Source organism: Ceratotherium simum, chromosome 17, assembly GCF_057802395.1.
Source record: "Ceratotherium simum simum isolate JZ-2026a chromosome 17, ASM5780239v1, whole genome shotgun sequence".
In the NCBI taxonomy this organism is placed as follows: domain Eukaryota; kingdom Metazoa; phylum Chordata; class Mammalia; order Perissodactyla; family Rhinocerotidae; genus Ceratotherium; species Ceratotherium simum.
Genome location: NC_141916.1, coordinates 47925821 through 48142748, shown reverse-complemented (window position 1 = coordinate 48142748; position 216928 = coordinate 47925821). Strand labels below are relative to the sequence as shown.

At 38.1% G+C, this 216928-nt stretch overlaps 2 protein-coding genes and 1 pseudogene across 3 annotated transcripts; 2 read left to right on the top strand and 1 right to left on the bottom strand.

The window, feature by feature from the left end:
* Positions 1-649: 649 nt before the first annotated feature.
* On the top strand, positions 650-22773 carry BCL2L14 (BCL2 like 14). 2 transcript variants are annotated; one of them, XM_087442735.1, is made up of 6 exons: positions 650-761; positions 7686-8128; positions 12269-12448; positions 14497-14567; positions 17540-17803; positions 21575-22773. In XM_087442735.1, exons 2-6 carry the CDS (start codon positions 7693-7695, stop codon positions 21611-21613), a joined length of 990 nt encoding a protein of 329 aa, XP_087298861.1. In that variant the 5' UTR covers positions 650-761; positions 7686-7692; the 3' UTR covers positions 21614-22773. The 2 variants fall into 2 exon arrangements, with proteins under 2 accessions (XP_087298861.1, XP_087298860.1); XM_087442734.1 differs by having other exon boundaries at positions 650-836.
* Positions 22774-30607: 7834 nt separating this feature from the next.
* LRP6 (LDL receptor related protein 6) lies at positions 30608-208498 on the bottom strand. Its single transcript, XM_004435377.3, has 23 exons — positions 208248-208498; positions 187829-188222; positions 132117-132314; positions 108776-108972; positions 105921-106052; positions 102572-102968; positions 101331-101502; positions 76525-76741; positions 75489-75778; positions 73988-74214; positions 71701-71885; positions 70265-70591; positions 62941-63143; positions 60949-61160; positions 59785-59975; positions 54028-54237; positions 51335-51460; positions 46195-46431; positions 45407-45517; positions 41112-41342; positions 39704-39840; positions 38943-39040; positions 30608-36201 (listed from the first exon to the last, which is right to left on the bottom strand). Exons 1-23 carry the CDS (start codon positions 208300-208302, stop codon positions 35907-35909), a joined length of 4842 nt encoding a protein of 1613 aa, XP_004435434.1. The 5' UTR covers positions 208303-208498; the 3' UTR covers positions 30608-35906.
* LOC147914797 (signal recognition particle RNA) lies at positions 75964-76247 on the top strand (annotated as a pseudogene).
* Positions 208499-216928: the final 8430 nt, after the last annotated feature.

Genomic DNA, 216928 nt, shown 5'->3' with positions numbered 1-216928 from the left:
TATGGCCATTAATGTCTGTTTCAGTTAAGAATCTGGCTAGAGTGGAAAATCATATTTCACTGTTTCTTCTTTCAGATACATTGGCAAGTCTATTCCTAAAATTGTGACATATGGTCTTTAAATGAGTTTTTGTGGCTTCTTCTATGGCTAGGGTCAGATTCTCTTTTTAAAGCTTTTCTAGTGGTTCTATTTGAATACAATCTTTGAATCTCACAGGAGAGGTAACATGGTACAGTGTAAAGGAAGAAAGACCAGGGTTTGGATCTCGGGTCAATTGATAGGGACCACTAGCAAGATACTTTACCTCTCTGAGCATCAGTTTTCTCACCTGTAAAATGGGAATCCTAACACCTGCCTCTCCATGTTGTTAAGATTAAATATGTGTACAATACCTGTCACATATTAGGTGGTCAGTAAACATTTGATAAACTGATGAAATGGAGAGAAAGTAAAGAACTATCAGGAAAACACACACATAATTGTCCCCAAGAGCAGTGAGACTCTCATGTCCCCAAGGCCATGAGATAAATGACACAGAACTCCTTTTAGAGTTAAATTACTTGGGCAAAGGTCAGCCCCTCCTTCAGTTAAAAAGCCGGGGGCAGGGCTTAACAAGGAAGTGGCAATCCTTCCCTAAACCTTAGTCCTGAATCTGAAAAGGCTACATCTGGATGGAGTCTTAGATCACAGGAGCCTTCCTAAATGAGAAGCCAAGAAGACTTGGTGAAAGTTTCCTCTTGAGTTTTCGTGGAGAGACCCAGGTATAGAAATATCCTTACTGACCTGATCCTCACCTGAGCTGCAGCAGGAGAAACCACTGACAGCTTTGAGACCAGGTAACACCAGGAGGCACCAGTCTTCATTCTCAGCCTGCCCAGGAGGACAGAGTGGGTCTTTAGTCCTGGTTTTGCTAATGAGGAAATCTAACTGGGGGAGACGTTTCCTGAGTTTATTAAAAAGTTCTTATTGTCTAAGTCTCAGGAAGTAAAGCGACAGCTGAGAAGCTAGTTTATTGGGTTTCAAGGAAAGGGAAAGAAAGCTATTTAGGTTTCTCTTTTGCTACAGAAGGTTTGGGGTAGTTCAGTTAAGAATATATAAGTGGATGAATCATTTTTAACATTATGTAGTCCTCTTCAGTGAGTATCTGACAAGGCCTGTGATGACATGATAGCCAGTCAGTGGCAGGAGTTCACGGAGATGCTGGCTCCCTCCCCTAGAGCAGTATGGGCCTGAGGACGGGAATCCCTGGGTTTGAGCCCAGAGTCTTAAGCACCTTGTGGGAACTCAGGCACAAAGTCAAGGTCCTTGAGTACAAGGCCCAGGTAAAATGGGAAAACCCTCTCCCTCCTTTCTAGAACGATCCCTCCTCTCTTGAGTTCCCTGCCCCTCTGTTCTTAGTCCTCAGTCCTTTGTTTGTTACTTAACATGACCAAAGGCTCTGTCTCGCAGTTTAGCTTCTACCGTAGGAAGTTAAGACGTTTTACCTCATTCCTCATTTCACCCTGAGGATTAAAGAATCTGTCATACTCAGAGATGACAAAGAGGGGAGAAGGAATGAAGACAGTAAAAATTCTGAAGTTCGGGAAAGGAAAGGATGAGGCAGCCTCTGAAGGACATAAGGGGGCACAGGGTGCTGAGAGAGGCTCAAGGCAACCAGATAAAATTGAGCTCATAATGTGGTCTGGGGAGGTCTGGGGACCCCACTTGGGGATGCGTGTCTACACCTATGAGTTATACTTGGGTCTCGTCTGTATGCGCGGGGCAATGGAAGTCAGCTCTTTTGCTGAGCCTGTTGCCAAGGGGTCCTCCAGGCCCCGACATCCCGGACAGACCGATGCAAGGTGAACCAACTGTGACCTCTGTCCCGCTTACCTCTGGAACCCGTTGTGGCATCCTCTGTGCGTGGACCCGTGAAGCACACACCACTGTTGTTTCCTTCGTGTGCTTATCCATTACCTGCCTCAGGAAGGGAAGTGAAATCTAATCTCAGCAAATGAATCCAGAGCTAGAAAAATCCCAAAAGGGTGGCTGGCGATAACAGGAGTCTAGGTGCTTCCCAGCTCAACACGCAGCTCCCTGGCAAGCGGCGCCTTCTCCGCCCGTGCTCCTAAAGGACAAGCCCCGGGAGACCAGAAGGACTTTGGCCATTTAGAGGGTTGGAGGGAAAGGACTCTGGGGGAAGGAAAAGAGGCCAATGAAAGAAGCCCTGTAATCTTGCTTTTGAGAGTAGGTTTGCTGTCGTTTGTTCTAGATAAGGAGGGAGTATGTAAATACACGGGAGTAAGAGTAGGGTTGTATCCACTGAGTCACTGAATTAGAACAAGGCTCACAGGTCCTATTCTGGAGCCAGGTCCCCCCATCCAGGCCCTGAACTGGCACCAGCGGGCCCCACCCAGGCCTTCGTCTCCGTAAACATAAGCGTAAAATTTACCTGTAAGTGCCCATAAACCCAGAAGTTGGGCTTTTACTTTCAATGGGAATAGCTGAGAGCAGAAAGGATCCAACGTGTGATTAACTCACGGCTGCTCTAAAATGAGGCTTAGCTATAAATGTAACAATAGCTCTTCCTCAATTCACAATGAGGATTAGTAGGGAAAAACGCTACACTAGTTAAATGCGTTTAAGCGTGTTAACTAATACTTTTGTGTCTCCATGGATTCTCTTTCAGCCAAGGCTTTCCAGGGCCTGGTCGCACCCCCACCCACCCCCTCAGTGGCGTGGCCTCAGGCAGGCCTGTCGCCTGAGCACTGCAGTGCTTTCTGCTGCTCTCCCCTCCTTGGCCTCGCCTGTTGGTTGGGCCAAGTACCCAGTCCTTTCTAGCCCGTAACCCGACAAAAATCTCCTCTTTCACAAAATGGAAGGCCTGTGTGCCCCATCCTGACCTCAGTGGTTTTCCCCCTTTGCTGATGTTGCTCCTGAATCGGCATTTAGCAAACTTGTTTCTTACAGAAGTCAGACCCTTCCTCTCTCCAGCAATGCCACACATGCAGGCATGCACAAACACACGTGCACACACTCATGCACAATGCTAAAGTCCTCCCACTACATTAGAAAGGTTTTGTGGGGTTTTTTTAACTTACACAGAGGTTTCTCCAGAAGCATAGTATTATGGCTTGAGGAGAGGGCTCACTCTCCTACCCAAGGACATACTTCCTGTAGGGCCCCGGTGCACTTCCTGCCTACAGCGTCCTGAGCTGCCCAATTCAAATGGAAGCTTCGAAATTAAATCCTCTCCTGACACATTCCAGCTCTGGTGTCCTGTCTGGGCTCAGCCCCTTCCACACTAAGTCCGCTGCCTGGAGTTTGGAACACATATCCTGGCCCTCTCCTCACTCTTTCAGGCTCATTCTCTTGCTTGTCTCTTGCTCAGTCTCGACCTTGGGCCACTTGACTCGCTTACACGTACCTCAGGTCTCAATATTTCTCAGCAATATCTTTCATTCATAGGGTTGCCTGATTTGCATAAAAACACAAGACACCCAGTTAAGTTTGAATTTCAGATAAAAAACAAATCTTTTTTTTTTCGGTATAAGCATGTCCCATACAATATTTGGGACATACTTATGCTAAAAAATTACTTGTTTATCTGAAATTCAAATTTGACTGGACACGCTGCATTTGATCTGGCAGCTCTATAGTCATTATTCATTCATTCATCAGGTATTTATGGAGGACTTACCATGTATCGGGCATTATGCTAGGTGCTGGGAAAGCCAGCCAAGCCCCAGTCTTCATATCTTACAGTGTAAATACTTCATGCACACACATACACACACACTATATATATATATATAGGACTATAAGAAACTATAGGAAGAGTGTGGATTTTGTGCTAAACCTAATATTTGCATGTCACTAGTTAGTTTTCTTGATTGCTGCATTTGATGAGCTTGCTTTTATAAACATATTAAAATTTACTTACAAAAAAGGCACCCTACAAAAATAATATAATTTTAATGAATAATGACGCCAATATTTCTTGAGCATTTATCACCTACCATGTACTATTTTAAGTGCTTTACATGTACTAATTCTTTTTATCCACATACCAACTTGGTGAAGCAGGGGGCGGTTTTCATCCCCATTTTATAGATAGGAAAGTGGAGGCACAAATAAATTAAGAAATGTACCCAGGCCCACAGCTAGTAAGCAGATGACCCAGGATTTGAACTAGGTTGTCTGAATCAAGAGACCAGCATTTTAACCATTACTCTGTACAGACCAACTCTGGTATTATTGCTTTATAGTTTATAAAGGATTTTCACAGTTTATAACTTAATCCTCCTATATGGTCAGCGAGTTAGATAATATGAATCGCATTTTATAAATGGAAAAACTACACCTCAGAGAGGTTAAGTGATTTGCCTGAGTCCCTTTGCCAGAAAGTATGAAAAGCAACTCTTCAACCTGTCTTTTCATTCCAAATGCTGCACTCTCCCTGCTAGACCATCCGAAAACCCCTTGGAGCTCTTCTAGAACAGTATTGCCCTCAGTGGGTTTCATAAATATTTTTTTAAATCAAGTACTTGTTCCAACACCTAAATCAAGCTCTATTCTAAATGCTTTACAAATATTAACTCATTTCTTCTTCATAACGGTATGAAACAGGTACCGTCTTCATCCCCATTTTTTTTTTTTTGTGAGGAAGATTAGCCCTGAGCTAATATCCATGCCAATCCTCCTCTTTTTGCTGAGGAAGACCAGCTCTGAGCTAACATTTATTGCTAATCCTCCTCCTTTTTTTTTTTCCCTTTTTTGCCCCAAAGCCCCAGTAGACACTTACACGTCATAGTTGCACATCCTTCTAGTTGCTGTGTGTGGGACGTAGCCTCAGCATGGCCAGACAAGCGGTCCGTCGGTGCACGCCCCGGATCCGAACCCGGGCCGCCAGTAGCAGAGCACGCGCACTTAACCGCTAAGCCACAGAGCCGGCCCCTCATCCCCGTTTTAAACGTGAGGAAAGTGAACCATAGAGAGTAAGTCACATAACCGCTAGTGGCAGAGCCAGGATTTGAACCCAGACAATCTCAGAACAAGAAAAAGTTCCACAAGTCGTCGTCCAGTGCCTTTTTGTGTCGGGCGTTGTTGTAGGCATTGGGCACGCGGCACAGATATCACAGCACACCAACATGCCTGTCCTCGTGGTCCTTATATCTAGATAAACTGGAAGACCTGGGAAAGGATCCTGATGGGTGTGACTTAACCCGGCACCAAGAGAGGGGAGAATTGTTGACCGAGAGAATGCTGTGGGGGGCGGGGAGGGGAGGGGCGGGGTGGGGAGGGGAGGGGCGAGGGCAGAAATCTGGGAGGAGCGCGTGCTCTGTGCAGATGTTGTGAGTCCTGACAGCAAAAGGCTCTCTGTGGTGCATAGTGAGTGTGAAACTGGGAGAAGCTGAGGGAAGAAAGACTGTCAAAGCCAAAGCCCTGGAATAGGACAGGAACGTGGAGAGTCAGAAGGGAGGAGGCAGCCTAGTGGTCATGCCCCGCCTCACGCCACACCCCTTGAGCATTTGCTTGTGTTCGGTTACCTGAGCCAGGTGTTGGGGCTCAGGCATCGCGTGAATGTGTCTATGTGTGTAGTCGGCATCTCAGGTTTTGCAGCTCTGCCCTTGGCCACGCTGGGAAATCCATTTCTGTCCCCTCCCTCTGCACCTGATGTCATGGCATAGCCCCCTGCAGCCACCTCCCGGCCTGGCTTCCATCAGAACTCACCCAGCCAGGGGCCGTTGCTTTCTTGGGGCCTGGCGGAGGAGCTGGTCCTCTGAGGAACAGCTTCTGTTTCAGCCAGTGTGAGTCTCTTTCGAATAAAGGAGCGGAAACAAGGATGGAAACGGGAAGCGCCTGGCAGGTCAGCAGGAGAGCTATTTCAGCCCCTACACCTCTTGCAAATAGTAGAATCAGAGGGAAAAGTTAGAGAATATCCAATGTGAAAGCTGAGGACCAAGGAGATTGAGAGACTGCCCAAGGACATTGCAAGGTAGAAGCTGAGCCAGCCCTGACCTTTGGCCTCCAGACACCCCGTCCAATTTATCTGTACCCTGTCACACTGCCTCAAACCCTATCTGCAGTCACTGTCTCATTTTTGGCATGAGAGGATACAGTGGAAAGAAAAGGAGGAATATGCCAGTCGGTCCCATTAATATCACTGTAGCTTATTTATTACCACACCAGCTCACGTGCCAGGAGACGGTCTTAAAGTAGGACCCTTAAGGGAAGGGAACATGATTAAGAGCCACGTGAAGGAGAGACTCAGAGGGCCTGGGATGACAGTAGTACTAGAAAAAGAAATAATAGCCACCATTTTTTGAGCTAGGTTCTGGGTTGGGACATCTCATGCATGATCTGGTGCCTTCAAATATCCACGCAAGACGACTATTATTATTTTCAGTTTTCCTCTAGGAAGCTTAAATTCAGAGAGGTGAAGTAACCTGCCCCAGGTCACACACTCTAGTCAGTGATATGGCCAGAATTTGGACTCAGGACTGTCAGACTGAGAAGCCCAAGCTGTTTTCCAGTACACCCACTGCCTGTGAAATTTTAATCCATTCAGAGTTGGTAATCCGGGCTTTCTGGCATCTGGGACAAAAAGGAAAATGTAGTCCTTAACATACAACAGAAGAAAGCAAAGTAGATTATTAATAAAAAGAAGTGATTTCCTAGCAGGAAACCAGAAAAGGAGTTATATCATGAAAACTTAAATTGAACAAAATCAGTTTATTATATCTATCCGGTTATTCATTGGGAAATAAAGATAAAACCCCTCCATCCTTGTCATTTTAGTGCCTGTATCTATCTTTCTAAAACATGCCTGTCATCACATCACTCTCCTGCTCAAAACTTTGAAAAGCTCTCCATCGCCTCCATCAGTGCTCTTCAAATTTGTAAAAAATAGCAGGATTTTTTTCAGATGAAATCTTACATGGAATGCCAAATATGGCAAGAAATAGATGCGAACCTGGACAAGCTAAAGCAGAGGGTAAAGAAGGGAGAGAGGATGGGAAGAACCAGGGACCTCAGACGCCCCGATGTAGCCTCCCCTTTTGCCCACCTACCCTCTCCCAAGAAGGCTTTTAACTGCCCTCCACAGTCTAGGGTGCCTTTTGAAATGTACTGATGGATCTGACATGAGAAAATGCAAAGCTTTCGGCCCGACATTCAAAGGCCCCCCTAACATGGCCCCAACTGCCATTTCACTCATCGTCCCTCCACATCCCTGAGCCCCAGCTCCCCACAAAGCACGTGCTTATTCTGTATAGTTCTCTCACCCCTCTTCAAACACATCCTAAATTCACCCATAGTCTACCCTCTGCCAATCCTGTTCTTAGCCCCAATATCCATCCACCCATCTAAACCCTTCCTATCTTTCAAGGACTCTTCCTTTGCCCTCTATGGCAGCTGTCTATTCCTCCCCCATCTCCCACACTGGCTGTCTGCAACTCTGTTCCAGCACCTAGCTCACTCTCTGTTTGGAGTTTTCTATGTACATGCCTCTCTTCCTCATCCCTTTAAGATCGAACTTTCAGAAAGAACCCTGGCTTTCCATTTCTGATTACCCCGTGCCTCTCAGCACAAATGAAAATAGGTGTTCAGTAAATGCTTATTGAATTTCACCTCTGTCTCTCCTGACCTGCAAAGAGTAGACTGCCCACAGGTGGAAGGATGGCATGTGGACTTTGTCGTTGCAGGCCCACCATGTGCACCACCAGTGCGTGTGACCTGGAGGAGGTCCCTCTGGATGATGATGACCCAAACAGCTTAGAATTCAAAATCCTGGAATTCTACGTCAAACACCACGTCTTCAAGAACACTTCTGCTGTCTTCTCACCAAAGCTGCTGAGGACAAGAAGTTTGTCCCAGAAAGGGGTGGTGGCTTGTTCAGCAAACGAGTCATGGACACAGGTGTCGTGGCCTTGCAGAAATTCCCAATCCAGTGAGAAGACCATAAACCTTGCCAAGAAGAAGTCTTCTTGGAGAACGCTCTTTGGAGTAGTAGAGAAGGAGGAAGATGCACAGAGTTTGCCTACAGTGTACCGTGCTCAGGATCTTAGACTACTGAAACCTCAGGGTTCTCGCAGTCACCAGTCATCTAGGGACCTTTCTAACGTGGAACAGCACTCAGAGGATGAAGGTAGGCTTTTGGAAATTCTTCTTTCCTGGAACCAAATCTTTCTCTTCTTTGTGTGCATGTTCATCTCCTCCCAGCTAACAACGTGGCCTCATATGCCTCAGTCTCCCAACTTATTAATATGCAGTAATAATTGCCCTACTTTTCTCAAGCCTGAGCAGAAAGGAAGAGGATGGCAGTGAAGGGTGACGGGACTGCGTTTCTGGGTCCACTGTCTATAAATAAGCTTGCTGTCCAAATTCCTAATCCTCTAAACAGGGGCTCAGGCTGCCGCTCTTACCGAGGTAAGTCAACCCACCTCTCTGGGCCTCTGTTTCTGTCTGTACATCCCACCCTCTCTACTGCTTAGGGTGGATGGAAAGATCAGGTAGCTATATATAAATACACTTTTCAAAGTATAAACCACTCTAAAAAAAGAACTGAGAAGCATTTGACAAAACCTTCCCTCAGTGAGACATTTTCACAAAAGGCCTTATCATAGAGAGTTGCCCTTCATCCACAAACCTGGGCATAAGCATCTTCTTCCCCTTCAGCAATGCCTAGTGCCCATTGCCCAGTGCCCAATGCCCAGATTTTAACAGAAAACCCCCCTCCTGCTGAGCTGATTGGACTGTGTAGTTTGTCAATAATTAGTCAACAGGTGGCAGTAATGTCTCAGTTTTAAAATGTTGTGACTGACGTGGACAGCTTTAGATCATTCACTATGATCAAGGAAACTTCCATTTCCCATTGGACACAGAACTGGAGACAGGAGAAGTTATGGTCAGATTATCTGGGGCACTCCGCCTCCCCCCAGTGGTATAGCAATCCCCTTCTGCTGGGGCTGGTAGCTGAGCTCTAGAGCAAACAGAACAGTTTAGAGGCACCGAAATAGGCTTTTCTGCTTGGCCTGGTCTCTGGACTTTGCCAGGAGACAGAGGAAGATTTTACAAACTTTCATCTTCTGGCTTTCGTGAGATAAATGGCATTCTACATTTCAATATTACTGAAGTATCATTTGACCTTTTTTATTTTCCAAAACTTCAAGAGCTCTATATAGGTATACAGAGATCTCTAAAAAAGTAGAAACGATTACGTCCTAAGGAGGCTTAGCTTTAAACATTTATGTACAGAGTATCCTCTCTTCTCACCTTTCTCTTTCCTTGCTTTCTTGTTTAGCTAATTGTCTGGGTGGTTAGTAGGTTTTATGTTGGATGTGACCCAAGAGAGCCTCGCATTCTATTTCTGTTTTGCCGCATACAAATCAGAGCTCAGCAGTTGGCTTCACCTGGGTTCTTTTAACTAAAGGTCACAATTTAGCCTGAGCTGCCATTTCCAGGATTCAGACACCAGGCTAAGTGAGAACTATGAGGTTATGTGCCAAGACCAAAGTTTAGTAGCGAGAGGCCGTGTGAAGTAGAAAAATGAACGTCAACACCAATTTTAGAAACGACCAACCCAGGTTCTTTTACTTGTGAATTTTTCCTTCTCCACAGCTATGATTCGCTACAAGTGGAATGTTACAGTTAAGATTAGGTTCAGCAACATATAGCAGAAAACTCAAATAACTGTGGCTTAAATAATATAGAGGTTATTTTTCTCTCCCATAAAAGGAGACAAAGTTTGGCAGCCCAGGCCTGATATGGCAGCTTCACAGTCATTAGAGATTTTTATTCTGCCATCCCTCAGCTAGTGGCTTCCAACCTTATATTCCTTATGTTCCAAAGTGGCTGCTGGGACACCAGCCATCATGTCTACATTTCAAGCAGGAAGAAACAGGAAACAAGGGAAGGACAAAAGGGTGGCTTCTTTCTAGATAATTCAGCTCTCTTTCAGAAAGCATTCTTAAAACTGCACCCAACTTTTTACATCTCATTGGTCATGCCCTACTGCAAGGGAGGCTGGGAAATGTAGTTTTTTCAGCTGGGTCCATTGCTACCTCTTACATTTCAGTGGTCTTTTACTAAGAAAGAAGAAAATGGAAACTGGGTGGGAAATAGCAGTCTCAACCATATAGAAATCTCTCCCCAACTCCCTGCCCCTTCTCTTTAAAATGAATGCCTCAGGCCAAAGGCTGACTGGCACCTTCCCAACCCTGCTCTCTGGCTCTTCTTGGCCCCACAGTGACCCCCCAAAATAGACCCCAAAGAATGGGCAGCCTTTCTGTTCTCTCCCTACCCCCATCCAATCTTCCCTTGCCTGTCAGATGGGACCAACTCTGACAAGAGGGGAATCTTTTCTTTTTTCAGTTTTTAAAATTCAGGTATTCAAGATGGAAATCTTAACTAAGAAGCTAGCTCATCTGAGTCAAAATGTGTTTGCTTATAGCTTTTCCTGCACATATTTCATCTGCATCCCTCCCTCCATGCCTACCAATTCATGGAAATTGACACACTGTACACAGGTTCGCCAGATTGGGTACTTCTGCGCCCGCTGGTGGTCTCATGATGGCCCTGCCACGTGGCGGGGCCTGGGGGCTGAGGAGGGAGCCTTTGGGGCCTTCATCTGCCTCCTTTGAGCGCAAGATGGGCACAGTGTGACTTCTGGTGGAAGAGCCATGCGCTGATCACCCTAGACAGGCTGCACAAGGTTATAGAGGGAGAAAATGTAAGTGTTTCTTTCCCATCTCCTCCTGACACGAGGGACGGCTTCCTCTGGCTCCGGGATCCAGTCTGTTGCCGTTTCTTTGCCAGAGGCCATGGACAGCCAGCGTTTGAGAGGAAGCTGGTTGGGCTGCAATAAGGTGATTTAAGAGTGGAAAGTATATTTGGTTTGGTTGTTAAAATGGGAAGAAAAAGCATTGATCTCTCTCTCCTTGACCTCTCCAATTCTTCTCTCTGTAATTCACTCATGTGTTTTTGAACCCTATGGATGGAGCATAAAAAATACAGCTTCTTAAGGAAGCCATAGTGCCTTTTGTTAAAGGAAGGGATACGGACAGAGCAGTAGTTCCCGCGGCCTTTCAGTGAATGCCCAGAGGGACAAAGGGCGAGCACCAAAGCTTTCACGCTATGGAGGAATCCGGGGAAGAGGACCAGAAACCACCTTGGCAGCTCAGCAGGATGTCAAAACCTGCTTGTCAAGTGACGCAATCCCTCCCGGGACCCAGGCCTTGCCTCTCATCCATCCTAATTTACTAAGCCCAGGACTTCCCCCGGCACACCCACCTTCCAGCCAAAACCCCACTTTGTTAACTTTCTTCAAGTCTTGTGAATTAAATACTGTTGTTTTTCAAACATTACATTACAGAGCTGCTCCATATGGCAGCAAAGATAGAGTTTGTGTAAGCTTCTAAAATTTAAGCACTTAATGACAAAACGACAATGAAAATTTTGCTGCCAAACAACTCAGCAACACTGGCTGCCCTCCCTGCTCATCCCTGACGAGGGGCAAAGCTGACATCTTTCACAGGCTATGACAATCCTTGGGTCAATCCATTTAAACCTTCATGTCCCAAAATGCTTTATTCTATAGTTATGTGAGCAAATACATGATGTAACTCTTCCTGAATTATAAATTCTTGAAGGCCGTGGGTTGCACTTTATGCATCCTTGTTGACCTATCAGCATTAACTGAGTGTTTCCCAGTAGACATGGAGGAGAGAAAAGACACGTGACTATACAAGCCAGGGGAAGTTCTGAGTTTACTTGACAATGGGAGTGAGTAATGAACATGGCCTGAGAGCAGGGATATTTCTCTCTCCTCAGTGACCAACCCCCAAAGGCTTGTCAAACGACTGAATGTCCTCCTATGCACACAGGCGCCAGCTCTCCAAGATATAAAGGATGTCCAAGGATAAAAAAGAATAAAAATAAAAGCATAATGAGCATTCCCTCAAGCAAAGAATTAAGCACTCCCTTTTGTGTTTCCTCCCTTGCAAAGGGGAAAGGGGACCCTAATTTTGCAAGACTTCAAAAAGAGGGTGCAGAAGGGCAATTGTTTCAAGGTGGCAATCATTATTCTGTGTACTCCGCCCGCCATCCCAGCCTCTGCCAGGCAACTGCCAGTGCCTTCAGAAGAATGGGCCTCGCCCGCGCACACGCTCCCAGGCCGCTTCCTCTCACTCTGGGCTGGTCTTTTCATTTCGGGCAACTGTGCATACCAATGAGCTAGACAAAGTTCTTCTGGAAAGGGCCTCTCAGCACCATTTTGTCTTGTTTTCAGCTGTGGACCCCAAAGTTGTTTCCATTGCCAACCGAGTTGCTGAAATCGTCTATTCCTGGCCGCCGCCAGAAGAGCCCCAGAACCTGGGAGGGCGCTACAGGTTTGAGGGGCTTGTTGAACAACGGGTTCTCCACCCCCAGCCCCAGAGCTCCCAGTCTAGACCTGCAAGTGCCAAGAAAGGTAAACTTCCCTTCCGAGCGTCTGCGTTGGGTTGAATGTTTTCCAGGCAGAGGTATATGAGCATTTATGTATTTATGCAGCTCGGGGCTCTGCAACTTGGGAATCTCTGCTGACCTGGACCAAGGGTGTAACAGCAACATGCTGGAGGCAGTGGCCTCTAGCTTGAGAGACCAGCCCAAGCCCAGGGGAGTGCGCCAGCAGATTGAAGTAACATGCCAGGCTCACTGCTAAGTCCAAAGAAAAGTCTCCTACTGAGGGAGAGGAGGAAGTACAGAGCGTGCACTCAACCTTGTCCACAGGGGGAAATGCAGTGTTGGATTTAACCATGGTAGCAACGGCCAAGGACCAGTTTGCTCATGGGAGTGCATAGGGTGTGGATGGAGCATCCACCCGGGGATTTATAATATTGCCTTGGGCTCCCATGAAAAAGCAGAGGGTTGTCAGACCTTCTGGTGCAGAACATGAAGCAGAACTGAGAAGTAGTGACCAGACTGGGTCGGTTGTCACCAAAACTGTAGCAATAGCTAGGTAGGACTGTAGATCCCATCAGAGTTGCAGGAATTCTGGAGTCGAGGGGAGCAGGACCAAGTACCACAGGAAGAGAAGTTCAGGCCTGCATCTCTCACTAACGATGGTCCTCGCTCGGGGCTCTTTCCCCAAACTCCAGTGGAGGATGAGGAGCTGAGGTGGCTCTGGGTTTGCGGCACACCCAAGCACAAGGCAAAAGTTCTCCCTCCAAAGGTATTGGTGTCTCCCAACCCCGGAAGCAGAGTGGTGCGTTTGTCCACCCAGTGCTGTGCTGCTGGGACCACAAACTACCACAGGGGCTTAGAGTGAGGAGCTGGAGGAGAGGAGGGGCCCTCTGAGTCTGTGAAAAACAAAGTGTCTCCGCTTTATTACTGTCTCATGTGTGTCTGGGCGATGTAAAGCAATACCCCAAACCAAGCTAAAGCTAAGGCTCTTGTCCTCTGTGCACGTGAGAAATTCGGGCCACTCTTACAGCAACGTTCCCTGAGAGAGGCGGCACCAGATAAAAACTACACGTGGGCGATGGAGACCCGCTTTCTTTCTTCCCCCAGGTGACTTGAGTCTCAGACTTCCCACTTACCTCTTACCTTGCCCTTCACCAGACCTTTTTGGGACGTGACATGCTGGATTAATTTTCTGGCACCTCTTTCCTCTTATCTGGGACAAACATGAGGACTCTGTGACTTCAGAGATTGTGCCATAAGCAAAATATGCTGTTCTCTCAGTAACTGGATTTTCTGTTTGGATTCTGTTCCATAGCAATGACCATTTTCATCACATTTAGTTGTTAGCATATCTTGAGATAAGGACAGTCATACGCCACCTCCCCCGTTCCACCACACACCAACTTTCTGTCTGCCACTTTAGCCTTTGAAGCAGGAGAACTTATTAATTTTGTTTACTTTTACCCCACCTTGTTGTAAAGACATGGCATACAATGTATAAATTTTAAGATAAAGTTAAGATAAAATAAGTTTGAAAGATAATGTAAAAAGAAAAGAGCAGGAAAATGGAATGAGGTGAATTCCCAAACTACAGGCCAGGAAGACTATGCCGCCTCTTAGATGGGACTACAAATTTGTCTCTACACTTTCTAGCCGCTAACACAAGGGGAAAATGATCAAACAGGAGATTTATGGTGTCCATATGGAAGAAGCACCGTCTGCTCAGGAGAAGCCTAAAGACCCGAGGGAAATTTCTCCCAAATATCTTTAGAGATGGGATCATGTATAGTGGAACCATCTTCAACAACATTCTTACAGTAAATATAATGATGAATTTCATGGTGAGAATTGAGGGGCTGTGGGAAAAAAAGAAGAAAAAAAGGAAGGAGGGGACTGAGGAGAGGGTGTCTGGAAGGGTTTGTGCCTGATCAAAGAGGTGAGGTAAAATTTAATTTGCTAAGAATTGCAAAGCAAGGACACTTCTTCCTCAATCCCTAACCAGGCCACCAGCATTGTCACTGGAAAAATTTAAGATTTTTTTACTTAAATGGAATAACTGGAATTTTCCCCTGACAGATGAAGAAGACCAAATAATAGCCAAAATCGTTGAGCTGCTGAAATATTCAGGGGATCAGATGGAAAGAGAGGTACGGAGCTTCTTGAACTAATGTGATTTCTTTCTGTGCCCACGCACTGGTACACGAGAACAGAATTGTACTCCAGGTTGTATTTCTTTTCAAAGTTCTGGTTTCCACTTAGTCCTAAATTTTATTTCCCTTGGAGTCAAAATTCTTCATGCTGGCAGCATCTCAAAAATGAATCACTTTGGAAAACATAAGTAAACCTTCTGGAGCCTCCTTGGAATTTTTGGAAAAGAAAAAAGTAACTTTGTTATTGCAAAAAAAGACACCAATATAAATTAAAATTAGCTGAATAGAATTATTAATCTAGTTCCCCATGTAACTGATCCTAGGGAAGTTTAGACTCTTGCATTTGCCCTGCAGCCTGGATATCTGTGTCCCACAGCTGCTCTAAGGCTCGAGGCCTTTCTGAATCTCCCCCCTAGAGTGGCTGGACTGTTCTCTGCTCAAGGTCTGTCTTAGCAATTCAGCCAGGGAGGCGGGTTAGCGTTACTTGGAGAGCTCTGGATTCCCTGCCATTTAGAAGTTGAGACCCACCATTCCACTAAGGAACTTGTGCAAGCTGCCTTCAGATAAAGAGTTGGTGAGCAGGCTCCCACTGGAGTCAGAAGAGCAATCTCTTCTGTGTCCATCACCTACTGACTGCTGAGTAGTTTCTAGGGCCTGTCAATCAGGGGCTGGCCTATGGACCTATTTCCTTGTTTTGCCAGGATCCGTGGGGAAGAAGTCAGGCCCTGTGGGGCTTCAGCAGGAAGGGGAAACAGCACTAACTGGCCAGCCACCATCCCCTAGTCACAGCACGCTCAGCGGCTCTGCTCTCAATGCCTTTGTCAGAGGTGTGCCCAGAGGATGGTGACCAGGAGGGTGAAGGTCATGGGAGATGGTGCAGAATGAGAAACAATGAGAAAACTGGGGATATCAGACTAAAGAAAAAAGAAGGGAGTGTGTGAGCTTTGGGGCCATAAGTAAAGGATGGATAGGCGTGCAGAGGAAGCAGAAAATAGAACACGGTGCATGATTTAAGGACACCCCTGTGTTTCTCCAGAACTAACATCAATGGATAGGAGTTATGGGGCAATTACTTTCTCCCCATTTTAAGAACGAACTTTCTAGCACTGGGGGGGCTGCCTATCAAAGCCAAGGGCTGCCTCGTGAAAGAATGATCTTCCTGTCACCAGAAGAATTTCAAGTAGAGGCCAATAACCAGCCAGCAGTTCAGTACGTGCACTGGGAAGGATCCATTAGATGTCCTCGAGGAGTTTTTACAGCTTGAAAGTTCTGTGGCTCTTGGGACAACCTCCTCCCCGGCCTCCCTAAGCAGTGACTTGCAGCAGGTCAGGGAGACCGGGGACAGGAGGTGGCATGAAGGCGACCCCTCTGGTTATGAAGAGAGATGCTTTCCTTTTCACCCCACAAATTACCACTTTAAAAACCCTCACTTTGCCTGAGGCACTCTCTTGATGATTTGGGGCAATACTTTACATTATTTATGTAGGAAGCGTGGTTTTTGTTCCCTTTATGTGGTTCCCCAGTAAAGGAGTGTGGTAGCAACACGGAAGGTCTGACTTGTGCTGTGTGGTTGTGCGTTCCCACCAGAATGGGACAGTGACATGAGGAGAGGCCCCGCCACGGCTGCAGAGTGTCTGCAAAGCCGCCCATCCGCCAGAGCACATACAGGCTCGTCCTACACCTCCCTGAGAGGTCAAAGAGCAGGTGCAACCGAAAGAGGCAGGGCTACTCTGTGGGAGGTTCTGGCATTTGATTATTTTACTGTTCTGGCAGAGTGCAGGCTTCCAGCCACCACTGAAGTTTCGAGTCTAGCTTCTTCAAGTGGTCACTGATTAAGAGGAGTCCATTCTTGGTGTGGAGGCCGCTGGTCGTTCCTGCTTCAGATTTATAATTCCCATAGGCCCCTGTGTCTCCCGGAAGTTGAGGGGTGGGCTGGGCTCAGATAAAGAACACCGCTCCACCGAAATCGTTACATAGCATCTGACTCATCTCCAGAGCATCCCTTTTAGAAACAATATTTGTGGAAAACCTGCTGAGCTTATCATTCCTGAAGGACAGAACTAGAGGATTTTCAAATAAACATTTAGTCCCTGCTCACGAAAAAATTTCTTTTTTTGCATGACAACCATCATATTAACGGACATGGCGAGGATGGTTTTAAATGAAGAGGATTTATGACAGAAGGTCTGATTTTTCAGAAGAAGTAGAAGCAGTATTGATTTTTTTTAATGGTATGGTAGTCCAAAGGAGGTAAAGCAGAGAGAAGCAAGGTTCAAGAGAGGGGTGTGAGGTAAAATAGATAGAACAATGGAAAGAAATCAGTGGATTTGTTTGTTTGTTTTTTAAGTGAATATATGCACCTCAGGAGTCTTCCTTTGCTCTCGTAGCATCCTGAAAAATTACTAACATTTCAAGAGCACTTCTCTGTGTCAGGCACTGTGCCAGGTGTTTTCCTCAATTACCTTCTGGTACAAGTACTGTCATCATCCCAGTTTAGAGAAGACAGAACTGAGGCTGAGAGGTTAAGTGATCTCCCTGAGATTTCACAGCTAGTAAGAGGTGGAGCAGAGGTTTGAGCCAAGACAGTGATTTCCAGACTTCGGATTCTGTCCATGATGAGACCTCTAGCAAAGCCCTTGGCAGCATCTTGCAACTGTCACTAGACTATGAACCCTTTGAGTGAGGCCTGGGTCTTAATCACCCACAGTACCTGCCCACTGTTAAGTGCTCAGGAAACATTCGCTGAATGTTGAATGAATGGGCTGTTCAGTTTTATCACTTGTTTGTCCCGATGAAATGAATTCACAGAGCAGGTACACGCTCGATCCAGGGTTCTGCAGGACCCTGTGGCATGGTGAGACTAGAGTCCAGGGTTTCTCCATTGGGTGTTTTAGTGGCCCACTGTTGAGCTGGGGAGTCTGCTCCCTGGGCCAACCTGCTCTACTGAATGCTTATTCTCTTGTACACAGCTGAAGAGGGACAAGGCTTTGAAGAGCTTCCAGAACAGGCTGTCCTACTCTGTTATCGAGACCATCACAGACCAGTTCCTAATGGGTGTGGACACGAGGGGAGAATCAGAGGTCAAAGCTCAGGGCTTTAAGGCTGCTCTTGCAATAGACGTCATGGCCAAGCTCACTGCCGTCTACAACCACCCCATGAACAGGATGCTGGGCTTCGGAACCAGGTACCTGAAAGAGCGCTTCTCGCCCTGGGTCCAGCAGCACGGTGGATGGGTAAGTGCATCCTATTTAAAAATGAACCTTCCCTGGGGGCCGGCGCGGTGGTGCAAGTGGTTAAGTGCGCTCCGCTGCAGCACCGACGCACCGCTTGTCAGGCCGTGCTGTGGCGGCGTCCCACATAAAGTGGAGGAAGATGGGCACGGATGTTAGCCCAGGGCCAGTCTTCCTCAGCAAAAAGAGGAGGATTGGCAGATGTTAGCTCAGGGCTGATCTCACAAAAAAAAAAAAAAATGAATCTTCCCAGAACTCAGATGAGATGAGATGGAAAGTTTTTTTGAGGGGGGCAGGGGGGTTGTTTTTTTTGAGCGAAGGGAACACATCTGTGAAGCAGTTCTCATGGGTTTAGGACACTTGAGTGGCAAGAGATATATCCCATTGATGGGAACATATTTTTAGTGATTATCTTCATCATCAATAAATATTTACTGAACTCCCAAAGGGTATGTAGGGGATGTGTGTGGGGAGAGAGAGATTGGTCAGATGTAACAGGAAATGAGAGATGTTGAGATATAAAATGTTTAGATAGATATAATTTCTGTTTTCACAAATTTTCAGGCACTGGAAGTCTGGCAGTGAGACAAGAAGAGGCAGTTCCTCGTACTCTCAGATGCTGACAGGGTGTGGGGCTAATGCTCATGCAGAGATTCAGGGTTCATGACGTTTTGTCATTGCTGCATGAACCCAGCCATTTTGACAGGGACATTTTGATACAAACTAAAAAGCCAACAGTTAAATTTTCATCTGTTTTTAATTACCTGATATCAGGCAAAACAGACATCTTCACCCCTGTGCCTCAGCCTCAACCCCTCCCCCATCCTTTTTCCCCATTCTTTGAGATTTTCTTGAAATTGCTGTGTTCAAATGGCTTCATGGCGTCAACCTTGTCCAAATGCTTTACTCCAGAGCTTTAATCTCAATAGGCATGGGGCATTTTTGTCTGTTCAAGCCCTTCCTCAGAGGACAGGCCTTTGCCCCTCATTATCCTTGGTTCTCTTTCCACTAGAATGGTCCAGGGGCCAGCAGCAGGTTTGAGTCTGCTCTAGGCACGGCCAGCATGACCCTGGGGCCTCCAAACAGGCTTAGTTTCTTGGCTCCCAGAAGGAAAGTACAGCTGATCTTGCCAAAGGGGTGAAGTGCCCACCGTGGTCTTTAGTGGTGCCCATTGAGCTTACCCAGTCTTCTGTTCTTTCCTATTTTCCACTTTTGCACCAGATATGATGGCCCATAACTGGCTGATCTGAACAACTAAGGCTCTTAAGTATTCTAAGTTCAAGTGGCCATACCTCATGCTGAGGATAGATTCCTCGACATTATTTCAGCTTTAATTGTTCTTCCTTCCAGGACCCCCTCAAGTCCCTCCTCTACCCCAGAGCCTTTCCTGACCACTCCAGCTCAAGGTCCTCACCAGCCTCTGACCTCTTACAAAACTTCACGTTTGCACTATAATTATATACAGGAAAACACCATCATTGTTGGGCTTGTTAATATATTTTTCCAGAGAGATTATAAGTATCAATTGGGTTCACAATGAGATATAATTTCACATCTACTAGCATGACTAAAATAAAAAAGACAAGTGTTGGTAAGGATGTGGAGAAATTTGAACCATCACACATTGCTGGTTGGATTCTAAAATGGTCCAGCCCCTTTGGAAAACAACTTGGCAGTTCCCCAAAATGTCAAACATAGAGTTACCAATTCCACTCTTAGATATATACCCAAGAAAACTGAAAACAAATGTTCACATAAAAACTTGTATATGATGTTGACAGCAGCATTCATTATTCATAATATCCAAAGAGTAGAAACAACCCAAATGTTCATCAATGATGAATGATAAATGGAAAAACCAAATGTGGTATATCCATACAATGGAATATTATTCAGTCATAAAAGGGAATGAAGTACTGACAGAAGGATGAACCTTGAAAACATTAGGCCAAGCAAAAGAAGTCAGACAAAAGGACCATATATTGTATGATTCCATTTACGGGAAATGTCCAGAATAGGCAAATTCATAGTCAGATTAGTGGTTTCCTGGTCTTTGGGGAGAGGGAATGAGGAATGACAGCCAATGGATAAGGAGTTTCCTTTTGTGGTGATGAAAATGTTCTAAAATCAGATAAAGGTGATGGTTGCACAATTCTGTGAATATACTAAAAGCCACTGAATTATATGATTTAAAAGGATAAATTTTATGGTATATTTCAATAAATCTGTTATGAAAAATAGTGGTTCTAATTCTAGTAAGCAAATAAAAAGAGGAAAGAAAAAAGAATACAAATGTTTTTATCCCTTATTTTTTAATTTGGCTGCTGGTGCTAGAGAGAAAAAGAGTTCCAACGAGAGAAAATAGATGAATTGTTTGGTAGAAATAAGAAAGGGAATTTTCAAAGGCTTTAGAAGTTGTTGGCACCAGTTCTTTATCATTTGTAGTTTCTTTTTTTTTTTTTTTTGGTGAGGAAGATCAGCCCTGAGCTAACATCTGTTGCCGATCTTCCTGTTTTTTTGCTGAGGAAGATTGGCCCTGAGCTAACATCCGTGCCCATCTTCCTCCACTTTATATGGGACACCGCCATAGCATGGCTTGACAAGCGGTGTGTCGGAGCGTGCCTGGGGTTCCGAACCCGGGCCACCAGCAGCGGAGCGCACGCACTTAACCACTGCGCCACCGGGCCGGCCCCTATCATTTGTAGTTTCAATTCAAAATTTATTAGTTTACTTTTCCAGGTTATCACAAATCCTAATCTTAAGTCTTGGCCGTAGTTAGGTTTAATTTGGAGTATGTAGCTGAAAATTAGGAGAGGGAGGAAAAAGAATGAGAGAGAAAGGACTAATTTTTCCAAAGTGACAGAGAAAGAGTTGCAAAAAATAAAGGAGGATGTTGATAAAAGAATATTTATGAGTTGATATGACTAGGAAAGTGTGAAGGAGATGTGATTTGAGACCTGTGCTCAGTCTCCCTGAACAGGAAAGATGACACTGAAAGACAAGCCTCCAGGAACTTCCATTGGCCCCAGGTATTTTGGTGGTTCTCTGGGGTGTCCTTGCAGCAGTATGGAAGGAAGAAAACTATTCCTTTGGCACAAGCTTTCCAGGAGCTAGGGTTCCTAACTATCTCAGTATTCCACGTTTCATATGAGTGCATCTAATCTTCCCAACTAAACTGCAAATCTGTGAGGGCAGGATATTGCATTTATTTTATGCCTCTTTGTATCTCTCATAGCTGCCATTACTTTTATATACATCATAGATGTTCAGCCAAAACTTGTAGAATAGTGAATGAATCAGTCAAATGAATGAATAGCAACTTTATCTACCAAGCATGCTGAACAACCTACTATGAGATTTTTAATTGACTCCTTGGCCCTTTTTCCTCACAGTGGAGCACCATTCACATAGTTACCTTCTGATTTTGCAACCTCACCCATTCTACAGCACTTTGAAAGGAGAGATTTGCAACCTCCATAGTCATTAACCTTTCAGTATCTACTTTTTTGAATTTTAAATACAGCATTAAAGCCTTTTTCCATCTAGGCTGTTAACCCTGGATGTATAACCTAAGTCCTTAGCTGATGTTTTCCTTTCAGGCATACCAAGGATGCCAGTCACCTTTCCAAACCCTCCCCCAACCCCAACACAGTCTCCGAGCCTCAGGCCATGCCTGGGATAAGAGAGCAGAGTTAACAGGCTTATGTTTTCATGTGATTCAACAGTGAATCAAACTTGGAATTTTAAGAATCTATTTCTCTTTTTCCCCTCTAGGCAAAAGTGCTTGGGATATCACATGAAGAGGTAGACTGAAACATCAGAAGATTTGGAATCTGGAATACTCACTGTCCAACTGTGGTCCTGTGTACATCGGTCTCAGCATAGATTACAGGAGAAAATAAAAATGTACAAGGCAGATGGAGCATTGAAGTGTTCAAACCCATTATTCCTGTGAATCAAGAGGCATCAGGAGAGGCCTTGTTCGTCTCCAGCTCATAGAGTGTAGTAGCATGGTCCTTGACATCTGCATTTTTCAGGCCCTCCATTGAGTGTATGAGGAGGTCTAGAAAACAAGTGGCAATTCTCCTTTCAGATGTTCAGAACAGAAACCATCATCCTGCCTCTGTTGGCCACTTTAGGGAAAGTGTGTTACAGATATAAGCTGAGCTCATGAGGGCGAAATGATAAATTGTGCATGTGCTGACTCTTTGGTTTCCGGGACTGTTTATTTTTTAAACTACACTTGGGATGGCCTAATAATGACATTGTTTCAAGCTTACCTTTAGAAAGATGTTGCTGTTCATGTTGGTAGACATAGCTGAAGAGACTCTTGAGTTTACTGCTATATCTGCTAGTTTGGGGGGATACTACATATTTGCCTTTTTGACTCACTTCTCTGGAAAAATTCTTTGGCAGTTTGAAAAACTTCCATTTGGCAAAAAACAATTACTCCTACCACCCACAACTCTCTCAGTGACCCCACCTCTATTTCTCAAGGTCTCTGGGACTTTCTTTGTTATATCTCGTGGTAGTGTAATAATTACTAGCTGGAAAAATAAATATGTGGAAAGACCACTTATGATGTGGAAAGACTAGTCAAAAGAGTATTGTTAAAATAAGTAATAATATTAAGATTCTTATGAGACTCAAATGAGTTAATTTATAGAAAGTGCTTAGAACAGCTCTTGGTGTTTAGCGCTAAGTGTTCACTTATGTTTATTATTATGTGCTGCCCTCAGCTCAGCTGAAAATTTCCTCTCCTCTCAAAGCAGTCACTGATTGTTTTTTTTCTGAAATTGATACTGTTCAGAATGAGGTTTTCTAGTAAGTGAAATATGTTCCATAGTAAGCATTTAAGACACAACAATTTTTTAAAATACTATCAAATTATAGCGTCTTACAAATTTCTGGATCCCTAGCACCCAGCATGTAGCCTGATGTAAAACAGATGTTTAATAAACCTTTGATAAACGAATAAATGAATGAGTTAATCAGACATACTTTCAGCTTCAAGGGGAAATTGGACCCATCTATTATCACATGCTTTACTACCCCACCCATCTTAATTAAAATGAGTTTTTCTCTTTTACTTTCTTCCCCCACACTGAAAGTCATAAATGTTGGGGATAAAGGAGTCTCCTTTTACAGATGGAGACACTAGTGACCACCTCTTCTCCCACTTTCACCCAACCATTCCAAACTATTTGCATCCCCCGAATGTATTATGCAACCTTGGACCTCTGAGCCTTTGTACCAATATTTTCTCCCCTTGGAGTGTTCTTGCTTGCTGGTCTTCTTTCCCCCTATTTCCACTAATGCAACTAACTCCAACCCATCTTTACAAGTTTACTCCTTCATTTTCTCCAGGAAGCATTTGCTAACCCTCCCTTGGCCACCGTGGGGCTACATTTGGATGCCTTTCCTCATAGGGATGCTCCATAACACCCTGTAATAGATATTATGCTTAATACGTAAGAATACCGTAAGAACCAGTGTTTCCCACTGGACTGTAAACTCTTTTGTAAACAAGTATTATGTCTAATTTAACTTGTATACCTACTGCCTGGCATATTTTCAGTGCACAGTTGCAGAATCATACCCTAGCCTCACTGCTACAACCTGTAAATCAGTAAGATTGGAGTATGGCTCAAGGTATGTGTAGTTTTAACAAGCTCTCCAGGTGTTCCAATATCATCTGCAGCTTCCAGCCAAGATGAAGTAATAGTAACTAAATTTAATCTCCTGCTTAAAATAACTGAAAAAAATAGACAAAATATGCAAAGAACAGTTTTCAAGCCATTGTGCATCAGGTAATGAAGGACTGGTCTCTGAGAGATGAGAAACCAAGTGAGCCCTATGACTGCCCTAGAGTAGTGCAGGTAGAGTTTCCAGGCCATGTAGGAAGGACGAAAACCCACACAGGTCTCAGCAGTCTCCCTGAAGAGAGGAGATAGAGCCCAGGAGTCCAGGAAGGCCAAGGCAGCTAAAGTTTGCAAGAAAATAATGGAGAGAACAGAATGGCACTCAAAGCTCAGAAGACAGGCCCCCTCAAGTTTTCAGATGAATACTGATCAACACATGCATGTGAAGACACTACCCAAAGATTGGGAAAGAACAACCTGAAAGTATTAAGGGAAACACTCTCCAAAGTTCACACAGGGCTCACAGTAGTGCCTATTTCCACTAGTCAGAATGGAAAAATCTCAAAATTTGCATGGCAATAGGTAGAATACTCTACAGAATTTTGCCTCAGCAGTGGGAAAAAATTAGCTCTAGACTAAACCTATTTCTGGTTCTGCCCAACAAAAAAAAAAAAGAGCAAGAACCAACAGGATTAAACTGTTATCAAGTAACTTAGGTATGTTCCAAAACAAAGCTCAAGAATCTTTATAGGATCACAAAAATATCCAACACCCAACAAGGTAACATTCACAATGTCTGGCATCCAATCAAAAATTACAAGGCATGTAAAGAAGCAGGAAAATGAGACCCACAATGAGGGGAAAAATCAAGAAAAACCACCCCAGAAATGATACAGCTGATAGAATTATTAGACAAGGACATTAAAACTATTATAATTGTATTCCATATGCTCAATAAGCCAGAGGAAAGACTGCACATGTCAAGTACACATAGAAATTATAAATATAACTCAAATCAAACTTCTAGAGAAGAAATCTATAACTCTGAGATGAAAAATACACTGGATTGAATTAACAGCAGACTAGACATTGTAGAAGAATAGATAAGTAAACTTGAAGACAGAGCAACAGATCCAAAACAAAACACAGAGAAATAAGACTGGGGAGAAAACAACAACAGAGCAACAGTGAATTGTAGGATGACTTCTATTCACTTAATATATGTATAATTGGAGTGAAGATTTTCCAAATTTGATGAAAACTATAAACCCACAGAACGAAGAAACTCAATGAATGCCAAGCACAAAAAACATGTAGAAAACTACACTAAGGCACATTATAAATTGCTCAAAGCCAGTGATAAAGAAAAAAAATCTTAAAAGTATCCAGAGAAAAAGGCACATTACATACAGAGAAACAAAAAAATGAAAAAAAACTTTTCTTGGGAAACAATACAAGACAGAGGAAAATGGAGTAACATCTTTAAAGTATCAAAAGAAAAAGAAGCTGTCAACATAGAATTCTATAACCAACAAAAAGATGTTTAAAAAGGAAGGTGAAAAAAGGCTTTTTGAGATGTACAAAAGCCAAAAGAATTCCTCACCAGCAGAACTGAGCTACAAAAAGTGTTAAAGGAAGTCCTTTAGGTAGAAGGAAAATAATAACAAATAGAAGTCTGTATCTGCAGGAAAAAAAAGCACTGGAAAAGATAAATATGTGAGTAAATATAAAAGGCTCTTTTTCCTATTTAAATCTCTTTGAAAGATAATGGACCATTTAAAAGAGAAATAATAACAAGGTATTGTAGAGTTCATAACATGTAGAATAAAATGTATGACAATAATAGTACAGAGGCTAGGGAGAGAGATGTAATTACAAAGATGGTAGACAAACCCAATCATAGCAATAATTGCATTAAATGGAAATGGCTAAACACTCCAATTAAAAGGCAGAAATAGAATAGGTTAGGGGCCGGCCCAGTGGCGCAAACAGTTAAGTGCACACGCTCCGCTGCAGCGGCCCGGGGTTCGCCGGTTCGGATCGCGGGTGCACACCGACGCACCGCTTGTCAGGCCATGCTGTGGCGGCGTCCCATATAAAGTGGAGGAAGATGGGCATGGATGTTAGCCCAGAGCCAGTCTTCCTCAGCAAAAAGAAGAGGATTGGCAGATGTTAGCTCAGGGCCAATCTTCCTCACAAAAAAAAATAATAATAATAGGTTAAAAGTAAAAGAATAGAAAAATACACACAGGGCCAGCCCGTAGCATAGTGGTTAAGTGCGCGCTCTCCGCTGCTGGCGGCCTGGGTTCGGATCCTGGGCACGCACCAATACACCGCTTGTCAAGCCATGCTGTGGCTGCGTCCCATATAAAGTGGAGGAAGATGGGCACGGATGTTAGCCCAGGGCCAGTCTTCCTCAGCACAAAAAAGAAAAAAAAAGAGGAGGATTGGCATGGGTGTTAGCTCAGGGCTGATCTTCCTCACAAAAAAAAAAAAAAGAAAGAAAAATACATGCAAAACTTATAAGAAAGCTGAAACAGGTGTATTAATACCAGTCAAAGTAGACTCAGGTCAAGGAATATGAGGACAAAGATGGACATTACATAATGATAAAAGGGTGAATTATTAAGACATAATAAACCTAAATTATGCAGAGTTCAAAATAAAGCAATAACTGACAAAACTAAAAGGTGAATGGGCAAATCCACAATGATAGTTGGAGATTTCAACACTCTTCTCTCAGTAATTGATGGAAGCACATACAAAATCAATAAGGATGTAGAAGACTTGAACAACAATATTAACCAAACTGACCTAATTGACCTTTATAGGAAACTGCATTTAATAACTGCAGAATACTCAGGTAGCCATAAAATAGTCACTATTATGGACCATAGTCTGGCCCATCAAACAAGTCTCAATAAATTTAAAAGGATTAAAATCATGATCATTAAAATCTATGATCATCATGGAATTAAATCTAAAAATAACAAAATGATATCTGGAAAATCCCTGAATATTTAGAAATTAAACACATTTTTATATAATCCATGGTTCAAAGAAGAAATCACAAGTGACTGGAAAATGTTTTGAACTGAAAAATAAATAAAACATCAAAATTTGTGGGATGCAGCTGAAGCATGCTTAGAGGAAAAATGTATGGCTTTAAATGCTTGTATCAGGAAACAACGGTCTAAAATCAGTGATTTAAGCTTCCATCTTAAGCAGCTGGCAAATTTAACCCAAATAAGTAAAAGGAAGGAAATAATGAGTAGAAAACAATGAAATAGAAAATGGACATATGATAGAGAAAAATAAATTAGAACAAGAGCTGATTTTTTGAAAAAATCAATAATATTGATACACCTTCACTTTGACCAAGATAAGACATAAATTATCAATGTCAAAAATGAAAACAGGCATTAAAAAGATAAGGGACAAACTTTATGCCAATAAATTGACAACTTAGATGAAACGAACAAATTTCTTGAGACAAAAATGAGGAAAATTGACATAAAAATAGAAAATATAAATAGCCCTAGATCTAAATTGAGTTCTTACTTAAAAACTTTCCTGTGATATATATACATCTGCTCCTAAGAATCACAGCACCGCGTAGATCTGGAGGTCCTAACCCTTTCCTTCCCATGGAACCCCCAAGCAAAAAGAACTCTAATTACTGGACAAAATACAAGAGTCTTCAAGGCCACACAGTTGGGTAATGGTAGTGGGGGAGCTTTTGATAGGATGATCAGAAGTCAAAAAGCTCTCAAGATAATCACTTTTGCTTGCCATACAGCATGTGCCATACGATGGGCCTTGGGCTGTCTCTTTTTTGAGAGGTATGAATTTCTTTGTAATGCACAGCAAGGCCAGAGAAGAGGCCAGAGGAAAGCAGGCATCAAAAAGGCATCTGCGCAGAATAGGATACCATATAGGTGTTTGACCTCCAAGAGGCTCTATCTTGTAACACCATTCAGCGCCTAGAATGCTTTATGTACAAGTAGCTCTCTGGAACAGGTAGTGGAACCGGCGGATTGAAGAGTCAAGGTTCAGAAAACTCTATTTGAGACTAACACAACAGATACGGAGGGAATAAACGGGTTCGGACATGCCTTGACTGATTAATTAAATCAGAACAGACTAGTTAGTGCCAATAAAATGGAACAGAGATAAGAATCTAAATCTCAACTCAGTGTCCTTTTTCTTCTACTCACTGCCAACTGTCTCTGATCAAATTTTGCAGTGGAGATTTTCATACTCAAATTGGGCGTTTTCTGTCAAGCTTGGTCACTAATCAATTGATTACTTTGAGGAAAAAAATAGGATACTTAGCACAGTACCTGGTGCACAGTAAATGCAGGTCAAATGTTAGCAAAGTCATCCTTTATTTTTAGCCTCTTTATTGGGGAAGATTGGCTTTATATGGGGATTAAATCTGAATTTACAAATGCAAATCTCAGGTGGAAAATTTCCCAGGGGAGGGCGGGAGATTGTGCATACTGCATGATGATATAAATGGATGGAACCAGAGATCTGAGCATAGGGTAGGGGAGGAAAAATATCTGAGTTCTTGACTGGGACCCCTGTAACAAGAGATTAACAAGAGAAAAGCATACAAATGTATTCAAGTTTTATGGGACACAGGAGCCCTCATAAGGAAATGAAGACCCAAAGAAATGGTTAAACCTGAGTGTTTTATGCTAGGTTTGATGAAGACTGGGAAGTCATGGAAAGCTATGACAGGACAAAGAGTAGGAGCTAAGTGTAGTAAACTGGGGGAAGCTTACCAAGGCCTGTTCGTTCAGATTCCTCTCTGTGTCCCTTCCTCTCGTGAGTTAAGGATGCTCCTTTCCTCTGGGTACAACAAGGGCACCTCTCACATGAGGGTTTATGATCTGCTTCAGGGGAAGGTCAGAGTGTCTTTCTTGCACATGCCATTTCTCAAATTTCTTCAGGTTAAAATATTCAATATGCCAAGTTGCCATATTTCAGGGTAGCATGTCCTGAACCCCACCAAAAGTAATTCATCCTTTGATTTAAATTTACAGAAATAATGCAACTATATGCAAGGCAAAGAATTAAAATGGAAAAGACTGTATAAACTTAGCCGAAAATCTATCTGGAAAGAACCCAAAACAACTTGCAATGTTGTCCCCATCCTTGAGCCTGCCTTTAAATCAAGCAAACCAACCACAGTTCTGCCGTTCCTTTCTTTGACTCACTGGGAACGGCAAAACATATGTGATTTTTGTTTTCCCCCCAGGGGAAAGAATGGGAGGTGTCAGCAAAGAAGCCACAAGAAGCTCACTTATTCAAGAGCATCTGCTAAAGACAAACTTTTATATTAAAACTTGGTTTCCATTTAACAACCTAATGTTTGGGCTCAACTACTGCCGAATAAAAAAGCAGCTTTCCTCTCTTCCTACCAAATGAGTAAACTTAGACTCTAGCAGGATCTCGTAGTTTTGAGTTCTCATGGGTTTTTCCATCCACCCTTATGGAAAAAGTATCGTAGGGGAACAAAATAATTTTACCTCTACCCTTCTGAGTTCTTAGCTGAGACCCCTGTAATAAAAGACAGATTAACAAAAGAAAAACAAACAGGTTTATTAACATGTATACCTTATGTATACATGGGAGATACCCGGGGAAAAATGAGTAACTCCCCAAGGTGGCTTAGAATTCAGGCTTAAATACCATTTTGTTACCGCACAAAATTGGGGTGCTCTTGCCCCACGTACATAAAAAAACTAATTAATTACGGCATCGGCTTTTGGGAAATCAGCTTTATTCTGCGAAATTGATCTGCAGGGAGACAGGGGCCACATGCCCTCAGATCTGTCTCCCTGACAGATTCAGGATTTGGGGCAAAATTAAAGAAGTTAGGGAAAACAGGCTGGCACTGACAAATGCTGGTGGAACAGGTTTTGATTGGTGGGCTTCAAGCATTTACAGTAAGGTTCTAAACATTTATGATGAGGCGGGGAAGGAATTTTAACACTGGATCTTCCTCAATGATGGATCCCTCACTTCTGATAAAAGTCTGACTTTTAAATTCTGGCACGTCCTGGTCCTTTGGTTCCATGGGGAGGAGAAAGCAGTCATTTCAGGTCAAGACTTCTCTGCATGCTCTGGCTACGTGACTTTGCAAATCTTCCGAAAGACAATTTCTTAATTACTCTGTTGACAAGATGGGGTCAGTTGAACTGGTCCTAGAGGGCCCACAGTTACAATCTTAACAGGAAAAGGGGAGGGAGGATGTAGGCCTCGTAGGGGAAAATAAATGATTTTTAGGAAAGATGAATGGGCCCTTAGAAGAAAAGATAGGAGGCAGGATAGTTTGTGACAAAGTTTGTCTGGATGTGGTGTCCACTTCTAGTCTCCTCTCTTGTGACGAGTCAATTTTCCCTGGTTGATGAAACTCCTGGAGAGGGGATTTATGATTTATGACAATTGTGTTCCTTTCGGAGGATCTGTCTTTAGGAAGATAAAGAGAGTTCAGAGAAAGCCAATGTCTGCATTTGCTCTAAGTGCCTACAGCTCAAAATTATCAACATGCTAAGGGAGCATATTTGAAATGGTATATTCTGCCACCCTTCAGTATCATCATATCGTATTGGGCTCTCCACCAGGAAAAGCAATGTTGTTTTTTTCTTTTTTTGCTGAGGAAGATTTGCCCTGAGCCAACATCTGTGCCAGTCTTCCTTTATTTTGTGTGTGGGTTGCTGCCACAGCATGGCCACCGACAAGTGGTGTAGGCCTACGCCCAGGAACCAAACCCAGGCAGCCCAAGTGGAGTGTGCTGAACTTAACCACTAGGCCACAGGGCTGTGGTTCATTTTGCCCTCAATGTTCATTTTTGAAGCTAATTTGGAGGAAGGAGCAGTACTCAGGGTCTTCATCAGGACTCCTTCCAGGAGTTTACTAAAAACAAGAGCACAAACTCTTTTCCTTATTCTCTGTTCCCAACCACAGGCACTGTCAGCATCGACAACTGACAACTAAGCAACAGCCCTTCTCAAACCTCTCTCCCAAGGCTGTACTTTATTTGAAATGCAAACAATAAAGGTGAGTTTTGTTGTGTCTGAAACACAACAGCCGTATATCACAGCAAAGCACAATCAGTTGTTTTAATTTCTTGCTAAAAAAATGACACTTGTATTTTTCCACTGTTTTATTATAAAAATCAACATTTCATTTGTTACAACTCAGCTTATTGTAATAATCAAAAAGGGGATTTATACAAAGTATTTTTATACAGTTTACAATTAAAGCACTTATTTTACAAAAAGGGGGAAGTGAATAGTGGACAAGGGCTGACCAAATGTTGGCCATTAAAATATAAATACATCCTTGCAAAGCACCATCGTACCAAAGTCCATGAACAAGAAACACCAGCTGACTTTAAGACAATGACGAAGATTAAAGCTTAAGAAAAAATTTAAAAACACAAAGGATAAACATCTGAAAGCAGCACCAGATCCTTCACTTGCAAATAAGGCTAGTCCAGCTTAAACTTCTTAGTATCCTCTTTATTCTTTTTAAATTTTCCTCACTAACCCCAGTACTTAATTTCATGTAACATTAAATTTAACCAGACTCTTTGCTTTATTTTCCTTTTAGTATTCATATTTAGGCATTGCTATATATATACATATATATATCCCTGCCCTGCTTATATTGATTTTTTAAAAAATGGACAGTTAAGCAAAAGCACGTTGTCTATATAATTCTTTGGTGTTAACTTTTGGGCAAACCCCAAGTAATGGTGGGAAATCTAAAAGTTCATTTTTGTTAGGTCTATATACTCCACTTCTGAGTACGAGAAATCACTTAGTTTATAATTCTATTTGTAAAGCCATGAAGAATTTTTTTTTTTTTTTGGTGAGGAAGATCAGCCCTGAGCTAACATCCATGCCAATCCTCTTTTTTTGCTGAGGAAGATTGGCCCTGGGCTAACATCTGTGCCCATCTTCCTCCACTTTATATGGGACGCTGCCACAGCATGGCTTGACAAGCGGTGCCTCGGTGTGCGCCCAGGATCCGAACCTGGGCCGCCAGCAGCAGAGCGCGCGCACTTAACCGCTGTGCCACGGGGCTGGCCCGAGGATTTTTTTCAGCAATAAACTTAAGAATGGTTTAAAGATGCCTTATGAAAAAGAAAGAGTAAAGTTTACCCGGACTGACGGAGGGTGAGGATAGTCAGTAATTTCATTCTAAGTCATCTAGATTAACCTAAGAATCTACCTCCCCCCTCACTCAGGTACAGGCTTAGCTTAATGAGATGCAGAATCAAGTCAAACAGAAATATCCTGAGTATATGGATTCACAATGCTCATAATTTAAAATTTTTTAAGAATTATAAATGTAAAATGTTATGCTTTGAGAATATCAAAAGCTAAATTTTCAGACTATTATGAAATCCTGCCATCCCAGAAGTCAGAAACCACACATATGCTACCAGTACTTTCTAAAATCATCTGTTACTTCTCTTGGTTCACTTTAGGCTTGGGATAATGAAAGGAATATCAAATAAAATTAAATTTCTTGAGTTTAAGAATTTCGAGAACATGTTTTAAACAACACTTGATTATAAACTTTTTATGACTCAGTTCATGTCTGCACTTACAGTCTTATTTGTGGATGCCCAAACATTTGTCGGCCAACTGATATTCACATACTCATACCCACACTCTAGATATACCATGTATGTCATTATACAGACTTTAGCACTGTACTTATTAAAAGTGTGACATATTTGGAGTGTGAAAAGCCCAAGATTTTTGTTTCTGAATCTTGTTAGATGTGTAATGGTAACCAATATGATACGCATGCAAATCAATGAAGTGGCAAGTTTTCCCCTGCAAGAGAGAAAGCAATTTAAAAAGCTGCATTTCTAAGAACCTAATCTTGGCACCACAGACTAGATAGGGAAACAGCAGCAGCACATCTATCACAGAGAAGCAGGCCTGCTTAAGGCGAGCCTTTCCGGTATCAGAAGGAAATAGATTTTACTATAACTGTTGGTATCAGGTCACATACACGGCTCATTAAGAGGCTGGGTAAGCTGCACCTACTAACTCTGCTTGAAGTATTCTTCATTAACGGGCCTTATGGCAAAACAAAAAGATTTCCCCCCAAAACAAATTGATACCTAATGCAGATGGTGGCTATTTTTATATCTTAATATCGAATGAGTTGGCCTTACACAAATTATTGACTTTAGAGTATCTTTAAATGATGAACAAATACAATCCTAGATCACCTTAAAATTTTACTGCTCCAAGCCCCCCCCATTGTCCTATATTAGATGAAAATGTACTGTAAAGTCTTCATTTCTAAATAGATATCATCCCTTTAGAAAAGCTGTTCTCAAACTTATTAAAGGGTCAGCTATCTCTTGGTGGTATACCACAAAGTGTTTTTGTATTCAAATTAAAATAACTATAATTTCTGCTAAACAGATAGACATCTCATGATATGCTAGTATAGAAGAGTGGCAAGCAAGTGTCAAAGGCATAATAAAAATTCATGAAAGAAAAATTAATACTGAGAAAATTCTATCCCTTAGTTCATTTTTCTTGTGAATATGCTATTATCTGATTTACAAAGCAAAACCCCTTGGGCCACTGTTCGGAAGACCAGGGCTCTGCAAGAGCCAATTTCAAAGTTATAAAAGTTCAGAGTTATGAAAGACCACTTCAACGCAGAATAGCTTATTACAGTGCACTGGAAGTATGCTATGCTAAAGTTCATTTCTCAGATAATTTTAATCACATCAGTAAGTGGGACTACTTTAAGACATATGTTCAAAATAAATACTTTTGTATTTAAAGTATCTAATGAAATTTTATTCATTTTTCCCCCCACGCATAATGAATCTTTTCACTTTTCCCCTTGAACCTTTTTCACTTTTCCCTTGATTTGTCCTCTTATGTATTTATTTTTTATCCTCAGTGGTTCCAATTAAAGCTCTTGTGTTTAATAATGAAGGTAGTTTACTTAAGCTTAACTGTCCATGTAACCAATAAATCTTTTCCCAATTTTGACAATTCTCTCATTTAAAGGTACTTCCAAAAATGTTAAGAATCCATCTCAATGACCCCAGAAAGAGGATTCTGAGATTAAGCTGAACTGCCTTCAAATAATTTCAAACAAATTGGCACACAAATTAGTATTTTGCAAGAAGAGGCCATTGCCATCGCAGTACAAGCACTTGGACTGAGATATAACAAGGCAATATTCTTCTTAGTTCATTATAGTGCAAGTTTCCACATGGGAAGCCCACCAGATAAAGATGCACATTAAAAAATGTAAACATATAGAATTCTCAAATTCTAAGTGATACCCAGTTATTGCTAACCTTTCCATCTTCATTTAAGCATCAAGTGCCCCTGTGTGTCACAGAATGCAACTTCAATGTCCATTCTGTTAGACTGTGAGCACTTTGTTTCATCAACAGGAAGAATTAAAACTTATCTGACTGAAATGCAAGACACTGATGGAATATCATTTATTTATATGCAAAATCAAGTGCACCTGATTCATATAAGGTGTCCCCAACAATCTAGGCATTATTCTTAAACTACATTTTTTCTCTTTAAAAAGTTTACTTAGGTATTTTTTAATTGCTTAAAAAGTTACTTCAACCCTGCCAAAATTCTGAATCCTTTCTTTTGTTGTTTTCTCTTGGGCCCTGAAATCTAGAGAGGCCTCAAAAAGACAGAATAATAAAAAAAATCGTTTAATAACTGACCAACATCTGTTAAGGTAAAAATAGTTTAAAAACACATTCAATTTCAGCAGAGAAGTGCTGGAAACATGTAAAAAGTAGGAAAGTAACTTCCAGCGAGGCGGCAGAGCAGTGCTAGAATCATTCCACAGGTCAGCCCTAATCGCTGAAGATGTAGCAGCCCCAGTACTGTGCAGTCAGGCAGACACGTAAGAGCCTTCCATTACTCCCCTCCACCCAAGTCCTGACAACTGAGAAGCTAATAGTTAGCCTTCTCATTTAATCCATATTGTCAAATTTGTTAAATAATCTTAATCCATAATAGGATAAGAGAGAACACACATAAAAGTATATAAGAGGCGATTATAAGAATAATTTGTGGATAATTTGAAAACAATCTAACATTCACATTAGGTAACAGGAAGATATTAAACTCACGTCACACATTAGAAGAGGTATGTATGTAGATATCATTCAGAGAAAAATTGGCCTAAAGAACATGAAAATGTCACAAACAGTTAATAAAGGGAAAACCTAATGATAACAAAAAAATTCTCTTTTTAAATAGATTGTCTCTAACCGGAACATATTTAAATGTTTTATTAGGAAAAATATATATAAAAATGATTTCATACTGTGATATTATATGCTGAAAGTACTGCAAGGATATATGATCAATTTACAACAAAAACATAATGGTTAAATTTGTAATTTTTAAACATTGTCTATATGTGTTGTAAAATGTTGTAACGTTTTAATGAGCATTAAAACAATCATGGAAGTAAAGAGGAGCAATAATATGTCTAACCTCTGATCATTATGCAAAAACAGCAGTCAAATTGAAGAGCTAAGCCTACTGGGGATTGGAGCTAGTAGAAATACTAAAATGAAACTTTAATTTAGAAAATTCCATTTAATCAATCCTCAGCTAAAAAGCTTTGAATAAATCATGATATCTTGGCAAAATGGCCTACAAAGCTGCTGGGGGAGGAAACAAGGTGAAAACACCCAGAAGAAAAATTAATTTTTGACAGAGATGCGTGTCCTACGGTAGGGACAGAAGACTTGCACACACAAACAGCCCCACAGCATCTTACCAGACAGCTGATCTCTCCTACAACAGCAACACCCAGAATGGATTTTTATAAATATCAATTTTCCTTGCTAAAATTGTTGGATTACTAGAGAAAACAAAGCCCTTTGTCCAAAGTTAGCATTAATTCCTTTTTTTTTTCTTTAATGGTTTCTTTAACTCATTGGCCCTCAAATGTTAGTTAACATCAAGGCTATTTGGCTACTTCCAAGTATCTATGGTTTGCTGCTCTAAGATGAACTTAATTTCTTCTTCTTTTTATTTTGGTATCAATAAAGCCCAGACATTCCTGGTCAGTGATGCCTTTATTATTCCTGTTTCCTTTGTACTCAGTCACTTCACTGGGTTTAAGGCATGCTTTGTGTATTTAGTTTGCAAAAATAAAACTTTTAGTACAAATTTATTTTTTATACAAATTTTTATGGCACAAGCAGCAAATCTGCTGTTTTAAGAAAATATATAAATATCCTTTTCTTCTGTACAAATATCTCCAGTATTCCCTACCCCATTTATAATTTTTAACTGTACATGGTCTGCCTCATCCTTCTCTAGCAGCTCCCTCCCCCCCTCCAGATCTCAACCAAATTTGTATTTACATGTTTGCGTTGGAGGCAGTCAGAGGAGGAGGGCCCCTCCTCAGGAGGAGTCTGTACAAGGAGAGGGGGGTGGTGGGTAGAGGTGATGAGAGTAGCTCCTCTCTGTGTATGGAGAAGGTGGGCAGCTTTCATAGTTCTCTTCCGCCGACAAGTACTGGCTTCGGGGCGTGGGAGGTGGGGGCACAGGCTCTGAGTCATAGTTCAAGTCACTAGTGTAGCCCTTGGCTGTTGCCACTGAGGTCATTCTCCGGCTGGGAGCATAGTCACTGTCACAAACATCTGTGCTGCAGGGTGTGGTGGGGGGTGCAAAGTGCCGGTAACTGTAGGGTCTGTAGCTGGTATAGGAAGAAAATCAAGAGAAGCAAAGTTAGTTTTATAGAAAAGTGGTTTTCCCTATCAGAATACAAAGGTATTACATGTAAACTTCACCTTCAAGATAAGCTACCACAATCTAAATCTGCACAGACCAAGAGGCAATTTTCAATGGCAGATTGGAGGAGGAAGATATTTTATATTTGCAAATAAAATGTGATGAGAGGTAATTAAAAATGGCTAGGATGGGAATGCAGAGGCAAACTCAATCTAGCCTCTGGATGTGCTCTTATATCTTTAAGTTAAATTGTATCACGGAATAAAAAAATACTCAAAGTTGTACTTCATGGTCATCTTTGGAAAATCTCTCAGTTATACACTTTGCATTTAGTCTATAGAGTGGACCTCACCAATTTCTGCCGTTCCATGGTCTGTAAGAAGAATAGGTCTTCACATATTTTACACTACTCAAACATGTTAGCATTCCCTCAACATTCTTTAACTGCTCCATAATTTACCTGATGAATAATTTAATGATGTCCAAAGACTTCATTCTCTTTAAAACTCAAATATTGTACAAGCCAGGCTGAACTGTGGTAGACAGCCTAAAGGGCATATCTATCCCATTCCTGTTACTATCAGCAAGGGGAAACTGCTGTGGTTTGGGGGAAGGAGTTTTGATTCCCTGTGTACAGACAAGCATATTGTCATAAGAGCAGCTTTAACTGAAAATCAAAATGATAAATTCTAAATATTTATATAGGACCGGGGCATTTTCTAATAAGTATTTCAGAGACCTAATTTATTTCTTACACATGTTTATCTACCTTTTCAAATAATCTGTAGCTGTTAAGTTTGTAGCATGGCTAACTAACGAAAAAGGCATTCATTAGAAAGAGAGGAAAGTACTAGTAAAAATAAGAGCTAACAAAGTGCTGCCTTTTCTATCATTTCTACTTCTATCTGTAACTTCATATATCATTTATATTTTAAATATGGTAAAGTTGAGCTTATTTCATATTATCCCAATCAAGATTTATTCATATGATTTCTCATCAAACAAAGTGACTGCAAGACAGAGGTAACAGCAAGCGTAAAACTGAAGTAACAATTCATGAAATACCCAGTGATATGGAGCGCCACAAGATAATATCCCAGGATACAAAAACCATTTGATGTCACTTAGGGCTGGCCTCAAAAGAAATGGCTGCCAAAAGATCAAACGTTACATGACCTGCTGAGCAGGTTCTCAAGTGTTCTTACTACCAATATTGACATGATGTCATAGTATTTTTTTAGGTTTTATCTTTCTGTCTAATCAGGTGCTAAGCCTTAGTGAAACTTCTTGGCTCAACATTTAAAAGGCCCAACACTTCCATTTTCATGGAGGAAAAAAACAGGAAAGGGGAACAAAAGGAAATAGAATTAACAAAATTCTTTTAAGTTTCAGTTTAGACAAAAATCTCAAGAAATGATAAAACGTTTACTCAGAATAAACAAACTGGGCTTACTTTGAGATGTGGGAAATGGTAAAATGAAATTGTTTTTGATGCAATTATGTTTAATCAGCGTTTTATTTAATTTAAAGAAAATCTTTTTAAATAAAATTTTAGGTCTTTCCTTTTATTTTCTCAATTTTCAGGTTTCTGACTTTCTATTTTGGCTTTTTAGAACAACTTGTGACAGGGAAAGCAACATTTACAGTAAAACATAAAAACAATCAGTTCAGAGTGAAGCCTATCTCACACAGTCTTATCTATAAACTGAAATGAGAGATCTGAACGAGATACTATAAACATTTTCCCCTTGATTTCTATAGATCTGTAAGGTTATATCAGGGCAATTTGACTGGAATGTTAGGAAGCACCTTATAGAAGACAAAAGGCACTTGAGGGATGCCAATAACACCGGACACTAAGTGTTTAGATAGAGAATATCAAGCTGTTGACTTTCTGCTGGCCTTTCAAATAAGCTAGAAAATTAAGGATGACACACTTAACCTGCTCAATATGCTCTACAGAATCACAAATCAGCACAAAGGCATAATTTCCCTCTTTTTGGCTTACAAACACATTTCATTTATTTTAGTTAGTCACGATTTATTCCATGCAACTATATGAGAAATCTTACATTCCAGGTTGTAATAACATATGTAAGCAAGGGCTGAACTTCAGCTTCTCTCAACTTCTCTCAAATTCTGTGCTCTTAATGCCCCTGCTGTTTTAGAGCTCTCACAACTCTCTGAACCATAGTCTTATTCCAATATTCCATTCTTAGACTATCAATCAAACCTAACCCGAGAGTAACCTATTTTGAAATCAGTCACTTTGGTGGGTAACTTTTCCTTAGAATACTGTCAAAGCTTTGGGGGTTCTACTTTATTACTCTAAAAGCCAGCATTTGCGACTCTCTTTAAACAAATGTATAATGCCCTGAAAGAAAAGGATTTGTTGTAGGGGTCATGTCAGCATTACCAAGACAAGATGCCTATTCCATCTTGGTGACCATCATCTACTCATTCGGGGCTACATCAAGCCCACAACTAGAATACTTCTTCCGTCTAATAAATACTTCGACTTACAACCATGTGTTGCTTAACGACGGGGATGCGTTCTGAGAAATGAATCTTTAGGCGATTTCATCATTGTGCAAACATCATGGAATGTACTTACATAAACCTAGATGGTCTAGCCTACTACACACCTAGGCTATATGGTACGACTCTTATGGGACCACCGACATATTAGAGGAGGATTTGTGTTACCTGTAGGACCTATGAGTGGAAGGACTGTTTGAAGAATAACCAAATTCCATAGTGTAATGTGATCGCTCTGTGGCTGGGGATGGCGGAGGGTTCAAAATCTAAAAGGAAAAATAATTAAATTATTAAAATAACAATAGTCTATCCCAGACAGAGACTATTAGACTTTCTTTGAACTTCTCCTCCTTCATCTCTGTTCATACTCCTCTCCATTACACTATTAGCACAATCTTTCTTTTCCAAAGAATTGACTTCAAATAGTACTTTAGGATTGTGGCTCTCTACAACCCAAGACACAATTTCATCACGGCTAAACAGCACAAGGTGATGAGAAGGAAATCTATAATCTACAAGTCACTGGTTTAAGTTCAGCACAGCTGGGTTCTGATTTTTCAAAATTATGAAAATTTAGAGAAAAATTACTGTCTTAGGAGAAGTACCAGGTATGCTTACTGTTTGGGGAGGTCATGGAATGAAGGTCCTAAGCCTCTCAGGAAGTACTATTTAGTAGTTCTACTTTTACCTGAAATATGAAATTAATGTCCAGTTCTTCTAGATATGCTGGTCACTACAAAGTAAACTTAAAGAAAGATTTATAAGTTCTCACATGATGGTGGTAAATCCTTCTTTGAGCCTTACATGCCTAAATTCTATACTAAAAAACTTTTTACACTACCATCACTGCATATTGACATTTAAATGAAAATGAGTTACAAATATAAGATCCTATTTATCTTAGCATTCAAAGGAAAACAGACTCTTACTGCAGGAAAGTAAGTGCCTTTGGTACTTGAAGAACTACTTGATGATGCTCCTGTGACATGAGCTCGGTCATAAGGGGGTCCACTGCTTCCTCCCATGATACTGAGGGAGCTAATCATTGATTTACCTCGAGACATTCCTAAAATGAAAGAGGATAAACACTGAAGATGAATAAGATCCATAAAAATGCATGAAATAATTTTATTCAAAACTAGGATTATAAATACCAATAGTCAAATAGTTTGATTTTAAAACAATTTATGCCGTCTTTTCCTAATAATAATTGAAAACACTTAATGGAGAAAGGAAATGCATGTTCTCTAGAAGCGAATACTTCTATTGAGAACTGGCCTAAAACAAGGCCAAGAATAGCTCCTATCCCTTCTCTCCCCAGGACGGAAGCAGAGTTCTGCAAAATGAGAGGTTTTCAAACTCACAGAGGATTTGAGGAAGAAAGGACTGTGGAGAGTGGAGGCTGTGAAGCAGGGTAGACTAAACAATAGATTTGCTCCTAAGGAAACTAAACCCATTTTTAAGGGCATAAACACAATGTATGGAAAATTATTTCTTCAACTACTGGATGCAAATGTTGTTGGAATCATAACCACCAACGCTAAAGAAGAAATTCTGTTTTTTCCAGTGACTCCCCAAATTCCACTAATTGAAAATAGGAATGGCAACAAGGAATCATTATCATTAACAGTTTAAAAACCATGTCTGTTTACTTAGAGTTAAACCCAAAATAAGTTCTTATTTTCAGAGGGCTTTTGCCTGGTACTCCTTTTCCATATTCATTAAAAGAAAGGCTTCTTTTCTCTAAAGGCACCAAAAAGCATTGAAAAGAAAGCTGTACTTCCTTAGAGCAATACGGTCTACCCAAGTACAGAACTTCTGGCTACTTGGCTATGCCTAAACAAACCCTAGGCCCACTGTCATCACCTACAGTTAGGAGAAAACATAAGAATATATCCCTCCCTGCTATTACTCAGATATTTCCAAATCTTTCTTGCTGAAAAGGAATCTTTATTTTTTGGCCTCCTTTAATTCCTGGGCTCGGCCGTACTGAGGTCCCTGGTAGTGAACCTAAAGAACATGTGCTTTATGACTCTTTTCACCAAATAACTAGCTGATTTACTTTCAGTGGAGCACACCCAGAAATGCAGTATATATAAATGCTTACATATGTATTTGCTTTACATCTTTTGGAAATTTCTACCAAAACACATTTAAGGTCTCTTGTGTATAGAGAAAGTGCTAAAAGTAAAAGAAAACATTTGTTCTTATAATTTTTTAAACCCTAAGTAGTCTAATTTGAAATAGACTCTAGGCAGTATCCTGTTCCCATAATGGAAACTTGGCAGTCTTGCCAGGACCCAAGACTTGATTCTCAAGGGATCAGTCTTAACTCACCTGGAAGAGATCCTGACAAAGAACTTGGGTGTGGCACATAACCAAGGGGCACAGAAGCTGGTCCATGAACTACATAGTCATTAGTCATGGTTTCTCCATCTCCCTTCATACGTGGACACAACATCCTCTGGCAGATAAAGTATATGGTTCCAGACACAAAAATGGTGACAATTACTCCAATAACTGAACCAACTGTATTGGTAGCCTGTGGTGCTGGCTCCTCAGTTGGATCTAAAATGCGGATGCAGTACAGTTATATAATGGAAAACCAACTGTAGATTCAAAATAGTAATTGAAAAGACGGCTAGTGAGCAGAACGTGAACCTAATGAAGACAACTTATAAACATTTTTCTCATGAATACATATACACCATGCCCCATGGATATATGGATAAATGTCGTCATTAGGAATCAAAACGAACTATCCTAAGTGAAGGCAGAAATAAAACAATACACTGAGAAGTATAACTGCAAATTGATAAAAACAAAGATATTAAGTGAACTACAGATTTAAACACCATTAAGAAGCTTTAAATATATATATATAAATAAAATCTATCCTACTTCATTCTGCATATCATAAAAATCAAGATTATTTTGGAATTTCAGAGGAAATTTTAGCACCAGAAGGGATGGACCTGGAAAAGTCATCAAATGTTTTACCTGGACTAGTGAAGAAGCCAAAAGCAGTTCTGAGCTTGATTTTAGGTTTGAAAAGTGACACTTAGGCCTGGTGAAGGGAAATTAGAAGCTAAAGATGAGCATTAGCTCTCAGGCCCAATTTCCTGCTGCCTCCAGGATGAGTCTAGCTGCCTGAGGGCAAGGAACATAAGGTCTCTGATAACTGAGTACACAGAAAGAAAGGCCAGAGCATGAGAGCATCAGAGGAAGACCCTGCCCATGGCATCCACCTTCACGGGATCCCTGAGCTATCTGAGGCTTTAGAAGATGACGGTATCAATATCAGAAGTGGAGGGAAATAGGAAAAGGGGCTCATCAAATTTAGAGCATCACTCCTCTATTTAGAAGGAAAATTCTTCCATTCTGAATAGTCAGACTACGTTACAATTGCAGATCCTCTAAAAACCTTCCTTCTGCCTTATATTACCTCAAATCTCCCATCCACATAGCTAAACTCATCCTCTGATAGATTAAACGAAAGAAATGAGAGAAAATGACATCGTATAACATGTAGGGGCTGCCAGTTACATATTTCGTCTGTGGCCTCTGAGACATAGACTCTCCTTGCTCCTTAGCCTTTGTAAGCAACCATCCCATCTTGCTCACTCCTTTTCAGTGCCCTGGCATTCCTTTCTAACGCCAAGCTTCAAGAAAGACTAGTTTACACTCACTATCTCCAATTCTTAGTCTCGGGGTCACATCTTAACTCACTGAAATCAGGCTTCTATCCTCATCAACACACTGAAACTAGCCTGGCAAAGGTCAAAGTTCTCCTATTTCCCATATTCAATAAACTCTTCATCTCATTGACTTCTCTATACATTCAATACTGCTGGCTCTTGTTTTCTTCTCAAAAATGTCTGATCAATATCTTTCCAAAATACCGCTCTCTTAGTTTTATTGTCTCTGATTATTCTTTCTCCGTTTCCTTTTGTCAGCTTCACTCTCTTTTGTCTGCCTCTTAAGCGCAGGTGCTTCGTAGAGTTCTATCTACCATCTGCTATCTTCCTCTTCTACTTACTCTCCCTGGGAGGTTTCATCCATTGTCTCAGCTTTAATTATCACTAATAAACTGAAGAGCCCAAACCTCTCTCTTAAGCTACAGACTCATACAGTCAACTACTTCCTGAACAGCTTCAATGGGATATCACGGGCAATTTTAATGCAACATATCTAAACTGAACTCATCGTCACCATCTCTGCCATGTTTCCTAGATTCCAGGGGTAAAGTAGATCACAAATAAATGATGGTGCCTGTGGTAAATTAAAGGCATTTAAATTAAATTAAAAACAAAAATAAACTAATAAAAAGCCTACGTCAGCCAAACATTACATCTCCAGCCAAGATGTGGAATGGTACTTCAGTTTTCCATCCCTGGTACATATTCTAGTTACTGACTCCAGTCACTCAATGAGGTACCTGTGAGTCAATCTAAACCTATTAACTGTATCTAAGGGTTTGGTAACCCCTTTTTATTTTATTTATGAAATTTATCCCTTCCTTTCCACTACCACTGCTCTTCTTGATTTAGAGCTTCATCATCTTCTGTCTGAATTACAAGAGCCTCCTAAGCATTTTTAAACTACACACTGCAAGTCATTAGGTGAAGAAAACAATTTAGTGGGTTGCAACCAGCATTTTAAAACAGAAAACTTCAGAATGCATTCTACATAATATGGGTAAATACTGTTGTATGGCACTTTTGTTTCTTTTATGTCTGCACCCACATCTTTGTATTTCTCTTGATGTGGTCACAAAAGTTTGAAAGGAACCAACATAACTGATTTCCTTGCCTATAATCTTATCACCTCCAATCTATCTGTTTTACAGCTTTCACAATTATGTATCCATGACAGTCCTTTCCTTAAGTTTTTCAATGACTTTCCATTATTCTGTAATACTGGCTAGGCTCTTAAGAAGAAAAGCAAAGTCCTCCAGTATCTTACCTTTACGTATGTTATCTCTTGCTGACATCCCTCAAGACGTAGCCTATATTTTGGCAGTCCCACTTACATGTAGTTTCCCAAAGGTGCCTGTTTCACTCTGCTTTTGAACAAGATCTTCCCTCTGCATGGAATGCAATCTCTCTATTTATCTGCATAACTAATACTATTCGCTGATCAACACCAAATCTTAAGCACCATTTTTCTAAGAAGTCTTCCTTGATTGAACCCCATCTTCATTTCTAAAGATGTGACCCCTCTCTCCTTTGCGCTACTACTTGTACAGATCTCTATTATAGCACATTGGATAACACTTATTGCACTCCTTTATCAAAAGTACCTACTATGAGTCACGCTATATGTTTTATATACTATACATTAAACCATTTAATTTTCTCACAACCACCAGGCTAAATATTATTATCTATTATTATCTTCATTTTAAAGACGAAGAAACTAAGGTTTAACAATAACAAATCATTTGTTGGTAAGAAGTGGAGCTAGAATTCAAATCCATCTCTGCCTGGCTTTAAAATCCCAATTCTGGGCCGGCCCCGTGGCTTAGCGGTTAAGTGCGCCGCGCTCCGCTACTGGCGGCCCGGGGTTCGGATCCTGGGCACGCACCAACGCACCAACGCACCACTTCTCCTGCCATGCTGAGGCCGCATCCCACATACAGCAACTAGAAGGATGTGCAACTATGACATACAACTATCTACTGGGGCTACGGGGAAAAAAAAAGGAGGAGTATTGGCAATAGATGTTAGCTCAGAGCCGGTCTTCCTCAGCAAAAAGAGGAGGATTAGCACAGATGTTAGCTCAGGGCTGATCTTCCTCACAAAAAAAATCCCAATTCTTACTATTACCTCAACCACAGAGGACTCCGAGAAACTTGGTACAGGAACCATGTATCCTTAGCACACAGCAGGTATTCAGTAAACATTTGTTGAATAAAAAATAGATTCTACAAGTCGTAGTGTGTATCCCATTTGAATTTTGTAAAAATACCAAGTTAAAGTCTTCATTAAGATTCAAGAGTTTTTAAATGAGTTCTATCTAAATTCATTAAACCAGTTTTGACAGGGTAGACCTGGCTTATGCTGAATTCCATTCAGAAATAAGTTTATCAATTTGGGATATATTTTATGTTAGGGCATTGGTCAACAGTTATGAACTTTGAAGAAACTATAGGCTATTCAGCTTAGGGTCTCTAGGCCTAGGGCTACATGGTGGCCAAAGTATCCTCAGGTACATTTTAAGGAAGCTCTTCAACTCACTGAGAGACTGGTGGAAACACGTCAAGAAAAAAATGGGAGACTTGAAACAGAGTAATGTTCAGAAGTTCTTAAGTTTAGAACACTGATTAATTTCCATGTATCTCAACTGTTTGAGAATGTCCTAACTTTAGTTGTGGCAAAACAATATTTATTCTTTTCTGATGCTTTACTAAACGTTTCTGTGAAGATTTTTGTGCAAGAGAAAACTGCTATCTTTAAGGAATTATTAAGAGCAAAATATAAAAAAAATCTTTGGAATAAATAGTTTAACATTAATACTTATTGCTTAATAAGGAAATATTGATTATAAGTGAAACTCACACAGAAAGAAAAGGAAAAAGTATTTTTAAAATTCTCCCTTAAGAGTAATACACAAGTTTTAGTCCTACTTACAACAATCCAGTTCATCTGATTTGTCACTGCAATCCACATTATGATCACATTTCTTGTGTTTTCCAATGCACTGACCATTGGCACAGCGGAACTGATCAATTAAACAAAGCACTGGGGAGAAAATGCAAACAGTTCTCTTATTTTTACTATCATGTAAAGCCAAACTCGGGCAAGAGTCAAAAAGTGCTTTCTGAGTGCAAATGAAAAACAAATTAGACTTTTAGATATAATTTAAAAAATTATTCTCGGGGGATTTCCACTGGTAGAGAGAAAAGAGTAGAGAAAGGAATCCAGCAGGAAATTTCCTATTTTGTTCTTTACGTTAAATTTCATCTTTCACTAATAATTCTGTTAAGAATTCGAGAATTCTACCTGCATTTCTAGACACTAAAAACTTCTAGAGAATTTGTTGGTTTGTTTGGTTTTGTTGCTGTTGTTTTTTTTACTGTGTTAAAGGTTAGTAGAAGGAAGAGGAAAATATGGAATTATTTTACATTGTAATAAATAAATCCACTATTCAGAGTTCACTGGAAGCAAGGACTATCTACATACTGAAGGTCTAATCTTTTGGCCTCATTTCTCAATGTGCAAAGATTATTAACGTATATAAACCACATGCATGTTAAGTGAATTAAAACAACAATTTGGAACATGCTACTGTTTAGATATAATAAAGTCAAAAGGATTTGAAAAACTCCAAATCTACCACTAAGCCAAAGCAATACTCTGAATTTCAAACAACTTAATGGAAAAAGGACTACATATCCAGGCCCTAGGAATTTGGATACCTTCACAGTTCTTCTCATCTGATTTATCTTGACAGTTTGCATCTCCATTGCATCGGAGGGCACCATCAATACACTGCCCGCTGGCACACTGAAACTGGGACTCTGAGCATACAGGACAATTGAGTTCATCACTGTGGTCTTCACATTCAGTAAACCCATCGCACCGCCAAGCCACAGGGATACAGTCAATTTCTCCCGTGAAACAAGTAAACTGCTGAGGAGAACACGTTGGGGGTTCTTCAAATGAACAAGAGGAGGGGAGTAACAAAAACACAATAATAGTCACACACAGGTACAAACATTTACACCTGAGTGAAGCTCATTTAATAATTATCATATACAAAACACTTTAGAATAGACAAAATTTGTAAACTATCTCATCTAATCAGAGAAAAAGTAAAATTTTTATACTACTTCATTTAGATTCACTAACTTGCAAAACATTATAATAGCAGAAGTTTTCAAGTAGGATTACTATATTTGCAATCCATTAGACTCTCACACATAACCTAGGAATAATCACTATAATCATCAACCTCCAAATATTTTAAAGTTAGCCTAGAATTCATAAATTTTCTATCTCTGAGGTTCTCAAAGAGTGGTCCTCAAACCCCTGGGGGTCCCTGAGACGTCTTTCAGAGGGATCTACAAGGTCAAAACTATTTTATAATAATACTAAGATGTCACTTGCCTTTCTCACTACATTCGCACTAATGCTACAAAAGGAATGGTAGGTAAAACTCTTGGCACCTTAGCAGACTCAAGGCAATGGCACCAAATTGTACTAGTAGCCATTGCATTCTACAGAGCCACGCACTCACAGTAAAAAAAAAAAGTGCCAGTTTCATTAAAGAATGTTCTTGATGAATCAGTAAAAATATTAATTATATTAAAACCAACTCTGAGTACATGTCTCTTCAACATTCTGTTTGACAAAATGAGAAGTATGCAGAAAGCTCATATTGCATACCTAAGTATGATGGTTTCTCAAGGAAAAGCATTTTGAGTTTTAAACTCATCCCAAAATGGAATACTATTTGTATTTGAAAGAACAACTGACAAATAAACTTTAGTTATTTACACTTGGATATTTGGCAGAAAGTTTAATTAAAAAAAAACCCAAAACAGTGAGCCTGTTACTTCAAAGAAAACAATGGCAAACCATAACACTGTACTTTTGTGGCAAATTATAGCACTGGAGTTTTCAATGAGAAATTATAATTTTGGAAAACTTGTATCTAATACTGTAAGCTTGACAGATTCCCAGTACTAAAAGATTTTTCTGATGAGATTGGTGGTGATATTAACACGTGATTTTTTGATATTGTATAATGAAATGCGTCAAAATCTGAAGATCTGGGAATTTCTGAATGGAATTCTAATATTTCCAAATGACCAAAGTCTAAGGATACAAAATCATGCATGAATAAAATATCCATTCAGAGCACAAAATAGATCAACGGATTTTAATATAAGAGACTATGATGGTTTCAAATTCCACACTGCAACTAAACCTATAGAAAACTACCACTTGTCAAGATTTGGTGTAGAATTCAAGATGAATACCCATAGTTATCTGAAAAGATTATTATTATAGTCCTCTGTTTTCCAACTACATATCTGTATGAGGCCAAATTTCTTCATATATTTCAACCAAAACTACATACTACAACAGATTGAATGCAAAAGTAGACATGAGAATCCAACTCAACATTAAAGAGGTTTGCAAAAATGTAAAAATAATGTCATTTCTCACTAAAATTATTTTGCTTTAGAAAATACAGTTCATTTTCTTAACAGATTTGAGAACATGTAAGGGTTTACTATTGTTAATAAATATTTTTTAATGTTCTTGGCTTTAAATTTTACTACAGTATGTATAAATATAACCTATGCAAACAAAAGCTCTTTAGGGTTCTCAATAATTTTTTAAGATTTTTTTATTTATTTATTTATTTTCCCCCCAAAGCCCCAGTAGATAGTTGTGTGTCATAGCTGCACATCCCTCCAGTTGCTGTATGTGGGACGCGGCCTCAGCATGGCCGGAGAAGCGGTGCGTCAGTGCGCTCCCGGGATCCGAACCCCGGGCCGCCAGCAGCGGAGCGCGCGCACTTAACCGCCAAGCCACGGGGCTGGCCCTCAATAATTTTTTAAAATATAAAAATATGCTGAGACCAAACAGTTTGGGAATTTCCATTCGATCCCAATTTCTTTGTTTTGTAAATGAGGAAATTGCGGCTCAGAAGGCTAAGTGACTGCCTAAGGTTACAGAGCTTCCTATAAACAAAGGATGATAAAAAAAGGATAGGACTGGAAGGGCAGTCTCCTTACTTTTAGCCCTTTGCATTTTTACCACTACACCACAGGCTCACCGACTTCTTTTAAAAACTTATCTGTTAGTAAATTCTATGAAGAACTCAGTAACTTTATTATTTGATTATGGATCAGAAAACCTTTATCTTTAAAATAGAGAATATTGCAGATTACAGGTGAACAGTTTACACGGGAATCTGAGGATTATTTATAGAGGAAATTTGAGCCTATTATGTATTCAGCACTATACTAGAACATGTGGAGAATAAAAATAGATAAAGTATGGTCCACGTCTTTAAGGAGCTTTTAATTTGGTTGGAGACAGGAAGACAGTAATGAATACAAATGATTACATTAGTCTGAACTGCATGTCATGCAACTGTGGTAACAAGTGCTACAGCTCAGAGGAAGAGGAGAAAATAACAGCTAGTGAAGGTTTCAGACATCATGAGGAGACGAGCTGCACCTTGAAAAATGAGTAAGGTTTAGGATGGGCATGCAAGAAGAGAAATACATCCCTAAAATTCCACAAGTATATCCACAGAGACAAAAACAAAACAGAATATGCCACAGTGATCATCAAATTCTAAACAACCAAACAAAAATAAAGTGAGCAAGCTGGGAAGAAATACAAAATGAGTTGAAGTAAGACAGGCTCAAACTGAAAACACATCTTGAAGGTCAGGCAGAGGAATTTAGATTTTGTATTTCATTTGTCTCCACTGTAAAATCAATGTTAAATCACAAAACAATCTTCTACACAAACATTCACTGCCGTTTTATTCTTAATAACAAAAAAATTGAAAACAATTAAAATGTCCCTAATAAAATAATAAATTGTGACATATTTATACAATGAAACACTACTCAGCAATAAAAAGAAAAAAACTACTGATACATTCCACTATACAGTTGAATCTCAAAAATATTATATTAAGCAAGAGAATCTAAAAAGAGTATATATGTTACAATTCCTTATATAAAGTTCAAGAACAGGCAAAGCTAAACTATGGGGATAAAAATCAATTAACAGTGGTTACTTCTGGAAGAGGAGAATTGGCTGCTAATGGACACGAAGGTACTTTTCTTAATGATGACACTGTGTATCTTGATTTGTGTGTTGGTAACGTAGTTGTATTCACTTGTTAAAACATTCTATTCATTTAATGCACACATTATAAAATAATCAAAGGTCTTTTAAAGGACATTTTATTTTATTTATTTTTTTTTTTTTTAATTTTTTGTTTATTGCAGTATGGAAGGCCATATCCTTGCTTCAGTTTTATCTATGTTAGCATTACATAAAGGTAAATTTTTCTAGGATTTGCCTTTTTTAGAGTAATAATACAGTACCCTGATATGGAACTACTTGCTATTTTTTTAGTGGTAAAATATACTTAACAAAGTTTACCACTTTAAAGTATAAGTTCAGTGGCATTAAGTACATCCACATTGTGTACTTGCCGTTTTTGGGGGGATACTTCAAGTACCAGAGCTTAACTTCTACTTTGCACACATGTGATCTCCCTAACTAAACTGTATGCTCTATCTCAAAGATCTTCAAATCTCCTGCAGTCTAAGCACAGTGCCTCACAGCTGCTGCTCAATACATGTCATTTATTTTTAAAAACTTAAAGGTAAGTTAGAAGAATAAAACATTCTTATAAAACCATCTTATCAACAATTTTTATATTTTGAGTGCATATGTTCTTTTTTTTTTTTTTTTTTTTTTTTTTAAAGATTTTATTTATTTTATTTTTTCCCCCCAAAGCCCCAGTGGATAGTTGTGTGTCGTAGCTGCACATCCTTCTAGTTGCTGTATGTGGGACTCGGCCTCAGGATGAACGGAGAAGTGGTGCCTCGATGCGCACCCGGGATCCGAACCCGGGCCGCCAGCATCGCAGCGCGCGCACTTAACCACCAAGCCACAGGGCCGGCCCGAGTGCATATGTTCTTTTAATCTTTGTTCACAGAAATATGCATTTTATGCAGGTGTCATCATAGTAGAAAACACCATTTTAATAATTGTTTTTCCACTTGAGCCAAATTTTGGCTACCTTTTTACATCAGCTTATGATCATAATGTTTCATAGCTATATAAAATCAGTTATTTTACTTAATAATTTCCCTATCATTAGAAATTACATTGTTTTTTAAATTTCTGCCACTATAGAGAACAGTCTTTCTCCTTCAGTTGAATTAACTTAGAATTATCCCCAAGAGGAGGATTTCTGAACTGAGGGAATGAATATTATGGTGTTTGATGCTACCATACTATGCTTTAACAAAGGAATGTACCAATCTGTTATGCTCCCATGAGTGACTGAACTAATTTCACTACAACATTGTTACCACCCAGTGACATCTTAAAAACAATTTTTTTCCCCCAAGATAAGTAAGAAAAACAATAGGGAACTGCTGATGGATATGAACAGAAGAATATTTTTTTCACTGGATACATTCCCAACAGAATCTAGAATTCAGTGGATGGAGATTATAGGAGGTAGAATTAATTCATCTTGTTACCGTCTGGGGTGGAAAAAGCAACTTTAATTATTATTAGGAAATACTCATCACAGGATGAGTTTCCCCCAGTAAGAGCACTTTCTCCTTAGTCCCAGGATTAAGTTATACCTATCACTTGTCTTGATGGATGCACTCTTAGAATAACCCAAAAGCCTAGTATAGTGCAGATGAATAGAATACAAGTGACCAATCAAGTTAGGAAAAAGAGCAATTTCATTGCCAAATCATAGAATGCTAGACTAAGTTATGGAACACGTTAATTAGCATTTAGACCTACACAAGAAAATGGTAAAATATTTACCTCCACATGATAGCTCATCTTGAAGCAGAACTAGGTGCATGGGGCAAGAGCACCTTGTAGTACCATCTCCTTTTACAAGACAAATATGTGAACAGCCACCATTATCCTGAGCACAAGGGTGCTGTCCTGCCAAAAAAAAAAAAAAAAAGATAAAGAAAAGGGGGGAGGGGCAGGGAGGAACAGCCCAGTCGAAATCAATTATTTATGAGTTATCAAGAAAATCAAATGTAAAATCACCTCGGACTGTATTTCTACAGAAAATAACTCCTCAATCCATCCCTATACAATCTATAAGAAAATGAGGACAACAATTTAAAAACACAAAATACTTATATCTAACCACTGTCTTTACATATTTATATCTAAAATATATTTTAAGTATTTTAAGAAGGTAATGGTACAGCTCACATTAATTTTTGTAAATAAGAAAAGCTGATTATTGAAACCAAAAAAACTGCTTCGTAGAATGCTGAGACCTGGATATTATTCTATTTAAAATACAAAAACTCTTCTAAAGTAAAGAGTTTAACTCAGAAATTCTATCTTTCTTAAAGATAACACAATTTTACTCAAAAAGTACATTTTAATGAGGAATCCACTGAAAATTAAAGAGTTATTAGAAGAAAAAAGTTTAAGTTCACATGGAACTCAACCACTCAGAGACAATGAAAATTATTTGCTTGGTCATTTGCAAAATATAACTTGGAATGTTACAAATGTTTAATTTCCCTATATCAGCGATAAATTAAACAAATACACTGTCAGGCAACTTTTCAAAGTCTGTCTCACAAGTTGTATTTAATGAAATCATTGCTTTGAATTTTCTACTTAGCTTGTGTTAAAAAAGAAACTTGACATTTGTCATCACTGAATACCAATATCTAATGTAGCCATCCATTTCTCATCCAACTCTCTTCTCAAAAACACATCAGAACTGCTTCAGCATGTGTTAATGAGATTGAGGGAGTCAGCTATCTACAAATGAGCAGATATGTTATACTACATAGATATCCCAAAACAGACATCAGTCATATTAAAATACACAACCTATATAGCAGTGTTTCTCAATCTTTTAATTCCATGACACTTTTGATAAACAAAAATCTCATTTTCTTTAATGTTATTAGAAATTTGAAAAAATACATTTACAAATATAAAGACATTTAAATGTTGAATTATAAAAAAAGATATCCCCCCTGAAATTCTCAAAATCTCCATTGAGGTTTTCTGCAATAAAATATTCATATAGCAACCAAATAAGTAACTTATATTGTGTTATTATTACCTTATTTCTATTAAATGTTCAGCATGAGTTACATGTCATAACATAGAATGACAACAACTCTAACTTTCTGATTCTCAAATACCTCTAACAACTTCTAAGTTCATGAACAGTTACTACACGAGGAAGACTTGAACAAGCAATGGTGCTCTCATTCCTCAATTCTCCTTTTATACTCCAATTTGACTTGAAAGCATTGTGTTGAGAAGTTAAGGAGTTCCAATAGTTCTCTCTTCAGGGCTCCATTTAACACTAGCATTCCTGGTATAATCATGTAAGACACAGTAGTGATTGCTATGAAGGTACTTTTTTTTTTTTTTTTTTTTTAATAATTTTATTTATTTATTTATTTTTTCCCCCAAAGTCCCAGTAGATAGTTGTATGTCATAGTTGCACATCCTTCTAGTTGCTGTATGTGGGATGCGGCCTCAGCATGGCAGGAGAAGTGGTGTGTCGGTGCACGCCCGGGATCCGAACCCGGGCCGCCAGCAGCGGAGCGCATGCACTTAACCACTAAGCCACAGGGCCGGCCGCTATGAGGGTACTTTTCATTACAGACACATATTAACAAGAAACTAGGCTAACATAATTAGCCATTTCAAAAGTTTTCAATAATATTAAAAAAATATTTATGGCTAGTTTTCTAAGCTGAGAATTGAAAAAGTTATCTAAGAGGGGAAAAAACAGCACTTACTAAGCACAGTCTTATCTAAGTTTTTTTTTTTTTATAATTTTATTTATTTATTTTTTTCCCCCAAAGCCCCAGTTGATAGTTGTATTTGACAGCTGCACATCTTTCTAGTTGCTGTATGTGGGACGCGGCCTCAGTATGGCCAGAGAAGCGGTGCGTCGGTGCGCGCCCAGGATCCAAAGCCGGGCCGCCAGCAGCGGAGCGCATGCACTTAACCGCTAAGCCACGGGGCCGGCCCAGTCTTATCTAAGTTTACACACTAATTTTTAGTTTGTTTTGCTTTTGCCTAAGAATAAGATTATTCCATAATAACATATTTACCATTATATAATTTTGCTTTTGTTCAAACTATGGGGGTATACAAGGAACAGAAGAAATATATGCTTTATATCAGTATTCTTAAAGAGTCTGAAGGAGAGCAAGAGAAAGCATGACAAGCAGAGTCTTTGCTGTACCTGGGGAAATTTTTGAAAATGAAAAAGACCATTCCTTTCTACCACTCCTGTTTTATGGGGAAAAGACGCTTAATTTGATAAAGCTCCTAGGTGAGTTTGATACAAGGCTTTAAAAACATGAAGAGTTAAAAAAAAAAAAAGGAAATACTAAAAGTGCGTGAAAATCTTAAGGAGCTAAGACGACATTAAAGAACACTTTAATTTTATCGTAATTTCTGAGAACAAACATGAATCCTGCAGTGAGCAGTACACTGTCAAAACTTACTATATTCTTGAAGGTTCAGCTCCTTTACTGCATGAATGTCACTAAGCTGGGCAATTCGAGCCTGGACTTTGGTTCTACCCTCTCGACCTGTCATGTCAATTTTTTCAATCATTTGTTGCTGCTTATCAATCCAATATAACCAGTTTTCAAACACAGTCAGTCCCACAGGCTGCAAGATATTGGAGTCTTCTAATACTATCCGGTTGGCACCTTGGAAAGGAGAACATTAAACAGAAATGATTCATGTGGGTCAAGACATACATTCAACAACTATCTATTGAATACCAGTTAGATTTTAAAAGTACTGCAAAGGAAAATATGATAAGCTCTCTACCACAAAACTTAAAAATCATTCTGAGAAGAAAAGATATACACATACTAGAAAATAGGTAATAGACTAGATATTCAAGAGTGATCAAGAGCAAATAAATGCCCAACACATAGTAAATATTCTAGTTCATAGAAACATAGAAAAGAACTCAGAGCAGTTTTCACAAGTTTTTTTTTTAAAACAGAGTCCATTTTTCAAATTAAATTTTATGAAAAGCTCTAACATATAAAACAGATAAAAATGGTACTTCTCTAGGTGAAGCAGTGATGGTGAGCCCAGAGCTCTGTGTTCTTGGCCTCTCAACTCACTTAGTACACCTAAGGCACCCGTGAAGGACAACTCCCCCCTAACCCTACCTGGCCACCTAGAACACAGAAACAATAACTGACTCAGAGGTTTCCTGGTTCGAGCCTCAGCTCAAAGAATTCTTTCCACAACATCCCAGACATAGAGCCATCCAGACTCTGAAGAGGCAACCTATTCTATTGTTGAACTGTGAGAAAGTTCTTTCACATAGTGGGCTGAAATCTGTGCTCCACTCCCCACCCCCAAAGCTTCTCCCTCACTCAAAAAGAAAAAACATATTCATTTCTTCCCTCTTCCTCATAATAGTCCTTCAAATATCTATAGAACATTTTCATGATTCCTAAGTGATGAGTTCAAGCAAAGAAAAATATTAGCTTATACTCTGGAACTATCAGGGAAAGTTCCAAGAAAGAGGCTAGCATAAAGCTAAGGTTTAAATATCTGGAGAAAAGTAGGGAGATATTCCAGATGAGAAGGCAGTGCCTAAGTCAACATTCAGATCCATGGTGGCTTAAACACAAGTTTACCTATGCTCTCTCCTAAAAATCTACTAAAATGGTAGTAAAAAAAATAAGGTATAGGGGTCAGCCCAGTGATGTAAAGGTTAAGTTCGCGTGCTCCGCTTTGGTGGCCCGGGGCTCGCAGGCTCGGATCCCGGGCGTGGACCTACGCAACCTACACACCATTCATCAAGCCATGCTGTGGCAGGCATCCCACACATAAAGTAGAGGAAGATGGGCACGGATGTTAGCCCAGGCCCAATCTTCCTCAGGAAAGAGAAGGATTGGCAACGATGTTAGCTCAGGGCTAATCTTCCTCACCAAAAAAAAATAAAAAATAAAAAAATTAAGGTATAAACCCATAAGGATAAATAGGACATAAGAGTAAAAAAGTGATATAAAATTTGGAAGTTGGAGAACAGACAGACCAGGGATAATGAAACAGTAGCCCAGAGAAAGCTAAATGCCTACAGTCTGTGAAGCCAACAACAAAATCAATTAGCTCAGGAAGTGGAAGCACCAGGTATTTTGGGATGGAGCAAAGAGAGGAGTCATGTGGCTGGGGCTGAAAGAAGAGTACTGACTGAAAATCAGTACAAGAAGTTATGCAGCTCCTGGATCTCCTCCCTTCCTCTAGCAGAAGACTGAAGATTCACTTTCTAAAGAGGTTGAATCAGACTTTAAAACACCAGGCAAAGACCCAAGAGGCAGCACCATAACATGGGATTTTACAAGGGAATTACTTAAAATTCTACTTTCTGATTGGTGAGACTCTCCCCAACACCCTTCTCCCACTAGACTCCAAGAGCACTGGCAGCCAGCTTTTATCCTCCTACAGAAGGCTGGAAGATTTCCCTATAGGAAAAACAAACCACCACCACCAACTATAATCAAACAAAAAACCTGAGGTATACAGAGAAAAGAACTTCAGATAGCATCACCTGGGAGTCCCATTAGAAAACAACCAGGTGTACACAAGAATCCTACCACTTCACAAGCAGCAGCAATGTGGAAATCAGCACTTTTAGTGCCTCACTGTTAAATATAAACAGACAACTAAGGATCACCAGATATTTAAAGAAAATTTCTACTTTCAAATACAAAGGCCAAGACAAACAGAACAAAGGAACTTCGAGAAAAAGACACTGTTAAAAGCAGAAGAAAACAAACCAAAAGCAACAAAAAAACCTAAAGAACAGGATGTGAAAAATCCTCTCAGAAAGCAGAACAAAAAGAGAAAGAGATAAAAGGAGAGAAAAATACAGTTATAATCAAGAAGGTCCAACATCTGAATAAAAGTTACAGAATGAGAAATAGAAAATAAATCGTCAAAGAAATAACACAGAAAAACTTTCCAGAACTCAAGGTGTACGTGTCCAGATAGAAAAGACTCACCTAGTAAATTTCAGGTCAATGAAATAAAGAATCAAAGAGATAAGGGGGAGGGGATCACACAAAGGCATATTATCATCAAATTCTAGAACAGTGGGGAAAAAGAGACGATGTTAAAAACTTCTAGAGGAGAAAATAAAGGATCACATATAAAAAGTCAGGAATCACAATGACATCAAACACCCCAGTGACATGAGATGCTTGAAGACAATGGAGTTCTGTCTTCAAAATTTTGAGAGAAAATAGTTATGAAACATGAATTCTAAACACATCCAAATTATCAAACAAGTGTGAGGAAAAGAAACATTCAGACAAGTAAGATCAAGAATTTTAACTTCCTATGAAACGTTTTTCAAGAAGCTAATAGAGGATGTGTTCTATCAAGAAAAAGGAATTAACCAGAGTAATGGAATCCAGGAAACAGCAGCAGGAGACTGGCAGGTGCATCCCTAGGGTAATGGTGAAAGGAAGTTGGCCTAGAAAGCAAGGAAATCCAGATTGGAGCAAGATGATAAAAAAATTCAGGAGGCATGCTTTCAATTAAAAAGAAAAAAAGATGGATTGCTTGATACATCTCTATGTATTGAAACAATATTTATAATATTTACATTAGACAAGATTAACTTCAGGGAGAAAAAAATCTATAGAAGGAAATGTAGCTGATGGTAATATCTGCATCGCCATAAATAACATTAAATAATTAAGTATGCACTTGAAAATTATGATATAACTATGCTGGGAGGATGGAAGAGTTCACGGTGGTATTTTGGGGATATACAGTTTCAGATAGCAAAATCTTTCTCTTCCAACAAAGGAAGTCAACTCGCAATGTCTAAAATTGAAAAATCAAGAAACAACAGTTTTAAGCAAGTTATTTTAAAATAACTGAAAGTGGATGCCTCTGAGAGTGGGAACTGAGAGTAGGAAGGAGAAGAGCAAATTTATTTTTTATAAGCCAAGTAGAACCATTTGATTTCCGTAAATATTTACATGTATTACTTTGATGAAAATTAAAGTTAAATTTAAAACAGTAATAATAGGAGTGATTAAAAAAGATTAGTTGGTGGCAATGGAAGGATGGCCTCAAGTGGACAACCAGGGAAAAAGAGATGTCAACAGTGTCACTGCAAGACCCCAGCCCAGACATGATGAGGATCTCATCAACTCTGACGGCAGTGATAAAAGGAGTATAAGTAGAACACTGGAACCAATAACGAAGCGAGACGTTTATGGGTTCAACAAACTAAGCATGCCCTAAATGCAATCCAGGATAAAAGGCTCTACGGGAGGCTAAAAATATGAAGTAGAAAAAGATCCCATGATAAAAGTGCATGCTTATCCGTGAATATATAAGGAAGGAAAGAAAAAAAAACCCTACCAACATTATACTAACCTTTTTCAGAAAACAGAAAAAGGGAAAACATTTCTTTTTATGAGGTGAATGTAACCTTGATGGCAAAACTCCAACAAGTACATTATAAGAAAGGAAAATTATAAGGTAATCTTTTTCATGAACACAGATGCAAACATCTTAAACAAAACTTTAGCAAATCAAGTCCAGTAATATATAAAAAGGATAATGTATCATGCCAAGTTTATTCTAGCAAACCAGGAACAGAAAGGAACTTCCTTAATCTGATAAAAAAGTTATCTACAGAAAAACTTCAGCAAACATAATACCTAATCATTAAGTATTGAATGCTTTCCCCCAAATCAAGAAAAACAAAACAAAAAAATCCAAGAATTCTATTATTCTATTCAACGCTGGATTAGGGGTCCCAGCCAGTATTATAAGGCAACACGGAAAAAGGACAGGAAAACAAGAAATAAAACTCTCATTACTTGTAGACAAATGATTCCATAATGTAGAAAATCCTAAATAAACTACAGATAAGTGAATTTAGCAAGGTCCCTGGGAACAAGCTCAATATACCAGAGGGGAGGAAAAAAATAAACTGTATTTCTATATTCCAGTCACAATCAGAAAATATAATATTAAAAATTTAGAATACTCTTTACTACTAGCATTCAAAAGCATCAAATACCAAGGAATAACTAATGAAAGATGGGCATGACCTCTACACAGAAAACTATAAAACACTGAGGGAAATTAAAGTTGTAAATAGATAGAGGGATATACCATGTTCATGGTTTGGAAGACTAATATAAAGATAATAATTCGTCCTAAATTGATCTATAAATTCAAAGCAAACCCAGTCAGAATTCTAGTAGGTATTTTCTTTTTGGTGGAAACTCAGAGGCTGATTCTAAAATATATATGGAAATGCAAAGGGTCAAGAATAGTCAAAGTAAACTTGAAAAAATATTAACGACGCACATTGCCAGATAAATCTGTTATAAAGTTATAATAATTAAGACAATATAATGTCACGTAAGACAAAGTGACCAAGGGAACATTACAGTTCAGAAACAAACTCATACAAATATAGTCACTTGATTTATAACCAAGGTGATATTAGACAATAAATGGTGAAAGGATGGTCCTCTCAAAAAATGGTGCCATTCTGATAGATATAAACAGTGTATTATTTTAATTTCATTTCCCTGATCACTAGTGAGGCCATACAGAGTATTTGGACATCAGAAACTGAGGGGAGGGGAAGTAACTATGATTGTAGACAATGAGAAAGTAAAAGCACATCTGAAGACCAAGAAATGATGTAATTTGGTTAAAACACCAGGAATGTTAAGATCATTTGAGTTTGATGATGAGTTTGTGAAAGGCAAATGCCAACTTAAGTGTACAACTAGACTTTTTTCTTCAGGTTATGAGACTACTCTGAAGATTTTTTTTACTACAATAATGACATAATTAGAAATCATGCCTCAGAAAATTAATTTAGAAACAGTGCATAAACTTTCAGGGGGGAAAATCAGTAGGGAGGAGACTAATCACAGGCTAGAATTCAGCCCAGAGATGATGAGAACATAAACTAGAGCAGAAGAATTTGGAAAGGAGAAGAGATGCATTAGAAATATATTATTTACAGAGCCCAAATCAAGAAAATTGGCAAGTCATTACATAACAAAGGGAGTAACCATGTTGAAGAAAGAGTGCTGCCCAACCAACTTGATGTTGACTACTTTTAGTGAATAAAACTGTAAAGAAATGTGTACAAAAAAAATACAATGGAAGAAAAATACAAATGCTAATGATGAATATCTCAATAACTCAAATAAAAATAAGGAAACACATTTCTCGGGTACCTGAGAGATCACTGCTTTCAATTCGCCGGAGATCTGAATCAGCCCAAAAGAGCTTCCCCAATCTGCTATCGAGGGCTAAAGCAATTGGTTTACTTAAGCCACTGAAAAAGAGGACCTCCCGTTCTGTTCCATCCAAAGCAGCCCGTTCAATTTTCGGAGACCTTTCCTGAAGATTGGTAAAATACAGATAGCTGAAGAGAAAGGAAGAAACAAGTTTACCAAAGGAAGAAACCATACAAAATGAGAATATTCTTGTTGATTAAGATAAAAGGAGGCAGAATAATATTTTAAAATCTTATTTTTAATTTCAGAATATATTTTTTAGAAGACCATGGGATACTTTCATCACTTTCAATAATAGTAATAAAAGGTACACAGAAATTCTTAGAAAGCTAACTTGCACGGATTAACAAAAACAAAGCGTTAGACACAGGCACATCTGTGCTTGTGGAATAATACAATTAAATAAAATAAATAAAAGATAAAAAAGCAGTACCCAGAGAGATCTGGACACAAAATTTTAAACTTCTTCTCTAAGTAGTCCATTTCACAACTAAAAATGTCACATACGAATCATTTCTTATATTGAATTTTGAGTTCATCTCTTTCCTATAACTTTTCTGAAGTAAGCTATTTTCCCTGCTGAATTCCTTATCATTCATTCAGATGCAAATAAGTACTATTTATTACATGAAAAGCACTGTATTAAATCAAAAAAGACATTTGAGTTCTTGTCATACAGGAACCTAAAGTCTGGTAGGAAATATAAGATTAAAAACAACTCAGTATAAGGTAAATTGGAAACGACTAAGTATAACTAGAGAGGCACAGATATGGAGTGCTGGGTATTTGAGAGAGGTGAAAATCACACCTGGCTGGGGGTGGGGTAGATTAAGGAAAACTGCAGAGAGGATGTTGCAGTTCAAATGGTCCTGGAGGTATGGGTCGAAATTAGAACTAAAGCAATAGTACTAAAGAAGGAAATTTTAGGCAGTAAAATCACAGAATGCAAGGATATAAGAAAATGCAGGGGCAGCTGGATGGAGAATATCGAGTTTTTCACAGGAGCACACAAAACTTAAAGATAAGTAACTAGGGGCTAAAAAGGAAGGGTGATGAGGGTCTCAGATGCCAAGACATCTGAATGGCATTTTAGTAACATACCCCTTCTCTGGGTTTACCACAATGGCTCGAGGTCTGTCTTGATCGCCTTTTAGCACCACTCCAATTGATCTCCCATCTAATCTTGTTACATTAATGACATTGGTGGCCTCACAAGTCCAATAGATGTAGCGGCTATAAATATCAATGCTGAGGTCATATGGTTGTATTTCTAGGTTCTGATTCGGAACTGAGCTCACAACCACAGTAAAGCCCTGGGGAAAGAAAAAGATACACACACACACACACACACACACAGAAAATTAGACTCCAAGCCAGAGAGCCCTGAAGTGATCACTCACAATGCTTACACTTATGTGGTCACACACCAGAGTAGGAACTCTCAAGTCTCAAGGGACATTTCTTACTGATACATTTTTTAATGGGTAATGTGCTTCTCTGTTAACATGCATTTCAAATGTTCCCTTTGGTTATTATGACATGGGGCAGAAGAGAGAGCTGAGATCACATTAGTTGCTCTAAGAACCTGATAGTGCATTGATTAGAGATGAAAGTGAGAAGGTGGCAGCTGTCTTCTGCAAACTGGAGACAACTGTGGCTAGAACCACACCCTAGAAATACCTCTAAAGCAGTGGTTCTCAACCAGGGGCGATTTTGCATTTGCAAATGCCTCAACCAGGGGCATCTGGCAATGTTTGGAGACATTTTCGATTGACACGCCTATGGGGGTATAACTGGCATCTAGTGGGTAGAAGCAGGGATGCTGCTAAGCACCCTACAATGTACAGGTCAGCCCGCTACAACAAAGAATTATCCAGCCCAAAAATGTCAACAGTGCTGAAGTTGAGAAACTTTGCTCTAGAGACAATAGCAATTAGTCAGGGCTACAAACCACATGGATCAATCATGTCTTTCTCTAATCCCCAAATCCACCAAAAAAATTTATTTTTACAAAGCCAAGCAAAAAGAGAGGCTTTGTTCATCTGTTCTACCTGAATAAAGTACATATTATTTACTCAGCATCTGTGAGGTAACATATTCCTTAATGAGGCTATTGTCATTTATGTGTTGTGTCCTTGGCTGTATAATAACAGCTATAACTTCTATCTACTAGTTATCAGCCAATTAGTCCTGGGCTACATAGTATAAGGTGCATCCGCAACATACCTCTACAGCTATACCCTTAGATGATTCCTCAGCAGCCTAAATACATTATCTCTTTGCTCTTTTTTGTGAGATAAGACATATCAAAAATCAGTAATATAATGTCCCTAAATTTTAATACATTCAAAATCCAACTTAATATCACTGCTATAAGGAAGATGACAAGTAATTATTTATAGTAATCCTAGTCTAACATTGCTTGGCCATAGAAAGAAGGCAAAGAAGTATGGATAGTGGTATGTAAACCATGACTGGTATGTAAGCATAGATAAGTTTTGTTGATAATATTTTCATTCCCATCCCATAGTCACCAAATAATGTTTGCCAAAAAAAAAAAAAAATCATTGGATTAATGATAAAATATCCTAGATGTTTTTAATTTTACTGAGATTGTGTTGTATGTTTCCTATCCTCTGAACCTTTTAAATAATAGTTAACTAGTAATAACTAGTTATTGAGTCCCTACTATGTAACAGGTAATGTGCTATGGTGCTTTACATTCCTTTCACCTAAAACGTTCTTAAGAATCCTAGCGAGTGATAGAACTGAGATCAGAACCAAGATCTATTTGATTTCAAAGCTTCCAACCCTCCATGTAAATGGAACCATAATGATATGCGTGGCAATAAAAAAGTCATTACCAACATATGAGCATATGTTATCCTGATACAATTTTCATTCCAATAGCATTTATCAAACAGTTGTTTACTCAAAGATCGTTAGGAGGAAACAAAGCTGTTAGATCCAGAATTTCAGTTAAACACACACACACCCAGACTTAAGCAGAGTCAAGACTTAAGTAAAACAGAATGGTTGGTTAGTCCAATTACTAGGCAGAAGAAATGGATTTTGAACTGAGCCCTAAATTACCTGACTGCCATCTTCTTGTGCTTTTCGGATCATGTTTTGCCGTGAGTCAATCCAATAGAGTTGCTTGTCCAGTGGGTCATAGTCAATGGCCCGGACATTCCGAAGGCTGTGGATAGGAAGGATGATGTCAGGGCTTTGCTGTTCATCAATCACCATGCGGTTGATGGCGCTCTTTTGACTGAAGAGCAGGAAAGTAGTTGGAGCTTCAAGAAAGAAAAGAGTAAATCTGAAACACAGTTAATTTAAATCCTGTATCCCTCAAAGATTTGTGATCAGCCTGTTACCTATATCTCATACAAAAGAGACACAGATGTTGAAGAGGTAAGGTTGAGGACAAAACCCTGTGGTATGCCCTAGAAACTCTCTTCAAGGTGACACTTATCAGCGCTCTGGTTACCAAACCAGTTAAGAATCTCCCCAATGACACAGCCACCAAGCTTATTTTCCTCCATCTTGTCCATAGTGGTATCATAGGAGACTTGATTTCAATGAAGCATTTGATCAAGATATACAAAAATCCTCCTTGTCTACCAAGTGAATAACCCTACTCCTCCATAACCTATTCTTGTGGGTGGCAGGAAGCCTGGGCCTCCATAGGTCAAAGCAGAAATTTCAAGACTGGTTTTAGTCTCAGCTCTTTCACTATCTAGTCCCTTGATTTTGAATTTCTTTGGGTCAAAGTCAACTCTAAAATAAGGTATAGTTATCTTGTCCTGCTCACTAACTGCTATAAGAATTTTACCACACATGTGAAAACACTTTAAAAACTATAAGGCATTATGTCAATTATAGTTCAATTAAAAAATTGCAAGGTATTATACAAATGTAAAGTAAATAACTATTGTTTATTATTATAAAGTAGTAGCAGTAATAAACCTGGTATTAATGGGAATTAAAGAAATTTGCATGGATTGCAGAGATAGGTTTTATTTTGCATTGTGCGTAAATGATGGCTGCAGGGAGAGGGAGCTGGTAAGAATCACACACACACAACTAATAAAAACAAATGCTTTCTACTCATTATCTCTAATCTTCATAATAAACCTTGTATTTGTAGTTTCACTAAAAAATATTCTGCTCTGATGCTAAGTTGAAGCCCTAAATTTACGAAAAGAGGAAATGTAACAGAGACATTTCCCTTTCCTAGGGACTAGGCCTCTGATCATTATGTAATCATCTTTAATGCAGGAAAACATCTGGAAAAGAACAGCATTTGACAGAGTTACCAACAAATTCAAAGTCTAATAGCATTTTTAAAATATTCATTAAAATATATATAAAAACTCTATTCTCTTGGTGCTCAGTCATCACCTATATGCAGTAAAATTTTTTCATTCTCAGGGATATAAACATAAATGGCCAAGCCAGAACTCCTTGTTTTATTTCTCTCAAACCCCATTCTTCACAGCTCCATTATTTGTGGTTCCCTGGTTTATTTTACATTTACACCCAAACATATATTGGCTTAAATCCCAAAGAAACTCATTGGCACTCACAAAAAAACTTGGTATTCACAACACTGAAATTCTGCTTTATGTATGCATAACACTGAAATTCTGCTTTATTTAAGTTCTTCACTGGCAAAAAGCCCACACCTAGCTTGGAAGATTTAGCAAGTATTCCAATGATCCCACTGGAACTATTATATGGAGTCTATCACATACTGATTTAACAACTTTTAGCAATTTTAGTGGAACCCACGCCTTAAGCAGTCAGAACACATGTCAAAACAGAGTAGCTAACAAGTCTCCCATCTTTTTTCCAAAACAATTATTTTTTGGCAGTATAGTACTTCCTCATAAATCAAGAAAAAAGGGGAAAAAAAAGCCTCTAAATTGTAAGTTTCCAACAGAATAAGCACCATACAATGAGACTTAGAAGAAAGATCCCAGAGCTTTAGTTGCCAACTTTTCCTGCCCGAGAAACAGTTATTCAAATACATATTTGGCTCTTAGTATGTTTTACTGGGTACTTTTTTTGAGTCAAGTTTTAACCTTCAGTAAGATTCCACAATTAAGTGTTCTAGAAACGTGGATTAAGAAAAAGCCAAATAAATACGGCTCAAAATAAATGCTCATTTCAAAAAGTCTACAGGTGACATTAACAATTACAATTAGGGGCCAGCCCTGTGGCTTAGCGGTTAAGTGCATGCGCTCTGGTACTGGCGGCCCGGGTTCAGATCCTGGGCCCGCACCGACGCATCGCTTGTCTGGCCATGCTGAGGCGGCGTCCCACACACAGCAACTAGAAGAATGTGCAACTATGACATACAACTATCTACTGGGGCTTTGGGGAGAAAAAGGGGAAAAAAAGGAGGAGGATTGGCAATAGATGTTAGCTCAGGACTGATCTTCCTCAAAAAAAAAAATTAAAAAAAAAAGAACAAAGGGTTCTGTGGAACAACCACCAAAAAAGAAAAAAAAAAAATCTCAGGAAAGAAGATGAAGATTTGTTAATGACTCAGCCTCCCTGAATAAACTTCAAAAAAAAAAAGGGGGGGGGCTGGCCCAGTGGCGCAAGCCGTTAAGTGCACGCGCTCTGCTGCAAGCCGCCCAGGGTTCACCAGTTCAGATCCTGGGCACGCAATGACGCACCGCTTGTTAAGCCATGATGTGGCAGCATCCCACATAAAGTAGAGGAAGATGGGCACAGATGTTAGCCCAGGGCCAGTCTTCCTCAGCAAGAAAGAGGAGGATTGGCATTGGATGTTAGCTCAGGGCTGGTCCTCCTCACAAAACAAAAACAAAAACAATTACAATTAACTGGTTCAATATTTCTAAGAGGAAGCTTATGTTTTGACTTATTTACAAGTCATTTGGTACTTAAATTGACAAAGACTGTGCAATTTTGTAAGCCTAAATCCATCCTAATTTATGTAACCTCTAACCACCACTCCCTCATCTCCTACAGAATGGTGCTTTAAAAACTGTCCTATCAAGTTGTCTGAGTTTTGCATTCCCACAGTGAAGACAGCCACATGCAGAAGTTGAAGGATGAGGTATAAGTAGGAGGAAGCTTTTCAGCTCTCTTTTGAAGGCACAAGTGTTCACCTGTAGCTTAAAGGAAAGCGTTGCTCATGGGTAGAACAGCATAAACTACAAGGCCAAGCCTGCCACATCTGACTGTGCCATTCGTGCACTGTGCCAAAGGCCTTGAGCAGGGACTCAAGTCCAGCCCACACTTCATTAGCCAAGCCATGCACTTGTGTGACTGCATCTGCCCAGAGTTACATCTTTTCCCAATCTGCACAAAGGTGCCACAGAGTCCAGCCACTTCAGTACTAAACAAGGGATTATACAGTTTGGCTTCCTGTTTCCTCTCTGACAATCTCTTTATTCACTCTGTTCCAGCAACACTGGCCTCCCAGGTGTTCCTTTAACATGCCGGAACATTCCTCCCTAGGGACTTTGCATTTGCTGCCCCCTTTTGCTTGATAGATCTTCTCCCAGGTATCTACATAGCTCATGTCCTCGTCTCCTTCAGTTCTTGATATAACGTCACTTTTTCAGTAAGGACTTCACCCTATTTAACATTGCAATCCTCCTCCCCACCCTTTCTTGCTCTTAATATTTCTCCATAACACTTATCTTCATCAAACTCATGATATCATTTACTTAGTTGGTTCGTTATCTCTTCCACTGGAATGTAAGCTCCATGAGCACAAGGACTGATGTCTATTTCATTCACCCGCTACACTCCCCACTGGTTCAAATAATGCCCAGTATGTAGTAAGTGTTCAGTAAGTATACACTGACAGAATAAATAAACAAATGAAGAAACAAGCATCAGATGATGATAACTAAGGAGAACCCTATAGCCCTGATTTTGAAAGTAAGAAAATAAAATTATTTCAGAGAATTAGGAAGGAAAAGAAACAAACACTTATTTAGGACCTCCAACATGTCATACATCATACTAGATATTATTTAATCCCCAAAATTATCATCTTCATTTCATAGGTGAGCAAACTCAGAAAGGAAAAGTAATTGTTAAAGAAAGGTTAAGTAATTTTTCCAAGGTCACAAACCTGTTGAATGGAAGAGCACATGTTTTTCCAAATCCTGTCCTGCTTCTTCATTCTTTTACTTAACAATAATTTCTTGAATGACTACTATTTACCAAGTGCTATCATAGGCCCCTAAGATATATCAGTGAAAAAACAAACTAGACCCCATGAAGCAGCACTTTTTATTCCAATAGACAATAAGCAATAATAAAAAGTTGTAGTATATAAATAGTAGAGTATATAAATTATATAGCATATCAAAGAGTGATAAGTGTTATGGGAAAAAGAAAAAGTACAGGTAAGGGGCACTGGCAATGCCAGACAGGGTGGAAGGATGATTTGCAAGTTTAAATAGGGTAGCCCAGATCTCACTGTGAAGGTCACAATTAAGCAAAGACTTGGAGGTGAAGTATATCCATGCAAATATTTGTAGGAAAAACATTCCAAGCAGAGGAACTAAGCAGTACAACGGTCCTGAGGTGGGAGTAATCGGCACATTTGAAAACAGCAATGAGGCAAGTATGGCCGTCATGGAGAAAGCAAGGGAGAGAATAGTGAAAGCTGAGGTTAGAGAAGCAAATCGTGTAGAAACTTGTAGGCCATTATAAGAACTAGGTTTTTACTATGTGTGAAATGGTGAGCCATTGTAAGGTATTAAGCAGAGAAACAACATGATCATCATTGATTTAGCTTTTGAAATACATGTTAAGGAGTAAATTACACAATGGTAGAAAAGTTTTTGAGGGCAATTACTTTGCATTACACTTCTCTTGCATTTTGCCTTGAAATCTAATACATGTCTACACAAATATTAAATGGTACTCTTATAAAAAGAGCACACACCAGGAAGCCTCTTGAAGCACTACTGATCTATTCAGAAAGGTAGCCAAAGACAGATATAAGGGACACTCAGCACTGATTTCTCATGGCCTTCACTCACAAACCAACACGCACGAGTATAAGCAGCTAAAACAATACTAATCTCAAAAGGTCTTTCCACATTCTTCTTGTCTCCATCTTCCCTCAGTTATTACCCCTATTTCTTCCTTCCCTTCAAAGTCAAAATTCTTGAAAAAGACATCTATACATACTACCTCCCCTTCCTTTTCTCCATTCACTTTTTGATCTACTCCAATCTTTCACCATTATTTCTCTGAAATTAATCTCTTCAGGGTTACTAACAACCTCTTTATCCAAAAATCCAGTGGATACTATCTTAGGCTTCACCTTACTCAACCTTTCAGCAGCATTCAAAACAGTTCTTTTTTGAAACAATCTTATCTTTTGTCTTCTGTGCCACTATTCTCTCCTGGCTTTCCTCGTACCTCTCTGGCTGCTACTTTTCAGTATCCACTGCAAGCTTTCCCTCCTCAACCAGAGTGCCTTCGGTTACCAGATCCCTTCCTTTCTCTACACCAGGAGTTGGCAAGCTATGGCCTACAAGCTAAATCTGGCCTGTTTTTTTTTTTTTGTAATAAAGTTTATCAGAATTCAGCCACATTAAAATCCTCACACATTTTAAAATATGGCTGCTTTCATGCTACAGCGGACGGAGCTGAATAGGTGTGAGAGATTATAGGGCTCAAAAAGCCTAAATATTTATTCTCTGGCCCTTTACAGAAAAAGCTTGCTGACCCCAGCTCTACACCTTCTTCCTAAGTAATCTCACTCATTTTAAATACATGCTGGCAATTCCAAAATTTATATCTCCAACCTTATGTCTCTCCTCTGAGCTCTGGAATCTTCTATCCAACTACTAATTTAATATACCTATTTCAATGTCCCATAGGAAAATCAATATAAACCTACCTAAAATTAAATTTTTTATTTCTTCCTGAAAACTAATCTTCTCTCATCTTCCTCATCATCATCTTAACTGCTCAAACCAAAAATCTAGATGTCACTTCTAGAAGACATCTCGAATTCACTTGCTTCTTCCCTCTTCTCCTTCCCCACACACAACCTGTTAACAAGTTCTGTTCATTCTGGCTTCAAAATATACCTTGAATCCATCAGCTTCTCTCCATCACCACTGCCACCACCCCAGTCCAAGTCTACCTACCTTACCACACTAGTCTAACTGACTTCCCTGCTACCACTTCTTTTCCTCCTCAAATCCATTCTCCACAGCAATCAAATCATGTTATATCTTATTTAATTTTCATAATAACCCTATAAGGTAGTTACTATTATAATTCTCATCTTATAACTGGGAAAATTTAAGGCTTAAAAAGTTAATGTGAGTTGCTTTAGTAAAACACAAAACTAATGTGTGGCAGAGATTCCAAATCATTAAACTATAAACTTACGTTCTTTCTCTTGCACAACTGAAGCCCTGTGTCAGGACCGACTAAATCCTTTCCTAGGTGATTTCTTATACTTTCAGGCACAGAATAAAGTAATTTTAATAGTTAATTATATCCAGTATCTTACAGCAGTCTTGTTACCTTCTATCCTAGTGAACCATACCCTACTTTTCTCTCATGAATAATTCTCTATTTATCATATCTACCAATTTAATCTTATCTATCCACCAAGACATGGGCCTTCATATATACTTGAGTCATAAACCAGGTTTCCCCAAGCCAACAATGTTTCTTACAAACTGTGTTTTGTTGTTGTTAGCACAGTGTGTGTGTGTATGCGTGTGTGTATTTAGTATGTAATACGTGCAAACATTTAAAAATCAGGAGATACTACAGCCAAAAAAAAATCTGGATTCATGACTGGATGAGAAAATCTGCTAACATCAGCTGGAATTAAGTAGCAACCACCCACCACGTTCAGAGGATGTGCTCTCTGATTCCTCACCTATTTGCTCTTGTTTCATACTGGGCTAAATTTACTCATACACCTTTTCTGCCTGGCCTCTTACACATTTAAATTTTTTATCTTTAGACTATTCTACGAACTTCAAAGGAAAAAGAGGTTGTATTTTGGAGATTCCCTTTGTTATACTGATTGCATTTCTCTTCCCTTTCTTTACAATGAATAAATATGAATTATGTATAGCACACATGCATGACTCTGTCTCTCAAGAAGCTATGCAAATTTTGCACTAAATATTTAATGCCCAAGGGTAAAAGACTTAATTTTCCTAACATCACTTTTTCCATAACATCAACTAGCTATCATCAAACAAATAATAAGTAACAAAAACTAGCATTTCTCCATCTTTAGTCCTTTCCTTTTATTAAACAAATGATCAATCCTGGACTTCCACAACTTTTTACTCTAGAAAGAACATAAACTACAGTGTTTTCAAAACTCTGCTTTCTCCTCTAATTCTAGTTTGCTTTGGAGGGAAATGCAGCTTACCACTACAAGTCCTGTTGTCAGCATTAAGAGAATAGTGGGCAGGGCATCCACAAACAAAACCTCCAACTGGCACAGCCAAGCAGAGGTGGGAGCAGTGCCCGTTGCTGGAAGCACACTCATTCCACCCTGCCTGCCGGGAGGAGTGAAAGACGAGGATGTCCATCACATAATCCAAGTGGCCCTGAATGATGGTGCGGTTTTGGCCACTGGTTTTGTTGGCACGCTCAATGCTGCGTCGGCTCCAGTCCGTCCAGTAGATGTAATCTTGGTACTGAGTTAAGCCAAAAGGATGAGGCAAGTCATCTGCTATAACTTCACGGTTGAGTCCTATTTTTGGAAAGGCAGTAGACAGGGGAGAAGCAGAAGGATGAAACAGGTAAGAAGATACGAGTCTTGTTGGCAAACAAACAAAAAAAGTAACACACAAAACATTACACTTGTAAGCAATTTAAAATAGAACGATTCATTTAAATGCAATTCTAAAACCAGACCAATCCTCTGAAATCAATCCATCTGCAGTCTGACCCCATGCCTTAAAACTTATATTCTTGCGATAAATCACTGAGTTTGTCTAAACTGCTGCAAATGGTATACTTTGTGTCTTATTTTCTCTCCATAAGGGTCTATCGTTCAACTTTTCTTCTTCCTTCCATAAAAAGATGAAAATGCATGTATTGTATTTTACTGGTACAAAAAAGTCACTTCAGGAATATCTAGGGAGTTATAAATTCCATTACAAGCCCAAGAATAATGAAATTTCCACATAAAAAAGAGATGTGAGGGGCCAGTCCTGTGGAGTAGCGGTTAAGTGCGTGTGCTTCGCTGCTGGCAGTCCGGGTTCGGATCCTAGGTGCACACCAACGCACCACTTGTCAGGCTGTGCTGTGGTGGCGTCCCACATAAAGTGGAGGAAGCTGGGCGCGGATGTTAGCCCAGGGCCAGTCTTTTTCAGCAAAAAAAAAAAAAAAAAAAAAAAGAGGAGGATTGGCATGGATGTTAGCTCAGGGCTGATCTTCCTCACAAAAAAAAAAAAGAGAGAGAGAGACATGTGAATCCAAGTACCTGGCCCACTTTTTTTTTTTTTTTTTTTTAAGATTTTATTTATTTTATTTTTTCCCCCCAAAGCCCCAGTGGATAGTTGTATGTCGTAGCTGCACATCCTTCTAGTTGCTGTATGTGGGACTCGGCCTCAGGATGAACGGAGAAGTGGTGCCTCGATGCGCACCCGGGATCCGAACCCGGGCCACCAGCATCGCAGCGCGCGCAACTGGCCCACTTTTAATAATAATAAACAGGATACAACGCCAGAGGAAGCATCCAGACATTCATATCAAGTTTGATTAATAGTATCTAACCAATGGTGAATAGCAGCCAATTGATTTTTGCATTAAAAGAATAACATACTGTCTATCTGAATAAAAAGAAGCCCAGCTTACCAAGCATATTTGAAGATTCTATTAAGTTGGTGTCCAGGTCTGTCCAATAAAGTCTCCTTTTAGCATAATCAATAGTCAGGCCATTTGCCCGGCCCACATTTGGAACTAATGTAGTACGTTCACTTCCATCCATGGCAGCTCTGTCTATCTTAGGTTTTCCACCCCACTCAGTCCAATACATAAATCTAAATTCAGAACAACGAATATTAACATTTCACTTTTGATCATTTGGGGGAAAGCGTCATATTCATGGATAGTAACTAAATAAATTTAAAGAAAATATCCATTAAGTCAAGAAAATTGGTAAAACAAAATCATGGCTATAATTTTTTCAATTATTTTGGCACCCTCAACTAAATATTTTTTCTCATATCCTAAAAAGGAAGTGAGTCAGCTTTCCTTAGTCTTTCCAATGAATTTGTTCCATCCAAAACCTAGGAATTGGAAACAAACCAATGATTTCCTTATTGAAGCACTTGCATTTATAAAACCAACATTCAAGAAGATAGCAAAGGATTAAAGCTCTGGTCTCAGAATCCGGTTTACGTCTGAATAAAATATCTTTACGTATTCCTGAATACAAGTAATTCAGGTTTTTAAATTTTTAAACTTACTTTTCAACTTGTGTAATCAACCCTCCCCCAAAACAAGTTACAGGAATATATGAAAGGTAAAAGTTATTAGCCTTTAACTGAAGTTAAAAAGCAAAGTTTGAAAATGTATTTGATCACACGGTGCAAGGGAACATACTGCATGTCTAAGAGCAATGAATCATCCCTTAATGTGTCAACTGGGCAGTGAACACTACTACCACAATCCCCGTGAAACTGTAGAATACTCTTTTGCTTTTACTTTACTTTTTCGAGTTTTTCACATTAACCTTAGAGCAGACCTACAGTATAGGCTTTTTACAGATGAGGCCAAAGCACTAAAAGAAATGTGAATGATTTGTCTAATGTTTTCAAGCCAGTCACATGGCAGAGCTGGAACTAGAACTTAACTCTTAGCCAAATGCCCTTTCAACTCAACTAGTAAGGTGCTAGTTTTGAGACACTTTGAATACTTGCAGTAGGAAAGCACTCCACATGCCAGCTCTCATCAAATACCTGAGCACAGACATTCACGCATCAGCCCGTCAGCTGACGGCTGACTTGGCAGCAACGTATGAACATGCTTTTCTGAAAATTAAAGTTGGTCTCAGGCTTTGTTTGCCGTTGCACTTGTCAGTTGACAGGCACATGCACACCACAAGAGCCAAAGAGGAACAACTGTGAGAGAAATTTCAGAGTTGCCAGCAGCCACATAAACTAGAGTCCTTAGTCCCAACTACTAAATTTATCTGTCTGATAACTAACACTTAAAGATCACCATAATCCAACCACAACATGTCAGCACAGAGAAGCTGTCTTTGATAGGGCCTTCCAATTAGATGGCTAACTAGCTCATCATGGAATTAATGTGATTTCAGGGAAACTATTTTTAATTACAGATATGGTAAATACGCTTATATGTTTACATTGTTAACTTCTGCTTTTAAAAGTGGAATTATCCTTCAAATTTCAGATTTCTTAGCTGCTGGCTTTTTAAAACTTCTAAATCATGTAAGAAGGATCACCTACCCTTGAAAAACATGTCATGTTGTAAATAAACAGTAACCTGTTTTTTTAAACAGTAAAACAGTTTTTTAAACAGTAAAACCAGTTTACTATTTAACATCACAGTTTCTCCAAGCTTATAATAATGATCAAACTAATTGTCCATTTTGAATTAATGAATATTCTAAAATGGAGTCTTTTAAATGCAGTTATTTCAGTGGGTTTACTTTAATAGGTTTGGAATCTGGCACAACTTGGGAGAGGGTACAAGCAAAAAGACTTGATGATACTGTTTATCATCAAGTTTATGATGTTTAAAAGGGCTGTTTACTTAGTATATAAATATGATCAGTAATATTTAATTATTTACTTAGTATATAAATGTTAATTATATTACATAGTTATTACTTACACCATAATTATATACTTAGTATATAAATATGATCAGTAATATTTAATTATTAATCCACTTCACTAATCTTTTTTCACCCAATGTTAATCATGACAAAAGTAAAATTTAGCTAATAGTTATTAATTCTAAATCAGTGAAATCTCAACTAATGGTTTTAAAATAAAGTCTATCTATGGTTTAGTTTTCAGATTCCTAATAAGCATTAAGACATCAAGAATATTATCCATAACTAGGCCATGTGCAATGTAGTTGCAAAGAATGCATACATAAAGTTGTTTACCCTTCAGCAGGGTCCAACGCAAGAGCTCTGGGACTATCTAGGTCTTTCCACACCAAAACTTGTCGGTGCTGCCCATCCAACTTTGACACCTCAATTCGATTCGTTCCTGTGTCTGCCCAGTACAAGTTCTTCCCAAGCCAGTCTACTGCCATGCCTTCTGGATAATCTAAGCCGAATTCTACCACATGTTCCAGTGCACTGCCATTCATAAAGGCTCTGCTGATGGTCTGCAAAAATAAGATTAACGATCAAGTCACATGGCTTTAAGTACAAAACACTATATGGAAAAAATGTTTGGTTTGGTTTTTATGGGGTGGGAGGATGCAGAAGAGTCAGAGGCATATAGTTTCTTAATACAATTCACATATTTTATGAGCACAGAAAAAAACTGTGTGATGTCAATCTCTAATAAATGCAACAGTGACCTCAAGTTTTACTGCCGATTCAAGGAGAAATTTTTGAAATTCTTTAAGACCAAAAATTTATTCTGGTAAGACAGTGGAATGATTTTTCTTTTAAAGTCTATTAGAAATCAAGTGAAAAAGTTGTCACCAGACTCTTAACTGGCAGTCAGCTTTCTGAAGGTGCTTGACAGTAGGCCTTGTCATTGTGTCAATTTGAGAAAATCTCAACAACCTTATACCTTATATACCTTGCATACAACTATTATATTATCACCACTGTAGCTTTGAATCCCCTATAATTTAAACAATCATAATTCAAGCTATTAATAATGGCTGTTACTTCTTGTCAAGCACTATCCTAAGTACTTTGTGTACATATATTTTCTCATTTAATCCTCATATCGGCCCTGCAAGATAGGCATTATCTCTATTTTCAAGATTAAGAAACTTAGAAGGCCACACAATAAAAGCCAAGATTTATTTATTTACTTCATTTATTCTCTCATTTAATAGATTTTACTGAACACCATCAGAATCCAACTCTGGCTCCAACACCCCACGATTTTTGCATATTAGACAAAATTTTACACAAGTTATCTGAAACAAGCCCAAAACAATCTGGAAGAAGGAAAGATTATTCTCCAGATTTTCTGGTCAGGAGCTCCTCCTTCTTATTGACTCAGTATGCTTTTCAATATTTATTCTAGAAAAAAGAAAATAAAGGTATGCTATAACTCATAATTGGCATTTTCTAGTTCAGGCTCCAAAATTTTGTTTAAAATAAGTCAAGTCTCTATAAGCCATTTATGTGAATCATACAGTTACTTACTCTCTACTTGCAGAAAATGTTACTTATTATCCTCAAATGGAACAAAGTACAGGAAGATTACGTCTTGCAGATTTATAACACTCAAGCAAACTATCTTGTATTAAAAGGTACTTAATAAAACACTGAATGGGCCTTTCCCTTGACTTCCTTTAGAAAGTTAAGGGTTTTTGTTGAACTTTGCCTATTAAACAAGGAAGGAGGTTGATCATAGCAAGAAGACTCAGACCCTTTTAGTTCCCAGTTTTAAAATCTCAATTCTTTCACTAACCTTGAGTGATATATCAGTCCAGTAAATTCGGTTGTCTGTCACATCAAAATCCAAAGCAGAAGCTTCTTTGACACCAGTGAGCGGAATGGCCACATTATTATTGTTAGTTTCCAAAGAAATTCGCCGAATATCTGCTCTCCGTGAAAACAAAAGGAAGGCCTCTGGGACAATGCAGGTCTTCATGTCACTGATGAGTTCAAAGCCTATAGGGCAGGCACAGCGAAGGCCCTGAGGTCTATAGAGGCAAAGATGGCTACATCCCCCATTTTCCTCAGCGCAGGGGTTAGAACCTAAAAGACAAATTAATTATAAAAGGCTTCAAAGGGATACACACATTGACATGATCAATACATTTTCACTTTAAAATGACTAAGCATTTGGTTCACAAAGACCTATAATTATATTTGCTCCCCAATCTAGAGTTTCAAGTCCAATCTCATAAACAAGCACTATGAGGATTAATAGGGAATAAAAGGCCAGGTACAGTGGTGCAGGCCTGTAGTCCCAGCTACTCCGGAGGCTGAGGTAGGAGGATCGCTTGAGCCCAAGAGTTCTGAGTTGTAGTGTGCTATGCCAATAGGGTGACGCACTAAGCTGGCATCAACATGGTGATCTCCCACAAGCAGGGGGAGCACCAGGTTGCCTAAGGAGGGGTGAACTGGCCCAGGTTGGAAATGGAGCAAGTAAAAACTCCCTTGCTGATCAACTGGGAATAAAAGTACAGTGAAATACTTTGCTTTGTACCCATACTTAGCTTTAGAATAAGTCACATTATTCATACAACAGGACTGAATTCTTTTGATGAAGGGGTGTGTGGGTGTGTGTGTGTGTGTGTTCAGCCTTTCGATTCAAATTATGTAGCTAGAGTACTAAGCCAACATAAAAGGCCCATTCCAGGTTATAAAAGAGTTCACAGATGATTTCTATAGCCCCTCAAAACATCAACAATTCATCTCGCTGTTTTACAAACTGCTGACTATCTCCACCTTTCCTCATTCTTGGCTTCCATCTCTAAGAGAATTTTGGAATTACTTACCAATAATTCGATGAACATTTGTGGCCTTTAGGCCCATGAGGTCAGGGAGCTGATCTATGATGATTTCCCTCTCTGCACTTCGTTTGTGTACTCTTTCGATGCTACGCCTCTGCCAGTCAGTCCAGTAAACATAGTCACCCAACAAAGTAAATCCAAAAATGTGAGGAATTTTGTCTTCCACTAGTACCCGTCTCCCAGTGCCATCGGTATTCATAACCTTCATGTTTAAGTATAAAGAGAAGGAAGAGGAAAAGATGGGTACTTATTCTTCAAATCTATGTAAAAATGACAAATCCAACTACGTGTTGCATCAAAATCCTAAAGAGTCATCTTAGTTATTCCTATTACAAAGCTTTCACAAAATGACAACATGCTGATTAATATAAGCTCATATTTTACCTCTATTTCTCCAATGTCTTATTAACCTTCCTTCTAAAAATCCTGGCAATACTAGATTTAGTATGCATCTCTTCCATTAAATGACTATGTAAAAATTAAAAATACAATATCATTACCTTAAATTTGCTCATACATTTGTTTTTAAATTACAATGTACCTTCACACACATTATTTTATTACATATTTTATTATATAACATTTTATTTTATCCTGAGAATTCTTCCATTTTTACATCTTGGGAAATTGAGATTCATATAAGGTCACACAGCTTATAAACAGAGTTGATGCCTTTTTAAAGACTCTTTCCACTTAGTATATTTTATATTTCATTGTTTTTTAAAAAAATAAAACACACAGATAAGAGGGCTCTCAATAAATCACTCACCCCCCTAAGGTTATAATCACAAAACTATACGGAATTTATGACACTCTCTCCACAACTGAGTTTCAAGCAACTAGAATGTACCTACTTTTTTCAACTCCCCTATAGTGACATTATTAAATTCATTCTGACACTCTCATTATAAACATCAGCAATTTCCCCAGAAGTGGCAAAGACATCTTTTCTGTCTCTGACATTGTAGCAACATGTACTAATATTCTGTTCTAAAAGATGGCGTAAGTCTTTGAAAGCACCAACTTACATGTCCGTACTAAGACCATTTCTACCATTTAAAGTGGCCTGTGTGCCAGGCAAATCAGCCTTCGGAAATGTTATTCTGGTACTAAAAACATGTACATGCAAACAATATCTGCCCCCACCTAAAAACAAGTATCAGAAGTAATCTTATATGCAAGTGTTAACTTTTTATCCATAAAACTAGTAAGAAATATTCCATGTAAGTCAATACTACGATTGCTTAGATGGAATGACAACCAGATGTTACCTTTATCTCTCTCCTCTAAAACCTTTAAAACACTTGCTGATCTTTCAAGAACAGCCAAACCCTGGAAATAACCAAGTACTTAAAAGTTGAGCAAGCGAGACTGAGCTATATCCTTGTATTTTAACTTGTAAATATCAATAAATATTTGACTTATATGGGATGGAAGAGAAATCATACTAGTTGAATGTTTATTTGTTTACATCAGATACAATAGGACTTCTGTTAAATATGCATTTAACGTATTAAACTAGAATGTCTTTAAAAGTAAAAAACATTTAGTTAGAATTTAAAACTACTCCAACTCCTACGTTAAATACTTTTTAAAGATAATAATTTCTCCTTAATTTGAGACATGAGTTTAGATTTTTTACACTCATATTTTCTTGCAATAGACCACTCCTGGATATATGTTATGATGTTTACGTGGTACCTTAAAATTACTTTGGTATTTAAGACTATGAGGACTAAGCACAGAAAAAGGGTTGATTATTTGTTTACATATCTAACCAGAATGTGAGCTCTAGAATAGCAAGAACCTTAATTCATCCATTTATGTGTCTTCCACAGCTACTATTAAAGAACCTGGCAAAGAACTCAATAAATATTTGTTAAAGAATTTTTAAAGGAGATAGGTTTCCTAAGACACTCAAGAAACCTTCCCAAAAATGCAAACAAAAATTTATATGACAGTTCTTATCCTCAGATCCTACAGCTTAGCCATTTGAATGAATGAAAGGTATTCTTGCCCAAATTTTAAATTGATGTAAAAAGGCATACTACTGCCTACATCTGGAGAACGAATACATTCCTATCTCTCCTAAAAGCAGAGTCTGAGAAAAAAATTTCTGGTTCCATTCTATTACTGCTTGGAAACTTAGATCAGGGTGAAATATCTTTCCTTTATTAGACATATAACTTAGAAAGTCTTTATTTTAGGTGGGGGAAGCTTATTTTTAAAACTCTCTACTTTTGCCTCTATCCTAATAAGGAGACTATCTCTTGACTCCAGTATCTTCCTATAACCCCCTTTTACAAGAACTTCCTCCCAACACTATTTTCCTTCCTTTCTGGGACCTTCAATTTCTCCCTCTCCATAGGGTCCTTTCTTTCTGCCTTTAGCACAACACAATTTCCCTGATCTTAGAAAGACACTGTTTAAAAGCTGAAAGATTCTGAATCTATTCCATCCTTCTTATTTTACTGCCATATTCTTTGAATGTAATCTCTAACAGCTGCCTCCACCTCTTAGCATTCATTCCCTTCAACTCCCTAAAACTGGCTTACAATCTATGACTCAGATGAAATAACTATACTGAAATGATCAATGACTACTTTTCTTGCTTTTCTCAGTTCTTGTGTTCTTTTCCCTCTTTTTAACATCTGATACTCTTAACCACCCACTGAAACTCGACATGGGGTTTTCATGACACAATATGATCTTATTTCTTTTTCTATAGCCAGGACTGCTTTTCATCTCTTCATTTCACTGGTTCCTCCTTCCTTTTTGAAAGCTGATAGGATATTTTCCAAAGTTTCCTGGGTTCTTCTCTCTCTATAAAACACCCTTCAAAAGCCCATCAATTTCTATGGCTTCTACTATTAATCTATGTAGAAAAATTACAAACATGTAAAGTTCTAGCCTAAGGTCTCATCAGTTGCTACTGCACTATTTCCACCTGCGTTTCCCAGAAAATGTACTGCTACCTCATCTAAAATGTCATATACTTAAAATGAACCCATGTTCTCCATTGCGGGGAGTTCATCATCCTATCAGAGAGCACCTAACACACAGCGCTAAATATTCTGTGTTATAAGACTCTAAAATACTACTTTCTTACACGCTTATGGTATATTAAAATATGTCTGACTTGATCATATTCCTAGTTTCAGAACTACCTTAAATCAATTATACTGCATTAACTTACATTTAATAAATTAACACTAATTTTCCTGATTAGTACACCTAAATTCTGCCTTCCAATTACAAATTTACTTGCTGATCTAAACGCATATCCTAGGAGCGATGTCAGCATCACAGTGGAGTGAGTTGTTCCCTTTGTCTCTCCGCTCTAAATTACAACCAGACACCCACTGACCAACAGAGGTTTCCCTACACAGCACAAGAGGATGCCTAAGAGATCCTGGCAGCTATTCATCTGAAGGTGGGTGGACTGGACTTCCAGGAAGCAATGAAACTAGGGGAGAAACCCCCCCTGCTCCCCTGGTGACAGAGATCCAGGGCACAGATCCTCATATAGTGGACTGTGCACCTGTGAGTGGAGGTGAGGGTGGCCCGGCACCACGTGCATGAACGCCCAGAGTGGCAGCGACGCGGCAGCCCCGTCCCACAATGGTCAGGGGAGTGGCAGCAGGCCCGACCAGCACAGCTGTGAGTAGACGGGGTAGGAGCGCCCAGCCCCCAGTGTTGGCACCCCCGACACCAACTCCACCAGTAGCGAGGGCTGCAGAGAAGTCCCTGGGTCCCCAGGCCCCAGCCAGCAACAGTGACACTTGTGAACCCAGCACCCCTAGCAGCAGTGCAACCAGCACCCCCAGACAACTCAGAAACAGCAATGTAGGTGGTGCACTGGACAATAGCACCTAAGCCTGCAGAGAGGAGGAGGAACATGAGACCCAGGTGACCAGAACCAAAGTAACCAAAGCTGTACCCAAATAAGTAAAGGTGATTACTACCACAAATGCACCTATAGAGAATCACTTCATCAAACAGAATGAAGAACTACAGTAACACTGCAGTACAGAAGAAAATGACAACTCTCCAGAAACCAAACTTGAAGTCATAGAAGATTACAACCTAACTGACAAAGAAGACAAAACAGCTGTCATAAAGAAACTCGAGTTATGAGAAAATTCAGAAAGACAGTTCAATGAGCTCAGGACTAAAATTAATGAACAGAAGGGTTACTTCACCAAAGAGATTGAAGCTCTAAAAAAAAAAAAAAAACAAATTTTGGATATGAAGAACACAATAAATAAGATAAAAAATAAAGTAGAAAGCATTAAAAATAGAGTAGACCTTATGCAGGAGGAAATTAGTGAGCTGGAAAATACAAACACAGAAATGATTCAGATACAGGAAGAGAGAGAACTAAGATTTTTAAAAAATGAAGAAATTATTCAAGAAATATCCTACTCAATTAGGAAAAATAACATAAAACTTATAGGTATCCCATAGGTAGAAGTGAGGGAAAAAGAAGACTGAGCATATTCAAAGAAATAATAGTTGAGAACACCCCAAACCCAGAGAAGGAACTGGACATGCAAGTATATGAAGCTAAAAGAATTCCTAATTACATCAATCAAAGCAAAAAGATCTCCTCCAAGGCATATATTAAAACTGACAAAAATCAATGACAAAGATGGGGTCGGCCCAGTGGCATAGTGGTTAAGTTCACATGCTCCACTCTGGCGGCCCAGGGTTCATGGGTTCAGATCCTGGGTGCAGACGTGTGCATCGCTTATTGAGCCATGCTGTGACAGCTGTCGCACACATAAAGTAGAGGAAGAAGGGCATGGCTGTTAGCCCAGGGCCACTCTTCCTCACCAAAAAAAAAAAAAAAAAAGAAAAATCAATGACAAAGAAAAAATATTAAGGGAAACAAGAAAGAAGAAAATAACCTACACAGGAAACCCCATCAGGCTTTCAGTAGATTTCTCAGCAGAAATTTCACAAGCTAGAAGAAAGCAGAATAATATATTCAAAATACTGAAAGACAAAAACTATCAGCCAAGAATACTCTATCCAGTGAAATTATCCTTCAGATATGACAGAGAAATAAAAGCTTTCCTAGAAGAACAGAAGCTGAGGGAGTTCACTGCCACCAGACCTGGCCTACAAGAAATGTTGAAGGGAACCCTCCTACCCGAAACAAAAAAGGCAAAGTTTACAAAGCTTTGAGCTAGGAAATAAATAGACAAGATCAGAAAATTGCAGCTCTCTATCAGAATAGGTTAGCAAACACTTAATTATAACATAAAGGACAAAGGCAAAGAAAGCATCAAAAATAACCATAAAAAATTCAACTTGGTCACAAACTCACAACACAAAAAAGAATAATTTGTGACAACAAAGACACTGAAAGGGAAAAGGAAGGGATGGAACCTGCTTTGGCTAATGGAGATAAGAGGCAATCAGAAAATGGACTATCTCATCCATGAGCTCTTTTATACAAACCTCATGGTAACCACAAAACAAAAAATCAGAGCAGAGTCATAAATAAAGAGAAAACTGAGAAAACCATAAAAGAAAACCACCAAACTGAAATAGGAGACGGAAACACAAGGAAAAAGAAACAATGGAAATACAGAACAATTGGAAAACAAAAAATAAAATGGCAGTATTAAGCCCTAACATAGCAATAATCAGTCTAAATGTAAATGGATTGAATTCACCAATCAAAAGACAGAGAGTGCCTGGATGGATTAAAAAACAAGACCCAACAATATGCTGCCTCCAGGAAACACATCTCAGCTCTAAAGACAAACAGGCTGAGAGTAAAGGGATATGGAAGATGATACTCCAGGCAAATAGCAAGCAAAAGAAAGCAAGTGTAGCCATACTTTTATCAGACAAAGCAGAATTCAAGATAAAAAAGAAAATAAGAGACAAAGATGGGCATTACAGGGGCCGGCCCCAGGGCTTAGTGGTTAAGTGTGCACGCTCCGCTACTGGTGGCCCGGCTTCAGATCCAGGGCACACATTGATGCACCACTTCTCCGGCCATGCTGAGGCCGCGTCCCACATACAGCAACCAGAAGGATGTGCAACTATGACATACAACTATCTACTGGGGCTTTAGGGGAAAAAAAGGAGGTATCTACTGGGGCTTTGGGGGAAAAAAAGGAGGGAGATTGGCAATAGATGTTAGCTCAGAGCCGGTCTTCCTCAGCAAAAAGAGGAGGATTAGCACGGATGTTAGCTCAGGGCTGATCTCCCTCACAGAAAAAAAAAGATGGGCATTATATAACAATAAACAGGACATTCCAACAAGAAGACATAACACTTATGAATATACATGTACCTAACACAGGATCACCAAAGTACATAAAGCAACTACTAACAAACCTAAAGGGAGAACTTAACAGCAACACAATAATAGTAGGGGACCTCAACACCCCACTTACGTCAATGGATAGATCACCCAGACAGAAAGTCAACAAGGAAACAGGGGCCTTAAATGAAACACTAGACCAGATGGACTTAACAGATATATACAGAACATTCCATCCAAAAACAGCAGAATAAACATTCTTCTCAAGTGCACAGGGAACATTCTCAAAGATAGAACGTATGTTGAGAAACGAGGCAAGCTTCAATAAATTTAAGAAGACTGAAATCATATCAAGCATCTTTTCTGACCACATACTATGAAACTACAAATCAACTACAAGAAAAAAGCTGGGAAAGTGACAAATATATGGATACTAAACAACATGCTAGTGAACAACTATTATATCAGTGAAGAAAACAAAGAAGAAATCAAAAAATACCTGAAGAAAAATGCAAACACCATATACCAAAACCTATGAGATGCAGCAAAAGCAGTACTAAGAGGGAAATTCATAGCAATACAGGCCTACCTCAAGAAACAAGAAAAATCTCAAATAAACAAACTTACACTATACCTAAAAGAACTAGAAAAAGAAGAACAAAACCCAAATTCAATAGACAGAAGGAAATGATAAAAATGAGAGCAGTAATAAACGAAATAGAGACTAGGAAAACAACAGAATCAATGAAACAAAGAGCTGGTTCTTTGAGAAGATATACAAAATTGGCAAACCGTTAGCCAGACTCACAAAGAAAAAAAGAAAAAAGACTCAAATAAATAAAATCAGAAATGAAAGGCGAGAAATTACAATAGACACCACAGAAATACAAAGGATTATAAGAGACTACTATGAAAAGCTATACGCCAACAAACTTGATAACCTACAAGAAATGGATAAATTCTTAGAATCACACAACATCCCAAAACTGAAGCAAGAATAAATAGAGAATCGGAATAGACCACAAGCAAAGAGATTGAAATGGTAATCAAGAACCTCACAAAAAACAGAAGTCTAGGACCAGATGGCTTCTCTGGTGAATTCTACCAAACACTCAAAGAAGATTTAATTCCTATCCTTCTCAAATTATTCCAAAAAATTGAAGAGGATGGGGCAAAACCTAACTCATTTTATGAGGCCAACGTTACCCTGATATCAAAACCAGATAAGGACAACACAAAACAGGAAAATTACAGGCCAATATGGCTGATGAACATAGATGCAAAAATCCTCAACAAAATATTGGCAAATAGAATACAGCAATACATTAAAAGGCTCATACACCGTGATCAAGTGGGATTTATTCCAAGGATGCAAGGATGGTTAGATATTTGCAAATCAATCAATGTGATACACCACATTAACAAAACGAAGAATCAAAATCACATGATCATCTCAATAGATGCAGAGAAAGCATTTGACAAGACTCAACATCCATTTATGATAAAAACTCTGAATAAAATGAGTACAGAAGGAAAGTACCTCAACATAATAAAGGCCATATATGACAAACCCACAGCCATGATCATACTCAACGAGTAAAAACTGAAAGCCATCCCTCTGAGAACAGGACCAAGATAAGGGTGCCCACTCTTGCCACTCCTATTCAACAAAGTACTGGAGGTGTTGGCCAGAACAATTAGGCAAGAAAAAGAAATAAAAGGGATCCAAAGTGGAAAGGAAGAAGTGAAACTCTTGCTGTTTGTGGACGACATGATCTTATAAATAGAAAACCCTAAAGAATCCACCAGAAAACTACTAGAAATAATCAGTAACTACAGCAAAGTTGCAGGTTACAAAATCAACATCCAAAAATCAGTTGCATTTCTATACACTAATAACGAACTAGCAGAAAGAGAAGTCAAGAATACAATGCCATTTACAATCACAACAAAAAGAATAAAATACTTAGAAATTTAACCAAGAAGGTGAAAGACCTATACACTGAAAACTATAAGACATTATTGAATGAAATCAAAGACAACACAAAGAAATGGAAAGATATTCCATGCTCATGCACTGGAAAATAAACATAGTTAAAATGTGCATATTAGCTAAAGCAATCTACAGATTCAATGCAATCCCAATCAGAATCCCAATGACATTCTTCACAGAAACAGAACAAAGAATCCTAAAATTTACATGGAACAACAAAAGACCCCAAACAGCTAAAGCAATCCTGAGAAAAAAGAACAAAGCTGGAGGTATTACATTCCTTGACTTCAAAATATACTACAAAGCTATAGTAATCAAAACAGCATGGTACTGGCACAAAAAGAGAGACACAGATCAATGGAACAGAATTGAAAGCCCAGAAATAAAACCACCCATCTATGGACAACTAATCTTCAAAAAAGAAACCAGGAACAAACAATGGAGAACGGAAAGTCTCTTCAATAAATGGCGTTGGGAAAATTGGACAGTCAGGTGCAAAAGAAGGAAAGCAGACCATTATCTTACACTATACACAAAAATGAACTCAAAATGGACAAAAGATTTGAAAGTAAGACCTGAAACTATAAGACACCTAGAAGAAAATATAGGTAGTACACTCTGACATGGCTCTTACCAGTATCTTTTTGAATACCATGTCTACTCAGGGAAGGGAAACAAAAGAAAAAATAAATAAATGGGACTACATCAGACTAAGAAGCTTCTGCAAAGCAAAAGAAACCATTAACAAAACGAAGAGAACCCTCCAACTGGGATAAAATATTTGCAAATCATATAATTTCCAAAATATATAAAGAACCCATACAACTCAACAACAACAAAAATCAAGAACCCAATCAAAAAATGGGCAGAGGATATGAACAGACATTTTTCCAAACAAGACATACAGATGGCTAACAGGCACAGGAAAAGATATTCAACATCATAATTATTAAGGAAATGCAAATCAAAACTACAATGAGATATTACCTCACACCCATCAGAATGTCTATAATTAACAAGATAATAACTAACAAGTCTTGAAGAGGATGTGGAGAAAAGGGAACCCTCATACACTGCTGGTAGGAATGCAAACTGGTGCAGCCACTATGGAAAATAGCACGCAGATTGCTCAAAAAATTAGAAATACCTTACGATCCAGCTTTGCCACTGCTAGGCATTTATCCAAAGAACATGAAATCAATGATTCAAAGAGATTTTATGTATCCATATGTTCACTGCAGCATTATTCACAATAGAAAAGATGTGGAAGCAACCCAAGTGCCCATCAACGATCAATGGATAAAGAAGATGTGGTGTATATACACAACGGAATACTACTCAGCCATAAAAAAGACAAAATCGTGCCATTTGCGACAACATGGATGGACCTTGAGGGTATTATGCTAAGTGAAATAAGTCAGACAGAGAAAGACAAACACCATATGATTTCACTCATATGTGGAAAATAAACAAAACACATGGATAAGGAGAACAGATAAGTGGTTATCAGAGGGGAAGGTGACGCAAGGAGGGCGAAAAGGGTAAAGGGGCACATGTGTATGGTGACAGATAAAAATCAGACTACTGGTGGTGAACATGATGCAGTCTATACAGAAACTGAAATATAATAATGTACACCTTAAATTTATACAATGTTATAAGCCAATATGATGTCAATAAAATATATAAAAATAAATAAAATAAAATCACATACTAGATGCCTACTATTGAACTTGTTTTTAAAAATAAAATTTAAATTTCTACTTCAAAAATATTACAGGATCGGGCCAGCTCTGGTGGCCTAGTGGTTAAGTTCAGCGTGCTCTGCTTCGGCGGCCTGGGTTCAGTTCCCAGGCACAGACCTACACCACTCCTAAGTGGCCATGTGGTCATGGCCCACATAGAAAATAGAGGAAGACTGGCCACAGATATTAGCTCATGGCAAATCTTCCTCAGCAAAAAAATAAAAAAAAGAAAAGAAAAAATACAGCATCAACCAACCATTCCCTCTTTCAGCTATGTCATCCTGCAATACTTTTGTTTGTTCATTTTGATACATGAACAACTTAAACAAAACACAGCTGATTAAGAATGAATTTGCATAATGGGCAAAGAATGAAATTGACAATCACGATGAGAAAAATAACAAAAGCACAATTCCAAAAGATCCTTTTAATTTACACAACTCAGCATATTCTATCTGGCACTTACCCTTCATTCTTCTGCTCTCTAAAAATCTCTCATGACTAGCAAACAATATTGTGACAGAATTAGGTAGATTTGGATTTCAAATATAAGCTCTATCACTGACTGGTTACCCTTGGCAATTTCTCACACGTAAAATACAGAAAGAGCACTTACATCTATGAATTATTTAAGGATTACATAAAATAATGTTAAATATATAGCACAGTATTAGATGTGTAGTAGCAGCTCAGTAAATGCTGGTTCTTGCTCTTCAAAATTATTTGAGTAAAATGCTTTAGGTTCCTAAAAGTAAACAGCTATATTTAAATGGCTATACTTATTTAATTAATTAAAATGCAGTGCTTCAAAATAAAAATACACGTATATAAAACGAATATGTGGAAATGAAAGACCAAAACAACCACATACTGTTAAGCTGAAGAATAAAACCAATATAAACCTTTCTGTATCCTGGGAACTAGTGGAAGACTACAGTGCTGCAGCCTTATTCCTATTTCAAACCCCCATTTTTACTGTTTGCTTTTGCTACTTAGATGTACAGTAGTAAAACAGTAAGCAAAAAGGAGCAGTTTGACAATCTGTTCAGCTCTACCAGACCCTCATTCCACACACCCTCAAAAAAATCAAACACTAATAAACATATCTAATGAATGCAAATCACCATGAAAGAAATTATGATGAATGCTAAGAAGTTTATAACAAGGCCTCTTCTAGCTAAGGGATTACAATCTAGTTGGGGAGGTAAACTGTATTTATATTAACAGTACACATACAAATCTATCTAGAAGAATTAGGAGAATTCTGACAAAGAGAAAGAAGAAAGGATTTTCCAGAATGAAAGAAATAATATCCGTTAGACACAGAGTCAAGGATGCCTTGTTTGACTGACTTTGAAAGAAATGCTTTGAGGCAGAAAGAATCCAAAAGGGACTCAAAGGAGACAGCATCAGGCAGACACCACCCTGTGGCAGGTATGAAATTCCAGGATAAGGAGAACTGTAGAAAACAAGAAACTTCTGAAAGCACTTTAAGGAGAGTGACACAACAAAGCTGTATTTCAGGAAGACTTCATTTATTGCTGTCACTGTGTTCGGACTGTTCGTGCTAAAGATAAATATCTTAAATATAGAATTATGGTTAATAAAATATTTTCAATTCTTGTGGGATGGTAATAGAAGTCCAAAATCCCTAATCTGAAAGTCTTGGGGCCACCTGTATTTTCAGAATTCAGACTTTTTCTTGATATTTAGAAAAGGTAACACAATGCACATAGCATATCACCCCTACCCGGGTCTAGGGCAGCACTTCATTGCCAAACATATTAATATTTTTGCAGCAAAACATACAAATAGTCCCACAAAGTGGGATACATAAAGACTACAAATAGTCTTATATTGCTTCAGGTCAAGTTTTCCACCAACTGAATCAACAAAAACAACTTTCGGTTTGGAGAGCTTTCTGGATTTCAGAATTCACATAAAGGATTGTGGATGGGAAATGCTTTGCTGATCTCCACTCTAGTCCCTTGACCAAACTGGGGTTTGGATCAGTGTTAATGCCCCTCTAAGTGCAAGCAAGGGTCTCAGGAAGAAAAAAAAAAGAGTAAAGGACACTTTAAAAAGAAAGGGTTTTTAGCAACATCTGGTAGAACAACAACAACAACAAATGGTAATGAAGGTCTTAAGATGATCTTAGAATAGCACAGTGGCCAGGAACTCAAATACAGTTCCTGAAAAACCACGACTAAAGATTTTAATGCACACTAAAGCTGGATATACCACATCTATTTCAAATTAAACAATGTACTTAAGATGTGCTAAAGATGTTTTAGATGTAATTTTGTAAGATACTGTTTCCCTTAATTCCCTATCTTCCTGTTCTTGTGTGTGGTAGTTTTTACAATGGGGTTGGGTCTAGAACAGTGCTCTCCAAGAGAGAGCAAATACAAGCCACAATGTGAGTCTAGTATATAATTTTAAATTTTCTAGTAGCTAGATTTTAAAAAGTAAAAAGAAACAGGTAAATTTAATTTTAATATTATATTTAATCCAATATATCCAAAATATTTTTATTTCAATGTGTAATCTATACTAAAAATTTTATTAATGAAATTTTATGGGTTTTTTTCTTACTTGTCTTCTTAGGATGTATTTTACACCTCAAGCATCTCAATTCAGAGTAGCCACATTTTAAGTGCTCCACAGCCATACGTGGCTACTGGCTACCATAACGGACTGTGCAGGATTAGAGTTTCAGTGGTGATTATACAGCCTACAACAAAATTAATTTACTCCTAAAGATTAGATCTCGGTCGCCTCTCCTATCTGCCACCTTCAGGGTTGCCCTAGACCCATCAGGCTCAGTAAAGCCACAAACAAATATCTTCCATTTGGTCTTTCCTTCCTCCTCAGCTATATTATACTTAATTCTAATATGGGTTAAAATTACCTCAAAAACAATTTCTGATGAAAAAAATTAATGAAACTCTACTTTTTTTCATGTTACATCACATTTGTAAGTTTACACTTCAAAGCATTAGCTGAGATTTCTAAGAGCAAGGACAAAAGCCTGATTCATTTCTTCTAGGTTATCTCAAAATAGAAGTATTAAAACCAGTTATGTTAATAGGAGAATCCAGAGCTGCCATCTCCTTGGCTCTCCTCTTTAAGAGCACTCTAGATTGACCATGTACTGGTAACGGATGAAGCTGGGTGGCTCGTAAGAATCTTAACTCTGCTTTACTATATGTTTGAAATTTTCCTAATTAAAAAAAAAAAAATGAAGAGAGGAAAGATAAGGAGAAAGTCCAAAGGCACTTGAATAATAATAATAATAGTAATTATTAGCTGTTATTAATAAATGCTGTTACTGAGGCCAGCCCCATGGCGTAATGGTTAAGTTTGTGCACTCTGCTTCGGTGGCCCAGGGTTGGCAGGTTCCGACCCTGGGCGCGGACCCACACACTGCTCATCAAGCCATGGCAACATCCCACATATAAAACAGAGGAAGATTGGCACAGATGTTAGCTCAAGGCGATTCTTCCTCACCAAAAATAAATAAATAATAATTTTTAAAAAAATAAATACTGTTATTTTCCTTGTTGAGATGATGTGGAAAGCAATTATAAGAATCCTCTGGGGCCGGCCACGTGGCGTAGTGGTTAAGTGCACTTGCTCCGCTGCTGGCAACGCTGGTTCGGATCCCAGGTGCGCACTGATGCACCGCTTGTCAGGCCATGCTGTGGCGGCATCCCACACAAAGTGGAGGAAGATGGGCACGGATGTTAGCCCAGAACCAGTCTTCCTCAGCAAAAAAAAGAGAGGATTGGCATGGATGTTAGCTCAGGGCTGATTTTCCTCACCAAAAAAAAAAAAAAAAAAAAAATCCTCTGAAGATATTAAGAGATCAACAGCTTAAATAAAATCTGATAGTGAGACTTTACATCTAAGAACTATGTATTTCCCTTTATACACAGAGCCCAATGATTATTTTCTGAAACCTGTTTCCTTCAGTTACTTTTGCAGAGTTGACACTTCTATTAGCAAATTGGCTTCTCCCCTAAATATTTCTCTTCTACCAGCCACACAATCTCTTTCTGCTCTTTCTGTTCTGAAAAGCAACACAGTGAAACAAGAACACATTGCTTTGTCTCAAAGAAAATCACTATTACATTTCTCATACCAAACAAGTAACAGTTTGGACAGGTTACCAGGTTTATAAACATGGTTCTAAGCCCCCTATATTTAAAATAACACAAATCCTGGTAAAAGCCTGCTTGTACATTCTGAACCCAGAACAAATGAACCATTTTAGGCAATTTCAAAAGATTACCCTTACGCTTTAAAAGTTGAGCCAACACTAATTAAATCTTCTCGCAACTCTTGAGGGTGTGCTTCACTGTATTACCTCAGAGTGGTTTAATTAGTTAAACTGAAATTAGGCTTCTGTCACTTCTAGAATCTACCTCCAAATCTGAACCAGAGTCTCCAGTGGTTTCAGCTGCTTCAATCACATTGTGGTATGTATTTAACATTCTGAGGCATTCTCAAATACTGAAAACCACACTGAGAATATAGGCCACAACAGGAAATAGATGTGGCTTAACCAGAACATTCAGAACATTATCTCCACAGAGAGGAGGTAATGGCAAACCTTCTATAGACATCACATCCGGTTTTCCGAGCAGTTTCTTTAGCTCATTAAATGTCAAGACAGGACTACCCATGAAATCTTGGAATGCAGCCAGTCTACTACCAAAGTTGCTGCTGTGTAACTTCACTTGACTAGACACGTTCAAGAAATAGATGACAACAGGACAATCAGGCACCTACCATAAAATAAGCTGAAGTGGGAATGCTATAAAGTCCCAAAAGAGAAACTCAAATTATGTTCCCAATGAACCATTCCTCTTTTAATGTTCCAGCCAATATGCAAAATAATTAGTGAATTAAAAGTTTATGTATAAGAAAAACAGATATCATTGGGGGCTGACTGACACACTTCATAGGGTACAAAACATAATTTCACAAAAATGGCATTTTTAAAAATGGAATATATATCCATGGAAGTAACATTTCAAGTCAGGCAGAATCTCACTGGGTTGACAAGTAAAGAGAAATGCTTTAGACTCAGTAGTGGAAGTAAAGGGATGCCATGCACCTGTTTAAGAGAGCAGTAAAGGCAGTTACAGTGCTGCATTCAAAGCCTTTTAACCTAGTTCAAGATATATTATGTTTGAGTAAATACAAGTGATTTTTAATATGAAAAGAGAATTACAGTATCATAGTTGCACTAGGCAGTTTTACAACATTTTTGTAAGGAGTCTTGCTTAGAATATTAAACATTTGCGGTTACCTATGCTCTTTTACAGATGAAGCTAAGAATTGCTATTGTGACCAAAGCTTTCTAAAACCTGAATTACTCAGGAAAACTATAAAATTGAGAACAGATTTCCAGAAGGCATCATTATGATGAACACCAATAACACCTTGATCAATGATACTCAACTGCTCCCAGAGACACTTCTGAGAGACCATTGTCCTGGAGCCTCCAATAAACCCTAAAAGGGAAAACTAGCACGTTAACGAAGGAAAACTGCTCCCTTTCTTCTCATTCTTTACAAGTACAGCTAAAATAAATTCTATTTGGAGTCTGAGTAGAAAAAAAAATCAACTATAAGAATTTGGTATTCAAAGGCAAATTACTCCAGTACCAATGAGCAAGGCTTATGCCCAGATATTAGTTTTTAAACACTATTCTTCATTAAAAAGAAGCATGGGGGCCGGCCTGGTGGCATAGTGCTTAAGTTTGCACCCTCCACTTTGGCAGCCCAGGGTTCGCAGGTTTGGATCCTGGGTGTGGAGATATGCACCAACTATCAAGCCATGCTGTGGCAGCGTCCCATATAAAGTAGAGGAAGATGGGCACAGATGTTAGCCCAGGCCAATCTTCCTCAACAAAAAGAGGAGGATTGGCAACAGATGTTAGCTCAGTGGCTAATCTTCCTCGGTGGGGGGGGGGGGGGGGGGGGGGGTTGAACCACGGCTTCTTGGAGCAAGAGCTGATTCCAGGGCTGAGGCAAGGGAAATATAAAATAAGTCTAGAATAATATATTGTTGTTCCAGAAAGTGCTTTAAAAATGATGGGGGCTCCCCAAAAAATTAAAAATAGAATTACCATATGATCTAGCAATCCCACTTCTAGGTATATATCCAAAAGAACTGAATACAAGATCTTGAAGAGATATCTGCACAACCATGTTCATTGTAGCATTCTTCACAACAGCCAAGAGGTCGAAGCAACCTAAATGTCTATCAACAGATGAATGGATAAAGAAAATGTGGTATATACATAAAATGGAATATTATTCAGTCTTAAAAAAGAAGAGAATCTTGCTATATGCTACAACATGGATGAACCGTGAGGACATTCTGCTAACTGGTATAAGCCAGACACAAAAAGACAAAATTGCACGATTCTACTTATATGGGGTATTTAAAGTAGTCAAACTCTTAGAAACAGAAAGTAAAATAGTGGTTGCCAAGGGCTGGGGAAGGGGAAAAAGGGAGTTGTTCAGTAGGTATAGATTTCAGTTTTGCAAAATGAAAAAGTTCTAGAGATCTTACTGCACAATCTGCATATAGTTAACATTACCGTACACTTAAAAATAGTTAAGATGATAAATTCTATGTTATGTGTTTTTTACCAAAATTAAAAAAAAAGATGGAAGCATGTGAAAAGGACACAGGAATTAACTGGATGGTGCTCCAAATGCCAATTCTGGGACAATTTTTTTTTTTTTTTTTTTTAATTTTATTTATTTTCTTCCCCCAAAGCCCCAGTATATAGTTGTATGTCATAGCTACACATCCTTATAGTTGCTGCATGTGGGACGCGGCCCCAGCATGGGTGGAGAAGCAGTGCGTCGATGCACGCCCGGGACCCGAACCCAGGTTGCCAGCAGCGGAGCGCACGCACCCAACCGCTAAGCCACGGGGCCAGCCCTGGGACAATTTTTGCAAAAATATAATGATAATAATGGAATATAATCTACAGAATAAAGTAATATCCATGAATCCATACTGATATATATGAATAACCAAACAGACAGAGGAGACAGAACAGCTCTTTCTTAGGGGAGAATTTTAATTAATAAATATAATAGGGATAATGGAAATGGTATCAATGTTAATTTCCTGGTGTTGATAATTGTTCTATGAATATGTAAAACGAAGCTGGGTGAAAGATATATTATTCTTGCAAAAATTTTTTGTAAATCTGAAATTATTTCAAAATGAATAGCCTAAAAAAGAGGCAGCAGAGCAGAACACAAAAAGTACTGTATTAGGAACCGGGAAACTTGAATTCCATTCTTTTCTTTCTAAATAGAAAGCTATGTGACCTTGGGCAAACAAAAGAAACTAACTAAGCAAAAAGCACCAAGCACCGCTGAGTTTTAGGAAGAGAAACCCAGGATAGAAAGAACAAATGTTTGTGTGAGTATATGGCACTATCTAGAAACCATAGCTAATTTTAAGAAATCTGAAAACAGCTTTCTTTTATTCAAAGATAGCAACACTCTGAAAACTCATTAAACATGTTTATTTGCTATCTGTGGACTAATGAAATTATTGTGGCACAGAAGGAACTATTACAGATCTCAACCAAATATAAAAGCCAAGCCGTTAATCAATCCAAAATTAAAAATAAATAAACAACGAAAACAGAAAACTCTGAATGGGGCTATATTAATTGCATAAAGCCTCTAATTTCATTCCTACTTAAACTCCAGAAGTCTGGCAGATTTCAGAAGCTCAAAACTATAAATGAAATACTAAACAAAGACGAGTCTATTGAAAATCTCAGTACAATAAAAGGAATTCTAATCCTTCTCCGAGATTTAGTTATTTCACATCACATCTAACAAAAAACCAAATTATAGTACAATGAATGAAGAGTTTGGGAAATATATTAGAGTTCAACAAAAAAATTACAGTGCCTGCATTATAACATTCTTAGCAGGTCTAAATGTTATAAATTGTAGACTACACTTAATGTGGAAAAAAACTGAAGGAGAATCCTTTGTTCATTATGGATAACGTCAGGAATAACCATTACACAGAATCTTTTAATAGCTGGTGATAACTTCAAATTGGAACAAAAAATTAAAATACCCGTCACTGTTAAAAGCCCAATGTTTTGCAAATTCTCTCCTAAGAAGTCCCCAAACTGTGGTCCTTGCCATTATCTGACTGCCTATCCTTTCCAAACCTCCTAAAAACAATAAAATCTCTATGACTCCTTTAAAAGTATAATAGTTTCCCATCTACAGAGAAATAACCTCCCGAAAAATAATGTCTTACATGGACTCCATTATTAAAAAAATATTTACATGTTTGGCAGGCTTCAAATGACAGCTTTAAATATTTATTTAAACCTACCAAGCAAGTTAATAATGGAGTAGCTTGTATACAGGTCAACATAAAATCTAAATGAATACCTTAGCAGAAGTTGCTTTCAGTAAAACTGAGTTATTAAAGATTTTGAACCCCCAACAGGCAAGTTTTCTTTAGGTAATAGGGATTTAATGTACAGTAAATAAGGAAGAGTTCAAAGAAAAAAAGAAAATATTCCATGTCATCTGCAATATAAATTTCCTTTTAGCAACTCGCCCAAAGCATAATGTATTATCTGTTCTCAACCTAAGATGCACAGTTAGTACAAAATACAACAGAAAATGTTATAACCAGAAGGGACCTAAAGATCACTTGGTTCAAGCGAACTTATTGGCCAAAATACAAAGACCGGAAATTATGTTAATTATCTAAGGTTGCCCACGTAAATGGCAAATGCAACAAGAATTAAGGTCAAGGTCCAACATTATAAAATGTTTCAATAAAGATACAGAGATTACCACTCATAACAATTAAACATTGTTATAAATTGTCAAGAAGTGACCTCTCTACTCAAGAAAGTAGGCCATTAAAATCAATACTCTTTTACTTAGGAGTACCAAAACCAAAGGAATAAAAAAAGTACTTTTAAAATAATCAGATTGAAAGTAAAAATACCTCCACACATATTAAACGATTTTATACTAAAACATGAGAAGAAAAAGTGTAACAGCAGAACATTTAAAAAAATGATCCAAGAGCAAGTTCAAATTTGGTCACTAAAATGCCTTCTAAGTACCAATACGCATCAGATTTTTATAATTTACATTGACAAAACTATACTAACTCCTAAGTGAGGCAAAGCATCTTGTTTGCTGAGGCTCTAGGGTTTGTTGTGGTAGTTCAGCAAAGCATGATTACGCCTATCACCAAGCAAATTTCTCTCATTATATGTGTGCAATAATTTTTTTAGAGCCAGCCAAAGTAGAGTGGATAATGAGACGACACAGCATATAACTGGATGATGTATGACTTCAGCTGCTGTAGATCAAAATAAGTTAAATAATGTGGCTAGAATGTACATCAACAGGTAACTTTCAAATAGGCGTTCATAAATTTATTATCATAAGATACACCCCAAACAGATGTAAGAGGATATAACAGGACAGCACCATGTTTACAACTCAATGAATATAGGCCCCAAATCCAGTTGATATCAATATCATTCTTCTGTTACATGTCAAAAAGATGTTGGGAAAAAAATATATATTCTCATACATACCTACAGTGTGGTAAAGTAGTAGAAATGGGCCAAGATTCAGGTATTTAAGTTTATTATCTTGAATATTTTTCTAAAACTGAAAGTATAAACAATTTCAAGGAACACTGAATGTTATAAACTGGCAAAGATTCAAGAAGTACTTGTTGGTACTTATATAATCAGAAGAGCTTTATCTCAACAACGAATGATTATATTATTATAATTTGTAAAGGAAGAACCTTAGAAACAAACAATAATAAAAATCATCATAAATGGGTCTTTGTATGTTTTAACAGACTTTCACAATACACAGGCTAAAGATGCCAAACAAAGAAGTTACTTTAAAAAGAAATCTGAATACTTGGGAAACAAATTTCCTTATTAGGGTATTGATAAAATAGAGAAAGTTGTCATCAGAGGAAAACGTAGCCCTGCAATTTCAGGCTTAGAACATGAAACAGAACATTCACCAAATGCCAAGTTTTCGGCACACATCCCACACAATAATGCCCTCTTTATTCAAAATTTCTTGGTACTCAAGGTTCTAATAATTTCCGTTTCTGTTTCCCAACAAAGTTGTGCCAGGTATAATTAAATGTGGACAAGACTACCTATGGACATTGTATTCTTCAAAGTAGGGAAATTTACAATAAGATTCAAAACAAATCTACATGCCCTTAAAGTAGACAAGAAAATCTCTCTTTTTACCTATAACTACCAAGTGTTGCTGGCATTTGTCAGCAGAAGCTCAGAAATGAATGAGGGAAAAATGAAATAAGTATAGAATGAGAAAATAAATTGTGAGAAAAATTCAGGTATGACAATATTATTATTTTCAATAAAACAAGTGATTCAAAACACATTGGGCCGGCTCCGTGGCTTAGCGGTTAAGTGCGCGCGCTCTGATGCTGGCGGCCCGGGTTCGGATCCCGGGCGCGCCCCAAGGCACCACTTCTCCGTCCAGCGCGAGGCCGAGTCCCATGTACAGCAACTAGAAGGATGTGAACCTATGACATACAACTATCTGCTGGGGCTTTGGGGGGAAAAAATGAATAAATAAAATCTTAAAAAAAAAAAAAAAAAACCACAATTTTGTCAATCAGTTAAATTGGTATGTAATGAGAAAAGCATCCTCAAGAAAATACAAGCTAACAGTACATTCTTAACTTTATATAATGGCAAGAAAATGCTTTAAACTTATAAATTATCAATGATATGTATTTGCTATTGGTAAGCAATATTGTGGGCCCTCAGTGCAAGAGACGTTTTGGCAGTGAAACCTGACCAAGAAAAATGAGAATGTTGTTACAACACAATGTGCTTCTGCTTAATGCAGGGTCTTATATAAAATAGAAATAAAGGCTTGTTTGATGCTTCCCCTATTAGAAAAACAGAAATCATCCTTTCTGCTAATACTTTAGTATTTATTATCTGGAAGCCTCAGGAACACTTGGGAAGGAGGGTCGGGGGAGCCCAGTGCAGACAAGTAAACTAGAAGCTTGCTCGTAAAAGGCAATGAAATAATTTCAGCATAATGAAGAAGAAACGTAAACAAGCGCCAGCATGTATCTTTTATTTTTTTTTATTTATTTTTTTTTTTTAGGTTTTATTTATTTTATTTTTTCCCCCCAAAGCCCCAGTGGACAGTTGTATGTCGTAGCTGCACATCCTTCTAGTTGCTGTATGCGGGACTCGGCCTCAGGATGAACGGAGAAGTGGTGCCTCGATGCGCACCCGGGATCCGAACCCGGGCCACCAGCATCGCAGCGCGCGCACTTAACCACCAAGCCACAGGGCCGGCCCCAGCATGTATCTTTTAAATAACACCTTCAGATAAGCTGTACTATTAGCTGACAAGTGAAACCCAATGCAACCTCACCGATGCATCCTTATATTAAAGCACTAGCCAACACTATGTCTTAAAAATGTGATGTCATTAGCCAATTCCCTATGTCCCTCTTTGCAGAAGCTGGTTATAAACCTCAGGTAAACTTATTCCTTCTTTCTGCAACTCCGTACAATAAAAATCGAGTCTGAGGGCTGGTCGGGTGGCGTAGTGGTTAAGTTCACACGCTCTGCATGGGCGGCCCAAGATTCACAGGTTCAGATCCCGGGGGTGGACCTATACACCGCTCATCAAGCCATGCTGTGGCAGCGTCCCACATACAAAATAGAGGAAGAGTGGCACAGATGTTAGTTCAGTGACAATCTTCCTCAAGCAAAAAAAGGAAGAGCGGCAACAGATGTTAGCTCACGGCCAAGTGTCCTCACCGAAAAAACAAAAATCGAGTCTGAAACCCAGAGCTCCCCATTACTTTTCTCTGGTTTCCCTAATCCTTAGACAAAGTATCTGGTTATATCACCACTTACAAAAAAAGGGAATGAGAACCTGATCTAAGGAATCTCCCTGGAGGGAGCAGAGAACATGAGCGAATGAACATTCTGAGCTCTTTCCATGAGTTCCACTCAAAATACAAGAGCTTACTATGCCTTACATTGCTACATAATAATTTACCAAATAGCTATCTTTTCTTCCCAAATGTGCTATAAACACATATAGGGCACTTTGATCCCAAGTAAACTGTAAGTCTTTCAGAAGAGAACAGGTCTATTACAATCATAATTTGATATTTTCTTATAGTCCCAGGAAAAAGCAGCTTTCGTTTTTGAGCATGACAAAAACTGGAAAACTTTCTTAAAAGGAAAGGACTAGAAGGGAGCATGTGACCTAGGGTTATCAGTACGTAGAATCAGCTGCTACCTAAAAAGAGGCTAGCAAATAATCTTAGAAAAAGAAGCATTTTTAAAAGTATGTATCTTCCTAAAGGTTTTCAAGTTCACTATAATCCACCTACTATCAAGTAAAGCAAGATGAAAAGCTGGTGGTGGCAGTTGCTCCTATAATCACTACTAGTTTCAGAAAGGGAAACTAATAGTTTTTCTCACCCAATTATGCAAGATTAATTTAGATGAAGAGCTGTGCTCTTTCCCTAGTTTGCCATGTATCAGTAATTTTACACATCATCATAAGAACAGAAAAAAAAACACTACCTGCTCTTTTTATTTCCAAGATGTGTCTGTGAAAAGAAAATGACAGAAGTATTGATGTTCAGTTTGGGAAACTTCATCAGAATCTCCAGAGGAAAGAATAAGGGGAGGTCTTTTGTGAGTATAACTTGGTGAAAGCAGATTTCACTACTAACCCCAAACAATTTGTCAGAAAGAGGACAAAAAGAACAAATAGCAGCTGTGTTCAAGCAAACCCAGAAGAAGAGAAATAGACAGGCAGGTTTAAGGATGCTGGTACCACTCAGGGAAGAAAGAAAAGTGAAGGAGCAAATAATACCACTGTATACACATGTATAGCTCAAGACGGCAGAACAAAGAGCAAGAATGAATACTAATTTTAACATCTGCACGCACTGCAAGATAAGAAAATAAACCCTTTTAATCAATATTACATATTATTATATAATGTGTATTCATTTTTATTCTTAAACACTGTCACTCAGAACCTCCATAAATTCTCATTTCTATACCTGAATCCCTCCTCAACAATTTGTGATTCTCAACAAATTTCCATATCTAAAGTGCTAAAAGTGACCTGAACTGGGCAAAATAAGACTTGAAAAGTTCCCAGTAAGAAACAAATGTTTTATTTACAATCTAATCAATCAGTCATAATAAACTAAAAAGGCAAGACCAAACATGAAATTTTAAAAGTCCCTACAAAATAACAGTCCACAGCTGATCAACAATACACATTTGTGAACTGGTTGGGAATGAGCATACAATTTGTACTCAAGCCAACCCAAGTGAGCTAACAGTCTGTCTGAAAAGTGAACCCACACCCTTTGTCTCAGCACTACACTCCAGCTGTTAAAGATTCAAACACTAACTTGGATTTAAGGGGGGGAAGCAGTGAAATACTAACAACAGGGAGAAAATTTATATAGTTAAGTCTATGCAAAATTTTCTATTAATGGAAACCAGCTGCAAGAATAAGAGATGCAGTTTTCAATATTTGAGCCTGGTGGAACACTAATGGGCTTCTTCTATTCCAAGTTTTTGTTCTGAAAGACAGACCCTTTAATTCATTATTTCCTCAGATCCCGGGCACTCCTAAGAATTACCTTTTAAAATAACTGCTCTAGAGCCCAAATTATCTACTAAGAGATATGTGCTGTGCCTATGAAGAGCCATTTAAAGCCATTCCTTATATAAGACATGCATCCCCCAAAAGAAAATTATAATCAAAACTCTGTTTTAAGTACGTGATCCCTAAGACCTCTAGCACAGCCCAACTCAAAGTTGTGAAATTTTAGACTTCATAGTCAATATCAAGGATATATGCCTTTTACAAAACACTGTGATAAAATATTCACCACTGGTTGTTTCCACCATAATTGTATTCTGATTGCCACACCTTACTTCTATCATTTGGTAAATATTTTTTCCCAAGCTTTGGTTACTTAATCTTTCTCACACGCAGCTCAAAAACCAATTTAAAAGTTGTCTGCATATTAATACTTAATATATGCAACCACCTACCCCCAACACCACTAACAACAAAAAAAGCTATAGAGGGCTGGACCCAGTGGCCTAGTGGTTAAGTTCAGTGTGCTCTGCTTCAGCAGCCCAGGTTCAGTTCCTGGGCACAGACCTACACCACTCATCTGTCAGTGGCCATGCTGTGGTGGCAGCCCACATATAAAACAGAAGAAGACTGGTAACAGATGTTAGCTCAGGGCAAATCTTCCTCAGGAGGAAAAAAAAAAAAGCTATATATAGAGGTATGGGCTGTTTTGCTCACATGACTACCAGCTCTTCTAGTACAGATCTTATATAGTATTTGGTTTGTGCAGAAATTGCCCCTAGGAAATTCAAGTAGTGGCTTTACATACGATGAGGCAAATAATTCACATAAGCTTTTTAGAAATAGGTGAACACCCATTTTTCACGCCTGTATAACTGAGAAATCCTTCGATTAGGCGGAAGAAAATACACAAGCCCTAGAATCCTGAAGGTTGAGTAGAATTTCCATAAAAGATATCTCTGGCATCCCAGACAAGAGGCAAGAATATCTGCATCAAATTACCTTTAACTCAAAAACCATCATAAAACGGTTTTAAAACAAAAAAGCAATAAACAAACCTCAATTTTGTCTGTTTTGGCATCTCCCCAGTATATTTTGCCTTCATCATAATCCAAGGCTAAACCATTCGGCCAACCAAGAGAAGTGTTAACTAGCACTACTCGGTCAGAACCATCCAGAGCTGCTCGCTCAATTTTCGGGATTTCCCCCCAGTCGGTCCAATACATGTACCTATAGAAGTAAACAGAAAATGAGCTAAAAATAGATAATAAACTGTAACTTTCAGATATCCTAAAGGTGAGATCCATCCCTCCTATTACACTGGTATCATCAGTTAACACCATAGAAGGAAAAAAAAACATAGAACCTAAATATATCAAGAGTATGTTTAAGACATAATAGCAGTATATGAGCTTGTAGGAAATTTTCAGATCAGTGTTTTCTAGAACTGATAATGAAAATGTCTTCCTATATTGAGATTCCATTTTTAGTTATGTTTTTTCAAAACATTTTGTGCTCCTTCCTGTAAACAGTCCTCTCTTTTTCTGGCTGCCTTGTCATCTCTGATACAAAAAAGGTTATCCCAGTAGTAATATTCAGATGACAAACTGAATTCCTAAAATGACTAAGTCTTCCTGTAGTGCTAAGGGATTCTTGTGGCTCCTGGGAGTTTAACTGGCTCTAAGGCATTGGCATACACTGAAGTGTAATAATTTGTCACTATGTTTGCCCTCAGAATAAATCTTACAGTAACAAATAACATTGGTGGGTACATAGAAGGCTGTGTTTCCCTGGACTGTGGTAAGGCTGGCATGGCCAAACAAAACAAAACAAAGACTAGGAGTGAAGCCGCAGGGTCTGACAAAAGTTTTAGAAATCGAGTCAGTCATATATTTGGGGATATATAAAGTAAGATATATTGTTTAACAAATCATTCTAGAAGTAGTGAAAGTGGGATGAAATTAAATCTTCTATGGGAAGAGAAAGAGTTCTGAAAACAATTTCTTTCCACTTTTTTCACAGTCATGATGCAACTTCGGCAAAACCTGCAGCCAACACCCAAAGTTAGCAAGCATGGACTTAATTTGCAAAGAAAAAGTACTCAAAATATTCAAGGAAAAGAACTAGCAATTCTTTAACTTGAGATTTTACTCCAATCACTATATTCTAAAAATGCACAGCCATTAAAGAGCTGTTTATTGGAAACCAACACATACTTCATACTGTTTTGTCAATGTTTTTAGGGACCTGCAGAAAACAAAAACACCACGCAAAATTCTCTATCAGCAGAGCTTCTTACCCAACCATGGGATCTAACACAATAGCCCGGGGTTCCTCTAAGTCCTCTGAAATCAAGATCTTCCTCATGGTCCCATTGAGCCTTGTCACTTCTATCCGATCAGTGCCAGTGTCTGTCCAATAAAGATTTCGGGCAACCCAGTCCACAGCAATACCATCAGGATGCGCAATTTGAGCAGTGACCACAAACTGACTACCAGATCCATCTATGAATGAGCGGCGTATGGCCCTCACTTCATCATCAGTCCAGTAGATATAGCCTTCCAAAGGATCATAATCTATGGCAATGGCATGACGGATGTCTTCTAACTGTAGAACAATATCTGTGAAATCTGGTGTATCCAAAGAAATACGTCTCAAATCTGTCCTTCGGGCTAAAAGCAATAATTCAGTGGCACCTAGAACAACAAAGTGAAATAAATGAAAGAAAAAAGTGAAACCCACATGCAAAATTTAGCTACTCTAAATGAAAAATGCAGAATTTATTCAGGAATTGAAAAGTAAATGAGTATAAAAGGATACTACAGTCTATTTAGGGTGAAAACGGAAAGTAACGCAGTGAAATAGGAAGAGTCTGCTATGGGGTCAAGCTCCATAACGGCTGAGCTTTCCAAATCAAGTTTTGATTCCCTCTCTGGTTTCATTCATTCTATTGCCCCTGGAATTAATGACAGCTACTTAAAGGTATAATGAATAACAACTAAGTAATGAAGAAGCAGCTAAGTAGCTGAATATTAAAGAAGGAAGAAGACACAGAATATAGGTCCTTTGTTCAAGAAGAATGTTTAAAAGATAAAGAAATCTGGGACAAGGATCTTTTGTGATTGATGAGAATGTTCCAAAAATGGATTGTGATGGTTGCACAACTCTGTAAATTTACTAAGAATCATTGAATTATACACTTGAAATGGCTGAATTTTATGATGTGTAAATTGTATCTCAGTAAAGCTGTTCTAACAAAGAGAACTATAGAGGAATGCCTGACAGTATTAAGGACAAAGGAGGCCGTGGAGAAGGAAACAGCAGCAGCAGAGAGGGAGAATTAGATAAACGCTAACACAGTGTTTAAGAGTAAAAGTTGAGGGCCGGCCCCGTGGCTTAGCAGTTAAGTGCACACGCTCCACTACTGGCAGCCCGGGTTCGGATCCCGGGCGCGCACCAACGCACCGCTTCTCCGGCCATGCTGAGGCCGCGTCCCACATACAGCAACTAGAAGGATGTGCAACTATGACATACAGCTATCTACTGGGGCTTTGGGGGGGCGGGGAGGAGGATTGGCCATAGATGTTAGCTCAGAGCCAGTCTTCCTCAGGGGAAAAAAAACAAAAGGAGGAGGATTAGCATGGATGTTCGCTCAGGGCTGATCTTCCTCACACACAAAAAAAAAGGATAAAGTATGGGCAAAAAAAAGTAAAAGTTGAGGCTCTGATAGAACTGGATTCAAGCAGCTGCACAAACAGGCAAAACAGCTCATCTCTCTAAACCTACTTTCTTCATCTGTATCTCACAGGGTTGCTGTGAGGATTAAAGGAGATAAATGTAAAACTCAGGGACGTACTGAATATATAAGTACACAATAAATATTAACTAATATATTATTATTATCATAAAAAAATAAAGACTTTCAAATTTTTATTTCATTGAGTTTTAAATCAGATTTATTTATGAAATGTTTTTAACCTGTTAGTATTTATTAAAAACATAGCGGAGAATGAGGATATTAAGTTCAATCTTTGTTTTGATTTTGATTTTTTTAATTTTTTTGTTTTGATTTTGAATGTTCAAGTAAACCACTAGTAAAAAGTCATCTAATTATAAAAGCTAATAAAAGACAGTACAGAAATTGACAACTCAGAAAGTGAAAAAAGATTCCCAACCAAAGAAATGAGTTCAAAAGAAAACACTGGCAGTAAACTTCAAGCATCGATCTGGAATTATAATTGAAAAAACTGAGAAGAGGAGTGAAACTCGCAACATCAGCTTTCTGACTCTCGGACTAATTATAAGTGAACTCTGTCTTGGACAAAATACAACCCTAAATGCCATAGCAGGCACCAAGTGGGAATAACTTTGTACAATTCACTGCCCCTGCTAACTACCAAAAGGAGCCAGCCCAAAACTCTGAAAACAAAGAAGCCATAGAAAGAGAAGCTGTTAATTTCAACAAGGTGATCAAAACCGAATAGTTAACTTAAGGCCATTATATGCCAAATGTATATCCGAAATTCAAAATACTAGTTAAACATGTACATTTGCATTGCTGTGAGGGAGTAGAGAGACTACTATTGCTAAAATAAATCCTCTGTTTTAAAGTCAGGCTACATTTTTAAACAAAAAAGCAACATTACAAAAACCTTTTGTTTTAAATTGAAACCAAATTATTGTTTGCCATGGAAACTGTCTGACAAGAGTCAGCAGCTTCACCTTTGACTACGAGGATAATTTATCAATGCCAAGTCATGACAAATATCCTGTATACGCACTCAATTCCATCTCTCTGACTCTCTGACCCCCTTGCCAGGAACTCTCTAACCCACTCCAAAACAAAGGCTTCGGCTTTTCAGAGTTAGATAAAGAAGCCACTGCTAAATATAACAATTTTCTTACCAGGTCTTGCTGGTGGCTAGAGAACCAGATGGTGATCCATAGGGATAAGAATAAAGAATAACATTCTCATTAAGAAGAAAAAGAGAACTGGTGTTCTCCCAAACCAGAAGTCCCTTGAAATGTCCTAAATCAGCATACTTCTCCAACATGCCCTCTCTCTACAAGGAATTAAGAGAGTAAGGAGAAGAGGCAGCGTGGTTGTTAAGTATAGAAAGAAGTTGCTTTAAACAGTACAGTATGGAATTTTTTTCTTCTTCTGAAAGCACTTCTCTGTTGTTAAAAGGCAATCAAAAATATCATTCAATCACTTTTTAAAAAATATATCTAGCTCATGATAGTCTTTATAGTTAAAAATTTAATAAACATCTTTTTCTAGCACAGAAGTTCTTTATTTACAAGTGCTACCTACTGTTAAAAATGTATTCTTTATCAGAAATAATACTCATTTCCACAGGAATCAATTGTGATATCAATGACTATGAGATGTGGTAGAGAATTGTTTTCAAAAACAGCATGTTAAAAATTTAGTCTAAATACCAAAATAATTTTTAAAAAAGTATTCAAGAAATGCTATAAACACAAAACACTCCTGTTATATAACCATCTGTGAAGACTGGGCGATTACAGTGACTAGTCTCCCAAAGCACTGTAACCTATAGAGCTTATTATAGAGAAATAAAATAAATCATAAAGAATCCCAATTGCTATCTAAAAATTTTCCATCTTAGAGACCATCTTCTTACCATCTTTGCAGGTTTTTCCATTTTCCAGGAGTTTGACCCCAGTTGGGCAAGCACACTGATAAAAAGGCTTGACTGGAGACATCAAACACAAGTGGGAACAACCACCATTATCAATTCCACATGGATTTGTAGCTGTCAAACATAAATCACACTGATTAATACCAATGATTATGCATGACCTCCTTCACTCTAGGTACACAAAGGTTAACAATCATAACACGAGCAACTGTGATAAACCAAATTATTACCAAATGTCTCCCAGGTGCTTAACTACCAGACCATCTGCAAGAAAGGGAATTAATCAGAGAGAATTTGCTTACTATTTTGTATCCAAATAAAGAAATAAAGTAGGTGGTCTCTGCCCTAAAAGAGCTTACAATCTAGTAAGTATGCCAAAATTACAAACCAATAAAACTGGGATACAAAACAATGAAACTAAAGGCTATTGTGCACATCACGGACTGCAAATAAGCATAGACTCACAAAGGAAATAAATCACTAAGGATTCAAGAATTGAAGAAAACCTTCATAGAAGACATGACAGGAGCCTGGAAGGATAGATAGGAGGACATGTCAAGTGTGGTAAAACCATATGGGCCAGCCCTGGTGGTCTAGTGCTTAAGATTCAGTGCTCTCAGCACCCTGACCCAGGTTCATTTGCCAGTTAGGGAACCATACCATCCACCTGTGGATTGTCATACTGTGGCGCCTATGCTGTGATGCTGAAAGCTATGCCACCAGTATTTCAAATATCAGCAGGGTCACCCCTGGTGGACAGGTTTCAACAGAGCTTCCAGACTAAGACAGACTAGGAAAAAGGACCTGGCCTCGCACTTCTGAAAAAACTGGCCATGAAAACCCTACAAACAACAGCTGAGCATTGTCTGATATAGCTCCAGAAGGTGAGAGGATGGTGCAAAAAGATGAGGCAGTGTTCTGCTCTGCTGTACACAGAGTCCCTAGGAGTCAAAATCAACTTGATGGCACTAACAACAAAAAAACACATAAATAAAAGCTTGGAGGCTGTACACTGGGTAAGATAGTAAGGCAAACAGTCTAACTGGAAGTTAAGGTTTCTGTTGACTAATAAGAACCGAAGCTGAATAAGCCCAGGGAATAGGAACAGACAGTGGTAGGGGGCACCTAAAAACCAAGAAAAGTAATCAGAATGTTGAAAAATCACACTTCAGAAAGATTACCATGGAAAAGATAAGTATAATGGATTACAAGAGGGAAAACTGAGAAGATGCAGAGATTAATTAGCAAATTTGTAGAAACTATGGAAAAGGGATATATTTAAAATAATATTCACAGAAAATAACGTAAGATGGAGACCAAGAAAATATGAAAGATAAAGGAGAACAATATCACAGATAACTGCAAATTCTTAAACGAGTAAAACATAAAAGATCAACAATGCCATTAAAAAAAAAACAACACGGGGGCCGGCCCGGTGGCATAAGCAGTTAAGTGCGAGCGCTCCACTTCGGCGGCGGCCTGGAGTTCGCAGGTTCTGATCTCGGGCGCGCACCGAGGCACCGCTTATCAAGCCATGCTGTGGCGGCGTCCCATATAAAGTAGAGGAAGACAGGCATGGATGTTAGCCCAGGGCCAGTCTTCCTCAGCAAAAAAAGAGGAGGACTGGCAGATGTTAGCTCAGGGCCGACCTTCCTCACAAAAAAAAAAAACAAAAAACACAGAAATTCTCTCCTGAGGGCTAACCATGAGAATAAAAAATTCATACAAGTGACTACACATTTTCTTTTTTACAAAAGAGTAACACATACATTTAAAAACATTTTTATGGGGGCCGGCCCAGTGGCGCAAGCGGTTAAGCGCATGCACTCCGCTGCAGTGGCCTGGGGTTCCCCAGTTTGGATCCCAGGCGCACACTGACGCACCGCTTAGGAAGCCATGCTGTGGCAGCATCCCATATAAAGTGGAGGAAGATGGGCATGGATGTTAGCCCAGGGCCAGTCTTCCTCAGCAAAAAAAGAGGAGGATTGGCAGATGTTAGCACAGGGCTGCTCTTCCTCACAAAAAATTAAAAATTAAAAAAAAAAAAAAAAAACGTTTTTATGGACTCATGATCACCAGATTCCAATTTAACATTCAATATTTGACTATCTCCCCCTAAATGGAAGAAGCTAATACAAAGCAATGCATAATCCAAAAATTCTTCATTTTTGGCTATGGAATACAATCTGAAATACACTCAGACACATGCCAGACATTTATTTACACACAGGTGCCAAACACTTAACATTCTCATATTCCTTTTTAAACTTAATTCTAGTCCTCTCTTACAAGAAATTATTGTCAACAGTCACAGCCCAAATCATTGTAAAAGTTGACCAAAAATAGCAGCAAAACTAAGAAAAAAAGAGGGGTGGGGTTGTGCACAGGCAGTTTATTTTATTCAGCAAACTGAAGTACTTAAACTCACCAGCTAGATTAACAGAGGTTTCCATTCAAGACAAGTGTATGTTTGTTTTTTTAAACACACTCCCATGAACACAATCAAACACACATTGGAGAGAAATAATATGAAAAAGAAATACATTTGTGTATAAGCTTAGCATATGAGCTAACTCAATTTCTTATTTCTCTCTTCTCCACCTCCATAATCACAGTTCCAAACAAAGGGCTGAGGTGGTCTGTAGTGATAGAGAATCAAGCTAAAAAATTGTTTAACCTGTTGTTTAACCTAAATTATATTTTGACGTTTTCCCTGTTTTTAACTCCTTCCCACTACCTTTGGGTATGTCCTCCCTCCTCCTGCTCCTCACTAAAGCCAGACATCAGAGTGCTACAAAGCTATTCCAACTTGCAATTTAAAAATCAAGTTCACTTACCATTTGGCTGCCTCTGTTGGCTGAAGGCATGTATATCCATGGGAGAGAAGATGTTAGAATGGATTTCACGCAGACTCTCGCCAGTATACTTGTTGCAAGCCAAAATGGAGTGTGTATTCCAGTCAGTCCAGTACAACGTATCCTCAAATAACGTCAAGGCAAAAGGATGTGGAAGGGAACCTTTAACCACTGCCTGCCTATTAACACAAAGAGAAAAACTCAAACATTTCTAAATTTTCTTCTTTTATCAAAGTTTCATCTCTCCCATTAAAATGGTCTTGTGTAGTCCACATTAACACAAATCCTGAATAACACCGATCTTAAGGTCAAAAACACCTATGAAAAATAAGTCAGTAAATTCAAATCTATTTTCACAGTGTCCAAAAACACCAACCAAGTACTTTAGAACGGTCCCTAACTTGGAAGCAGGCCCCAGGTTCACCACAAGTTAGCCGAGAGAGAAGACCCAAGTATTAGCACTGCTGTCAATTCCCATCTCTGGACTCACATCTTCCATCCTTCCACATAATTCACGTCGTTAGAAAAAGAAAGGTGGGTAAAAAGAAAGATCCTAGGGTTTTACCATAGGCACTGGGAAGCAGATTTAAATCAGCAATAGGTTTTTCCCTTCTTGATGCAGAAGAACAAAGAATCTGAGCCCGCTTCTTCCATCACTTCTTACGGTTTTGATAACTGAGAGTAAAAACCCAGACATGAGGCTAAAAAGGCATTCTAGTAGAGCACTCTCTGCAAAGCCCAGTCCAGCTCCAGTAATGAATACAATGAATCCATGGTTAGCACTGAAGGGGCTAGCGCACTTTAACCCACTGTGCACTCTCAAGACTGACCCTCCAAGGCTCCCTTCCCAGATCATCTCAGCTGGCTTTTTGTTATACGGTTACTTAACCTCCACAAGTCAGGCAAAGGAAGCCCTGCCACTGGCAGAATGTGTTCAAGAGACAAAGCAGACACACATATTTCACAAGCAATCCGTACTATATGAGAGGAAAGGCAGAGAGCCTGATCAGTACTGAAGGCACACAACTTTGCAGTGTCATGGCAAGTTATATAATCAGTAAATACTCTTGAATAAGAAACAAATCATGTTTTCAGTGAAAATAATATTCAAAAATGTAAGCAACTGAAGAGAAATAAAGAATATCATATATTATAGGGAAGATAATCCAATTTTTAGGTCCTGAAGGTTATTTGATTATCTCTAATATCTAAGAGACTACCAGCCAACTACATCAAATTCAAGAGAAACAGGATAATTTTTATCTAAGCAGAATTAGCATCTGTTATTGCACATGGAACAGTCCTAGCTTAAAGTGCTTTAAATTTGGGCCAGATTTTCTTTAATTGAATACAAGACTAGCATGACCAGTTTACCAAACAAACTTTCTTTCTATTTTAGAACCTCATACCTATGCTGCCAACCCACATCACCACAATTTTATCCTCTCATTTTTCTTATTGTCTCTTGCCTAGCAGATTACTTTTCCTTCTCCAAAAGAACTCACAATGTCTACTTCTGAAATGTTTCTTCCACTTTTTAAATGAAGAACTTTATTAAGTTTACTAAAGTGATTATCTTATTTATAGAAGTGATATCATAGTTTAAGTCTGAATTTAAATGGGTCTGCATATTTTACACTAAAGTCTTCCAAAATTCATTATGTTAAGACATAAAGAGAAAGTTCTGAGAAGCTGCCAAGAAAGACAAGTAATGCAACTGAAAAATAAATAACAGTAAAAACTAAGCTACCTAGCACTCCATTAACCATCTTAAAGAACTGCAAATTACATAACCAAATCATTGAAAAATTCTGGTGGGAAAAAAGCTTTCTAAGTCCACTGTATATTATTAAATAAAAAGTTAAAATTCACTCTAATGAACTAAACACAGGAGAATAAACAGATAAGAAAAACAAAGTCCCTCCCTAAAAGATATACTCATTTTATATATTGACTGAAAGCATTTATATATTGATAAGAAATCAGACAGAGCTGAGTTCAAATGCCCCCCTACACACTTACTACTTATATCATTTCTGCAAGCTTTGTTTTCCTCATCTGTAAATGGAAAATAATAATCTAACCTCACTGAGTTAAAGATTAAATGATAATGTAAGCAAAAGCATTTAGCACTATGCTTCGTACTTAATAAACATTTTATAAACAATTCCTCAACTGTAGGATATATGTTTTCAATTATTTTAATATTTATGATATGGAAGTAACACTTTACAACTGAAGTGAACATTTCCTGTGGTAGTTTACAAATTAATAAAAAGTTCTTAAAATCAATAACTTATTAGAATCAAGTAAATACTAGACTCTGGCTTATTTATATTCCCAGGATCTCACATAACACTACGTGCATAAATTAGGTGGACTTACTAGACACTCAGTGAATGCTTGATAAAATTAAATGTCTTCAATGAAATATATAATTAACAGAGCTGAACAAAAAGCAGAGCTAAGAAGCCTATCACTAGTTCTCGTCATATTCTTTGGTCATTTACTGATTTGTACAGCCAATGGTGACTTGTTTCTGAAAGTGGAGATAACTGTACATAGTCTTCACCTTTCTTCTCTCTGCTTGGGATTACCAAGTAGGCCTATCTCATGGTTTCCCCCTAGAAACACGAGTTACTTCAAGGAGGAGTTGATCATAGATACTGAAAACAAACATGGCAGTCAAGATCAAAGCCCAGTTCTTCAATAGTATGCTGCAACAATAATAGGAGTTAAAAAAAAAAAAAAGATCTCTATTAGGGAGACCAAAGGAAAGAAAGTGTGACCCCCCCTACTGATGTTTTGATTTAGTGCTGGCAACCTCTGAGGTCATCTCCTCCATGTGTTTGCCATTTTCTGCACCTTACTGATAGAGGTCACCACCACCAACATCCCCAAGTACATAAGCGTGCTTGCTACCTCTTTCAGATTCCATGCCTGGCAGGTGCCTCTTTCAAATTCTGCACCAACTGGACTTATTCTTTATGAAACACCTGTGCACTTGCATTCTCTTCCTGTTTCTGGACCTCTTCCCAGAAAGCTGTCTTCTGCCTCTGTCTCAGAACTCCCCACCTGTGTGGGTAATAAATCTTTGTTTAATTATACCAAAGCATTACTGTCACAAATTTTGACATCTGAACCTAACCTTGGAAGGGAACTTCCCACATCACAGTGAGGTTGTTATAACACCTAAGAAGATGACAGCAGTGGTAATGGCACAGTTTCCGAAAAATCTCCACAAGTCCTACACATGAAAGCAGAGAGAACAACTAGGTAGCAAAACCAAAACCCCATGGACAACATTCACAACAAAGCCAGGTGAAAAAGTATCACCACAAAACCCAAGATACAAAAAGGTGTGCAAAACTGCCATAAGACCTGACTGGCATCAGCACTTCTGAAGGAGGAATCAGAAAAAATAGGACATTTGGCAGATCTAAGAACAGGAGAACACACAAGATAGATAACAATGGAAAGCATGGCAAACCAATCAGAGAACAGCAGCTGACTAGGAGGGGTTCTGGCCACTCCGACCCCCAAGAGTAAGTGAATACAATGAATCCATGGTTAGCACTGAAGGGGCTAGCGCACTTTAACCCACTGCGCACTCTCAAGACTGACCCTCCAAGGCTCCCTTCCAGACAAAACCCCCACATGAAGATAAATTACTTGAAGCAGAATGAAAAGCGAGTATGATAGGTATAAAGAGAGATAATGGAAAAATAAGGTACAGGAAAAAGTGGGAGAAGGAAACAGAGCCAAGAAATCTCAGAAAGCAAGGTGTCACACACACACACACGCGCGAGTTCTGTGAAATTAGAAAAGTTATGATGAACCCTGTCTTCTTCTACAAGTTCAAGAAAAACAATTTCACATGAAAATAAGAAAATCAAAGTATTAAGGTCAAATCCCATTTAAAAGGTTAATATTAAAAACAAAAAAAGGATAAAGAGAAGAATAACATCCCTATAGACAATAAAAGTATGCCAGAAAGATATGGTCCTAGAACAATCAAATTTACAACCTATTTCAAAATAACCCAAAATACTTTAAAATAATATACTAGCCATAAAAGAATAACACATTAAAATTTAAAACCTCAAAATTGAGGTGACAGAACTGACGAAAGAATTAGAAGTATAAGAATAAATCATTCCAGAAATGAAGTATAAACCAGAAATAATACCAGAGTGAATAAACACAACAGATAAGAAAATAAACAGAAGGTGACAAGGAGGACTTTTTAAAGACTAAAAAGAAATGAGGGGGGCGGCCCCATGGCGTAGCAGCTAAGCTCGCGCGCTCCGCTTCGGCGGCCCGGGATTTGCGGGTTCGGATCCTGGGCGCAGACGTTCGCACTGCTCAGCAAGCCATGCTGCGGCGGTGTCCCACATAGAGCAACTACAAAGATGTACAATACAACTATCTACTGGGGCTTTGGGGAGAAGAAAAGCAAAAAAGGAGGAAGATTGGCAAGAGATGTTAGCTCAGGGCCAATCTTCCTCAGCAAAAAAAAAATCAAACATTTATTAAAAAAAAGAAAGAAATAGGAAAAAAGATTTTTAAAAAATAAAAGATTTGAAGCACAAAAGGACAAGGGAGAGAATAGAACAATACTGGAGCAAGGAAATGACACCAAATGGTAACTCAAACCCTCAGGAAGAATTAAAGAGTACTAGAAACAGTAAATATGCAGTTTAATACAAAAGAACCTATAAATAATGTTTTCTCTCTTTTTTTCTTAAACTTTTTAAAATACATAAGATCATACAAAGCAATAAATATAACATTTTATCAGTTATAATAGAATTGTAATATAAATGACAACAATAGCACAAAGGAGGGGAGAGGGAATGGAGACATACTAGAGTAAAATTTCTATACTTTACAGGAATTAACTGAGTAGTACCATAAAGTAGATTTGACAAAATGCATATTGCAATTCCTACAATAATCACCAAAATTTTTTAATTCCCAAAATATAGTTTAAAAAAAGAAAGGAGGGGCCGGCCCGGTGGCACAAGCAGTTAAATGCACGCACTCTGCTGCAGCAGCCCAGGGCTCACCGGTTTGGATCCCGGGCGCGCACCGATGCACCACTTGTCAAGCCATACTGTGGCGGCATCCCATATAAAGTGGAGGAAGATGGGAATGGATGTTAGCCCAGGGCCAGTCTTCATCAGCAAAAAAAGAGGAGTATTGGCAGATGTTAGCTCAAGGCCAATCTTCCTCACAAAAAAAAAAAAAAATCAACAAAGGAATTAAAATGGAACACGAGAAAATATCTACTTAATACAAAAGAAGACAGAAAAGAAGAACCAAAAGGAACAAAAAAGGCACAAGATATATAAAAAAACAAACATCAAAATGTCAGATGTACACCCAACCACATTAATAACACTAAATGTGAATAGACTAAACACTCCAATCAAAAGGCAAAAGGTTGTACACCTTAATATATACACTTTTTCTTTGTCAAAAATGAATTTAAATTATATATATACACATATAGAAGGCAAAGATTATTAGACTGGGTAAAACAAAACAAGATTCAACTATATGCTGACTACAAGAGACACACTTTATAAAGATACAAATTGGTTGAAAGTAAAAAGTTACAGCAAACAGTAAGCATAAGAGAGCTGGAGTGGCTCTATCAGACAAAATATACTTTAAGACAAAAAATATTGCTGACAATAAAGAAGGACATTTTATAATGACAAAGAGTCACATCATCAAGAAGATACAATTATAAACATATACACATGTAAAAACAGAGCCCAAACAAATGAAACAAAACCTGACAGAATTAAAGAGAGAAACTGACAACTCAACAATAACAGTCCAAGATCTCAACATTCTATTCTCATTAAAGGACAGAACAACTAGCCGGAAACTCATCAAGGATGTGGAAATTTGAACATTATCAACCAACTTAACCTAGCATCTATGGAACACTCCCTCCAACAACAGAATACACATTTTTCCAAGTACACATGGAACTTTCTCCAGGATAGATCACATGCTAGGTCACAGAACAAGTATCATTTAGTTTTAAAAGACTGAAATCATACAGAGTGTATTCTCTGAGCACAATGGAATTCATTAAGAAATCAACAACAGAAAAAGCTCAAGAAATCCACAAATGAGAATTTTCTAAATTCTTCCTCAATGTCATCTAAATAGGCAATGGGTCAAAGAAGAAATCACAAATTAAATTTATCACTAAATACCCGTATTAGTAAAGAAGACAGGTCTTAAATCAATAATCTAAGTTTCAACCTTAAGAAACTAGAAAAAGAAGAGCAAACTAAATGCAAAGCAAGCATAAGAAAGAAAAGTATGAGGGTGGAAATCAATGAAATACAAAACAGAAAAATAGAGAATAAAAATCAATAAAACCAAATGTGGGTTCTATGAAAAGATCCACAAAATTGACAAACCTTTAGCTAGACTGACCAACAAAAAAAGAGAAAAGACACAAACTGGGAAATTTGTGAATAAAATTATAAATAAAAGAGAGGCATCACTATTGACCTTACATAAGTTAAAAAGATTACAAGGAACTACCATGAACAACTTTATGCCAACAAAATAGACAATCTAGCTGAAATGGAAACATTCCTAGAAAGAAACAAATTACCAAAACTGACTCAAGAAGAAATAAAAAAATCTAAAGACCTAGAACAATTCAAGAAATTGACTTAACTTAAAATCTTCCCTTAAAGAAATCCAGCCCCAGACCCCGATGGCTTCACTGATGACTTCTACCAAATGTTTACAGGAGAAATAATATCGACCCATCACACACTCTTCCAGAAAACAGAGGAAGAGGGAACTCTTCCCAACTCATTTTATGAGGCTAGTATTACACTGATAACCAAAGTCAGATAAAGACAGCATGAGAAAAATAAACTACAGACCAACATCTCTCATAAATAAAGACAAAAAAAAAATCCTCAACAGAATGTTAACAAACTCAATCTAGTATCATTTAAAAAGGATTCTAAACCATGACCAAGTGGGATTTATCCCAAGAATGCAAGATTGGTTTAGCAACTGAAAACCAATTAATGTAATTCATCATGCTCATAAAATAAACAAAGCCACATGATCATCTCAATAGATGCAGAAAAAGTATTGAACAAAATCCAATACCCAATCAGGGTAAAAACTGCAAAGAAACTAGGAATAGAAGAGAACTTCCTCAACCTAATAAAAGGTCTCTATAAAAAACCTACAGCTACAAATGTGGTCAACGGCAAAAAAAAATGTAATGCTTTCCCCCAAAGATCAGGAATGAGGCAAGGATGTCTTCTATTCAACATTGTACCAGAGAGTCTAGTCAGTACTATTAGGCAAGAATAGAAGGCATCTAGATCAGAAAGGAAGAAGTAAAACTATCATTATTCACATATGACAAGATTCTGTATATAGAAAATACTAAAGAATTTAAAAGAAAAAAAAAAAAGACTCCCAGACCTAATTTATTCAGCAAGCTTACAGGATATAAGATCACTATACACAAATAAATTGAATTTCTATATACTAGCAAAGAAAAATACAAAAATGGATATGGTTAACTAATACTTGACAAGGGAGTCAAGAATACTCAATGGAGAAGACAGTCTCTTCAATAAATAGTTCCGGTAAAATTAGATATTCACATGTAAAAGAATCATACTAGATCCCTATCTTACACCATTCACAAAAATTAACTCAAAATGGATTAAAGACTTAAATGTAAGACCTGAAACCATACAACTCCTAGAAGAAAATAAAAAGAAAAGGCTCCTTGACATGGGTCTTGGCAATGATTTTCTGGATATGAGACCTACAGCACAAGCAACAAAATGAAAAATAAACAAGTGGGGCTACATCAAACAAAAAAGCTTCTGCACAGCAAAAGAAATGATCCACAAAATGGAATGAGAGAAAATATTTGCGAATCATATATCTGATAAGGGGTCAATATCCAAAAAATATAAGAAACTCTTACAACTCAACAGCAAAACAACAAATAATCCAATTAAAAAATGGGCAGAGGACCTGAACAGACATTGTTCAAAAAAAACATAAAAATGGCCAACAGGTACATGAAAAGGTGCTCAACATCACTAATCATCAGGGAAATGCAAATCAAAACCACAATGAGATATCACCTCACGGCTGTTAGAACGGCTATCATCAAAAAGACACCAGATAACAAACGCTGGTGAGAATATGGAGAAAAGGGAATACTTCTTCACTGTTGGCAAGAATGTAAATTGATACACCCAATACTGAAAACAGTATGGAGGGTCCTCAAAAAATTAAAAATAGAACCACATGATCAAGCAATTCCACTTATAGACGTATCTGAAAGAAATGAAAGCACTATGTCAACAAGGTATCTGCATCCCCATCCTTGTTCAATGCAGCATTATTTACAACAACCAATATACGGAAACAACCTAAGTGTCCACAGACAGATGAACGGATAAAGAAAATGTGATAGACACACACACACAATGGAATACTATTCAGCCATAAAAAAAAAAAAGAAGGAAATCCTGTCATTTGGAACAACTTGGATAGACCTTGAGGGCATTATGCTAAGTGAAATAAGTAAGACAGAGAAAGACAAATATCATATCTCACTTATATGTAGAATCTTAAAAAAAATACAAAAATTTAAATTAATTCAACAATTCATTCACAACATCATAGAAAATAACCAAATACTTGAGAATAAATTTAACAAAAAAGTGTTAAGACACCATAAACAAAATGGATCATAGACCTAAATGTAGGAGTTAAAACAATAAAACTCTTAGAAGAGAACATAAGCGTAAATCTTCGAGACTTTGGGTTAGGCTAAGATTTCTTAGGACACCAAAAGCACTTTTATCAAAAGAAAAAACTGACAGATTGAACTTTATCAAAATCAAAAACTTGTGATTTAAATGACACCAACAAGAAAATGAAAACACAAGCTATAGATTGACAGTAAATATTTCTAAATTATATATCCAATGAAGAACTTGTATGCAGAACACACAGAACTCTTACAACTCAATAATAAGACAATAACCCAACTTAAAAATGGGCAAATGACTTGAACGGTGTCTTAAACATCTAACTGAGCCCGATGTGAGGGAAGGCTGTGTTCAAGATTACAGGCAGACTAGACAGAAGTGAAGTTTATAACGTATATGAAGTAGAAGCAAGAAGGAAGCATAAAGGGACCTAAACCATTTCAGCAAAAGCTGGTATTTACTTTTTCCCAGAGTAATTATTTTCTCCTGATTACAAAAGAAACGTATGTAGGTTCACTATAAAACTTTGGAAACAGAAATATAAAGTATATCTTTCTAGTCCTTTCTTATGGGCATGTGTACAACACGTACATGTATATATACAAATACAAGCAATTCCAAACCATTAATGAATGGAAAACTAGTTTCTGTTTTTAAAACACCTAAGGCACAAACAGGAAACCAACTAACCACTGGGTTTAGAATTGGTAACTTGGTAAAAATTCATTAGCACTAAATCATAGCCGTCAACAGGACAGAAGGAAAAGAACTGAGCCAAAACAAAAAATGATGGAGACACCTGCACTAAACCAAGAATAAAGAGCATTTACCAACCTTAATTACTGAGCTTCTTCACTGGGAATATATGCAGCAGGCCCCAAGGTCCTTGTACCTTAATAATGGTTAACTTGCCCCAAGAAAAATGGTTAATTTATTTTGAAAGACTCCAGTTCATCCTCTAATCTTGATTAATCAGTACGTGCGATTCTATTTTTTTTTACAAAAGTGAATTTTTGTAAATTCAAGGCATTTACTGCATCATAATGCCATGTTTTTATTTAATAATGTATTGTAAAGATTTTCACCATGTTACTAAACATTGCTTTAACATTATTTTTAATGACTATATAATACTGCATTGAATGGTTGTGCTATAATTTAAATATGCATGTTGTTCAACACATTATTTCTTCCATTTACATTTAATAGCATAACTGTTTGATCTTATTCTTTTCTTTAGCTCACCAATTTTTATTCTTCCTTACACTCCACCTCTCCCCTTTTTCTTGGATTTTTCCTACTAGACTGAATTTATATGCTCTCTTCATGTATCTAGAGATTTGGAGGATATAGAAACTGCTTTATTCAATTTTAATTATATTTAAGTTTTTAAGCCATATCTGGTCCTATTTTAGATAATTATCAGCTTCAGGAATAAGACAGTATCTACTGACACCCCCATGTGTAAGGTACAGAGTTAACATGGTTCTACTCTTGCCTGCCCTTCTTCCTCATCTAACCATCCCACTACCATTTCTCATTTTTTATCGATAAAACCTGGAATTTTCGATATTCTGCGTTTTCATTTTTATCTACTTCAAAATATCTCACAATTGCATTAAGTTTTAAAAGCACATTAGGGGCCAGCCCCGTGGCTTAGCGGTTAAGTGCACACGTTCTGCTGCTGGCAGCCTGGGTTCGGATCAGAGGCGCGCACCGATGTACTGCTTCTCCGGCCATGCTGAGGCCGCGTCCCACATACAGCAACTAGAAGGATGTGCAACTATGACATACAACTATCTACTGGGGCTTTGGGGGGAAAATAAATAAATAAATAAAATCATAAAAAATAAAAAAAAATAAAAGCACATTAACAGTCATTAACAGATTTAACTCCATGTTGAACTGGTCTCATTCTTCACAAATATTTAATTATCTGACTTTCTCACTCTTGAGCTCTACATTTTGATTCACCTCTATCAGTTGTCTGAAGTACACCAAGTAACTTTTTCAGAAAGACCAGTGTAAATCGTATATTTTATTCAATAATAATGTCTTCCTGTTGCAGTAACACACAACTCCTGAATCAATCTCCATGTCTGGAATTTTTTCTGCTATTGTTTTCATCTGTGCTTCTCCAAGTTGTGGGAGAATATCTCAAGGTTATCTTCCATTTCACTGTTTTGATTTTTTTAGTCATCTATCCAGTTTTAAATAAAAAAAAATCAGGCTCTTTATTACCATTCTGTTTTTACTGATCTTGGATGTATTCTTTCATACTACGTTCTCTGTTTTCATACCCATTGTGTCCTCTTGATCTTTGGTGATTTTTACTCTTCTGCATCTTACAGGAAATTATAGGGAGACATCTGTTCTGATTCCTTAATGTGGGTCATTCATTTGAACTGTCATATCTTCTCATGTGCCCTGTTATTTTTTTCTATTTGCTAGTGTTTCAGAGGGAGATCCATACTTTATTGGAAGTTGAGATCAATTCTGTTACAGCCTGTAAACTCCTGGTCCAAGCTATCAGATCCAGAAGAAGGGAGAAGGCAAATAAATTTTTGATTTATTACAGTTTCACTTTAATTTCGAAATTAAATCACTCTAGGTGGGAAGGTGGAGCTGAAGCTAGCAATAATAGCAGCATATTCATGCGTCTCTTTTGCATGTTTCTGGTAACACCAAAAAGTCTGCTGATATAGTCACTCTGGTTACTCTCTGGCACTACAGTGCTCACTCATAGCCAATTTAACTACACCTCTGACCTTTGCCTAACATGCTCAATCACGTCAAGCATGGTTGCCATAACCTGTGTGTCATTCAGTGCCTGGTATATTTCCCAGAGGTTTTAACAGAATCCAGATGAGACTTACCTTCCACCCCATCCCACCTCCTCACGACCCTCACCTCCAGCCATCATCCCGGGGGTTGTGGTTATTATTGCTTATTTGGGTAAATCTCCAACTTGCTTCTTTGGGAAGCAGAGTCACAAGCTCAGGAGGTGACCAACCATGGCGGTTTGCCTGGGGCTGAGGGGCTTCCTGGAACCCAGGCAAACATAGATGGTTGATCACACAACAGCTCAGTCAGAGTGGGACATTCTTCAATGTTGAAACCTGCAGAAATTCTTCAAGGTTTCTGGTATGTGGTTGTTATCTTTGCCCAAGTCCCTAGCACTGATGTAAAATTCCCCTATGTTTATAGTCCACGGCTTTAATAACTAATAACTTGATAATGATCATAAATCTATATCCCCCTCCGAGACTGCTCTGCTGAGCTGCAGGCTCATAATATCCAAAGCTCTCCAGCATTTACCACCATATTTTCCATAAGTGACTCAAACACAAACATGTCCAAGGGTGAACTCAACCCCATTCTGTTCCTACGTTAAGAAAAGAAAGAAAAAAAAAAAAGCAAAGAAAGGAAAAAGAATCTATCCTCCTTTCCTGAATTTCCTGTCTCAACAAATGGCACTTCCATCTAACCAGCCATTCAGAGCAGAAGCCTAGGAGTTATCATAGCCACCTTCAGGGAGCCACAAGACGTTTATTAGGATTGGAGCATAGTGTGTAAGGGAGTAAGTGATGAAAACATTAGTCTAAAACAAGGTAAGGGAATTAGATCATATAAGTCACAAAGAAGAGTATGTACTTTATCTTGAGAACAATGATGATTCACTGGAAGATTTAAGGAAGTGAAATAATTAGTCTTCAAACCATTTTCTACACAACTATCAAAATGATATTTCTAAAAGAAATTCAGCCATGTCAATTTACTACTTGAAAATCTCCAATGACTCCTAATACTTTTCAGGATAAAATTCAAACGCTTTATCTTAGAATACTAGACCCTGCTTGATCTGGCTTCTATCTCTCTCTCTAGACTTGTCTCCAACCATTCCCCCCCATTTCTTTCTGCTGCTGAATTACACCGACAAAACAAAGTATTCTTTAATAACCTTAATTTGAAAACCTGACTCTAGTAATTAGGAATTAAAATTTTCCACAGAGAGGGCTTTTATATTCCTCCCAGTTTTTAAAGCTTATTATTTTTCTTCAGTGTCTATCAAGGCAGGTTAAAAGAACATATTTACATCCTTGATACCTACATTAAAGTCAATTAATCATAGATATGTGCACCTATTTCTGAACTCTATTCATTGATCTCTATCCTTAGATTTAGCACCTCACTGTTTTAATTACTCCAGTTTTACGGTAAGTCTTGAAATTAAGTGGAAAGTCATCATACTTTTTTTTAGTCTTACAAAATCAACTGAGCTATTTTAACAGGTCCTAGGCATTCCCATATAAATTTTAGATTCAATTTGTCATTTTCTGAAAAAAAAAACTATCCTCCTTTGAGTAAACTGTTTTTGCTTTGTTTGTTTATTAGTTTAAATAAACTGAATTTTTAAAAAAGCACACACACAATATAAGCCTTTTGAAATTTTCACTGAGATTGTGTTGAATCTATAGACCAGTTTAGGGAGAACTGTCATCTTACCAATATATTGATCATTTTTATTTTCTTAAAAGATAAATATTGCTGTCTTGCCCCTGTTGCAACTAGAGAGGAAAGAACTCTGCATTTTATATCTCACAAAGCACATAAGAGTCTTAAAAGTAATGTGCTTTCTTCAGGGATAGTGTTTAGGAGGCATTATTAATGTGTGTTAGGAAACGCATATGACAGCCTTGAGTAATCTGTGTCCAAAAATAAACAACTGATAAACTATCCTATACAGCTTATATGAAGAGTGTTTGAAATGAGATATACAAATATAGAATAATTAAGCATATACTATAAATTCCTGTTGTTTCTTTTCTGTTAAGGAATAAGGGCAGCAATGAATTTTTGAAGTTCATCATGCAAATTGCACAGCTTGTGTGCGTTTTTCAGATAAGAAAAAAAGACTTGGAATCAGCTACTACATAGCTTTTCCCAGAACTGAACAGTAAGACTCTTTTTTACTTTTGTATGACATTTCTTTGGAGAGTTTAACAGATCTAAGGTTACAGACAGCGTTCCCAAAGGCCAACTGCTGATCGATCAGCTTAACTTTCCAAGACCTGCTCGCATCCTTAAACTGTCTGGATGACTTTTTGGCAAATGCATTGGTGTTCATCTCAAAAGGAATTCAAAAAGTGTATAAGTTTTAGGACAAATCCATTATCACTGGAAAAGTGGCTAAAAGCTCATGCCTTGCTGATGACTGATGGAAAGCACCATTTTCTTTTTTTCTTTACTTTTTTGTGTGTGTGTGTGTGAGGAGAGCAGCCCTGTGCTAACATCCGCCAATCCTCCTCTTTTTTTGCTGAGGAAGACTGGCCCTGGGCTAACATCCATGCCCATCTTCCTCTACTTTATGGGATGCCGCCACAGCATGGCTTACCAAGCGGTGCGTCAGTGCGCGCCCGGGATCCGAACCAGCGAACCCCGGGCCAACGCAGTGGAGTACAAGCACTTAACCACCTGCGCCGCTGGGCCGGCCCCTTGAAAGCACCACTTTCATAAGGAATAGCACACAATTCTTATTCTATAATAAATAGTACCATCTGAGACACTTTTACTGAACACCTAATAAATGCTAGGTACTATACTCTGCTACATGCTCTTATCAAAAGCAAAAATTAGAATAGCGATGTTAAAGGAAGACCATTTAAGGGGCCAGCACGGTCGCGCAAGCGGTTAAGTGCACTCGCTCCCCTGCAGCGGCCTGGGGTTCGCCGGTTGGGACCCCGGGCACGCACCGACGCACCGCTTGGCAAGCCATGATGTGGCGGCATCCCATATACAGTGGAGGAAGATGGGCATGGATGTTAGCCCAGGGCTGGTCTTCCTCAGCAAAAAGAGGAGGATTGGCACATGTTAGGTCAGGGCACATCTTCCTCAAAAAAAAAAAAAAGCAAGTTAAAAAAAAAAAAAAGGAAGACCATTTAAGGGATACAGAGTTTATCCCTTCCCTGGGTACTCTAAGGTTTATGCTTACTTTAAGTTCCAGAAGATTACCACCTTGAATAACATTAGCTTAATCACTTGTAGAGTTACCTTTACCGAATTATGCCCCCAACTTTAAACAAAGACCACCATGAGAAAGTAATGTGAAATTAACACACAAAGAAATTGCTAACAATTACGTTGCTACCCATTACAATGTACCCATTACATTCCTTACTGACTCCATATGAAAAATTTCTTCTCAAATTTATATGATGAAAACCTTCTCTTGCAAAGAACTCATAAGTTTCCACCTTTCCAATAATGTGTGCTGGTAACTCATTTTATTCTAGCTCTTGGGAAGCTTACAGATAATTTGTTTTTAAACCTTTAATTATAAAATAAAGCAGATACAGAGAAAACTTCACAAGACAAAGGTAAAACTTGATGAATTACTAAATGGCAAACACTCTGTAACCTTCACCCAGATCAAGAAAGAACTTTGCCAACCATCTCAGAAGGCCCTTCATGGAGCCTGTCCAAATCCCTTCCTCTCCACAAAACTAACCATTATTCTGACTTCATAGTAGTCACTTCCCTACATTTCTTTATACTTTTATTACCTGGCTGTGTATTCAAAGAAAAACAGTTTAATCTTGATTACCTATTTTTTTGATTTGCTATGTCTTTTAAGTCTCTCTCTTTTTTCAGCCTTTATTTTTTTAGAGCAGTTTTAGGTTCACAGCAAAATTGAGGGGAAGGTAGATATTTCCCATATATCCCTACAATGCATAGCTTCCCCCATTACCAACATCCCCCACTAGAGTGGTACATTTGTTACAATTTATGAACCTACATTGACACATCATAATCACCCAAAGTCCACAGTACCTTAGGGGTCACTCTTGGTATTGTACATTCTATGTACACTTTTTTTTGCACAAATGCATAATGATATGTATCCATCATTATAGTATCATAGAGAGTATTTTCACTGCCCTAAAAATCTTTGCTCAGCCTATTCATCGTCCCTCCCCCAACCCCCTTCTCAGTTTCTTTTAATCTACAGATTCCCTCATCATTCATTACAGTTTATCTATTGAAGGACTTGGCCTATTTGACCTATATGTCCAGATCTGCTGATGCATACTCATGGTGCAGTTCAATATGTTTCTCTGTCCTCTGACTTTCTTGCAAATTTCAAGTTTCATCAGATTCATGCTGAACTGATCCCTTTGGCAAAATGAAAGGTGGTTTTCTTTTCTTCCATCAAGAGGCAAATAATGTCCGTTCTTTTTCATATTGTGATGTTAGCAGCCATTGATGTTCACTGCCTAGATCCAATAGTTCACTGGAAGTTATAAAATGCTCATATTCTCATTATATCATTTCTTTTTCATATCATTTCTTTTTCATTTATTAGCTGCAATAGCTTTCTTTTACCTACTATTTTGTTAGCTACTGGTATATTCATATAGGAAAGGGAAGGTAAACTGCTTGATTCTTTCTCTTTATTACCAACATTGAAGGTAATGAATTGGTTCCCCATGATCCTCTGAAAGTGACCTCTTCCTTTTTAAAACATTATTATGATCTGAAGAATTTAAACATACTTGATGGATTTCTATCAATCTTTGACCAGTAGAGGCTTTTAAAGTTATTTCTCCAGACTTTCTAAAATAACGCTAGTAGGGCCGGCCCCGTGGCTTAGCGGTTAAGTGCACGCGCTCCGCTGCTGGCAGCCTGGGTTCGGATCCCTGGCGCGCACCCACGCACCGCTTCTCCAGCCACGCTGAGGCGGTGTCCCACGTACAGCAACTAGAAGGATGTGCAACTATGACATACAACTATCTACTGGGGCTTTGGGGGAAAAATAAATAAATAAAATTAAAAAATAAATAAATAAAATAAAATAAAATAAAATAAAATAACCCTGGTAGTCTGTAATAGTTTCCTTGCTCTCTGGTATGACAGTGTTCCAGCTCATCTTGTACATTTCTTGTACAGACTTAGAATCAACCACTTCACCTGAAAGGTATGACTTCTTTTAAGGCAAAATAGTTTTCTAAGATTACAATCTGGGTGCTTTTTGTTTCTAGACCTCTTCAGTGGTCATAGTTTGAAAATAAAAATACATATTCATATTTGTGTGTAGGTATTTTCGTAACATAAAATATCTAATGAGCTCATGCCAGTACTTTCAATTAACACTCAGAATTATCAGTTTCTCTTACTTAACCTCTACAGTATTACATCTATATTTCCTTTCTTCCACACCAAGTATCCTGCAGATACAAGGGCAACAGAATTAATATATCTCATAATTACTCACTTACTTGATCCAACATTATAAACAGTCTCAAAAAAACTCAGAATGAATATTAATACAGTCATGTGTCTCTTAACAATGGGGATATGTTCTGAGAAATGCGCCCTTAGGTGATTTCATCATTGTGTGAAGACCAGATAGTGTATTTATGCAAACCTAGATGGCATAGCCTACTACACACCTAGGATATATGGTACTAACCTTACAGGACCACCACTGTATATGCAGTCTGTTGCTGACCGAAAGATCATTATACAACAGGACTGTATCAATCAATACACCACTGTAGTTACCATATAGAGTTTAACAAAATTTTTGCATATCATACTTCTATTCCTGCTCCAATTTTTTACAGTAGTACTTGATTTACCTTATCTAAAAATATAGCCATTAGACATGATACTCTCTCAATTTTAATCCTTTAGTTTTCTACAAGTAATTACATGTATAATGCTCATCACCAAGGCTTATTTTAATATTTCACTCATCAGTTTGGTTGTCTAAAGCCCAATCACGAGCACATTTTTCAGGAATGACTCAGAGAAACAGTATTTCTTCACTTCTTGCATGTTGATAATAGTTTGTCTATGGCTTATACGAGACAGTCAGTTTTGCTGGATAAAAAAATCATTGGTTCACATTTTCTTAATTTGAGTATCTTGAAAATACTACCTCATTTTATTCTGACAGGGAGTGTCCTGTGAGAAAGTCTGAGGGAGTGTCCTGTGAGAAAGTCTGATGCTAATCCAATTTTATTTCTCTTTTAAGTCATTTATTCTTCCTTCTTAAAAACCCAGAGAATTTTTTTTCTTTTTCTATAGAGTAATTTTACTAGAATATGTCTTGGTGTTGTTTACTCTGGTCTATATTCTCAAATACATAGTGCTCTCTGTAGTTTCAAATCTTAAGAAACTTTTCCTGAATTATAGTTTTTCATATTTGTTCTGTTCCCTTGCTTTGGTTATCTTCCTAAAAGAGTCTTATTATCTGTGTGTTGTTTCCTCTTTGCCTATCTTCAATATTTGTCACTTTCTCTTTTATCTTTTTACATTTCTTTTTCGTCTTTAAATTTTTCCTTCTTTTCAACTTCTATGCAAAGACTATTCTGCTTATTCACTATTGTGTTATATATTTAGGTGCTCCTATGTTGGGTGTATAAATATTTACAAAGTTACATCCTCTTGTTGGACTGATCCCATTATTATTATATAATGACCTTCTTTGTCTCTTGTCACAGTCTTTGGCATAAGATCTATTTTGTCTGATGTAAGTATAGCTATCACTGTTTTCTTTTGGTTTCCATTCACGTGGCATATATTTTCCATTCCTTCACTTTCAGAGTATGTGTTTCCTTAAATCTGAAGTGTGTCTCCTGTAGGCAGCACAGAGTTGCGTCTTCTGTTTTTATCCATTCAGCGAGCCACTCTGTGTGTTCTCACTGGAGAATTTAAGGCCATTTCCATATAAAATAATTACTGATGGGTGTGGACATACTATTGCCATTTTATTCATTGTTTTCTGGCTGTTTTGTATTTCATTTGTTCCTTTCTTCTTCTCTTGCTCTCTTCCTTTGTGATATAATGATTTTCTGTAGTGGTATGTTTAGATTCCTTTCTACTAATCTTTTGTGTATCTATTATAGATTTTTCCTTTTGGTTACCATGAGGCTTATATAAGACATCTATCCCAGCAGGGGTGAGTGCAGAGGGAGCAGTCAGAATTGTCCATCTCACAGTCTTTCCCTGAAAAAGGTCTATTTTCATACTTTAAAAGCTGCTGTCTAATGGTCAGGCTTCTAATTTAGCAGACTTCCAGAGGTTGACTGCAATCATCCTGGGAGAGTGGGGAAGCCAGCAGACACCACCTCTGCCTTCTCCCTCGAGCCCTCTCCAAATCACCAGCATCTCCATGGAAGGAGCTTGTACATACATCTGGCCCCCCAGCCTTTGTGGATGCCACCCAATGGATGGGCCCCTGGATTGCCTGGCTCTGAAAGCCAACGGGGCTTGTAGCCACAAGCCCCACAGCACTGTAGCAAACAATGAAGCAGTTCTTAATGCGTACAGGAACAACCTCTTCCATGGCTATATACCCAGGTCCAGTGCAGAGGAAGCAGGAGAAAAAAAGCCCGTCTCCAAATTTCTCCCTGGAAGGGCCCTAACTATACTGTTTCCCAGCTGCTGCCTGGGGGTTTGGCTTCCAAACAGCCTGCATCTAGGTGCTGAGTATGATCCTCCCCTTTGGAACACTTGACAAATCTTGGCAGACCCTCAACTACTGGGAGCCAGTAAGAACAAAGAAACCAGCTTGGACAATCAAAAAGGGTTGAGAGACAACCAAGAGCATAGGCCAGGCTGACTGATAAGGTTCATCTCCTACATGAGACCACTTTGTCAGGACTGTTAGAGATAGCTGTTTCATCTAATGTGCAGAAACCAACACAAAGAGTCAAGGAAAATGAAGAAACAAGGGAATATGTTCCAAACACAAGAACAAGGTAAAACTCCAGAAACAGACTTTATGAAATGGATTTACCTGATAAAGAGTTCAAAATAATGGTCATAAAGATGCTCACCAAAGTCAGCAGAATAATACAATAACAAAGTGAGAATTTCAACAAAGAGATAGAAAATATCAAACAGAAATCACAGAGCTGAAAAATACAATAACTGAAGTCAAAAATTCAATAGAGGGGTAAAACAGAACACTAGATCAAGCAGGTGAAAGATCAGCAAACTCGAAGACAGAGCAGTGAAATTCATCCAGTCAGAGAAGTAAAAACAAGAAAGAATGAAACAAAGTGAAGATGGCTTAAAGGACACCATCAACTGGACCACTACTCACATGATGGGGTCTCAGAAGGAGAAGATAGAAAGGGGCAGAAAGCTTACTCAAAGAAAATGGCTAAAAATTTCCCTAACCTGGGGGGAAAAAATCAACATACAGATCCAGGAAGCCCAGAAGATTCCAAATAAAATTAATCCAAAAGGACCCACACCAAGACATATTATAATTAAATTGTCAAAAGTTAAAGACAAGAACAGAATCTTAAAAGTGGCTAGAGAAAAACAACTTGTTTCACACAGGGAACCCCCATAAGACTATCAGCAGAAACTCTGCAGGCCAGAACAGAGTGGCACAATATATTCAAAGTGCTGAAAGAAAAAACTGCCAACCAAGAATACTCTACCCAACAAAGTTGTCCTTCAAAATGGAAGGAGAGATAAAGGATTTTCCAGAGAAGTAAAAGCATAAGGAGCTCAATCACTAGACCAGCCCTATGAGAAATGTTAAAAGAATGTCTTCAAGCTGAAACAAAAGGGTGCTAACTAGTAATAGGAAAACATATGAAAATATAAATCTCACTGGTAAAGGTAAATACATGGTTAAATTCAGAAAACTCTCATGTTGTAAAGGTAGTGGGTAAATCACTTATAAATCTAGCATGAAGGTTAAAGGACAAAAGTAATAATAATAAAAATAACTATAATAGTGTGCTAATGGATACACAAGGTAAAAAGATGTACATGGTGAAATCAGAAACATTAAATGTGTGTGGGGAGAGAGTAAAAATGTAGAACTTAAGTATGTGTTCAAAGTTATCAGCTTAAAATACTGTGAGAAACGTAAGATGTTCTTTATAAAAAACTTATATGAGATTTTACCTTGATACTTTTATGTTTCTCATGTTTATGTGAAATTAGTTTTCCTGAACTTCTAGAAGGTGGTATTCAAGGTAGTTTTTCTAACATTACAGAATTCACTCCTCTGTTGTTTTCATGTAATGTTAAAAAATATGGTGGCTTGCTTTCTGAGATCTCTCAACTGTTCCTCTCCCCATCCTTACCTGGACCTTCTCTTTCCTTCCCCTTGTGTTTATCTCAATTTTACCGATATTGCTCAATTTTGATGTTACTACTATTCTATTCAGTTTTGTCTCTACTCAGTGTGGTACCCTGCCCTGGTAGAGCACTTTAGCAGGTCCTTTCCAAGAACTCTGTGGAGCTAGACTGCTGTAACCTCTTCTGTCTTTACCATGGACACAGTGGACTTGCCTGATATTGGAGTGGGCAACCGCTCAACCTCTCATTCCAGCTGCTACTCTTAATACAGTCCACCACATTATCTAGTAAATAGTTGAGGCTATTTTGAAGGTCTCCTGCTTGAAGTTCTATGAGATACCCCATTCATTCTCTCTGCTTACTTTTACATAGACAGTAACACTATGGATGTCTTCTGGCTATTAGTGGCCTGCCCTGACCTGCTTTCATTTCTAGATGCCTGAAGTTAGTTTTATGATATGTTTTTGGATATGCTATCTAGTTTCACTGGTTTTTGTGTGGGTATTCTGAGGGAGTTTTTTTTTAAAAAAAATAAATAAAACTATGACTTGGGCATGTTTACTTTCTAGCATCCCTCTCAAGGCCAAATCTGAAGTTCAAACACAACAATTATGTCTTTATACTCATCATACACTTATTACCTTTTTTTTTTTTGTTAAAGATTTTATTTATTTTTCCCCCCCAAAGCCCCAGTAGATAGTTGTATGTCATAGCCGCACATCCTTCTAGTTGCTGCATGTGGGACGCGGCCTCAGCATGGCCGGAGATGCGGCGTGTCGGTGCGTGCCTGGGATCCCAACCCGGGCCACCAGCAGCGGAGCGCGCACACTCAACCGCTAAGCCACGGGGCCGGCCCCTCACTTCTTACTTTTTTTGACATTTATTTCTAACTGTTTTTAAACCATCTTGTTGTTAAGTCATTTCATTCTTTTTTAAAACAAGGCAAAAAATACTCCAACTCCATGATTACAAAAAGTTTATTTTAATAAGTTCTTTAAATCTTTCCTGGTCTTCAATACTTCTAAATGCTTCCTTGTTCATAGTCCAGATAACTTACAAATGTTTATACTTCGAGAAATTCCTTCAACTACCTAAGGCTCACTGTTTCTAGTAGGGTCTTAGAATGAGACCTCCACCAACCCAAATAATCATTCAAACACAAGAACATAAATATAAACTGTCTTTAAAACATGAACATGGGAGCGTGATGGGTTTGCAGGCATCAGCTGAAGACTCAGTCTACTGCTCGGGGCAACTGGGAGGCATGAGAGGTGGGCACAGGACCCAGAAGTTGGGCCCAGAGGCACAGGTGGCACCTGCTCCACAGGACCTGCATGCCATGGAGTTGGGGGTGGGGAGGAACGCTTCACCCATGGGCCACTCAAGCCACAGCACCAGGATCCCTTTCCCTGAAGTGATGCCTTGGAATCGATCCCTCAAATACCCAGAGCTATGGACTTACTTCCTTTCTATAACTACTCGAGGCCAACTGATTTGTAGAAAATAATGGTGACACCTCAATTTAAAAATACATAATTTGGGGCCCGTTTTCATGTATCTGACAGAACAACCAACTTGCCCATTTAAAAAACAATCAAATAACTAAAGAAAAAATATATACGAATATGATCTGAGCAGAAAGTCCATTTTTATGTATTATAACTTTGTCTTCCTTGAATACTGGGGTGTAGCATACATGCAGTAGGCTTTCTTCTACTCTAGTGGCCAACAAATTACAGTTCATTGGCTCACTGTATGTTTTATAAATAAAGTTTTACTGGAACACAGCCATGCCATTCCCTTACGTGTTATCTGTAGCTGCTTTCACACCACAATAGCAGAGGTTAAGTACTTGCAACAAGGATCATATGGCCCACAAAGCCTAAAATATTTACTATCTGGTCCTTAACAGAAAAGTTGGCCGATCCTGCCCTAGTCTAGAGATTTATCAAACAAGCCTCCACGAGCAGCTCCGGGCGGCTCTATAAGTAATTCTGAGTAGAATGACTTTGTTGTATTGGGTGTCCAGCACATCGTAGAATCTTTAGCATTCCTAGCCCCCAGGAACTAAAATGCCAGTAGCACTCCCAGTCCTTGTGTTAACCAAAATTCTCCACACATTTCCAAACACTCTGGGAGAGAGCAGAAGTACTATCTCTGGTTGAGAACCAGTGAAGAAATAAATTAGCTCAGAGTAAAGAAGGAGAAAATATAATCCATAAATTCTAAATGCTACCAAGATAAAAGAGGTAACTATGTTTCTTATTTAAGAGCAAACTGAAAGTCTATTCTTCTTCCCCTTTGATACTTAGCCAAAAACAGAGTAACTTATTCTTAATAAAATTAGGATTTATAATTTGATTACTATTTCAAGACATCATGGAGTTTATAAATTTATAAGGCAATCTTACCTATTTGTTCCATCCAGATTTGATTTGTGGATGAAATTAAGTTTTGCATCGGCCCAATAAAGCTTCCGTTCCTCATAATCCAAAGTCAGTCCATTTGGCCAGTAAATTTCAGTGTTTATTATAATGAAGCGACTTGAACCATCCATTCCAGCACGTTCTATCTTTGGTACTTCTCCCCAGTCTGTCCAGTACATGAATCTAAAAACCATATAAACAATAAAACCATGATATAAGCAGGTTAACAGCCACGTATTCTATAACTATCACTATCAAATAAAGAAAGCTCTCTCAGAACACTAAAACTGGAACCCTTAGAAATTATTATCTAAATTTTAATAATCTACCTTTTTTGTCACCACCATGATAATAACTGATTCAGGCAAGCATTATCACAGATGCAAAAGCCATTTGACCAAAGTTTACTGGGAAAAAGGATATTTACATTGTCTGAATTTATTTCCCTACAGATTACTTATTAATGACAGAGGGGAAAATGATAACATTAGAAGAAGTAAACTTGGTGGACACCACCTTAACCACATCATCAATAAGGGAACAAACTGGCATCATATATGTGATGTACTGGAAAGGACACACCATCTTTTAGGTAGATTCTGCTATACAGTATGCCTGCCAAAAGATGCATAACCTGAACCAAATTATGAGGAAACAGAACCAAATTGAGGAACATTCTAGAAAACAACTGGCCTTTGAAAATATCAATGTCATAAGAGTCAAAGAAAGGCTAAGGAATTGATCTAGATTAGATGAGAATACTACATAAAGTGCATGATTCTAGAATGATCAGTTGGGAAAAATGCTATAAAGACATTATTGGGAAACCTGCCAAAATTTGCTGGGCTGTCAATTATATAATAGAAATGTACTAATGTTAAATTTTCTAAATATGATCATTGTCCCGTGGTTAAAGCATACATGATTTCATTGTACTATTTTTATTTCTATTCTACAAGTTTGAAATTTTTTCAAAATAAAAAGAATAGAAAGTCTGAATAGTCTCATTCCAGAGGGAAAAAGAGAATTTTCCTTGATTTAAAGGTAAAGCTCTTAATGTGTTATATTTCAATTAAAAGCATATTTTTAAAAAGTTAATGAGGGTGCTATGAACTAGATATGAGGTACTCAATAAACGTGTTGAAACACAACTGAAATTCAGGTATAAATTTTACTCAGAAAATTAACGGAATGGTGCAACTGGAATGATTCTACTTGTGCATACTGATATTTCACATTAACTGCTTACTCAAAAAAATGATGGGAAGAGAATATCAGGTGAGGACTGAAGAGACAGTCACGCGCTGCATAATGACATTTCAGTCAATGATGGACCACATACACAACAGTGGTCCTATAAGATCAGTACCATACAGCCTATCTGTCTAGTACGTTACACATCTAGATTTGTGTAAGTACACTCTATGATGTTCATGCAACAACAAAATCGCCTAAGGACGCATTTCTTAGTAAGCATCCCCGTCGTTAAGCAATGCATGACTCTACTTCCTAGATACAAATCACTGTGCTTTTATTATCTCAAGCCTAATAGAAACATTATGAAACATTATTTGTCCATCATAATACTTCAGAAAAAACTCAGAAAAGTTAGTGCATTACTCAAAGTCACATAGCTAATAAATGCAGAAGAGAAATTTGAACTTATATCACTTAGATTCCAAAGTCAATGCTTATGCCACAAGTCGGAGCCTTGATTTGTAAGGAATAAAAGGCAAAGCGCACCGGAGATTGATGATGGTGATTAGATACTGTCCAGAATGAGGGGCAAGGGAATGACCAGAGTCACACCAGATAAAACTATATAGGAAGGCAAACCAGACAATTTTAGAACATGTTAAAATTTTTGTTTTTTATTCTGAAAGCAACATAAAGGCACCTGAAGACGTTTAAGATTGAAGGTGAAATGACTGGCTTTGTGGGGGTTTTTTTGAGGGGATTAGGGGGGCAGTGGCTGAAGTGTAGAGATGGACTAGAAGAAGGCTAAAAGAAAAACAGAGAGGCCAGAGCTCCCAAAATGGCTCTGTGAAGAACTCAGCAAATTCTCTCCCCTAAAACCAATAAAAAAACAAGAAAAGATTGTCAAAAATAACTGAAGTCTCTGAAAATTGATCAAAGGGCACACAAAAAGATGAGAAGCATTTATTCAAGAAAATCTATTAAATCTCAGTAAGAATTGTGGTATTTCACCTAAAGGTTATTTGCATTACTATCCACACTGCTGGGTTTGTGGCAAAGACACTCTGCCCTGAGCAGACATGGCAGGCCATAAAGATTGGCACCCCACCCACACAAGAGGGGGATGACTTTACTTGGAGCAGGTAATGGAAAAATCTATGCCCAAGAATGTTGTCAAAAATAAGAGTGTTCTCAATAGCAAACAATCAGAGAGGGCTATTATCCCAGCAATATTGGTTGGGACAGGCAACAAATGGCAGGCCAGACAGAAATTTAACAGGGAGATCCTGGGAAAGAGACAGCCAAAGAGGGCCTTATGTGCATATTTATCCTTGGTGGTCAGAAAGGCTGTGTGCATGCACAAGGCTGCTCCTGCTCAAGAGATATCAGAGAGAATTCTTTGAAGACCAGTCTCTGGCCGAATGTGGGAAAACTTTAAACTTCCTAAAATTTGAAAACATTCCCCAAACTACAAACAGATTCAAAGAAAAATGGTGAAGCACTTACTGGTTCAAGGTATTTCAGAACAACCTCTAATCAACGATTAGCAGACCAATAAGATATAGTGACCTAGGGGCAACCCCTAGAAAGCCAGGCTTAAAACTTCTAACAAGAAAAAAAATTTTGAGCAGTGACTTCAGAAGCAGCACACTGAGAGGGAAAATACGCCAAAGAATTAGTCCAGGCAAGTCATTAAACAAACAAAAACAACAGCAACAAGCCAGGGAAAGGTCAGAATACACATTTGCTATAAGACATTACCTAACATTTCTAGTTTTCAACAAAAAATTATGAGACATCCAAAGACACAGAAAGTTTGACCCAAGTATGAACTTAGCAGACAAGAACTTCAGAGTTGCTATTATAAATATGTTCAAAGAACTAAAGGAAAGAATGTTTAAGAATTAAAGGAATGGATGATGATGACTTATCAAAGACAGAAAGTGTAAAAAAAAAAAGGAAGAAATTCTGGAGTTGAAAAATACAAAAACCTAAATGAAGAATAAAATGAATGGGCTTTCAAGAGCAGATCTGAGCTGGCTGAAGAATCAGCAAACTTGAACACAGAGCAAGAGGGATTATCCAATATGAAGAGCTGAAAGAAAAAGGAAGGAAGAAACATGAGGAATATGTGGGACACTGACATACACATAATGGAGCACCAGAGGATAAAAAATTGGGAAGGAAAAAATCTCAAATAAATAATGAACAAAAACTTCCCAAATTTGATAAAAAATATGAACCCATACATCCAAGAAGCCTAACAAACTCCAAGTAAGATAAACACAGAGATACATAACTATACACATTAGTCAAACTGCTGAAAGACAAAGAGAAATCTTGAAACCAGTAAGAGAAAAACAACTCATCACATGCAAAGAAACCACAATTTGACTAATAGCCGATTTCTCATCAGAACAATGAAGGGCAGAAAGCAGTGGGATGACATACACAAAGTGCTGAAAGAAAAAAAAATTCAACCAAGAATTCCACATATAGCAAAACTATCCTTCAAAAATGAAGGTGAAATAAAGACATCTCCACATAAACAAAGTGAGAGAATATGTGGCTTGCAGTCCTGCATTACAAAAGATACCAAAGGAAGTTCTTCAGGCTGAGAAGCAGCAACATTAGATGTTAACTCAAATCCACATGAAGAAGCAAACAGTACTCATACAGATAATTATGTAGGTAATCATCAAAGACAGTATAAATATATATTTTTCCTTTTTCTTCTCTTAATGGATCAAAAAGACAATTGCACAAAAAAGTAATTATAAAATTGTATTATTGGGCTTATAACATATAAAGATACAATATATACGAAAATAACAGCACTAAGGAAGGGAAAGGGGAAGCAACAATGAGGCAAGGAAATCATAGCAGAAATTAACTCAAAGCCACAAGACAAAATAAAGAGTACCAGAAGTGGTAAATACGTAGGTTAACATAAAAAACTTACAGATTTTTTTCTCAGTTGTTCCTTATCTACTTTTGTGTGTGTGTGTGTGAGGAGATCAGCCCTGAGCTAACATCCATGCCAATCCTCCTCTTTTTGCTGAGGAAGACCGGCCCTGAGCTAACATCTATTGCCAATCCTCCTCCTTTTTCTCCCCAAAGCCCCAGCAGATAGCTGTATCTCACAGTTGCACATCCTTGTAGTTGGTGTATGTGGGACGCGGCCCCAGCATGGCGGGACAAGCGGTGCGTCAGTGCGCACCCAGGATCCGAACCTGGGCCCCCAGTAGCGGAGCGCGCGCACTTAACCGCTAAGCCATGGGGCCGGCCCCATGTTCCTTATCTTCTTTAAAAAATGTTAAGACTTTCCAGTTCCTGCACTATTCTTACATGCACAATAAACTCTTACTAAATACCAAAACAAAACAAAAAAACCTATAAGACTGCTTAAAGCAATTATTATGACACAGTATTAGTGGTTTTATAACATACAGACAATAATATATGACAGTAGCAAAACAGAGAAGGAAGGAAATAGATCAATACTGGAGAAAAGTTTCTCTATTTTATTGGAATTAAATTAGCATTAATCTGAAGTCCACTGTGATTAAGATAGATATTATAATCCCTACAACAAATACTAAGAAAATATCTCAAAAATTACAGTTAAAAATTCAACAAAAGAATTAAAATGGTACACTAGAAAACACCTGTTTAAAAAAGGAGGCAGTTAAGTTGAAGCAGAGCAACAAAAAGACAAAACATAAGGAAAACAAACAGCAAAATGAAAGACGTAACTACACTCAAGTAAATAACATTAAAATATAAATGGATTAAAGATTTCAATCAAAAAAGAGATTGTCAGAGGACAGAGACAACAGATATTTGGGAAGGAAAAACTGACAGGACTTGGCTATGAGGGGTGAAGGAAGAGTAGCAATTGAGAATGATTTCTAGGTCTCTGGACAGAAAATGATGCCTTAAAAGAAGATAAATAGAATATATACCAAAATAAATACACAGCTATTAAAATAGTGTTCAACCATATACACTGTCTGGTGGTATGGATATTATATTTGGGGAATCACTGGTACAGAGAACTGCTCTTTCGTTGTAACTGTTCAACTTTAAGTTGTATAATTTATGGTTACAAGTACTTAAAGTGTGGAAAATTTAGACTATAAAATATACCATAGCACAGTGATCTAGAGCACAGATTCTAGAGCTGGGCTGCTCAGCTCAGCTGCTTCCTAGATGTGTGATCTTGAGCAAGTTACTTCACCTCTCTGTCTCTCATGTTCCTCATCTATAACATGAGGATTACAAAGAGAACTACCTCATGGGGTTGTTGTGAAAATTAAAGCAGTTAATATATGTAAGCCACTTACAAGCCCTACATATGCTTTAGTTACTGTTGTTGTCTGATTATGTCATAAATCCCCTGTTTATGGGTTCTCACTTTTAGAATAAAGGGAAAAATCATTAACATAATCTTTAACTCTGTACTATCTGGCTCCTATCCATCTCTTCAGATTCAATTTATGCCACTCTTCACTTTATTCATTACATGCCAGTCCCTCATAGGGGCCACACTCCCCGGCACTATAGGGCTTTCCCTCTACGTATTATCTTCCTCTTTCAGAGTTCATCTTAAATAGTACTTCCTCTAAGAAGCCTTCCCTTAAATCCCAAATTAGATTATATGCTCCCTTATAAGCTCTCAGAGTACTTTATATTCATAGCATTTACAACTATAATTGATTATTTGCTTAATGCTTAGTTTATTACCTCTAACTTACACATTTATGTTTTATGTATTTTCTGGATTAAAGCAGGTTTAAAAGAAAAAGTAAATGAAGGATAAATTTTCTACTTTCTGATTTGTATTAGATACAGTATTCCTTTTGCTTGAGGCATACAAATGCCTCATTGTTAATAACGCTACTGATTATATGAAAGTGCTCTTGTCTACAACAGCTAACAGAAAAGAAATAATACATTTGAAGGATAAGTTGGTAGAGAAAGTGACTAGAGATTTCCAATGATCACAGACTGAATCTGGAGGTAGCATTTCATTATGCAGTTTGATACACTAATTCATAAAATCTGAGTGCCGACTGTTCAAAGGTCATTCTATCCGTAAATATTTTAATAATGTTCTAACTAATAGCTCATTTCTGGTTTATATATTACAGAAAGTTAAAAATAAAAAAGTTGGGGCCAGCCCCATGGCTTAGCAGTTAAGTGCGCACGCTCCGATGCTGGGTGGCCCGGGTTCGGATCCCGGGCACGCACTGATGCACCGCTTCTCCGGCCATGCTGAGGCTGTGTCCCACAGACAGCAACTAGAAGGATGTGCAACTATGACATACAACTATCTACTGGGGCTTTGGGGGGGAAATAAATAAATAAATAAATAAAATTATTAAAAAAAAAAGTTGGATTTTAGAGAATGAATTTATAATAAGAAAATTAGATCTCTCACCATAAGAGTTTTTAAAAGAAAGGCAACAACTATTCAATGACATAATATAACAGTTCCTAGCTTGATAATCAACCCATGTACCATCCGTTCTTTTATTATCATGTAATCCGAGTTCAAGGCATTCCTAGCCTAAATTTTTTTCTTTTTTATTGAAATATAATTGACATATAACATCCTGTAAGTTTAAGGTGTACACACATTTGTTTGCTACATTTATATATTGCAATATGATTTCCATCACAGCATTAGCTAACACCTCTATGACGTCACATAATTATCATTTCTTTTCGGTGGTGGGAACAATTAAGGTCTAGTCTCTTAGCAACTTTGAGGTTTATAATCCAGTATTGTTAACTATAATCACTACGTTGTACATTAGCTCTCCAGGACTTATTTATCTACCAGCTCCTAGTTTGTACCCTTAAACAACACATCCCAACCTCCAGCCTCTGGTAACTACCATTGTACTCTCTAATTTTTATGAGTTCAGCTTTTTTAGATTCCACATCTAAGTGATATTATACAGTATTTGTCTTTCTCTGTCTGACATCTCACTTAGCATAATGCCCTCAAGATCCATCCATGTTGTCACAAATGGCAGGACTTCCTGCTTTCTCATGGCTGAATAATATTCCATTATATATACCACACCTTCTTTCCATTAAAGGACACTCAGGCTGTGTCCATATCTTAGCTATTGTGAATAATGCTGCAGTGAACATGGGAGTGCATATAATCTCTTCGAAATCCTGTTTTCATTTTCTTTGAATATATACCCAGAAGTGGGATTAATGGGTCATATATAGTAGTTCTATTTTTAATTTTCTGAGAAACCTCCATACTAGTTTTAGTGACTGAACCAATTTACACACCTACCAACAGTGTACAAAGGTTCCCTTATCTCTATATCCTCACCAACGCTTACCTCTTATCTTCTTGATAACAGCCATTCTAACAGGTGTAAGGTCATATCTCATCACCAGTGGTTTTGATTTGCATTTCCCTAATGATTAGTGATGTGAAGCATCTTTTTGTGTACCTGTTGGCCATCTGGATGTCTTCTTTTGAAAACTGTCTTTTAGTTCCTCTGCCTATTTTTTATCAGATTGTTTTTTGTTGTTGTTATTGAGTTATATGAGTTCTTCATATATTTTAGATATTAACCTTTATTTGATATATGGTTTAAAGTATTTTCTCCCATTCTGTAGGTTACCTTTCATTTTTTCGATTTTCTTTTGCTGTGCAGAAGCTTTTCAGTTTGATATAGTCCCGCTTATTGATTTTTGCTTTTGTTGCCTGTGCTAGCCTAGATTTTTTCATTTTTGCCTGAAAGTCATTTCACTGTTTTGGATCTCTACAAGGAGTAGAAGGGGGAAGGGGGATAAACTGAATATCTGTACATATCCTTTCCCAATCAGCTATAATTCCCATAAATTAAGTACTCAGTTGAGAAGTAATCGTATGCATATGGTCAAAGAACAACCTAAAAATGGCAAATAAAAACATGTAGAAGCTTTCTTCAAAAGCTAAAATTAAAATTTAAACTCTTTCTATCTGTACCAAAATACACAATTTCCCCAAGCTTCTTTTGTTGTTAAATAAATATACTATATAACAACTCAGAAGCAGATTTACCAAAAATAAAGCTTAAGCAAACTTCAGGGTCCCTCACTTCTCCAGGCCCCTTATAATACCTTGTTCTTAATTTTGTACAGGAAATCATCACTCTGCACAGCTCCAATATGTGTGAACTTCAGTTACCACAGTTTGTTAAATAACATTAGTCTCCCCTTAACCTGGTCAAATTTCAGTTATCACAGTATATTTACCGGGAGTGCACAAAGTACAAATTTCACTGCCAGCTCCACAAATCACTATGTAAATGACAGATGTGCATGAAGATCAGTGACCAATCACATTCTTCTTTCAAAGTCTGATTGGTCCCTGCTCATCTGTTATTCACCTCACACACAGACAGCAAAGCATGCAGCTGTGTTGCCTCCTTGTACTGATAAACCAATGTAACATTTTATAACAATGGATTATCAAAAGGAAATTGGCACAGAAAGATGAAGAGGCAGCAAAGAAATGAAAAGTGATAATACAGGAAGTAAATCTGAATTGAACATAGAGTTATACAAGAAATAGCTGACTGTGGGAATGTTGACACTGCTGCCATTCAAGAGACTCTGGATAAATACGCAGCCAGGAGAACTTAGTCAAGGCCAGCTTATCACCATAAATGCAAAAAGTGGTTACAACAAAAAGGATGAACACGTCCCAGAGTGATGTCAGTAAAAAAATTTCACATTGAAGAAACTCTCTAAGATATTTCACAACATTGAAAACACAAAGGATGAAATGTTTTGAAAGTGTGATCCAAACATAAAAAGTAATATGACAATTCACCAAGGCATACATAAGATGTTTGCTCCATATGGTAAGTTATACAATCAGAAAGCAATGGCACACTCTGTTCAAACTACTTGACAACTTTTTACAAGAAATGAAACACTTAAATTCTCAATATTTCTAATATTTTAAATTATAGTATACTAAATAAATATTAGTTTAATTATTTTTTTCATTTCCCTATATATTTGTATCAGATAGTAATAATCCTTAGTGTTTTGGCAAAAAATTTTTAAAGGTCACCAAAGAACTACAATTTATCCATTGATTATTAAGATTGCTTTGTACAGTTTTGGTTTTGTATAGCCTTGCACATTTTAGTATTTGTCAAATTTTCCTCCACAGGAAAAACATTTTTTGGTTAATCATTATTTCATATTTCTCAGTTCAGTTCAATACAGCTAAACTAACACTAAGCACCTAGTATGTGACAAACATCCCTTGAGGTGTGGTCCTGGCATTCAAGGATTTTTCAGAATAGACAGTTTTCAGATAATATAGCAAGGGCTAAAGAGAGGTAAGTATGACCTCGGTGCTCTGAAAGCAACAGAAGAGGGGCTGTGAGTCCCACCAGAGACAATGACACCTGAGTTGAGCCTTGAAGGAGGAGCAGGTGGTTTCATAGGAAATCAGGAGGAGAAAACATTACACTCAGGCACAAATTGTGTGTAGAAGGAACTACATGCATTCCAATACTATTACAGCATGAAATGGAAGGTTTGAGATCAGGCTGGAGAAGAAAGAGATCAAATCTCACACAGAGCTTTATATACATACTCAGGAGCTTGGACTCAACTTTTTAGGCACCAGGAAATCATTGATAAGTTGGATTATTTTGGGGGGGAGAGATGACCTGGTCAAATATTTACATTTTCTATAGTGGCAGCTATTGGATTTAAATGAAGAAAAACACAGATACTAGTTATTTCAATTTTTCAGGGAAAAAGGATGAGGAGACAATTAAAGCAATGGTAGTAGAACAAAATAACAGAAATATTCATTTATATAAAAGGTTAGGGCCTTTCTTGAGGTCTAACCTACCTTTCCAGTTTCATCTCCTATTATTCCCTACCTTGAATCCTATGGTTATAGCCCTAAGTTGACAAACAGGTTTCCTTCCCACTAACTACCAACCATTAGTGATTTATTGCAGTACTCTGTTCACAAAGACTGTGAAGCCTCCTCAGAGCTATAGGGGGAACTCAATGATTAGTTACTGACTTCTGCCAACAACCCAGGAGAGGAGAGTATCAGACCTGCCTTTGTTGATCCTACTCTAAACACAGTGACTACATCCTCTTCCCAAAAGACACCAGGAAGTTTCTCGTCCCTTGGTTTTTGCATACTATTTTACTCCATCCTAATTTAAAATGCTAATAACTACCATCAATAACTAATTCAGGAAGTTGCAGCTATTACACAGTAACTTCTATGAGCTAGCTATTCCACAACAAATAATCATAAAATTAAACAAAATATATGAGGCAGCTGTTCCAGGAACTGAAAATATGCACCAGAAAACTGGAAACTGTGAGGCAAGAGAAATTCACTAGGTGATCTCCACAATCACCCCAACTCAACCTGGTGACCATTTTTCAACCAAAGGGCAGAAAGCTGGAGTCAAAGTTAGGAATGGTGGTCTCAATGAGCTTAAGGAGGCAGAGAGTTTGAGGCAGTAGAAAAAACTAGAATCTGCAGGGCCCCAAAGAGGAGGGAGTTACACTGAGTGGGGGTGGTATCAGGGATCCCCATGAGTTCTTGGCCAAGAACCAAGCTGTGCATATACAAGTTGCTCAAGGATTATCAGAGTACTCTGCTATCAGGTTGAGAACAGGACCAAAGTACCAGAGGTCAAGCAGTGTGAGTGGGCTTAAATGTTCTGGCAAGCCAGAGTAAAGAGCCTCAACAACACCCTGGGCATTCAGCTGAGAGACTACAAAAAATATGAACTACACTCTAGAGCTATGGTTCTCAAAGTGTGGGCCAAGAACACCTGGAGATCCCAGGAATCCTTTCAGGGGGTCTGCAGGGTCAAAACTGTTTTCATAGTATTGATAAGTTTTATGTCTGTATTTATTTAGCCTTTTTCACTCTCAATCTGGAGTTTCCAGAGACGATATAAGGTATAATAATGACTTCACCCTGGTGGCTTACAGAAAACAGGTTTTGGATATAAATATATACATGTTCAGAGATTAACTCAGTTTGTGTTCAATACTTTTCTGTTCTTAGTAACTAGCTTTGATTATACCTGCTATAATCTCTGTACCTCATTACCACCTAAAATATCGTTATTTTTGAAATCCCAAAATTTTCCTTGTGCCTAGGTAGAAACACACCAAGAAGTACATACACTGTTTCATTTTGGAATATTTCTTAATTTTTAAATTTCATTTTAAAGTATTTTGGAATTTACTAGCATTCTATTCTAAAATAACAGAAAATTTACTTACATTTGTCTTGTATTTAAGAATAGATCAGGGCCGGCCCCGTGGCTTAGCGGTTAAGTGCGGGCGCTCCGCTGCTGCAGGCCCGGGGTTCAGATCCCGGGCGCGCACCGACGCACCGCTTCTCCGGTCATGCTGGGGCCGCGTCCCACATACAGCAACTAGAAGGCTGTGTAACTATGACATACAACTATCTACTGGGGCTTTGGGGGAAAAAATAAATAAATAAAAATTAAAAAAAAAAAAAAGAATGGATCATGGCTTAAAAAAGGGAAATTAGAAGACTCACTTCCTCAATTCATAACTGTACTGTCTACTTTCAAAGACACCAAAAAAGATGAAACTGATCTATCAGAGAGAGTTCTCTGACTTGCGGAAGGGAAGAAATCTACTCCAAGATCCTAAGCGAAACAGAAATTGTAAATGAGAAATGAAATACTACAAACGCAATCTTTCCATTGCTTATACATGTTATCTTATTGTGAATAGTATTATTCCAGTTAAGTTGAGGCATTATTTTGAGACTAATCATTCAGAGTTTAAATGTAAAAATGAACTCGTTAAAAGCCAAAGAATGTTTATTACAGCCTTCCAGCTGAAGAAGCATACAACAACTGAGAGGTTATTAAAGCCTTCTCCAGTTAACACTGTTGAATTCTTCCTAGATGAAAAGTCAATTAAAAAATTATAGCACTGCCAATTTCCAATGATCCAGTAACACACCAAATTAAAAATTTAGCTGCAAACTTGAAAAGAAATGTTAATATGTCATCTGAAGAATTGTGCTGTTGCCTTACACATGAATGAATCTAAAGATATGGCTTGATTTACTATTTCACTTGTTCATCAGGTGTCAGTACCAACTAATCGTCAAATAAAATCTTTTATGCGAATGCTCCGAACAATGAACATAAGTGGTGCCAAAATATTCAAAGCGGGGTACAAATTTTGTGAACTGCACAGATTATCCTGAACAACTGTGTTGATATTTGCACTGACGGTCCAAAAGCAATGATGGGTAAAACTGCTGGCACTTTAATACAAATCAGTAATACAAATCAAGGCAATGGCAACCAACTGTACTAGTAGTCACTGTATTCATTCTTCACCATACACACAAAAAAAGTCTCAATGAACACTGTTTTTGGTAAGGCAGAAAATTTATTAATTTCATTAGATCTCAACCTTTGATTATACATTTCATATTCTATGTGACAAAATGGGAATTACAGATAAAGTACTTCTGCTACATACGGAAGTATAATGGCTGTCTTGAGGAAAAGCACTTGGCCAATTCTAAGTTGTGAGCTGAGCTAGCTGCTTTTCTTCATGGAACATCACCTTTACTTTAAAAAAAAAAAATGACTAACAAACTATGGTTAATAGTCTTGGAAATAAAGGAAATGAACTTGTCACTTCAATTTGTTGCCAATAATAAAACTGGAGCTTTCTGCATTCAATCTGTTATAGTACATATATATATTTGACAAAAGACTTATATCTTCAGTATATGAAAAACTCCTAAAACTCAATAAAAGGAAGACAGCCAATCCAATTAAAAATTGGTCAAAAGATCTGAATGGACACATCAACAAAAGACATACAAATGGCAAAAGGCACACAAGAGGATATTCAACATAATTATTCACCAGAGAAATGCAAATTAAAACCATAATGAGACATCACTACATACCTACTAGGATGTCTAAACTTTAAAAAATTGACAATACAAAGTGCTAGCAAAGATGCAGAGCAACTGAAACTCATGTACACTGCTAGTACTAATGCAAAACGGCACATCCACTTTGGAAAATGGTTTGGCAGTTTCTTACGGTAAACAAACATTTCCATGAGCTCCAGTAACCCTGCTCCTAGGTATTTACTCAAGAGAAATTAAATATACATTCACTCAAAAATCTGTATGCAAATTTTTATAGCAGATGTACTCATAATCACCCAAAACTAGTGAACGTCCTTCAAATGATAAATGGACAAACTGTGGTACATTCATACAATAGAATACTCTCAGCAATAAAAAGAACTACTGACACAAGAATATGTATAAATTTCAAATGCTTTATGGTAAGAGAAAGAAGCTGGATTCAAAACACTACATGACATACGATTCCATTTATATGACATTCTGGAAAAGACAAAACTATATAGAGTCAGAAAACAGTTCAGTGGTTGCCTAGGGCTGCAGGTGGGAGAAAGGGTTGATGACAAAAAGACAAGAGTGAATTGGCAGCGGGGGGGCGGTGGGGGGGGTGGGCAGAGTTGTGGAATTATCCCATATTTTAATTGTGGTGATGACTACCCAAATGTTTGCATTTGTCTAAATTCAGAACTGCCCACCAAAAAGTGTAAATTTAATGTACGGATATTTTACTTTAATTTTTTAAAATGGGTAAAAGACTTCACTAGATACTTCACAAAAGAAGATACATGAATGGCCAAATTGGCACATAAGAAGATGTTTAATCTCATTAATCATGAGGGAAATTCAAATTAAAAACGGTAATAAGACACCATTTCACACTCACTACTAGAACGGCTAACATTAAAAAGACCAACAACACTACGTGTTGATGAGGATGGAGCAACTGGAACTCTCACGCACTGCTAGTATAAGCACTTTGGAAAACAGTTTGGCAGTTTCTTATAAAGTGAAACATACACTTAACCATACGAACCAGCAATTCCATTTTTAGGTATTTACTCAAAAGAAATAAAAATATATATCCGTACAACAACTTGTACATGCAAGTTCACAGACACTTGACTCATAATAGCCAAACACCGGAAACAACACAAATGTCCATCAACAGGATGATAAACAAACTCCAGTATATTCATACAATGGAATACTACTCAGCAATATAAGAGAACCAACTATACATACATTCAACAACAAGGATGAATTTTTAAAATTATGTTGAACAAAAGAAGCCATACTCAAAAGAGTACCTACTACATGACTTCATTATATGAAGTTCTAGATTCAGCAAAACTAACCTACAGTGATAGAAATCAGATCAGTAGTTACTGAGGTGGGAGTAGGGGTTGACTTGAAAGAGGCTACGGCAACTCTCTGGAGTGAGGTGATGAAAATGTTTTCTTGGGAAATACATTTATCAAAACCCATCAAGCTATAAACGTAAAAATATGCATATTTCTGCATATAAATTATATCTCAATAAAGTTGCCTGAAACACAAATAAGAAACAAGAGACTATTATTTTTTTCTTTTCTTTTCTTTTTTGTGAGGGAGACCAGCCCTGACCTAACACCTGTTGCCAATCCTCCTCTTTTTGCTGAGGAAGACTGGCCCTGGGCTAACATCTGTGCCCATCTTCCTCCACTTTATCTGGGAGGCCGCCACAGTATGGCTTGACAAGCAGTGCGTCGGTGCGCGCCCGGGATCCGAACCCTAGGCCGCCGAAGCGCACACTTAACCGCTACACCACCAGGGAGGCCCAAGAGACTATTTTTAAAAGTCAATTCAAAGGTAACTTTTCTGTAAAAGCGTTTACCAGCTTGCCCAGATAAAGTAGAATTACTGCCTCCTATGTGCTCCTGTAGCAGATTTCACTGTGCTACAGTACTTATCACAGTTTGTAGATAAATTACAAAGAACTCACATGGACTGACCATAAGCCATTTCCACATTATCAAGATGGATATAGCAATAAGTGCTATTGTCTTCTTTGTAATATAATTTAGGTAAGTCTCCCAATTGTTACTAACTTTGTCTAAGCAAGCAAAAACTTATAAATAAGTACTCAGTATCTAGTTTATGGTGAAATAAAAAGTTGTTACAAATGAATTGGTCAGCTGAACAAGAATTTTAGTAATAAATAAAACTATCTGCATGCCACTGTTTAAGCAAAGCTAATAAATAACCCTTCCATTACTCAACCCTAAAAAAAATTTCAAGTTCTGTTATTTCAAAGATGAGAGTCAGATAAAGGCTTCAACTACAACAAATGAAACTGAGAATGAGATGAGAATCTGACGAAAATTTACAATTTTTAAATGAAGCTTATTGACATTTTCTTGTTCAAATATTTAAAATTTAAAGTAATAAATTTCATCAATAAATACTAACTAGTTCCATTTGTTATTTGATTAACTTTTAGTTAAAAGCTCATTACAAATTTAATATAGAAAGAAAAGAAGCACAGGAAGTAGAAAAAGACAGAGTATTTTATAAGTTACCAGGCTATTATTCAATTTTTTAAAATGTACTGAGCACCTATTAGGAGCTAAGCACCATGCTTGACATAGGAATACAAAAATAAGCAAGGCAAACTATCGCCCCTATGAAACTTGCAACCTAGGCAAGAAGTGATAAGTGTATCAAGAGAAGTATGAATGGGGTGCTATGAGAGTACAGGGAAGTGATATCCAATCACGCCAGTAAATGTAAGAGTTTCCAATAAGAACTTACCAGAGAAAGTAATACTTTTATTTAGACAGTTGCCAAAATGGGAAACAGCACTCCAGAAAGAAGACAGAGCATATGCAAAGGACATTAGAAGTCATGACATATTCAAGAAAGAGCAAGATCAGCAGAGCTGCCACATTTAGTGTATTGTGGGGGACACCTGGCAACAAAAGAAGTCCCACAGACGGGACCTATTTTGCTGTGCTAAGAAGCTTGGACTTCATAGCCTATAGGTGATGAGAAGTTACTTATGACTGGAAGCAGAAAAGTAAACCAATAATATTATCCTTTTACTAATCACAGGTGATAACACTGAGCGACTGACTAGAGGAGGAAGAAATTAGAGAATGAAAAATAAGGCACAAAACTTCTGAAATATTCCAAATGAGAACTGATGAAGACGAAAGTTGAGGATGGATCAATGTGGAAGAAGAAAGTTAAAAGACAGACTAGGATGGCTCCCAAGATTTGGCAAATGTGAATGAGTCCATACTGGTGTCATTCAACAAAATATGGAATATAGACAGAGTTTAGGGGGCAACATGGCTGAGTTCAGGTAAGGATGAAATGAGCATTCTCACCTCATTGTTTTTCCTTCTATATCCAAAAAACCAGACAAAAGAGTAACAAAAAAGTGAGTGTAGGGGCCGACCCCATGGCTTAGCAGTTAAGTGTGCGCACTCCGCTACTGGCGGCCCAGGGTTCGTATCTCGGGTGCGCACCGATGCACTGCTTCTCCGGCCATGCTGAGGCCACGTCCCTCATACACCAACTAGAAGGATGTGCAACTATGACATACAACTATCTACTGGGGCTTTGGGGAAAAAAACGGAGGAGGATTGGCAATAGATGTTAGCTCAGAGCCGGTCTTCCTCAGCAAAAAGAGGAGGATTAGCATGGATGTTAGCTCAGGGCTGATCTTCCTCACAAAAAAAAAAAAAAAAAATTAGTGTAAAATTTATGGGAGAGATGGATAGAAAAGGTATATAAAATACAAAGGATGTTAATAATCAAATAAGTTGAACTATAGTAACAGGGCAAAAGAAACTACAATTAGGAGTTGCATATGAAACCAAGCCAACCCCAAAGTGTAAGAATCATGCCACCTTCTAAGAACGTGATGTGACAGATATAGGTAAAACCTTACTATAAAAAGCCATAAGTCCTCAAACACATATTTTCTTGCCATGTAACTTATTATCGGAAAATTTCTAAAATCACATCCATCATTAATCAAACTGGAACTACAGCCAGTGGAAAAAATTCTGACTCTAATGAGCGTGAAAAGAATAAGTGTCATGCAAAATTCACACATCTTTCCTTTCCCTGATCCCTGAGTCAATTCTGTCTTACTCTGGCTAGTAGATTAGGTTTTTAAGTGAAGAGGAGGTTGGAGAATTCAAGGATATCTGTTTCCTGATAGAACTGCAAAGAAAAAAAGAACTGTGAAGAAATCCGCTATACTTCCGTGCTTCCCCTCTACTTGATTATTTGTGTTGCTATTGTATTTTAGTAAGTAGTGATTAATGGAAGATGGTGAAAGCATTCATTTTAGAGGATTTGTTTTTACAGAGAATGTACAGTAATCAGATGAAAAAGATTCTACTACTGTGGGACAGGAAAGAACATGGGGATGGCTATATTAAAAAGTATCCTTGTTGTGACAATATGTATCATAAGAGAATTCTGCATGTATAAACTGGTTGTTCTGGAGAAAATTAGACTAAATTAGACTAACAATGATCCTAGTCAACTAATTTAAAAGAGTTAGTGGACATAATACAAAGAATATATTTAATTCAGAAATAACACTGGTGTACCACTACTGGCAAATAAAGCTTATAAATCTGAAAATAAGTAACAGAGTAAATCAATTTAATTCTCTACTATTATCAAAGAAAACGTTAACTATAGTAATTTTCCCAAATTGTTGTTATCCACATCCTTCTTTCCAAAAAATCATAGGTGAGGCAACGTGAGGTCCTCTAAATACAATAAAGATGATATATTAACTGTCTGGAATGCCCACTCCTCCTTTAAACTCTCACAAACATACTGATTCTCACAAACATATTGATTCTTCAGCAGAGTTCAAATGCCACCCCACCTTGGTAAAGCATTTCACGACTCCCTCAAGCACATTCTCCTCTGTGCTCCTGGAGTACTCTGTATACTTCAAACACACACCATATTAGGACTGTTTACACATGTTTCCCACCCCTCTAGATGCCAGGTCCTGCTTTTACTCATTGTTATCCCCTATCCTAAAACAATCTAATATAATGGCAAATGTATTTATAGTCAGTGCTCAAACGTTTGATAATGGTCTGCAGTCACCTGCTCTTGGGCTACCTTTGTACGTGTGTCTTATTACAGAGACCATATCCTTGAAAAATACAGGTAGAATTTCATTTTAATGAATACCATTATTCTACTATGCTCCAGTTACAACAAGCTATTTGCTACTCCTTGAATGTACAACAACAGGAGCGAGTCTGGCACACAGCGTTCCTACCGACTAAAAGCTACTACCCATTTCCATACCTTATCCCACTGGCAAACAACTGCTCAGCTAGACAGCACCAACCTGAAATAGGGCCCCAAGTAAAATTGAATACTCTCTCTTTTGTGCCCCCACCGTACAAATTTCCATAGCAATAACTATAAAGATTTACTGCACAACAATATTTCCCTAAATTTAAAACTGGTTTAGACCTAATAAATCCATATAATTAGTGCCTATTCTATACACATTTGCAATGAGGTTACCTCAGAGGGTATACTAGAATATCCCATTGCTCAAACCTAGAAGCTGTACATATATAGCTTCACTTTTTTTTTTTAATGGCCTGGTGGAGAGAATTTATTTTTTCAACGTAAAATTATTTCAGACATGCTTTATGAGGACTTCAATTACCTATCTGATATATTACAGGAATCCTAAAATTAGTTTCTGAGGAGAATCCTGCCCTTGACCTGAGTATTCTCTCAGTTCACCTCTCCAGCTCACCTGATATGCTTTTACTGAACTGCACTTTGCCCTGACGCTGCGGGGACAAATGCCAAAGAAATCTGTCACTGTGGATATTATAAGGCTGTTGTTCATTACATTATATAGCAACTTCTTTATGAGGACTAATGGGGATAGAAATTGGTTTCATTAGCAAGACTAAAAGATGATTTCTCAGCGAATGGCATTTACCTAAAGGACACTAACTCTTACAATTGCTATTTTCTTCTTTAGATTGGCTTAAATTATTCCTAGGGCCCATTCAGTTACAAAATTTATATTCTATCAATGGTCGTCTTCTTTTATATCCACCATCACATCTCATTTATTCTTTCAACATTAGAAAGGGGAAAAAATCACAAACAAGATTTGTGGCAAAGATATCCAGAAATCCCACAACCATTCACTCACAAAATGTTCTCTCATGGATACCTGGCATTTTAGGGGACTATCCAGTATCTAAACTACCTTCCTATATTTGAAGAATCCTTCACCTTGTGAGGCAGAACCACTTCCAGAAACTAAAGAAACTGAAAACACCAGGTATTTGCTTTCCAAACCTCCCTTGCAATTGGGACAGGGGCATAAGATCTGGGTTTGTCAGTCAGACAAACCAAGAAAAGGAGGAGATGGAGGCAGAAGAGGAGGAAGCAACAACAGGCGGCAGCAGCGAAGACCACAAGCAACCCATTCTCGTGAGGTTGGGGGCAATAGCAATGGCTAATTCCATCCAGTCTGAACTAATTCATCCTTCTTAACCCAGTTTTATAAGGGAGCAGTGGCAGCAGTTTTAAGTGTATCTATTGCCTCATGTCAGTGAGAGAGTACAAACAGTGGTGAATATGGACCTAACAGTAGTGCCTTCAGTGGACCAGGTCTGTAGTGTGATTCGTAGCATTGTTCCTGGCTGCAGATTCCAAGCCCGGTTCCTCTAACATTTAGGAAATTCTATGAGTAACCCAACATCCTCTTTAGAAATACTTTTTCTGTTTAAATTAGAGGGATTTCTATCGCTGAAAACCATGAACACTAACACATATTTTTAGATCCAAACACCATCTCAAAGCATCACTTTAGACAAAGTCATTTCAACTCTTGTCCCAACAAAGCCTCATTTCTTAGAACTCCCCCCACCCCCACCACCTTACACATGGCATGTTTCAAAAGTTTCACAGCTCTTCCCTAAATCTGTGACTCCTCTCATTAAGGGCCAATGTCAACATTCATGAGAATGACTGGCAGAAAACTGTCAGGCAAATCATATCTTGACCGTTCTATCTGTACACTTAACTAAAACAGTATCTTAGTTAACAGTACACTTAACTAAAAACTGATACACAGAGAACAATTTGTGACAGATGGAAAAGCCAATTTAACATTAAAATCTGATACTTATGTCACCATCAACAACGAAACAATGAGGTGTAAAAGAAAACCCAACTGAGCTGTCTGCTTTATCGACATCTTCATGACTTTAAAATCCAATAATCATCAATACATAATGACCATGAGATAACAAGTTCTTGAATATTCAAAAACTAAAATTGTACATATAATCAACAGTTATGCTATGGTCTGAATGTCTGTCCCCCTCAAAACTCATATGTTGACATGTGAACTCCCAAGGTGATAGGTATTAAAAGGTGGGGCCTCTGGGAAGTGATTAGGTCATGAGGGCTCCACCCTCATGAATGGGATTAGTGCCCTTATTAAAAAGGCCCAAGAAAGCTCCCTTGCCCCTTCTACCATGTGAGGTTAGAGTGAAAAAAACAGCCATCTAGGAAGCAGGCCCTCACCAGACACCAAATCTGCCAGTGCCTTGATCCTGGACTTCCCAATCTCCAGAACCATGAGAAATTTCTGTTTATAAGCCACCCGTTATGGTATCTTGTTATAGCAGCCTGAAGGGACTAATACAAGTTATCTTTAGCACAATGTTTCTTACATTGTGCACTGCCCTCCCCACACAAACACACCAATAATAATAATAATAATAATAATAGCACCTCCACCAACAGCAGCAGCATGAAATACCTAAAGCATAAATTTTCAACCCTGGCAGCATTTGAGAATGAGCTGAGAAACTAATTAAAATATCAATAACTTGAGTTCTTCCATCAGTGATTCTGATTAAATTGGTCTGCGTTGGGACCCAGGCAACAATATTGTCTAAAAGCTCCCAAGGAATTCTAACGCACTCAGGCAGCATTTAGAACCAGTAAAGAAGAATCTTTCTCAAATACCTGTTTATCCCTAGCACTCTGTTTTTGATCCTAAATATTAGCTAATAAACTCCAAGTGGCATTCAATCCTTAAGCTGTGCAAGACCACATAAGGGAGCAAAGCATCAAATAAATTCCTTCCTACACAATAGCCTTCCATATTTCCTTCAAAAGTTTTATAATTTGAGAAATGGGACTTTAAAAGTTCACGATTACTGCTTAAATTTTACTAAGTATAAATATACAAAGATCTGTGAGGATAAAAATGGATTTTTAAATTTCTTCTACAACTTTTCAAGCTTTGGGTATCTAATTCTTTATATATAGTGGCAACCCTCAACTGGAGGTTTTAATTTACTAATTTATTCAACAGTCTCATTTACTTACAAGATATGAACAAATAGAGTGTTATAATAAATATCCTTAAAAAGCTTTTGTCTTCAGTTTAGAAGATGTTGCCAAAATGGTAAAAGAGGGATTATGTTAGGTTACCTAGAATTTTCATCAAAATATATATACAATATAAATAGTATAGTCACTTTGACACTGCATTACTTTGACACTGGTTCACTTGTATTTACCCTTAGCTAGGCTAAATAAAGTGTGAAAAAGATCACAAAACTAATGTTTTTTAAAAATAATTATGAATTTTTTGGTTTTTTTCTTCAAGTAGGTCCAGTCAAGTAAGTGGTCAATATTTTAAAACCCATCATGCCTTAAACAAAACTGCATTTACTCAAAAAGCAATTGATAATTCTGAGTTTTCACCAGGAGAATTGGTATACCTCTAAATGTTTAAAACACTCCTGAAAATAAAAGCTGTCAGTTATTGCCCTCTTTTTCAAATCCACATAAATCAGCAGAGAAAAATCTGCAATTTTGCTCAGATACCCACAGTAGACAGACATACCCCAAAGACAATCCCCTCTTTTTGGGGGGTGGGGGAGCCGTGGCAATTAAGATTCTTTGACAAAATTAGTGACTCAGTTTCTGCCTGAGACCCCAAGAATCAGAGTGAAATAGCATCTAGAAGATCTCTATTCCTCTGATAATGGTGCTAATTTTAGAGCTACCTATATACTATCTAGGGACAAAAGGCAAGAATAAGTTACCTCCAATTTCACCTTGGGGTCAAAAAGGTCAAAATAATAAACTTCCAAGTAACCACAGAAAAAACAAAACAGAAACTTTATTTAAAACTAAAAAAAAAAAAACCAGCATCAATATGTATTTTAAATTAATTCTCCAATTAGGAAAGGAGCTAAGTAAAAGGATTATTATTTTAAATATGCCTGTTTCACAAAGATTTAGTTTGTAAAAGAATTTAAAGCAATGGGTGAGATATTAATTTGTTAATAAGTTCTATAGAAATATTACTTAAAAAGCTGAACAATATGTTTGAGTAGGCATGTATTAATCTACCAGAGGTGGAAAGCAGGTAGAAGAGAAAAAGGACAAAATCATCCGAAAGCTACAGAATAGACTTTTTCCTTAAGTTGAAATAACTGACAAAAGGAAAATGGGACCAGACTTTCTAACCCAACTCTCAAAACTTATCAAATTAAACACGTAGTATATTTTTTAAATACTCATGGGTGGGGGGGGGACCTATTTAGAGTCTCACCCTACTTCACATCTCCAAAAACAATTAAAGAATTAAATACAATATATGGTGCAAGAGAGGAGGCAATCAGTACGGGGAGCAAACTGTACTGGTAATGTTCTATTGCTTAGCCTGTATAGTAGGCATAGACTGTTCATTATGTTATTCTTTTTTTTTTTTTTTTTGTAAGGAAGATCAGCCCTGAGCTAACATCCGTGCTAATCCTCCTCTTTTTGCTGAGGAAGACTGGCTCTGAGCTAACATCTATTGCCAATCCACCTCTTTTTCCCCCAAAGCCCCAGTAGATAGTTGTATGTCATAGTTGCACATCCTTCTAGTTGCTGTATGTGGGACGCGGCCTCAGCATGGCTGGAGAAGTGGTGTGTCGGTGCGCACCTGCGATCCGAACCCAGGCCGCCAGTAGCGGAGCACATGCACTTAACCGCAAAGCCACAGGGCCGGCCCTATGTTATTCTTTTTATCTTTTTGTATGTATGAAATATAAGTTTATGAGTGCTTTAAAATGCACAAAAAAACTAAACCATAAAAAAAATAAGCAAGAGAAAACAAGTTGAACATACTTAACTCTTCTCGGTACTAGAAACAGTGCAACATCATAAATCATAAAGGAAAGATATAGCAAATTAAATATTTGGAGTGGGCAAGAAAACTTATAAGTCTGTTTCTGGCAATATGCCAGACTAGAAGCCCAGAGAAGCCTTCCTATTAACTATAAAAATAATATTTTAAGTGCATGTCTGCACCCACAGAAAATTAAAGGAAATATTTTGAGCACAGAAAGGAAAAATCAAGAGAGGTAATCTAGCACTGAAGGAGAGATGGTCTCTGTAACCCACAGAAGGTAGCACACTTACATGAGAGAATACCCATAATGCCAGAAACTCCAACTTGAGCATTCTCAGTGGGTAAGCTAAAAGGAAAACACACACACAAAGGAAATGACAGGAATATTTGACTATATGAAGAGATAATTAATGAACATGAAGATAATTCTGGATAACTTTATTGCTAAATACAAAGAGAGAAAAAAATGGATTCATAAAAGAGAAATTAAAAGACATGGAAGATATGAATAGAAAAATATGGTACAGGCAATATTTGAAAAGACTTTCTTAGAACTGATGAAAGACATCAGCCCACAGAATAAAGAAACCCAACAAATCCCAAGTAGCATAATAAATAAAAATCTAGACAAATCATATTAAAACTGTAGTCAGAGATGAATGACAATAAGAATAACAGATTAGGGCCGGCCCCGTGGCTTGGTGGTTGGGTGAGCGCGCTCCACTGCTGGCGACCCGGGTTCGGATCCCGGGCTCGCACCGACGCGCTGCTTCTCCGGCCATGCTGAGGCCGCGTCCCACATACAGCAACTGGAAGGATGTGCAGCTATGACACACAACTATCTACTGGGGCTTTGGGGGAAAAATAAATAAATAAAATCTTTAAAAAAAAAAAAAAAAAGAATAACAGATTATTTCCACAACAACAAAGAAAGCCAATAGACAGTAGAATGATACCATCAGCATGGTAAGACAAAACATCCATTGACCTGGAATTGTACACTATAAAAAAATAAAAAACAAAAGCAAAATGAAGCCATATTCAGGCAAATAGCCTAAGAGAGTCTGCCACCAACTGGCCTGCACTAAAGGAAATTCTAAAGATTCAGAAAAATTATCTCAAATGGAAAGTCTAACATGCAAGATGGAATGATAAATCTAAATTGAAAAAGTAAAAACCTAAATTAAAAAAATAATGCCTTGTGGGTTACAAACAATAAAGTAGAACTTAAACTCATGATAATAATAATAATATATAAGCCAGGACGGTAGTAAGCAGAGGTAAAGTGTACTAAGAATTTCAAAAGTATACATGTTAAAAACTTCTGGGGTAACCTCAAAAAGAACAGAATGTGTACAATTTGCAAACTAGTAGAGGGAAAAAACTGAACGAAACATATAATAAACATAAAGAAGCGAAGAAAGAAAAGAAAAAGAAACAAAAAGGTCAGGACAAACAGAAAGCACAAAATAAGATGTCAGAAATGAATCCAAATATATTAGTAATCACAATACGCACAAATGGACTAAAAGCTTCAGTAGAAGACAAACCGTCACAATGGATTTAAAATCAAACCAAAAAAATCTAACTATATGATACTTAAAAAAGAAACATCTAGAAAACATAAAAACACAAAAAATAGAAAAATGGAAAACTATCAGGCATGTCGGGCAAAAACTAAGTGAAAGAAAGTGGGTGTAGCTAGCAATAAACAACAAAACAGAATCTAGGGTAAAAACATATTAGTAACAATAGAGTAAGTCACTAAATAATGGCACGAGGTTCATCAGGAAGATAATTCCCTATCTACTTGTACTTCAAAACACAGCCTCAAAGCACATGGAGAAAAATAAGCAGATCTATAAAAAGAAATTGTCAAATCAACTACCAAGTGAAAGATGTTTAACTTCTTTCACCAACAGATAGATCAAACAGACTTAAAAATCAGTTCAGAATCAGATTTCAACAACAGAACAAACATGCTTGATTTAATGGAGACTTCTAGAACACTGCACTCAAAAACTGCAGAATCCACAATCTTTTCAAGCACACATGGAATATTTTTAAAAATCTAACCACACACTGGACCATAACGCAAATTTTAAGTATCAGAGGACTGATAATACATGCCACATAGGATGACTGCAAAGTAATTAAGCTAGAAATAATAACTAGGGGAAAAAATCCCTATTTGTCTGGAATATAATCACATTTCTAAAATAACACACAGATCAAAAAAATAAATCAATGTAAATTATAGCAAGATACTAAATTATTACATGCAAATAATGAAACTGTAAGATACAGGTAAAATAGTACTAAAGATGTATAAATTAGAAAACCTGGAAGGAGGAAAAGAGTTAACCCAAAGAAAATACAACAAAAATAAAGAGGGGAGAAGAAATTCCTAAAGTTTAAAAAAAAGAAAAATACAGGCATAACTCGTTTTACTGCGCTTCACTTTACTGTGCTTTGTAGATATTGCGTTTTTACAAATTGAAGGTTTGTGGCAACCTTGCATCGAGCAAGTCTATCAGCACCATTTTTCCAACAGCATTTGCTCACGTTGTGTCTCTGGGTCACATTTTGGTAATTCTCGCAGTATTTCAAACTTTTTCATTATTATTATATTTGTTATGGCGATCTGTTATCAGTGATCTTTGATGTTACTATTGTAATTGTTTTGGGGTGCCACAAACCATGTCCACAAAAGACAGCCAACTTAATCGATAAATGTTGTATGTATTCTGACTGCTCCACTGACCCGCCATTCCCCCATCTCTCTCCCTCTCCTCAGGCCTCCCTATTCCCTGAGACACAACAATATTGAAATTAGGCCAATTAATAACCCTACAATGGCCTCTAAGTGTTCAACTGAAAGGAACAGCTGCAAGGCTCTCACTTTAAATCAAAAGCAAGAAATGATTAACCTTAGTGAGGAAGGCACATGGAAAGCCGAGAGAGGCCGAAAGCTAGGCCTCTTGCACTAACGAGTTGCAAAAGAAAAGTTCTTGAAGGAAATTAAAAGCGCTACTCCAGCAAACACATAAATAGTAAGAAATCAAAACAGTCTTATTATTGATATGGAGAAAGTTTTAGTGGTCTGGATAGAAGATCAAATCAGCCATGACATTCTCTTAAGCCAAAGCCTAACCCAGAGCAAGGCCCTAACTCTCTTCAATTCTTTGAAGGGTGAGAGAGGTGAGGAAGCTACAGAAGAAAAGCTTGAAGCTAGCAGAGGCTGGTTCATGAGGTCTAAGGAAAGAAGCCATCTCCATAACATAAAAGTGCAAGGTGAAGCAGCAAATTATCCAGAAGATCTAGGTAAGATAATTAACGAAGGTGGCTACACTAAACAACAGAATTTCAATCTACACCTAAAAGCCTTATATTTGAAGAAGATGTCATCTAGGACTTTCATAGCTAGAGAGGAGAAGTCAATGCCTGGCTTTAAAGCTTCAAAGGACGGGCTGACTCTCTTGTTAGGGGCTAATGCAGCTGGTGACCTTAAGTTGAAGCCAATGCTTATTCACCATTCTAAAAATCCTAGGACCCTTAGGGCTGGCTCTGTGGCTTAGCGGTTAAGTGCGCGCGCTCTGATGCTGGCGGCCCGGGTTCGGATCCCGGGCGCGCCCCGAGGCACCACTTCTCCGTCCAACGCGAGGCCGAGTCCCACGTACAGCAACTAGAAGGATGTGAACCTATGACATACAACTATCTACTGCGGCTTTGGGGGGAAAAAAATGAATAAATAAAATCTTTAAAAAAAAAAAAAAATCCTAGGACCCTTAGGAATTATGCTAAATCTACTCTGCCTAGGCTTTACAAATGGAACAAAACCTGGATGACAGTATATCTGCTTACAACACGGTTTTAGTGAATATATTAAGCCCACTGTTGAGACCTACTGCTCAGAAAAAAAGATTCTTTTCAAAATATGACTGCTTACTGACAATGCATCTGGTTACTCAGGTGCTCTGATGGAGACGGACAATGAGATTAATGTTGTTTTCATGCCTGCTAACACAACATCCATTCTGCAGCCTATGGATCAAGGAGTAATTTCAAGTTTTACTATTTAAGAAATACATTTCGTAAGGCTATAGTTGCCATAGGTATTCCTCTGAGGGATCTAAGCAAACTGAAAACCTTCTGGAAAGGATTCACCATTCTAGATGCCAGTAAGAACGTTCATGATTCATGGAAAGAGATCAAAATATCAACACTAACAGGACTTGGGAAGAAGTTAATTCCAACCCTCATGGATGACTCTGGAGGGCGAGGATCAAGACTTCAGTGTAGGAAGTAACTGCAGATGTGATGGAAATAGCAAGAGAACTAGAATTAGAAGTGGAGCCTGAAGATGTGACTGAATTGCTGCAATCTCACGATAAAACTTTAACAAATGAGGAATTGCTTCTTATGGATGAGCAAAGAAAGTGGTTTCTTGAGATGGAATCTACTCCTGGTGAAGATGCTATGAAGACTGTCGAAATGGCAACAAAAGATTTACAATATATAAACTTAGTTCATACAGCAGCAGCAGGGTTACGAGGACTGACTCCAATTTTGAAAGAAGTTCTACTGTGGGTAAAATGCTATCAAACTGCAACACACGCTACAGAGAAATCATTCATGAAAGGAAGAGTCAATTGATGTGGCAAACTTCATCGTTGTCTTATTTTAAAAAATGCCACAGCCACCCCAACCTTCAGCAACCACCATCCTGATCAGTGAGCAGCCATCAACATCAAGGCAAGATCCTCCATCAGGAAAAAGATTACGACTCCACTGAAGGCTCAGATGATGGTTAGCAATTTTTAGCAATTAAGTATTTTGTAATTAAGGTACGTATATTGTTTTTTTAGACATAATGCTATTGCACACTTAGAAGACTACAGTATAGTGTAAACATAACTTTTATATGCACTAGGAAACCAAAAATTTCACGTGACTCGCTTTTTTGCAATATTCTCTTTATTGTGGTAGTCTGGAACCAAACCTGCAGTATCTCCGATACATTCCTGTACCACAGAGAAAAGTGTAGGAAAAAATGAGCTAAGAAAATTGTGTTGAGATAAAGTTTTTAAAAACCTGAATAGAGCTACAACCATTAATAAAATCAAAAGCATAATTCATCTTTCCCACGTAGGAAAGATAGGGAGGACCTATCCCAGATATTTGCTGGTAAATTCTATAAAATTTTCAGGGACCAAATAATTCTAATCTTAGACAAAAACATTCCGGTGTACAGGAAAAGAAGAAAACAATCCAAAACAGAAGGAAAAAACAGTCTTATCAAGTACACATGGAATATTCACAAAGATATGGGCCAAACAACAAAGAAGAAACTGAAATCATACAAAGTATGTTCTCTGGCCACAAAAGAATTAGACTAGATCTCTATAAGAGTAACATATCTAGAAAATCCTAAAAACTTGGAAATTAACCAATACACTTCTGAACACATGTATGCAGTAAATGACTAACCTTGCCCTAAGAGAGGTCTGGCCTCTGCCCTCAGCTAGTGGGAATTAATCTTTAAACCCTTGGACTGTCCTGACTGACAAGAGTGTCTTTGTTTATCCAGGGCCTTGGGCCACTTCAGATAACCTATGCTAACTATGCAATTTATGGTGGAGGCTTTGGGACACTCAGTATCAGCTCGACCTCTGGGGGCGGCTAGAGACTAAGGTTAGCCAAGCAGGCAGTCAACACATCTACATGACCAGGCCCCTTTAATAAAAGACTCTGCACATCAAGGCTCAGGTGAGCTTCCTTAGTTGGCAATACTCTGTGCATACTGTCACACATCACTGCTCGGAGAAGTAAGGGTTGTCCACACAACTAACTCCACTGGGAGAAGACAACAGGAAGCTCAGTGCTCAGAACTCTCCTGGACCCTGCCCTAATCATTGCTTCCTTTAGCTGATTTTACTTGTACCCTTTCACTGAAATAAACTATAGCCGGCATATAACAACTTCCAGTGAATTCTGTGAGCCCTTCTAGTGAATTATTGAACCTAAGGGTAGTCTTGAGGACCCCAAATTTGCAACTGGTGTCAAAAGTGAGAGTGGTTTTGTGGACCCCCAACTTTACAACATGAGTCAAAGAAAAAGTAACAAAGGAAATCAGAAAACATTTTGAATTTAATGAAACTGGAAACACAACATATCAAATTTTGTGGGGTCCAGCTAAAAGTGTTTTAAAGGAAAATAAGAACATTACATGCTTAAATTAAAAAAGAATAAAGTTTCTCCATACAAGGAGAAAGGAAAGTCTCTTCAATAAATGGTGCTGGGAAAACTGGACAGCCACTAGGAAAAGAATGAAAGTAGACCATCTTCTTTCACCATACACAAAAATTAACTCAAAATGGATCAAAGACCTGAAGGCGAGACCTGAAACTATAAAACTCCTGGAGGAAAATACAAGTACTACACTATTCGTCATCCGCCATAAAGGTATCTTTTCGAACTCCACGCCTACTCAGACAAGGGAAACAAAAGAAAAAAATAAACAAGTGGGACTTCATCAGATTAAAGAGCTTCTACAAGGCAAATGAGACCAGGATCAAAATGAACAGGCAACCCACCAGCTGGGAAAAAACATTTGCAAACCATATATCTGACAAGGGATTAATCTCCATAATATATAAAGAACTCACATAACTGAACAAGAAAAAGACAACCCGATCAAAAAACGGGCAGAGAAAATGAACAGACACTTCTCCAAAGAAGATATACAGATGGTCAATATGCACATGAAAAGATGCTCAACATCACTAACCATCAGGGAAATGCAAATCAAAACCACACTAAGATATCATCTCACACCCATTACAATGGCTATCATCCCAAGACAAGAAAACAATAAATGCTGGAGAGGTTATGGAGAAATGGGAACGAATGCAAAATGGCACAGCCTCTATGGAAAACAGTATGGAGATTCCTTAAAAAATTAAAAATAGAAATACCTTGTGATCCAGCTATCCCACTACTGGGCATCTACCCAATGAACCTGAAATCAACAATCCAAAGAGGCTTATGCACCCCTACATTCATCGCAGCATTATTCATTATAGCCAAGACATGGAAGCAACCCAAGTGTCCCCTAACTGATGATTGGATAAAGAAGATGTGATATATATATATAGCATGGAATACTACACAGCCATAAAAAAAGACAAAATCGTCCCATTGCAACAACATGGATGGACCTGGAGAGTATTATGTTAAGTGAAATAGGCCAGAAAGAGAAAGACAAACACTGTGTTATTTCACTCATATGTGGAAGATAAACCAACACACGGACAGATAGAACTGTTTGGTAGTTACCAGGGGCAAGGCGGGTGCAGGGTGGGCACAAGGGGTGGAGAGATGCATTTATATGGTGACTGACAAACAATAATGTACAACAAAAATTTCACAATAAAAAAAAAAGAACAAAGTTTCTCAATCAATGATCTAGGCTTCCGCCTTAAGTACCTAGAAAAAGAAGAATAAATTAAAACCAAAGCAAGAAGAAGGAAATAAAGATAACAGCAGAAAGCAATGATATTGAAAATAGAAAAATAGAGAAAAAAATCGATAAATTCAAAAGCAAGTTCTTTGAAAATGTCAATAAAATTGATAAAAATTTAGCTAGATTGACTGAGAAAAAAAGCCACAAGCTACTAATATCAGGAATGAATGAGGGACTATACTACAAACCATACAAACATTAAAAGTATAATCCAACAGTTACAAACAACTTTATTTCCCAAAACTTGACAACTTAAAGACATAAACTATGAAAGCTCTCACATGAAGGGATAACATAAACAATCCTATACCTGTTAAAGAAATTAAATTTGTAATTTAAAACCTTACAATAAAGAAAACTCAAGGTCTAGATGGCTGAATTGGTGAATTCCACAAAATATTTCAAGACTAAATAATACCATTCTACCCAAATTCTTGCCAAAAGTAGAATAGGAGGAAGCAATAAATACTCCCCAATGCATTTTATGAAGGCAGCACTATCCTAATTCCAAATCTGAAAATGACATTACAAGAGAAAAAAAAACTACAAACCAGTATCTTTCAAAAATACAAATGCAAAAACCCTCAACAAAATTTTAGCAAAACAAACCCAACAATATGTAAAAAGGATAATATATCATGACCTAGTGGGGTTAATCTCAGGAATGCTAGGCTGATTCAATATTTAAAAAAAAAAAAAAAAAAAATCAATGAAATTCACCATAGCAACACACTAAAGAAAAAAAATCATATATAACCTCAATAGATACAGGAAAGGCATTTGAAAAACTTCACCATTGATTCACAAAAAGAACTCTCAGCAAACTAGAATAGAAGGGAACTTCCTTACCTTGATAACGTACATGTACAAAAACACTTGCTGCTAACACCTGCTAACACCATAAATAATGCTGAAGGACTGAATGCTACTTGGAGTATAAGGTAAGGATGTCTGCTCCACCATTTCAATTTAACATCCTACTGAATGTCTGAGCCAGCGGAATAAGGTGAGGAAAGAAAGGGAGGAAGGGAAGGGAGGAAAGGAAGGGGGGGAGGGGGAGAGAGGGGAGGGGGAGGGGAGGGGAGGGAGGGAAGGAAGGAAGGAAGGAAGGAAGGAAGAAGAGAAAGCAAGGAAAAAAAGCACATAGACTGAAAAGAAAAATAAAACTCTCTCTTTTAGCAGACATGATTATCTAGGTATCAAATCAAGAGAAATCTACAAAAAGTTACTAGAACCAATAAGTAAGTTGAGCAAGATCTCAGGATACATAGTTGATATAAAAATCAATTATATTCTATACAAAAGCAATGAACAATTGGAAATTAAAATTTTATTTACAATAGAATCATAAACCATGAAATACTTAGGAATAAATGTAACAACACGTGCAGAGTCTGTAGGCTGAAAACTACAAAACAGTGATGAAAGAAATCAAAGACCTAAGTAAATGAAGAGACCCATGTTCATGGACTGGAAGAGTCAGTATGGTTAATATGCCAATTCTCCCAAAACTGATTAGGATTTACAGTCCTAATCAAAATCCCAGCAACATGTAATTAGAAATTGACAAGCTGATACTAATATTTATTTGAAAACTCAAAGACTAGAGTTGCCAAAACAATTGTGAAAATGAAAAACAATCTTTGAGAACTCATACTAACTGATTTCAAGACTTACTATCTTTACTACAGTAATCAAGACAGCATGTCATTGGGGCCAGCAGTTAAGTGCGCGCGCTCTGCTGCTGGCGGCCTGGGTTCAGATCCCGGGTGTGCAATGACGCACTGCTTGTCAGGCCATGCTGTGGTGGCATCCCACATAAAGTGGAGGAAGATGGGCACGGATGTTAGCTCAGGGCCAGTCTTCCTCAAGAAAAACGGGGAGGATTGGTGGATGCTAGCTCAGGGCTAATCTTCCTCACAAAAAAAAAAAAAAAAAGACAGCATGTTATTGACAAAACAACAGACACAAAGTTCAAATGAACAGACCAGCGTCCACGAACAGACCTATATATATATAGCCAATTGGTTTTCAACAAAGATACAAAGACAATTCAACAGAGGACAGTCATCTCAATAAATGATGTTGGAACAATTGGACATCCATATGCCAAAAGATGAACCTCAATCATACCACATACTGTATACAAAAATTAAATCAAAATGGGTCATAGAATTAAAAGTAAAATCTCAAATTTCTAGAAGAAAATTAGGAGAATATCTTTGTAACCTTAGATTAGGCAAAGATTTCTAAGATTTGACACTGAAAGCCAAAGGCACAATTCCTAAGAGAAAAAAACTGATAATCAAAAACATAGAATGTCTGCTCTTTGAAAGATGTTATTGAAAGTAAAAAAACAAGTCTCAGACTAGCAGAACAGATTTATCAAATAAATATTTGATAAAGGTCAGACTGTATCAACTTTCAAAACTCAACAATAATTAAGAAAAACAATATAAAACTTGGCAAAAGATTTGACCGATATCTCACCAAAGAAGATACACAAATAACATTAAACACATATAGAGATGCTCACCCTCATTAGGCATTAGAGAAATCCTAATCAAAAGCACAATGAGATATCACTACATCTATAAAAGAATGGCTTAAAGGAAACTAACAATATCAAATACTGATGAGGATGCAAAGCAACTGGAACTCGCACACACTGCTCGTGGGAATGAAAAATGGTATAGCCACTTTGCAAATATTTTGGTTTCTTATAACGTTAATTATAGTTACCACAGAACCCAGCAATCTGACTCCTGGGTATTTACCCAAGAGTAATGAAAGAGAAATGAAAACTTATGTTCACACAAAAACCTGTACACAAATGTTTATATAGTAGCTTTATTTGTAATCATCAAAATTAGAAACAACACAATGTCCTTGAACTGATTAATGGATAAACAAACTGTAATATATCTATACAAGGGAATACCACTCAGCCACGACGACGAGAAAAAAAAGAAAAAAAACTAGTGATACACACAACATAGATGAATCTCAAATGCATTATGCTGAGTCAAGGAAGTCTCAAAAGGCTACATACTGTATGATGCCATTTATATGACATTCTGGAAAAGGCAAAACTATAGGAACAGAAAACAAATCAGTAATTGTCAGGAGCTGAGGGTGAGGCAAGTAGGTAAGTACAAAGGAACACAAGGAAATGTTGGGGAGTGATGGAACAGTTATCTCAACTGTGGCGGTGATATTGACAAAGATTCTCCCTTTGACTACACTCTAGCCAGGCTCTTCTGAGTCCTTTCTCGATTAGGACTCAACCTTGGCCTAAACAGACTTGAATAAAACACTAACATAGTTTCTAACAGCTCCTGGCCACATCCCTAGGATGACCCTCTCTTAAAGTGCCTGCCTGAGAAAACTCAAAGCTGCCAAAAGGATCTACTGTTTGTTCCAGCCAACACTTGAACACAGAACCCGTCTGCCAGTCTGTGGGAGGACAGGAGCTTTCGATAAGCGCCAGTAACCAACCCAGGTGGTTTCCCATGGACTAATCTCTCCTCATAGCTTTTTGTAATGTATTACTCCCCTGACTCTACTGAACCCCTGCTTACCCCCTCCCCTAATCCATCATTCTCCCTTTAAAACACCAAGTCACCCCTGTACAAATCCAAGTCCAGTTCCACTCATACGGGACTCTTCTCTCTATTGCAATAGTATATTACTGATTAAAATCTGCCCTAAGCACTTTAACTAGGGTCCAACTTTGTTTATCTTTGACAGTACACAACCGTGTGCATTTGTCAAAATTCATAATACCATATACTAAAAAGGGTGAATTTTACTGTACATAAAATTATACCTCAATTAAAGTAAGAAAAAAAATTTGTGTAAACAACAACAAAAAGCTTCTGAACCATCAGAAATAATTCAACTCATTAATAGGTCAAAGAAAAATCATATGATCATCTGAAATGCTGACAAGTCATGACAAACACCAATTCTAGAATTTTTGTTTCAACAACTAAATGCATACACTTTCTCTAAAGCAGAAATAGGCAAACTACAGCCAGGGGGTCAAATCTAACCCATGCTTATTTTTGTATGCCCCAATGAGCTAGGAATGGTTTTTACATTCTTAAGAGGTGTTAGAAAAAGAAAAAGAAAAAGAAAAAAGAACAACATGCTGCAGAGACCATATGTGGCTACAAAAACAAACATATTTACTATCCGGGCCTTTATAGAAAACATTTGCCCACCCCTTGCTCTAAAGTCTTTCTACTCAAAATGTGGTCCACGGACCAAGAGCCTCAACAAAATCTCAAGCTCCACCCTAAAACTACTAAACTAGAATCTGCATGGTAACAAGAGAATAAAACCGAAGTATTATCTTTCCTTATAGATGTGTCTTTGTTACATCAGAAAATACATAGTAATAGAAGTAGTATACATAACTCTAGAAAACACTAAGCAATATTTCTAGCATAAATCTATAAAGCACTGGCAAACTAGATTAATTCGGAAAAACTATCAATTAAATCTCAATCATACTGTGACTATATTTTTTGAACCCAAAAACACAGACAACACAGTTCAACACCAAGATAAAATACTTTAAGTCATTCTCCCAGAAAATGTGGTAAACATGCATGACATTAGCTAAGCATAATAAAAAGTAAAAAGATGCTCCAAAGTTTTTAAGAAATATTTCCCTAATCATTTCATTCAAACCTTCATTTCGAAAAATAGGACCTGAATTTTCCCAAACCTTTATATGCACGTTATAGTCATTTATCTCAGCCTCCCAGAATGACTTGGAAATGGCCATTCTATAAGTCTTGCCACAAACCAACGGTTTAAGTGAAAATTGGGAACAAGTATTAGCTACACTGAAACTCTGTTGCTGTGTTCCCCCTTGGGAATGAGGGAGGAGGAAGGAGCATACCACATATATTTAAGAATAATTTAAATAAAATTACAAATACTGCAAAACACAAGCATTACTCTATGATCATGGGATTTGTATTTATATCAATACAAATCTCCCTCATATCAGACATCATTCAACAATATGATTGGTAATACATGGGTTTGGACTTAACACTCTCCCATTCTGAGAGATTAAATTCTTTAATATCTTTTAAAGCAAATGCAGAAAAGATAAACTACTTTTCTACTACTCCTACCTGAACTATAAAAACCTGCATATTGCAGGGCTAAAATTTTTACTTTTGATTGCTTTTAGGTTAATGAACTAAACTCATTTAAAATGTATAGGGCCGGCCCTGTGGCTTGGTGGTTAAGTGCGCGCGCTGCGATGCTGGTGGCCCGGGTTCGGATCCCGGGTGCGCATCGAGGCACCACTTCTCCGTTCATCCTGAGGCCGAGTCCCGCATACAGCAACTAGAAGGATGTGCAGCTACGACATACAACTATCCACTGGAGCTTTGGGGGGAAAAAATAAAAAATAAATAAAATCTTAAAATGTATACTGTAGGGGCCGGCCCCGTGGCTTGGCGGTTAAGTGCATGCGCTCCGCTGCTGGTGGCCCGGGTTCGGATCCCGGGCGCCCATCAACGCACCGCTTCTCCGGCCGTGCTGAGGCCGCGTCCCACATACAGCAACTGGAAGGATGTGGAGCTATGACATACAACTATCTACTGGAGCTTTGGGGAAAAAGAAATAAATAAATAAAATTATAAAAAAACTAAAAATAAAAATAAAAATAATAAAATGTATACTGTAGGGCCGGCCCCATGGCTTAGCGGTTAAGTGCGTGCGCTCCGCTGCTGGCGGCCGGGGTTCGGATCCCGGGCGCACACCGACGCACCGCTTCTCCGGCCATGCTGAGGCCGCGTCCCACATACAGCAACTAGAAGGTTGTGCAGCTATGACATATAACTATCTACTGGGGCTTTGGGGGGGAAAAAACAAATAAATAAACAAAATCTTTAAAATATATACTGTATATCTATATTAAGTTAAACATGAGCTCACACTGATGTCTCCAATTCTAATCCACTACCACATGGATCATGCCAGCCTCCTCCCCTTGTTTGTCTGTAACCTCCCACTCCAACAGCGAGAACTGTGGCTCCCACCACCTCATCTATTTTACTTAATTGTTTAATTCCAGTATAGAATCCAAATTGCTAACCGTATCTCTACGGGAAGCAACATTATCAACTAGAGTATACTGCTTACATGCAGTTCCTTTTGCCTTTAGTCTTACAGATTCAATGCCTTTCCAAAGTTACTTAGGTCAGCACCTTTCCTCTCCCACTCTCTTCAGTGAGATTTTTTTCATACATTTCTAGAATTAAATTTTTCTGTATCAATCTGCATTCCATCCTGGGATCCTCCAACCTCCTAAATGATTTTTTTAAATTTGCATAATTAAGGTTCACCTTCTACTGTAAAGTTCTCTGGGTTTTGACCCATAAGGTACAGTGTACTTTTTTATGATGCTTCTCATCTTCCACTTACATAACATCTTACAAACAATTTTACCACTCATTCTTCAAGCAAACATACACATTTCCAAAGTCATCTTCAATTCTACTAAACAGAGTACAGAGTCCACGTGTTTGCATGCTTATCTCCATACACATACTACTTTTTTCACAATCTCTGAGGAGGCTCGTTTCAGAAAATTTTGCTTTCAGATTATTAACAATTGTCCGCTCATGATTAAGCTTCAAAGAAAAAAATTTTAGAGTTATATAAGCAACAGATTTCATATCTTATTTTACAACCAAGTTCTGAGAGTTTCATTTGTGCTTCTAGCTTTAATAAATTAATACAGCTTTAAAAGACAATTGTGCATTCATTTTACTGCTTTCACTTCCACTTCAGTCTTTCTATACATAAACTGAGATGATGTGAATTCACTTAGCTCAGTCTCACTGTAAAGATTTTTTTTGTGTGTGAGGAAGATCAGCCCTGAGCTAACATCCATGCTAATCCTCTTTTTTTTTTTTTTTTGCTGAGGAAGACCGGCTCTGAGCTAACATCTATTGCCAATCCTCCTCCTTTTTTCCCCCAAAGCCCCAGTAGATAGTTGTATGTCATAGGTGCACATCTTCTAGTTGCTGTATGTGGGACGCGGCCTCAGCATGGCCAGAGAAGCGGTGCGTCGGTGCGCGCCCAGGATCCGAACCCAGGCCACCAGTAGCAGAGCGTGCGCCCTTAACCACTAAGCCACGGGGCTGGCCCATCACTGTAAAGATTTTTAAACAAAGTCAGTCTAGTCTCAACAGTATTTGTTTACTGTAGATAAACAATTTATTGTAACAAATAACAGTATTACTAGATCCAATATAAGAGCATACAGGTTCTATTCCCTGGATGCCTGTCCCAATCCAAATTAAAACCTCTGAATATGCCTGGAAATCATCTATTGAAATTAAGATTCCAGACTATACTATGTAAGATCCTTCTAGTTAATAAATACTGTATTATTCTTTACCCACGCTGCATGAATTCAGATTTTTAACACAAAAAAGCAAAGCCCCGACTTCTGGTTTCCAGTCCAGCATGTATGAAGCTTAGAAGTCATCGTCCTGTCCTATCAACAAGGAAAAACCTGAACAAGCTGAAAAATCAACAACTCTTCTTAGATTCATCAGAGAAGTAGCATCACAGAACAAACTGCTCCTCCCAAAATTGGAGAGACAGCCAGGAAGATAGAGAGAATCCGAACTTATCAGAACAGAAACGCATAAGCAGAAACCTCTGTGAGAACCAGTGCCAGGGCAGGAAAACCTAAACTGTAATTGACAAATTGCTGGAGGCTTAGTGTGGACAAATCTGAAAGTTAAAAACTCCACAGGGAACCAGTCATGAAGGGGCCCTCCCACTTTTGTGATTTTATCCCCAGGAGCTCTACCAGGTCCTCAGAGTGAAGATCAAAGAAAAATTTTCTCACGGCTTAATCAAAATATATAAAGAACTCATGCATCTCAACAACAAAAAAACTACCAACCCAATTAAAAAATGGGCAAAAGACCTGAACAGACATTTCTCCAAAGAAGATATACAGATGGCCAACAGACACATGAAAAGATGTTCAAAATCATTAACTATCAGGGAAATGCAAATCAAAACTACAATGAGATATCACCTGACGCCCGTCAGAATGGCTATAATTAACAAGACAGGAAACAACATGTGTTGGAGAGGATGTGGAGAGAAGGGAACTCTCATACACTGCTGGTGGGAGTGCAAACTGGTGCAGCCACTATGGAAAACAGTATGGAGATTACTCAAAAAATCAAGGATAGAACAACCATATGATCCAGCTAGTCCACTGTTGGGTATTTATCCAAAGAACTTGAAAACACCAATGCATGAAGATACATGCACCCCTGTGTTCATTGCAGCGTTATTCACAATAGCCAAGACTTGGAAGCAACCTAAGTGCCCATCAAGGGATGAATGGATAAGGAAGATGTGGTATATATACACAATGGAATACTACTCAGCCATAAGAAACAATGAAATCCAGCCATTGGTGACAACACGGATGGACACTTAGGGTATTATGCAAAGTGAAATAAGTCAGAGGGAGAAGGTCAAATACCATATGATTTCCTTCATTAAGTAGTAGATAATAACAACAATAAACAAACACATAGAGACAAGAGATTGGATTGGCGGTTACCAGAGGGGAAGGGGGGAGGGAGAAGGGCAAAAGGGATAATTTGGCACATGTGTGTGGTGATGGGTTGTAATTAGTATTTGGGTAGTGAACATGATGTAATCTATGTAGAAATAGAAGTATAATGATGTACACCTGAAATTTATACAATGTTATAAACCAATGTTACTGCAATAAACAAAAAATTTTTAAAAAAAAGAAAAAGAAAAATCTTCTCATGCTTCCAGCAGAGGGAGGGAAAAAAGTAACCATTTTGAAATAAATCAGAGCATTCTATTCTTCTTAACAAGGCCTGCCCTCAAGAGAAACCATTTTGCCAGAGCCTAACATATTGGGGTTTTATCAGAGCCTAACGCACCTGAGAGAAGGGAAATGCCCAACTCTGGCCCCCTCTAACCATCCTGCGCCATCCTTATAAGGGGGTGAAAAAAACTGAGAAGCATTTGTGAAGCTCACAGCCCAGGAGCACAGGCTCACTAAAAGACTGAGACCTAATCACAGAACTATAGAAGGCTTCCCCTCTCCCAACACCTCAGCACATCACTAAAGGCCTATTCACTGCAGTTCTTTTTACCTAGTATTTCATGTCCAGCTTTCAACAAAAAATTACAAGGCATAGTAAAGGGAAAAAAACAGTTTGAAGAGACAGAGCAAGCATCAGAAAAAGACTCAGATATGGGAGGATGTTGGAATTATCAGACCAGGAATTTAAAACAACTATGATTAATATGCTAAGAACTCTAATGGAAAAGATAGACAACATGCAAGAACAGATGGGTAATATAACCAGAGAGATGAAAATTCAAAGAAAGAACCAAAAAGAAATGCTGGAGATCAAAAGCATTGTAACAGAAATGAGTGTCTTTAATGGGCTCATCAGTAGACTGGACACAGCTGAGGGAAGAATCTCTGAGCTTAGAGATATGTCCATAAAAACTTCCAAACTGAAAAACAAAGGGAAAAGAGACCAGGGGGAAAAAAAAACAGAACAGAATATCAAAGAACTGTGGGTAAACTACAAAAGGTATAACATATGTGTACTGGGACTATCAGAAGGAAAAGAGAGAAAGGAATATTTGAAGCAATAATGACTTAGAATTTCCCCAAATTAAAGTCAAGATACAAAACCACAGATCCAAGAAGCTCAGAAAACACCAAGGAGCAAAAATAAAAAAATAACTTAGACCTAGGTATATCATATTCAAACTCTAGAAAAGTCAAACCAAAAAAATCTTGAAAAATATCCAGAGAAAAAACACTTTATGTATAGAGGAGAAAAGATAAGAATTACATCTGAATTCTTCTCAGAAACCATGCAAGCATGAAACTGGAGTGAAATATTTAAAGAGTTGAGAGGAAAAAACCTACCAACCTAGAATTCTATACCCTGCAAAATTATCCTTCAAAAGTAAAGGAGAAATAAAGACTTTCAGACAATCAAAAATTGAGGGAATTTATTGCCTCTAGATCTGCCTTGCAACAAAATAAGTACCTCAGAGAGAAGGAAAATGATACAGGTAAGAAACTAAGATCTACATAAAGAAGGGAAGAGCCGCAGAGAAAAAATAGTGAATGTAAAATAAAAACTTCTATTTTTCTCATTTTCAACTGATCCAACAGATAACAAGTTTGTTCAAAATAACAATAGCAACAACATATTCGATGATTATAGTTTATGTATAAGTGAAATGAATGATAGCAATGATACAAGGGACAGAAGGGAGGAAGCAGGAATACTTTTTTGTCCCACTCAATTCTGCTGTGAACCTAAAACTGCTCTAAAAAATAAAATGTATAAAAAAAAAAAGGCAAGGCAAAGCCCTTTTTGCTTTACTTTGCTGTTTTATAAAGCTTGGTGCTCATTTTCAGTGGTCAGTAAAATTGGTACCAAATCCTCATCCAGCACATTCCCCAAAGGCAGCTAAATGATGCATCCAAAGGAAGGAATAGAAACAAAGCTTAAAAGAGAAATATTATTCCTAAAATGTAACAAGTGCGTGTATGCAGTTAATGAAATGACCTGACGGCAGATGGGGGTTCTTTGCTTGGGTCTTCTCTGCAGCAGTCAGACTTTATTTTTCCCTAGGCTTCAGACACAGAATCTGCTTTATCCTTCTCCAAGGAGCACAGAAAAATAGTAATGGGTCCTAGAGATCCAGGAGAGAAGCAATTTATGGCATTCAGAGATGCAGCACTGAAGCTGATCCAAAAGGAGTGGAAGCTACTGAGCCCTGCTCAGAAGACACGGTACAGGGATGTGATGCTGGAGAACTATGGCAGCTGATCTCATTGGGAATTCTATTTTGCAAACCCAAACTCACAATTCAGCATAAGGAGAGGAGAAAAATCCTGGAGACAGGAAAGAAAACATCCACTGGGATTTGTCCCCCAGGATCAGACAAAGGACCCTCTGTATCCAAAGCAGATATAGGGGATCTACTCTGTATCGTTGAGTTATGAGTATCTGAGGTCTTTATTTGGGCCAGGTGAGGGGACCAAGTTGAGTTACAATATTTTAACCTGTCAAATGAATACCAATTTACTATATCCCTTAGTACAAGCGCAATGCAAGACAAGACTAGCGTGCTCTGCCCTCAAATATGTGTAATCCAGACATGGCACAAATACACAATTATCTCTATAAATGTAACTGACTCTACTACTTCAGGTACTGAAAGAAATTAAAGGTTCATTCTACGTATCAGAAAGAGATTATGTGTAAAATGTCAAGTAAAGCTTACAAAAGAGCTTTAAAAATTCCCAGTAAACTTTTTTAACTTCTCGATTTTTCACACCAATCTATTATACAGATAATTTAAAAACAAAATTGGATCCTTTAGTTTTTGTCCATCATTTTTCAAAATAATTCTATGATTTCAAAATTTCCAGAAACTTTTACATAGCTAGAGTAGAGCTGCCAACACAAAGCATCATGGGGGCAATGAATGTCAAAGAAGTCATCAAGAGTTATACCTGCATTGGAGAAGTGAGGGAAGGCCACTTGCAGTGCTAAAACATATAACAGATATACAGACTCTGGCTATAACTGTTAAACTGCATAAGAGAATATGAAGAAATCAGGTACATACGGTAAAGGGTACCTGCTAAAAATCTTGAATGACATACTAAGGTATTAGATTTAATAAGGAGCAATGTCTAGGGGCTGCTACTTTTAAGACAGAGTTAACCTTTAAAAATGGCGGAGGGGGGGTGGTCAGGGAGCACCAGCAAATAAGGGAAAGATGTAAACTTTTTATTTAAAGATCAGCTAGTAGAATGGAAAACATCAGACTGCTAGCAGAATAGAGACTTCAGGATGCAGGGAAAAAAGAAAATTCCTGAGGAAAAAAACATTCTCCAGATTCTCTCCTTGGATATGATAGAAACATTTTCTATTATTAAAATGAAGAATATTTGACACTGAGGCTTGAAAACCTCCCCCTTAACTCAACTATCTAAAAATTAGACTATGAGGTAAAAACTCCTTGACCACATCATTTTATTTTGGACTCTTTCCAAAAATAACTGGGGTACACATATTAAGGTGTAGGTTTGGTTTAGTTTAGTTGTTTTGTTTTTGTTTGGGCAGTTAACCTTGCTTAGAAACCTATGGTTACCTAAAAGTACTTAACAATAAAGTTGCTAAATACAACTAGTTGTGTAATATATCCTGCAAAGGCTTTATCAGCATCATACTTAAAGGCCAATTTTAGTATCCTTTAGGAAATGCAAGAGTGTTTGATAAGTACCTCCTGTGGCTTCTCAAAAGCCAGGCTACAGGCTCATATAGGAGAAATCTCTCTTCAACAACAATTATTACTAACTCTCCAATTACGTAGTCTATTTGGCCCATAATTTATTTTGGCTTCAGTGAGTTCTATTTTGGCTTTGAATTAAGAGACGATAAACATATTTACTTGATAATGAAGAATTAAACATATGTGGTTACAGCTCCACTTTGCATTAGTACGCACATCTGCTATTCATCAAAAATCATGAAAACCAGTACCAGGGTGTCATATGCTATTCACTAGTTCCCATATAAATGTAATTTTATTGCTGTATCTGGCCTGATATCCATTTGCAATGCTTTCTGGAAAATAATTTTTAGAGTAACGAGAAGATAGGTTTCATTTTAATTAGGAAGTAATTAAAGAAAACATTAAGTGTTCAAGACATCAAAATTTTTTATGCCAGTAAAGTTAAAATATCTCAACTGACAATCAGACTAGATACCAGCCATTTTATACAAATTTATTTTATATAAATTAGAATCCAAAGCATGTAATTTTTACAATTAGGATAAAATCATAAATTTTCCAAAATATTCACAAACCCCTAAATCTAGTATGTACACTCAATCTGAATCCAGTTTCTCCTAACAAAAATATTCATAAAAGTTCAGTTTCAATAAATGTAAACTGAAGGGACAAATTTTCACCCTTTACAAGATGTAATTACACACAAAGGTGGCTAATTAAGACAATATTTAGAACCGAATCATGAAAACTAAGTGAACCAGATCTACACTAGATCATAAATCACTTCATGATCCTTGAAGTTACTTATATAATCCTACCTATAATTAAAAGAAGTCATTAATAACATATTAGTAAGTATGAATAATGCCCAACTATCAGACACATATATCCCCAATAAAAAAAGGCAATATTTAAAAATATAAAAGGCAGAATTTCTATTTCTGGTAATTTGGTAACAAGATCATCAGAAAACCCTCCTTTTACAAAACACCTAGAACCACTGGTTAGTCTTATGGATTTATACATTGCTAGGGTCTGAACGTTTGTGTCCCCTCAAAATTCATATGTTGAAATCCTAACCCTCAAAGATGATAATATTAGGGGCCGGCCCCATGGCATAGTGGTTAAGTTCAGCGTGCTCCACTTCAGTGGCCCGGGTTCACAGGTTCGGATCCCGAGAGCAGACCTACACCGCTCGTCAGCCATACTGTGGCACCAACCCACATACAAAATAGAGAAAGAATGGCACAGATGTTAGCTCAGGGCTAATCCATCTCAAGCAAAAAAAGAGGAAGATTGGCAACAGATGTTAGTTCAGGGCAAATCTTCCTGAGCAAAAAGAAAAAAAGATGATAGTATTAGGATGTGGGGCCTTTGGGAGGTGCTTAATCATGATGGCAGCCCTCATGAATGAGATTAGTGCCTTAAAAACAGGGCTCCAGAAAGACTCCTAGGCAATTCCACAGCATGTGAGGACACAGCAAGAAGGCGCCAGCTATAAATCAGGAAAAGGGCCCTCAGCAAAAGGGGACCATGCTGGAGTCCTGATCTTGGACTTCCCAGCCTCCAGAACTGTGGGCAATAAATTTCTGTTGTCATAAGCTACTCAGTCTGTGGTATTATGTTATAGCAGCCTAAATGGACTTAAGACATACATACACAGAAAATAAAAATATATAAACACTCCTTTAAATGTAGAGCTGAGGTATCATGAAAGTAGAGGAAACCTCTAGAGATTCAAAAACAAACAGAAAAGTAAAAATTAGTACACGCTTGTTGCTACAGCAATCCTGAAGGATTTTCTCATCTCAGAAAATGAGGGACTTGTTTCAATGGCAAAACAACAAAGAAAATAAGGCCTTGACACACAAGAAACACTATGTTAGAAGTAAGATTCTTGCACAGAGCACAGACCCCCAGGGAACGATGAAGTAGAAAAATTTGCCACTGGCAGAGGGAGGCCAAGAAGCTTTTCTGTCTTGGCCTAGGCTGGGGGGACGGGGCGGGGGGGGGGGAATCTCCAAACACTTTGTAACCACAAGATTGCCCTCACATAGGTTTAGAGTTTGAATTTATTCTATCTACATAGTACGAGAACTCCTAACTCCAAAAATGAAACACAGAAAGTGATCTCTGCTTGTACAGGGTGACAACATATGTGTAAACATTTGTCAAAACTGCACACTTAAAGGTGGCACATTTTACTGTGTATAAATTATACTTCAATTTAAAAATAAAAAATAAAGCGATCTCTGGAAATACCTCTCGCGTGCTTGACAAAAGCAAACCAAAACCTCTCTTGAGGTATATGCCCCCCCAGGAAGCCACTCAGGGTTCTCACAGACAACCCCTCTGAAGATCAGCTCACAATCGAAAATTATAAGACACCCAAGGAAACAGTTCACCATGAGCAAGAATCAGCAAATACAACAAAGAATAGAAGTGAATTTCTAAGAACTTCAGACAACTGAACAATCTGATAGAGGTTATAAATATTTAAAATGATTAAAACACATAGAAGATGGAATAAAATACATGAGACAAGAATAAGACATCATAAAACAGTAACAGACATCCCTAATGAAGATGTGATCCTCATAAATGATCCTCAGTGGATGTTACAACAATCAATAGATGAGGAACTGGATATTGGCAAGGTACAAAAGGATCAGCCCACACATTACTTGAAGGATATAAGAGGAAAAGCTGAACTTTATAATAAAAATATTAACTTTCACCATCTGAACCTACCAAACATAGCATCATTACAAGTAGAACAAGACATTACGTAATTTCTAATGTGATGAAAATACTCAGTACTATGTATGAAGCATTCCCGCCAAAATGTTTAATTCGATGCTAATCTTCAAATCTAAATTTCATTTTACAAGAAACATAAAGGGATAAAAATAAGTCAAACATCACAAGGCTCTCCTAGAAAATCCAAAATCTAGAACATTCTACAGGACAACTGTAGAATCTCTTCAATAAGTCAACAGGATAAGACAAAGGGGGAGTGAGGAGGACTGTTCTAGAGAAACCTAAGAGGCATAACCAAATGCAATTTGTGAACCTTGTTTTGGATCCTGATTCAAATACACCAACTATAAAAGGACATTTCTGAGACTACTACAGAAATCTGAATGTGGACTGAGTAATTTACAGAATTGTTCACTATGGGGTGTGTGGAAGATAATAGTGCTGCAGTTATGAAAGAAAATGTCTTTATCTTTTAGAGATGCAAAATGAAGTATTCACAAGTGAGATGTCACTCTGTGGATTTGCTTTAAAATAGCTAACAAAACAGCCTAAATGTTTATACACAGGAGAGTAGTTGAATAAACTATGGCACATTTACACAATGGAATAACTATGCAATAGCAAAAAAAAAATGAGGTAGATCTCTATGAACTGATATGGAATGATATTCAGGACATACTATTAAGTAAAAAAAGTACAAAAGAGCATCTATGTTATTCTTTCATGTAAGAAAAAAAGGGAATATAAAAAAATATACATATATCAGCTCATTTGTGCAAAAAGAAATTCAAGACGACAAAATCTGAAATTAATGAGATTGAGATATCTATAGAGGATAGGTGGGAACAGACTGGAAAGAAAGGGGAAATGAGACCAGGATAGAAAGGATAGGGAGGAAGGGCGCTACTCTGAGTATAACTTTTTGTGTTATTTCTAATTCTTAGAAACACGGCAATTGTTGCACATAAAAAAAAAATTATCAATTTATTTTGGGGTTAAGTTTTATTTATTTATTGATTTAGTGTGTGTGCGTGAGGAAGATCAGCCCTGAGCTAACATCCATGCCAATCTTCCTCTTTTTGCTGAGGAAGACTGGCCCTGGGCTAACATCCATGCCCATCTTCCTCGACTTTATATGGGACGCCGCCACAGCATGGCCTGACAAGTGGTGCGTCGGTGCGCACCCAAGATCTGAACCCGGGCCGCCAGCAGTGGAGCACGCGCACTTAACCGCTACACCACGGGGCCGGCCCCTAAATTGATAATTTAAATCAACCAGGATATTGGGGGGGGGGGTATTCAAAATGTAATATAAACAGTAATAAATGTATTACAAATGAATAACATAGCCACACTACAACATGTGGAAAAGAAATTACCTAAATAAATTTGGAAGACAGTATTTTGACTCAACTGACAGTATCTTCACAGTACTGTATTCTAGATAACAAATTTATACCTCACAAGGGTATAGGTTAGCAATTCTGAAACCCTTATACACTAGGATTAAGCAAATAAGAAAATATATTATGGATAATGAGAATCAGGTTTCTCACTATCATAGAACAGAATAACAAAGGAAGGGAGAAGGATATAATGTAATTCTGTGGTGGTGGATTGGAATTGGAGGTATCAACATGAACTCATATGTTTTTAATATACAGATACAAATAGAAACACACAGAACTAGGTGTTCTACGAATACACGTATTTCCTAACGGTGCCCAGTGAGAGGGCCTAAAAGCAATTAAAACCCAGTAGCAATAAACACACGTAGCTTCCAGATGTTGGTTTCTAAACACCATTTTCCAATAAAAGAAGACAGAACTCCTTGGAGAAATAGCTGATTCCAAGGGTGAGGCAGAAAAAAAATAAGATGAGTCTGGAATATCTTATGCTGCCAAGGTAAAACAGTGCTTAAAAAATGATGAGGGCCTATCAAAAGGACAGAAACAAACTTGAAGGAGCTCCCAAAGGCCAAATCTGGGACAATCTGAGCAAGAAATATTGACAGTAATGGATTATAACCTATAGAATAAAATAAATGCCCAAGAGTCCATACTAATATAAATAATTGAATAAATAAGTGGGAGAGATAGGACAGCTCTTCCTTAAGATAGAATTTTAACTAATAATGCACGTAAGAGGAGCAATAGAACTAGAAAAATCACTATTTGGCAAACAACACAGTAATAACTGTTGCAGGCAAAACCACCAAGAATGTTAAAATCAGCAAAGTATGATGAGAAACAGGATAAGTGCATAGCTTCAAATACTTATTACAATGAAAAAAATAGTAAACACAGTTAAAAAAAAAAAAAAAACTGGCAGACAACACCAAAAGCAAGTGATCGAATGTAACATGACCAGCATCCACATTATGAACCTGCTGATATAATGCCCTGAGAAGAGCACAACATCACTTCTGTGGTATTCTTGCCACAGAACCTTAATTTAATCATAAGAAAACATCAGACAAATACAAATTGAGGGACATTCTACAAAGTGACTGGTCAATAATCCTCAAAAGGTCAAAGTTATAAAAGACAAAGACTGCTAAAACGTCCCAGATCAGAAAAGACTAAGGAGATAACAACTAAATGCAAAATGGGATCCTAGACCAGAAAAAGGACACAAGTGGGAAAAGTGAAGAAATTCAACTGCAGTACATATATTAGTTAATAGTATTGTATCAACATTAATTTCCTGGTCTAAATGACAGTTCTATGGTTATATAAAATGTTAATATTAGGGAAGCTGGATGAAGGTTATACAAGAACTGTGTATATTTTTTGTAACTTTGTTCTAAGTCTAAAATTATTGATACATTATTCTCTCTACTTTTATATAGGTTGAAATTTTCTCATAATAAGTTTTTTAAATTAGGGGCACAAAAAACTTCTAGAAAAGTAAAATAGTCACTGATATTAAAAAACTCAATTGATTCATTAAACTGCAAAATTAGATGCAGCTGAAGAAAGAATTAGTTACTTGGAAAGCAGGTACAAAAATTAACCAGAACGTAGCCAAGAGAGATAAAAAGATAAGAAGATATGCAGAAGATTAAGAGGCATGAAGCAGAAAATTAGAAGATCTCTCACACATCAAATAGGCATTCCAAAGGAGACTAAAGAGAATGAAGGAAAAGTAAGAAATGATGGGTAACGATTTTCTAGAATTAACAAATAAAAATGATTAGAAACATGAGTTTTAGGCAGAATAAATAAAAATATATCCATATCTAAAACCAAGGAAGGTAAAGCTGCAAAATATCAAAAATTAAGGAATGCTTAAGGGTGCTTTTAAGCAACCAGAAAAAAAAAACAAAGCTTAAACACTTACAAGGCAACAGTAATTAGAAAATAGCAGACTTCTCACAGCAACAACTAAAGTCATAATATCCTTGAAGGATCAAAGGACTGAGTGAAAATGACTATCACCTAGAATTCTATAATCAACTAATTATTTCAAGAAAGAGGGCAAAATAAATACATTTTCAAACGAAGACCAAAGAGTTTACCATTAACATACCTTTACCGAGGAAATATTAAAGAACATAACGTCAGGCAGAAGGAAGCTGAACCCAAATGGATTAAGTGGGATGAAAAAAGCAATAGTAAAATAAGAAACTGGTATGGTGAGTAAATCCAAAAACATAGAATTTATAAAACTCTTTTAAATAAAGCTACCACATCGCATTTTTTTAAGTAATTCAATTTGCAAAACTACGAGGCTTCAGCAAGATATTTTTCATAAGAAAAAAAGCACCAAATGTGGAATCGGAAAATCTCAACTAAGAATCTGGCTGTCTCTTATCTTATCTTGGCCAAAGGCCTTGGTTTGTTCAGCCAAAAAGAGAAGGCATTTAGCTACAAGATCCTTAAGATTCCCTATCAGTTCTAGGATTTAATGGGTAGAAAATAGGCTCCCTCAGGACATCTTTTAGAACTGTAAGTTGTTGCAAGTTCACAGCAAGATCCTTCACACACTGACCCAGTGCTTTAAAAGCAAAGTCCAGTATGGAGCTTTAGGTTTTAGGATAATTGGCTATCTGCTTCTATGCAAAAGCTATGGAAATAGATACGATCCCAGGGAAAGAATAAAGAAAACATACTTTTAAACTGCTCCATATTTCAAGAGCCGAGGAAGGAAAGAACAGGATGGTCCAAGTGGTAGGAACACCAAAACAGGATAAAAATCAGGAAGTCTTAAGAGAAAAATTTTTTAAAGGAATACAATTTCAATATCAAACGCTGCGAAAAAAACTAAAGACAATAGTTTTATTCCTACTTCACAAATTAGCTATTTCACAAACTCCTCCTTCCAAAATCTTAAAGGCTCAATGACACAAAAGCTGGGTAAGATCAAAACTGATTTATAGGGCTGGCCCCGTGGCTTAGCGTTTACATGCGCGCGCTCCGCTACTGGTGGCCCAGGTTCGGATCCCGGGCGCGCACCGACACACCACTTGTCCGGCCATGCTGAGGCCACGTCCCACATACACCAACTAGAAGGATGTGCAGCTATGACGTACAACTATCTACTGGGGCTTTGGGGGAAAAAAAATGAGGAGGATTGGCAATAGATGTTAGCTCAGAGCCGGTCTTCCTCAGCAAAAAGAGGAGGATTAGCATGGATGTTAGCTCAGGGCTGATCTTCCTCACAAAAAAAAAAAAAAAAAAACTGATTTATAATTTCTGAAGAGCCAACCATACTGGAATACAGCAAGAATACATAAGATCCTCAAAATGCAGAGAATAATTAATACTCAGTTAAAGATATCTATTCTTTAATTTCACAAATTTCATTCTTCTATGTCCTAAGAATGAATTAAAAGGTCAATGCTGCAAGCAAGGAAAGCTTGTATTAAAAAAGCAAACCTATTAAAAGACTGGGCTAACTAAAGCCATCTAGTTATACTGCAAATACTCCCTTTGAATATTCCTTCAGTAAAATTGGACCTGGAAAGATGGGACATAAAAAAATTAGACTACATAATTAAAACTCAGTTTGAGACAGGTTGATGGATAGCACTAGATATAAAGAATCAAAACTGGATGAAAGTTAAGATGCTTTTAAGAAAAAAGCCCTACACTAACATTTGAGAATATATACATACACACACATTTATTTATTCTTAATTTTTTTTCCATTTCCAAGGACCTTGATTCATATCCCAGAGGCTGGTAAAGCTAACCTATAATCCAGATTTCCTGGATTAGTGGCTTTTCTGACACATTTGTCTTAATTTTTAGATAATAATCTCAAAACACCCTACCTCATATGAATCTATATAATCTGCCTAAAAGTAATTGGCTACATTTTCCCACTCTTCATACAAAAAGAATCATTTGGCATTTTAAAGTGTTTTTCAGTTTACATCAAGTGCAATTGGAAAAAAGGTTGAAACTGGTTTTAGGGGTGGAATAGCCCTTTTAAAAAAGGAGGTCGAGTGTGATGACACATGCGATAAGGGCAGCAGAAACAGAATTTTATGAACAATCTGTTCTGCAGAAACAGAATTCTAAGTGTAACACACCTAAATTACTGACTTGAAAGTGTAACTGTAAAACAAAATTTTTAAAAATGATACATAGAGTACTTTCTTCAAATGTCTCGCTTTTTAAACCTAATGTCAAAACTGAAAGGAACCTATCACTTTAGAGATGAGGAAACTGAGATCCAAGAAAATGAAGTAACTTGCTGGTAAATAGAGCTAGATGCGACAAAAAACAAGCTCCAGGGAATTTATTTTTATAAAATAGGATCTTGATAATTTTTGTTGAAATGACCAAAAATCTTAAATAAGCTTTAAATAAGCAATTGTAATCAAAGCCATACTGATTTGGAATTCACAAGAGACCATGCTAAAATTTACATTTGCTTAGAAAATGCTTTCTCCCTTAACAGGAAAACTAACAGGATTATGAAAGAAAATACAAGGTTCAGTCACTCAAAAAATATTTACTGAATACCTACTATGTGGTAAGAACTATTTTAGTCATTTGGGATACACCAGTAGAAAATACTTTTAAATATACTCGAGATATGACAATTATATGTATGTAATTGATAGGGAAATTACAAATCATTCTTTTTCAACTGAGCTGGTCTGCAAGCATTTTTAAAGCAGAACTTTTAGTGTTGTTAACATTACATTTAACAATGATAAAAATGTATTTTTAAAATATATATCATTCAAAGCTGTTCAGTATGAATTCACTTCAGACTGAATCACTAAAGCTTACCTTTTTAAAAAATATCCACAATACTTGAATCTGAACAGATCCTTAAACAAACAAAAAATCCTTAGAACTGCTTTATTTGTACCTGAAACAGTAGGTCCTCAATACCACTAAGATTAGTATAGTCACTGCGGAACAGATAAAGGAACTCCATCATTAGGAGCAGTCACATAGTCTGGAACTACCTTTCACTATAAAGTAATGATACTGCTTTCTGTAACTATGGTTGTTCCTTTCTGGAACAATTTCCATGCACAAGTTCTCCTGTTCCTTATGCTAAATTTTACACTGCCAGTCACTCAAAAGAAAAAAAAAAATCTCAGACTAATAGAGGCCAAATTTAGGGAGGGAAATAAAAATCTTCCTTCAGTTTAGGCTAAATGGACTGATTACACAAAGAACTCCATACATCGAAAAGCCCACAGATGTCTGCACTAGTTCCCAGGGCTCAAACAATACGAGTCATTCAAAAGCTTTCCTTTTACATAAGCTTATGTGAGAGAGCTCAGTCAGCTCCTCTGAACCTCATAACCCAGGATCCTGGAACTCTCATCAAGCATACATTTTTCCTCAGCACTGTTTTCAAATACTTTCTCTGGAAAGCAAAGCATTTTTCCTCAAAAAAATCAATCTGGAAATCATCTCATGTTTGATAAGTGACATACTAAATCTAAAATTACTTTTCCATTAAAACCACAATCCTTAACACATATCTAAGATCAATACTGAAAGACTGTTTGATACACTATATTTTTAAACGCATGCATTTAAAATACAATTTTAAATACATTCCATCATGCTAATTATCAAATGTATACCATCTGACTGCATTCTATTTGCTTCCAGGTGCATAATTTTTAAAACAGCCATATGATACAAAGTAACCACTCAAAAATTAAAAGAGAATTTTAAGAGAAGAACAGCTAAAGGGGAAAAAAGGTGAATTTACACACACAAACACACACACACACACTCAACACTAACCACAGACATCAAAAATAATGAAAGAGATTTCAGCAGGTGTTTGACCAAACCCTTAGGCCTCAGGAAAACTAGTTATCCTTTACCAATGTCCCTTAGAAGCTTACATAACACTACCTTCCTACCTTCAAAGCACACTATTGATATCCTAATATCCTTTATCAGCTGAATCTTTGGAAAATTCTCACCTTCAATATTGGGAAGTATCACGGATAAATTAAAACCACAGAAACTCTAATGTTCTTTTTAATCATATGGTAAACTTATTTTCTAAGATACTTATCAGATCTGCCTCCCAGAAGTAAGGGGTGTTTTAGGGGCAAAAAATTACAATGATTCACTTACTTATTAAATTATTAGATCCTGAATAGTCAAGAGTTGCCTATAAATTCAGCTCCGTTGAATATGTGCTATCACATAATCACTATCCCTTATAGAAATGATCAAGACGCTGCTCCAGAATTGTGATCATCAATCTATTTTATCTACCCATCCTCCTCAGGAGCTCTTGTGGCCCTTCTAATTCCTTTAACACTCTTTTCCTCTCCACATACATACAAATGCAAATAAACATGCTTTAAAGAAGGAAAAGTTGTCTCTCCCAAGTTTTCTATCCTTAAATAGATAGATAGTAAATCCTTAAAGATATTCCCCCTCTCTCCCCAACAAGAGCACAAAAAGCAGAGCTCTGAACATACTAACCATTTAATTAATATTTGGGTGAATTTCCATCACCACCTTTACAGTTATAAGATTGAATTCGTCAAGAAGAAAAAAAAAAACTAACCTTTCACCAAACTATTACTCCCTAATGACCACTGAAAGCACCAACATTCTGAGTGTTCTACAAAGCAGTAACCTCAGAAACATTTCAACATTCTCTGAGACTTACATATTTTGTTGGCAAAACACAGACTCCGCTTCTCAAAAATATCCTGCAAGTTGCCGACAACCAAGTTCTTCAATCAGTATGTTTACTGCACACCCAACACCCGAGACCTCCTCCCCAGGACACTCAACCCTTCGACTACATTTTCTGACGCTTTATTGAGAGCACCACCTGACTGTAGCAGATACTTCCTAATGCCCTTCTAAAATATACATATAATATATATTTGTTCTCTCTAGAACTTCTTACCCCCAAATTCCACTCCACTTTTGCCCATTGTTATTTTTTATGGTCAGACAAATTTTTCATTTTCCTACAACATGGCATCTTCTTTAACCTTTATCACCAAATTAGGGCAGATATCAAAAGAAAGAAGCACATATAAACCTTTCTTTCATTTTCCCTAAGTTTTACTTTATTACATAATATTAATCCACTCCCTTCTATAAATGAAATGAGTTTTAAAGCATTCCCACATACTTTAAAGTCAAAGAAAACAAAGTATTAAAATAGTTATTCACAGGTTATTTATCTTTAGATTTTGACCAGCTATTAGTAACTCTTTTCAGGTTCATTTTTAGATAAGTTATCTATACCTAGCCATGACAGACTCTGGCATGACAATGTACTTCAATAGAGAAATATCAAGGAATGGTATACGGTAAGATTGACGCATAGTAAGAGAAGCAATGTGGGGACACAGTTCACATGTTCTAATGGAATTTACCCATAGCTTTAAGTTTCCCTTCTCATTAAAAACTAAACCTTTATGGCAAATATATGTTTAGCTAACTAGAAATGAGTTAACAACTTAACTTTTATTTCCCATTCAATGATGACAAATTAAATACTACTTCAGAGTTTACCTTAAAAGATACTAGTATTACAAAACGATTGTGTATATAATAAAAGTTATAAGATCCAGAAGATTTTTTTATATTGTTTCAAGCTACCAAATAGTACTCTTGTTAAGTCTTCATTGCTTCTTCTCTGCCTTCTAATTATTCTCTCATAATTATGAAAAATAAATGTAGAAGAAAAACAAAGAACTATAAATATGGCTATCCCGTAAGTGCTATCAGAAACACAAAACTAGGGGCTGGCCCAGTGGCACAAGTGGTTAAGTACGCACGCTCCGCTTCGGCGGCCCAGAGTTCGCGGGTTCGGATCCTGGGCACACACCAATGCACTGCTCGTCACGCCATGCCGTGGCGGCGTCCCATATAAAGTAGAAGAAGATGGGCATAGATGTTAGCTCAGGGCCAACGTTCCTCGGCAAAAAAGAGGAGGATCAGCATCGGATGTTAGCTCAGGGCTGATCTTCCTCACACACACACAAAAAATACACAAAACTATTTACAGAAACACCTCACTATAAGACCACAATATAACTTCCCACATTCAAGTCTACTTGACAAAGAAGCCCAAAGAATCTAAAATTCAGTTTTTGATCTTTCTCTTCTCTTGGGGGTGAAGGGGTGTATGCCAATGGAGAGAAACCAGGAGAAGATGCAACGACCTTTGTACATTACACAAAAACTTACCCACTTGAAGGATCTAAGGCAATAGCTCTGGGTTGATCCAACTCTTGCCAAAATAAAACTTTTCGTAAAGATCCATCTAAATTAGAAACTTCAATCCGATTAGTTTCAGAATCTGTCCAGTATAATTTTTCTCCAAGCCAATCACATGCCAGCCCATCGGGGGACAATAATCCAGAAACAACAACATTCTGTACACTCTCAGTTTTGTTAAACTCTGTTCGTTTAATGGCTTCTTCACTGACATCACTCCAGTATATCAAGCCATGACCAAACACAAAGTCCACCGCAGCTGCATCCTCCAAGCCTCCAACTACAATCGTAGCATTCTCTTTGCCATTTGTAGCATCAACCAATCGTAAGTCCCGTCTGTTCGCATAAAGCAACAAAGGGGCCGCTGGAAAAAAAAAGAAAAATATTTAAGTAAAAAGGAAGAAAACGTATTAGTTCTTATAAACTGAGTTTCAAATCAGCATTAGTGAGCAAATACTATCAAAAATAAAAGTAAATAAATCTGTAGAAGACTATCTAAAATCTTTTCACAAACAAAGTATTATTGTTGCAGCATTTTGAAAACAAAAAGTTCCAAGAGAGGGAATTAATTCCATCAGGACAGTCTTTTCTTTTTTTTTTTTTTTTTAATTTTTTTTTTTTTTTTCCCCTAAAGCCCCAGGCGATAGTTGTAAGTCATAGTTGCACATTCTTCTAGTTGCTGTATGTGGGACGCGGCCTCAGCATGGCCAGAGAAGCAGTGCGTCTGTGCGAGCCCGGGATCCGAACCCGGGCCGCCTGCATCAGAGCGCACGCACTTAACCGCTAAGCCACAGGGCCGGCCCAGGACAGTCTTTTCTTGTTAAAGTAGTCTCTCAGATAAAATTTAAAAGCTTGGCCATTCCAAGAATTGGCAAGGATATGGAGCCACTGGAAAGCTCAGACTCTACTGGTGGGAATGCAAAATAGTGCAGCCACTTGGGAAAAGTTTGGCAGTTTCTTAAAAGTTTAAAGATACAACCTACCAAATGATCCAGCCATTCCACACCTAGGTTATTTACTCAAGAGAAATAAAAGCATATGTCAATACAAAGACTTGAACATAAACATCTGTAGCACCTTTCTGTAATAACCCAAACTGGAAGCAACCTAAATGTCATCAACAGACTAACAGATGAACGACAGATCCATACAATAAAAAGTAATGAATTACTTGTACATGTTACAGAGGTGAATCTCAAAATAATTACATAGAGTGAAGAAGTCAGACAAAAAAGAGTATATACTGCATGACTCCATTTCATAAAATTTTCGAAAGTTCAAATTAATCTATTGTGACAGAAAGTAGATCAGTGGTTGCCTGGAGGTGGGGAGAAAGGGTGGAAAAGAACTGAAGGAGAGATTAAAATGGGGCATGAGGAAACTTTTGTGGATGATGGCTATGTTATATTGATTATGATGATGGTTCTAGAGGTATACACATGTCAAAACATTAAATTTTACACTTTACATATGTGCAATTTATTGTATATCAATTATACCTTAATAGGTATAATTTTTAATAAAACTTAAATAGTCTGGAGAGAGCACTCTTAATACAATTATTTTATTGTTTTATATCATTATTAGAATGATCTTTGACCAAGACTAATACCAAAACTAAATACAAAGCCTGTCCTAAAGAAATAATATTTAAGAAATATTTGAGCTTTGAGAAAGCTAAAGCTTAGGAATGAATTAGTATAAATGATACGGTTTTAGGGGTTTTTTTAAGTATCTATTCCAAGCTTCTGACATTTACTTTCCTGGTTTTAATAATAATTAAAGATCTAGAACACCACTATCCAACAGAACTTGCCGTAATGATAGAAATGTCTCTCCACTGCGCAAACACAGTAGCCACTGGCCACATGTGGCTACAGAGCACTTAAAATGTGGCTAGTGTGACTAAACAATTAAATTTTTAATTTTATTTAATCTTAATTAATTTAAATTTAAGTAAACAAGTGGTCGTATTGGATAGCACAGATCTAGAGACTGAGATGAAGAACATAAAGGAGGGAGCAAAAATAAGACCAGGGTTATGATGCAATCATCTACATGATCTTCTCTCATAATTACTTCCTAAAGGTCTAAAACTGTGTCATCCAAAGCCAAGACCAAGTACCGTTTAAAAGTAACTACTCCCTCTTTAAGAAATTAATTTCTAAAAATTAAGGTGGTCAAAAAAGTGTAAAGAAAGAAAGTGACGTTTAAGCCAGTTTATGGATTATGTCTGCCAAATGGAGTTATGAAGTCCGCTATTTTCATCTGTAAGTACAATAGGAATTTCTCTTCTAAGCTTAAATTCCAACTTTCTTAGTCAAAAATGAATGGGCAGATAGCGACTTAGAGCCCTTTCTGCTTATTCTGTGTATCTGCTGCTGCTATTGGCAAATTAATAAATTTCCCTCACAAATTCACTTTCACCTCTTATCAGGCCTTCACACATCACACTGATTTATCAGTCCCCTCAGTGTTCACCGCATTATCTTATACTGAGCCCCTTATACTAGGGGCCAATTATAAAAATCAGAAAAAAGGTCCTTATAAGTTAAGGGTACAAAGCTAACTGCTGCATAAGGCTAAGAAATAGCTCCAGAGCACTTAAAATTTAAAATCCAAGAGTGATAACAGTCTAATATATATTAGGCACCTTTCTTTATGGCACTATGCTTGGAAAAGTGTTTGTATACCAAATCTGTATATGGCATTAGATAGCAGCCAAATGTCTTTTATGACTTTCAAGTCAAACATTAACATTTGTACTGAATATCTGGTCTACAAAATCCAAAGAAACTTTCTGGTTATTTAAGGCCTCACAAGACTTCTGAGGGAAAAAAAATCAGGGAAAGAACAAGTTAATTTCTTTTAAGTTAGCATTATTGGTTATAACTGAGGACTTTAAAGAACTGTATGTACACATACACACTATTAAAAGGAAATCCCAGAGTTCAACCTGTTCAACCATCCTTCTGATGCTTTAATACTTTCTACAATATTGTCACCAATTGCTGTTCAGCAATATATTAAATGAGATACCTGAAAGGTATAATTTGATCTGTAATATTGTTGTAATCTACTAAAGAAATAGACTAGATCCACACACCCTTGCCCCTAGTTGTAGCATATATGCTATGCACTCAATATCTTCCATTCCAAACAGCTTTCCTTCTGATTTCTAATACCCAGATAACCCAAATAACCATGATTTCTCTTTAGTGGAACCATCATGGGTGCTGAGGAATCCTTGTTTCCCTTTATTAACTTCCTACCAAACATTCTCTAGTAGCCCTTCTAAACTTTTTCTGCTTTCCTCAAGACAAATTTCATGCTTTGAATCCTTCATTCTCAGATCATCTCATAAAATAATCTCAGTGAAGCAGGAAGCAAGGTAAATGTCACACATTCCCAACATTCTCAATTTCTCAAAAATCTATTTCCCATCCATCCTCTTTTATCCTGTCCTCAGTCTCAAAAGATAAGTTGCCCTTCCTCCTTTCTAACACTTACGCCATACTTTTGGCTCAGTCTCCCTACCTCCTCTCTGCAACTTCGCTCTATCAATTTCTCCCTACTTCTTGTATCTTCAGTGGCTCCTACCAGGTCCCTGCTATCAAAAAACCTTTTAATAACCCTAACCTTATTACCACCAAGAGAATAATTGTATTTCTGCTAACCACAAAATCTTACAACATTGGTATACACTTCATACCACCATCCATCAGCTATTAACTCCACCCATCACTCAACTGAAACTGCTTTCTCCAAGTCTTCATAACCAAAACCAACAGCCTTTTCTCAGTCCTTATTCTTGACCTCTCTGCAGCACTCAACAATGTCAACCATTTCCCTACTTATGTAGACTGTTCTCTCTATACTCTACTACCTATTGCTCTTGTTTTTCTGGTCATGCTTTGTCTGCTTTTTAGTTTCTACTCTTCCTCCCACTTCCCAAATATAGGTATTCCTAAGATTCTCCGTTATTTGCCAAATAAGCGAGTGTAGAAGAGAAAATTATCCAAGTTCACCCGGCCAGCAAGCAACAATGCAGGTAATTTTCAAACCATCATCTCTAGCCTAATCTTCAGTTCTGAACCTATAACTTCTTGTTGGCCATCTCTTCCTGCCATTAAATTAAGTTCATCACCTTTCCTCCCTCCCAAAAAAACCCTCAAGAGTCAATGGTAGGGCCAGCCCCGTGGCTTAGCAGTTAAGTGTGCGCACTCCGATGCTGGCGGCCCGGGGTTCGGATCCCGGGTGTGCGCTGACACACCGCTTCTCCGGCCATGCTGAGGCCGAGTCCCACATACAGCAACTAGAAGGATGTGCAACTATGACATGCGACTATCTACCGGGGCTTTGGGGGGATAAATAAATAAATAAAGTTTAAAAAAAAAAAAAAAAGTCAATGGTACCACAATTCTCCTAATCTTACTGGTGCACTCTGGAGCCATCTTTGATGGTTTCCTTTTCCCCCAGTCTGCCAATTACTGTACTGTTGATTCTTCTTTAACATGTCCCTAAATCTGCCCCTTCTTTTCCATTTTGAGAACCACTACCCTACTCTAGACCTTCATGATCTCACACCTAAACTACTCTAATACTAAGTGATCTCAACACTCCCTTCCCTTTTCTACTTCTAATACTTCTACTTCATCCAACTCAAAAAGCTTTTTTTTTTTTGTAAGGAAGATCAGCCCTGAGCTAACATCCAAGGCAATCCTCCTCTTTTTGCTGAGGAAGACCGGCCCTGAGCTAACATCCGTGCTGATCTTCCTCCACTTTATGTGGGACGCCGCCACAGCACGGCCTGACAAGCAGTGCGTCCGTGCGCGCCAGGGATCCAAACCCGGGCGCCAGCGGCGGAGCACACTTAACCGCTACACCACCAGGCCAGCCCTCAAAAAGCTTTTTGATTTCCTTTGCCTAAAATACAAAGCCTCAGTATCTCAGGCATCCACCGTGGGACTTCTACCTATGACTTTAAACTTACCTTTTACAGTCTCTGCATCATACAAATTGGTTTTTAACATAGGAACAGTGAGCACATTATACTCCATCATCACAATGTATTCATTTTCCTCTTCACTCCATACTTCTCTCATTATCCCAGTAAGCACAGCTAAGTCCTTCAAGGCCAGATGCAAATCTTATCTACTCCATAAATCTTTCCAATTGCCTCAGCTTTCCTTCTTTGGGCCCTTACAGTCTTTACCATTTGACATTAGCATTTTTAAAAGTATATTTCCTACTTCAACTAAGATATCCACCCTTGGGAACAGGAGCCATATCTTATAACTAATTTTATCCCCAATCCCTAGCTCAGTTCACTGCACACAGTAATATGGCAAACATATTGTGATATTGTGATTTATAAAAAATATATATTTGGTCATTCAGATAACCAAAATACATTTCTCGTATATATTTGGTCTTCATCCACAGTTCCTGGCTCACAGCTTCCAAAACCCTAGGAATTCCTAAGTGTGGAGAGTGATAAAGGTCTTTTGTTACGTTAATGAAGTGACTTTTGGGAAGCACCTAAGGATGGAAGCTGGTGACTAGGAGACCCAACCATATGATTAGAAGGTTGGAACACTCAGTCCCAACCCCACACCTCCAGGGAGGGGAGAAGGGCTTGAGGTTGAATCAGTTGCCAATAGCCAATGACTTAGTCAATCATAACTACTTAATGAAGCCTCCATAAATACTCAAAAGAACAGCTCATCACCCTTTTTCAGAGCTTCCCCGTTGGGAAACCAGTATGCTTCCACATGCCACCATGCCAGGCCCCAACCTCCACAAGGACAGAAGCTCCATATTTCTCTTCATCTGGCTGTTGATTCACATCCTTTAGTATCCTTGTAATAAATCGGTAATCTAGTGAGTAATCAAGTTTTCTTGAGTTCTGTGAGCCGTTCTACCAAATTAATCGAACCCAAGGAGGAGGATTATGGGAACCTCTGGTTTATAGCAGTTGGTCAGAGGCACAACCTGGGCTTGTGATTGGCATCTGAAGTAAAGGGCGGTCTTGTGGGACTGAGCCCTTTACCTGTGGAATCTGCTTCTATCTCCAGGTAGGTAGTGTTAGAATTGAGTTAAATTCTCAGACACCCTGCTGGCGACCGAGAACTGCTTGTTGGTGTGGGGAAGCCTCCACACACATATTGGAATTGGGTCCAGGAACCCTTCACACATACTAATATTTAAAAGGAATTTTTCAGAAGCTGATCTAAAAATATATTTGTCATAAACCTAAAATGACTTTACATTAAGTACTGGTCAAATGCTCACAAATGCTCATTACTTACCCATTGACTTGGCTTGATCAAAGTTTAGTCAGGGTTCTCTCCTCCCAACAGACCTCTAAACTTTGGCTAGCTCTAAGTTTAAGCAAGCCAATGCAGAACATCTCTTCAGGACTTAATTGGAGCATCAGCTGACCGCACGAAAAAACATCCCCTGTTAAACTGTCCTGGTCATATCATCTGCTAACCCCGTATCTGCTTGTCCCTCTCTCCTACAAAGATCCTGCTGGCCCTATTCACTTCTACCTATAAGAGAAAAGCCTTTTTGTTTGAGGCAAACAAATGCAGATCTCGTAGTCGGAGCAATCTCCCTATTGTAATAGTCTTTTCAAATAAAGTGTCTCCCTGCCTAATTAGGGATTTATTTTTATTTGACATTTGTATAGTGACATCACTTGGATGGGGATTGGACTTCACCTATAGACCTGTGCCATCCCCACCTCGTTAATGACACATTGTGAGTCATTTAAACTCCTCTCCTATTCAGAGATTTAGGGATCTTTCCTTGAGCTCAATCTCTTAAACCAGTGATCCAGATATCTTACCTGTTGCAACATGGTAAAGAGTTACTTTGATATTTTTGAGCAAAGAAATTTTTTCTTTGACTCTTTGAGTGGAGAATCACACCCTAATTCTTGAGTGAGAATATTCCCAGCTCTTCTGCGAGGCCTCTTCCATTGTCCCTTGACTCCTCTAAGCAGGAATTTCCTTGGCTCCTCACAAGGGAACACTCTTTCCCAGCTCCTTCAAATTCTTATGTCCGATTTAATTATCTAATCCCATAGGTAACTCTCACTCTATTGGGTGCCCTCTCTCTTCTTCTCCCATTGACCGTACTCTTCACCATTACAGCACTAATTCAGTTCAGTATCTTCAAAAATGGCAAAATTTTACTAAAGACAATTTAGAACTTCAATGTCCTCTCTGGGATCTCCCCAAACTGGCTCACCTAAAACCTCTCCCTTTCTGACCTCTTCCTTTTCTGCTCTTTCTTCTTTCTTTTTACCAATCCTGACCTTCCTTTCAGCTCCCTTGAATCCTTTATCTATCTTCCTTTAATACCTCAACCTCCTCCATCCTTCTATCCACCCATCAGACATTTCCCTTCCCACTCCAACCACTCAACTCCTTGCAGTCACTCAGGCTTTAAGGCTCCCTTTTCCCCACTAGACACTCATGAGGGGCTCAGGGACTTGAAGTTAAAAATTGAATTTCAGGGGGCCAGCCCAGTGGCGTGGTAGTTGGGTTCGCATGCTCTGCTTCGGCGGCCCGGGGTTCACGGGTTCAGATCCCAGGCACGGACCTACGCATCACTTATCGAGCCATGCTGTGGCAGGCATCCCACATACAAAAAAAAAGTAGAGGAAGATGGGCACGGATGTTAGCCCAGGACCAATCTTCCTCAGCAAAAAGAGGAGGATTGGCAACAGATGTTAGCTCAGGGCTAACCTTCCTCACCAAAAAAAACAGAATTGCAAACCAGCTGGATCTTTTATCCACTCAGATGAGTTTGGGAGACACCTAGACAGACACTTGGTCTCTCTTTGGTCCCTCACCCAAAAGCTAATCCATAGCTTCCATAAGATTACACAGCAGGGCAAAGAAAATCTTAAAGATCTCCGCCACAGATATTGATGGGGACACTTCAGCCCTCCTATTGATTGAGCAGGTAACCTCAACTTGCCCCATCTGCTAAAAACACAATCATGGCAAAAATGTAAAGGTAAAGGAATAACAAGAGCTAGTTCTTTTATATAAACCACCAGTGAGTTGAAACTTTCAAACTGAAGCTAGAAGCTATCTATTTGTGTCTATTTATATGTTTTTACATGAATATATATACATGTATGTTATATATGTATATTTTCCTACCTTCAGATAGTATTAGCAATTATAATTTGAGATTATCAAATCCCTTAAAGGAGCTCTATTCATTGGCTTGAAGATAAACAAGTGCTCATATAAATTAAATATCCCTAAGATTTCCAGAAATTAAGGAAACTAAATTTCTTATACTTTCCAAAGTATTTTTACAGACTAACCCAAACGTTTTAGGAGTCCAAGTTAACGTACATTTATGTAAATCTTTGGTAAATAAGACTAGTTCAATATTGTTGGTTTAATAAAAGCAGCTATGTCTTCTGAGTTATGGGCATTAAGCATAACACAAGCATACATTTTTATTCTACTTACCTATGTTCTTCCTGAACTTTTACAGGTTTACTGATAGAATAAACTAGCATTACATCTACATTTGTATTTAACCAAATTGAGTCATTATTCCAACAAACTTTATTTCAACAGTAATTATGTTTTGTAATAAGCCAACTTTAAGATAGTTTCCAAAATCTTTTAGTAACTTAAAACCCTAGACTTATGCTAAGTTAATTCATGGATATTCATTAACTATCTAGGACATTTCTAAGTAAGATAGAACACTGAAGCATAATCATTTCAAGTTTCTATACTGTTTTGCCTCTTTCTTTTATGGTACCAAGAAACTACATATATTTGAGTTTATTAAGGAACACATTCATTTTTGCCACATTGAGAAGTTGTACTATCAGGAAGTATACGGCTATAAAAATTTTTAAGATGTATATTCATAAGCTCTGCCAGTCTACTATAAAATGCTGGCGTATGACAGACAGTTCACAATTATTCACTTCATAGTTTTCTCTCTAAAATAGCAGTTACTGTAATCATAAGTTATAATCTTACATGTAAATGAGACTCTACTAGGAGACACAGCGACAAAAAGGAACAACTTTGTATACGAGGTATGCAGGATGTGTTTTTATTAAGGAAAAAGAAAACAATCCTGAAGTAAAATGACTAATTGTTCCAGAATAAGAAAGAGGAATATGTAGGACAAATCCTGAATGTACATAGAAAGTTATAAAAAATTCATGAAAAAGGAATTTTATTTGTCACAGTTAAGCTAGCTAAGATTTGACTGGTTTACTCGTAAGATTTTTAAAAAGTGCTTTAGTATCAAATATTATGTTTTTGCAAAACTAGAATTTGGTTTTCATTAAAATGACAAAATTTTCTTGGGTTATTAGTCTGCTCTTAATAAAGAGGTTATAAAAGGTTTTTCTTTGCCTTCTGAGTAACCTCCCTAGAAGGCAAAGTTCTGTGTCTTATCAGAACTTCCTTTGCTTGATAGTGACTTTATCACGTCCTCGATTATATTAAAAAACAAAGTCTTCTCACTTTTTTTTTTTTTTTGGTGAGGAAGATCAGCCCTGAGCTAACATCCGATGCCAATCCTCCTCTTTTTTGTCGAGGAAGATTGGCCCTGGGCTAACATCCGTGCCCACCTTCCTCTACTTTACATGGGAGGCCACCACAGCACGGCCTGACAAGCAGTGTGTCGGTGCGCACCCAGGATCTGAACCTGCGAACCCCAGGTGGCCAAAGCAGAGCGCGCACACTTAACCGCTGCGCCCCTGGGCCAGCCCAAAGTCCTCTCACTTTTGAAAGAACTAAGGTACTTTACCATCATGGTCCTTCCTATTTTTAGTTAAAAAAAAATTTTTTTTTGACACTTTGGTTAAATAGATAGTCAAGTATTTTTTCTCACTGACCCATGATCCTATTTCATCAAATGTTCAAACCTCTTGACAACTTTTAACATTCTGCCTTTTCAAAATCAAATCCTAAACATCTTCTGCACCTACAACTGTCTTTGAAATTTCCCAAAGGGCCCCTGGAAGTTCACAAAGAATTCATTCTTTCACCTTATAAAAAGAGAGGTGTTAAAAATAATTAGTTTTATTTGATCAATGTTATGATTTGCATAGGAAGTATGGACAAATCAGAAGAGATGTTACTCTCTCCTAGGTTAAATCTGTATGGGTAAAATATTATTAATATGACTACTTCAGAAATTGTATGAAGTTTCTCAAAATTTATCAATACTCTCATTGTCTATATCTATACTCAACAAGAGTCCTAGTGCTGCTATGCCTGATATTAGACAACAGTGTAGTGTCAGTCATAATTTCAGTTATTCTTTTTACTTTTTTATGATTTTTTTGTTAACTTGGTCACAATTTGACTTTTTTAATTTGAATACAGTATATTCTAGGTAGGCCAGTGGTTCTCGACTGAGGATTCAGATCACTTACTCATGGAATTCTATTATACAGATGTTTAGGACTTACCCCAGATTTCCTAAATCTTTTTACTTGATAATCTTGATATATTCTAACTATATGCTTGATGGCACATTATGTCTCAGTATTATTACATATTTTGAGGTTTTCTTCTCCACAAAGATTAAATTCATAAATTAGATGTAATATCTACTCTTTTTAAAATAAGGTTAATCATACTGATAGATATTTTCCTAACTTTTTTGGATTGACTTGATTTTGGTTTGCATGCCACAAAAACAACCAAACTTTCTTGTCAACTGCATTATTTTTTATAACAAACTCTTATCAGATCTTTCACTTTTAAAATTATTAGTAAAAAGTTAATCACCACCATTTTAAGTCTTTTGTCACCTACAGATAGTTTTTTTGTTTTACTCTGATACTTCCCTGAAAGTGCTTACAAATCAGCTACAAGCCAGAGCACTTGTGTTCAACAAGAAAAAGACTGTTGAAAAAGGACTATACCAGGTACTCTTGGGCACAAGCTTCTGATGGCATCACTTAAATAACTTTGAGACATATCAGTACATTGAGTCAGGATTTCCAAAAAGTTAATGGAGAAGCAGGTGGCTTCACGACACTGCTAACCCAAGATCTAGCAGAACAAGAATTAATTACATACGACTGAATAAACTGATGAAGGATGATTATAGGTTTTGTTTAAAACACTGCTGATGCTTTAATGTCCTATTTTCTAGATAGAAGGAACTCTCTTCTCTTAAGCCATCTATAACTCATTAACAATTTAAGCAGACTATGCTTTGGTAAACAGAAATAAAACATTTATCTTTTTCTCCCTCCCTGCATCTCCCATAATTCAAAAATCTCTTACTGACTATTCTTATTTTCATGGCAATATAGTTATGTGTGCACAGATTCAATAAAAAAGTCTGTCCAACTAGTTGGAAATATCGGTTAGCAACCAAGGTTTTGACTGGAACGCCATATTTGAAAATGGTGCTCATTTAATCAGACATAACCAGACACTTTTAAGGAGCTATGGTTGACTTTATGGAGCCAATGCCCACAGTCCTCTTGGGAAAACCAGACTGGTACCTGCCTTACAGAGTTCACGGCCTTACAGGTGAAGCAAGGAAGGTCACTTCCAAGCAGGAATCCTACGATATTTTGGAAACCTCAGGAGTTCACCCAAATCTATTGGTACTGCAAGTGAAACCTGGTGGTGAGTTCTTGACATGGCTCCCTGACCTCAAGAGGCTTTTAAAAGTCCAACCTCAGATTCCTTATAAAAACTTCCAGCAAAGGAAACTTAAAAGGCCTACAACTACATAAATAATCAGGCCAAATCTAATGAGATCAACTTCACAATGACTCTCATTCTATATCCTGTTATGTACTGAATGTCTGTGTCCTCCCGAATTCATATGTTGAAACCCTCCCCCATCATGTGATGATATTAGGAGGTGGGGCCTTTGGGAGGTAATCAGATGAGGTCACGAGGGTGGAGTCCTCATGAATGGGATTAGTACACTTATAAGAGTCAAGAGACAGCTTGCTTCCTCTCTGCTCTGTGAAGATACAAACAGAGGTTGGCAGTCTGCAATCTCTTCTCTTCTGCAAACTCTTCTGGAAGAGGGTACTCACCAGAACCTGACCATGCTGGCACCCTGATCTTGGACTTTCAGCCTCCAGAACTGTGAGAAATAAATTTCTGTTGTTTATAAGCCACCCAATCTACAGGGGGACGGACCAAGTGCTCACAACTGCCTATTACCTATCTACCGACTTAGCTTGACCAAACTTTAGTCAGGCTTTTCTCCTCTCCCACAAGCCCCTAAACTTTGGCTTGCCCAAAGCTTAAGGAAGTAGATGCAGAACTTCCACCCTTAACAACTCATTCCAAGCTTCAGCTGACCACAGAGAAAAAAAATTTCCAGTTAAACTATCTTGATTGTGCAATCTGCTCACCCCCATCCACTTGGCCCACACCCCTCCAAAGTTTCAGCTAGCCCTGCTTACCCTCTCTAAAAAAGAAACGTTTTTCTGTTTGATTTTGAGATGCCTGCAGACCTTTCGTTCAGAGCATTCTCCCTGCTGCAATAATCCTTTCAAATAAAGTCTCTCCTTACCTAAATCCAGATGTCTTATTTAACAGTACTATGACAAACCACCTATTTGCAAATTCCAAAATTACATTAATATTTATTTTCCTCTATCAAAAGTGATCGGTATCATTTTTCAAAACCATAAAAAGGCCCAGGGAAAATTAGGTACACACAGAAAGCACTGCATGTAAAATTACTGTCCAGAGTACCAGCAATCTGACCTTAGGTTAGTCATTCATCTTTCTAATTTATAAAACGAAGAAGTTGGGCCAGGTAATTTCTATTTTCCCTTCTATGCTATTAATCTAGATACGAATTTGGTAAAAAGGTTTAACTCAATTATTCTTCAGTTAATACACAGAAATGAGACACTGGTAAACCACTGAGTGCTTCTCCAACAGAAAAACAGGAACTTAGATTTTTTTGTCTATTTCTGTAACTTCAAAAGTGGAGATTTCAGAAATAATTTCTGAAGATAAAGATTCCAATGATCAAACCCACACTCATTTGAAAGTACTTCATATAACCATACAATGGAATACTATTCAGCCATAAAAAAACGAATAGAGTACTGATACATGCTACAACACGCATGAACCTTAAAAACATAATGCTAAGTGAAAGAAGCCAGATGCAAAAGGCCACATATTATATGATTCCATTTATATGAAACGTTCAGAACAGGCAAATCCATAGAGACAGAAAGTAGATCAGTGGTTACTATAGGCTGAGGGGAAGGAGAAATGGGAAGTGACTGGTAAGGGGAATGGGGTTTCTTTTGAGGGTGATGAAAATGTTCTGGAATTAGATAATGGTAATGGTTGTACAACCTTATAAATATATACAAAATATATATTTTATAAATACATAAAAACCACTGAATTGGACACTTTACAATGGAGAACTTTATGGTATGTGCATTACGTCTTTTAAAAAAACTAGACTAAAAAAGTACTTAGGCACACTAATTATATTATCAATGCAATAGTTATATCCTAAAACCAGAAAACACATTACATAATCCACACTTCAAATTCAACCTCAGATATAAACATGCTTATTTTTTTCTGATTAGTATGATTAATTTTCCATATCTCATCTGTGCTAAAAAAAAAACTTTATAGTAGTTACAAATTTATAACTTAATGTCTAATAAATGATTTGAGACAAAACACAAAATGAAGATCCAAATTAGACTGTAGGAATGTCACTAAAATTTACATCTTTTTATATTGCTTTAAATGTGAAATTTAGAATACCTAATATGAGCAATGCTCAGGTACCTGGTGGTATACTAAGGAAAATGTTCTGTTCTTAAAACACTTTACCTAAGAGCTATTGTCTTCATTGGCATAAATCAAGAAACTGTTACAAATAAAGACCATATAATGTGTAGCTAAGAGTTCATGCTAATGAAGTTCAGCTGTTAGCTTTTTCAGACTTGCAAAATATAGTATCTTTAAATTGGATACATTTATGGATATATTTAAATTACACCTCCCAATAAAGCTGGCCAATAATGAGGAAGACTCCTATCCCTATATCCTTTACTAGATGCGGCTTTGGTCTAAGAGTGATAAAGTGATGACAACCAAGTCTGTTACAGAAAATGGCCTCCTGGTCAAACGTACATAATTTGATAAACGTACAGTTTTCCAATATCTGGGTGACTATTTTCTTAAAAAACATGACTTCTGATGATCACGTTCACCACTGCATTTTTATTTTTATTGAAAATCTAATTAACAACTTTAGGCCTGGCATCAATAACTTAAAAATTCACTTAATTAATGTTTTTTTTGCCTAAAAATATGATTTCATTTGCATCCCCAATCTCCTGGTCCTTCCAAGCAAGGTATCACAGAAACAAAAACTAGCAAGTTATATTACAGCTAATAGGATCAGAGCATCAAAGTACCAGTAATTTTCACCAAATAGAGCCCAGGCACATTTTAATATTTTCCAGTCTGACATCTGAATGTCTTGAACCTTTTGTGAGGGTAGTCACTGCCACAAATAACACGAACACCTTGAGAAACAAAAGCATGTGCCAATGATATCAAATAACACTGTTTTCCTTACATTTAAGACAAAATATATTTTAAATGAATAATTTCAAGGACAAATATCCTATTCTTAGGTTGCCTAATCCATGTATTTGACTGAATTTCACAATTATTCACATGAAGCAGTGTTCTGTTCATTAAGATAAGGCTTATTTTATAGAAGATACATAAAGACTGTTACACAAAGAGTGAAACACGCAATAAAGGAATCAGTATAGCATTTACTCATCCTACAGGGCGAAGTCTATCAATTGAATAATTTTAATTATTGTAAATAAATAACACAATAATAAAATTTCTTATCTAGCCAATGTTTTGATAAAATTATATTGCCCATACTTAACTCTTAAGTAAATAAGTATCACAATCAACTGACCTATTTATCCTCTAGCTTATTTACAATAATCACCTAAACCAATGTTCAAGTTGCAATCCTTTACAACGTAAAATTAATTTAGCAGATAGTGGCTTGTTTATATAAAACAAAATAGAAAATATTGGAAGTAAAAGATTTCATGCAGCTTTTGTTTCAGTTGCAGAACAGTCAAAAAAAAGTCTAAAAACCACTGGCCTACAACTATTGACTGCCTAAAACAGTGCTCAGGACTTAAATGTTTTACTGGTCTTTCTTGAGCATTAATGTTTCTTTTAATTTAGCCACCTTAATAAAAGCGACCATTTATTCGAATTCTACTATTGACTGTGTACTGCACTATCCCTTCATAAACCTTACCTCATCAGTTCTCACGGAATTCTTGTAAGGTTTTATCCTCATCTAACAGGAGAGAAAACTAAAGCTAAGTAACTCGACCAAGGTTATGTAACATGGTAGAAGCTTTGAACTCGGTTTGTCTCTCAACAAAGCCCATACCTTTCTGCTACTGTGCCCCTCTTTACAATCTTCTCTGAATATAAACTTGCAATAAAATTTTCACGATGAAAATGGATTTTCTCAGAGTAGTTACTTACCCATGGCCTAAAAAGAACTACAACCTGTGTTGTTTTTCCAATATATTCAAATTATAAGCTCACATAAAACATTTTCCATTCATATACCCCTTCACAGAATCTTCTTTGATATTCTAAAAAGACAGTTTTTTCTGATAGCCAAAGCATGTATAACTATAGGGAAACAGTATTTCAGTTCAGCAAATGGAAAAATCTCCAGTTAAAGAAAAAAAAAAAAAAAGGGCCAGCCCAGTGGCATAGTAGTTAAGTTCACGCACTCCACTTCGATGGCCCGGGGTTCGCAGGTTCGGATCCCAGGCTCGGACCTACACACTGTTCATGAAGCCATGCTGTGACAGCGTCCCATATACAAAATAGAGGAAGGTGGGCACAGATGTTAGCTTAGGGCCAATCTTCCTCAGCAAAAAGAGGAAGATTGGCAACAGATGTTACCTCATGGCCAATCTCCCTCACCAAAAACAAAAGGGGGCAGGGGGCCGGGCCAGTGGCGTACTGGTTAAGTTCACATGCTCCGCTTCAGCGGCCTGGGGTTCACAGGTTCCAATCCTGGGTGCACACCTACGCACCACTTACCAAGCCATGCTGTGGCAGGTGTCCCACACATAAAGTGGAGGAAGATGGGCATTGATGTTAGCCCAGGGACAATCCTCCTCACAATAAAAGAAAAAAACAAATTCTCTGAAAAACTGAACCACGGGAACTCACTGTTAGGCCTGATGATAACAATGAGCCAGAACTTTCAAGTTTCATAACTGGTCAACTTGTTCCCTAGCCAAATGAGCAAACATAAAGCCAAGTAAGTAGGGATTAAAGTATCAGATTCAACTATATGAAAGTGTCATCAAATATCAATTCACATGAATCAACCTAATACTTAAAGGGTTATCTAGCCCAGCTTCTATCCAAGCGTGTTGCTTGGAACAAAGATTCCATAGAATGGTTAAAAGGATTTATGAACAAATTCACTGTCGAGTTTGGGAAATAGTGGGTTAAACAAAGTTAAAATCGGTCTCTTTACCTCAGGATCTCTCAGAGCCTTTAATGTGTTAACATGAGTTATGAATCTCCAAAAGAAGGATTCATTATCCTAATGAAGATAATAAAGTACACAGAGATTAAGTCACTTATCCAAGGTCACTAATGGCAAACTCAGAACCAGAATCTAGTTCTCCCGATTCCACTCCAAAATTCATTCTACCTCCCCAAGACACTGTTATATCCGAAAGTAAAGCAAAAACTTTTCCAAGGACTGCTTCTATAAAACTATCAAATGAGAAACACTAGTGTCTGGACCGGCCCCGTGGCTTAGCAGTTAAGTGCGTGCGCTCCGCTGCTGGTGGCCCGGGTTCGATCCTGGGCGCGCACCGACGCATCGCTTCTCCAGCCATGCTGAGGCCACGTCCCACGTACAGGAACTAGAAGGATGTGCAGCTATGACCTACAACTATCTGCTGGGGCTTTGGGGGGAAATAAATAAATAAAATTAAAAAAAAAAAAGAGAGAAACACTAGTGTCTTGTGCTGACAGTATTTACCAACACCCCACCAAAACAAATAACAACAACAACAAAAAGGAAAGTAGCAAAGAATTTTTATAAAACAACAAAAGCCTCCTCAAAGTAAGCTGGGATACAGTATTTACAGATCATACACATATTCCAAAACTTATAATCTTATAAAAATATTTCCTCTAAAAAGCCAGAGATATAATCATTTCTAATCAGTACCTGGATGGAACTAAGAGAATGGTAAGAAGGGCAAACCAGCTTGTGAGGTCCATTAGAGCAGGGATCCTGTCTATTTTCCTCACCACTATATCATCAGAGCCTGATATATTAGTAGGTATTCCATACATATTTGCTAAAAGAATGAACAATAAGTCCCTGCTCTACCATTAATTAGCTGTAGGATCTTGATCAAGTAATAATCTCTAAACCTGAGTTTCCCTACTTGCAAATGAAGCGGTTAGACCAGAACGATCAAGATCTCTTCTACCTTTAAGAATTTGTGAATCTTATACAAATTAGTTTCAAATTTCCAGCATTTGAGAATATGCCCACAGTCAAAAATTATAACAGAAAATAACATCTGCAAAGCACTTTACATTCATTACGTCATTTAATATGCCAAATAAACCGGCAAATTAGTCAGATAGGTATTACCCACATTTTACAGGAAAACAAAATGAGGCCCAGAGAAATTAACTGACAAGACCAGAAACACAAAATTATTGAGTAATGAAGCTTGGACTTTATACCCAAGATTTTAGTTTTGAAATCCCCAAATCTTTCCAATGCAACTTGTCCTCCGATGACAGGGACAGGGAGGCAGCCCAGATGATGACAGCATTATTCCCCAGCTTTCAGCTATTGATTTAACAGGGGTATAGGACAAAACATCTCCCAAATTCTCATCACCCCATCTTCCCAATGTTAAAGCTCCAACTCTTCTGTGAGGAAAAGTCTTTTTTTTTTTTTTTTGTGAGGAAGATCAGCCCTGAGCTAACATCTGCCAATCCTCCTCTTTTTGCTGAGGAAGACTGGCCCTGGGCTAACATCCGTGCCCATCTTCCTCCACTTTATGTGGGACACCGCCACAGCATGGCCTGACAAGCGGTGCGTCGGTGCGCGCCCGGGATCCCAACCCAGGCCGCCAGCAGCGGAGCGCGCGCACCCAACCGCTAAGCCACGGGCCGGCCCAGTGAGGAAAAATCTTAATGCAACAAATTCATCACCTATTTCTCCTTGGAATCCAAAGTTAACTAATATAATTATTATAACAGAGGATGACATTATCAAGGAGTGAAAAGAATCTAAATTATGAATAAAAATCTTTCACATCAAGATAGTTGAAGTTCAAATAACATGTACACACAGTTAAGTACTGTTAAATTCAAATACCACCTGATACCATTATTACGCTACATTTAAAATGAGAGCTCCACTTTTGGAAACTTTGTTTGCTAGTGTAAATGAGGCAATTTAAACTATTAGCTCTTTTAGGTCTTGTTACATAAAACCACACTTCAACACGTTACTTCAAGTGCAACTTCTCTCAACTCCAGCAATGAAAAAAAACCGACTCTAGGCTCAGACTTGGTGTTAAAATAAATAAATAGCATTTACATCACTCCCTTCCTCTCCAAGAAATACAACTGGGCAACCAGAAACATCCCGGGTTATGGGTTTAGAGTTCTCCAAGATTCTAACCAATCAGCTGACTCTCATATTTCTTAACTCTATTAACCTTCTGTCTTAAAATATATACTTATTCTTATGTCAAATATAATTGTTTCTCACAACTATAGCAAAATTCCCTCTCAACAGGGAGTATACTATAATAAACATATACTTACTTATTAAACCTCTAAGTTCATAACACTGCATTAAATTCTCTGTCAAGACAATTAAATGAGCACTATCTTTCTGGGATTTACATGTGTAAATAGTTCATAATAGGCTTACCGTGAGTCCTAATTATTAAGTAGATATAACATGCAAACGTAATAATTCCGCAGAAGAGTACAGAAAAAAGTTCCTCAAAAAAAAAAAAAGTCAATCTCTCCCATCCAAAATAAATATATACACACAGAAACGGCATGTCTCATTTATTGCACAGGATCATTGGTTACTATTGTGTTCTGCAAACTTCAGTAAGTTTTGGAGGCTTAACAAACGTTTAGCTTGTTAAATTAATAGCTAAAATCTTCATAGACTCAAGGGGTCCCATACCTGAAAAGAACTGACCATGAGGACAAGTGAGAACTGTAACAAAACCAAAGCTACAAGCCACTGCATCCATCAGTACTTAAATTCCTCTGCTGGTAAACACTCAACAGCATCAGACTCATCACCACTTCAACACTGATAAGTTTGAGAGCTGCCGAAATCTTGCAGACCAGTCAAAAACCTTGGTGAACTGTCACAAAATAAAAGTCAGAGCGTATGTGACAGCTTTGCAGGCCAATTCCAAAAACCACCAGACCATCGAATTTATGCGATTCTCGGAGCAAATTATCCAGAATAGCCTGTGTTATTTACCAAAGTGCCAAGCAGTCCCCAGGGGAGCGCAGCAAATGATAACTTAGGTCCCAGGACAGGCTCCTCTTCACACATGGATAACTTTCCTACTTAGTGCCAAGTGTACACTTGCACGCTCCGAAAATAGGGGCAGGTCCTGCACATCAGGGGTAACAAGGGCAACGTTTCTATTTTATTACGGGCTGAGGCTCCCAAGAGTCCCAAGGCTGAAACGCTCGACCTATATAACCTCGGAGTCACTTCCCAACTGTGCCCTCACCCAGGATCATTATATCCCCCACGGAAGCCAATTATTAGTTGTTACACGGCCTGGAAAAATAGGAAGAGGGCTCTCAAAGTTCACATAAGAGACACGGGAAAGGTGGGGGCTTCGAGAGGGAAGGCCAACGTTAAAGCATCTTGGGCTCGAACATGTTAAAAGCCAAAATACATACAAAGACCCTTCTTGCGGACTCCAGGCAGAAGGGGACACGCAGACCCTCAGTCATTCCAAGAGAAAGGGGCTCCAGGGGGTCACCAAGCCAGGCAGCCCGGATCGAGGCTCCGATCTGTCCAGATAAGGTCGGGAAACCTAGGCGGGGGTCTGCATGGTGGCCCGGCGGGGCGCACAGCCCCTTCTCCCGGGCCCCCTTCTCGCTCCTTCCCCACCACCAGGCCTCTCCTCTCTCCTCTTCCCCTTCTCCTCCCTCCGTCCCTCCCCTCCCCCCAGACACACACACCAGGCCACCTCCCCCCCAAATCCCACCAACTTTCCCGTCCCCCTCCCCGTTCTTCCCACCTCTCAGGAGCACACAGAAACTGCAGGCCAGGAGGCTCCTCAGGACGGCCCCCATCTTCCCTTCTCGCGTTCTCTCCTCTCACCGGCGAGGGGCGGCCAGACCAGGGGGAGGCGAGGAGCCGGGGCGGCCGCCGCAGCGGCAGGTCTGCATGCTCATGCTTCCCAGCTTTCCAGAGAGAGAAGAAAGAAAGGGGCACGTCAAGGCTCCGCGCGCGCCGCCGCCGCCGCCCTCTCTAGCGCGCCGCTCTGCCCGGGGCTCGCGCGACGCCAGCGTCTGCTCCCATCCCGCCGCCTCCTCCCCTGGCGCCCCGCTTCCCCCGCGCAGCTCCTCATTCAGCCTCTTCCTCTCACGCAGCGGCGCAGGGATACGGCCGGCCGCCGCCGCCGCCGCCGCCGCCAAAGTCTCCCTGCGCGCGGACGAGCCCCCTCCCTCGGCGCCGCCTCCCGTGCGGTTATGAAAAGAAGTGGGGGCCGCGCGCACGGCCTCTGCTTGGCGACCCCGGGAGATCTGCCGGGCGAGCAGAAGCGAGCTGGAGGCGCAAGACTGCCAGGCGGCGCATTCCAATGGGATTCTTTCCCGAGCCGGCCGCTCCGGCCCTCCCCGCGGAGGGCGTGAAGCGACGTCGAACAACACAGGAGCCGGCGTGGTCGGGACTTCTTTCTGCGGCTCGGCCGGGCCGCCGCCTGCTCTGTTCTTTGTGCGGCCGGCGCCTGCAGAGCCAGGTGCAGCTCTTGGTCCACGCCGGCTGCCACCTGGGCCGGAGGAAGGGGTGGCGGGCCCGGGGCCGCGGAGCTGCAGGTCCACGCTCCCGGAGCCCCGCGGATCCCGACACGGGGTGAAGAGCTCGATCTTCAGGGTTGGAAATTGGTGTAAGCATCTTTTTTCTTTTTTTAAGGAAAATAAAAACTAATGCTGCTTGCACCAGCTTTAAACGTGGATCTAGTGAACGGTGTTCAAACGCCAACTCAAACTGAGATTTGTATTTTCTCCTGGCTTCCCAGAACTACAGAGTGCCCCCAGAATTAAGTCCGACAAGAACTAACGATTTCTAAACCGGTGGATAAAATTCCAAAATAAATGCGTCAACACCTAAGACAGAGCAAAGGGACAATTGATCAGGACTGTATTAGGGATTTTACAAGTTGCTTTGAATGATGACTGTTTGGCATGTTTTGATGATCAGTTCCCAGCTTGAGAAGGAAAGGATTCCCCAGAATGTCAGACTCTGATTTTGCACAGCCTCTGCTATTCTCCGTGCACAGGGCGTTCAGGAGTAACGGCCCAGACGGCCCCTGCAATCACGTGGCAGCTTCAGTCTAGGAGGGCACTCCACCGCCAGTTGACCGTAATGCAGCCATCAGGTGCATTCTGCCCAGCTGTCACACGCCCTTACCTGGGGGCAGATGGGCGAGGAGGTGGAGCTACTCCCGCAATGTTACCAAAATCTCAGAGACATTGGAGTTCACCAAGTGCTTGCACACACGTTATAAGATTTGAACTCAAAACTCCCCTGGAGTAAGGCGGATTTTGTTATTTATCATTCTCACTGCACAGAGAAGGAAAATGAGAACCTGAGGCGTTCAGTGACTTACCCAAGGCCACTCAAGTAGTGAATAGCAGGACTCGAACCCAACCCAGGTCTTCCCATTACGGACACTCTGCTCCTTCCAACAAAGGCACGCTGAACCAAGGGGATGCCTGTGTGTCATCAGACAGAAGGGCAGAAACAGCCAAATCACTTTCCCCTAAATTCACCAGCGAAAGGCTAACCGCCACTGATTTAAATTATCTTCTTCCAAGAATCGCGTCAGGACTCTGCGAGTTTTGTATTCTAGTCTCCTCAAAACAAATAACTGAGAACCAGGTTTTTCAACAATAGCCTAGAGAATGTATTATGGTGAAGCTAGTGAGGCTGCGGAGACACCATGATGTAGCAGGGAAGGCATGAGCTTTGGAATGAGGGTTAGTATCCAGACCCTCCCAGTTACTAGATGTGTCATTCAGACATATTTACATACACTGCACCTCAGTTTTCTCCTCTATATAATGGGGATAATACCTCCTTCAGGCTTGTGGTAGATATTAAATTAAATAATATATATAAACTGCTCAATATATAATAGGTGCTCGATAAATGATCATTCCCTTTCTCAGCTCCTTCAAGGGGAATGGTATCATAGTAACTTGGAATCCTTGGGAAATAATGGGAGAGAGAGGACAATTACATGCTCGAGATGTTTATTCCAGGATTATTTATAATTGGAGGTAGAGAACTGTGAAGCTAATGAAAATTAACCCTCAGGACCCCTCACTTTCACAGTTCTCTTCCGAAGCCCAGGGAGGAGCCCCAACAATGTGTTTACATGGTCCTATTTGCAAAAGTAAGATAATTTTGTGTGCTTTTTCTGAAAACATTCCTCAAAATTATATAAATTTCAAGTCCCACAAAACCTGGATCTGTTCCTATTTATCGTAGAAAACTCATTTACAACTTAGGTCTCTTTAGGCTGTCAACCTAAGTAGGGGAATGAGGTATTATATTCCAACAATGTTGGAAAATGTTTACAATTAGTTAAGCTTAAAAAGATGAACGTGCATGTACATTTTAACTTCAGCTATGTAAAATATGAATGTATATACATGTGTAACATAAACACATATATAATCACATATTTGAGCAAAGACCAAAAGTAAATGTGCTAAAACAGGGATTAAGATGGTGAAATAATATGAGATTTACTTTATTTTTCTGTTCTTAAATTTCCTTTAGTGTATTTTTTACAATTTTTAAGGTACTTAAGTGGAAATCTATAGCTTAAGCTTAAGCCCTAGCGAAGATGCTGTTCTTCCTACCTAATTTGTTTTCGTATTCATTCAAGAGCCTATTAAAAATACTCAGTGCCTGTCACTATGTTAAGTGCTGGGGATGCAGAGATGAGATTAATCATAGTCCCTACCCTCAAGAAACTTACAACCTGTTTTGGAAACGCTAATTATTAAAACAAATAATTAAAATGTTAAAATTGCTATAGTGCAAGTTTGTACCATATCAACAAGAAACTCAAGTGCAGAAGCACTTAAGTCTGCCTGAACAATTTAAAGAAGAGAAAATAACCTTGGAGCTGAGTCTTGAAATATAAATCGGAGTTCATCAGGCCAAGAAGACTGACAAGGAATTCCAAGCAGAAGGATAGCAGGTGCAAAGGCACTGAATTATTAGAGAGCTTGGCATGTTGGGGATTTGAAAGGAGATCCATGTAGCTGAAGCATAGGGTGCTTTTAGACAGTGTCAGGAAATGAGGCAAGACCGTAAGTAGGTATTGGATAATAAAGAGCTTTGTAATTCATGCTAAGAAGTTTAGATTTTAGCCTGTTGATGATGTAGACACTGAAGGATTTTTCTTACGGTGGAGAATTGATTTGCATGTTAAATAATTTCTCTGGTAACAGTGTAGATAATAGAAGGGAGGAAGGCAAAAAGTAGGAAGACCAGTGAGGAAGTTATTTTTAGTATGAAAGCAAGGGTCAGGACAGCAGCACTGGGTGTTGAAAAGAGAGGATGGATTTCAGGACTATGAGATGAAAACAGCAGGTCTTGGTAACCTATCAGTGAATTGAGAGAGAGAGTAGTCTAGGATGAATTTCCAGGTTTCTAAGTTATGCACGGCAGTGAATGAGAGTCTCATTTTCTAAGAAAAGAAATGCATAAGGAGTATTTCAAGATGGGGCGTTGATAAGTTGAACAATGGGTCTTTTATATTGGCAGTGTCTGTAAAATATCCAGCTGGAGATGTCCAGTAGACAGTTTTGATATAGAAGTTTGGACTCAGGAGAGGAAAGGAAAACACAGCTCTCAGTGATGATGGTGGAGCTTGTATACCACCCAATCCGGGGGACATACTGTAGAATATTAAATCGTGATTGAGTAGTTATTACCACAGTTTTGTGGACAATGACAGTCAGACGTCTTCAGGAAGGGAAACTCTTTTCTAATTCAGGTGAATTCACCCTTGAACCACCTCATTGGTGGCTGGAGGGTAGAGATTATAGTTGAAACCATAAACTTACCTAAGGAGAGAATAGAGCGTTTAGCGTGACTAGAAAAGTGAGCCAGGGCAGAACCATGTGATATACAAGTATCTAGGAATAAATAGAAGAAGAGAAGCTACAGAAAGAGACCAAAAGAGGCAAGTGTAAAACTGGTTGAAAGTGTTGCCTTGAGAGAAGGTGTGTCAATAATGGCAAATACAGTAGACAGCAGAGAAGTCTGCTAATAGAAGCACTGAAAAGAGGCCATTGTGACCTATAACTTCCCAAAACGTCATTGATGGGACCATACGTTATGCCAACATTTTAGGAAAGCAATCTAGGAGTAAAATATACACACTTTTTACACTAGAATCCCACTTCTTGGAATTTATCCACAGAAATAAAAGTTTATAGAGATATGCATACATAGATATTTATTATAACATCGTAATAGAAAACAAACAAAACAAAAAGGAAGCCTATAAAAATGGCAGTTTTATATGGTTCGACCTAATCAAAAGAACCTGAATGCATTTCAATTGTTAAATAAATAATGGTATACCCTTATGTGGCATTCTGTACAGCTGTTAAAAAGAATTATATATATTGATCTGGAAGTGTAACCATGATATGTTGTTAATTGATAAGCAAGTTAGAGAATAATATGTACAATGTGATGGAATTTTTGTTTACAAGAAAAGAAGGAATGAAAGGAAGGAGAAAGGGAGATAAGAAAAGGGGGAAATCGTATGTACTTGCATACCTGTCTGTTTTGGATTTCGATGGACAAAGCAAAAAGTGTGAACGGTAAACATGTAATTGAGTGGACACTCAGCGGAGTATACTTACAGGAGGTAGAGGGAGACTTAAATCTACTTCAGAGACTTTATTATTTGAGATGCTATGAGGACCATTATTACTTTTTTAATTCAAATGGCTGGTTTGGGTTTTTTTAAATCACTAATAAACTTAAAGTGAACAAAATAGTCATTGTGACTTGAGCCGAAGCAATTTCAGCAGAGTTGTGAGAGCCAAAGCAAGAGTGCAGGGAATTGAGAAATGAATGGGAAATGGGAAGGGAGGACAGTGGTTTTTCCAGAATTTTGTTGTTAAAGGCAAGGGAGCAATTGGATGGCTGGAAAGGAACTTGGAGGTGGAGGAACTTGGGGGTTGACTTGGTTAGGGTTGATTGGTTACTTTGTTTTTAAGTTTGAGAGGAACACAATCATATTTATAACCTGAAGTGACTGACCCAAGGAGAGAAAAGTGAGTCGAAGGCTTCCGGGAGGATCTGGAGCCCAGCAGGATGGGTCGGCCTTGGGTGGGAGGGGGAGGAGGACCACCGCTTGTGGATGAGAGGAGAATGAGTGTGCCCATCCAAGGCTGCTGACGTTTCAGCTCCCTTCCTCCTGCTCCAGTATCTCAGGCTTGTCCCAGAGGCCCTAGGAGGGACCCTGGCAATGAGTTAACATGGTCATATGTTTTTATAACATTTCCAGAAGTAAGGCATTTTTTGTATTCATTTTCTTTAAAATTCCCCAGTTGTACATGCTCAGGCACCACAAACCTGAATCTGCCCCTGGTAGCTATAAATAGGTTTTGGGGGGAGGAGAAAGTGGAGAGAAAAATTGAACAGAGTTCACATTAGATTGCATTTATTTTCTTTATAAACAAAAAGCAAAGTTAATGTGTTCAGAGTGAAGTAAAAAAGAATCTGATAGGGGCTTGAGGAAAGTGATGAAGATTTGGAAGAGCTGCTGATGGAAATGGAAGAGAGAGCTAACGAAGGACATGTTATGGGATTCCGTGACATCAGAGAGGGTGCTCCTGCAACTGGTTACCACAAATTTGGTGGATCCCGTGAAGAGTGGTCTTCTTGCCTCTATTTTTCCATCCTTGAATGGAAATAATATTTGTTTCCAGCTACAGCATGAGAATATTGCAGGGGATGCCTAAGAGAAACTCATTATAATTTGAAAAGAAGTATATTTTGTTTCTGATAATATTTTTTTACTATTTCAACATTAGCTATATAAACCCCAAGTAAAACCTAATAAAATTAAAACATGAACAATGAATAAAAACACTGCACATTGAAGTACTTAGGTTAGCCCCAGCAGGATGAGAGGACACCTAAGGTATAGGGTACCCTGTCACAGGGAATCAGAGCCAGAGCAGAGAGGAGGGTGTCCATGCAGGGGAGGGGGTGATGGGGGAGTTAGAATATTGGTTACATACAGAGGAATTAACCAAATAAGTAAACACATTAAGGATAATGGAAGCTGGGATTCTAGCTGTTGGAGAAGGGAGTTACAAATACAAGGGAGATACATTGGTGCCAATGTCAGTAAAAATGGTGGAGTAGGTTAATCTAGAGGCCTCTCTTTTCTCAGAAACACTGAAAAAAATGCAAAAACTGTCAGAATCAACTTTATCAGAACCCTAGAAGATAGTCAAAGGTTTACAGCAACCAAGAAAATGCTTATTCAGGAGGATGGTCACTGAAACATGAGAGGAGAGGTTTGTCATGTTTTAACTTACCCTTGCCCGGCCCTCCTTCCCTGGGGCAGCCAGAGTTCCCAGCCCGGGTTCATTGTTCTGGAGGGAGCTGAGTAGATCTTGTTCCCAAGGACTGTGTATGTGTGTGTGTGTTGTGACCTGTTTGGGGGCTCCCTGAAGGACTGATACCAGGGGCTCCCTTTTGTTTCACCTAACTCAGGACTATCCCAGAGCGGAGAAGTGGCTATGTGGAGGAGACCCCTCAAAAACATCGAAAGGCAGACGAATAAACTGCTGTGGCATAAGGTGAAAGATAACAGTTGGGACAAACAATGGATGTGTAGAAAGCCTGGAAAGAAAAGCTGGGGATTCATACACTTGGGAATAAGGGCTTTGGAAAGCTCCTGTGTATAGAGGGGAATCAAGAAAGCTGTGCACATGTCCAGGGCAGGACACATCCTCAGAAAAGACCTAAAAAGACCATAAGCTTTCACCTCTGGCTGATCTTTGGGCTTAGCACAAGTAAGAGTGAAGGCTAAAGCAGTGTTGTAAATGGTCTGACAAGGCCTTGAAGCATTGGCTGCAACATACAGCCAATTTGCAAAGACCTGGAGAGTATTTATATATTTATTTTTGCTCCAGGAGTTTAAGAAAATCTCTGTTAAAACGTTAGCTGACCACTAAGCTAAAGGAACAGAGACTTCAGGGGCCGGCCCCATAGCTTAGCGGTTAAGTGTGCACACTCCGCTACTGGCGGCCTGGGTTCAGATCCCAGGCGTGCACCGACACACCGCTTGTCCAGCCATGCTGAGGCGGCATCCCACATACAGCGACTAGAAGGATGTGCAACTATGACATACAACTATCTACTGGGGCTTTGGGGAAAAAAAGGAGGAGGATTGACAATAGATGTTAGGTCAGAGCCAGTCTTCCTCAGCAAAAAGAGGAGGATTAGCATGGATGTTAGCTCAGGGGTGATCTTCCTCACCAAAAAAAAAAAAAAAAAAAGGAGCAGAGACTTCAGAGATCACGCAAGACAAAGAATACAATCTTTACAAAAATGGTTTAGAAATAATCACTAAATATAAACAAACAACTACAACCCACAGCAAGCAACAACAACAAATCCTGAGAAGGAGGAGAATTCGATTTCCAGAATTACCACATATGTGTAATGTCTGGTTTACAGCAAAAAATTATGAGGCATGTAAAGAAACAAGAAAGTATGGTTTATTCACGGGCAGGGGGTGGGGGTGGTATAAATTAACAGACACTATCCCTGAGGAAGCATAGACATCGGACTTACTAGACAAAGACTTCATTTTTTATTTATTTCTTTTTGTGTGAGGAAGATTAGCCCTGAGCTAACATCCATGCCAATCCTCCTCTTTTTGCTGAGGAAGACTGGCCCTGGGCTAACATCCTGCCCATCTTTCTCCACTTTATATAGGACGCTGCCACACCATGGCTTGACAAGCGGTGCCTCAGTGCACGCACAGGATACGAACCTGGTCTGCAAGCAGTGGAGTGCACACACTTAACCGCTACACCACGGGGCTGGCCTCGACAAAGACTTTAAATAAACTGTCTTAAACATGCTCAGAAAGCTAGAGGAATCCAGGAGAACAATGTCTCAACAGAGAATATCAATAAAGAGATAGAAATTATAAAAAAGGAACCAAATAGTAATTCTGGAGCTAAAAAGTACAATAACTGAAATGAAAAATTCCCTAGAAGAGTTCAACAGCAGATACGAGCAGGCAGAAGAATCACCAAATTTGAAGATAGAACAATTGAAATTATCCAGTCTGAGGAGCAGAAAGAAAATAAAATGAAGAAAAATGAACAGAGACTAAGAGATCTGTGAAACACCATCAAGTGTACTAACATATACGTAATAGTAGTCCCAGGAGGAGAGGAAAGGGAGAGAAAAGGGCAGAAAGAATATTTAAAGAGATAATAGTCAAAAACTTCCCATATTTGGTAAAATACATGAATCCACACATTCAAGAAGCTCAATAGATACAAAGGAGTTACAAATACAGAAACAGAGAAAACTAGAATGGACCCTCTGATACTGTATTACCATCGGATGCATTGATATGAACTCATGGTTTTCAATATATGTGGATAGATATAGAAATAAACATAG

What these genes read in the sequence shown, in the direction of transcription:
- BCL2L14 (XM_087442735.1), top strand. Translation starts at nt 7,693, where the DNA reads ATGTGCACCACCAGTGCGTGTGACCTGGAGGAGGTCCCTCTGGATGAT. An exon ending in ACAGCACTCAGAGGATGAAG is followed by an intron (nt 8,129 to 12,268) that starts GTAGGCTTTTGG and finishes TCTTGTTTTCAG; the next exon opens with CTGTGGACCCCAAAGTTGTT. An exon ending in GGGATCAGATGGAAAGAGAG is followed by an intron (nt 14,568 to 17,539) that starts GTACGGAGCTTC and finishes TCTTGTACACAG; the next exon opens with CTGAAGAGGGACAAGGCTTT.
- LRP6 (XM_004435377.3), bottom strand. Translation starts at nt 208,302, where the DNA reads ATGGGGGCCGTCCTGAGGAGCCTCCTGGCCTGCAGTTTCTGTGTGCTC. An exon ending in CCAACAGAGGCAGCCAAATG is followed by an intron (nt 106,053 to 108,775) that starts GTAAGTGAACTT and finishes TATGTTTGACAG; the next exon opens with CTACAAATCCATGTGGAATT. An exon ending in TGACAACAGGACTTGTAGTG is followed by an intron (nt 63,144 to 70,264) that starts GTAAGCTGCATT and finishes TCTTTCTTGAAG; the next exon opens with CTCCAACTACTTTCCTGCTC.